The sequence below is a fragment of the Ipomoea nil genome, unplaced genomic scaffold (assembly GCF_001879475.1).
Source record: "Ipomoea nil cultivar Tokyo-kokei standard unplaced genomic scaffold, Asagao_1.1 scaffold2144, whole genome shotgun sequence".
Classification (NCBI taxonomy): domain Eukaryota; kingdom Viridiplantae; phylum Streptophyta; class Magnoliopsida; order Solanales; family Convolvulaceae; genus Ipomoea; species Ipomoea nil.
This window is the reverse complement of record NW_017618572.1, coordinates 3,813,288-4,073,571: the sequence shown is the minus strand read 5'-3', so window position 1 is coordinate 4,073,571 and position 260,284 is coordinate 3,813,288. Positions and strand designations below refer to the sequence as shown.

The window sequence follows — 260,284 nt, the reverse complement described above, 5'->3', positions numbered from 1 at the left end:
TCACTTAGAATCTGGACCAAAACCTATATGCGCACCCCCAGAGGATTCCAAGTCACTGGGTAGTATATGATCCAAGTAGTCAGGTTTTCCTACCTGCTACCACTCAAACAATTTGGAAACTGGATCATAACCTATGTGTTACACCCTCATGGGATTCCAAGCCCAATGAGTAGTAATCATTCCAAGTGAACAGTACTCACATTTACTGAACACCACACTACTGTACATTATTCTCTCAAAATTTCATTATTTCTCCACAGATAAATACTTTCTCCACAAAAATACAATTTTCTCCCGAATATATAATTTTCTCTAAAATACACTTTTATCAAAAATACCATTTCCTTCAAAATACAATTTTCTCCACATGATTTGTCCAAAATCATTTTTACTCAACAATATAAAGGTAATACAAATTTCACCACGTGTATATACACCAAAATTTTCCAAGCCAACGAGTTACACACACAGGGCACGACACGTCGAAGCCCATTCTCGATATTTCGAGAATCACCACAGACAACAATTAAATTTATCGATAAATTTACTTGTGTTCACATTAATAGCATATATCTCATATAAAATCAATACATTCAGTACTCAAGGAAAAATGATAATTTTGATGAACATGAAATCTTACCTCGACACCCAAAATTCATATCAACACTTAATCTTATTCACCTTGATAAGTAACCTGTAGATCAATCAAACCTAATAATATTATTATAACTATTACTATTAGCCATAAACATTATCATATCATTCCATAATCATCATCTTTATCATTATTATACTTATCATTATTATTATATAAATACCTCACTGCCGAATAATCATCAATATCACCACCCCAACTAATCATCATATATATTATAATCCATTATCATCAACTCCCATCATCATCAACTGATCGTCATTCTCCAATTTTTTTCTTTTGCCGAACCAGTTCATCATCTTCATCCGCCTAAAATATCATTCTTGCCGTCCAAATTCACAAATTGCTTCTGTGGCTTCTACAATGCGAGGGGAAATACCGGCGAGAGAGAGAAGAAAAGAGAGACTCAGGGAGTGACGGAAGAGAGAGCAGGTAGGCTTAGGGTGATAGACTATTAGGTTTAGGATGGAATTAGGGTTAACTTTGAGTAGTATATATATTATTTAGGAATAATATAATTTAGATAAAACAGTAATAGGATTCATAAAAATAAGATAAGTAGTATATATTTGTTATATATATATGCATAGATGTGAGCCATACTGTAACCATTCATATATATATATATATATATATATATATATATATATATATATATATATATATATATATATATATATATATATATATATATATATATATATACCAATTAAAAACATATATACATGACCTATGTACATATATTCATATACGGAAGGCTTAAACACATATAGATAATTAATTACAGTACATATAATATTTACATAACTATATGATTTGGAATCTTGTGTACATATGATTAGGAAATTATTAGGCTCAAAGAATAACATGGATTTAGGATGATATTAGGTCAAACTTGGAATCTGAGAATTTAATAAAATTAACTCCATACGCACATACGGTCCTCGTATGGTGCCTAGAAAAATATGGGGTATCACACTCTACCCCCCTTAAAAGATGTTTCGTCCTCGAAACATAACCTCTTAGTTCCTACTTAACTTGTCATCATACCAAAATTCAAGTCATAGGTTCACTAAGGCTTCATACCACTTTGGAACTCGAATACCTATATTCTCACTTTTCTTATCTTAACCTCCTATATTCCAAAATTCAAAAACCAAAGCTCTTATTCCAAAATTCATAACTTATAGGTTCTCTATATCCCAATGGTTCGTACCGCTCTGATACCAATTTGTAACACCCCAATATTCATAACCAAATTTTCCTTAATATTTAATCTTTCTTAATTGAAATATTCACTAATAACATAGCGGAAGCATTAACTAACCAAAAGAAAATGGGTGTTACCGCCACGCTCAGGTATTTTCCTATACCCAAACGCTAAGGCTAAGATTTACAACATCAAATAAACTCAACCAAAATCCAACTTCTATAATACAAGAAAGGATAATAATATACAACCATAAAGCTTCTCAAATAATAAATCTCCTATCGATCTATTCTTAATTCCTTCTTAGCTTGAATTCATCTTGAATTCCTATCCATGTTCACCTGTAAAAATTATTTGACACAAAAAGATAGAGAATAGACAAAAATTAGCATAAGCTAAGTAAGTTCCATTTCACCCCGTAAAATATAGGCTTGGATTTTATATTTTCAAATCTCATACAATTTTATTCTTTTCCAAAATACATGTGGAGTTATACTTTTCCTTGCATAGAGAATTAATATTTATAAGTGGAGAATTAACAAACCTCATCGAAATTCACTTAGAATCTGGACCAAAACCTATATGCGCACCCCCAGAGGATTCCAAGTCACTGGGTAGTATATGATCCAAGTAGTCAGGTTTTCCTACCTGCTACCCCTCAAACAATTTGGAAACTGGATCACAACCTATGTGTTACACCCTCATGGGATTCCAAGCCCAATGATTAGTAATCAGTCCAAGTGAACAGTACTCACATTTACTGAACACCACACTACTGTACATTATTATCTCAAAATTTCATTATTTCTCCACAGATAAATACTTTCTCCACAAAAATACAATTTTCTCCCGAATATATAATTTTCTCTATAATACACTTTTATCAAAAATACCATTTCCTTCAAAATACAATTTTCTCCACATGATTTGTCCAAAATCATTTTTACTCAACAATATAAAGTTAATACAAATTTCACCGCGTGTATATACACCAAAATTTTCCAAGCCAACGAGTTACACACACAGGGCACGACACGTCGAAGCCCATTCTCGATATTTCGAGAATCACCACAGACAACAATTAAATTTATCTCAATTAAATCACCACGATAAATTTAATTGTGTTCACATTAATAGCATATATCTCATATAAAATCAATACATTCAGTACTCAAGGAAAAATGATAATTTTGATGAACATGAAATCTTACCTCGACACCCAAAATTCATATCAACACTTAATCTTATTCACCTTGATAAGTAACCTGTAGATCAATCAAACCTAATAATATTATTATAACTATTACTATTAGCCAGCAGGTAGGCTTAGGGTGATAGACTATTAGGTTTAGGATGGAATTAGGGTTAACTTTGAGTAGTATATATATTATTTAGGAATAATATAATTTAGATAAAACAGTAATAGGATTCATAAAATTAAGATAAGTAGTATATATTTGTTATATATATATGCATAGACGTGAGCCATACTGTAACCATTCATATATATATATATATATATATATATATATATATATATATATATATATATATATATATATATATATATATATATATATATACCAATTAAAAACATATATACATGACTTATGTACATATATTCATATACGGAAAGCTTAAACACATATAGATAATTAATTACAGTACATATAATATTTACATAACTATATGATTTGGAATCTTGTTTATGATTAGGAAATTATTAGGCTCAAAGAATAACATGGATTTAGGATGATATTAGGTCAAACTTGGAATCCGAGAATTTAATAAAATTAACTCCATACGCATATACGGTCCTCGTATGGTGCCTAGAAAAATATGGGGTATCACAGTATTGATCTTTTCGCTTCGGTATCATCTGCTCAGCACCGGCCACTTGAGCTGCAGCTTGTGTGTTCGCCATCATGACTGTAATTGGTCCAGTTGTTATGACGTCCCACATCTCGTCATGTATGGAGCAGAGGAGGGCCTGCATTCTTATCTTCCAGTCATCAAATTTACAAAAAGGTTTGTGCAAAGCTGAAAAAATGCAAATTTTCAGAGATTTGATAAGGGATTTACCAGGCAGTAAATGCAAAGCCTTTACCGTTCAAGGTATTTGGCTCTGATACCACTTGTTGGTCCCGATAGAGTTGTAGTGAGAGTCTAGAGGGGGGGTGTAACACCCCTTTTTACGACCCCTAAAACCAATTAATCATTTAACCAATTACCCAAAAGAAAGAATTAATTTACAGTAATTAATTAGGAAAAGGCCCACCATAGCCCGTGGGCCCTCACCTCTAAAACCCAGCCCCTAGCCCTAAAAGGAATAGAGTTAGCAAGCCTATAGTAATTAGACCCTAATTAGGACTCTTAGGTATATAAATAGGGGACATAAGAGGCACCTAGAACCCACACCACAATAATCTCTCACACCACAAGGAGTTCCAAGAATTCCCTAGGAGAAATCAAGAACGAAGAAAGACTTAGAGAAAGACCCTTCATAGCCAAGGAAATCAATTAAGGCTAAGAAGTAACCCATGTCTCAACAAAACCTATTTTCTTAGCTATGATCTCCATCATAGGCATCCCCCTGTATTCTTGTGTCTTGATGAATTGTTTATGATATTGATGATGTGATCTTGATAATTAGTGATATGGTTTTATCTAGATAATCTTGATGATGATAAGGGTTTCTTGATGATTGTGTGATATTCTTGAGGAATTCAGATTCTTGATGATTATGTGATATTCTTGATGAATTGTATTGGTTCTTGATGTTAAAGGATGAATTACATTCTTGATGATTTAAATATAATTAGAGCCCTAGGATGTATCGTGAAACTCGTGTGGTGTTATTCTTAATATAATGGGTGGGAATTCGCATGTTTGGGCGTTAATTGTATTTAGGAAGCATGATAGAGTACGTGCTGTACGTTTCTCGCTTTTAATCCGTTAATTGTCTACGTGGTATCATCGATTGCGTTTAAAAGTGTCTAAGCATGGTTTCGGGTTCCACAATGGATCCCGGGGCGTTTATTGTGAAAGAGAGTCAGCGGGGGGTAGGGGACCCGCCACTTACCCGCGGCCAGAGTTGACGTCGCCTGCAGCGGGCAGCCGGCGGCAGGCGACTGCCCGCCGGGCACCCGCTGCCCGGAGACTTGTCGCCGGCGGGTGACCCTTCACCCACCGGCTACCCGCTGGAAATAATCCCACCTCGGGATCCCGGCTTCCCCGTTTGATGTTCCCCCGACCCTCGTGGGGTCCCAACGGACTCCGTCTATCGTGCCTATGTCTAGTTTGATGTTTCGGGTACCGTTCGTAGGATAAACGAGTCTTATATATTGCATGCTAGTTGAATTGGTATCCCGTTGACCTAGGTGAAAGAAGTATGAACCCCTTAGGATTATTACTAGTATGTGAATGATCACGCATAGGTTTCGTTATACGATTTCCCCCCCTTCCCGGTGTGTCAATGTGGGTTGCATGTACTTGTTATATGTTACGTGTGCATGATACCCCAATTTGGTTGCGATCAAATGGGTTATTCCTGAGCTGCGGTTCAGAAGCTGGCTGCGGTCAGGTTTACACTCTCGGGCTGCGGTCCACCGTTTGGTTGCGATCAAACGTTTTACATAAGCTGCGGTTCATATTCCTGGCTGCGGTCAGATGACTACTCTTGGGCTGCGGTCCACTGTTTGGTTGCGATCAAACATTATGATGAGCTGCGGTTCATCGGTCGGTTGCGATCGACCCCTTTGTGTTGTGATACGAGACAGGGTGCTGCGGGGCCGTGTCAGAGCTATATGCGCTTACCCTCATGTATGGGCATGCGATTGGTCCTGTGGCGCCATCAATGTGTGCTATGGGATGAGATATGGATGGTTTGATGTTATGAATGTATGAAAGCGTGACCATAGGATACATGCTAGTAAACTGTATATGCTTGGTTATGACTATTGGCTGAGATTATCTCTACCTGTCGAGTCTATTCCCTATGCTATTGAATTGTATATGCTTGGTTATGACTGTTGATTGTGCTTATCTCTGTCCGTCGAGTCTATTCCCTGTTTTTAAAGCTAGAGTCTCTTAGGATATGCTTGGTACTGACCTTGAGGTTGATGGTTGCTGCTCGGCTATTAGTGCGTTGTTCTTTTCTTCATGATCTTCCTCTAATCTTGATTTCATCTCAAATTCATAAGCTTTTAGATCACTAAAGAGCTTATCGGTCGATAGGGTTTTTAGATCCCTATGATCTCTCATGGCCGTGACCTTCATGTCCCATGTAGATGGTAGACCACGTAGAATTTTGAGTGAGATTTCTTTTTGATTAATATCTTTTCCAAGATCACTAATCTCTCCTAAGATTTTGGCAAATCTTGTTTCCATGTCGGTAATATTCTCGCCACTTAGCATTTTGAAATCCTCAAATTTCTTTAATGCTATGGTAAGCTTATTATCCTTTTCTTGCTCGTCTCCTTCACCAATTTGAATGAGCGTTTCCCAAACTTCCTTCGCGGATTGACACTTTTGAACTTTTGGAAATATCGTGTCATCGATAGATTTGAACAAAATATCCTTGGCAATATTGTCCAAGTTATTTCTTGTTCTATCTTCACGAGACCATTCCTCTTTTGGTTTTGGAATGTATTGTGGAGTGTCACTTGTTTGTACGGATAAGGTGTTGACCTGTAAAATCTCAATAGGACCACTTGTAACCACTTCCCACATTTCATCATGTAATGCGGATAAATGTACCTGCATGCGAATTTTCCAATCATCAAATTTTCTAAGGAAAACAATAAATTTTGGGCAAGAGCCATATCTCTTTTCATCATCTTGATTTTTTTTTCGAGATCTGTCTAGCAGTCAAAATTGACTCAAATAGACAACCGCTCTGATACCAATTGTTGGTCCCGATAGGGTGGTGAAAGTCTAGAGGGGGGGTGAATAGACTTTCAAGCTTTTTCAAATAAATAACTCTTTGGTAATTTCAACTCTAAATAACAAGTAGGTAGAGTGAGTTTGAACTGCACAGCGGAATAAGTAGTATGTAAAGAGTTATGCCCAACCAATAATTTGAATACGCATGTAAGATAGGTACAGATGATATGTAAAGTGACAAAGATATCTTGAATATATAAAGGAGATGGTACACTCAATATATAATAACAATATTCAAGATTGTAAATAAATATCGTATCACGTCGACCGTGTAACGAATGTTACATGCAACACGTCAAACTTGCTTAGAATAATTCAATATTTAAGCTCGTGAAGTTTGAGTCACATGCATACGTGAGAACACACTAAACCCGAAAGATTAAGATTAACTGTGAATAGTAAACGGGTTAGTCTGATAAGATAGATAGATAGAGCAAATTATGTAAGTGCGGTATGTAAATGAGAGAGGCAATTTATAGTGGTTCGGAAGTGGCGTAATCTTCCTAGTCCACTTTTCTCCTTTCGCGTCTAGGAGAAATTCACTATTTTCCACACACAGTTACAATAGTGAATAAGCGCTACACAAGCACTTCTTCCGGATGTCTTGCACACAGCTACACCCAACTCCGAGTGTGTCGCACACAGCTACACTCAACTTCGAGTATTTCGCACACAGCTATACTCAACGCCAACTAAGTGTCTCGCACACAACTACACTTAGCAACTACGAGTGTTTTGCACACAGCTACACTCACTAGAGTATTTTGCACACAGCTATACTCTTTTTACAATTACAAATACAAAGGTAATTGTATCTCTCTCCAACTAGATTTGAGACTATTCAGACTAAGTCTCTAAGAATATTTGAGCACTTGCACTTTTCGAATTTTGCACTTCTCTTTTGTTCACGTCTATCTTGTTCACCTCTCCTATGTCTTCAAGTCTTCACGGCTTTTTATAGGCAATCAAATATATCCGTTGGACTGGGATAATTTTATATTCGAAATTTGAATCTTCATAGCCTGATATTGTTGACAATAGTAGGTCTTCAATTTTGATTTGATTGTCAACTTGCCTGACAAAATAATATCTTATCTCCAATTGATTTTCTAGTTGTTTCTTAAAATATTATTTTGTTGTCATTTTGAATATCCAACGTATCTTTGAAATAAATTCATCTGATAGAATTTATTTCTAGGATAAGTTTTATATTCATTTCTTCATAAGAATTTTTCCGTTCTGATCAAATGTCTTTCAGACAATTTTGGATTCTTGTGGCATGTGGGTAGACTTAGAATAAATTCCTTCGAATTTATCCAATTTCTGATCATCTTGCTTCTTTGCCACATTGTGCTCCTTTGACTTGAACATTGAGCTCCTTTTCAGACATTGTGCTCCTTAGCATCACATCGTGCTCCTTGGCACACATTGTGCTTGTCCGAAAACTTGACTTGTAAAAATAAGTCCTTGGGGGGGAATCGATCTCAAGTGCAATCATTTTGAGTAAGGACTTCTACCATTTTGCCATTAGGCTCATCCAATCATTCTTTGCAACGCCATTCCTTTATGCTTCTTTTTCGGATGAATACTTGTAGGACCAAAATTAATTTCTCAAATTAATTTTGTTCTTCCTATGGTAGATTCCTTTTGACTCGATATTTTGATTTATGATGCTTGTACTAAAAGACCTAAAAACCAAGAGGATCTAGAGTACATTTGGCTCATCAAAACTTACAAAAATATTCCTATCAATTTTCCCCCTTTTTGATGACGCCAAAACATATACTCAGTCATTTGGCTTGTCTTTTAAAAACAATTATTTTTCAAAAGATTTTATTAACTTTGACATAGCCAAGACGAGTTTAACATTTGATTTTGACTCTAGGAAAGGTATTTTTAGCAACTAAAATTCCTATTCGCATTTTTGGATTTTAATAATAATGAATTTTTGCATTTTTCCAATTTATGCGATTTGATACAATCTAAGCTAAAAATGTTACCTTTCAAGACAAATAAAATAACAATAAATAACAAGGAAACCTTAGTAGCATCATAAACAGATAATTCGAACCATAAATTGTTCCAAATTGTTCATGGGCTCATGTTCTCGTGAACCATACAAAAAAAACATTGTGACAATCATACAAATCATCTAATGATTCTATTTCTCCTTTCTTCAAGCACATGATTTATATGATTTTGAACTTCAATGAAATTGTCACTAATGGCATAATTGTTGCATACCTGCCCAATCACATAATAGTTGAATGCTTCAATGATGTTGTTCTCGGGCAGTATTCCTTCTTCATACCAAATGATGCACTCTTCTAGACTTCTTCCACTTTGTAGCTCGGCATCATTGACCTTGATATAGTCCTTAAGAACCATGATCATCAAAGTTCTAGCATAGCTTTTGATCCTTCTGAAGTTCTCATTTGAAACCCACAAATTTTGATCACTTTGACCACTCTTCTTCATTCCCTTTGGTAGATCATTCAAAGTCACCAACTTTGGCATTTCAACTCTACCATCTCTTGGTGTGGATTCCAAATAGAGAGCTGCTTTGTTGTACCAATTGATTTGCTCAATATTTCCGCCTGCACAAACAATATCATGAAATGAACGGTTAGTGGTATTTGCGCTGCTTGATCCTCCTGGACTGCCAGCCTCACCACCACCGAACCAATATTCTAATCCTCCTCTTCTAGCAACATTTATGCCAGCAGATCTGCCTCCTCCTCTACTACTGCTTGTACCAATATTTCGGGTAGCCATGGCAGTCATCATCATTTCAAGCATGCCTTCCAAATGACTGAATCTCTCTTCCCCCTTTTTGGCGTAATCAATGAGTGTATAAACTGATTCACGAAGAGATGAAATAGATTCGGAAATATTTTCATATGAACCTCGAAGGCAGCCCACTTTGGTGTTGACGGAGATGAGATCTGTGTGGACATCACTAATCTGCTTCTCATGTTGATGAACGACATTGAGAATTCCTTGGCTTTGGTTCACGGCAATTGCTTCATTTGCTTTTCCAGAATTCTTGAGGATTTGAGAGAGTTGGATGTAGAACTCATTGAGTTGCCCCTTGACATTTGCATTCAATCCTCCAACTTGTCTCTCAAGTGCTTGGTGTGTGTCAATCAAATGTTGTTGACTCCTCCGATTTTCATCAAAAGATGTTTCGAATTTTCCTCCTTGAGTATTGACAACATGATCCACATGAGTGTAGATGCCTTGAAACATGTTTTCCATTCGGTCAACAAGGCTTAGTACAACTTTCTCCAGATTTTCCAATTTTTCATTTGAGGTTGTGCCATCAATATCTTGCTCTTCTTGGGTTGTGGGAACACACCTTGCTCCTTCTTGAGCAGAATTGACTTCAAACATGTGAGATTGTGCTTGATTTTCCACTTGATATCCTTGTGACACCCCAAAAATCCACACTCCAAGCCATGAATTAATTGAGTAATTAATTCTATTTCTTTTGAGGAATTGATTCCTAAAATCCTGATTTTTGATACTCAAGGACTAGTATTTGACTAGTCAATCCTTAAGTGGTGTTGTACCTTGTGCCTTGAGAGGAGTTCCCTTGTTCCTTACACTTTCTAAGAGTTAGTAAGGGTATCCTTGTCTTTTCACCAAGAGCTTGTTTTGTAACCTAAACCTAGAAGACTTCTTCATTTCATTCCCTTACATTTCCTAGAAAATATCTCTACTCTCTAGAAAACAAGAGTAGCTTGTTTTTCAAGCCAAAAGAAGCCTTTGTCAAGATTCCAAGTTTTGCTTCCAAGATTCAATCTTTCCTCTATTTTGGCATCTAGAAGGGTAAGATCTAAGCTTGTCTAGTCTTTTTGGTTCCATCTTAGTTGTCTTTTCTTAAATGTTGGATCTTTATGATCTTTTGGTTTGATCTTGAAGTGGGTTTGGCTAGTGAGCTTAGTGGAGAGCTTGTTGTGGTGTAAGAAGAGTCTTTTGGTCTTCAAGAGGTAACTCATGCTCTACAAAACCTATTTTGCTTACATATATATGATTTCTTGGCTTCTACTTGTGTTTTGCTATGAAATGTGAGAGTTTATGCATTTATCTTGTGATATTGCATATCTAGAGCTTGTGTTTAGGTTTCCTTTGTGCCATTGCTTGGCATTTTCCTTGGTTCAAGTCATTTTGTTGTGCTTGGTGAGATTTGGCATGTTTTGGACTTGAATTTGTGTTTGGAGGAGAAAATCCCCGAAGGGATTTGTTGTGTTATAGGGACGTACCCGCGGGCGGAACGGCGGGCGGGGCACCACCCGCCGGCCTACGCGCGGGCGGAACGGCGGGCGGGGCACCACCCGCCGGCCTACCCGCGGGAACGTATGCCTTGTGGGTGTTGTACCCGCGGGCGGGACCACAGGTGGGGCGCTACCCGTGGGTCCACCCGCGGGGAACACGTTGGAGTTGGAGTGGGATTTGTTCCCCGTGTTTCGTTTGTCTCGGTGTTTGATCTTTTGGCCTCCCGTTGTTCTTTTGTGGAACTATTTGAGCGTCTTCTTGATGTTTCGTAGGTCTAGAGCTTTTGGTAGGTATCTATGTAGGATCCTTGGTGTTGTGTATCGTGCTAAGTGTTCAACATTGTGTTTCGTTGAACCGTGTGGTGTCTTGTGTGTTCCTCGGAACTATCTTGAGTTTCTTCATTGTTGAGCTTGCTAGTTATTATCCTAATGCTAGCGTCGTTGTGTCGATGGGTGGTGACCTGTCTCTTGATTGAGTATGTTTCGTACCTCTGTTGCAATCCGTTGCTTGTTTCGTGTGAGTGGTGGTGCGTGTGTGGCTTTACCTGGATTGCACGATTAGTGGTATGGGACGCTAGTCACCAAGGTATTGCAGCGGTCCTCGTGGTGGCCGTGACGTGATTTCATGGAGTTGTGGCTGAGTCCACGTGTTTGGGGGATAACATTGTGTTATCCGGGCATGTGTTTCCGTGAATTGGTGGGTTTTCGTTGGTGGTTATAGGTGGGGGACGACGGTCCCGGAGGAATAAGGTTGGACTTGGCTGTACAGGGGCTTTCTGGAGGTAATGGTTGGCAACGAAGGTACAAGGTTGGGGGTAGTCAAAAGGTTGGAACAGGGCATAAGGAAGGCATATCAACTCGTGATGGGTGATGTCACGAGGGCTTGAGAAGCCGTTGTTGTGGTGAGTTCTCTTCTCTCGTGACGTGTGTAGTCACGGAGGCTTGTGGTGTGTTTTGGCATGTGTTGCCGTTGGGTGAGTCTTTATCCTTGTGTGTGGTTAACCTTTGTGGTTTGGGATGTGTTCCCGGTTTTGTCCTTGTGAGTGGTGAGTCTTGTGTTGTCTTTTGATCTTGGCTTTTGACTTATATATATGTATTCCGTTTCGAAAATGGTTTTCATATTATATATCTACCTATTTATGATACTTAACGGTATTGGTGGGTTACCAGCATCTTTCGCTGACCGGGCGTCGCCCCGATGTTTATCTTTGTATCTTTCAGGTGATGCGTAGTCGAGCGCGATGTCTAGAGCCGGTAGCTTAGCACCTGTATCTTTAGACAGTGTTGTTGAGGCCTGTGTGCCAATGTCTTTAGATTGTTCTAGTTTGGTTGTTTTTGGGATAGTGTTACACTTGCAGATTGTCGCCGTAGCGTATACCTAGTGTGGTATACGTGGCATAACACCCCGTTTTGGATTCCTTTTATCCAGTTATCTTTTTATCTTCCGTTGTGCTAGTTTTGTGCTTGATCTGCAGGTGTTAAGACTCGTTTTAAGTAGTCTTGTTTTTGGGGGGGTGTTACAATCCTTCTCTTTCTGGTGTGTGTAACACGTGCGTGTCACCTTGTGCACTTTCTGCATGAATGGATTGAATTTCCTCCGTGTGTTGGCTAACTTGCATGGCATCTTGATCTTGACTTATTTCAGTGATATTCTACACACTCACATCATATAAGCCACTATCCATTAAATGTGCACCACATGTGACATTTTCTTCTTCTACATTCCTTGTGACAAATTCATCAATATCAACTAGGAAATCATCTTCGGTAGGCATATCTCCTTGGACTGTGCCATCAAGAGTAGTCTCGGCCAACTTGGCTTTTAATTTGTTCACAAATATTCCATTCACAGTAGACATCAAAGTTGCATGGCCAACATCAAAATTACCAATCCAATTTAAGGAAAATAGTTCTTTTTCTTGCATACTCGGTCCCTTTGTCATCAAATCTTGATAAGAACCAAGTCTCCATTTTCTCCAATTTAGGACTCTTCGGTATTCATTTACCAAGACCAAATCAAGTCCATCAACTTGATAAATTTCCTCATTCAACACTGCTTCCAATTCGGCAATTCGGGAAAAAGGATTTATGAAACTTTGGCTTGTGTTGGGATTGTGACTTATGGTAGGATTTTGGCTTGTGGTAGGATTTTGACTTGTGTTTGGATTTTGGCTTGAGGTAGGGTTTTCATGGGATTGAGTTGATGGTTGAGAAGATAAACCAAGAATTTCTGCAACTGGCCTTTTCCTAGCAGGAATGCCTCTCGGTTTCCTTTTTCTCTTGGAGTTCAAATCAGTTGATACTTCATGATCCTTAAACAAAATCCGGTTACTTCGAAAAGGCTTTCTTGATCTCATTGGTAACCCCTTCCTTTTTATAATTTCACCAATAAGTAGACCGAACCCTAGGATACGATTGAACTTCCCATTCCTAATTTTTGCACCTTTCACAAAATGTGCAATCCGGATCAAAATAAGTTTACTCCAGTCACCCCTAACATCATTCATCGCAGCATGCAAATATCCAATTCTCACAGGTGATATATCCTCCATACTATTCAATTTGCACAATACACATTTATAGAGCATTTTAACTAGCATCTCATACTCTAACTTCAAATCGGATTTTTGACCGGAAAGATTTGGTTCGAGAGAAGCATTCTCATTCCGAATTTCTGTCCAAATTTCCGTGTGATCATATGTGTGAACATCTAAGTCCAATAGTGGTTGTTCTGGACTAGATATAGGCAAACCAAAAGTTGTGTGCAACTCTTGTTCATCAATGGTGATGAGAGTTCCATTCACGGTGGACTCAATGGTCCATCCAACAACCTTAGCATTCACATAAAAATATGCTACATCTTCATCATAAAATCCTGAGTATGGATAAGAACATAACCTCATGAGATTACATTGTTGAAGTGCATGGATGATCCTTTGTGCGAGTTGAGGGTTCTCGGCTTCTTTGAGAAATCCTTGAGGGTCAAAACTTCCTCCGGCCTTAATTCCAACTGCTAGCTTGGTGAGATTGAGTTGTTGAGAGTGTTCTTCATTCGGTTGAGAGCTTGAATCTCCAATGGCAGCCATAATGTGCTTGGTATTTTTAGAGATTGAGAGATTGAAGATTTTGAAAGAGATGAAGATTGAAAGGTTTCGGCTATGGAAGATGGAAAGATTTTGAGAGTTTTGAGTATAATGGTGGCTCTTCCAACCGGTTGGGTGGAAGGGAGGTGCCTTTACAAAAATATCCTCACAATTGAATGTTGACTTTTAATAAGTGAGGGGTATTTTTGATATTCCAAGAGCTTCCAACCTTTGACCTAACTGATAGTTAGTTTAGGTTATTTATTCTCCATCCAATTTGTCTGCTGATATGGCGCCAAAAATTTAGATACTCGGACTGATTTTACCTGAAATAAAATTCATAGAGCACTAAATCTGATCCGAAAATAATATATGCATATCTACACGTTTTATGTAGTTGGGAGAAAGAGAAAGAAAGTTGATTCTTTCTAGACAATTTATTATATTCAACTACCATAAAAAGGTTTTCTCATTTAAGATAAAAACCATCATCATACTATCTTGTCACTCTTAAATGGTAAGATTCTGTAGATCTAAATAAATTTATTTGTGCATATAGTAAATGTGGATACACGGTTGAATAGAAATGCAGATAATTGAGATAGGTAGACTTAAATGTTAAGATGTGACAACTTTTGCATGTGAGACACATAGCCACGAAATTAAATCAGATAAAGTAACGAAATTTCAGATGAAAAATTGAGCTTATAATTTAAATAGAGTTTAGAAACTTAGCTCAATTCAATCAGCCCATCTCGTGTCTTAATTTCGAAAATCTTGATTCACACAGAGGCTTTGTGAGAATATCAGCTAATTGATTCTCGGTCGGGATGTATTCGATTGATAATTCCTTCTTTTCGACATGATCCCGGATAAAATGATGTCTCACGTCAATGTGTTTTATTCTTGAATGTAACACGGGATTGTGAGTTATAGTTATGGAACTTGTATTGTCACACAATATGTTGACATTTTCACAATTCATGCCATAATCTCTCAGTTGTTGTTTCATCCAAAGAATTTGCGCACAACAACTCCCAGCGGCTATATATTCAGCTTCGGCTGTGCTCGTAGCTATGGAGTTTTGCTTTTTTTCTGAACCATGATACCAATCTTCCCCCTAAGAACTGGCATGTCCCTAAGGTGCTTTTTCGATCGATTTTACATCCTGCAAAATCTGCATCTGAGAAACCAGTTAGTGTAACATTACCTTCTTTGGGATACCATAATCCCACATTGACTGTTCCTTTTAGGTATCGGATGATTTTCTTGGTAGCAAGAAAATGACTTTCTTTTGGCTTTGACTGGAACCTGGCACATACTCCCACTGAATAAGATATATCTGGTCGGCTTGCAGTGAGGTATAGTAATGATCCAATCATTCCTCGATATTTTGTTTCGTCAACGTCCTTGCCTTCATCATCTTTATCCAATCTTAAAGATGTGCTCATCGGGATCTTGATTGAGGATTTTCCATCTTGACCGAATTTCTTTATAAGATCTTTCGTGTATTTGGCCTGATTGATGAATATTCCTTCATTGAGTTGCTTTACTTGTAATCCAAGAAAGTAGTTCAACTCTACCATCATGCTCATCTCGAACATATTCTGCATTAGCTTGGAAAATTTCTCACATAAAGTTTTATCAGTACTACCAAAGATAATATCATCGACATAAATTTGTACCAATAAAATGTGATCATTTTCTTGAATTCTAAACAAGGTTTTATCAACAAGGCCTTCTGTGAAACCACAGTTAATTAGGAACGTTGATAAGGTGTCATACCAAGCTCTCGGTGCTTGTTTTAACCCATATAACGCCTTCTTTAATCTGTAGACCTTATTAATATCACCTTTTACCTCGAAACCAGGAGGTTGCTCAACGTAGACTTCCTCTTCAAGTAAACCATTTAAAAATGCACTTTTCACGTCCATTTGATAGACAGTGAAATTTTTGTATGCGGCATAAGCTAGAAATATTCTGATGGCTTCTAGTCTTGCAACGGGTGCAAACGTTTCATCGAAGTCTATGCCTTCTTCTTGTGAATATCCTTTTGCCACTAAACGTGCTTTATTTCGTATGACAATTCCATCCTCATTTGCCTTATTCCGAAAGACCCATTTTGTTCCAATTACATTGTAATTTTCAGGTCTTGGAACTAATTCCCATACGTCACTTCTTTTAAAGTGATCAAGCTCTTCTTGCATTGCATTAATCCAGTCTAGATCACTTAGAGCTTCTTCAATGCTTGTGGGCTCCACCTGAGAAAGAAAACAAGAAAATAGAGTATGTATATTTGAGGACCTTGTTTTTACTCCTTCTCGTGGATCTCCAATCACTAGCTCTAGAGAGTGATTTTTGAGCCATCTCAAGTCAGGTTGTAGGTTGCATGGGCTTTCCACGTTTCCTTGCTCAGTTGATAAGTTGGAGATAGATATATTTTGCTCATCAGATTGATCTCCAACTTGTGTTTCAACTTGAGAATTTTGACTTTCCACGTGGGGATCTTCATTGACTTCCACGTGTCCTTCACTATTGCAATCAATGTCCAATTGCTCCATACCCTGTACAATTTGATCTTTAAAAGATACACCAGTATCATTAAATGACTTTTCAACTTGACAACTTTCCTGATCATTTTTGTTGCTCTGGGTTTTCTTCTTATGAGCTTCATCAAATGTAACATGAATTGATTCTTTTACCACCATGGATTTTTTGTTCAATACTCTGAATGCTTTGCTGGTAGATGAATATCCTAAAAATATTCCTTCATCTGCACGCTCATCAAAAGTCTTTAGATATGTTTTACCATTATTAAGAATAAAACATTTGATGCCAAAAGTATGAAAATAATTGAGTTTAGGTTTTCTCCCTTTCCATAATTCGTACGGAGTCTTATTGTAAGACTTGTGTATCAAGCTTCGATTTTGCGTGTAGCAGGTGGTGTTGATTGCTTCAGCCCAATATCTTTTAGGTAGCTCAGCTGACGTAATCATCACTCGTGCGGCTTCTTTTAGCGTTCTATTTCTTCTTTCGGCTACACCGTTTTGTTGAGGTGTACGTGCGGCAGATAATTGATGTAGAATTCCTTGAGAATTGCAGTAGGCTTCAATTACTTGATTCACGAACTCTGTTCCACGATCAGTTCGGATTTTTGCAATTTTCAAGTCTTTCTCGTTTTGTAGTAGCTTGAGTAGTTTTGGCAACTTTTGCTCTACTTCATTTTTCTTTTTGAGAAATATCGTCCATGTGTACCTGGAAAAATCATCAACAACAACTAGTGTATATTTCTTACCACTTAGACTTGCAGGGTCTACTAGACCGAATAGATCCATGTGTAGTAGACTTAGCGGTCTTGTTGTAGATTCTTGGGCTTTGGATTTGAAAGATGACTTGATTTGCTTTCCTCTTTGGCAAGCATCACATATTTGATCTTTCTTGTAGACAATGTCGGGTAGACCTTCAACGAGTTTATTTCTTGCCAGCTTGTTGATAGTCTTGAAGTTTAGATGATTCAACTTCTTGTGCCATTCCCAACTTGTTGCGTGTGAGTTGTTTGCTAGTAAGCATACTGATTATTTTGTTGTGTTCCAATCCACAACATACATATTTTTCTTCCTTATTCCTCCAAGCACGACTTCTCCCGAGGAATTATTCTTCACTTGGCACTTGTCTTTGAAGAACTCTACAAGATATCCTTTGTCACAAAATTGACTTGTACTCAACAAGTTGAATTTTAGACCTTCAACAAATGATACATCTTCGATTTTCAAACCATTTCGGAATATTGTACCAATTCCTTTTGTTATGCCGTATCGTTCATTTCCACCGAATACGACTTTTGGTCCTTCGATATTTTTAAGATTCACAAGACTAGATTTATTTCCGGTCATGTGTCGAGAACATCCACTATCGAAGTATCAAACTTCCTGCAAATAAATTACACATTTTTAGGTACCCAACTTGATTTGGGTCCTTGGGTGTTAGTCATTTTTTTTACCCAAATCCACCTTGTACTCACTGATCTAAGTTTAGGTGATTAGTAACCATTAAACATATTATAATCATATTTAATTTTTGAAAACAATTTTTGTGCCGGTTTTTGAAAATTTACTCGATTTTTTGGCACGTGGGAGGTAGATTGGTTGAGCCTATGATAGGCATTAAATCTGGACTTAGTCCGTGGTTTAATATTATCAAACCAATCTTGTCTGGAGGGACAAAATCTCCCTGCCTCCATTCTTGGATTCCTTCCCATTTTCCTATGAGGGCTTTGTGCACTAGACTCATTGGTGTATTTCCATGTAGGAACAAACTTTTGCCTTTTTGTATACTGTTTAGGCGAAATATTATTTCCTTGAGGCTTCGGCCTAACAGTATTAATTTTGACATTAGTTTGATAACCAATTCCTTGTCTCACTGTGCTTTCTTGACCTTTTACAATTTTTACTACTTGGACTTTATTATTTAAAGTAGTAGTAGAATTGGCCAAGTTTTTGGAGGCTTGAGAACAAGATGGATCATAACCGAGTCCGGTTTTGTCACTTGCGGGTTTTTGCATATTTACCATTTTGTCCATTATTTTGGATGAATGTGTAAATGTTGCTATAACCTCTCTAAGGTTGTGTTCTCTCACTTCCCTTGATTTACACTCTTCTTGAAGACAATTAATTTTATCTTTCAAGTCTTTCACTTCAAGTAGAGCATTTTGCAATTTTTCATTTATTTGATCTTTTTCGAGAATCAAAAGACAATTGCGCTCTTTGAGTTGAGAGTGAGTGTCCATTACGGTTTAACATTCTTCCATTAAGTGAAAGAAGGACTCTCTAGAAAATGAAGAATTTACAGAATCATAAGAGTTAGATGTTACCTCATTTTCTTCACTTCCATTTGCCATAAGACACATGTCCTCGCAGGGTGAGTTGTTGGAGATGCTCATGCAAAACATTGCATTGTCATCCTTTGAGGTGTCACTTTCATCACTTGAAGATTCTTCTGACTCACTTATCTCAAGTGGGTCACTAATGAGTGTTTTTCTTCTCTCATTTGTGAATCTTTTATCTTTGGGCTTGTATTCTTCCTGTTGAGAGTTAGAAACATTTGTATATTGACTTTTACTTACCTTGGGGTGTGGACAACTTGCTGCAAAGTGTCCAGGCTTTCTACAGTTGTAGCATAAATTCGAATCTTCCTCAACAATTTCTTTCTTCGAATTCTTTGTTGCATTCCACGATTTCCCTTGTGGATTTTTCTTGTAGTTGCTTCTCTTCATGAATTTCCTAAATTTTTTGACAAAGAGAGCAAATTGATCATTAGGCAATAATTCAACATTTTGTACTGACCTTGAGGTTGATGGTTGCTCGGCTATAAGTGCATTGTTCTTTTCTTCATGATCTTCCTCTAATCTTGATTTCATCTCAAATTCATAAGCTTTTAGATCACTAAAGAGCTTATCGGTCGATAGGGTTTTTAGATCCCTATGATCTCTCATGGCCGTGACCTTCATGTCCCATGTAGATGGTAGACCACGTAGAATTTTGAGTGAGATTTCTTTTTGATTAATATCTTTTCCAAGATCATTAATCTCTCCTAAGATTTTGGCAAATCTTGTTTCCATGTTGGTAATATTCTCGCCACTTAGCATTTTGAAATCCTCAAATTTCTTTAATGCTATGGTAAGCTTATTATCCTTTTCTTGCTCGTCTCCTTCACCAATTTGAATGAGCGTTTCCCAAACTTCCTTCGAGGATTGACACTTTCGAACTTTTGGAAATATCGTGTCATCGATAGATTTGAACAAAATATCCTTGGCAATATTGTCCAAGTTATTTCTTGTTCTATCTTCACGAGACCATTCCTCTTTTGGTTTTGGAATGTATTGTGGAGTGTCACTTGTTTGTACGGATGAGGTGTTGACTTGTAAAATCTCAATAGGACCACTTGTAACCACTTCCCACATTTCATCATGTAATGCGGATAAATGTACCTGCATGCGAATTTTCCAATCATCAAATTTTTCTAAGGAAAACAATAAATTTTGGGCAAGAGCCATATCTCTTTTCATCATCTTGATTTTTTTTTCGAGATCTGTCTAGCAGTCAAAATTGACTCAAATAGACAACCGCTCTAATACCAATTGTTGGTCCCGATAGGGTGGTGAAAGTCTAGAGGGGGGGTGAATAGACTTTTAAGCTTTTTCAAATAAATAACTCTTTGGTAATTTCAACTCTAAATAACAAGTAGGTAGAGTGAGTTTGAACTGCACAGCGGAATAAGTAGTATGTAAAGCGTTATGCCCAACCAATAATTTGAATATGCATGTAAGATAGGTACAGATGATATGTAAAGTGACAAAGATATCTTGAATATATAAAGGAGATGGTGCACTCAATATATAATAACAATATTCAAGATTGTAAATAAATATCGTATCACGTCGACCGTGTAACGAATGTTACATGCAACACGTCAAACTTGCTTAGAATAATTCAATATTTAAGCTCGTGAAGTTTGAGTCACATGCATACGTGAGAACACACTAAACCCGAAAGATTAAGATTAACTGTGAATAGTAAACGGGTTAGTCGGATAAGATAGATAGATAGAGCAAATTATGTAAGTGCGGTATGTAAATAAGAGAGGCAATTTATAGTGGTTCGGAAGTGGCGTAATCTTCCTAGTCCACTTTTCTCCTTTCGCATCTAGGAGAAATTCACTATTTTCCACACACAGTTACAATAGTGAATAAGCGCTACACAAGCACTTCTTCCGGATGTCTTGCACACAGCTACACCCAACTCCGAGTGTGTCGCACACAGCTACACTCAACTTCGAGTATTTCGCACACAGCTATACTCAACGCCAACTAAGTGTCTCGCACACAGCTACACTTAGCAACTACGAGTGTTTTGCACACAGCTACACTCACTAGAGTATTTTGCACACAGCTATACTCTTTTTACAATTACAAATACAAAGTTAATTGTATCTCTCTCCAACTAGATTTGAGACTATTCAGACTAAGTCTCTAAGAATATTTGAGCACTTGCACTTTTCGAATTTTGCACATCTCTTTTGTTCACCTCTCCTATGTCTTCAAGTCTTCATGGCTTTTTATAGACAATCAAATATATCCATTGGAGTGGGATAATTTTATATTTGAAATTTGAATCTTCATAGCCTGATATTGTTGACAATAGGAGGTCTTCAATTTTGATTTGATTGTCAACTTGCCTGACAAAATAATATCTTATCTCCAATTGATTTTCTAGTTGTTTCTTAAAATATTATTTTGTTGTCATTTTGAATATCCAACGTATCTTTGAAATAAATTCATCTGATAGAATTTATTTCTAGGATAAGTTTTTATATTCATTTCTTCATAAGAATTTTTCCGTTCTGATCAAATGTCTTTCAGGCAATTTTGGATTCCTGTGGCATGAGGGTAGACTTAGAATAAATTCCTTCGAATTTATCCAATTTCTGATCATCTTGCTTCTTTGCCACATTGTGCTCCTTTGACTTGAACATTGAGCTCCTTTTCAGACATTGTGCTCCTTAGCATACATTGTGCTTGTCAGCACACATCGTGCTCTTTAGCACACATCGTGCTCCTTAGCACACATTGTGCTTGTCCGAAAACTTGACTTGTAAAAATAAGTCCTTAGGAGGAATCGATCTTGGGTGTGATCATTTTGAGTAAAGACTTCTACCATTTCACCGTTAGGCTCATCCGATCATTCTTTGCAACGCCATTCCTTTATGCTTCTTTTTCGGATGAATACTTGTAGGACCAAAATTAATTTCTTGAATTAATTTTGTTCTTCCTATGGTAGATTCCTTTTGACTCGATATTCTGATTTATGATGCTTGTACTAAAAGATCTAAAAACCAAGAGGATCTAAAGTACATTTGGCTCATCAAAACATACAAAAATATTCCTATCAGCTTGGTTATGACTGTTGATTGTGCTTATCTCTGTCCGTCGAGTCTATTCCCTGTTTTTAAAGCTAGAGTCTCTTAGGATATATCTTCATGCTTCAAAATGGTTTTTCTTATATCTATATGTATGCCTATATGTATTGTATTTCAACGCGTTGGAGTGGGTTACCAGCATCTCTTGCTGAACAGATATATTTGGCTTTCAGGTACTGACGAGTAGACACTGGAGCGCGCTAGAGATCCGAAGCGTAGAGTAGATAGTTTCCCTTTCGGCCTGCGTGCCATACTTATGTATTTATATTGTTGAGGATTTTAGTTAGTGAGCCTGTGCACCTGAGTTCTCCAGCTCAGGTGTGGCCTAGCACCCCGTACTCTTTTATTATGTTTTGGGATTTAATGAGAATTTACCTTTATTATATAAGTTTCAAAAGTTTAAAAATTTCGGGGTGTTACAGGGGGGGGGTGAATAGACTCTTTTCGTGTTTTTCCCTAAAAACAACCTTTCGGTGTTTTGGCGCAGCGGAAAAATTAAGTTCGTTTATTTACTTTGCACGGGTTTTTGTTATAAGGAGAAATGAAAAGCGTAAGTAAAGAGATAGAGAGACGAGAGTTTTATAGTGGTTCGACCATCTTTGCCTACTCCACTCTTCTTCCACAACTTATGGAAGGATTGCACTATCACTCGTTAGTACAATTACACAAAGACTTCCTTGATCACTAAGCCGGACAGCCTTCGTAGGTTTTTCAACTCCTCGAGTTTACTCCGCCTCTATCAACGTCTTCTTCAGAGTTGAGGTTGGTAGAAAGTGATTTCTGATTTCTCCAACGTGATGAAGTCTTGGCTGATGAGGAATGATTGCTTCGTACAAATGGCAAGACTTCTTTAAGGTGTAAGATGAGGATCAATGAACTTCTTCAAGTATCTTTGCACCTTAACACTGGTTCACAAAAGCTTGAGAGAGCTCAGGTCGTTTAAGAGCTTTTGCGTATGTATGGATCGAGTGATAAGAACCAGCACCTTCTAAGTTGATGAAGGTGGGTTTATATAAGTGAGGAAAATTTCACCCGTTGGAGGGAGATGAAATTTTCAAACCTATTGCCCAGTGGGTAAGGATCGGGGAGTTTCTCGCATTAAATGCTCCATTAATGAGGTTGTACCTTGTATCCGTTGATGGCATGGAAAGCCTTAGGGTTTTGTCCTTTAGCTTCAGGAAATAGTACATCTTCATTTAACGCTCCTTGGTATGTGCGTCCCACAAGTTGAGGTCCTTTTGATCCTAGGATGTTGTCAAGTCAGACAGTGGAGACATTCTTCTTGCTATTGGTGAGAAAGAATGTCTTGAAGGATTGTCATCAATAAGACTGTCCTTTCGTGTTCAATGACAACTCCTGGTTAACTCTCGTTGTAGATTCTTCATGCTTCGTGTCTTCTTTCGTCTTGATAACCCTAACAACTAAACATAACTCGTCTTCGTGTGTTTGGCTAGCTTAACACAAATTACATGTGAGTTATGGCAACTTTTGTCTAAGACGAAAGCGGCGATGAAAAAGATAATGGTTAGGGGTCTACTTTCTAGATTACATTGGTATCATCAAAATCCTAATACAAGTGTTCCTAACAGTTGATAATAAAAGTGTTCATGATCTCAAGGAGAAAAATTTACACATATTAGACAAGCCACCACCACCCCCTCCTAATATCCCATTGACAGTTGAAGAACCAATGCCGATTATGAAGAATTGTACAAGTTTGAGTTCTAATAAGGAGGATGAAAGTGCGCCAAAAAAGATTTATGTACCACTAGTTTCTCCTACCAAAGAAATCTACCTCATGAAAACCCCAGTTTATATCCAAGAGAACACACTGCAAGAGAAAATGAATTTTGTTACCGGGTTACACAAGGAGGAATTCTCATTTGTCTCTATATTGCAATGGTATTGGTGGTTGAGCCTTGTACCTGATGTACAATCTTCCTAACATTTTACAACCAAAAATTTGGGTTGAATATTTGTGTTGGGTAGAACTCAAGAGACGAACCACTTATACTTCCACCTTGAGGACAAGGTGATTTTTGAAGAGGCAAGGAGTGATACGCCATTGATGGACATTGATCTTGTAGCAATAATAATGTATATTACCTTATATATGTAATTAGGAAATAGCATTTATGTGTAATTGGTAATTAGGAGAATAATTAGTTATTCCATTATTATAATTACATTATTTTAGGAACTGAGATAGTATATATAGGGTACTCTATGTAATGTTAAAGATATGCAAAAATGAATTATATTGAAGAGTTCTTCATCATTTTCTTCTGTTATATTGTTTTTCTTTTGGAGTTACCGTGTAACTCGAATACGGATTGGAGCCAGAAGCCTGCTCAAAAGGTTTCTTCCATTGCGTACTAAATTTCAGTACAGAATACCAAATCGGAATGAGCATAAACTTCAATTAGACACCATTCATTAAGATTATAATATGTATGACGAAATGAATTATATGACAGGCAAGTGAGCTCAGATCTCATATTTTGTTTAACCCCCTTAAAGCCCATATTTGATGAAATAAATGATTGACGACCATCACGAGTTATGGGAATGATTGTGAGATCAAGTCCATAGTTTTTAGTTATACTGCAAAATTTCCCACTTGTTGGAGTAGTTATCAGGTTAGAAACCACACAGAATGCAAATCCCATGAATTTGTTATTGTACAAATTTTGAGGCAGACTTACTAATAGTGAATTTCCCCAATTCTTATACGAAAACCACTCTGGAAACACCATGCCTGGAAAGTAGACACTAATGCTGCGATTTGGGTCAATTAACAGTCCCTGTGCCAACCACGTAGTACGGTACGTGCCGTTAATAATTAAATTTGTCTGTGTGAAACATGCATGCATATACAACTAATTAAAAAGTTAGGGATGGCTTTAATTTATGAGTTAATGTCTTTTTTGGTCCCAGATATATTGGGACATTGGCATTTTTCATCCTCCATAATAAAAATTGCTAGTTAGTAGCCACTGTTATTGATCGTTGGACACTTTTAGTCCTTCGTCTAAATTTCTGTTTGTTGACAGTGAAAGTGAAGGGTATTTCTGTCTTTTTAAGCCTTCTTCTTTTCTGCTTACTGTTCTTTGGCGATGACAATGCCCGGTGGTATAGAGTCGGGCGGTGATGGAGGCGACCTGGTTCGGGTGAGGGTGGTGCTGGGTCCGGCTGGTTTCTGCTCTGACCGGCGATCGCTCCCTCTCTCTCCGCGTTCTTCTCCTTCTCTCTCCAATATTGTCTGGCTGGCTACGCATGGATGTGTAGAACGGCATCGAAGATAAGGTTGAGAAGAAGAACACATGGAAGGACAAAAATACCCCTAATTTAGACCGTCAAAAAATGAAAATTTAGACAGAGGATCAAAAGTGTCTAACGACCAATAATAGTGGTTACTAATTGGCAATTTTTATTATAGAGGATGAAAAATGTCAATGCCCCAATAAGTCTTGGACCAAAAATGGCATTAACTCTTTAATTTATGCTGGCATGCATGATAAGGATGCTTGGATTGTAATGATTTACGTACCTTGAGCAGGTGTTGCCATATTGCATCAACTATGTGACCGTAACGTGGATCCTCAAGTAGTTGAGCACATCTAGTGAATGAAACACGACTCAACTTTGGGTATTTCGTCAATGAATCTATGTTGTGGCCTTCTAAGTTGGGGCATTATATTCATCTGCATAAACCTCTTTTCTACTCAATGTGGCAAAAAACGTTAGGCGCCCCTTAGGCGCCTAGGCGCCGATTTTTTATTTTTTATTTTATTTTTATTAATTAAAAAAAATTAAAAATTAAAATTTTTCAAAATTTAGTACTAAAACATAAGATTTCCATAGTTATTTCTTAGAAACTATTTACAAAAGTGGTTGTAAAATTGTTCAAAAGATTGTTTAAACTATCTAAATACATAAAAAACTAAAATTAAGAGCTAAAGAAGCATTTTTTTGAGAAATTAGTGGACCAAACCGCCTTTGGCCGTTTGCGGTGTATAGATCTTGAAAAAATACACGATTTGAAAAAAAAAATTGTCCAAATCGGACAACCGAGTCAAAAGTTATGCCTTCCGAAACTTTTCCGACATTTTCAAAAAAAAATAAAAAAATAAAAATCGCCAAACCGTCGAACCGGCTGGTTAGGCGGAGGCTAGGCGGCTGGCCGCGGAGGAAGCCACCGAGACCATTCCTCATGACGGCCTCCTAGCGCCTAGGCGCCGATTAATCGGCGCCTAGGCACGATTTTTGCAACACTATTTATACTAGATGGAAGCTCTGGCAAACTTTGAAGCCTCCCATCCACATCCGGCCACATCCCACTAGATGAAGTTGCTTAAGTTGAGTGAGGCCGACAAAGGATTCAGCTGGGATACAACCAAACTTGTTGTTGCTAAGATTCAATACTTTCAAACAGCGTAACCCTCCAAGATCACCAATAATGCCTCCATCTAGCATACTGCAATCACTAAGATCCAGCATTTTCAGTGAAGATAAACTTCTCTTATAGCAGTAGCCTCAGCATGTACTTCTAACAAGAAAGCCATGGGTGTTGCAATTTTTGGAAAATTTTCAATTTTCAAGCAACTTGAAAGGATCATTGTCTCAAGCTTTTCTGAATGAATGCTTTCGGGAAGACTCTTCAAATTCACACAATGCTTAAGGTTAAGTGAAACAAGGTTCTTGAGAAATCCAACAGAAGCATGGATCTCTACCAAACTTGTACACTGTTCTAGAATCAATGTTTCAAGATTTGGGATTCCTATAAAATCTGGAGTCCTAACTAGTTTATGAGAGTAGCTCAGATTCACGAATTTCAAATTGTCCAGGCCATGTATGTACAAGCAAAGTGAGACATATATATAAAAGAAAAATAAGCAAATAACAAATAAATTAAATAGTTAGATAGATAGATAGATAAACCTTGAATCCTTTCCAAAGTTGTATGACACGGTTATATTGCATTTTAAGAGAAACTAGTTTTTGTCCCTGGAAAGTAGCAGGCAATGTTTTTGAAGGATATCAGTTCCAATCTAGCCACTTTAAGCCAGGGAGAAAAATAGGGGCCTGAGAAGCATTTCCATTGTGAAATTTGAGAAGTCTTATCTTGGTCATGTGTGTGAATGACTTCACTATTAACTTTTACATCTGTTGCAATCGGGAAGTTAAGTGCTATACCTTCGATGTTTTCTGTACCTGACAATATAATATTTCACAAGAAAATAAATTCCTTAAAATGAATGGTATAAATTAAATTAATTAAAAGAAGGGATTCAATTGATGCATGTCAGCATAATCTATCTGATCTGCTATTTACATACTATACTATACGTACCTCACTTCCTATGAGTAGTTGAGAAATATCCTGAGGTAGCCACAACCTACTATATCTTTTGGGATCATCTGAAGCTTCATGGTGAACAATAAACCACCCCATTTCTTGTATTAATTGATGCATCAAAACATGACCTTTTGAAATAGTTATTAGAGATTTCTCTCTAAGAACCTTTATGCCAATGTCAGAGTGGAAATCGAAACTATTAAGTATTCTTGTTATGGATGTTCTCTTCTTCCCATTAAAGAAGCATGCAATGTCTAAGAAAATCCTTTGTGTATTTTTGTTGAGACTAATGAAACTTAAGTTTCTCTAAAATCTCATCTTCTGGGATTTCCTTAAGTCGGGCAACTTCATTTCTCCATTCATCAATATCTCTGCCATATAGGGGGGAGCCAAAAACTTCAAGAGCCAATGAAAGGCCTCCAGCATAGTGTACCACTTGAGCTTCGAGCTCCTCAAATTCCTTGGTAGGCAGCATCAGCAGCTGTTTATTAAATGCATGCTGCCTAAAGAGCTGAGAGCTTTCAACTTTCTCTAGCACACTCATTTTAAAGTATTTCATATCTTCACTTTATGGGTAATAAGCAAGTGTTTATCCTTGGTTGTTATGATGATTCTACTTCCAAGACCAAACCAATCATTGTTTCCCGCCAATGATTCCAATATAATTGATCCATGTGATCAACATCATCAAGAGCAATAAGCACTCTTTTGCAATGCAGCATTTGTCGTATCATCATTTTTCCTTCAAACACATTGTCTATTTTCAAATCTTTTACTGAAAGAATCTTAGATACAAGTTTCTGTTGCAAGTGCACCACACCATGTTTGCTCGACTCACTTCTAACTTCATGAATAAAACTACAACCTTCGAATTCTAACTTCATGAATAAAACTACAACCTTCGAATTCTTTTGAGATCTTGTCAAACACAGTTCTTGCAATTGTTGTCTTTCCAATCCGGCTCGAATTCTTCTGAGATCTTGTCAAACACAGTTCTTGCAAGCAAACTCCAGACTACAACCCTTCTTCCGCTCATCCCATGGATTCCAACAAAGCGAACCTCTTTAGAGACCAAACTCCAGGCCTATCAATTGATACAGTCTTTGGTCTAGCTCTGATACCAAATTGAAGCATGTGCTCCATCTCAACTAAAAGCCAAAACTGATAGTTGGATACACATTAATGAATATATGCTCACATTGGTGAACCCAATTTAGCAATGATATCTTCAACAATTTTCTGGATGAACTTTGCTTCATGCCTATATATATCACAATAAAACGCAGCTAGTACAAGTCATAAATTAAAGACACGAATTAATGCACCTTTTTTCAGTTGGATGCCTTCACCTCGATCTAAACATAAGCTAAGCATGCAACTTCATGTTGGTAAAGTTCAAAAACATTTAACCACATGCAGTAATATCATATGGAAAAAGTCAATCATTGTCTAATTTGTCTTCTTAGTTCAGTTTGCATATTGAAACCATGACTTGATTAGACCCAATTCGAATTGATTTTTTTATTTAGGCTCGGTTTGAAAATTTTGATAATATTTTTCAAAAAATGACTATTTTTTGTAAAATATTTTAATCTTTGAGTGTTTTGCTCAAGGTTAGAAAATTATCTTTTTCTATTTAATTGAAAGTTAAAAAATTGTAATTTTTTTGTTTGATTCATTTTTCAAAAAATAAACATATTATTTGTTATAATAATAATAATAATAATAATAATAATAATAATAATAATAATAATAATAATAATAATAATAATAATAATAATAATAATAATAATAATAATAATAATAATAATAATAATAATAATAAGTCTCACTCAAAGTTATATCCTTAATTTATGTCCATGTTTTTAGTGCTAATCATTTTGTATATTGTGCTTTTAGAGTTGTACTATATAATTTTTTGAACCAAAATACCCTTACTATTATATTTTCTATTATTGTTACCATGCACATGCATCTACCTTATATTTTCTTATATTCTTTAATTTAATGAAAATAATATATATTTGTAGACATTATATATTGAATTAATATAATAAATAAATTTGATTTAATGTAGATTTAATTAGTAAGAATTTGTTATTTATTTTTAAAAAATTTAAATATAGGACTATTAATAATAATAAGTTGTGGTGGTAATGTTGATGTTGGTGATGGTATGGTGGTAGTAGTGGTAGGTGCTGGTGGTGTGGTATAGTGGTGGTTTGGATGCAACCTTTGCCTATATAATTTAATTCTTTGCTTAATTAATTACAACAAAAACTTTCAGTTTCAGTGGTGTGAGTCGTTTGCCAAGCTCCCTTTCATGGTTGAAGTGGATTCGCTTGCTCTTGCCACCTTGGTGATGAGGAAGTCAACCAGGATACCATGGAGGATTGACAGCGCGGTTCTCTACGTTCGGTCTTGCCTTGCCGCTTGGGGCTCCATGATAGGACATGTCTATCGAGAAGCCAACCAGGTTGCAGACGCTCTCGCGACAGCTGGCTTAAATTTTCCATCTTCTATGATTTTCTTTAACGCTAGCTCTTTGCCTGATAAGGCCAAATTAGCTTGTTTGTATGATCAGAGGGTTTTGCCTCTCACCGGGCTATTCGCCGTTAATAAACGAAATTGTTTTTGCTGAAAAAAAAAATAAAATTAATTACAACAAAAACTTTCAGATCAATGATTTTGATTCATTTTAATACTACTTTGGGTGCAAACTTTGCCAATATAATCTATATAATTGCAGATCCAAAGAATTAGACTTAGATTAAAGCTAAGGAAAACACCAGTGATCTGATCTGAGTATGAACATATAATAGAGTACAGTTTAAGATTATTTACCCATTTTCAGTGTTGTCCAGATCCCAACCTGACAAATTGGATACATTCTCCAACACTTTCCTCTATTTCTTCACCTTTTCTCCTTCTTTCTCGAACCTCTTTTCGTGTCCTTCACAGGCTTCTCCATACTTTCCCTTTTGTTTCCTCACCGTCGAAGGATCCACGCCATAGAAAATATGGAGAACAGCAGAGAGGAATTATTCATACTGGGAAAGTCTTCCCACCAGCCAGACAAGTCAGCCCTGTTGTGGAAGATGCAGCCAAGGGGCTTTACCAGAAGCCAGGTTGATGCATGCAGCCATCTTCTTTTGACGATACTTGATAAGTGTCATGGAATACTTTTCTCTCTTGACGAATCTTTATGTTATTTTATCCCACTTACAGCGAACCAGCTAACTACACGCTCAGCAATTATACTGTGGACCACGGTTACAAAACGGCCTCGTTTCTTTTAAGTAAAGAAACGGTGCCCCATCACACTTAACAGAGCACTCATTTTTTAGTGTGTTAATTACCAATTGAAATTACAGTGTATTTAAATTGACACTGCCTTGCATTCAAAAAAAAAAAAAAAAAATTGACACTGCCTCACGTATTATTTTTATATTATCAAATGAAACTGAAATTGAATTGAAATGAAACTATAGTTGTATTGAAATGAAACTGCAATGTATACAAAATGAAATTGAATAACAATTTCACATATTTGAGTGAATATTGTCCATCGAAACTGTAGTTATATAATAATGATACTCTAGTTGTGTTGAAATGAAACTGTAATGTATATAAAATGAAATTGAATAACATTTCACATATTTGAGTGTATATTGTGCAATGAACCTGTATTTATATCGAAATGATAATGTAGTTGTATTTAATTTAATGAAACTATAGTGTATATATAAAATGAACTAAATAATATTTTCACATATTTGAGTGTATAATATCAAATAAAACTGTAGTTATATTGACATGAAATTATAGTTGTGTTGAAATGAAATTGCAGTGTGTACAAAATAAAACTGAATAACAGAGTTATTTTTTGCGAATGACACGAAACATGTATTGTTTCTTTTCATTAAACAAAATGACCACTACTGGAAATTATAGAATTTCCGACCACATGAAAGTGATCTTAAATCAAGTCGAAAGCCTTGTTCCGACCACTTTTGGTATCCGGAAAAACCTTTCTTGCTATTTCCGACCACTTTTTGCTTTCGATTTGATTTAAGATCACTTTCAGGTAGTCGGAAATTCTATAATTTCCAGTAGTGGACGTCGTTTTAATGCGCGGTACGCAATCTAATTTAGTCTAATTTTCCCCACACACTAGCAAGGGGCTTTGGCTCTCCGTCTGTATGTGTTACTTGGAACGATAATTCTTCCCTGGATTGTCTTATTTCGTTTTTAAATTAACGCATTAATTTTTTCCTTTTCAAAAAAGAAACAGACTATAAAAAGCTACGCTTAATGAATGATGATACACAACATATTACTATTTTCAAATAAAGTATTTGCCATTGAATGATACACAATATATTACGGAGTGCTATTTTCATTTACTTTTATGTATGGGTATGGTGTTAACGAACATAACTTTGGATAAACTACTCGCATATATTCGTGTTCAGTAAACGTTTATTTACGTTTGTTTACTAAGGTAAACGAATACAAATGAACAAATTTTAGAGCTCGTTTAATAAATGAACAAAGTGAACATTTGTATGCTCGTTTGCTAAGAGTTTGTGAACGTGTTCGTTTGTGTTTGTTTAAAAATGTTCATAAACATGTTCGTTAAATAAGTGTTCATTTAATAACGTTCACAAACATGCTCGTTTTGTGTTTGTTTAAGATGTTAGACATGTATGCCCTAGCTAGGAGCCAATATTTATTTTTGGGCATTATATTCTAATTAAATAAATAGAATAAATAAATATTTTTATTTATTTAATTTTTTGGCTTAATTAATATTAGATATTATTCCATACAATCTTCTTAATTCTTTATTCTTTAAGAGTTAGAATATGAGTGACGAATTGAAATATTTATTAATGAAGTATTGTAAAAATGTTTCTAGTCGTAGAAATTCTAATTGGGCATTAGAATTTCGACAAGACTAGCACATTGTCCTTCTTATGGTGAGTCTCATGTCATTCTGTATGAGATAGGGAGAGTGGACATGTGGATGATTATTAGATAAAAAGTCATTGAACAATGACGGACTACAACGTACCGCATTATGTTTACCTATGTGCAGTGTCATTGGTATGTTGTATGTTGTATGTTACAAGTATGCAATAGTCCTTTAACTTGAGACGATGATATTGTTGCCTTGTAAATATGGTGGACTAGTGTTTGCCTATATGCGTCTTTTGTTTCCTTACAAGGTTATAAGTGTATTTGGTGGCCTAGTTCAGTATTGTACAAAGACATGTGTGTGTTCAGTAGAGGATCCACTGTGTTGAGGTAAAAAGGTTGTTCTAGTCTATTCAATAATCTTACAACGAGAATCTCTGCCAAAGTATAATAAAGTTGGACCTTCATGTTAAGAATATTGAATAGACATTTTCAACCACGTATATGGGTTTGAGCAAGTTTGACCATGACTTTTACCTAGTTTAGAATAACTGTTGTGTGGAAAGAATGTTGCATGACATTTGTAACAGAAAGGTTCATTATATATATATATATATATATATATATATATATATATATATATATATATATATATATATATATATATTAATCCAGTGAGACCACCCCATTCAGGTGAGATCGTGAGATTAGATCCTGATCCTTTATTTTTAAATTTCAACGTTTGAGATTGCTTTGCATTTTTAATGCATGTGAGCTGAGTTTGTAAATAGGCAGGGGTGTTCTAGTCTTTTGACATTATATTTATTATGTTACCTTATTTATTTTTTACTTTTTATTGGAATGTGCAGAGTCTTTTTGATTCTCGAATCCCTATTCTCCGGTCGCATCTACATCTCTCACTCCTCCGATGAGAGCCTTTGTCCTCTGATTTTTTATTCTCGAATCCCTATTCTCCGATAGCGTCTACATCTCTCACTCCTCCGATGAGAGCCTTCTTCCTCTGATGGGGTGTAAGGTAAATTTTGTTATACAATTTTTTTTTTTTTTTTTTTTTGGTGTGGTATGGTTTTCCGGCGGGGAAGTCGTTTGGTTTTGGCACGGGGTTAGCTGGTTTTTCCAGCCCTTGGGGGGTGATTTTTCACTTTTGTTTTGTTAGGGGTTATGATTTATTTATTTATTTATTTTTCGGGTTATGGGTGTGGGGGTTGTCTGGGTTTGTCTGGTATGTGTACTGATGTTGGGTGGGGGTAGGAGTTTAAGTTTGTGTTGTTTACTATGTGGCGTGAGACTTCAGTAAATTAAAGATGCTTTGGCTATTCTTTAATGAACCGAAATCAAATCACATTGGCAAGGAATACTTAAAATTTTGACAAACAGATTATACCAGATTGTGATGGGAAAATCTAAATATACTCCAAGAGTCTAAGGAAAGGTGGTTAGAGACTAAGTCTCACTGAAAACCAATTCCTTAAATAGAGTATCAATTTAAGGAGACTAGTGGTTCAAGATGTTCTTAAGTCATGGCCATTAAAACTAGTATGTCTCCCCGATTCATATATACTTAATGTATAACTGTTTGAGGGTATGAACCTAAAACTGTAGGGTATACACCAGTAAACTGTATGGTTCACCTACGATTAAAACTTAATTGGTGAACTAAATTAGCGGACTAAACGTGCTTAAATTCAGGCACTACCGCAACTAAAGTTTATGCGTAAGTCCAACTTAAATAGGAACTAATAATATAATTCCATCTCAAAGTATGCATTGCTAAAGGCATAATAAAATTGCATAATTTAAAACATAATATTATGCTTAGGACAAATATGCATAAAATTAAACATTAAACTCATATACTCCAAATAAATTGCATAACTTAAAGCAATTTACAATATGAGATTTCAAAGTATAAACTTAATATTCAAACACCGATGAGTCCAAACCAAAAGAGACCCAACATTTTGAATAATAATGTACTGAATATATACTTTAAATTTTTTTAAACTGTAAGCCCATGGGGAAATGTTTTAATGCATAAAGATCAAATTTATGAGAAATAACTGAATTTACAAATTCAAACAATATCAAACCAAAAGGATATGCTATCATTTGTAAATTAAAATCTCATTAACCCTAATTGCATAATTAAACTTAATATTATACACTTAATGTGATCGAATGCATAAAACAATCTAAAGAGTATGAACCAACTAAAGGATATGAATTTAAACAAAATATTCATTTATTCGTACTTAACCAAATATGGGCAATCAGAACTAAAATCATAATTCAAATAAATAAATGAATTATGGAATTAATGGCAATAGTCAATTGCCTAGAAAATATGTTTTTCTAAAATTACTAAATTGATTCAAAATCACTCTCCATAACCCAGTTGATAATAATATTATTATTATTAATGGCAAAATTGCAAATAATCAAAATAGCAATAAATAGCCATAATAATATTATCACATTATATAGGAGACTAGATATGGAGAAACAATGGTTAAAACCGCTAAAACACTTACAAATGTTTTCGGATAAAATTTTGAAAACTTAATAAAATTTGAAGTCCGAAAAATATTAATGTCCAGAAAATTATTCTCTGAACTGGAGTATTGTCACATAAATTTATTTGGAAACAGTTCAAGGCGCATAACTGAATACCATAACAATATTAATGTCATCATCAATTAACTAATTATTAATAGCAATAAGTAACATTATAATCACTATTAACATTAGTAATGACAAACTAAAGTATGGTAATGCACTTTTAATGTTTTCATTTTTCTAAAGATAAAATATGTGACTAGTCCAAATTAGCGGTTAACTGTAACTGTAGCATTAATTATCAATAATAATCATAAAAGATAATTAATGGCTAACCTTAATGATGCAAACCGCATCTGCCCATTGCGCTAACAACGATGACGATCCACAAGAGACGAAAAAACTCCAAAATTCTCCCAATCTTCACTACCGGTGTCAATAAACTCGATGCAGCGTCCAATGGTACGTTAAAAAATTTATTGGTAGGACTTAATTACCAACATTAATACTCATGTAAAAATGAAGTGGTAATCATGCCAATGTACCAAATATAGCAGATTACCATTAAATGATAATTATTATGAAAAGTAATAATATGATATTAGCCCCTAAACTTAATAACAGTAATTAATAATGCTAATTAATAATAATTACTATAAAGGCAAAACTGTAATTAAGGGATGTCAAATACTAATCTCAATTTACCACATAATAATTAACCATGACTATTATGATACTTAGGGAGACTGAAGTTAAGGTAATAACCAAATTTACCATTATAAGACAACATACCAACTATATTGCATTTGCCATAAAATTAAAAACTTAATATTATTATTAAGGCCCAAAAAACTATTGAGAGATTAAAAAATTTAATCAACTTAAACAATAGTAGTTCTTAATGGCCAAAATAACAATTAAATCTTTAATGTCTCTAAACAGGCCAAAACAATAATTATAACACTTAACCACTCAAATTAGGCACATAAACCTCAATGGCCCAAGTGAATTATAACATGGATGAAAAATGGTCTAATACTGAAGTAGACCTAAAACTTAATATTATTACCAACGATGAATACCAAAATATGGTAGTTAGTAATAATTGAAACTTAATAAACATGTTATAAGGGGCTATAATTATTATTAAAATATCAATCAAAAATGGTGGGATCCATACTTTAATATGACCCAAGATAGGTCCCAAATAGCTTATTCAAAATAGGTTCTAAAGTCTCAGAGACACATAAAACTAAAATGTTCTCAAAATTAAGGGGAAACCAAACAAGCTACTTAACAAGCCATAATGCCTAAAATTGGCCAAAGGATCTAAAATTGAATGATATTTTAATAATGAATTTATGTGTTAATAGTATGCTAAATCCAACCTTAATGCATGCTTTAATGAATGTATAATTATATCAATAAAATGATTATAAATATACCCAACATGCTTGGATTTGCACATTAATATATTATTAACACACATATCCTAATTAAATTGCAATACTTCAGGCAATTTAATATAACCTTAATATTAAATTAAAATTCAAATAGCAAATTTAAAACTTAATATTTACTCCAAATTGAATGATAATTTAATAATTATTTAAGGAGGAATTAATTGAACAAGTAACTAGAAGAAGTCTAAATATGATTATGGAATACTCAAGCAAGCCCATAACTTAAGTAGGTCCAAGATATTTTTTTTTAATTTAAAGTATTGGACCAGGTCTGCCCCAATGGGCCTGACCCGGCCCAACACTTATAACCCATCATCATCCATCATCTTCTTCATAGCTCAACCAAACACCAAACCCTAGCAGCCATGAGAACAACCAGTGCCGTCCGACGAAGAAGAGCAGCTTCAGCCAACAGCAAATGTTCCTGGCGTTTACTGAAGGAGAGAAGGCAGCATGTACATCGCCGGGAACCCAGCTTCACCCCGCCGTTTTCTCACCGCGACGCCGCCCATATTTGCTACTGCAAAATCGCGTATACCATCACGGTGGGCATCACGAATACCGCATGGCCCAGCGCCGCTTCCGACGGCCTTAGTCACCGCCACCTGAAGGAAGCACTGACGGCCTCCGAGAAAACCAGCCAACGTTGCCCACCGCACGCGACGTCGACACCCCAAGCTCGCCCTCGTCAACCGGCGAACTGACCGGAAAACTGAAGGATTTTTTTAATCGGTCGCCGGCAGAAAACAGGGGACCAAAATCAATGCCGCAGTTTAGCACCCCATATTTTTTTCCAAAATCCGGCATCGGTTAGTTCCAAAAGACAACAGATAATTTCGTGATCCAAAGCGAAATTAAAATTGTTCTTAATGTTGAATTGAATCAACCACTGCCGTCTTTCCTCATGCTCGAAACCATGAACTAATGGTGACTGCCGGAAAAACAATTACAAATAATTCCAGAATATACATAACAGTGTGCTTAATTATATCAAAACCAAATAGACATATTATGTATGTATATTTTGAAGAATTAAGATGAATGTAATTGTAAACCAAAGCATATACAAAAAAAAACCTCATGTATATCTAATTAATGTTGATCATAGGCAACTCGATCAACCAGATGTTAGATCTAAATAGTCTAACTGTAATAAACCATAGTATACGAGAAACCTGACCTCGTATGATAGCGGAAGCGTAGCCGTGTTGATCTCCAACCATAATTGATGTTCCTGTTGTGTTGCCTCTTAATGGTAGACCGTTAGCCATGTTTTGCCTCAGACCTGACTCAGAACCCTAGATGGTGTATTGGTGTCTACTGAGCAGTCTGAGTACCGTAACTGAATGTGCTAACATCATTATCCTGTATCCCATCAATCCAGGATTATATTAGCCACAGAGTTTGGTTGACTAACAACTACTAGTAATTAAGTCCAACTAGACCACTTAATAAGCCTAGTCAACATGCACCACTTAATTAAGGCCCTAATATATAACATATAATATATATTATTAGGAAAAATCTTACACACCTTTGTGTCTTTTGCTTTAGTGTGTACGTTTGAAGTTTGGAGTCTGTGTGCATATTGTGGCATTGATGTAGCGATGTGTTGTAGTGTACATAATGTAGTGTTAGGATGGCTTTGAATTCTTCATTCATAATCATGTGCTTAAAGTGATATACAGAAAACAAAATACAACCACCATTTTAATATCCTAACTACTATTACTTGCTTTTGGAAAGAAAGTGCAAGAAAGAACAATTATTCCTCTACATGATATGAAAAGGCTAAGGGGTCGTTTACTTCATTTCTCTGTTTTTCCATTTTCAGTTTTCCATTCCTCCAATTTTTCTTCTCCATTCTTCCAGTTTTCCATTTCTCCAATTTTTCTTCTCCATTCTTCCAATTCCCCATTTCTCTAATTTTTTATTTATCTAATTTTCTATTTATTAAGTACAATCATCTCATATATTATTTGTACATTTTTATAACAAAGATAATAACAACAACAACAACCATAATAATAATAATAATATTATTATTATTATGAAGAAGAGGCTAATAATAATAATAATAATAATAATAATAATAATAATAATAATAATAATAATAATAATAATAATAATAATAATAAAACTGTAAAAGAAGCTAAAAAGCTGAAGCTAATAATAATAATTATTATTATTATATATTAATATAATTAGGCGCACAGCAAGGCCATTAGGCATTTAGGCGCACAGCAAGGCCATTAGGTGAAACGGCTGAAGAGAAAAGAAAACTAAACCAAGACACACGCTTAGGAGGTTTCAAACCGGAGACCTCTTGTAAAAGTACTGGTCACGCGTGTTTTCCTCCATTCTTCTATTTGGAGAAGTCTAATTTTCCTTTCTCCAAAATTGTATAGAAAGTGGAAGAATGGAGATAGAGATTAAAATTGAAGACATAGATTTAGTAAACAAGTTTTCCAATTTTCATTTTTTCACTTCTCCAATTTTTTATTTTTCCAGAAAATCCTCCATTTTTCCAAGTTAGTAAACGACCCCTAAATTTCGCCATTTTGCTATCTATGTAATAAATACATACACATATAGGTCCAAGATATAATGGACTAAAAGAAAAGTGCAAATTATAAAAGTTCTCCTAGTCATGGATTGAGAAACTAAATTAAGCATGTCAAAAGTTTTTATTAAAATCAAATACTAATTGGGATAGCGTGTGCGTTTTGTGAACTTTGGTCGTTGCATTAGTGTGGTATGACGTGTGTGTTTATTTCAAACTGTCTGTGTGGTGTTCTAAACTTGTATTATTGGTATACAGAGCTCGAACGGAGTATGGAAGAATATTGTGAAAATTAGGGAGGAGTGTATGGATTTAATTATAGAGGTAGAATTATGAATCACTTAGGTGTGTGCATGTGTTTTTTGTGGTGGGTGCATTGGGTTTAAATTATATGAAAAAGGAATTAATGAATAAATATTATATTTTAGTAGCATTGGCACTATTATATAGGAATTCTCACCTAATTTATGTTTTTTTTAAGGTTTTACAACTGTATTTGAAGATGTAATCTAACAAGTAACAGTGTTGTGTGCATTGCAGTGTTATGGCGTGTGCGCTTTACGTTGTGGTGGATTTTGCATCACTTTTTTTTTTTTTTTGTGTGTTTGTCTTTTTTTTTTTTTTTTGAACTAACTCTTTCATTGGGATTTTTTTTTAAAAAAAATTTATTCTAAGTGCACTTTGCCGGTTATATACTTCATGTTTGTTTTATTGGTTTATTTTAAAATGTGATCTCACGGTGGGGTGTGCATTGTTGTGATATGGTGTGTGCGTTAATTCATATTTATTTTTTTTTTTAAAGGTACATACATCTATATAAACCATGTTGTTTTTTATTTTTTATTTTTTTTAATATTCTTGTTGGTAGAATATACAACACATGGTCTTTGCGTCAGTTCAGGTAGTTTTGTTTTTGTTATTTGGTATGTGTAGTGCAGTGTTATGACCTGTGCGAATTACCGTGCTGGGGGTTTTGCATCATTTTTTTTAAACAATAAGTGGTTTTTTTTTGGGTGACTTCTTTTTATAGAACCACCTCTATCTTCTTCTTTTTTTTTTTTTTTTTTTTTTGTGTATGTTTCTGTCTAGCACCCTTTTGTCTGTTTGTGCGTAAAGCTTGGCATTTTTTTAGGGAACACTTCTGAGGTCGTTGAAGCCCCCTTGGTGTAGTGTCGCCTACTGCCCAAGTAGACCCGCCAGTTCCCACCGTCGTGGTGTCTCCACAAGCTCAAGGAGATCCGACTTTGGATGATCTGGAAGATGGACCCGATGAGCGAGGATGATGTAGATCCCAACGATGAAGATTCGTGCATCCCCAAAGCATTTAGTTGTCAAAATGAAGCACTTTATGCATGCCCACGGAAATGTTGGAAATTTATATAGTAATGGAGATTAATGTTTCAGATGAACTACCATGAAAGCTTAAATAATATTTGGAGTTGTGGAGTTGTAAATATTATTTTAGTTTGGTAGAAAGTAAGTTGGGAAAAATGATTTGGAACCGAAGTTTCATGATTCGTTGGTGTTAACGAATTGTTAGTTTTAAACGGATCAATGCTTTCGGTGTCCATCAAATCGACTGGCATCTGCTTTGTTGATTTGGTGTGGTTATGCATGCAGTATGCGTGGAATATATATATATATATATATATATATATATATATATATATATATATATATATATATATATATATATATATATATATGTGTATCCTTTTTTACTCTTTGCATGGTCACATGCACTCAAGTAAAACATAGGTATATATATATATATATATATATATATATATATATATATATATATATATATATATATATATATATATATATATTGATATTATTTATTTAATAATATTGTATGCATATGAAAGTTCATATTTTGATTAGTTACATATATTTTATATGTAATTATCTTTTCCCATGTATTTTAGATAAGATTTTATCTTATTGGAAATTAAGTTTTAAATTTAAATAATTAACTTCCATGTAAATTTCTCCAAACTGATTTTTACATCTATAAAATCTGGAGAATCATCTGAAAAACATAAATGCAAAAACTTGCATTAAACAGAGAAAAGTTAACAGATGCATTTTTTACAAGCAATTATTTTGCAGGAAATCAAGATACTTCACAGTCCTACAGTTCTACAGGAAATTCTCAAACAAAGCAACTTGAGAATTTCATTCATCTTCTTGTATCCCAGATTAAATCTTGAACCTTGTTGCTTTTATAGAGGGAGATTTAAAGCTTATAGGAAAGTGATTTCATGCTTGAAGATATCAAATGATCCAGTTTTTGTTCCCTGTTGTATTCTGTATTATTGTTGTATCTCAAATGTATTATAGATTACAAGCCCTTTTTTCCAACAATCTATAAGCTTTAAATTATAAACCTGTGATCATTGATATTGCCTTGAAAGTTTTGAAGGCAAGATGTCAGGCGTGAAAGAACAGTTTCCTATCACGGAAATATTTCGAAATGAGATTTTCGAATTTGGTGGTAAGGATGACATAAATCACTTTCTTTCTATTGTACAAGAAGATTTTCATGCGGCTTTTGCATGGTGTTCCTGGCATGGTGATTTAAATGCATGCTGTGCAGTTTTGTTTTCATCTTCACTTAAATTCGTGGGGTATTAGATTATACCAAGATGATTAGTGAGATGTGAAAATGATTTTATTTAAATAAATCATTTTGTTAGCCATGATTAATTGGCATGAGGAGATGTGTACTTCCCTAGAGTGGGTGTGTTGTTTCAGCGTATCAAAGGCCGGAAGTGATGACCATTAAAGCAGATACAAGTTACAGGATGAGATCGGTACAATACTTTTTATTTGTCTCGGCCTCGGCATGAATGTAAGTTTTATCTTGTTTACTGGTTAAGTTCTGGCTTAGGTCTAGAAGATATGCATGAGATTCTTTTGAATTTTGCATAGCCTGTTAAATACAAGGATATGTTTATGCATGTATATAAATATTTTTATATTGAGACTCTATCTCGATTGCATGCATAGTATACAAGGTAAATGTATAATATGTTGGATCTTGAGGTGCTGTAAATCTGCCAAATTTGAATTAATTTGGTGTTATCAATTTTTTTTTTCTTATGCATGGTTACAATGTTTAATGATTGTAAGTTGAAATTAATTTCTATGTCATGCATGAAATTATTGATAACTTTAGCACACAGAAAATTTATCCTTCCGAAAGTGTGAAATATTATGTTATATATATTTCTGATTAAGGCAGGAAGCCTTTGAAATATTTGTTATATTTCTGATAAAGGCAGAAAGCCCAGGAAATATTCTGTTATATTTCTTATAAAGGCATACAGAAACTTTTATGCATGAAGTATGCATAATGAAATTCATAAAAATTTATGAATGTATAACACACAGTTTCTCATATTGAGAATGTGTTAAAATATAATATTGAAAGCCAAAAAGTTTACTGGTTTATCTAGTATGGAAATTGACAGTGAAAAGAAAGTTTTAATTTAAATCATGGACTATGATTTAAGAAGGTATGATTCTTCAGTTTAAAAGAAACATGAAAAGTTAAAAGATTAAAATCATATATGATTATTCCCCAAAGTGAATGGATATTTCTGAATGGAGGAGGTATATCAGTATATGATTATTCTCCAAAGTGGATGGTATTCCAAGTGGAGGAGGTTTAATTTTTTATTTTAAGGAATCACTCACTGTTAATTATTTCTACATGGTGATTGAAAATTCTTGGTTATAGAATTTACATGAAAATAAATATTTATTGACTAGGAACCTGTAAAGTGGGTTCCGGTAGGATCAAACAAATATTTTATTTTCACAAGTTCATTGATTGAATATTAAAATTCTATGATGCCGGTTATATCTAATCAGGAAGAGTTTTCCTCAATTAGTGGATGGGTTTATCTGCTTGGAGGAGGTGTTTTTTCCTGGATTTCTAAAAACCAAAGTTGCATTTCAGATTCAACTATGGCATCTGAATTTATTGCATTGGTTTAGGCATACAAAGAAGTTAATTGGCTAAGGAATTCATTTATAGAGATTCTGGTATGGCTAAAACCGATGTCACCAGTTTTAGTACATTGTGACAGCGCTACTACACTGGCCAAAGCATATAACAATAAGTTATAATGGCAAGTTAAGACACATAGGCATGAGATATAGCTATGTGCGGGAGCTCCTAAGTTATGGTGTTGTAGCACTGGACTTGGTACAGTCCCGATTTTAACGGATCCGTTTGCAAGAGTCCTTGCAAGGGACATGGGACATCGGAAGGGATATGGAAAGCCTAATTATTTAATTGCAGGTGAAGGAAAGCTCAACTCACGTCTAAGTTATTATGTTAGATCTTGAGTTCAATGTAGATGAGTACTTCATTTTGTGATTGCAAGCATCAAAAGTTTAAATTAAAATTTGTATCCCAAGAAAAGGTGATGCTTGGTTCTGCATTGTTGTAAGGATGAGTTTTTACACTTAACTGATCTTTTGAAAAAAAATGCAACTTGCAATGCATGATATAAAAGATTAGCCTCTGTGAGCATAAAGTGTGGCCGCTTCAAACAAGTTTGGGCTTTACTTGGTATGTGCTCATTAATGGATACGGACACATGGCCATAAAAGTGTCAAGTTACAGTGAGTTGTAATGACTGTAAAACTTGTGTGTTATATCTACGTTTCTTCAAAGAGACTGCGTGATTCAAGGTTCGTCCATCATTGCAATCCGAATTAATGTAACGCATATAATACTATGTGAAAGTTCAATCTCTAAGACACTTTCATTTATGCATAAGTTTTGGATTTATCTTGGTACAGTGTTAATTTTTACTATATAAATGGAGGAGGAATGTTGGAAATTTATATAGTAATGGAGATTAATGTTTCAGATGAACTACCATGAAAGCTTAAATAATATTTGGAGTTGTGGAGTTGTAAATATTATTTTAGTTTGGTAGAAAGTAAGTTGGGAAAAATGATTTGGAATCGAAGTTTCATGATTCGTTGGTGTTAACGAATCGTTAGTTTTAAACGGATCAATGCTTTCGGTGTCCATCAAATCGACTGGCATCTGCTTTGTTGATTTGGTGTGGTTATGCATGCAGTATGCGTGGAATATATATATATGTGTATCCTTTTTTACTCTTTGCATGGTCACATGCACTCAAGTAAACCATAGGTATATATATATATATATATATATATATATATATATATATATATATATATATATATATATATATATATATATATATATATATATATAAAATTTATAAATATATATATTGATATTATTTATTTAATAATATTGTATGCATATGAAAGTTCATACTTTGATTAGTTACATATATTTTATATGTAATTATCTTTTCCCATGTATTTTAGATAAGATTTTATCTTATTGGAAGTTAAGTTTTAAATTTAAATAATTAGCTTCCATGTAAACTTCTCCAAACTGATTTTTACATCTACAAAATCTGGAGAATCATCTGAAAAACATAGATGCAAAAATTTGCATTAAACAGAGAAAAGTTAACAGATGCATTTTTTACAAGCAATTATTTTGCAGGAATCAAGATACTTCACAGACCTACAGTTCTACAGGAAATTCTCAAACAAAGCAACTTGAGAATTTCATTCATCTTCTTGTATCCCATAAGATTAAATCTTGAACCTTGTTGCTTTTATAGAGGGAGATTTAAAGCTTATAGGAAAGTGATTACACGCTTGAAGATATCAAATGATCCAGTTTTTGTTCCCTGTTGTATTCTGTATTATTGTTGTGTCTCAAATGTATTATAGATTACAAGCCCCCTTGGTGTAGCGTCGCCTACTGCCCAAGTAGACCCGCTAGTTCCCACCGTCGTGGTGTCTCCTCAAGCTCAAGGAGATCCGACTTTGGATGATCTAGAAGATGGGCCCGATGAGCGAGGATGATGTAGATATCTTCCCAACGATGAAGATTTGTACATCCCCAAAGCATTTAGTTGTCCAAATGAAGAGCTTTATGCATGCCCACCGAAATCTGTGAATGTAATTGGGTTAGGGGAAAAAAACACAAAGCCAAGTTCTTGTATAATCTTTTTTAATTAAATAAAAACAATCGCATGAATGCACACAGATATGTCATGAATTAAATAAAAACAACCTCATTAAAAATTTATTATTGTTCTTAATTTTGAAACTTAGGAGTATATTGTTCTTTCTGAATTGCCATATTATTTTTTAAATATGTCATAGCAGTTCGTCTTTATTTTGATTTAAATGAAAATTTTTCGGTCCATTACATTTGCAATTACTTATAAAAACAAAGTGTGTGATATAGGTGTTGAGTGTGTGTGCGGTACACTTAATTGTCAAACATGTTTCTTTCTTGGCTTCGCATCCCTTCAGCGTTATGCACACGCCAAGATGTGGTTACGCACACATCAAGTAAACTATACTTCGTACCATTAGAGGATACATCCATAACACATTCTTGTTTGTCATCATTTCCTTCAATGGGTACTGCACTGCATACAAAATACAAATATCGTATATTACAATTCACGCTTAGTTTAACTACCAAGAATTTTAAAAAATGGAATTATTACTATAACACCGTCATGCCAAACTCGCATCTTAATATCTTGCACACGCTATTGCACATCGACGCATACACATCACTTACAATTCTTGTGCGCAACAAATAAAAAAAAAAAAAAACAAAGTCTGTTTTAATATTTAAAAACTTTTACTTTACAAACCAACCCACCAACATGTGTTGTCGTTCATAAGAAATACTAATTTCGAGTTTAAAAAAACAAACAAAAAAAAACAAACAAAAAAAAAAAAAAAAAAAACCATTACATTCACTTTGCACACGCCACAACACTCATACGCACACACATCATATCACTTACAATTCTTGTGCGCAACAAATAAAAAAAAAATCTGTTTTACTATTTAAAACTTTTACTTTACAAACCAACCCACCAACATGTGTTGTTGTTCACAAGAAATACTAATCTCAGGTTTTAAAAAAAAAAAAAAAAAACCATTACATTCACTTTGCACACGCCATAACGCTCATACGCACACATTTTTTCTGTTGCATTTGATGGCACAAACCTTATTCACATCAAATGCTGGTACAAAACAAACCAAATAAACTATACTATCCCAATTTTTTTTTCTTAATTCTCAAACCAAAATTGCAAACACTTTTAGCGGATATAAAAACACAAAAAGACCCCATTCTTTCAATTTGCAAGCACCATATCATTTATACGCACATACAACCGTAATACATACCCCTGTTCATCATCCAAAAATTCAGGAAAACACAATCCGTTTTACTCTTTAAAACTTTTTATTTACAAACCAACCCCCAACATGTTTTGACGAAGATGCCAAATACTGATTTCAAGTTTTAAAAAAAAAATAAAAAAAAAAACAAAAACAATCCCATTCACTTCGCACCCGCCACAGAACTTATTCGCACACACTAAGGTGTTGCATTTGCACGCACAAACCTTAGTAATTTACTACGCTGGAGCACAAAAAACCAAATAAACAGTACTGCCCTTAGCGTTTTTTCATTTAAACTCAAACAGAAATTATGAAATAACACAAACACCAAATACTTTTCTCCGATATACAAACTCAAAAAAGACCCCATTACATCAATTCACACACGCCATATCATTTCTATGCACATAGTACCGTTGTATCTATATCAATGTACGTTTTAAAAAAAAAAAAAAAACACTAGTTGTTTTACTCTTTGAATCTCTTTTGTTTTACACTGTGACCCACCAACATGAATTCACGCTCACACCAAATACTAATTTCGACTTATAGTTTTTTTAAAAAAATAAATAAATAAATAAACCATACATTCAATTACACCACCCCACAGCACGAATATGCACACACTACCGTGAACTATACCACAGGTCAGGGATAAAAAAAAAAGAAAAAAAAAAAAAAACAGACATTGTACACTTTAAATAGTTTTTCTTTCAAATCAAAACCGCAAACATTAACTCACGCACACAGCAAAAATAAAAATAAAAATAGAAAAAAAAAGACGTAAAAAACACCGAGACGATAAAAAATGCACACACGTTCGAAATTCTCAACATTTGCACACGCCTTCACACATAGATGCGCATACCAGTGTTGTTACAAGCTATTCGTGAAATCTTCTCATTGGTCGCTTTAGCTCTTCTTCACGGACGGTTGTTCCCCAAGTCTTCTTCACGCTCAGTATATGTTAAACAAGCTGTAAAAATAATTATTCTCCCTAATATAATGCTAAAAATTTCAATTCCATTCTATCCATAATTAAACAAAAACACTACAATTACTTTTTTATCCTTCTGATTTCAATATATCCTTAATTACTTTAAGATTCTCTTCTAATCTTAATCATTCATGGGGAATGAATCAATGGATATGATGAGATCTCATGATCTCATGCATCATAAGAGTCTCACTGGATCCAAAGCTTTTATATATATATATATATATATATATATATATATATATATATATATATATATATATATTTCATTGTCAACTAGGTAATCATAACATAATGTTATGTGACACTCATCATAACTTATGAGTTATTTAATAATGAGTTATTAAATATTACTCGTTGCTAGTTTGATTATGAATCGAAGTCACACATTAATGATCCGTGGTAATGCTGAGAACTTTAAAAGAAATTGATTATGAGTTATCGATATTGATCGAATTAATAAATTAGTAGCTGATTAATGAATTAATTCAATATTGAGTAATTTTAGACTTTCTAAAGGCTAGGACTTTTGGGCCCAAACTAGGCTATATAAATAAGCCTTGTTTATTTCTTAACAGTCGTTATATTATAGACCGCGGTGCATGTGCACCGCAGTCAAAAACGACGTCGTTTCTTTAAGTAAAGAAACGGTCCGCCGTTAGAGTTAACGGAGTCCGCTTGTTTGGTGTATTAAACACTAACTGACACTACAGTATATCCAAACCGACACTGCAGTTATATCAAAATGATACTGTAGTTATAGTGAAATGAAACTGCAGTGTATATAAACTGAAACTGAATAACATTTCACATATTTGAGTGTATATTGTACAATGAAGCTGTAATTATATCAAAATGATCATGTAGTTGTGTTTTAATGAAATTATAGTGTATATAAAATAAAATTAAATAACATTTTCACATATTTGAGTCTATAAATATCGAATGAAACTATAGTTATATCGAAATGAAACTGTAGTTGTGTTCAACTGAAACTGCAGTGTATACAAAATGACACTGAATAACAGAGTTACATTTTGCAAAAGGGTGCGAAACGGCAGAAACAAACACTGTTAATTTTCATTTAAAAAAAAGACGCGCGGTGCATAATCGATTATGCACCGCGGTGCATAATATAATTTGCCATTTCTTAAAGTTGACTGAGAGAGATTTAGAAAGAAAGGAAAAACAATTTTTTATTTAAAATCTTTGGGAGTTCACGCTTGCCCGATTATACATTTTTTGTCATTCAGTTATACTCGTGGTACAAACATAGTCATTAAGTTATATGCGTGATCATCTTTAACCCCTAAGTTATGCACAAAATGACAATTTTAGCCCCTCGAGGATTATTTCTACCACCAATTTGTCACATAATAAAGTGATAGATTTGGTATTTTAAGGACTAAAATTGCCACTCCAAACATAACTTAGGAGTTAAAAATAGTCACGCATATAATTCATGGACTAAGTTTATACCATGGGTATAGCTAGAAGACCAAAAATGAAATTTTTCCTTTTTATTTTTTAGTTTAACATTAAATTTAAATATTTAATATAACTATTTAAAAAAAAAAAAAAAAAAAAAAAAAAAAAAAAAAAAAAAAAAAAAAAACTAGATGAAAAATTAATGGTTGATTTTGCACGATTTTAAAATAGAACATTGAATTTTACCAAAAAAAATCTGGTTAGAACCAGCTATGCAATAGGAACTATCGATTAAAGGTTCCGGTTCTTGGTCCACCATTTATTAAACCTAAACCGCTGGTTCCGAACTCCATCCGTACTTGAACCGGAACTGTTGTCAATTCTTACTTGTCTTATCTCCTCGCTTTGAAAATAATGGAAAAGGTTCACATTCGTGGAAATGTCTCCTCTCTGGTAATTAAACCTTTAAACCAAAGAGTTTTCCTTTCTTCATCATTATCTATCTCTCTACACCATTGCAATGGAAACACCTTATTTTGTGTCTTCATGTGTTTCCTCCTATGATGTTTTCTTGAGTTTCAGAGGAGAAAGACGTCCGCAAGAACTTCGTTGACCATCTCTACAGTGCGATGCAGCACAGAGGGATTTACACTTTCAAAGACGACGAGAAGCTGGAAAGGGGAAAGTCCATCTCGCCCGCACTTGAGAAGGCAATCGAAGAATCGTCCATGGCGGTGGTCGTCTTCTCCGAGCACTATGCTGATTCCACATGGTGTTTGGAGGAACTAGTGAAAATCATGGAGGTGAAAGGTCAAATGGTTGTTCCCATTTTCTATGGCGTGGATCCGTCGACTGTGAGGAAACAGAAGGAAAAGTATGGAGAAGCCTTTGAAGGACACGAAAAGAGGTTTGAGAAAGAAGGAGAAAAGGTGAAGAAATGGAGGAAAGTGTTGGATGATGTATCCAATTTGTCAGGTTGGGATCAGAACAACACTGAAAATGGGTAAATCTTCCCCTCTAAACCCCCCACACACAAATGAAATTTATTTTTAAAATTCAATTTCTTTTTTCTATTAAATATTATTTCATAAAAAGAAAATCAATTGTTTTGTTTTCGATCAAATGATTATTTATGATTATTATATTGCATATATTATGTTATAGAGATTTTAATATAAATTGTATGACATATCTCAATGTTACCATAAATAATATCAATTATTCTTTTCTTATTGATGTCAAATGTATAAGCCAATTAATTCAAGTTTGATCCATTTTTAATTTTCTGTTGGGATTTCCAGTAAAATTTTACATTTTAGTAGTAAAATATCAATTTTAAAGTAACACTACAAATTGGAGAATGTATCCAATTTGTTATGTTGGGATCTGGACAACACTGAAAATGGGTACATGATGAGAATATAATTGTGTTGTATTCCATAATAATGTCTGAAAGTATAGGGGTGAATATATAGAGATGCTAGATAAAATCTTAGTCTAACACGAATAATATAGTTCTAGTCTAATATGAATAATATAGTACTAATACTCTCCCTCAATCACAAGGTTGGCTAGCCAAAACATTGAGCTTGTCACGGATAGGGGTGACCACGGTTCCGGTTCCGATTCGGAATCGCCGGTTCCGGTTCCGGTTCTGTGGATGGCGAAACCGGAACCGGAACCTTATAGTAAGGTTCCGGTTCCGGTTGGAACCGCCGGTTCTAACCGGAATTATTAAAAAAAATTAAAAAATACACTATAATATTTAATTTTTTTCGGTTTGAAACCGGAACCGCCGGTTCCGGTTCCAAGATTTTACAAACCTTAACCGGAACCTTATAGGTTCCGGTTAAGAACCGGAACCGGAACCTTGAACGGTTCCGGTTTGCACAGTCACGGTTCCGGTTCGAACCTACGATTTGAACCGAACCGTGGTCATCTCTAGTCACGGAGAGAGTTAAAACGAAGAGACGACAGAGACTTTGTGAAAATATCCGCTAGTTGATCCTTGGTTGAAATAAAGTGCACTTCTAACTCCTTTTTGGCTACTTTATCGCGAATAAAATGATAGTCAATCTCAATGTGCTTCGTGAGGGCATGAAACACTGGATTGGCACATAAATAAGTAGCTCCCAAATTATCACGCCATAGTCGAGGAGGAGACGCAGGCGGGATGCCGATTTCATGTAACAGAGAAACGAGCCATGTAACTTCTGCAGATACATCAGCGAGTCCCTTGTATTCTGCTTCAGTCGAAGAGCGTGCCACAGTCCGTTGCTTCCGACAAACCCAAGATATAAGATTACTGTCCAAAAACACAGCAAAGCCACTAGTAGATTTGCGGTCATTCGGATCGCCAGCCCAATCTGAGTCAGAATATGCGTGAATATCCATAGATGTAGACCGAGAAATATGCATGCCAAAATTCAGGGTGCCTTTGACATACCGCAGGACTCTCTTTAAAGAGGCCCAGTCTGTAGTAGTGGGAGCATGCATATGTTGACACAATAGATTAACAAGATAGGATAGATTCGGACGAGTTACCGTAAGATACTGGAGAGCACCAGGAAGACTCCTGTATTGTGTTGGATCGACATAGGGAACGACCACGTCGTTTGTGATTTTCGCAGAAGAGACAGGCGTGATTACTGGCTTGCAGTCCACCATGCCAGCACGTTTGAGAATATCCTTCATGTACCGTTGTTGGGATAAAAGCATACCGCCAGATAACGGGACAGTTTCTATTTCCAAGAAAAAAGAAGGCACACCCATATCACGAACCTTAAATTCAAGTGCTAATTTATCAATAAGAGCAGTAACACGATATGAGTCAGAATCCATAATTAAAATGTCATCAACATACACCAAGAAATAAAGACAAATATTGTTACGAGAATAGATAAAAAGAGACACATCCGTCTTAGAAGGCGAGAAGCCCACAGAGACAAGAAAATCATGTAGCCTTGTGAACCATGCATGTGGAGCCTGTTTGAGACCGTATAGAGCTTTTTTAAGCAAACATACATGATTAGGTAACGCCTTATCCTCATAACTAGTAGGTGGCTGTCACATGTAAACAGTTTCAGCTAGCTCGCCATTTAAAAAGGCATTGTGAATGTCCAACTGGCGAATAGACCACCCACGAGATACGGCTAAAGATAAGAGAAGACAAACCGTAGTGGGCTTAACCACAGGACTAAAGGTCTCAAAAAAGTCCTCTCCAGCAACCTAGCTGATTAAAACCCTTGGCTACTAACCTTGCTTTATGACGGTCTATTGAACCATCGGCCTTCCGTTTGGTTCTGAAAACCCACTTTCAACCAACAACATTCATACGTGGTTGAGATGGAACGAGACGCCATGTATGATTATGTACCAAGGCATTGAACTCCGCGTTCATTGCATCACGCCACTTAGGAAACTTGACCGCCTGAGAGTAACAAGTAGGCTCAGACAATATAGTGGAAATAGTTGTTAAGGCAACATGTTGATGCAGGTCGGAGATGCGAGTGTTCATGCTATGTGACCGAGGAGGCGGAGTAACACGTCGAGGACGTCCGCGCGGTCTGCCGCACTGCTCAACCTGCTGGTCCGAGACAGTCCGCTCAATCGATGCGGACTACTCGTGACCGTGACCGGCATCACCGCCAGAAGCCGCCATGGGCTCGTGAATCTGTCGAGCGCCATCAGTAACCGTGGTCGAGACATCACTTCCTTGGCCCGTCACAATTGGTGTAGTAGCCCACGGTTCGGAATGCGGTGTAGCAACCTGCGAGGCAATAGGAGAAACAAAGGGAAACACAGTCTCATTGAATCGCACGTGGCGACAAATAAAAACCTTGTTAGTGTTAGTGTCCAAACAACGATAGCCACGATAAGACGGAGGATAGCCTAGAAAGACACATGGAGATGAACGAAACTGGAGTTTATTGCGATTATAAGGACGTAGGACAGGAAAGCACAAACAGCCAAACACTCGCAAGTAATAGTAGGGCGGGGGAGATCAATGTAAACGGAAGTGAGGGGACTCATCAGACAGAACACGAGTCGGCATTTTATTAATTAGATACACAGCAGTTTCAAAAGCATAGTCCCAAAAACGAGACAAGACAGATGCTTGAGCCATTAAAGACAGCCCTGTCTCAACAACATGACGATGTCTGCGTTCTACTCGACCATTTTGCTCGTGAGTATACGCACAGGATTGCCTGTGGCGAATACCAAGCGAAGCAAGATTGGAACCAAGCTTTTTATATTCTCCCCCTAAATCAGATTGAAAGGAAAATAATCTTGCGAGAAAAAGAACGTTCAACGAGTGACCGAAACTTATCAAATATAGCATACAAATCAGATTTTGCACGCATGGGATAATACCATATATAACGAGTGTAATCATCCACAAACAACACAAAATATTTATAGCCAGACGCAGAAAGTAATGGCGTCGGGCCCCAAATATCTTAATAAATTAATTCCAAAGGATGCGTACTGGTAGTTTTGACACGAGTCAAAGGAAAATGAGAGGATTTTTCCAATTCACAAGAGGAATAGACATTGGGAAGATCACTAGAATTAAATGTACCAATAGACGAAGACGTTAAAATTTTACGTAAGACTCGAGAATGAGGATGCCCCAACCGCATGTGCCAAACGCAAGAGGATCACGCAGCAACAAACACAGCAAAAGCTGAGGAGGACGCATGCCATGTGTAGAGACCCCCAGGGCCCAGACGCATGCCCTTAAAAAGAACCTTCCTGGTCAAAATGCCCTTCACATAGAAACAAAGGGGGTGAAACTCAAAGAAAACATTATTGTCTTTTGCAAAACGCTGGACAGAAAATAGAGAAGAAGAGAGACCAGGGACATGTAAAACATCATGTAACTTAAAAGACCTAGAATCAGTAGCTAACGAAGTGGAACCAACATTAACAATAGGCAAACCTGTACCATTGCCGACTCGCAGAGTCTCCGGGCCATCATAACGTGTCTCAGAAGTCATCAAAGAAGAATCAGGCGTAGCATGATTTGTAGCACCAGTGTCAGGGAACCACTGATGAGGACCGTTGGAATCACCATTATCACTAGAGACGGCCACATTAGCCTGAAAACCCGGAGCCCCTGAATAACGCCGAAAACAGTTGGCTCCCATGTGACCAAAACATTTACAAATTTGACAAGGATCATCATAGCGCCAAAAACAATTGGCTCCCGTGTGACCAAAACGTTTGCAAATTTGACAAGGATCATCATAGCGCCAAAAACAATTGGCTCCCGTGTGACCAAAACGTTTACAAATTTCACACGGATCATCAATGCCACGTCGTTGACTGGACTGCTTCTCATACGGTGTATCTTGGTTCGATGCCATCGGCTACTGCTACGAACATGGATGTTGGAAAGGAAAACCCTAGCTAACTGATACTAGATGAGAATATAATTGTGTTGTATTCCATAATAATGTCTGAGAGTACAAGGAGCGGATATATAGAGATGGTAGATAGAATCCTAGTCTAACACGAATAATATAGTCCTAGTCTAATATGAATAATATAGTCCTAATATAAATAACCTAAAGTCTATATGTTCGTTGTGGCTCATTGGTTAGAGAACTAGATTATATACCCGCATGGGCAGATCAACTGGTCATAGAGGTAAAAGTTTAGAAAAATGACCAGCGGCAGTGAGGGGGGTTCCTTGTGCGCAGTGAGCAAAGGTCTAGCAACCACCATCAAAAAATGCAATTTCTTAACTCTCAGTCAAATAGAAAAAAAAAAAAAAAAAAAAGACAATTTTCTAACCTTTAACCAAACACTATACTAAAAAATTAAAATATTTTAAGACAATTTTCTAACCTTTAACCAAACACTATACTAAAAAATTAAAATATTTTACGAAAACTGAGTCATTTTTTAAAAATCATTTTCCAGGTTTTCAAGGAGTCTAAATCAAAAATCAGTTTGAGTTGGGTGATTTGGGTCTTATCAAGTCATGTTTTCAATATGCAAACTGAATAAAGAAGACAAGTTAGACAATGACTTTTTTCATATGATATTAGTATGGATAAATGTTTTTGAACTTTACCCACATGAAGTTGAATGCTATGCTTATGTTTAGAGGTGAAGCCATCCAACTAAAAAACGTGCATTAATTTGTGTCTTTAATTAATTTATGACTTGTACATACTGTGTTTTATTGTGATGTATATAGACATGAAGCAAAGTTCATCCAGAAAATTGTTGAAGATATCGTTACTAAATTGGGTTCAATGAGGTCAATTGATGATCCAAAACTGGTTAGGATGGAGCCTCGTATACAAAAATTGTATCCACTGATAGGCATGGGGTCTAGTGATGTTCGCTTTGTTGGAATACATGGGATGAGCGGGATTGGAAAAACAACTATTGCAAGAGCTATGTATGACAAGATCTCAAAAGAATTCGAAGGTTGTAGTTTTATTCATGAAGTTAGAAGCGAGTCGGGCAAGCATGGTGTGGTGCACTTGCAACAGAAACTTCTATCTAAGATTCTTTCAGTAAAAGATTTGAAAATAGACAATGTGTTTGAAGGAAAAATGATGATACGTCAAAGGCTACAATGCAAAAGAGTGCTTATTGTTCTTGATGATGTTGATCACAGGGATCAATTGGAATCATTGGCTGGAAACAGCGATTGGTTCGATGTTGGAAGTAGAATCATCATAACAACCAAGGATAAGCACTTGCTTATTAGCCATAAAGTGAAGATTATGAAATACTATAAAATGAGTGTGCTAGAGGAAGCTGAAAGCTTTCAACTCTTTAGGCAGCATGCATTTAATAAACAACTGCCGCTGCTTCCTACCAAGGAATTTGAGGAGCTCGAAGCTCATGTGGTACACTATGCTGGAGGCCTTCCTTTGGCTCTTGAAGTTTTTGGATCCCTCCTATATGGTAGAGATATTGATGAATGGAGAAGTGAAGTTGCCCGACTTAAGGAAATCCCAGAAGATGAGATTTTCGAGAAACTTAAATTAAGTTTCATTAGTCTCAACAAAAATACACAAAGGGTTTTCTTAGACATTGCATGCTTCTTTAATGGGAAGAAGAGAACATCCATAACAAGAATACTTAATAGTTTCAACTTCTACTCTGACATTGGCATAAAGGTTCTCAGGGAGAAATCTCTAATAACTATTTCAGAAGGTCGTGTTTTGATGCATCAATTAATACAAGAAATGGGGTGGTCTATTGTTCGCCAAGAAGCTTCAGATGATCCAAAAAGATATAGCAGGTTGTGGCTACCTCAGGATATTTCTCAACTACTTATAGGAAGTGAGGTACGTATAGTATAGTATATGTAAACAACAAATCATATAGATATGCATCAATCGAATCCCATAATTTGATTAATTTATACATTTCATTTTTAAGAATTTAATTGTTTACTTGTGAAATATTATATTCTCAGGGTACAGAAAATATCCAAGGTATAGCATTCAACTTGAAGGTTGCAACAGATGTGAAAGTTAGTAGTGAGGCCTTCACACACATGGCCAAGCTAAGACTTCTCAAATTTCACAATGCAAATGCTTCTCATGCCCCTAATTTTCTCCCTGGCGAGTTAAGGTGGCTAGATTGGCACGGATATCCTTCAAAAACTTTGCCTGCTACTTTCCAGGGACAAAAACTTGTTTGTCTTAAAATGCAATATAGTCGTGTCATACAACTTTGGAAAGGATTCAAGGTATATCTATCTATCTAACTATTTATTTATTTATTTGTTATTTGTCTCTGATATAATCTCTCTTTGCTTTAATTTTATTCATATTATTGTTTTTCTTTTATATATGTCTCACTTGTACATACAGGTCCTGGACAATTTGAAATTCATGAATCTGAGCCACTCTCAGAAACTAATTAGGACTCCAGATTTCACAGGAATCCCAAATCTTGAAACATTGATTCTAGAACATTGTACAAGTTTGGTAGAGATCCATGCTTCTGTTGGATTTCTCAAGAACCTTGTTTCACTTAACCTTAAGAATTGTGTAAATCTGAAGAGGCTCCCCGAAAGCATTCATTTAGAAAAGCTTGAGATGCTAATACTATCAGGCTGCTTGAAACTCGAAAATTTTCCAAAAATTGCAGCTCCTATGGCTTGCTTGTTAGAAGTACATGCTGAGGCTACTGCTATAAGAGAAGTGCCATTATCAATCGAGTGCCTCACAAACTTGAAGTTAATAGATGTAAGCAATTGTAAGCATCTTGCAAGCCTTCCAAGTAGCATTTGTAGTTTGAAAGGTCTGAAAGCTGTGATTCTCTCTGGTTGTTCCAAGTTTGAGAAATTACCAGATGAATTGGGAGAAATAAAATGCTTAGAAAAGCTGTATTGTGACAAGACAGCAATCCAAGAGCTACCATCCTCCATTTCACTTCTCAAGAAAATCAAGATTTTATCATTTCATGCATGCAAACCTTTGGCTTCTCCATTACAAAAGAGCTGTTCATTCTTCCTCTCTAGGCTGCTGCCAGCAGGAACTTTTCAATATATCAAGGCTTCACCGTTTCCTTCTCTATCTAGGTTATCTTCACTGCAAATGCTGGATCTTAGTGATTGTAGTATGCTAGATGGAGGCATTATTCTTGGTGATCTTGGACAGCTTCATTGTTTGAAAGTACTGAATCTTAGCAACAAGAAGTTTGGTTGTATCCCAGCTGAATCCTTTGTCAACCTCACTCAACTTAGGGAACTTTATCTAGTGGGATGTGGGAGGCTTCAAAGTTTTCCAGAGCTTCCATCTAGTATAATAGAGGTTTATGCAGATGAATGCCCCAGCTTAGAAGGCCGCAACATAAATTCGTTGACTAAATACCCAAAGTTGAGACGTGTTTCATTCACTAAATGTGCTCAACTCCCTGAGGATCCACGTTACGGTCACATAGTTGATGCAATATGGCAACACCTGCTCAAGGTACGTAACTCATTACAATCCATGCATCCTTATCATGCATGCCCGCATAAATTAAAGCTAGCTAGCTTTTTAATTAGTTGTATATGGATGCATGTTTCACACAAAAAAATTAAACTATTAATTGCACGTATTGTGGGTGGCACAGGGACTATCAAACCCAAAACACGGCATTAGTGTCTACTTTCCAGGCATGGTGTTTCCTGAGTGGTTTACGTATAAGAATTTGGGAAATTCACTATCAGTTAGCTTGCCTCAAAATTGGTACAATAACAAATTCATAGGATTTACATTCTGTGTGGTTTCTAACTTGATAACTACTCCAGGTTCAAGGATTTTTAACAGGATAACTAAAACATATGGAATTAATCTCCAAATCTCTCCCACAACTCGTGATGGTCGTCGATCATCTATTATCACATCTATGGGCTTTAATGGGGTTAAACAGTACATGAAATCTGAGGTCACTTGCCTGTCCTATATGCCTTCCTTTGATTTTTGTAATGAATGTCCCTTTGTTAGTGCTTGTAATGAATGGTGTCAAATTGAAGTTTCTGGTCCTTCCAAATCGGCATACACGGGTATTGGAATGCGCCTTGTGTACGAGGATGATGTTAAAACACTGATGATACAAAATAACATTGTCGATCTCCACCAAGTATGATTATGTAAAAATGAGTGATGCTGCACACTTGTTTTTAAAACATTCTTTCTAATGTTCAATTCCCTCATGTAACACTATTTAAGACAATTCTTTAATATTTGATTACAAATGAGTGCTACGTTGTCAACTAATTTATGAACACATATATAAAGCACATAAAAATGAAATAAAGTCACAAACTTTATGGACATGACTCATGCTGAATTCTTATTAATCTTACAATAGTGAAGATAATGGAGGTTGTATGTAAATAATATTGAGACCTCCATGAATTTTACATTTTTCTTTTTAAGAACACTAAAACTTTATAAATGACCTAAATTGAATAAAGTCCACATCAATCATCTTTATATCACAGATTATGAAAGCAATGTACTAAGTTTAAGGACTCCAAAATCTTGAATTTAGAATATATTTTTTTCAAAGTTTCAGGACTGAAAAGTTCAATGCTCATTTAAAAACATATATATAAAAGATTATATCATTTTTGTAATATGATTTACCTGATTATTACATAACCTTTGTTAAAAATGCATGATAGATAGATTACCCGGCCCATTGGAAAGAGTTTGCAAGAAGAATCAAACTCAAAAATTGCACAATCATCATGTGAGGGCAACAAATGTGTTAGACCTCAATCATTGTCCATGAAGTAAATGTTAATTTTGCACCCAAAATTGATGCATTCTCATGGCAAGGTAGTGAGATATGTACTGCTCTATAGAAGCATATATATATATATATAAATATAATTAGGTTCTGGTGCGGTTGTGCAGTTTAATCTGGGTCATTCATCTCGCTTAAAACTTAAAGTGTGGACAGAGAACGCCGGGCAGAGAATAATTTTAAAAAGGTGATAGACGTGTTGAAGGAAGGTAACAACACAGCAGCTGAGGAGGATGAAGAGACGAGAGGGCATCTTTGTAATTCTACACTCCAATTATGTTATAACCGCTATTATGATCTTCTATCTATGGCCCTGTTTGGTAAAAAAATTAGCCTATAGGTCAATTTTAACTTATTTGATCACTATTAATTGTTTTTTTTTTAAAGCCACTATTAATTGTTTGATTTAGTTAAATTATCAATATAAATGTTTGGTTAATTAGCTTTTTGCAACTCCAAAATGCTAAAATTCAAAAAGCTACTCCATGCAACTTTTCAATTAGTTTTTTTAGAAAAGAAATTATACCAAACAACTATCAGCTAATTTACCAAACACTTTTCTACAATCAACTAATGTTATCAATTATTTATTCTCTCTAATTAACACAATCAGCTAACCGCTAACATCCATTTTACCAAACAGAGCCTATATAAGCATGTGATCGTTCCTCATCATCTCTGTATCATCTTCTTCAATTGTCAATACATATTCTCAGTTCATGCTTTCCATTTCCACATGGTATCAAAGCTCTCTAGGGGCTCATACGCAGCAGCAGTCACCGGCGAAATGAATTCGCAAGCGCAACCGACACCTCCGATCGCTGAGTCGCCGGATCAAACAGCTTCAACCGCAATTCCGCAGAGGAATTCCGGTCCTGAATCTCACAGAAACTCCAGTTTAGAAGATATGGAGAATCCTCTTTTCTTCGGCCCTACTGATAATCCTAGCACAGTTCTTGTATCTCCTCCGTTGATTGGAAGCTCCAACTACGCTACATGGAGTATCTCCATGCGAATAGCACTTGAAGTAAAGAACAAGTGGTGCTTCATTGAAGGAAGCGTCCCAGCGCCAAATCGTGATCAGAATCTGTATGGAGCTTAGAGAAGATGCAATCTGATGATATGCTCTTGGATCTTCAGATCGGTGCACTCCTCCATAGCTGGAAGCATCATGCACCTATACAATGCAAAAGACGCTTGGGAGGATCTCAAGAGGAGATTCCCACAACGCGATGCACAGAAGATCTCGACTCTGCAAAACGAAATCTACGGTCTAAAACAGAACAACTTATCTATGAATGACTATTATACGAAGTGCAAAACCTTGTGGGAGGAGATGAATGCATAGCGACCACTTCCAGTCTGTAAGTGTGATCCGAGATGCAGGTGTGATCTCGTTGATGAGATCAGGAAGGAGCGTGACACAGATCGTGTCATCCGATTCCTCCAAGTACTCAATGATGATTATGCAAGCTTGAAGTTCAACGTCCTCATTCTCGATCCTTTGTCGGAGGTCTACAAGGTCTTCGTTATGACGGAGAAACTGGAAAGGCAGATTAGCTTGATGAATTTGAGTGCAAGCAACATAGAAATTGTCCAGGTAAATGCAGTCAATCATAGCCAGAACCTTAATGATGAGGCTATGGCTGCTATGAATTCATACAATATGAGACGAAACAACAATGGAGGCAAGGGAGCGAAATGCACATTTTGTGGAATGAACGGGAATACCGTTGATAAGTGTTACAAAAAACACGGTTATCCACCAGGGTGGATACCGGGATTCAAATCAAAAGGAAAGCAGCAAATGAGTACAACAGCTATAACGAACAATATGGGAGAACTTGGAGTTTCTCCTGACCAACTACAGAAGCTCATCTCCTTCATTCAAAACCAATCTAACACACAGTCACATGCCACGAACTCTATTGCTGTTGTCACATTAATTCCAGAATTCAAAGAAACCAATTCAGCAGATGAAGGCAAGTGCCCTAAAATCCATATTAATTATGTATCGTTGTGTGATACCACTTGGATTGTTGACTCTGGGGCTACGGATCATATAATCTGTGCTCTTGAATTCTTTGATAACTACCGTGATGTTTGTGGAGCTAAAGTCAATTTGCCTACTGGAGAAGGCATAGCTGTCAAACTTATAGGAGATGTTAGACTTAACAATGAGCTATGGTTGAAGGATGCTCTCTCCATATACCATCTTTCAAATTTAATATAATTTCTGTCAGTAAACTCCTACAAGATGCATGTTGTGAACTAACTTTTCTTTCTGGACAATGCACAATTCAGGGTACTCATGATTATACTTACTATTGGAACCACCTCAGAAACCTGCTGCCTCTCACAAAAGTTTTTCTATACATTGTAATGATACTAGAGTTTGGCCTCAAAGACTAGGGCATTTCCCTATAAACAAACTTCATACTTTGAAAGATGTTAAACTGTCTGTTGCTAAAGAAATGGTTTGTGACATTTGTCACCTAGCTAAACACAAGCGTTCCCCATTCCCTCTGAGTACTACCACCTCAAAAACATGTTTTGATTTGATCCACGGTGATATTTGGGGACCATTCCTGGTTAGTTCAATGCATGGTGAACACTATTTTCTAACCATGGTTGATGATTACTCCAGGTTTACTTGGCTCCACTTAATGAAGCACAAGTCAGATGCTAGGCAATTCATAAGAAATTCCATGCTCTAATTCACACACAATTTGGAGCATTAATCAAAGTTATTCGGACTTATAACAGTCTTGAGTTCAATATGACCGATTTCTTTGCAGAAAAGGGCATCATTCATCAAAAATCTTGCGTGTACACGCCACAACAGAATGTCGTTGTAGAACACAAACACCAACATATACTAACGGTGGCAAGGGCCATTCGTTTTCAAGCTTCCCTTCCTCTTGAGTTTTGGGGGTATTGCGTCCTACATGCTGTCTTTCTCATAAATTGACTACCCTCACCAGTTATTCAATGGTCTAATCCTTACTGCCGCTTGTATGGGAAGGAACCGGACCTCAATGCCATGAGGGTGTTTGGTTGCCTTTGCTATACATCCACCTTGCCTCACCAAAGACACAAGTTGGCTCCAAGAAGCAGGAAGTCTATTTTCCTTGGCATGCCAGCTCACATTAAAGGTTACTTGTTGTATGATCTCCAAGACAAGTCCACATTTGTCTCCAGAGATGTGCGATTTTATGAGTTGCAATTTCCTTTCTCTAAAGCAGGTTCTGATGATTTCAAGCACCCTCCGGAAGGTCCTCATCTGCCCATCATTCCAGTCAATACTTCTATTCCTTACACAGTTGATGAACACCATGAAGAGCATGGAACACAAGATGATACAATTAATGATTCTGGCCACAGTTCACCCCAGATCTTTGTGCATAATGACTCTAGCAGCATTGTTAATGAGAATTCTGAGGAAGCAGGGATGAACTGTGATAGTCAAGAGGCTCCCATTATTCCAGAACAACCTAGGCGCTCGAACAGATGTCGCCGCATCCCCAATAAACTTCATGACTATTTCTGTGAGGCAGCCATGACCAGAGGATCATCTCCTCATCATCTGTCCAAGGTTATTTCCTTCGACGCTCTCTCTCCATCTCATAAAGTTTTCTCAATTGCTGTCACTTCCATTAATGAACCAAAGACCTACACTCAAGCTATCAAACACACCTGTTGAAGGCAGGCAATGAACACAGAGATAAAAGCGTTACAAGACAACAATACCTGGGAGTTGACTGATCTTCCGGTTGGCAAAGTTCCTATAGGGTGTAAATGGGTCTACAAAATTAAACTAAGCACAGATGGATTCATAGAAAGATACAAGGCAAGGCTTGTAGCCAAAGGCTATACACAAAAATTGGGGATTGACTATATTGAAACCTTTTCCCCTGTTGCAAGACTAACCACTATCCGAACATTCATGGATATTGCTTCTGCTCGAAGGTGGCACATCCATCAGTTAGACATCAATAATGCCTTCCTACACGGTGATCTATCGGAGGAAGTTTACATGTCTTTACCACCTGGTTTCCAAGCAAATAAACCAAACCAAGTGTGTAGACTGTTGTGGTCGTTATATGGGCTTAAACAAGCCAGTCGACAGTGGAATGCTAAGCTCAGTGCAGACTTGTTACGGATGGGTTTTGTTCTATCCAAGTCTGATCCATCTTTGTTCACCAAGGGTGATATTGCCACTTTCCTTGCTGTTTTGGTATATGTAGACGATATTCTTGTGACCAGCCCAGATTTGCAGTTGATTAATGATCTAAAAGGCTTCCTTGATAATGTTTTTAAAATCAAGGACTTGGGTGAACTAGGCTATTTTCTGGGCATTGAAGCCAACACAAATGACCTCGGTTTAAACTTGTGCCAACGCAAGTATGCGCTTGACATACTTGCAGAGGCAGGATTTCTGGAATGCAAGGCAGTAGCCACTCCTATGTTACCAGGACAATCTCTAAAGCATGGTGATGGAACTCTTCTTAGTGAGGCCGGCAGTTATAGAAGATTGGTAGGCCGTTTGTTATACCTCACCGCTACTAGGCTCTCAGATATCACTTACGCTGTCCACCAACTCAGTCAATTCGGTGATGCACCAACAGACAAGCACTTGATTGCTGCTCACCGAGTGCTGTGTTATATCAAAGGTGATCCTGGACAGGGCTTATTCTATCCTAAAGGAGGTGACTTGCAAGTCAGTGTATTCTCCGATTCAGACTGGGCGTCTTGTTCTGAAACAAGAAAATCTGTCACCGGGTTTTGTATATTCCTTGGTGCTGCTTTAATTTCCTCGAAATCGAAGAAACAAGCAACCATCTCCAGGTCCTCCTCTGAGGCAGAATACCATGCCTTAGCTGCTGCTACTTGCGAGATACAATGGATCACTTTTCTGCTAAACGACTTACATGTGGTGATGAAGAAGCCTGGTGTTTTGTGACAATAAATATGCGGTTGCAATCGCCGAAAATCATGTTTTTCACGAGCGGATGAAGCACATCGAAATCGATTGCCACCTCGTTAGGGAGAAAGTATCTCAAGGCTTGATAAAGCTTATGTCCATCCCTTCTGCGAGCCAAATTGCTAATGGCTTTACCAAACCCCTCCCTACTACTTTGTTTCAAACCTTCAACTCTAAGCTGGGCATCCAAGACTTGCATGCTCCAGCTTACGGGGGGATGTTGAAGGAAGGTAACAACACAACAGCTGAGGAGGATGAAGAGACGAGAGGGCATCTTTGTAATTCTACACTCCAATTCTGTTATAACCGCTATTATGATCTTCTGTCTATATAAGCATGTGATCGTTCCTCATCTCTGTATCATCTTCTTCAATATTCAATACATATTCTCAGTTCATGCTTTCCATTTCAACAAGACGAAGATAACATCTGAGCATACAGTAACGACAACTGTTATATCGTGCACAGGGCGCACAATGCATTGTGCATCTTCAAAATTCCCTATTTTGTATGTAAATAATTGTATAATAGAATACACATAAACTCCTAACATAATACGCATAATCTAACATAATACATAATACACATAAACTCTTAACATAATACACATGAACTCTTAACATAATACACAAACTTTTAACATAATACACATAAACTCATAACATAATACACATAACTCTTAGGACGCATAATACATTGTGTGCCCTAGTGCACGATATAATTAATTTGCCCAATAACGATTTCTTTTTAAAATAAACACCGAAACAATATCGTTTTGGGTCCACAGTGGACCATTGTCCACAGAAAACTTTGCCTAAGGTTTGAATCATGTGTATTCAATCAAGACTTTTAACAGGGCGTTTGGTTGAAGGGAATTTAAATTCCCTTCTCACTTAATTCACACCTAATTTCAAAGGCCACAAAATTTCCTTGTTTGGTTGAAAGGAATTGCAATTCCATAGAATTGCAATTCTCCCATTTTCATGGAATTAAAATTTCATGCCCCCCGCCCCCCTGGATTTTTAATTCCTGGGCAAAAAAGATAGTGATGAGTCAAAATTACCCTTCCTTTTTTAACCTAAAATTAATGCCTAACAACAATAATGGACATTTTTGACTTTATAATACTTATTCCCTTTCAATTCCCATGTGTACCAAACATTCGAATTGAAATTCCCAGTAATTATATTCATGTAAACCAAATACTGAAATTTAAATTTCACTTTATTCCCAGTAATTCATCTCCCATGGAATTGCAATTCCTTTCCCACGTAATCCCCCCTCTCCAACCAAACGCCTTGTTAAAGTCTTTCAAAAATTTTAAAGTGATAGATTTTAACTTACTTTTGTAAATTTTTTATAGATTGTCTTAGAATCTTTTAAATTTCCTAAACTTTGTAAGATTCTATAAAAATTCATAAGACATACATTTATAGACTTTTAAAAACTTTTTTATATTAAAAATCTACAAAAGTCATTAAAAATCTCAATTGAATACACCCTTACAAACATTCCATAACTTTCATTAACACATTATTTATAATTTTTTACAAAAATATATTTTTATAAATCATAAATAAATTAATGCATTGCAAAAAAATAAAAAATAAATATTGATTGTCACAAAAATAGAGTATATTATACATAAAGAAAATATAATCAATGAACATACAATCGAATTCAAAAATTTCTTAAATTGATTATCAATAATAATAATAATAATAATAATAATAATAATAATAATAATGATGATGATGATGATGATGATACAACAACCGCTGCTATTGAAATAGACTAAACTGACTAAAGAAAAGACAAAAAAGAATGGTAAAAGAACTACGTGTGTTTTGATTCTTATTGAAATTTTGATAAGATACGTAGGTAACTTAATCTTTTCTTAATTAAGTGTTCGTTAGTGTTCATTAACATTCACGAACGTGTTCGTTACACATTCATGAATACTAAACAAATTAAACAAACACATGTACAAGTTCATGATCATAATTTGTTCGTGAACAAGAAATAATTTATGTTCAAAACAATAACCAAACAAACAACATAACGACTATTAAAAAAATAGGCTAAACTAAAGTTGTATCGTATAATTAAAAGAATAATATATATATATATATATATATATATAGCACTTAAATGAGTCTATTCGTGAACAGTCTTATGTTAGAAAACATACATATGCGCAGGTGAAGCATCAATCGCTTTTTCGAGATTCTACGTTAAAGATGAGGTTTAATGATTTTAGGGAAAACTATAATTTATGTCACTCCATAATATGTCAATTATCAATGTCAGTCCAGAATTATCAGTGGTGGAAATGTTGCCCCTCAATTTTTCAAACGGTACACATATTGCTCCTCCAGTACCGTACGGGAGGAAAATTGAGAGGCAACATTTACATTATGGGAGGGGCAGTATATGTACCGTTTTAAAAATCGAGGGGCGACATTTACATCATTAATAATTCAGGAGTGATATTGATAATTAGCATATTATGGATGGTCACAAATTACAATTTTCCAATGATTTTACCCTTGAAGCGTGCTTTGGCAGAATCAAAAACCTTGAGCTGTCCAATTGTTCAGTCTTTAGTCCGACTACCGGCCGGACAAGCGAGAACTCCCAAAGATTTTACGTGAAAAATTGTTATCTCTTTCTTTCGAAAATCTCTTTTTCAATTCTCTCAATTCACTTTAAGGAATGGGAAATGCTTATTTATATAGCTTGGTTTATTTTGGTCCAAAGATGCAAGCCTTTAAAAGCCCAATATTACCAAATATTGAATTAATTCTGTAATCTACTATTAATTTATTAATTTAATATCGATAACTCTTTATCGATTTCTTTTAAAGTTCCCTGCATTTCCACGAATCATTAGTGTGTGACTTTCTAGGCTCCTAGTCTAACTAGCAACGAGTAATATTTAATAACTCATTATTAAATAACTTGTAAGTCATTAGTGTCACCTAACAATATGTCATAACTACTTAGTTGACAATGAATATACGTATATATATTACTAGTTTTTTACGCGCATTGCGCGAATGGGATAATGCCCAATAATTATTTTTAAATAAGTACTTCATAGTCATATATCAATGCAATATTATATAGGAGATGTTAATGCATAGGTAATTGAATGATGAATTTGTTTATTTAAATCGGTAATTCAAAGTATATAAATGCAAGATAATATATGAGAGAATTATTATAATTGTCACTAAAATAAATGTTTGCAACTTTGTAATAACGTTACTTTAAATACTTAGTCTTAAAGCAATAGTCTAAATAAATACTACTTTTGGTTGAAATTTCTCTAAGTCTTATTACACTGCTGGAAATCTCGCGTTTTCCGTTCAACATTTCCGTCCAACTATAATTTGGTCGGTATTTTAATAAAAATCTCAACTTTCGATTGTAAAAGATGGATTGACGGAAAGTTGGACGGACATTCCGTCCAACGCGCGAATGTTGGACGGAAATTCCGTCCAACGTCCAGTGTTGGAAGGAAATTTTGTCCAACCTTTAGTGTTGGTCAGTATATATTGGGAGAAATTAAAAATGATAGCTAGTTTAACTTCCGTCGAACAACAATGTTGGACGGAAATTTAAAAACTTTAGGAAAAAAATAGAGGAATACTGGAATAGTAGACACTAAATAGAGAAGCGGGAAATATAAAACTTTGGAGGGGAAAAATAGAAGTTTGGCAGACAACCTCTATTTGCAACCCTAAAACTCTGCCCCTCTCTCAGTTCTCACTCTCGAACCCTAAAATCCTAAATCGCGAAGCTTTCACTCTCACACCCTCAATCCTCATAGAATCATAGCACACCGAGTCACTGCTAGACGCCTAGACTGCCTCACGGCTCAACCCTCACTACCCCTCTCGAACAATCGAACCCTAAATCGCGCAGCTTTCACTCACGCCCCCCAGTTGCCGGCTCGCCGCTCACCGCCTCACGCCCTCACCCATCTCAGTCCTCAGACTTGTTCCGATTTTGGGTTCTTCACTTCTTCCAAGTTCCAACTCTTAAGGGTAAGTTACTAATATTAATTTTATAATTTCTATTTGAGTATCTGTAAATTGTAATTTGTTCACTTTGATAGTTTGATTCATATAAAAAAAAATTCACACAGATTGGAAGATTTTTATTTAGTGGCAGATTGGCAGTATGTTTATTTAGTGGTGCGGCAGATTAGCAGTATGTGGAACTGTGGAAGCATGTTTATTTTTTTTCCTAATGAACTATGGTAAGATTGACAATTTGGCAATTTGGCTATGGCAGTATGGGCAATAGGCATGTGGCTATGACTTTTATTTAGTATTTTAGTGTATGTTTGTGAAGACAGAGTATTGTGATTTATCACTGTGAATGTGATTTTAGTAGTTAGTACTATATGTCATTTATTGTGTTTTGTGAAGACTATGAACCATTTATTTAGTAATTTAGATAAGTGTAATTTACTGTAAAATTATTTAATAATTATTTAGATAAGTGATATTGGCTTTGAATTCTAAAATTTTCTTAAAATCTGTGTTTTTTGCTTCAATTTTGCTAGTTCTTTCATAAATTGTTTTTTAATTCATGGACATTTTTGGATTGGTTTAATGGATGCTGGATCTTAAGACTTTTAGCCATTTTACTAAAATCGTTATCATCTATGACACAGAACAATGTAATTATGTTTGTTTTTTTTTATATCTATTGAAAGTTGTTTCAAGGAAGGGCGGGAGACTAGAATCTTTCCCCTATCGAGTTCAACCTTTTATGAATGTATGTTTCTAATGCTCAGTGTTATACATTAACGGTTCTTTTCTGTCTTGTGAACTAAGATCATGGACCATATTTGGTAAATGATTTATTGTACAGCTAATATTTGTTCCTCACTATATTTGGCTTAATACACTCAACACATGCGATTAACTCAGAAACAGTGGTGGAGAAGTGTAGAAAGTAAGGTCTATTGGGAGAACTTACATTCATCAAAAGCATCAAAGTAAGGTCTATTGGGAGAAGAGGAGGAGAAGAAGAAAGGGTTTTTTCTTTCTCCCTCTGATTCTGCCTGTAAGTGCTCCCCCTTTAGTTAATTGGTGAACTTTATATCGTGACATCCTATAACTAAAATTAAGAGATGAGTGTTTATGCTTATGCTCTTTAATTTAATGTGGTTGCTGAAATGGAAGTTTGATTAATAATATGTTGAGGATTTAAGAAGAATGTAAACATTATTGCTTATCCAACTATGTATATATATGAATAAAGCTGGAGATCTTATTGTTTGTCCTTTGGATTAAAAATTTGGTTTCTTTGAGATAAATATTTTGGGAACTTCAAGTTATCAATAGTGGCAATGTATTGCTTTTCAATTCAGGTGTCCAAAGGAGGAAACACACCATTCACATATGTCATTGTTGACAACCAAAAGTGAGTGTGTTAATCTTTGCAATCTTTGGGGAATTTTATGAGGTTGTGCTATACATATTACTATTGTCTTGAAGGGTCATTGTTCTATGATGTTCCAGAAAAACGCCCACATGCATTTTCACTCCAGGATATCCACCCAAATCAAAATTGTCTCCGGCCCTTGAAGTAAATATTGCAGGAGGTAATTGCCATTTTTATTTACTTTTCTTCATACCCATATAAGTTACTTTTTCTGAAACAAGACTGTAGGTAATAAAATGATCATTTCTTTATATGATTATGGCATTTAAGAAATTCTGTTTTGATTCGGTTTTACTAGTATACTGAATGCTATTATGCATTTATTTACCTTACATTTTTATTTTGGTGTATGTTTTTTTTTTTTTTTTTTTGGGTTATATGCATATTGCAGGGGGGAATATGGGCTGACAATAAGGTTCTGTCTGTCTTCCCCTTTCTACTCATGTAATAAAATGACCATTTCTTTATATTTGTTTATATGATTGTAGTTTGGTGGTCTATAGCTACAGCCCTCACACCAATTGCAGCATGAGAAACAGTTGTTGGTCATTTTTGCTAGAAACTTTAGAAATGCTGATCAAAGCCATCATATTAAATTAATTGCATTTGCAGGTATACACATCATCTACACTTAATCAAAGTCATTGAAGTAGAAGGCTGTGGATTATGCATTGATCAAAGCCATTGAAGCAATGTTGGATTTGAAGGCTTATTTGGGTGCAGCGAGCATACTTAAGTAGTATTGATTAAATAGCATACTTAAGTATTGGGTAGCATTGTTATTGTCTTCATCTCCAGTACATGTCATCTTTTGTTTTTTTGTTTTATTGGTAGTGTGTCATGTGCAATTAGGTTACTGGTGGTAAGACATCATCATGCAATGAGATTATGGTGTAAGAAGTTTTATATTTGTCTTGCTGTGTATATGATTGAGATCTTAGTTGAACTATAAACTATTTATCTTACAAGCGCCTATTGATATTTGGTAGTGGTAGTTTTCCCCAACATGTTTCATGTGTTGTGAGATGTGTGTTATTTTTTTGTTGTAGCTACCAATTTATTTAATTTAATAAGAGTAATAAAGTGGCGTACATACTTTTTATCCACATCATTGAAGTTATTGATTTTATTAATTTTCATTTGTTGTTGAGACAAATTGTTTTGGGAGTTTGTCAATGGCAATTACTACAACTGCTGTCAATAGATGATGATAATAAATAATTCGAAATATATGGTTACAATATATATTATTATAATGATATAGTAAAAATTAACTTACAAATTTCTTTAAAAGTTTTCATAAAGATAAATTTTGTTTGATAAAAAATAATACTATAATATTTATAAAGTAATGCATAATTATACCGTTATAAAAAATACATACAAAAATATTAATACCATAATGACCTAAATAAATCCAATAATGCAAAAAGCATAATTGTAATATTGAGTTTTGTTCTAAATAATCAAAAGAAGATTAATTAAACGGAAAAAAAAAAAAAAAAAAACTTAACATAAATTTGTATTTTTAAAAAAATGCAAGAAAATGATTTTCAAAGTTCATGATTTATAATCTTTGATGTTCAACTTTGAATGCTTTGTATTTAGTCGGGCTAATTATTTGAACAAAGTTTATGTTAAATTTTATATTCTATTTATTTTTGTAATACTCCGTATATATTTTAACATATTCGTAGTATATGTTTAACAATTATGCCAACTCTGATTGGGATGGGTTCGAACCTCAGACCTTTCTTATAGAAACTAATGAGTAAATTAAGAATAATAAATAGTTAACGGAATATTCGGTTACTCAAGTTTATAGTAATGGAATCCAGGGTTATCTAAGGGAAGAAAATGATATAATAGAGGGTAAATAAAGAAAATCATAAAAATACTAAAATTAAAATAATATGAATCATTTATTTGAAGAAACAATTACACCAACATTTTTTTTTTGTTCTAGTTAAGGGCCTAACATTATTGGCTCTTATTAGATTTGTAGATAATGAACATTTCCGTTACAAATGACTTGCAATAATCCTTCCACACAACACTTGTTCTGAACCAGGTAAAGGTCATCGTCAAACTTGGTCAAACCCATAAACCTAGTTTAAAATATCTATTCAATATTCTTAACCTAAACTCTAACTTCATTATACTCTAGCCAGAGATTCTCGTTGTAAGATTATTAAATAGACTCGAAAAACCTTGTTACCTCAAGGCCGTGGATCCTCTATTGAACGCACACATGTCTCCGTACAATACTGAACTAGGCCACCAAATAGACTTATAGCCTCGTAACGAAGCAAAAGACGCGTACTGGAAAACACTAGTCCACCATATTTACCAGACAACCATGTAGTCTCAAGTCAAAGGACTATTGCATACTGGTAACATACAACATACTAATAATGACACGTAGCCACGTAGGTAAACACCATGCGGTACGTTGTAGTCAGTCATTATTCAATGACTTGTCCTCTAACAATCATCCACATGTTCACTCTCCCTATCTCATACGGAATGACATAAGACTCACCATAAGAAGGACAATGTGCTAGTCTTGTCAGAATTCTAATGCCTAATTAAAATTTCTATGACTAGGAACATTTTTACAATAGTTCATTAATATATTCTTCAATTCGTCACTCATATTATTCTTAACTCTTAAATGAAGAATTAAGAAGATTGTATGGAATAATATCTAATATTAATTAAGCCAAAAAAATAAATAAAAATATCTATTTATTCTATTTATTTAATTAGAATACAATGTCCAAAAATAAATATTGGCTCCTAGGTCATACATGTCTAACATCTTAAACAAATACTAAACGAGCATGTTTGTGAAAATTATTAAATGAACAGTACACTTAACAAACATGTTCATAACTATTTTTAAACGAACACTAACGAACACATTCACAAGCTCTTAGCAAACGAGCATACAAATGTTCAGACTCTGTTCATTTATTAAACGAGCTCTAAAATTTGTTCATTTATATTCATTTACCTTAATAAACAAATATAAATGAACGTTTACCGAACACAAACACGAGTAATTTATCGAAAGCACTGTTCACTAACACCCATGCATAAAAGTAGATGAAAATAGTACTCTATAATATATTGGCCCTGTTTGGTAAAATAGTTAGCATATAAGCCAATTTTGACTTATTTGACCAATATTAGTTGTTTTGACTTATTAAACAATCAATATGAGTGTTTGATTAATTAGCTTTTTGTAACAACTTATTGCTTCAAAATGTTAAAATTCAAAAAGTTGTTCAAAGTAGCTTTTTCTATCAGCTTTTTGAGAAAGTCATTAATTAGCTTGTAAATTAAACCTTTATGCGCTATAACTTGAATGAAACACAATTAACAATGAATCGCATGTAAATCAAATTAATCAACTAAACAATGTTCATGAACATGGATTTTTAATTAAACAGAAATAAAGATAAACTTACTTGATTACATTAGAGATGTAATCTCTAAATTGAATAAATAAAAAATGCATCACCTCTCTGATGTGTATGCCTTAATCACCTCCTGATGATATTAGAGACTGGTAAACTTCCTTGATATCTAAACAATGTTCGTGAACATGGATTTTTAATTAAACAGAAATAAAGATAAACTTACTTGATTACATTAGAGATGTAATCTCTAAATTGAATAAATAAAAAATGCATCACCTCTTTGATGTGTATGCCTTAATCACCTCCTAATGATATTGGAGACTGGTAAACTTCCTTGATATCTAGAGTTTTCCTGGGTACTTATAGATGTACGTGATGAGAAACCATCTTTCAAGATGAATGGAAAACCTCCTTTTAGGAATAGAAATCTCTTTAGGAATGTGAAACTTCAGAAACCCATAACCTTTTTCAACATACATCTTTTAACCCTTATAAACTTAAATTTTAACAGAGTGAGAGGAAGAGAATTTTACCCATTAATTTCTCCTTTACACTTCACTAATCATCACAATGAGTACCTTATGAAATTACAACCTTTATTATATGAATCAATGTTAGGAATAAATTATTTCTAACACAGCTAACAACTAATTTACCAAACATTTTTCTACCATCCGCTAATGCTATCAACTAGTCAAACTTACTAACTCAATCAACTAATGATATCAACTACTCAAACTCACTAACATAATCAGCTAATAATCATTTACCAAACACCCACATTGTGTATCATTCATGGCAAATACTTTATTTGAAAATAGTAGGGTGTTGTTATTTGTACCACCCTTTGGGCAAAAGTAGGTATAAAGTATCTTGAAATTGTAAAAAGGTGAAAACTTTCAATAATTACATAGATGGTGTAAATAGCCAAATGAAAGTTCATTTTGCTATTTGCACCACCTTGGTCAAACCTCATTTATGAGGTGTAATTAATAATTTTTTAATTTAAAATTTAATTAAGAGAAAATTGTACTTTTTTTCTCATAAGTTATATACTTATAGTACTTTTTACCCCTGAATTATTCATGTTAGCATATTAGCCCTTCAATTATTCTAAAAGTGACGATTTCCCCCCTGATATATTAAATTGACATTTCGTACCCTTAAAGTAAACATTTTATTTATTTTTCTTCTCTAACAAATTATTGCGTATACGTAGGGATGACCACGGTTCGATTCTAATTGAACCGGACACTATATCAATCGAATTAAAAGTTTCCGGTTAAGGGAAAATTGTACACTTTTTCCCTCTGAGTTATATGATTATAGCACTTTTTTCCTCTCAGTTATTTGTTTATCCACATTTGCTCCCTCAATTATATTAAAAGTGGCATATTTTCTCCATTTTATGTTAGGTGAACATTTTTACCCTTAAAACTAAATATTTCATTTATTTTTTCTTCTCCAACAAATTATTGTTTATATGTACGGATGATTATGGTTCGCTTCGAACATTTTTTTTATTTTATTGCCAATTCAGAATTTATTTATTTATTTATTATAAATTCTATTTCTTATTTTTAAAATAATATAAATTCAATAATTATTTTATTTTATTTCATTTTTTTCGATTCTGAATCGTAAGTATAAGAAAATAAAGTTGTGTTGTGCATTCACAATTAGTTATATTTGTTCTATATTTTCTTCAACATTTTTAACCCTAAGAATCTAAGCTCCACTTCCAAGGTTCGGACCTATGACCATTTATTTGAAATGGTAATTGAAATGTCATCATATTACATGATGATAGTTGGCTTAATCATATTATATATAATAATTATATAAAAACCAATTGATGTTAAATCAAAGTAATTGTAGATTACTAGTATATATGTCCTCTAATGAAGATGTGCATTCCTCAAAAAGAGAGAAATCAAATATAATCTTAGATATAAAATCACACTCCAAAATGACATTGGAACGTAATGGGTTGTCAACTTCAATATGACTGCGAAAGCCTAAGAAATCAATACTTTTTCCCCATTTTTAACTGGAATGAAGTTCGGAAGAGTAATATATAACACGTGTGATTGCAGATTAAAAAAAAAAAAAAAAAAAAAAAAAAAAAAAAAAAAAAAACTCCCTTTGGCTTTGCTTACTGATGGGGTAGGGACCCCAGCCCAAGAAGAACAAAGCCCAAGAGATAGAGTCCATAAGTAGCGGAAGAAGCCCAGAGCATTTAAGGCACGACCCAGTGGGTAAGAGGTTTATGGGGCCCAGCAAGGCCAGGGCCGAGCCCAGGAGTCGGCCCAGGCCCAAGCGGCGACTCGGCAGAGATCCGTTGCCTAGCATTTATAGCCGCAGTTAAGAGACTCGACCAAGCAAGTCGTTAAGAGTTCGAGAGAGCCGTTGGACGGCCTGGTAACGCCACTCAACGGCCCAAAACATAAGTAGTCTTAAAGTAGCCTTTAAATGAGCTTTAACTCGGTAGAGGAGGGCCTAGTATATAAAGGGCCGCCCTCCGTGAATGTAAAACAGGCGAGTCCATGCCCAGATAATAGAGAGACGCCATTCTTGCTACCGCATTCTTCTTAAGCTTTATTGAAAGGTGAATCCACCAACTAAGGTTGTGTTGGACCTCCCTGGGCCCAAAAACCCTAAAACCAACACTTACGATTCAGAATCGAACAAATAAAATACAATAAAATAATTATTAAATTTATTTTTTAAAACAAATAAGAAATAAAATTTATAATAAATAAATAAATTTTGAACTGGCAATAAAATAAAAAAAAAATTGTTTGAACTGAATCGTGACCATCCGTACATATAAACAATAATTTGTTGGAGAATTTCTTTGCCCTTAGGGTTGGGGTTCAACTTTTTGGAAGAATAATTTGTTGGAGAAGAAAAAATAAATGAAATATTTAGTTTTAAGGGTAAAAATGTCTATCAAACATAAAAAGGAAGAAAACATGCCACTTTTAATATAACTAGGAGGCAAATGTAGATACATGAATAAGTAAGAGGGAAAAGGTGTTAAAAGCATATATCTAAGGGGAAAAAGTGTCATTTATAATAAATATTTATTAAAAAATAATATTTAACTAAAATTAATGAAGATGGTGCAAATAGCAATTTTCTATTTACACCACATAAAAGTTATCACACTCATTAAATATGTGGTGTAAATAGCAATTAGAGTGGTGCAAATAGAATTCTCAAATAGTAATATGTTCTGTATCATCATTCATTAAGCACAGCTTTTTATAGTATTTGTATCATTTATTAAAATCAAATACTTTATTTATTCTTTCGTCGTCCATGGCGCGCTATCCACGGAGTTCCTTTTTTTTTTTTTAATTTTTAATTTTTAATTTTTTTTTATTGGTGGGACTAGATCGCCAATATAATAGTCATAAACTCATTGTCATCTTTGAAATAATTGAGTAAAAGAAAACCCCTTTAGAAAATGTAGCGAGCGCATGCGGCTTTTATACAGCTTTTAATCATGCCCTAAAAAATTCAGGCCGGTGTTTATTTATTTAGTTTTTTGCACATTAGTTATTGCGCATAGTGCATTATTGAGTTGCGTACTGCAGATCCAGTTTTGAATCCATAACTTTCTTCACCATTGGGTATCCACGGAGTTCCCTTTATTTTATTTTATTTCTTTTATTGGTGGGACTAGATCACAATATAATAGTTATAAACTCATTGTCATCTTTGAAATAATTGAGTAAAAGAAAACCCCTTTAGAAAATGTAGCGAGCGCATGCAGCTTTTTATACAGTAAAGTTTAATGGATTCTTTGATTCTTTATTTATTTAGTTTTTGTGCACATTAGTTATTGCGCATAGTGCATTGAGTTGCGTACAGCAAATCCAGTTTTGCTGCCATAGCTTTCTTCACCATTGCAATGGAGCAACCTTCTTTTGTGTCTTCATGTGGTTCCACCTATGATGTTTTCTTGAGTTTCAGAGGAGAAGACGTTCGCAAGAATTTCGTTGACCATCTCTACACTGCGATGCAGCAAAGAGGGATTTACACTTTCAAAGACGAGGAGAAGCTGGAAAGGGGAAAGTCCATCTCGCCCGCACTTGAGAAGGCAATTGAAGAATCGTCCATGGCGGTCGTCGTCTTCTCCGAGCACTACGCTGATTCTTCATGGTGTTTGGAGGAACTGGTGAAAATCATGGAGTGTATGAAGGTAAAAGGTCAGACGGTTGTTCCCATTTTCTATGGCGTGGATCCTTCGACTGTGAGGAAACAGAAGGGAAAGTATGGAGAAGCCTTTGAAGGACACGAGAAGAGCTTTGAGAAAGAAGGAGAAAAGGTGAAGAAATGGAGGAAAGTGCTGGAGGATGTATCCAATTTGTCGGGTTGGGATCTGAACAACACTGAAAATGGGTAAATCTTCAACTCTAACCCCCTCCACCCCACTAGGGGTGACCACGGTTTTGGTTCGGAACGGTCGGTTCCGGTTCTGGAAACAGACGAATCGGAACCGGAACCGTAATATACCGTTTCGGTTCCGGTTCTTGAATCGGCAGTTTCAGTTCTAACCGTTTTTTTTAATAAATTATATGTTATGTTGTTTGTTGCATATGTTATATTGTTATGTTGTTTGTTGTACGTGGCAAAAGTGGCCTAGTCGCCATTTAAAAAAAAAAAAATATTCACGGTTCCAAACCGGAACTGGCGGTTCCATTTTCAAATTTTCTATAACCGGAGTTTCCGGAACCGGAACCGTACGAACGGTACCGGTTCGGTTACGATTAGCACAGTAACGGTTACGGTTCGAACACCGAACCTTGATCACCCCTACACCCCCACACACAAATGAAATTTATTTTTAAAATTCAATTTGTTTTTTTTATTAAATATTATTTCATAAAAAGAAAATCAATTGTTTTCTTTTCGATCAAATGATTATTTATGCTCGGTATAAGCCAATTAATTCAAGTTTGATCCATTTTTAATTTTCTGTTGGGATTTCAAGTAATATTTTACATTTTAGTAGTAAATTATCAATTTTAGAGTAACACTAAAAATTGGAGAATGTATCCAATTTGTTATGTTGGGATGGATCTGGACAACACTGAAAATTGGTAAATAACCTAAACTCTATATGTTCATACTCAGATCAGATCACTGGTGTTTTCCTTAGCTTTAATCTAAGTCTAATCCTTTGGATCTGCAATAATATAGATTGGCAAAGTTTGCACCCAAAGTAGTATTAAAATGAATCAAAATCATTGATCTGAAAGTTTTTGCTGTAATTAAGGAGAGGATTAAATTATATAGGCAAATTAAAGGTTGCATCCAAACCACCACTACCACACCACTAATACCACCATACCATCACCAATATCAACACTACCTCCACAACTTATTATTATTATTATTACTAATTTTTTACGCGCATTACGCAATTGAGATAATGCCCAATATACTTTTTTTTTTTTAAATAAGTACTTTAAAGTATATCAAAACAAGATTATATTGAAATTGTTCATACATAGATAATTGAATGTTAAATTTGCGTATTTAAAGAGGTAATTCTAAGTTTACAAATGCAAGATAATATAGTCAGATTGATTATAATTGTCAATAAAATAATTGTATAGGTATGCTTGAAACCAAGGAGACCAAATAAAAATTAGGGCATAAAATAGTAAATATATACTAATATTGAAGAGCTAACTGCTGATTGCCAAACAAGGACATTGCGATGTAGTTTCTCATTTCAATTTGTTGTGTGATTTGAATACTCTTTTTGTCAATAAATCCTCCAAGTAGTTAGTATGATTGACTTAATTATATTTTTTTTTACTTTTTAAAAACAATTATTATTATTATTATTATTATTATTATTATTATTATTATTATTATTATTATTATTATTATTATTATTATTATTATTATTATTATTATTATTATTATTATTATTATTATTATTATTATTATTATTATTATTATTATTATTATTATTATTATTATTATTATTATTATGTATACCCTTAGGTCATTTTACATGTTAATCTAAACAACTAATTTTTTTCAAATATCTTTTTACCAATCGTTGATGTAATTCGCTGGTCAAATCCGCCAATATAATCCGCTAACTGCTAATTGTCGAATAAGGACATTGCGGGTAGTTCTCACTTCAATTTGTTGTGTGATTTGAATACTCTAATCTGTTTGTCAACAAATCCATCAAGTAATTAATATGATTGGCTTTATTAATTATATATTTTTTTAATTTTTTCATGGTATTAATAAAATACTTGGTAAATAAATATATAGCATTATTTTGTATTATAATTTTGATATTTAATTTAAAAATAGTGCACAAAAAAGATAATTGACAATGTAGTGAATATAATCAATTGATGAATTTGAATGTAAAGAATTTTTACATTGGAGAAAAATAAAGACAATATAACTAATAAAATTATTTTTCTTAATTAATTTATTGATAATGAATAAATTTTTTTTATAATAAAGACATTGTAGGGACAATGTAGCGAATATAATCAGTTGATAAATTTTAATGTAAAGAATTTTTATATTGGAGAAAAATAAAGACAATATAACTATGAAATCATTTCTCTTATTTAATTTATTGATAATGAATAATTTTTTTGAATAAAGACATTGTAGACACATAATTCTAAATTAAAGAAATGCATATGTATTATTTTTTGTTGTAACTACTAAATTATTATTTAATTTAATAAGAGTAAAATATAGTACTCATTATGCCAACTTTGATTGGGATGGGGTTCGAACCTAAGACCTTTCTTATTGAAATCAATGAGTATGTTAACGGTGAACTGACAGAAATTAACGAAAAATATAATATTTAACAGAAAAGTTAACGGATAATCATATTCATTAAGGATAAATTAGAAAATCTTAAGGAAAAATTAAAATCTGATCAATCTGAGCCATTCATTTGATTAAAAAATTTGACCGCCATTTTTTATACTCATTATAAGCCTAATCTCTTGGGCTCTTATTAGTAAACTAGTTTTTTACGCGCATTGCGCGATTGAGATAATGCCCAATATTTTTTTGTAAATAAGTACTTTAAAGTATATCAAGGCAAGATTATATTGGAATTGTTCATGCATAGATAATTTAATGTTAAATTTGCGTATTTAAATAGGCAATTCTAAGTTTACAAATGCAAGATAATATAATCAAGATTGATTATAATTGTCAATAAAATAATTGTATAGGTATGGTTAAAACCAAATACGGGACATAAGGGAAAGCAAATAAAAATTATGGCATAAAATATTAAATATATATTAATATTGAAGAGCTAACTGCTGATTGCCAAACAAGGACATTGCGAGATAGTTTTTTACTTCAATTTGTTGTGTGACTTGAATATTCTTTTTGTCAATAAATCCCCCAAGTAGTTAATATGATTGGCTTAATTATATTTTTTTATTTTTTTTTATTTTTTTAAAACAATTATTATTATTATTATTATTATTATTATTATTATTATTATTATTATTATTATTATTATTATTATTATTATTATTATTATTATTATTATTATTATTATTATTATTATTATTAAATATATGTATACCCTTAGGTCATTTTACATGGTAATCTAAACAGTTAATTTTTTTAAATATCTTTTTACCATCAATTGATATAATTCGCTGGTCAAATTCGCTAATATAATCTGCTAACGCTAACCGCTAGCTACTGATTGTTAAACAAGGACATTGCGAGGTAGTTCTCACTTCAATTTGTTGTGTGATTTGAATAATCTCTTTGTCAACAAATCCCTCAAGTAGTTAATATGATTGGCTTTATTAATTATATATTTTTTAATTTTTTTGTGGTATTAATAAAATACTTGGTAAATAAATATATAGCATTATTTTGTATTATAACTTTGATATTAAATTAAAAAATAGTGCACATAATAGGTAATAGACAATGAAGTGAATATAATCAATTGATGAATTTGAATGTAAAGAATTAAAATAGTTCACAAAAAAAGATAATAGACAATGCAGTGAATATAATCAATTGATGAATTTGAATGTAAAGAATTTTTACATTGGAAAAATATAAAGACAATATAACTAATAAAATTTTTTCTCTTAATTAATTTATTGATAATGAATAACATTTTTTAATAAAGACATTGTAGGGACAATGTAGCGAATATAATCAATTGATTAATTTGAATGTAAAAAATTTTTATATTGGAGAAAAATAAATACAATATAACTAAAGAACTTATTTCTATTATTTAATTTATTGATAATGAATAATTTTTTTTTCAATAAAGACATTGTAGACACATAATTCTAAATTAAAGAAATGCATATGTATTATTTTTTGTTGTAGCTACTAAATTATTATTATTATTTAATTTAATAAGAATAAAATAGAGTACTAATTATGCCAACTTTGATTGAGATGAGGTTCGAACCTAAGACGTTTCTTATTGAAATCAATGAGTAAGTTAACGGTGAACTTATAGAAATTAACAGAAAAGATAATATTTAACGGAAAAGTTAACGGATAATCATATTCATTAGGGATAAATTAGGAAATCTTAAGGAAAAATTAAAATCTAAATCAATCTAAGCCATTCATTTGATTAAAAAATTTGACCGCCATTTTTTCTACCTATTATAGGCCTAACTCTCTTGGGCTCTTATATATATATATATATATATATATATATATATATATATATATATGTATATATATATATATATATGTATATATTAGATTATTATTATTATTATTATTATAACAAATAATATGTTTATTTTTTGAAAAATGAATCAAACAAAAAAATGTAATTTCTTAACTTTTACTCAAATAAAAAAAAAAAAGATAATTTTTTTAACCTTCATCCAAACACTAAAAAATTAAAATATTTCCAAGGTTTTCAAGGAGCCTAAATCCAAAATCAATTTGAGTTGGGTGACTGGGGTCTTACCAAGTCATGTTTTCAATATGTAAACTGAACTAAGAAGACAAGTTAGACAATGACTTTTTCAATATGATATTACTGTGGATACATGTTTTTGAACTTTACCCACATGAAGTTGCATGCTATGCTTATGTTTAGGGGTAAAGCCATCCAACTGAAAAACGTGTATTACACTACTAGAAATTATAAAATTTTCGATCACCTGAAAGTGATCTTAAATCAAGCCGAAAGCTTTATTTCGACCACTTTTAGCATCCGGAAAAATCGTTGTTGCTATTTCCGACCACTTTTTGCTTTCAACTTGATTTAAGATCACTTTCAGGTGGTTGGAAATTTCATAATTTCCAGTAGTGTTAATTTGTGTTTTTAATTTATGACTTGTACTTGGTGCGTTTTATTGTAATATATATAGGCATGAAGCAAAGTTCATCCAGAGAATTGTTAAAGATATCATTACTAAAATGGGTTCAACAAGGACAATTGATGATCAGATACTGGTTGGGATAGAGGCTCGTATGCAGAAACTGTATCGATTGATAGGCTTAGAGTCTAATGAGGTTCGCTTTATTGGAATACATGGGATGAGCGGGATTGGAAAGACAACTATTGCAAGATCTGTGTATGAGAAGTTCTCAAAAGAATTCGAAGGTTGTAGTTTTATTCATGAAGTTAGAAGTGAGTCAGGCAAACATGGTGTGGTGCACTTGCAACAGAAACTTGTATCTAAGATTCTTTCAGTAAAAGATTTGAAAATAGACAATGTGTTTGAAGGAAAAATGATGATACGGCAAAGGCTGCATTGCAAAAGAGTGCTTATTGTGCTTGATGATGTTGATCACAGGGATCAATTGGAATCATTGGCTGGAAACAGTGATTGGTTCGGTGCTGGAAGTAGAATCATCATAACAACCAAGGATAAGCACTTGCTTATTAGCCATAAAGTGAACATTATGAAATACTACAAAATGAGAGTGCTAGAGGAAGCTGAAAGCTTTCAACTCTTTAGGCAGCATGCATTTAATAAACAGCTACCGTTGCTACCTACCAAGGAATTTGAGGTGCTCGAAGCTCAAGTGGTACACTATGCTGGAGGCCTTCCGTTGGCTCTTAAAGTTTTTGGGTCTCTCCTATATGGCAGAGATATTGATGAATGGAGAAGTGAAGTTGCCCGACTTAAGGAAATCCCAGAAGATGAGATTTTAGAGAAACTTAAATTGGGTTTCATTAGTCTCAACAAAAATACACAAAGAGTTTTCTTAGACATTGCATGCTTCTTTAATGGGAAGAAGAAAGCATCCATAACAAGAATACTTAATAGTTTCGACTTCCACTCTGACATTGGCATAAAGGTTCTTAGAGAGAAATCTCTAATAACTATTTCAGAAGGTCGTGTTTTGATGCATCAATTATTACAAGAAATGGGGTGGTCTATTGTTCGCCAAGAAGCTTCAGATGATCCAAAAAGATATAGCAGGTTGTGGCTACCTCAGGATATTTCTCAACTACTTACCGGAAGTGAGGTACATATAGTATAGTATATATAAACAAGAGATCATATAGATATCCATCAATCGAATCCCTTAATTTAATTAATTTATACAATTCATTTTTAAGAATTTAATTGTTTTCTTGTGAAATATTATATTGTCAGGGTACAGAAAACATCAAAGGTATAGCATTCAACTTGAAGGTTGCAACAGATGTGAAAGTTAGTAGTGAGGCCTTCACACACATGACCAAGCTAAGACTTCTCAAATTTCACAATGCAAATGCTTCTCATGCCCCTAATTTTCTCCCTGGCGAGTTAAGGTGGCTAGATTGGCATGGATATCCTTCAAAAAGTTTGCCTGCTACTTTCCAGGGACAAAAACTTGTTTCTCTTAAAATGCAATCCAGCCGTATCATACAACTTTGGAAAGGATTCAAGGTTTATCATATCTAACTATTTATATGTTATTTGTCTCTGATATATCTCTTTTTTGCTTTAATTTTATTCATATCATGGCTGTAGCTAAGGATTCTTAATTATTATTTCTTTTAAATATATATGTCTCACTTCTACGTACAGGTCCTGGACTATTTGAAATTCATGAATCTGAGCCACTCTCAGAAATTAATTAGGACTCCAGATTTCACAGGAATCCCAAATCTTGAAACATTGATTCTAGAACAGTGTACAAGTTTGGTAGAGATCCATGCTTCTGCTGGATTTCTCAAGAACCTTGTTTCACTTAACATTAAGCGCTGTGTAAATCTAAAGAGGCTTCCCGAAAGCATTCATTCTGAAAAGCTGGAGACAATGATCCTTTCAGGCTGCTTGAAACTTGAAAATTTTCCAAAAATTGCATCTCCCATGGATTGCTTGTTAGAAGTACATGCTGAGGCTACTGCTATAAGAGAAGTGCCATCATCAATCGAGTGCATCACAAACCTGAGGTTAATAGATGTAAGCAATTGCAAACATCTTGCAAGCCTTCCAAGTAGCATTTGTAGATTGAAAAGTCTGAAAGTTGTGATTCTCTCTGGTTGTTCCAAGTTTGAGAAATTACCAGATGAATTGGGAGAAATGGAATGCTTAGAAGAGCTGTACTGTGACAAGACAGCGATCCAAGAGCTACCATCCTCCATTTCACTTCTCAAGAAACTCAAGATTTTATCATTTTGTGGATGTAAACCTCTGGCTTCTCCATTACAAAAAAGTTGTTCGTTCCTCTCTAGGCTGCTGCCAGCAGGAGCTTTTCAAGATATCAAGGCTTCACCGTTTCCTTCTCTATCTGGGTTATCTTCACTGCAAATGTTGAATCTTAGTGATTGTAGTATTCTAGATGGAGGCATTATTCTTCGTGATCTTGGAGAGCTTCATTGTTTGAAAGTACTGAATCTTAGCAACAACAAGTTTGGTTGTATCCCAACTGAATCCTTTGCCGGCCTCACTCAACTTACGGAACTTCATCTAGTGGGATGTGGGAGGCTTCAACGTTTGCCAGAGCTTCCATCTAGTATAATACAGGTTTATGCAGATGAATGCCCCAGCTTAGAAGGCTGCAACATAGATTCATTGACTAAATACCCAATGTTGAGTTGTGTTTCATTCACTAGATGTCCTCAACTACTTGAGGATCCATGTTACGGTTACATAGTTGATGCAATATGGAAACACCTACTCAAGGTACGTAACTCATTACAATCCATGTATCCTTATCATGCATGCCCGCATAAATTAAAGCTAGCTTAGCTTTTTAATTAGTTGTATATGGCCATATATGCATGTTTCACACATACAAATTAAACTATTAACTGCACGTATTGTGGGTGGCACAGGGACTATCAAACTCAAATCACTACATTAGTGTCTACTTTCCTGGCATCATGGTGTTTCCTGAGTGGTTTACGTATAAAAATTGGGGAAATTCACTATCAGTTAGCCTGCCTCAAAATTGGTACAATAACAAATTCAAGGGATTTGCATTCTGTGGGGTCTCTAATGTGATTACTACAACATGTGGGAAATTTTGGAGTGTAGCTAAAAACTATGGACATAGTCTTGAAATCATTCCCACAACTCATGATGGTCGTCATAGGCATATTATATCAGCTATGGGCTATCATGGGGTTAAAGAGAATATGAAATCTGAGATCACTTGCTTGTCCTATCAGTTCTTTGATGATTGTAATGAATGGTGTCAAATTAAAGTTTCTGGTAATTGCGATTCGGTATTTACTGGTATTGGAATGCGCCTTGTGTACGAGGATGATGTTAAAATCAGTGATGAACCGCTAATGATACAAAATAACATTGTCTCCACCAAGTATTGATTATGTAAAAATGAGTGATGCTGCAAACGTTTTCTAGAACTTTCTTTCTAATGTTCAATTCCCTCATGTAACACTATTTAATATTTAATTACAAAAGAGTGTTACGTTGTCAACTAATTTATGGATACAAATATAAATCACATCAAGAATGAAAAATTAGTAGGGAAAATAGCATTTTCCTTGTTTAATTTCTTACAATCATCACGAGATCCATCATACGGTGTCAATAAGAAAAAATAACACATGATGATTTTCACTTATTTCCACTTATTTCCACTTATTTCCACTTCCACCAAAGAAACATGTTTAATTTCTTTGGAAGTTCTTTTGTTATTTGCTTTGCACTACCGCTTTTATTTGCTCGCAGCTTTTAGTATGGAATTTTTGGGTATAACATCTATGTTCATTGTAATATTTTTTTTAAAAAATAATTTTTAAATTTAACAATTTGCATGGTAAATATTATCTATTTGAGTTCATTAAATATTCATTTTATATTCAATTTGGTCATTCATTAGGAAAATCGCAAAATTATTGATAAATTTTAGAGAAAAATTAAAATTTCAAAAGTTGAGTGATCAATTTAAAAATTAACTCTTTTGAAAATTTTATTATTGTTCTAAATAAATAAATAAATAAATAAATAAATAAATAAATAAATAAATATATATATATATATATATATATATATATATATATATATATATATATATATATATATATATATATATATATATATATATATATAGGAATGAATGATGGTTAATAAAACCAAGTGGCTTGTAGTCCACTAGTATCAAATTGCTCCCCTAAGTGGGAGGTGTAAGGTTCAAACTTCAGTTGAGGCAATAGTGTGTGTATGTAGGGTATCCCCCTTCCTTATAATAAAAAAAAATGATGATTAATAAAAGACTAATAATTTTGCTCTATATTTGTTTTCTCTTTACTCGATATTCTTATGTTTATTACTTTACTATAATCGGAATGATTCGATACTACTAATCACGCAAGGATACATCCAGTTCTACCTCAATCCTCAACGAGAACCATGAATTAGCTATATATGCCGTACGTATTTGTGCTACTAGTCATTGAATTATGAGTCATTGTTCTCTCTCGATTAGACTCTGATGCCGAGGTGGACCTCCACGATCCTTGCCCGGAGGAGCTATGCATAGAGCATCGCATTATCAGCTCATTAGACAATCTGGTTGCTCTTTTGTACGAGTATACATGCACTAGTACGAAAATAAATCATTTTCATCTTTATTAAATGATAATATGCATCTTTATTGCTCAAGACACATACTATAAACGCAAAAAGAATGAAAACTTTACGCGACTTTATTGTAAATACTCATAAATTCATATAATAGGCATCTTTATCATGAAGATAACAACACCTATAGTCTGTTTTTTTTTTTTTTTTTTTTTTTTAAATAAACACTATAGGCGCCTATACTCTATTTAAAAAAAAAAAAAAAAACACTATAGCGTCATACACTAGTACAGAATGAGTCATCTGCCATGCGTCTGAAGTAAATGATAATCTGAATGTGATGTACACCATACGCATATACCGTAGACGCAGATTGGTTGAACAATCAGCGCCTGAGGTGAAAGGGACGTGCGTCTGATCCTTCTAGGATCAGACGCAAATTGTTATTTTTAAAATAAAAAATTCATGCCTTGACGATCTGCGTTTGTTCCTTACTAGGAAAACAGATGCAGGTTGTCCTTTTAAAAAAAAAAATTATTTATTTGATAAAACTGTCAATTTTTCCCAATACATTCCAGCAATATAATCAATATTCAACGCTGTCAACACATTAATATCTATCACACTTTACTACAAACATTTTCAACACAACTATTGAGTAAAATAAACAAGATAGGAATAGAGGATTTAAGAAACAAACCAAATAGCAGAACATACTGCCTAAGATGTACATCTTTTGTTTATTGGACATTTTTTTTTTTCACAACATTGACGAGTAGAAAATATCAGGATTAAGCATTAAAAAATATAGTCAATACATAGATGCAAATTAAATTTTAACAGTCATATAGTTCTTGAGTAACAATGGTATAATTCTTGATCAAAAACCAACTAAAATAGAAATTGAATAAAAGCATAACGTTACAGAGACATATAGATGTTTTATTGCAGCTGTGGGGTAATAGGGTCGGGAATCAAAGTAGTTAAGGAACACTCAATGTATCAATTTTCACCTGGAACTTCGCTTAGCCTTCTCTCTGCCTGTTTGACGTTGGATCATTCCATCTCCCAAGCTTTTCTATTCCCCATGCAAAGTTCGGCGGACCAGCTACGAGGACGGGTCTCTCGCCAGATGGGGAACCTGATCGCACCTCCAAGAAGCCTAGGGCGACCAAGCGCACATTCGCAGATACAATCTCATCCGCTCCCCAGGTTTGGCTGCGACACCATAGAGGAGGACGGCAACGCTTGCTGGTTCCAAGATGACATCCTAGTGAATCTCGATAGTTTGGAGAAACGCTTTAACGCTCAAGTTTATGGGTCCTTCTCCACCGCCTCTCTAGAATGTGGAACCTGAGCTGGAGGGAAAAATGTAGATGATCGACCTGGGTTTCAACTGGTATGTGGCTAGATTCAACTTGGCTAAAGATTGCTTGAAACTTCTCATTGGTGGCCCTTGGAAATTCTTCGATGTGCCGCAATGATGGAAACCGGGCTTTGATCCCTCTAAAGCCGCCGTGGAGAAGATGACAGTGTGGGTGAGGCTTCCGGGATTACCGCTCGAGTATTTCCGCGAGGACGTCATCAAACTCATCTTAGACCATGTTGGTAACCCTGTCAAACTAGATCGCACCACGGCCGAAGTGGAGAGGGGTCGGTTTGCGCGAGCAGCGGTGGAGATTGATCTCACCAAGCCGCTTGTTTCAATGGTGATTGTGCAAAATAGAATCCAAATATTGAGTTCGAGGGCCTTCACACTATCCGCTTCAAGGTTGCATCCAAACCCCCACTACCACACCACCAGCACCCACAACGAATACCACCATATCATCACCAACACCAACACTACTTCTGCAACTTCTTCTTCTTCTACTTATTATTATTATTATTATTATTATTATTATTATAAATTTATAACAAATAAAAAAAAAAAGACAATTTTCTACCTTCAGCCAAACACTAAAAAGTTAAAATATTTTATGAAACTGAGTCGTTTTCTGAAAATCATTTTCCAAAAAATATTTTCAAGGTTTTCAAAGAGCCTAAATCAAAAATCAATTTGAGTTGGGTGACTTGGGTCTTATCAGTCATGTTTTCAACCATGGTTGGGTCTTATTATCAAGTCATCCAACTGAAAAACGTGCATTAATTTGTGTTTTTAATTAATTTATGACTTGTACATGCTGTGTTTTATTGTGATGTATATAGGCATGAAGCAAAGTTCATCCAGAAAACTGTTGAAGATATCGTTACTAAATTGGGTTCAACGAGGTCAATTGATGATCCAAAACTGGTTGGGATGGAGAAACGTATGCAGAAATTGTATCGATTGATAGGCTTGGGGTCTAATGAAGTTCGTTTTGTTGGAATACTTGGGATGAGCGGGATTGGAAAGATAACTATTGCAAGAGATGTGTATGACATCATCTCAAAAGAATTCGAAGGTTGTAGTTGTAGACACAGAAAAATTGAACCCGATAAATAGACGGATAAAATTGTTATTGGGCTGACGTCGAGATTGATGATTGGGCCGATTTAATTAATTGGATCATAGAAGTCAATTTAATTTAATTTAATTAGCCCAATTAGAATTTGATTTGAGCTATTGAATTAATTAATTAATTTGGCCCAAATCCATTTCATATTTGAATTTCAATTATAATTATAATTTAAATATAATATTAATTTTATTATATTTGAATTAGATAATTATAATTTAATTTGAATTTGAATTAGATTATACAATAATGAACCTGGACTTGATCTTGGGCAAGGTTCATTTTCCTAATTAGTTAATTAATTAATTAGTTAACTAAAAAGGGGAGTTGGTTGAGGAATTTTGGTTAAGCTTTTGGTATAAATAGGGCCTTCGTTTTCATTCCAAGACACACTTGAAAGCTGGAAGAACTTGAAGACTTAAGGAGTTGAGAGCATTTGAAGAGCCTGAAGGCATTGAAGAACGCTTGAAGATTTGAAGGCATTTTTGTTGATTTTGCAGGCAATTTGAATCCATTGCAGGTACTTTGGAGCTTTGCAGAATTGATTGTCTCGAAGATCTTGAAGTCTTTTGAAGGCATTTGAGGATCTTAAAGCAGCTTGAATCCATTGCATGTGTTTTGAAACTTTGCAGGAAGTTACGCCACTTAAATCCCGGAAGCTACGCCACTTAAATCCCGGAGGCACGCGCCAATTGAATCCCGGAGGCTACGCTAATTGAATCCCGGAGGCACTTCCATAGATAACGTCAGTGAAGAATCAGAGGACTAGACACAGATTTTGTACCTGCATTGAATTATACACACACTGTACAAGGAATTTTGTTAATATATATACAAAGTTTACTTTTTGTGTTTACAGATTTTGGCACGCCCAGTGGGACAACTCTGCCTCTCATCTCTTCACTGTTGATTCGCGAGCTCTATAAGGAAGGAATCTAAATGGAATCAAGAAATCCCTCCTCTAAGATGACATATGCTCAGGCCACCCGCTCCAGGGCATCATCTGCGGCCGGTTCCGGTGATAGCCAAGGCGTGGGAGGAGCAATGACTCGAAGCCGAGTGAGGAACCTAGGGGTGCAGGTCCACGAGGCCCAGGACATTGCCCGCCACATCGTCCGAAGGATTGACAGAAACTCCACTATGTCACGGAGAACTACACATGACAAAGGATCTTCCTCTACAAAGGAAACTGTTGTTGACCAGAATCTTACAAGTAAGGGAGCTCCAAGCAACAAGAGTCCTGCGAGCCCTATTCCCTTGAATAAAACTCCAAGCAGTGGAAGTTCATCACAGTCGTCACTTCTGCGGAGAACCTCACCGGAATGGAATCACATATACACAATTATGCCCGCTATGACAACGAACGCGGCTTCGGTGGAGGAACAACTCGCAAACATCACTAAATCTCTCGAGGGGATAGCTGCACTCATGCATAACCAAGAAAGGCGGATCAATGAGCTCAGCGAAAAGGTTGAAAGCGGAAGAAATGGCGAAACAACTCGGGCTTCCGGGAAGCAGCCTCAAACCCAAGGAGATGAGATCGATGTCGAGTCCCCGCGCCATCAAAGTAGGCCAGGAATGGAAGAGACAATCTCTCATCCACCACCCGCCGAGAAGAGTATTCCAATTTCTGAGGGCATGATACCCGTCGAGCAGTTGAACGACTACATCATGGGAGCAATTAAAGGGAAGCTCGAGGGAAGATAATCTCATATACTTACACTAAGCCATATACTTAGAGAATTGAAGAAATGAAGATGTCGTTGGGCTATCAACCTCCCAAGTTCCAGCAGTTTGATGGAAAAGGCAACCCGAGGCAGCACATTGCCCACTTCGTTGAAACCTGTAATGATGCAGGAACATACGGAGGTCTCCTCGTCAAGCAGTTCGTCCGCTCTCTGAAGGGCACTGCCTTTGATTGGTACACAGACCTGGATCATGGTTGCATTGATAGCTGGAATGATATGGAGCGTGAATTTTTGACCCGCTTCTACAGCACCAGGAGGACTGTCAGCTTCTTGGAACTCACCACTACCCACCAATGGAAGGGTGAGCGTGTGGGCACTTACATCGAGAGATGGAGGGAGTTGTGCCTTAACTGTAAAGAGAGGATATCACAAAGCTCCGCAATTGAAATGTGCATCCAAGGGATACACTTCGAGCTCTCTTATATCTTGCAGGGAATCAAGCCTAGAACATTTGAAGAACTATCCAGTCGTGCTCACGACATGGAGTTGAGTATTGAAGCCAATGGAGGGCTCGGCATGTCAAGTATCCCTAGTTCATCCAAGGCACCTGTAAAACAAGAATTCAAGAAAGGGAGCAAGCCCTTCCCGAAACCAGAAAAGAAAGAGGCCATGAACGTAAAAACAACACCAATGCGGGTTTTCGCCAAAGTAACTGAAAATCCCAGGCTAAGGTCATTTTCCCGCCCATCTCGGGGTACTAGAATCATTGAAGAGATGCAGCAAAAACAGTATCCGTTCTTGGGTTCTGATTTGTCACCCATGTTTGATGAATTGTTAAAGCTTAAGTTGATTGAATTGCCGGAGATGAAGCGTCCCGAAGAAGCTTCTAAGGTGGATGACCCCAACTATTGCAAGTATCATCGTCTCCTCGGACACCCGATTGAAAAATGCTTCGTCTTTAAAGATAAGGTGATGAGACTTGCTCGTGATGGAAAGATTGAGCTGGTTGATGCAACTGCCAGCACCAATCAAATTTCATGTGGAAGGTTCGCTCCGTTAGTTGTGGAGAGTGATGAAGAGGATGGGGGCAAGCAATACAAACGCCCGCTTCCATTTATTGTGAAACATGCTACTAGGCAACAGTCGGAGTTACCACATGTCAATCCGGTATGCGAGAAGGATTGGGTAATTGTTACCCACAAAAAACAAAGGAACAATGTTGGACATGTTAGATCTTTGAAGAGAATAACGAAGCGATGGGTTGAGAGAAAGCCAGCAAGGGACCTTGCCTATGACACAAAGATGAGAGGACATCCCGGCACGTCTCGAACACCAGTTGCCTTGGCTCAATACATGCCGAAGGCGCTTCCTCCGCATGGGACAAATATTCCTGGAACTCGCCTGAATATTAAAGAGAGACATGTTGGAGAGGAGGAATGTTCATTTCCCGTGATTGAGGGAGGTGACGAGGTTCAAGTCCACAAAGCCGCGTCTTATACTGTCGAGATAACTTTTAAAGATGAGGATCTATTGCTTGGTGGTACACCACATAATCGTCCGTTGTTTGTTGAAGGTTATGCCCGCAAGCAAAAGATTAAAAATATTTTGATTGATCAAGGGTCGGCTGTGAACATTCTGTCACTCCGGGCGATGAAGGAACTCGACATTTCCACTGATGAGCTTTCTCAAAGCCGCTTAATGATTCAAGGATTTAATCAAGGCGGACAAAGAGCACTGGGAACCATCAGACTCGACCTCAGGATCGGAACACTAAACTCAAGTACACTATGTTATGTGATAGATGCAAGGACGTCTTACAACTTGCTGCTGGGCTAGCCTTGGATACATGAGAATGGAGTAGTTCCCTCATCTTGGCACCAATGCCTCATGTTTGAAAAAGGCGGGGTGATAGAAAAGGTAGTCGCTGATGAAACTCCCTTCATTGAAGCAGAATCATACTTTGCAGATGCAAAGTTTTACTTGAAGAAACAAGTTGTAGAGGAGGCTGAGCAAAGCAATGTTGACACGCCTCTTGATCCGAGGTGGAAAGGCAAGCAAGTTGTAGACCAAGCTCATCGCGACAAGGAACTTGTTTTCCCACTCGCAAGGATTGAAACATTAAAAGCAGCAGCTCCAGTTAAACCGCTTGAAGATGAAGCTCAAGTTGGGGCAAGTCAAACAGTACCCGCTAAGCGCACTGGCGGCTTCGACCCTAATGCATATAAACTTCTATTCAAAGCTGGATATGGTCCCAAAGAGCCACAAAAGCTGGGGAAACTCATCCCAGAAGCTGGTGGTAAAGGCAAGTCAAATCAGTAGGAGCCGCATGAACGAAAAGGATTGGGTTATGTTCCCCCTAAGCCAGTGCGAATATTCATAAACAGAGCCACAAGTAATTGCATCACTTCTACAGATGAGGAGGAGGTGACAAGAAACAGTCTGTTTTTGATAGAATCGGAGATGTAGAAGCATGACAATTCGTCTTCCGTAGACTTGGGCCGAATCCCAAACCTGCTAAGAGAAAATCAGTACATGACAGAATTGGGCCTACTCAGAGTTCGAAGGAGCAGACCAACCCTCCTACTGAAATGGAACCGTCAAAAAGGCTCAGGAGTGCCGTTCCATCCCGCATGAGAAGAGAAGTTAATATCCATGTCTCGTGTGGTGAAGTTTTGAAGGTCCAACCAAGAACCATTGTACACACCCAAGTGCAAGGAAGAAATCAAGAAAACATTTATTCAAGTTGTGAGGCAACACCAAGTCAAGATGAGATGGCATCGTCATTTCATATAACATTATACGATGAGATTCCAACCGAGGGTGAAGATGCGGAGGATGCACCTCAAGAGCGAGAAGAAGGGGTACAAGCCGCAGTGGATGAACTAAAAGAGGTGGATCTAGGAACTCCTGAAAGTCCTCGACCTATCTTCATTAGTTCACTCCTTTCCAACAAAGATGAAGAAACATATGTCACACTTTTGAAAGAATATATTGATGTATTTGCATGGACATACAAGCAGATGCCAGGGTTGGACCCAAAGATAGCCGTGCACCGCTTGGCAGTAAAAAGGGGGTGTCGCCCGGTTAAGCAAGCTCAACGGCGCTTCCGCCCCGAGCTCATTCCCTCAATCGAAGCAGAAGTCAACAAGCTTATAGAGGCTGGTTTCATTCGCGAAGTTAAATACCCAACTTGGATATCCAGAATTGTTCCTGTGCGCAAGAAGAACGGCCAGATCCGTGTGTGCGTAGACTTTCGGGATCTTAATGTTGCATGCCCGAAAGATGACTTCCCGCTCCCTATCACAGAGATAATGATAGATGCCGTAACTGGGCACGAGATCATGTCATTCATGGATGACTCATCCGGTTACAATCAAATCCTCATGGCGCCAGAAGATGAGGAGTTTATAGCGTTTCATACGCCAAAAGGCATCTACTGCTACAAAGTGATGCCCTTTGGTCTGAAAAATGCAGGTGCTACATACCAAAGGGCCATGCAGACCATATTTGACGACATGCTACATAAAATGGTGGAATGTTACGTAGATGACTTGGTTGTGAAATCGAAACTTCGCACAGATCACATGATGCATCTAAGACAAGTCTTTAACCGCTTGCGGAAGTTTCAACTCAAAATGAACCCCCTGAAGTGTGCTTTCGGGATTGCTGCTGGAAAATTCCTTGGGTTTACTGTTCGACATAGGGGCATTGAGATTAAACAAGCAAAGATCGACGCTATAATGAAGATGCCTGAGCCAAGGAACCTTCATGAGCTTAAAAGCTTGCAAGGGAAGTTGACTTATATTAGAAGATTCATATCAAACCTAGCAGGAAGATGTCAGCCCTTTAGCCGATTAATGAAGAAGGGTGTCCCGTTTGTATGGGATGAGGCCTGCAAGAATGCATTCCAAAGCATCAAGTCCTATTTAAAGAAGCTGCCTGTACTGACTGCTCCAATTCCAGGACGCTCATTGATCCTTTACATCTCTGCCCAAGAAGGCTCTGTGGGTGCTTTACTTGCACAAGAGAATGATAATGGGAAAGAAAATTCCCTTTATTATTTAAGTAGAAGGATGACGCCAAATGAGCTCAAATATCTGTCAATTGAGAAGTTGTGTCTGGCCCTTGTATTCGCCATCAGGAAGCTCAAGCACTATTTTGAAGCGCATACAATTCGACAGGTTTCCAGGGCAAACCCGGTGAAGTATGTCATGTCAAAGGTCGTTCTTTCCGATCGACTTGCTAGGTGGTACTTATTATTTCAACAGTTTGAGATCACTTATGTACCACAGAAGTCCATCAAGGGGCAAGCCTTAGCAGATTTCCTAGCTGATCATCCAATTTCGGCCGGATGGGAGCTGTCCAATTATCTACCTGATGAGGATGTGCTTGTAGTTGAAGTTTTACCTCCATGGAAGATGTACTTTGATGGAGCGGCACACAAAGAGGGGGCAGGCACTGGAGTTGTCTTTGTTACGCCTGAAGGGGAAGTGCTTCCTTATTCATTTACCTTGACGGAACGCTGCTCAAATAATGTTGCCGAGTATCAAGCACTTATTTTGGGACTTGAAATTGCAGCTGATATGAAGTAACTAAGGATTAACATATACGGGGACTCCAAACTGATTATCAACCAAGTACTTGGGGTTTACGAAGTAAAAAAGGCAGAGTTGATCCCATACAACAGTTATGCAAAGACGCTCCTGCATTGGCTAGGAGATGCTACGATGGAGCACATTCCAAGGAAACATAATAAGCAAGCCGATGCCTTAGCTGCTTTGGCTTCAACTATATCCCATCCTATAGATGAGTCTCGGTTGCGCGTGTGCCAAAAATGGGTGGTCCCTCCAATCTTCGAAGACGATGGCTCTCTTGACGACATTGTTGAACTCTCGACTGCTTCTGTCTATGAGGTAGATAAAGAGGATTGGAGGCAATCATTGATTGACTACCTTGTTGATGGGAAGTTACCTCAAGACCCTCGTAAGAGGGTAGATGTAAGACGTCGAGCTCCTCGCTTCATATATTTCAAGGATGCGCTATACCGGCGCTCGTTTGATGGTGTGTTTCTTCGATGTTTAGGCGAAGAGGAAGCTTTACAAGCGATGGAGGAGGCTCACTATGGAGTGTGCGGTGCTTATCAGTCTGGTCCTAAGTTACATTTTCACATCAAGAGAATGGGTTACTACTGGCCTACGATGGTGAAGGATTGCATAGACTATGCACGGAGATGTTAAGCATGTCAATTCCATGCGAACTTTATCCATCAACCTCCTGAACCGCTACATCCGACGGTAGCATCGTGGCCATTTGATGCATGGGGGCTCGATGTGGTTGGTCCTATTACACCCAAGTCATCAGCAGGGCATTAATATATATTAGCAGCCACCGATTATTTCTCAAAGTGGGCTGAAGCAGTGGCTTTAAAGGAAGTGAAGAAGGAAAATGTTGCACATTTCATCCGAGTTCACATTATCTATCGTTTTGGCATCCCTCGGTATATCCTAACCGACAACGGGAAACCATTTGATAATAAATTGATGGATAAAATCTGCAAACTTTTTGAGTTCGAGCAAAGAAATTCATCAGCTTATTATGCAGCTGCAAATGGACTTGCCGAGGCTTTTAACAAGACTCTATGCAATATACTAAAATAGGTGGTGTCGAAGTCAAAACGTGATTGGCAAGAGAGGATGGAAGAAGCACTGTGGGCATACAGAACTACATACCGTACACCAACACAAAGCACTCCATACTCACTGGTTTATGGGGTTGAAGCAGTCTTGCCTCTTGAACGCCAAATACCTTCTCTAAGGTTAGCTATCCAAGAAGGCCTTATAGACGAGGATAATGTAAAGTTGCGGTTTGCAGAGTTAGAAGCTCTCGATGAGAAGAGATTGCAGGCTAAACAAAGTTTAGAATGCTATCAAGCTCGAATTTCTAGAGCTTTCAACAAAAGGGTAAGGATTCGCTCATTTCAGGTTGGTGACAAGGTGTTGGCGGTTCGTAGACCTATTATTATTACAAGAAAAACTGGGCACAAGTTTACTCCAAAATGGGATGGACCTTACGTGGTACAAGAAGCGTACTCAGGAGGTGCTTACAAGCTAATTGATGAAGATGGTGTGCGCGTTGGCCCTATTAACGGGAAATTCTTAAAGATCTATCATCCCTAAGCACACGGACTACGTAATGAATGATATCCACCAAAAATGCAGCACGTGGTTAAACTGCTAATGCATCTCGCTTGTCTATGGGTGGGCCCAAGTCATAGACGCTCCTGACCCGTACGACCTTAAACTGTGTACGGTAAACTCCTGGCCCGCATGAGTTTAAACTGTGAACAACCCTACCTATTCAAATGGTCCTTTGAACTACGTTTGACTTGATCTCCTTTGCAGGAGTACGTAGGCAGCTTAGAAACACTTCCTCTTCTAAGTTCAGTCATAACTAAAATAAACCCCTTTGTGTCCCCTTTATGTCACGTTTGTTCGAATAATTTAGATGCATTGGAGATGGGTCATCTCTGTTCATGTTGTAATTACGGGTGAATTCTTTTGTCAGATTTCTATTAGAGTGACTCGTTTGGGTTTAGACTTAGTTGCTTCTGTTCATGCTCAAGTTCAATTACTTTCCTCCGAGTATACTTTCTTTTTTTTTTTTTGCACTTGTAATCAAGAAAATTGTTTGCAAGTATTGTTGAAAAGAGAAGAGAATTCAAGTCGTATTCAAGTCTTGTTTCCAAGTATAAAACTCATGCGTTATACAAAAAAAATCTAAGCAAAAAAAAAATAAAATAAAAAATCTAAAGTATTCTAAAGCTCATGAGATCTTCCTTAAACGCTTCCAGTTCTCTTTTGATTGAAGTAAGCTTTTCTTCATCTTCATCTGTCAACGTGGGGCAGTCTCGAATACGTTTAACTTCCGCCTCAGCAGTGGTCACGGCCTTTTTCGATGCGTTATGTTGTTCTTGAGCCTTCGTCACACGGTCTTGGAGTCTCGGGTTCTTGGCTTCAATCTCCTTCAACTCTTCCTGCGCATCCTTTATCGCTTTCTCCAGGAGGGTTTTTCGATCGGCGGCATCTTTGAGGGTTTTCTGTTCGTCAAGAAAAAGCGTTTCGGTTTGAGAACACTTCTGTTGAGCTTCTATAAGGACACCTTGCGTTAGAACTAGCTTCGCAGCTTGGGTTTCGACGGGCAGTGCATTCGAGAGCTGCGACCGCGCCCGGTCGTAATCTTTGGCTTTGTTAAAGAACTCGGCCACTCGTCGCTTCAATGTTGATAGTTCCACCCGTCCCGTCCCATTTCTTGGAGTTGTCTTTCAACGCTTCCTTGGAAAGAAGAAATTCTTTCAGCTGGAATCTCATTAAGCTTCCTGCAGATACTACTCCAAACTCCCGCAATGAAAGCCATGTATTGTGATATAAACGGCTCCTCGCCGGGGAAGATAGAGGCTTGGGACGGCTCTGGCTGCATCTCCTGAGGAGTTGTGTTTAAGGGCAACGTCGACTGGTGGGATTCTACCTCGAGGTCAAGGGTATTAGAGCGTCCGCCACTTTGTCCCATTGAAGATTGGTGATTTGATGACTGGACATCGTTGCTAACCTATGGCTCGACAGGATCCTGTAAGAAGTAGTGCATGTACGTTAACAAAGGCCAAAATTCGACGATATACGAAACGGAAGAATTTGGGGAAGTATCTTAACCTGGTTCAATGGTCTCCCTCTAGGCCGTTTCCAACAGCGATCTTGGTCGTCATCACTACCAGCATCCTCGTCCGAGCTTCGCTGCCTCGCTTGCTCCTCCCTGTTCCTTCGAATGGCATGTCCTGAGGCTCTATCCCGAGATGACATGTCCTCTTGTGCAGGTGTTTTTTTGTTCCTTGAGGTGGTCAATTGGTCTCTTTGTTCTTGAGTTCCTTACTCGCCAATAGGTACGTTTGGGTTTCCGTTAACGGCTATGTCTGTGAAATGATTCTCGAGAAGGTTTGCACTCACATCGATCAACCAGGCCTTGTACTCATTCGAAAAATGCTTCTTTGGAGCAGCCGGGCTCATGGGAAATGTCGCCCTGGATTGGGAGTTGATATTATCATATTGGTGATGAAGTCGGAATCCTTCGGTGAGTGAAGCATAACGGAAATCCTTCGCCAACAGGCCGGGGGCATATGCTTGATAGAATCCAAATTGACGATTGAAGCGATGCGGCATATAAGGCTCAGCTTTGCATCGAGGCCCTTGGCGCAAAACGAGGAAGCTGGGGCGCAAACATATGAAGTACTCAAAGTCTTCCCTACTCCCTCTACGGTCGTCGTAAAAGATAAAATCTCTACTATCCTTGCGGGAGTTCCAGAGCCAAGAAACGTCCCCTTTGAATATCTTCTTGCGGGCATCCATCTCGGTGTAATACCTTGCACCACCTTCTCCAGAATTAGTGACCATCTTTGGGTTTGCTAACGTGAGGCTGGGGGTCTTAAAGTGGGTTTGGTAGTAAGTTGCTAGCCAGCCGTACACGTAATGGATTGGAAAAGGATCTCCGATTTGACCAGGAGAGTGGGATTCCGAGATTGAGTTTAAACCAGAATAAATACTAGCAAGTACTGGAGCCGCAAGACATATCTTATCTCCTTTAGCCATCATACATGCTATCTTGAAAGTCTCTGGGCGAATGGTTCTTGTTGGTGTACCTGGTAGGACAAACACGCAAAGCCAACAAGATAAAAACGCGACCAAGTAAGCTTCCTTTTCGAAACGCCGGGAGATGCCTAGTTCGAGAAAGGGCGTCCTGCTCACATCTAACCACCTGAGGGATTTGTTAAGTTCTCCGCTTGGGTTGTGGGTATTCTTTGGCCGGGATTTCCTGTCCTTTTGAGATGGAGGTGGAGGAGCTGGATGTGTTCACGGTTTTCTGCACCAGAAGTCAATCCATCGCGATGCTTAAACAAAGGGGGTGCCACCCTCTTGCTGGCTTAAGAGATAAAAGGCCTCGAATAAGCTTGCACAACACCTGTTTGGGCCCCTTTTTAGGTCCAGGGCACTCGGGATGTGTTCGTCGTAAATGCCGCCGGACAGTGGTAGTCCCCCAAGAACGTGCAAATCCCGAGGCGATATACTCACCTCACCAGACGGGGTGATCAGGGTGTTGGTTCGCGGGCACCATGCTTCGCATAAGGCTTTGACAATGTTGATGTTATGGTCATATGTAAATAATGACGCGTACACAGCATCATATATCTTCCCCTCATTTAAGGTGTCGTGGGAGAAGTGAAGCGTTTCTTCAACCCACTCCCAATATCCTTTTAGAAAAGTGAATTCGCCCTCGAAGTCTATGTCTTGGCCCCACGAGACCTCAGCATTAAGTATACGATGCCCTAGTGTAGGAAGGGCGTCTTTGGAAGGTTGGTGCTGCATTCCGGGTAGCAAGGTCCACACCTTGGATAGCGGGCATTCATACTCGGGGGTCCAGTTGCTCTCGTGATATGACACCGTGAGCTTTGGCGGGTCACGTAGTACTATGGGTGGGTTAACCGTCAGTGTGACTTGATGATCACTACTTCTACTCGATATCACCATGACGTCTTGTCCGTTACGTCGTTGATCTTGAAAGTACACCATCTTGAATGTGTCAAAGTTGGAAAGTCGCTGCAAAAAAAAAAAAAAAAACAAGAACAATAACTATGATATATTATGTACAAATATATAGCATATACATAACACAAAATTAATTTGATAAATTATATATATATGGCAAATTTTTGAACTATGGCCACACAATTTTATGGACCATGGTCTATGCAATAACGATTGTATAAATGTACTACATGTGGACTACATATGTTAATACATTGTATACATATATACACAATATTATTATACAATATTATTATATAATTATTATTATTATCATTATTATTATTATTGTTATTATTATTGTTGTGTTATTATTATTATATTATTATTATATTACTACTATTAAAATATTACAAAAAAAAAACGAAACAGAAACGAAAAAAAAAACGAAACAAAAGAGACAAAAAAAAAAACAAAGATAGTGTGAAAGAGAAACAAAGGAAAAAAAAACAAAAACAGTAAACAGTGAAAAAAATAAAAAAAATGAAAAAAAAAAACAAAAAACAAAAAAAGCCGAAGAATGAAAGGAAAAGGAATCGTTGGGGAAAAAAAAGCTCCAGTTTGTATGTATTATAATGTATTTTTGAATGTGGACTTTTCACTTGTCTGCCACTGTCTTTGTCAGTATGTGTTGTTATCTCAATAAAAGCTCAAGTCTCCATTAAAAGCATTATCTTTGTCAGTATGTGTTGTTATCTCAATAAAAGCTCAAGTCTCCATTAAAAGCGTTGTCTTTGTCAGTATGTGTTGTTATCTCAATAAAAGCTCAAGTCTCCATTAAACGCATTTCTCCATTGTGGTCCTGGTTTTTTTTTTTTTTTTTTTTTTTTTTTTTTTTTTTTTTCATTCCCAACGAACAACACCCAGTTTGAAGCTCAACGACGGGGAGAACCGGGTTTTGGTGAGGACTCGCAGGCAATAACAGGCTCCAATCTTCCTCCGGCGACCTGCAACAGATAGAAACGGAGCCTCCGCGATAACCCTCCAGCAGCATCCACCTCTGGCAGCGTTGACGGTCAAGCGGTGATCTTCCGGCGACTCCTGTGAAGCTCCGGCGGGCAGCGTCCGGCGACCTTCAACTACTCCGGCGACTTCTGCGGGAAAAAAAAAAAACAAACAAAAAAGCTTCCGGCGAGGGGGCTGGGTAGTGTCGACCTCCGAGCAGCAGAGAAACATACACGAGCAAGTTTAAAAAACACTAGGCAGCAGCCGGCAACCTCGACGATTTGCGATGCGGTGGAAAGCTCTAGCAACCGGCAGCTTCTGCGAAAAGAAAAAAAGACAAAACAAAAGTTCCGCCGAGGAGCTCCAACAATCTGCAAGACGGCAGCGGGTGCGACGTACAGCAGTCCAGCAACCTTCAACAATTCCGGCGGTCTTCGTCAACTTCGGCGAGCGTAGTAACAAACCTCCTACGACAGTAAAAAAACAAGGGGAAAACGCAGTCCGGCGGTCTTCGTCAACTCCGGTGGTCTTCATCAACTCAGGCGGTCTCCGGCGATGTTAAAAAAAAACAACAAAAAATCCTCCCGTGACTCATTGCTTGTTGTTCCGGTGTGATTAGTGAATCCAGAGGTTGATGGCGGCAGTAAACAAAAAACAAACAACAAAAAAACAAACGGGTTCCTTCTGACTTTTATGTTGTAGCTGGCATTACATCTTGCCTGTTCTCCTCTGTAAATAAAAATACATATAGAGATGAAAAAACAGAGGGAGAAGTAGGGATTTACCTTGTGGTGATTTGTGATTTGCTCTGTTCAATTCTCGGCTCGGTTGATCGTATGAATGATGGTATGTTGAGACTATATTTATAGTGTATTGTGAGGGAGATGTTAGAGCTGAAGTAGGACTCTACATTCCTATTTCTTAGCCGATTAAGATAGAGTTTGGTGGTGTTCTAATTTGGTGCGACGTTGAATTGTTATTAAGGATATAACGAAATTTTGAATCCTTCTCCCCAGGAGATGGTTTGAACATAAACTATGGTATGATGGGTTTTGTAGGTGGGCCGCTATATATGGATTTTGACTTTGGGCTTTGGAACATCCAACATGACAGAGTTTCATATGTTTGGGTCAGGATGCATTAGCCATTTCCATCCTAAAGTTATTTCAGACTCAAGGAATATTATGCACTAGTTTTGGCTCAGGAAATTAAAATGCAATGATGTTAAGGATCATTTGTTAAGTTTCAAGACTTCCTCGCTCCAAGCACATTAAGCGGCATGTCCCGGCAAGTCTTGAGGGGGCAATTTGTAGACACATAAAAATTGAACCCGATAAATAGACAGATAAAATTGTTATTGGGCCGACGTCGAGATTGATGATTGGGCCGATTTAATTAATTAGATCATAGAAGTCAATTTAATTTAATTTAATTAGCCCAATTAGAATTTGATTTGGGCTATTGAATTAATTAATTAATTTGGCCCAAATCCATTTCATATTTGAATTTCAATTATAATTATAATTTAAATATAATATTAATTTTATTATATTTGAATTAGATAATTATAATTTAATTTGAATTTGAATTAGATTATACAATAATGAACCTGGACTTGATCTTGGGCAAGGTTCATTTTCCTAATTAGTTAATTAATTAATTAGTTAACTAAAAAGGGGAGTTGGTTGATGAATTTTGGTTAAGCTTTTGGTATAAATAGGGCCTTCGTTTTCATTCCAAGACACACTTGAACGCTGGAAGAACTTGAAGACTTAAGGAGTTGAGAGCATTCGAAGAGCCTGAAGGCATTGAAGAATGCTTGAAGATTTGAAGGCATTTTTGTTGATTTTGCAGACAATTTGAATCCATTGCAGGTACTTTGGAGCTTTGCAGAATTGATTGTCTCGAAGATCTTGAAGTCTTTTGAAGGCATTTGAGGATCTTAAAGCAGCTTGAATCCATTGCATGTGTTTTGAAACTTTGCAGGGTTGATTACTTCTAAATTCTTGACGCTCGTTGTTGGAAGTTACGCCACTCAAGTCCCGGAAGCTACGCCACTTGAATCCCGGAGGCACGCGCCAATTGAATCCCGGAGGCTTTGCTAATTGAATCCCGGAGGCACTTCCATAGATAACGTAAGTGAAGAATCAGAGGACTAGACAAAGATTTTGTACCTGCATTGAATTATACACACACTGTACAAGGAATTTTGTGAATATATATACAAAGTTTACTTTTTGTGTTTACAGTAGTTTTATTCATGAAGTTAGAAGCGAGTCGGGCAAGCATGGCGTGGTGCACTTGCAACAGAAACTTCTATCTAATATTCTTTCAGTAAAAGATATGAAAATAGACAATATGTTTGAAGGAAAAATGATGATACGACAAAGGCTGCATTGCAAAAGAGTGCTTATTATTCTTGATGATGTTGATCACAGGGATCAATTGGAATCATTGGTTGGAAACAACAATTGGTTTGGTGCTGGAAGTAGAATCATCATAACAACTAAGGATAAACACTTGCTCATTTGCCATAAAGTGAAGATTATGAAATACTTTAAAATGAGTGTGCTAGAGGAAGCTGAAAGCTTTCAACTCTTTAGGCAACATGCATTTCATAAACAGTTGTTGTTGTCGCCTTCCAAGGAATTTGAGGAGCTCGAAGCTCAAGTGGTACACTATGCTGTAGGCCTTCCTTTGGCTTTTGAAGTTTTTGGTTCCCTCCTATATGGTAGAGATATTGATGAATGGAGAAGTGAAGTTGCCCGACTTAAGGAAATCCCAGAAGATGATATTTTAGAGAAACTTAAATTAAGTTTCATTAGTCTCAACAAAAATACACAAAGGGTTTTCTTAGACATTGCATGCTTCTTTAATGGGAAGAAGAGAATATCCATAAAAAGAATACTTAATAGTTTCAACTTCCACGCTGACATTGGCATAAAGGTTCTCAGAGAGAAATCTCTAATAACTATTTCAGAAAGTCGTGTTTTGATGCATCAATTAATACAAGAAATGGGGTGGTCTATTCTTCGCCAAGAAGCTTCAGATGATCCAAAAAGATATAGCAGGTTGTGGCTATATCAGGATATTTCTCAACTACTTGTAGGAAGTGGGGTATGTAAATAGCAGATCACATAGATAGAATATGTTGCCACGTATCAATTGAATCCCTTATTTTAATTGTTTTATTGTGAAATATTATATTGTCAGGGTACAGAAATCATCCAAGGTATAGCATTCAACTTGCAGGATGCAACAGATGTGAAAGTTAGTAGTGAGGCCTTCACACACATGACCAAGCTAAGACTTCTCAAATTTCACACTGCAAATGCTTCTCAGGCCCTTAATTTTCTTCCTGGCGAGTTAAGGTGGCTAGATTGGCACGGATATCCTTCAAAAAGTTTGCCTGCTACTTTCCAGGGACAAAAACTTGTTTCTCTTAAAATGAAATATAGCCGTGTCATACAACTTTGGAAAGGATTCAAGGTTAGTTTATCTGTCTAACTGTACTATTTATTTGGTATTTGTCTCTGATTTGATCTCTTTTTTGCTTTAATTTTATTCGTATTATTAATTTTCTTTAATTTTATATGTATGTCTCACTTAGCTTGTACATACAGGTCCTGGACAATTTGAAATTCATGAATCTGGGCCACTCTCATAAACTAATTAGGACTCCGGATTTCACAGGACTCCCAAATCTTGAAACATTGATTCTAGAACAGTATACAAGTTTGGTAGAGATCCATGCTTCTGTTGGATTTCTCAAGAACCTTGTTTCACTTAACCTTATGCACTGTATAAATCTGAATAGGCTTCCCAAAAGCATTCATTTAGAAAAGCTTGAGAGAATGATCGTTTCAGGCTGCTTGAAACTTGAAAATTTTCCAAAATTTGCAGCTCCCATGGCTTGCTTGTTAGAAGTACATGTTGGGGCTACCGCTATCAGAGAAGTGCCATCATCAATCGAGTACCTCACAAACCTGAGGTTAATAGATGTAAGAAATTGCAAGCATCTTGCAAGCCTTCCAAGTAGCATTTGTAGATTAAAAGGTCTGAAATCTGTGATTCTCTCTGGTTGTTCCAAGTTTAAGAAATTTCCGGATGAATTGGGAGAAATAGAATGCTTAGAAGAGTTGTACTGTGATAAGATTGCGACCCAAGAGCCACCATCATCAATCGAGCGCCTCACAAACTTTAGGGTAATAGATGTAAGCAATTGCAAGTATCTTGCAAGCTTTCTAAGTAGCATTTGTAGATTGAAAGGTCTGAAAGCTGTGATTCTCTCTGGTTGTTCCAAGTTTGAGAAATTACCAGATGAATTGGGAGAAATGGAATGCTTAGAAGAGTTGTACTGTGACAAGAAAGCGATCCAAGAGCTACCATCCTCCATTTCACTTCTCAAGAAACTCAAGATTTTATCATTTCATAGATGCAAACCACTGACTTCTCCATTACAAAAGAGCTGTTCATTCCTCTCTAGGTTGTTGCCACCAGGAGCTTTTCAAGATATCAAGGCTTCACCGTTTCCTTCTCTATCTGGTTTATCTTCACTGGTAGGGCTGGATCTTAGTGATTGTAGTATGCTAGGTGCAGGCATTATTCTTGGTGATCTTGGAGAGCTGCACAGTTTGAAAGTATTGAATCTTAGCAACAACAAGTTTAGTTGTATCCCAAATGAATCCATTGTCGGTCTCACTCAACTTGAGCAACTTTATCTAGTGGGATGTGGGAGGCTTCAAAGTTTGCCAGAGCTTCCATCTAGTATAATAGAGGTTTATGCAGATGAATGCCCCAGCTTAGAAGGCCGCAACATAGATTCATTGACTAAATGTAACACCCCGTGTTACGAGTCCTAAAACCAATTAGTTAATTAATCAATAGCCCAAGAGAAAGAATAAATTATAATGATTAATTAGGGGAAAAGGCCCACCATAGCCCGTGGGCCCTCATATATAAACCCAACCCCTAAACCCAATCCTTAGTTCCAAAAGGAATAGAATTAGCAAGCCTATAATATTAGTTCCTAATTAGGACTCCTAAATATATAAATAGGGGACTTAAGAGGCACCTAGAACCTCCCCACAAGAATAAACGCCCCACCACCCCGTAAGAGCTCCAAGAATCCCCGTAGAAGAAATCAAGAAAGCAAGAAAGCTTAAAGAAAGACCCTTCATAGCCAAGGAATTAATTAAGGCTAAGAGGTAACCCATGTCTCAACAAAACCTATTTTCATAGCTATGATTCCCCCTTAGGGTTTCCCCCATATTATTGTGTATTGGCGAGATATGATGATTATTATTGATGTTTGATGTGATGATCCCATGAGGGATCTTGATGATCTTGATATTGGGAGATTCTTGATGATTATGGAATTCTTGATGATTATATAGAGTTCTTGATGATTATGTGTTGTTCTTGATAATTGTGTGATGCTCTTGATGTTTATGTGTTATTCTTACCGAATCTTGCAATTAAAAGACGAACTGTATACTTGTTGATATAAAAGTGATTAGAACCCTAGGTTGTATCGTATGATCTTATTCTTGGATTATCGGGTGGGGAAATCGCATGTTTGGGTGTTGATTATATTAGAAAAGCATGATAGGTTATGTGCCGTTCGTTTCTCGTATTTGATCCGTTAGTTGTCTACGTGTTAATTATTAGTTGCGTTGTAAAGTGTCTAAGCATGGTTTCGGGTTCCACAAAGGTTCCCGGGACGTTATTGTGTGAAAAAGAGTCAGTGGGGGGTAGGTGGGGGGAAGGGGACCCGCCACCTACCCACGGCCGAGAAACACCGCCCGGCAGCGAGTAGCCGGCGGGCGGGCAGCTGCCCGCCGGCGGCCCGCTGCCCGGAACAGTAAAGTCCGGCGGGCAGCCGGCGGGTGGCCCCCACCCACCGGCTACCCGCTAGAAATTATCCCACCTTGGGATCCCGGCTTCCCCGTTTGATGTTCCCCCGTTCCCCGTGGTGTCCCAACGGACTCCGTTTATCGTGCCTATGTCTAGTTTGATATTTCGGGTACCGTTCGTAGGTTTATGAGTCTATTATATTTCATGCTAGTTGAATTGGTATCCCGTTGACCTAGGTGGAAGAAGTATGAACCCTTAGGACTATTCTTAGTATGTGATGGATCACGCATAGGTTTTGTTATACGCTTTCTCCCCCTTCCCAATGTGTAATGTGGGTTGCATGTGCTTGCTATGTGTTATGTGTGTGTGTTACCCCAATTCGGTTGCGATCGGATTGGTTATCCTGAGCTGCGGTTCAGAAGCTGGCTGCGGTTAGATTGATACTCTTGGGCTGCGGTCCACCGTTTGGTTGCGATCAAACGTTTCTATACGAGCTGCGGTTCGTCCTTTTTCCTGGCTGCGGTCAGATGACATCCTCTTGGGCTGCGGTCTACTATTTGGTTGCGATCAAACACTATGATGAGCTGCGGTTCATCGGTCGGTTGCGATCGACCCCTCCGTGTTGCGATACGGGGCAGGGTGCTGCGGGGCCGTGTCAGAGCTATATGCGCTGACCCTCATGTATGGGCATGCGATTGGTCCTGTGGCGCCAACAAAGTGTGTTATGTGTTGTGACATGGACGAGTTGTGATTACGAGTGTCTTGAGGGATGTGACTATGGGATTTATATTGGGGATTGTTCATGTTGGGTTATGATCATTGTTTATGCTTTGCCTTATCTGCCTTATCTGTTGTGAACTGCATATGCTCGTTATAACTGTTGCTTGTGTCTGGCCTTATCTGTCGAGTTATTCCCGGTTTTAAAGCTAGAGTTCGTAGGATATATCTTCATGCTCAAAATGGTTTTCGTATATCTATATATATCTCTATATGTATTGTATTTCAACGCGTTGGAGTGGGTTACCAGCATCTCTCGCTGAACAGATATATTTGGCTTTCAGGCACAGAAGATTAAGTCACTGGAGTGCGCTAGAACTTAGAAGTAGATAGTTTCCCTTTTGACCTGCGTGCCAAGTTTACGTATTTACGCTTTGAGGATATTAGTTAGTTAGCCTGTGCACTTGGGTTCTCTAGCCCAGGTGTGGTATAGCACCCCGAACGCTTGTATTTATATCTTGGGATTTAATAAGATTCTACCTTTATTATAAGTTTTAAATGTCTTGAAAATCTGGGGTGTTACACTAAATACCTAAAGTTGAGTCGTGTTTCATTCACTAGATGTGCTCAACTACTAGAGGATCCACGTTACGATAACATAGTTGATGCAATATGGCAACACCTACTCAAGGTACGTAACTCATTACAATTCATTGCATGCATCCTTATCATGCAGGCCCGCATAAATTAAATCTAGCTTTTTAATTAGTTGTATATGCATGCATGTTTCACACCTACAAATTAAATTATTAACCGCACGTATTTTGGGTTGCATAGGGTCTACCAAATGACTCAAATCGGAGCATTAGTGTCTACTTTCCAGGAATGGTGTTTCCAGAGTGGTTTACGTATAAGAATTGGGAAAATTCACTATCAGTTAGCCTGCCACAAAATTGGTACAATAACAAATTCATGGGATTCGCATTCTGTGTGGTTTCTAACTTGATAACTATTCCAATACCATCATGGAGATATAGAAATCTAAGTACAGCGTATGGACTTGTTCTCCGAATCTCTCCCACAACTCGTGATGGTCGTCAGTCATCTATTGTAATAACTATGGGCTATAAGGGGGTTAAACAGAATATGAAATTTGAGCTCACTTGCTTGTCATATATGTCATTTGATGGTAGATATTACAATCATAACGAATGGTGTCAAATTGAAGTTTCTAGTTATCTCAATTTGGTATACACTGGTATTGGAATGCGCCTTGTGTATGAGGATGATGTTAAAACCAGTTATGAACCGCTGATGATACAAAATAACAATCTTCACCAAATATGATTATGTAAAAATGAGTGATGTTGCACACTTTTTTAAAAAACTTTCTTTCTAATGATGAATTCCCTCCTCATGTAACACTATTTAAGACAATTCTTTAATATTTCTCCCGTAGCACTATTATATTTAAGACAATTGTTTAATATTTAATTACAAATGAGTGTTATGTTGTCAACTAATTTATGGACACAAATATAAATCACATCGAAAAATTAGTAGGGAAAATAGCATTTTCCTTGTTTAATTTCTTACCATCATCACGAGATTCACTGTACAATGTCAATAAGAAAAAATGACACATGATGATTTTCACTTATTTCCACTTCCACCAAAGGAACATGTTTAATTTCTTTGGAAGTTCTTTTGTTATTTGCTTTGCACTACCGCTTTTATTTGCCTGTAGCTTTTAGTGGAATTTTTGGGTATTCCCTCTATATTCATTGCAATATTTTTCTTTTAAAAATTATTATTTTTAATTTAACATTTTGCATGGTAAAATTTAAAATTGTTTGTTCATTTCTATCAATGAATTTAAAATTATCTAGTCCCTTAAATATTGATTTTAATTATACTCAATTTGATCATTCATTAAGAAAATCACAAAATTATTGATGTTAAATTTTAGAGAAAAATTAAAATTTCAAAAGTTGAGTGATCAATTTGAAAATTAACTCTTTTAAAAACTAATAGTTGCACCCGTGCGATGCACGACTATATATATAATTTATATTATATTCATTATAATATAATAAGATGTATAATATTTTTATTGAAATATTTTCGTTATATTTATAATTTACCTTTATATTATTTAAAAATAATTGAAACATTCATTTATATTAATGATGTAGAATATTATTATTGAAATATTTCCGTCTAATTTTTAATGTTTGTTCCATTTTTAATTAAAATGCAAATATTAATTTTTGTTCCATTTTTAAAATATATAATTTTCGCATGTTTATGGGTTAAAAAAAAATTAAAATTATTTTTATTTTTAAAATATGAGGGTATATTATTCTGATGCTACTCTTATTAATAATATATCGTATGCAATGTAACTTGCTTTTTTTTTTTTTTTTCTTACTGAAAAAGATGTATAAAAATATTTTTTTTCATACATATTAAAATTTAAATAAACATATTTTATATCAAAATCTATTTTAAAATAGTGTATATATATGTATAATCCGAATGAAATATACATACATACAAAATATAAATCAAATACAAAACCCATTACATCATACTTTCTGCCAATTTAAATATGAAACCCAGTCAAAATCCTGAAAGTATTCTATGTACAAATCAAAATTGACCCAACAACATAGTGTCATCCAACTCAATATACATAAATTTACATTATTGCCATAATAAAAGTACATTATGGTATATATATATATTATAAAAGAAAATTTAAAACTATAGTCCGTATAACATAAGTAATTAGACCATTATTTCTAAACTTTTATGATTAAAAATTAAGTTTTGAAGTATATAAAATATTAATTTAATCATCTTTAGCCTTAAAAGTGAAAACCTTTTTGAATTGGATAGTGACTGTAACCTAATATTTTGAGTTTTCATTTAATCTAACTTTACACTGTATTTTTTTAAAGTTGTTTTTACCTAAATTGATGCGTACTCTTGATTTTTTAAGTTTTTTTAAGTTTCTCATGCCTTCTTGGATTTATTTGTCTTCAAATCTCTTCAAATTACTACTTAAGTTGATGCCTACTATTAATTCTTAAATTTTTTAAAATTGTGATGCCTGCTTTGATTTATGTAAACTGTATAAGTTTTTTTTTCTAAGTTATTTAACCTAAGTTGATGCCTACTTTGATTTTGAATAGTCAATTTTATTAATTTAGGTAACATGCTATGAGTTTTAAAAAAAAAAAAAAATCTTTGAAAGAAGATATGCTATGTATATACATCTAGATACATTCTAGATGTACTATAGTTATAGTTGGCATTTTCATATAATAGATTTGTTGATATACTGGTAAATATATCATCTTTCTTTAAATGTTAACCATAACTATATCATCCTGATGCTACTTTTATTAATAATATATCGTATGCAATGTAACTTGCTTTTATTTTTTTTCTTACTGAAAAAGATGTATAATACTATTTTTTTTCATACATATTAAAATTTAAATAAACATATTTTATATCAAAATCTATTCTTAAATAGTGTATATATATGTATAATAAGAATTAAATATACATACATACAAAATCTAAATTAAATATACAACCCATTACATCATACTTTCTACAAATTTAAATATGAAACTCAGTCAAAACCTTGAAAGTATTCTATGTACAAATCAAAATTGACCCAACAACATTGTGTCATCCAACTCAATATACATAAATTTACATTATTGCCATAATAAAAGTACATTATGGTATATATATTATAAAAGAAAATTTAAAAGTATAGTCCATATAACATAAGTAATTAGACCATTATTTATAACTTTTATGATTAAAAATTAATTTTTGAAGTATATAAAATATTAATTTAATAATCTTTAGCCTTATAAGTGAAAACCTTTTTGAACTGATAGTGGTTGTAACCTAATAATTTGACTTATCATTTAATCTAACTTTACACTGTATTTTTTTTTTAAAGTTACTTTTACCTAAATTGATGCGTACTATTGTTTTTTTAAGTTTTTTTATGTTTCTCATGCCTGCTTGGATTTATTAGTCTTCAAATCTCTTCAAATTACTACATAAGTTGATGCCTACTATTGATTCTTAAATTTTTAAAAATTGTGATGCCTGCTTTGATTTATCTAAACTGTATAAGTTTTTTTTTCTAAGTTATTTAACCTAAGTTGATGCCTACTTTGATTTTGAATAGACAGTTTTATTAATTTAGGTAACATGCTGTGAGATAAAAAAAAAATCTCTAAAAGAAAATATGCTATGTATATACATCTAGATACATTCTAGAGGTACTATAGTTATACTTGGCATTTTCATATAATAGATTTGTTGATATACTGGTAAATATATCATCTTTCTCTAAATGTTAACCATAACTATATCATCCTGATGCTACTTTTATTAATAATATATTATATGCAATGTAACTTGCTTTTATTTTTTTCTTACCGAAAAAGAAGTATAATAATATATTTTTTTCATACATATTAAAATTTAAATAAACATATTTTATATCAAAATCTGTTTTTAAATAGTGTATATATATGTATAATCCGAATTCAATATCCATACATACAAAATCTAAATCAAATACACAACCCATTACATCATACTTTCTGTCAATTTAAATATGAAACCCAATCAAAACCCTGAAAGTATTCTATGTACAAATCAAAATTGACACAACAACATTGTGTCATCCAACTCAATATACATAAATTTACATTATTGTCATAATAAAAGTACATTATGGTATATATATTATAAAAGAAAATTTAAAAGTATAGTCCATATAACATAAGTAATTAGACCATTATTTCTAAACTTTTATGATTAAAAATCAATTTTTGAAGTATATAAAATATTAATTTAATCATCATTAGCCTTATAAGTGAAAACCTTTTTGAACTGATAGTGACTGTAACCTAATAATTTGACTTTTCATTTAATCTAACTTTACACTTGTAATTTTGCATTTTCTCTTTTTAAACAGATTAACTGGATTAATCGACTGACGTAATGGACTGACTGATTCAGCGATGAAGTCAGCCAGTAATAACAAATCATAGAGAAGATTAAAGAAAAGATAACAGCACAAAGCCAACGACACAGAATGTTTAGCCAGTTCGATACAGTGTGTATCTACGTCTGGGGGACGATCACATAGGCGTCCAATCCACTAAATCATAATCCAATGTACAAAGGTAGATATACAATAATCTTACCCAAGTGCCCCACAAAAGGTACATACCCAGTCTGCATAGGTTTAGTGGATTGTTGAAGATGGAGACCCATGCATACAGAAGTCCAATGAAATCCCTTCACTTGGAGAGCCCACTCTGATGCAGTCCACTTCAATGACGCTCTTTACAGTTGTTCCCACAACAGTGTGATCACAGTGTCCTTTCGTTTAAGCAGTAGTGATTCTTCTCAAGTTCGTCATCTTAATCACCATGAACATGTTGTATTGAGAAGATGCAAGGTAATCAAAGATCTGATCTCATAAAACTGATGTGGAGTGTTTCTTCTCTCTCAAGGTGTAACCCTAATTCTCTTAGAATGAGGGTACTTATAGATCCGTCGATAGAACACTCCTTCCATAGTTGTCTTTGATTGTAGATGGTAGGACAATATTTGAAGAATGTAATCTTAAAGATTCGGTCCATACCTTTCCAAAGCAGATACGCTGATCTTCCTTCATAAACTGTCTTCTGTAAACCGCGTACAGCTTTAAGAAAACAGCTTCTTAAATCAGATCTTCAGTGTCAGTTCTTCTGTTGTTGCTTCTGATTGATCAGTCTTCTGTAAAGCTGAACGGACACTAAGCTAAACCTATCTTAGTATGCCATAATAATATTGCCAATTATAAGATGGGGTTTTTGAACAATTAAAAACACTAACAAACCCCCCCCCCCCCCCTTTGGCTATTATTTGGCAAAACAACTCGACTATGTAGATAGACATAAACACAAAGAACTATGATAGGTTATCATAACGAAACAACCCATGAGTCTAATCTGATTACATAGAAGAACGAAAACAAAACACGGCATACATATCATGCTGGATTAAAACACAGTTTAAGAACATTCTTCAAATAAGAAAAAGGTGCCGTCAAAACAACGCCCAGCCAGGGCCAGAAGGTACTCAAAAAATAAGAACTCCCCCTGAGTTCATACTCCCCCTGAGTTCATACTACTCCCTCTTTTTGCCAATGAGAGCCAAAGGTCAATCATTGGAGGGAGTGTCACTGTCGGACTTCGCAGGTTCAGTAGCAGCAGCAGATTCAGATAGGCTTAAACGAAGAAGAACGGTTGCCAGCTCAGTACGGGCCCCAGTCAGTTGTTTAGCAATTATACCGTGAACTGTCTCAAGCTCAGAGACCCGTGCCTTTAACTGAATGGAGAGATGAAGATCCTTGGCATGGGGCGAGTCATTAGCCACAGTATCAGCTTCAGAATTGGAGGGGGCAGTCACCGGTATAACATCTCGAATGTGATCTCCAGTCAAAAGACGCCGATCAACAGTATAGAGCAGAGTTGGACTTATCACTTCACTCGGCATAGGCTCAAGACCCTGAGTTGTAAGAATGCCATAAATCAGATTCGGAAAGGGTAGCCTTACCTTCTGCTCTCGTGGATGGATCATAGTGAGGATGTGGTTGTAAATCCAGTTTCCCAGATCAATCGGCATCTTTTTTCTAATTCGGTACAAGAAACCAGCCAGGTGCTTACCAACCGTGTGAAAGTGAGCTGATGGGAGCCAGTTATGAAGAGCCAAACGATGCAGAATAACATATCTAGATGTGAATTGAGAGCTCTGCAGATAATCCTTGTCACCCGTAGGCCAAGTGTCAATTTTTCCACCCGTTAGAGTCTTGGCCACCAAGTTCCAGTCTGTAATTGCCTCTTCTTGCACAGCAGTCAGTCCATAGTATTGGTTGATCATGTCAGGCCCAAAGATATACCACTTTCCTCTAATGAAAATCTGCATTGGTCGTGGCCCGGTTAAGATGTCAATCTTGTCATTGAGATTATAGTATAATTCATACGTGAGGAGCTTTGAGTATGGGCAGATGGCTGTGACAGTCTTCAACAACCCTACTTCATTCAGCAGTGGTAGAATATCACATACAGAATTCAGCTGATTCTCATCAACAGATCGTTGAACAATAAGATCTCGTCTTACCATAGTGGACCATTTTCCCTGAGCAGCTGGAGAAACAAACTGAGGTTTGTAAACAGATGTATCAGACCCTTCAATAGGTTGAACTTCAGGAGTTATGCTTCGACCTCTGGAACGTGTGGATGGTTTACCCTTTTTAGCAGATGATGTAGGTACAGCAGCGCGCAGGTTGAACAACCGTAGGGCCCTTTTGTTTAACAGAAGACCGTAGAGTCTTAAACACTTGTTGAACAGGAGGATTTGTCTCAGGTTTTGCAGTCTCACTAGACTTCCTTTCTTCTCTGGTTGATCTACATCAGCAGTGTCCTCACCAGAGTCAACCACAACCTTCACAGGAACATTTTTCCTTTTCGACTTTCTTGTCTCCTTGGATGGGGAGTGGACAGGAGACACAGAGTGACTAGAATCAGACACATGCGCAGATGAACCACCAAGGAGATTAGTGACCTCTCGTATTTTGAACGTGGTGGAATCAGGATGAGCAGTAGCTTCAACAGATGGAACCTAAGATGTAGGGGCTTGGGTGCCATAGACTTCAGCCAGTATTTTTTCATCTTCACTTGGGGATTCAGAAGGGTGAATCACTTTGTAGGGTTCTGGAATGGAGGTAGCAGGAAGACCAGCAAAATGCCTAACATGATCAAGACTCTCCGCCAAAGAGGAGGAGGTGTAGACTGGAATGCCAACCATTTTCTTGGGTTCACGGGGGCTTGAGGATTGCACATTCTCAATAGCAGCAAGCATATCAGAGGGATTAATAGAGGAGTCGACTTCTTGTGGGGCATTAGCAACAACAGCAGGAGACAGAGAAATATTATCAGACTCAAACACAACCAAACTTAGATTATTGGGCTCATCAATTGGTTTGTCTTCCTCTACAGATGCTTTAAGCGACTCACTATTCAAGGGATCAGACTTCTCAACAGGTAAGCAAGGAGGATCAACAGATACAGAAGATTTCTCAGAGACTAAAGCAGGCACATTCTCAGAATCAACATGAACAACAGATGGGGCAGCATTAGACACTAGATTCTCAGGTTTATCAGGTGAAATTTCTATAGGAGAGTCAGAGGTATTTGACCTGTTTCGCAGAATCTCAATACGATGCCTGGCCTCATTCTGAGCGGCCTGAAGATACAGGGGTTGAGCAATTTCTCGACGACGGGAGATTTCTTCAGACTCAAGGGCTCTTTGAGCAAAGTAATGGAGGAACGCCCCAGCGCGATTTCCATCCGAGGTTCTGAAATAGATGCCGGATAAATGTCATCACCTGCTTCGGAGGCCAGTAGCAATAGTTCACTGGTGTCGTCGTCTGACCAGTCTGCATAAAACTCTGGATAATCGGACAGTACAGTGACAATGATTTCATATCTGAGAATGGGATCAAGCCTCAATTTTTTCTTCATAGCCAACATAAGCAAGGTTTTGACGTGTTTGGTGGCTGTTTCTTGTGAATGCACCGTTCTTCCAAGCTTGATGATCATATTAAGAACTGCATCCGCCATTGATGAGAGATTCGAGAAGACGAAGAAGTAAACCCTAGATTAGAGATCAAGGAGAATACAGTCTGTGTGCAGAGAGAGTCTCTTGTTTGTTCTCTCAAATCTTCCTCGATACTCGATTATAAGCCCAAGGGAGAAGAACCCCAATAAATGCAGCTAGTCAGAATACATGCAGAGCTGATGTGATTGACGCAACGGTATACCTCCTTTTAAGGCAAGAAACGGATGCTAGGCATATTTCAAATTTGAAAAAGCCTAATTACTTTTATGGTAATATAGGTTAAGATATTCTCTTAACAAAAAGAAGGGAGTTTTTAAAAGGAAGTCAAAACTGAAATTTGACCAGAATACGTAAACCTTGCACTCTCCTTCTGATTGATGATCTGCCCTATTAGTCAATTCTGCAGATTCCCAGAGCAGATCTGAGAATCTCAAATCGGTTTGCGTTTAGGGGCTTAGTCAGGATATCAGCTAACTGTTTCTCTGTTTGAATATATTCCAATTCAATCTCCTTTGATTCTACCAGATCTCTGATGTAGTGATGTCTTATATCAATATGCTTCGTTCTGGAGTGTTGAACTGGATTCTTTGAGATATTAATAGCACTGACATTGTCACAATAGAGTGTCATAATTCCTTGAGTAAGACCATAGTCCAATAACATCTGTTTCATCCATACTAACTGAGTACAACATCCACCAGCAGCTATGTATTCTACCTCTGCAGTGTACATGCCTTTTAGTCTACTTCTACCATTTGTCCTAGGAAGTAGCTGAAATACTGTGTAATAAAAATAGAAAAGAAAAAACAACACTAAAAGAAAATCAGGAACAGTTTGGATATAACATGTGAAAACAGTGAAATCCATAAGTTGAATGCAAATCTAAACTTACCCTGACATGCATTTCTCAATGAAATGGATACAGGAAGTAGTTACTATCCATGCAATTAAGAAAAACACACAAGTATCATGTAAAAATTCATATACACATTCATTAAGCAAAAATTCCTATCAGAGCATTCACTTAGCAACCTATTATCACAATCAAAATTCTTTCACCTTCTACAGTTTTTGATTTGGGGCATTGCAGCTTCTACAACTTGTTTTCTTAATGTTTTTTGTTTTTCGACTCACTTCAGATTGCAGGTGGACTTACTAAAACATGGCATACCTGTCCCATCTTCTCTATTGCTCTCTTCAATTTTCTCAAGAGAAAGTGGCAGGGTGCAAAGATTTACCAAATTTGCAAAGGAGGCCATTGTCACATATTCAACAGCTCACTGTAATAGTGTAAAGCCTCTTCCGAATTTAATTTTCAAAGACAGGTACAGCTTCCCTACATATCCTACCTTTTTCCTCCACATCATTTAAGCCTTCCTCCTCCGTATGCATAAACTTGTTGCATGACTGGATACAAATATATGTTATATTATTATAATATATTTTTACAACAACAAATTAAACAAATGACATGAATATAATAAAAGATAAAAATAAACTGATATTATCAAATGAATTATTACAAAATTATTTCATGTTAGTAAAAGTAAGCATGAACTAAACAATTTTGATTATGAAATAGTTGAAGTCGTGTAAAAAAAGAGAAACTAATGTGTAGAACAACTATTTTCAATGATCAGAAAATTTAGCATTGTTTAAACTTCCTATAAAACTACATAAAATGCAAGTTGTTGCGTCCTCTTTGAATACCAAAAGTTCATTTTGCTACTGCTTAGTGATTGTATAGATTTCAATCTATTGTACCTGTAAAAATGATAAAGGCCAAAAAAGAAAAAAATTATATACTAACAAATATCAGATTTCACTTAACAATATAAAACACAAACTTTTTTGTTCAGGTAAAATCAGGAATTCTCAGAACATACTGTACCTTATGTTCTATGTGGTTCTTCAGTTCCCCGTCCAGCAAATGGTAACTGTTTACCTCAAAGGGACTCTATTCTTATATGTGGACCTCAAGGGGACTCTTTGCAGGTGGTTCGAAGTGGATAGATGGTGAATTTGGGAGTGCAGGTGACTATGAAGGGAGGTTTATATAGATGTTGAATAGGGTCTTTCAAAGGTGAAGACTTTCTTGGAATTATGAAGAATGCACAAAACGGTTCAACATCCAATATTACATTAATTAATTATATGTCTGTTCGAATATATTGTAATTGTATGAGATGGATATGTATAGTTAGTTATATATATAATTGGTTTCCTTCCCTGATAATATAGTTTAGAATACGAAGAGTTCTTCATTAAATGAACTGCCTCCCTATATCTGATGTAGGAATACGAAGCGTTTTTGCTTTAAAAACGGCTAAGCCAAATTCCAATGGGGAATTTAATTATACAGGTCATTAAATAACATGTAATTATCTGATAGTGTCAAAACGGCATAGTATCCAATGGGCGGGAAAAAATGATTGCCAAAAATAGGGGTGTGCATCGGGCGGGTCGTGCGGGTTCGGGTTGCGGGAATGGAGATCCGTTCGGTTCTCGGATTACCACTATTGAATCCTATCCGTATAATTTCTAAGTCTAAACTTTTCGGATATGTAAATCTCGGATATCGGACGGGTTGCCTCGGATTATGGATAAATCGAATATGAAATAAAAATTAATAAAAACAACTAATTAACTACTGAATGAGTAAATCAACACTAAATAAGTTGTAACTTGTTAACTTCTAAGTAGTTAACAAGTTACGACTTCAAAATTACAAGTTCACAAATCACAAGTACAAAGTAACTTGTTACAAGTTAATTCAGCTAACAACTTTACAGCTTACTACTTACAAGTTACATTTCAAAAAGAGTTTATAGATTCAATTTCTCAAAAAAAAAAGTTGTTAAGTGTAAAGGCACCATTCAAAAACCAAATGCAGCAACATCCAACAGCAGTCACTCCAACCAGCAACTCAGGCATCATCAGCATTCCTCATCTTCCTGCTTAAGTTGCAAATTTAAATAGCAAATAACAAAAACAAAAAAATGAAAAGAATAACAGTTTAATATTATTTGCTAAAAATTCCAAAATAGGCTCAGATTGCTGTTGTTTCATATCATTAAGATTTGAGGGAAATTGCTTCTAAAGTTTTGGAACTAAATCCAAAACTTGAGCAACATACCAACCCCAAGTCCTTTGATTCAGACAAAGGTGGAAGCGTCATCATAGCCCATACTACTACACATACCTATAACCTGATGTTCAAATGTTCAATCAAGTGGAACTGTAGATAGGGGCTGAGGCACTAAAATGCAATTACATAATTGAATTCATAAGCCATAAATAAAAATAGAATGGTAATCTAATTTTCTAAGAGAACAGAATAAGTGAATAACAACTAAATATAAAGCTGAGAGCAGAATGAATGAACATTACTACCATGGTTGGTAGGGAAGTTACAGCAGTCCTAATTCCAGTTGGCAACTCTGCAAAAAAAAAAAAAAAAAAAAAACACACATTAATTATCATACAAATAATGAAATAAATACACAATAATGAAAGTATTTAAGTAAACTACTATTACCTTTCTCAAGCCTTTCACAATCATCAATATTTTCTTCAATTTGAATAGGTTGATTTGGTAATCTCAACCAATCCTGTGTACAAATTAAAGCTTCCACAATCTTAGGAGTTAAGGAACTCCTAAATGGATCCAACACTCTACCACTGGTTGAAAAAGCACTTTCAGAAGCCACAGTGGATATTTTTTTTTTTTTTAGGTTTTTTTTTTTTTTTGGAGATTACATGAGATGTCTCCGCAGAGGCTCGTTACGATTGATGGCTCCTGGAGTCGCTTAGTTCGTCCCGGTGCTGTGGGTTCACCTCGTTTCGCCCAGACCTTGGGCAGGGCATGTGCCCCTGGTTGTTACGCCTGGTGCCGCCTATGTGTCACCTAGATCACGGCTCGCCAGGTTCCGGCACGTCTCGCAGCGCTTCTCTGGACAGCATGGGTCCCTGTTCCTCCTTGAGTTGTAGAGGACTTGTTGAGATCCACGGTCCGTACGCTGGGGCTCCGTAGACCCAGTAATCCTGTTCTGGGTTATACACGGCGTCACAACGTCCCACACAGGTTTTGGTGCCCTGGAATCAGACTTCCCGTTGGTTCCAAGTACCCAGTAATCCTGTTCTGGGTTATACACGGCGTCACAACGTCCCACACAGGTTTTGGTGCCCTGGAATCAGACTTCCCGTTGGTTCCAAGTACCAAGCGTACCAAGTTCTGCCAGGACCATTTTTTATTCAACAGCATTCAATCCGAGCCATGCTTAAGGTTCGGGGGGCTCTGGGCCTATGGTTCGGGGGCCCAAGGCCTAGGGTTCGGGGGGCACAGGGCCTAGGGTACAGAGTGCAGGGCCCAGGATCGCTTTAGCAACAATATTCCGACCCACGCTTGGGATGGGAATCGATCCCGGACCTTTCTTTTGAAGGTCCATACCGGATACCATCAGACCACAAGGGAGATGGTTGCCACAATGGATATTGGAACTGCAAGAATATCCCTTGCCATTTTAGAGAGAATTGGCAGTCTTTCAGAGTTCACCTTCCACCATTTGAGGATATCAAAATCAACCTTATCTTCCACAATGGCCTCACTCAAATATATTTGTAGGTTAGTCTGTTTTAGGCTTCCACCACTCTCCATCCTTTGCCTTTTCAATTGAGATTTCAGCTTACCTTGTGGCCTACCAACAATTACAGCACTAGGCTGCACACTCACAGAGACAGTTTGAGAAGGTTGGCCAACAGCAGCTGGTTCAGGGTTCACATCCACAGAGTAAGTGGCAGCATAATCATTGTACAGCTCAAGAAGTGCAGATTGGATCTTCTCAAAACAGGATTTTCCTTTTTCATCACCATATAGTTGAGTTAACTGGGCAGGCATGTACTCAACCTTATCTCTAGGATGCAAAATAGTGCCAAAGAAGATCACACAGTTCATTTTTTCAGGGTCCCCCCAATATTTCAAAAACTTAGTTTTCATTTGGGTGCCCATTACCTGTAAATAAACAAATAAATAACATTAGTTAATAATTTAATATACAGATTTGTTAAACAGTAAACATTTTATTTAAGGGATGTAATTTACCTTCTCAGGACCAGCTTCATCACAAGTCATGTCATCTAACATGCAACTAAGATCAGAGATCTCATTGAAGAAAGTGTTAGATGTAACATATAGAGAACCAGAAATTCTCACAGTCATGTCATAGAAAGTTTTTAGCAGAGTTACCACACTTTTCACATTAAACCAATCCATAAAAGTAGGAACAGAGGTACCCAGATCATCAGAAAATGAGGGATCATTTCCCAGATAGGCATCAAAGACTGCCTGGTACTGGATTGCAGTGTTCAACATCATATATGTGCTATTCCATCTTGTAGGAACATCCAACTGCAAAGCTGATTTGGCTTCCAACCCAATAAGTTCAGCAAGATCTCTAAAATTTTTTAGCCTTGCAGGGGAGTTCCTAACCCATCTAACTGCTTCCCTAACCCTCTTAACTGAAGAATCAGCAAACTTCAACCCATCTTGCACCACCAGATTCAGAATGTGGGCTATACACCTCATGTGCATGTACTTAGACCTTACAGAAGTGGTACCCCAAGACATCAACTTACTCTTAAAAAATCCCATGGCAGTATCATTGGAAGAGGCATTGTCAACTGTGACAGTAAAAGCATTCTTAATACCCCACTCAACCAGACAAGTCTCCAAGGCATTGGCTATATACTCTCCCCTATGAGATGAAACAGGGACAAAGGCTATGATTTTTTTGTTGAGCTTCCACTGATCATCAATGAAATGTGCAGTAATGCACATTTAGTTTATCCTCTGTACAGAGGTCCATGTGTCAGTGGTTAAGCTAACTCTTTGGGAGCAACCCTTAAAGATTTGTTTAAGGACTGATCTCTCATCTAGGTATCTTTGGAAAATATCCCTTGAAACTGTCCACCTAGAAGGAATTTGGAACCTTGGGCAGGCAACTAGAATAAATCTCCTAAACCCTATCCCATCAACAAACCTAAAGGGCAACTCATCTATTATAATCATCTCACACAAAGCCCTCCTAATGGCTTCCTGATTAAACACCCATGTGCCTAATTCCCCCATTACCCCTTCAGAACCCCCTGGTGCAGAGGATGAGACAGCATTGAAAGTCATAAGTGACTGCCTTGTATCCTTCGAGTGAGGATTTTTAAGACAGGCCTTCATATGATTTCTGAAAGATGAAGTGCCATTTTTTTTGGCTCAGCACAAAAGATCTTAGCACAATAATTGCACCTCCCCTCAATCACATTTTCCTCTTCATCATATATCTTTACAAAGTGCTCCCACACCCTGGATCTGGACTCAACCTCTTTTCTCTTTTTCTTTGGAACTACAGGAGTCACCTGAGGCTGCTGAGGTATCTCAGTGCCTTGGGGTTGTCCTTGTCCCTCTTGAGTTGAAGGTTGGGGTCCAGAACTAGGTTGACTGATGTTCTCCATCTAAAAAGATGGGCATCAACATTCAGATTTCAAACAATTGTTTGTCATACAGATTAACAGACCAAGCATTCAAGCTTTGAAAGAAATCCAGATTCAGACACTTCTTTGTGTCATCATCTATCAAGATTTCATATATAACTATATAATATTACATTTACATATTTACATTATGCACAAACAGTTAAGAACATTTAAGGGTCATACATCCATAAACATATTCACAAAGAAATCCAGATTCAGGAACTTTATCCAGTTCATCATTATCTGGATTTCAGTTAAGGGCTTCCACCATTTCACATTTAAGCCTTTAACTTTTTAAGGGACATCACAATTCAGATTTCAGAATAGATCACATAACATTGATAACATCATAACAATATAACATCAGTACATCACAAAACATCGGATAATCAATTAATCACAACACTTTTCAGTTAAGGGCTTCCACCATCAGAAGATTCAAAACATCAGATAATCAGAATATATCACACAACTCACAGTTTAGGGCTTCCACCATTCAAATATAACATATTCTGATATTCATAATACAACACAAACAAATCAACATTCAATTAGCCAATGACTAATCATACAAATCATACATTAAAAAACTAGGGTTTGCGATTACAACAGCTTCCACCAAAAAAATATAACATATTCACAATACAACACAAACAACTCAACATGCAGTGAATAAAATCAACAAATCATAAATATAAAAACTAGGGTTTCAGCTTTACTTGATTTCCCCTGAATATTCCCCGGAGAACAAGGGTCTCTACTCTGTAATCACCAAGAGAAGGGCTTCCACCACCTTCCACCGGAGTACTGGACAATCGGACTATCGTAGTCTCGGAGATGTCTGAGATTCGAGAGATTCAGACTTTAGAACTAGGGTTCTAAAGTAATAGAGACTCAGAGAGAGACTATCGAAGAACAAGAGAGGAGAAGAGATTAAACTCTGAGTTAGAGTCTCATAAACAAAGAGAATCAGAGAACTAAGAAGTAAGAAGTGAGAAGATCAGACCAGAGAACTCAGAGTCTCAGAGAAGAGACGAAGAGAAGAGAGTAGAGAAGCTGAGGTCTCAGGTCTGCGACTGCGCAAATGAAGAGCTAGGGTAAATGAGTTCATCAACATACACTTATATACTTAGCTAATACGACGTCGTGTAGTACTAGGGGTGTGCAAACCCTAATATATTTCGGATAGTTCGGGCGGGTCGGATGCGATTTTACACTACCCTATCCGAACCCTCTAATCCGACGTCGTTTTAGCCTTCAGTTCGGATAAAGCTTCTTCGAATACGGATCGGGTCGGATGTTGTGTTGCGGATTTCGGACCGGGCGGGTTTGTCGGATTCCTTCGGTTTTGCACAGCCCTAGCCAAAAACTTCTTGCTTTATTATAGAGTTAGATTAGATTAGATTTTATTATTGTTCTAAATAAATAAATATATGTAGACATTACTAAAGGTATTATATATTGATAATACATTTTTCATCATTTATCATCTTGTAGTTATACACTTTTACTGTGAAACTATGTACTTACTACTTAGTGCAATCGTTATACCGTGCACCACGGCGCACATAGCACTGTGCGCCTCGCACCTCGCAAAACGACGTCATTTTGTTATGTTGTTAAAAAAATCCTCTTTTTCAAATGCACATAAACTCATAACAGAATACACATAAACTTATAACAGAATACACATAATCTAACATAATACAGAATACACTAAACTTTTAACATAATGCACATAAACTATAATATAATACACATAAAGTCATAACATAATACACATAAACTCGAGAGTTTATTACTGATTTGGTCCCCTGACTATTAAAAAATGATCGATTTGGTCCTTAACTATATTTCTTACCCAAATTAGTCCTCTTACTATCAAAAAGTTGACCAATTTGATCCTTTGTTCGGACAGCCGTCTAACTGTTGTAAAATTTGAGGCTACTTTCGATATTTCCCTTCACATGCACTATGAGTGCGCCATTTATACCTGATATTAACAGAATAACCCTAGATTGCCATTTATCTTTACGCATCCAAGCGAAAAATTCTCTTCACCATTCAAAATCTCTTCACGCGTTCAAATCTCTTCACGATTTGTTTCAACAAGATCAGTTTGAAGTTATGCAAGGTAGATATGCTAACAGTGAGGGGCAATCGGAGGTTCAGGGAAGACAGCTCCATCCCTGCATGTGACTTTTTCTAAAGGGGAAAATCAGAGTGAGATCAATGAACCTCGGAAGATGGAAGCTGTTGGTGTTCTGAAGTCGGTTATGGAAAGGGACTTCTATGTTCCTACCTCAAAATCTGAGGAGAGCAACAAATTTTATCCAGCAAGTAAGGGGAAAGGTCTGGTTGAAGCTCAATCAGACAAAAAGGCAACAGAAATCAGGGGCACTACAGCTATTTGTGGAAATGCCCCTGTGAATACTGGGAATAAAGGGATACATCAGGGTCAGAAAGTTGGAGCGCGAAACTGAAATTGAAGTGTTTAGATGTGTTAATTTTATTTCTTTTTCTTTTTGTATCAATGGTAGTGTTTGTTAGTTATTTGAAGCCTAGTAGTGATGGGTTTGGACAACTTATTTTAGCTTAGAGTGGTTGAAACTGAAAATGTAGAACTTGATTTATTGGAATGAAATTGTTTAACTTGGAATGAATGGTCAGTTTGGCTTAACTGGAATGAATGCTCAATTTGACCCTTTTAATATGGATTAGTCTTTACTGTGTGGATTGAAATTTCAGTATGTGGTGATTTTTCTATGAATATGTGCCTCATGTTTTCTTTGTGGATTTAACTTACATTATATTATGAGTTTCCATTCCTTTTTGAAGAAATGAAATAGCTTGTAGATTTGTATTTCAATCGGTATCTATTTGAGACTTCACTGGAATTTCTGCTGAAAGTTCAATAACTGGCCAAATTAATGACAGCTGAGATTATTAGGCAAAATAAGCACAAAGTTGGTGAACCATAACTAAAAACAAAGCAATTGTCATAGAACCATAACTAAAAACAAAGCAACTGTCATAGGCACTAGGGGGTGCATCGGTCGGTTCGGGGCGGTTCGGGTGGGCGGATGGGCAACCCTTTCGGATTTCGGATATCATTATTTAAATCCTATTTCGTTTTTTAATCTAAGAAATCTACTCGGGTTGACTGAACTTCGGGTGGGGTCGGTTCGGTCGGATATCCGAACCAATTTCGGATAGTTCAATAATAATGAAATAAAGGAAAAGCACTACAAAATTGAACAAAACAGTGTAAATATAAAAAGTTAATATAACATACATGCAATTACATTTTACTCTAACTGCAATTACATGCCAAAATACTACTAAATATGCACTTAAGTCAAAAAATTATCCTTGCAAATTGCAATTACATGCCAAAAAAGTACTGAATTTCCAAGTTCCTACTTCCTAGTCTTCCTAGAGTTCCTAATCTCTTCCTATTGTTCTTCATCTTCCTGTAAACACTCAAAACTTAAGCAAAGTTAGCAATAAGTCAAAATGCCAAATAGCAAAAATAAGTTATTGAGCAACAGAATATCATTAGACAGTTATAATTTATAAACTTGGCTCAGTAAGCTTTTTATCCATATCAAAGTTAGGATTAAGGGGAAATTGCTACAACATCCCCACGAGGATGGAGCAACATACCAGCTTAATCCCTTATTTTTCATATCATTGGTGGAAGCTTTCATCATAGCCATAATATAATAAAAGTATAAAACATAAACAAATTGTAAAATGTGCCAACTTACCAACAATGTAACAACTTACAATGGCAGCAACTAATTTAATTAGTTACCAAGCCAGCTGCAAGCAAGCCTCATGAGTCATGAATAACAGGCAAACAGCATAAATGTATTACAGAATACATTCAAACAGAAACAGCAGTATAAAGTATAAAGTACAAAGCATAGCATTACAGGAATTGTAGCAAGTGTAGAACCACCACTCCTTCCAGTTCCACTGCCACCATCAGTCCCAATTTCTGCAACAACAAAAAATTATAAGGAAAATAGGAAATAACAAATTGTTAAAAAAAAATTGAATAGAATGTGTTACCTTGTTCAAATCTTTCCAATTCCTCCAGATTTTCCTCAATTGATAATGGGGTATTTGATAGCCTAAGCCAATCCTGTGTACAGACCAAAGCTTCCACAATTTTAGGAGTTAATGAACTCCTAAAAGGATCCAAAACCCTACCAGATGTATTGAAGGCAGATTCTGATGCAACAGTAGATATTGGTATAGCTAAAACATCCCTAGCTATCTTAGAAAGGATAGGAAACCTTTCAGCATTCAACTTCCACCATCTAAGTATGTCAAAAGAGGTTTCTTCTTCAAGTATTGCCTCAGCAAGGTAAATTTCTAACTCAGTTTTTTTCATTCCCCCACTCTCCAATCTTTGTTTCTTAATCTGTGACTTTAACAAATGTTGGGGCCTCCCAACTATAGACTGTGAAAAATCAGTAGGAGTACTGACAGGAGTAGAGGCAGGAGTAGAGACAGGAGTAGAGGCAGCATAATCATTAAACAACTCTTTCAAGGCTGCAATCACTTTCTCATAGTATGGTTTACCTTTTGCCTCACCATACATGTGATTCATTTGTGCTGCCATGTACTCTAACTTGTCTCTTGGGTCTAGAATGTTTGCAAAGAATATCATCAAGTTCATTTTATCTATATCCCCCCAATATTTCTCAAATTTAGCCTTCATATTTTCTCCCATCAGTTGCACAGACCCTCCAGCTTCCACCATGCCATTCAAGAGGCAGTATAAATCAGAAATTTCAGAAAAGAAAGTGTTAGAAGTGACATATAAAGAACCAGAAATTCTTATTGTCATATCATAAAAACATTTCAAGATCTCCACCAAACTCTTCACAGACTCCCAATCAAGAAAAGTAGGAACAACATCAGACAGATCTGCTTTGTAGGCAGTATCACTTTCTTCAAGTGACTCAAACACTTTTTCATAAATAATTGCAGATTGTAACATAAGATATTTAGAGTTCCATCTGGTTGGAACATCTAGACACAAAGATGATTTCTGTTCAATCCCATTCCACTCAGCCAAGTCCCTAAATTTCTTAAGTCTAGCAGGTGAACTCCTCACATATCTTACAGCCTCTCTTACCCTCTTCACAGAAGAATCACATTGTTTCAGGCCATCTTGGACAACAAGGTTCAGAATATGGGCAATACATCTCATGTGAATATACTTGCCCTTCACAGTAGATGTTCCCCGAGACATCAATTTCTTTTTTAAAAAACCTATAGCAGTGTCATTAGATGAAGCATTGTCTACAGTTATACTATACACATTCCTAATCCCCCAATCAAGCAAACAGGTTTCAAGGACTTTTGCTACAGCCTCACCCTTATGTGATGTAATAGGGACAAATGAGATAATCTTCTTGTTAAGCTTCCACTCTTCATCTATAAAATGGGCATTCACTACCATGTAGTTAATTCTCTGAATAGAAGTCCAAGTGTCAGTTGTAATACTGACTCTTTGAGTGTTCCCCCTAAAAACACATTTCAACTTCAATCTTTCCTCTTCATAAATCAGATTGATGTCCCTACTAATTGTCCATCTAGATGGAATCTTAAACCTAGGACAAGCCACCAGAATGAACTTCCTAAACCCTGGACCCTCCACAAATCTAAAAGGCAGTTCATCAATTATAATCATTTCAACCAAGGCCCTCCTAATAGCTTCCTGGTTAAAGACCCAAGTTCCTAACTCACCAACAGTAGCAGGAGATGCATCAGAATTTGTAATAGCTTGAAAGGTTAACAGTGATTGTCTAGTGTTTTTAGAGTGGGGGTTTTTCAGACAGCTAAGCATGTGGTTTCTCAAGGAGGTAGTACCATGCTTTTTAGACTGACATTGATATATTTTGGCACAATATATACACTTGCCTTTGATAGTAACACCAGTACTATCCTTAATTTTTTCATAATGATCCCACACTGGAGATCTGGACTCAACAATCTTCCTCTTCTTCTCAGGAACTGCAGTAGTAGGTTGCACATTCTGTTGATTATTTGTGTCAACAGTTTGGCCTTCCACCACTGTAGACCCATAAATTGAAGATTTAGAAGGTTGACTTCCAGACTCTATGATATTTTCCATCTAAGTAAATGGAATACCATCAGTATAGTGGTCACTACTCAGTGGGAAACATATTGAACAAGTACAGATATTCAGATAGTCACAGACAACTGAGAGAAATAGAGAAATCTAGAATCAGAAGACAGGCACCTCTTAACTTCATCATTTTTCTAAATTTCATAGTTGGGACTTTAAGAAATTAACTATTAAGGGTCATACATCCATAAACTTATAACTTATAAGTTATAATCTATACAGGCATACAGTGATACAATCACAGTATCACATAAATCACACAAAGTGACAAAGAAATCCAGTAATCAGGAACCTGTTAGCCTGAACACTTTCTCATCATTTTACTGGATTTAAGAGTTGGTAGTTACAATTGGGGCTTCCACCAATCCACCATTTACACCAACACAGGCAACATCCAATAGCCAACACTCAACAGGGGTTACTGGGTTAGGGACTTAGGGGCTTCCACAAACAATACAGACAATCACAAACCACATACTCATAGAAACCCAAATCACAGTATCAAAAATTCACAACTAAGGGACAAGTGACATCAGAATCCAGAACTTCTCAACAGATTCACATTGTCACAGTCCACATAAATGACATAATCATAGAAACCCTAATCACAGTATCAAAAATTCACAACTAAGGGACAAGTGACATCAGAACCCAGAACTTCTCAACAGATTCACATTGTCAAAGTCCACATAAATGACATAATCATAGAAACCCTAATCAAAGGATCAAAAATTCACAACTAAGGGACAAGTGACATCAGAATCCGGAACTTCTCAACAGATCCACAGTGTCACAGTCCACATAAATGACATAATCATAGAAACCCTAATCAAAGGATAAAAAATTCACAAATAAGGGACAAGTGACATCAGAATCCGGAAATTCTCAACAGATTCAGTGTCACAGTCATCAGAATCATACAATCACAACTAACACCAAAGTATCACAACATATAAGAGTATAATCTAAGTAAGTCTAAGATTAGGGTTTAGAGATTACTTCGTTTCTCCAAATCAAACCCCCGAGAACAAAGGGCTTCAAATCCGTTAGACCGTGAGTCCGTGACAGCACTGAGCACTCTACAATCCACCGCACCCGCCACCGGACACCGGTCGTCCAGAATAGGGCTTCCACCGAACAATATTACCTAGCTTCCACGAGTTCCACCGGAGACTCACACTCTCAGCTTCCACCGAACAATATCACTCTTAGTCTATAGAAGAAACTCAGAGAGAACGAGAGAACGAAGCGTCTCACTCTCTCACAGAATCAGAGAACTGGAGAAGAAACTCACGACAGAACGAGTATCAGATTTCAGATTTTCAGATGAGAAAGACGAGACTCACAAGAGAACGAGTGGAATGGCTAGGGTTTCCAGAGAGTTCTCAGAGGTCAGAAGAAAGAAGAGGAAGCTGCGCAAATGAGGGTTTCCAGAGAGTTCTCCATCGAACGCAACACATATATACATCGCTAGGACGACGTCGTATACCTTAGGGTAAATGAACCCTTACCCTAATTCGGGTAATCGGACGGGTTCGGGGGGGAATTTATAAGCCCCAACCCGCCTCCTCCAAACCGGCTTATTTCCGTAGAATCGGTTCGGTTCTTGCTGTTCGGGTTCGAATTGCCCCAAATAGAGCTTAAACGGGTTCGGGTCGGTCGGGTAATTCGGGTGGGTCGGTTTTTGCACACCCCTAATAGGCACAAACTGTTTGCTAAAACTGGTGACAAAGTGGTTGCTAAAACTGTCAACATTAAAGACAAATCTTTCACCCATACATATTGGCAAAATAAGTTTCCAAAACAAATTGCCATCCATACATCATAGCATAAATCCATACTAAACAGACAACCTAATCTATATTGGATGGAGGAGCATATTCAACAACTTGTTTGCCTTTGGTTCCATCAGCTATGATTTTTCTTCGTTTTGGTGGTTGGCCAAAACTTATCTTCACTCCATGGGTATTAATTGACATTCCCCCCTCACTTTGTATTCCATGTAGTCCTACATTACATTTGAACACGAACAACATGTGTTGGAAATAACATAATCAAGAAGTTTGTAAACAAATACATGAACTGCAATTACAAATAACACACTTACATGTCATTTGGGAATTGACAGCATCAAATGTTTGAATATTGTCTCCAACACTTAATAAAGGATCAACTATAATATACAAGTTTCAAAAGTTAAACAAGGATCAACTACAAATTAGGATTTTCAAAAATCAATAAAGGATGAAAGGTTACGTTGTGTATCTTCTGGAACTAGCATATAGGAGTCCTCATTTGCTGCTGCCAAATTCACTGGAAACTCACCCTCTACTGCTATTGCTGCCACATTCACTTGAACTTCAGCCGGTGCAGCTTCCCTATTTCTAAATTTAGCTATTGTTGGTCCCAAAAGAGGTAAGGTGAAAGTCTAGAGGGGGGGGGGGGGGGGGCGGTGAATAGACTTGAGATAAACCAAAACTCTTAACCAGATTGTTAGAGTATGGTGCACAGTGGAATTAAATAAAGATAAAGTGTGTGTGAGATTGTGTGAGCAGTATATCTCATGTAGAGCAATTATGTAAAGAGCAGTAAGTAAAGAAAGCAGTAAAGAACACAAGACAATTATAGTGGTTCGCGAGGTGGTGTAATCCTCCTACTCCACTTGTTCTTCTCTCCAAGAGCAATTCACTATATCTACCACTTCTTGGTTCCAAGATACAATGAATTTTCGTGATCTAGTGCTTTGATCACAAAGCCCGCACTAATCACGCCCAGTGACACCACACTGCTGCTTCGGGTTTCACGTCGCCGCGCTACTATCCCAGGATTTCACGACTCCGTGTTACTTTCCCCCCGTCTTCCACACTCCGGTAGAAACGTATCCCGTGATCTAGTGCTTTGATCACAAAGCCCGCACTAATCACGCCCTTTGCCTCCGACACTGCTGCTTCGGATCTCACAGCTCCGTGTGTCAATCCATGATTTCACAGCTCCGTGCTACTTTCCTCCCTTCTCTTGTTTTGCTCCAAAACAAGTGTTGTCTTGCTTCCAACTTCTGAGACTCTGTAGTTGATCTTCAATGATGCGCAGGTCTCTTTGATGAAGATAAAACACTCTGGAATGATTTCTCTGGAATGATCTGAGTGTTTTCTCTCTTTGAGTGTATGAAGTAAAGCACTTGATTTTTATGCTCTGTTTTGCTCTACTTTTTGAACTCTCAGAATTTTTCTTTGAAGCTCTCTGGGTTCTTTTTCTTTTCTCACTTCTCACTTGAAGATTTTTTGTATGCTCTGTACCAAATGAGATTTTTGCTCTATTGCTCTATTGCTCTATTCTTTCCCCGCATCTTCAAGTCTTCATATCTTTATCATTTTATAGCTGGTAATGAGGATCTGTCCGTTGGAAAGAGACGATCTCATTTTTGAAATATTGTATCTTCTGTCAGAGATCTTATCTTATCTTCTGCAAAGATGTCAGAAAGGATAAGCTAGCCGTTTGAGAGCTTGAACTTCATGCGAATGGTTTCCCAAACTTCATCTGATATTCCTCTGGTTTTACGTTGAGTGGGATTATCTGGGTCTCTGTTTTGGTGTAGAATGACTTCTCTGATCAGCTCTGAAGTGGTCCTTGTATCTTTGGGATTTAAAAATATTCTTCAATTTAATCCCATACTAGTTAAACTAGTATTTTTCCTTGTGAGAATATTTTTACTGTAAGTTCATCTTCATCTTCTTCATTCTCACGTCTGGGTGTTCTCAGACTTCAAACTGGTTGTGAACTTCCTCCCAATTTGAATTTCTCCTTTCTAATTGACACTCAATTTCAACTTCCTCCCAATTTGAATTTCTCCTTTGTAATTGACACCCAATTTCAATTGACTTGTAATTGGCACCAAATTTGAATTTCTTCATTGTAATTGGCTCCCAATTGACTGACTTTGACTTGCAATTGGCTCCCAAACTTCTCCTGGTGCTTCAATTACTTCCAATTTTTAATTATGTTGACCTTTACTTCGAAATTGGCTCCCAGACTTCTCCTGGTATTGAATTTCATCTCAATTCAATTGCTCCTCAATGTCTTCTTTTAATTGGTCCCCATTTTGAAATTGCATCCCATACTACAATCTCAATTGGCTCCCAATTTCAATTCTACATTGGCTAAAACTTGCTCCCAATTTCTATTCCTATGAAATCGGCTCCCAGTGCCAGTGCAATTGCTTCTCAATTGCCACCCAAAGCCAAACTAGCGTCCAACTCCATCAGATTTAATTAAATTTGGCTTCTCAAATTTTACCTTGTAAAATTATTAATGGTGAGATTTGAACTTGAACCATTTCGCATAACATATCAAGCATCATCCACTTCGTCCATACAACTATTGATTAAATCTCCAATCTTCTTTGATGTACTCCTTTCTTTCCATAGATGCTTGGTCTCCAAGTCAATTTCATGCATTCTTCCAATCGTAATTTTCTTCATCAAAAATTCTTCTGGGATATTTCTTTGAGTAGCATTGACGTGATTTCATATCATTCATCTTCTTCTTCAATTTGTCATTTTCTCCAGACAAATTCTTGATTTTAGGCTTTATATCTTCTTCTTCTATTTTTATGCATCTTCCTCTGTTTTTCTCTTTTACAACTTAAATAATTTCCCGATCATGGTCTAAGACTCTACTAGACCTATAGAAATAAAATTGGGGGATCTACGAATACATATTTGGCATATCAAAACCATTACACTTTATTCCTAACAATTTCCCCCCTTTTGATAATGCCAAAACCTATACTCAGTCATTGACTTTAAGTCTTTGAAAAATAATCTTTTTGCTCAATTTTATTTGACAAAGCCAAGATGAGTTTAACAGATGGTTTTCTAGACACAATCAATAGAAAACTTGTGAATTAATTTTTAGACAAGCTCCTAAACGCATCTTTGATTATTTTATTTTTAATCATCAGTTTTTTTTAAATTTTTATGCGCGTTTTGACATTCCTTGTCTTTTTAATTCACGAAGGTCTAATTACATCAGACAAATAAAATATTAAACTCAAAATAGACCATGGGAAATTATTATTGAGATATTTCGAATATTTTAGAGAAAAACGCAACAGAGGTTCGAAAATAGAGAAAATATCAGCTTAAGAGATTTTTCAGATTACCTTCTGGGTTTCTTCCCACCAAAGTCTTTCTTCAAAATTTCCTTGACATGTTCTCTGAGCTTGAAGAAATCATCTTTGAACTTTGCATTCTGAAATCTCTTTGTGACTTGCCCGGCCATGTAATATCCAAAAGCTTCTTTGATATTGTTGCCCGGAAGAACTCCAGCTTCCCACCATAAAACACATTCTTCGAAGCTTCTTTCTTCTCCAAGATTCATGCCCATATTTCCAGTGAAATCTCTTAGTTCATACCACATCTCGGTTCTTTTCTGTTTGCCTTCTTCTTCTTTATTCTTGTCCGAGATCCATTGGGCTTGATCGGCTGCAGGCAATTTTTTGATCATTTTTGGTAGATTTTCCTTAGTCCATATTGTTGTCTGAGTGGCGGTACCTTTAGAGCATTCAAACCAACCACGAGTTTCAGCAACCTTCGATGTACTCGTACCAAGACTAGGATTCGCGAACTGAGCAAAACCAATCTGAGATGGTCCTTGTGAGGATTGTCCGCGGCTTCGACCTCTACCTTGAGTAGATATTACTGGCTGTTGTTGGCTTCCAAGAATAAATTCTTGTTGTTGCAAAGCCAAGTGACTGAGAATTTCTTCCCCCCTTTTGGCGTTATCAACCAAAAATGCAAGGGTTTTACAATCTCGGTCTTGGTTTGCTTTCACAGCTTCAACACTATTGTGCGTTTCAATGGAAACGGTTTGTACGTTGTCCAGCTTGTTTGTTGTAACTGCGAGCTCAACTTCAAGTTTGTTGATTCGGCTTTCTTGATCTTGAATCGCCTTGATTTGTCGCAAGTGGCGTTCGTTGTGAATCTTTTCTGCTGCTTCACATTCCTTCTTCATGAGTTGAATCACTTCAAGTAAGCCTTTTGTTAATTCTCCTTTCAAGATTCTTTCTGCTTTGTCAATCTGGGTCTTCAAAATATTTTGATGCTCCATTAATTCCTTCAGATTGACTCGTGTATCCGTGTGTTGTTGATCCATCTTTTGATTTTGTTCAACCAACTTCTCTCCAATTGTTTGACAAACAACATCACCGGATTCTGCAACTTTGGCAAATAAGGATGTAAAAGTGCCATCTTCTTGATCACTTGTCTGTATAAAATTTTGAGGGGATCCGAATGGACTCCTTCTCGGATCTGTGAGAACTGGTGTATCAACGAGTTGCATCCTTTCTTCTTCTTCAGGTGATTCGGCTTCTTGATTGAGATCACCAATCTCTTCTTCTAAGACTTCTGTTCTCGTGTAGTTGTCTGCAAATATATCTTCATTTTCTAGAATAGGGTCCATGGTAGGCATGGTAGACTCGGTATGGTGTACTGGCAATACACTGGATAAATTCTCTGTGATTTGTTGTCTACTCTCAATAGCAACTTCTACTAGTAACTTTTTCTCGTACTGACACTTCAACTTCATTTGATCCCACGAGTTGTTCATTGCACTCCAGATTTACATTGATTGTGGGGGTCAAATCAGATATCAATAAAGAAGCATCATGGACTTTCAAAGGTATGTCAATATGATTTTCAGTGCTCATGATTGGTACATCAATGAGTGCCGTCCCTTCAGTTCTTTCATAAAAAATTTCATTATCCACAAGAGATGTATTACCTGGATAATGATGTGTGTCATAGACTGACCTTTGTAGAGCTAACTGAAGTGATATTTCATTCTGTCTTTCTTGTTCGGCTATACGGTCCTGAGCCGTACTTCCTCCTTTGATTGGTGCTTTTCCTTTCTGTCTGGTTGCTTTTTCGTGTAGCTTCATGTAATAGACTTGATTTAAATCCATGTTGAGTGCATCTAGCATCACGTTAGTTCCGCACCATTCCAAGGAAAAATCTTCACTCCGTATCAAATCTGGGGTGATTTTTTTACATGAAAGAGTGATATCTTTCAAGTTTCCATTCTCTCCAAGTTTGAACCATAATTAATTCTCTCAATAGCTCCGGATCATCTTGAATGAGAGCTGAGTCAAATACTATAGGTCCTGCACTTCCTTCGGCTGCAGATTGACTCGAGAGTCTTCTTTGTAGATCATTCAAAATTTGCCATCAACTCCTGCAAATTCCATTCTTGTTGTATCATCAACTCCTTCGGCCAACATGTTCGATTCGGCATAATTGAGTGGAACAACAGTCATAGCCGTACTGATGGCTTCTTGATCTCTTCCGGACCGATTACTTGATCCAATTTGATTACTTGAGGCTGAGATTGCTTTGCTGTTTCTCGGTCTGGAACTTTGAGGTGTTTTTGAACTTGTAGAACTCCCACCTTCTTGTCATTTTCTCTAGCTTGATCTTTTTCCAAAATTCGGGCTAAATTTTCTGAACAAGACTCTATAAATTCCAATATTCTTGTGTTTTCTCATTGGAATTGTCTTCTGTCTTAGTAATATGATATTCTTGGAGACCATAACCAACATTTTGATAAAAACGATCCACCACAGGAGGTTTCTTCATTGGTTTGGCAGCATGCACAAATATAATCATCTTCCTGTAGATAAATCTTGCCCATTTGAATTTTATTCCTTTCAAAATTCCGTCCATCAAGCACACTGTTGATGCAGTCAAATCTTCAGTACTTCTCAATTTGTGTTCAAGAATCTTGTAGATCATGTCCACCAACATCTCACATTCAAACTTCAACAAGTTCTTGTGAGCGGATACATCAGAGAAAATTGGAGCCGTGGGACCACGAATCTCATTCCAAAAATTTTGAACAACATAGCTGTGAGATTCTGGCATTAACTGAGATTCAGGAAAATTGAAGCACTTGTGTATATCATTCTCAGTGATCGAAACTTCTGATCCTCCAACTCTAGATTTAATTGAATCTTTTTCCACGACTGCATGTAGATAAAATTCGGGTACATCTTCTTCAAAGGTTCCAAAGTAGTTGTAGGTGAAGAAATCAAACAGTCCGCAGTCTTTTAGAGCTTGAAGAATTTTCTCGGTTGTGTCCTTGTCGGTAGAACCTAGTTTGAAAAACTCAGGGTTAAGTACCATCCCATTAGTCACTTGTTGCGAGAGGGCGAGAATAGGATCGATTTGCTTTCTTCCAGATTGAGCCATGATGATCAGATCGGTTGATAGAAGAGGGATAAATTTTTAGGAGAGAGTTTTCTGATGTTCTGAAGGTCTGAAAGAGTTTTTGAGAGATAAGTGAGGGGTTTATATGAGAAGGGTGACTCGAAGGGGTATTTAGAATTTAAGAAAGAGATGAGACTTCTCAATTGTACCCTTTGGTTGAGGTGTGTCGATTGGGTGAGTTTAGGGTAGATGAGTCATCTGATAGATGGTGTTACGAGAAAAGAGAAAATACCATCATTAGCAGACAAGAGCATTTAATGCTCACACCTCTTTAGAAATACCCAATGCACGTAAGGTGTAGAGGGTGGAGATTTAAAGAGACACTTAGAGAGGATTTGGGTTCTGATCTCCTTGAGATTTGTTTATGGGGATCGATTGAGAGGGTGATTTTTCTGACAGGCGAGATGGGGGTGTCGATTGAGAGAGAGGGTAAATCTGTTTGGAAAGATTTGATTTAGGAGAGGATTATGGGGGGAGGTTTAGGATGAGTGGAGGTTTAGAAAGGGTAGGAGTTTATGGGTGGAGGTTTGATACCCAATTAAACTCTAATTTTCCTCCTTTGTCTCCTGATTTCCTTCTCAAAATCGTGTACCACAGATATAATCACACTCAAACATCTCGTTAGTAGCATAAATTACTCCACAAATAATTAATCACACATACCAATATATATTAATCATCCACACGGCAATTTCCAATTAAATCAAACAAATTTTGGAAACTAACAAATTTATCACACATTTTCCAAATTAACATTTAGAAACATCTTTATATAAGATAACATGCTAAATCAGATTCTAAAAATTTTAGAAACAAACAAAAAGCATTTAAACATATATGCCTATGCACGTAACACATAAAATAAAAGATTTAAACACATTAAATCACATTATGCACATATATAATTAAATAAACACGGTAAATCACATTTTTTAGACAAATTGTTCATGCAAACAAATTAATTAATTTTAAAAACATGAACACATGCTCATACACTGATTAACACATTAAAACATGCAATTTTAAACAAATTATCAAATAAAACACAAATTGCACATTTTATCAAATTAATTTGCATGGCGTATGATCTAACGTTAAATAACACATGCAAATACACAAATAAGTTCCTAACACATATTGCAATTTAATCACATAAAAATTTTGAATAAAAACATGCATATAAACACGTAAAACAATTTATTTTGAGCACAAGTATCAATTTAAATTGAGAGATTAAGTCCAGTGATACTTAGCTCATTTCGATCATTCCCAACTCGTGCCTTAAGGTAGAAAATCTTGTTTCGCATAAAGGCTTCGTGAGAATATCATCAACTTGGTTTTCCGTAGGGATATATTCGATCTTTAGATTCTTCTTTTCAACGTGATCCCTTATGAAGTGATGTCGAATGTCGATATGTTTGGTTCTTGAGTGAAGTACCGGATTGTGAGTGATAGCGATTGCACTAGTATTATCACAATAAATACTAACGTCATCACAATTAACTCCGTAATCCTTCAATTGTTGCTTCATCCATAAAATTTGCGCACAACAACTTCCTGCAGCAATATATTCGGCCTCGGCGATACTAGTTGCGATGGAATTTTGCATTTTGCTGAACCAAGAAACAAGCCTTCCCCCCAAGAACTGGCATGTCTCGGAAGTGTTTTTTCTGTCTATTTTGCAACCTGCAAAATCCGCATCTGAAAAACCCGTTAGAGTAAAATCTGTACCTTTTGGATACCATAATCCAAAATTGATTGTGCCTTTCAGATATTGTATGATCTTCTTTGTTGCGGTGAGGTGGCTTTCTTTTGGATTTGCTTGGAATCTTGCACACACTCCCACAGCATTAGAAATGTCCGGCCTGCTTGCAGTAAGATATAGAAGAGAACCAATCATTCCTCTATATTTTGTTTGATTGACATCCTTTCCATCTTCATCTTTGTCTAGCCTCAATGATGTACTCATTGGAATTTTGATCGATGATTTTTCATCAAGGCCAAACTTCTTTATCAAGTGGCGGGTGTACTTTGCTTGATTGATGAATACTCCTTCTTTCAGTTGTTTGACTTGTAAGCCCAAGAAGTAATTCAATTCACCCATCATGCTCATTTCGAATTTATTCTGCATAAGCTTTGAAAATTTCTCACACAAAGAATTGTTAGTGCTTCCAAAAATAATATCATCAACATATATTTGCACTAATAAAATATGATCACCATCTTGAATTTTAAATAGAGTTTTGTCAACAAGGCCTTTGGTGAATCCACAGCTTATCAAGAACATTGACAAAGTATCATACCAAGCTCAAGGTGCTTGTTTCAACCCATACAATGCCTTTTTAAGTTTGTAAACTTTATCACCTTCGCCTTTTACCTCAAAACCTGGGGGTTGTTCGACATAAACTTCTTCTTCGAGTAGACCATTTAAGAATGCGCTTTTCAAGTCCATTTGATAGACGGTGAAATCTTTGTGTGCGGCGTAGGCTAGGAAAATTCTGATTGCTTCGAGTCTGGCCACCGATGCAAAAGTTTCATTAAAATCTATTCCTTCTTCTTGAGAGTATCCTTTTGCAACGAGCCTTGCTTTATTCCTAACAATCACGCCTTCTTTGTTTGCTTTGTTCCGGAAGACCCATTTGGTTCCTACAACATTGTGGTTCGCCGGTCTTGGAACGAGTTCCCAAACATCATTTCTTTTGAATTGATCGAGCTCCTCTTGCATAGCATTTATCCAATTCGGATCATTAAGAGCTTCGTCCACTTCTTTTGGTTCAATTTGAGAAAGGTAACACGTGAACAATGCTTCCATGGTAGATGATCTTGTTTTCACGCCTTCATGAATATTCCCAATAATTAATTCTGGAAGGTGATTTTTGAGCCATCTTAAATCTAGTTCAAATGGGTGCATGGTACTGGGTGGATCCATTTATTGTGTACTGGAAAAATTGGTTCGAATTTCTACATTTAATTCTTCTTGGAATTGATTACCAACTTCACTAGTAACTTGATCACTAATTGGATCATCAACTTCAACCCGTACTGCATCTCCATTCTCACGTGCGGCTTCACCTCCAAAATTATTATTAAAAGAATTTCCAACTTCTTCTGGATGAGAGATGGGATTTTCTAGAGAATTAATTTCCAACTCACCCATTCCCTGCAAAACATCATCTTCACACGTATCATTAGTATCACAAAAATCAATATGACACTTGTTACCATTTTGTTCGAATTCTTCGCCCAGAGCATCATTTTTGATTTGTGATTTTTCATCAAATACCACGTGTATGGATTCTTCAACCACCATTGATCTTTTATTCAAAACTCTGAACGCCTTGCTGGTAGCTGAATATCCTAGAAAAATTCCTTCATCTGCACGCTCATCAAAGGCTTTTAGATGCAATTTATCATTAATATGAATAAAGCATTTGCATCCAAAAATATGAAAATAACCAATATTTGGTTTTCTCCCTTTATATAGCTCGTATGGCGTCTTCTTGTACTGCTTATGGATCATGCTTCGATTTTGTGTGTAACAAGCAGTGTTGATAGCTTCCGCCCAATATCGTTTCGGGAGACCGGCAGCACTAATCATCACTCGTGCGGCTTCTTTGAGCGTCCGGTTTCTTCTTTCAGCAACACCGTTTTGTTGCGGTGTTTTTACGGCAGATAATTGATGAGAAATTCCATGTGAATTGCAAAAAGCTTGTATAACTCCATTCACGAACTCGGTTCCGCGATCCGTTCATATTTTTTATATTTGCAATTCTTTCTCATTTTGTAGTTTCTTCAACAGCTTCGGTAGAACTTGCTCAACTTCATTTTTCTTCTTGAGAAACACAGTCCAAGTGTACCTGGAAAAACCATCAACAACAACGAGAGAATATTTCTTACCACTTACACTTATTAGATCAACCGGTCCAAATAAGTCCATGTGTAGTAAGCTTAGCGGTCTTGACGTTGACTCGTGTGTCTTTGATTTGAATGATGATTTGATTTGCTTTCCGCGTTGGCATGCATCACACACTTGGTCCTTCTTGAAATTAATATCTGGCAAGCCTTCTACTAGATTCTTCTTCGCAAGCTGATTGATAGTCTTGAAGTTTAAGTGGTTGAGCTTTCTGTGCCATTCCCAATTAGCTTCATTTGAATTTCTGGCCATTAAGCACACTGAATCTTTGCTTGTACTCCAATCAACAACATACATATTCTTTCGTCTTTTTCCAGAGAGAACAATCTCATATCTGAGCTCATTTTTTATTAGGCAATTATCTTTAGAAAATTCTACAAGATAGCCTTTATCACAAAATTGACTAGTGCTCAACAAATTAAATTTCAATCCTTCAACGAAAGAAACATCTTCAATCTTCAATCCATTTTTTTTTATCATGCCAACTCCTTTTGTAGTTCCATAATTTTGATTTCCTCCGAATATAACTTTTGGTCCATCGATTTCTTTGAAATTCACTAGATATGATTTATCTCTAGTCATGTGGCGTGAGCAACCACTATCGATGTACCAAACATCCTGCAAAAAAGATTAATTAACTTTAGGTACCCATACTTGTTTGGGTCCTTTACTGTTAGTGATTTTAGGTAACCAAACCCACCTAGATCTTATTGAATTAAGATGAGGAGATTTGTAACCATTAGAGACACGATAATCATAACTCACATTAGAAAAGATTTTTGGCGGCGGGTTTTGAAAAACATTTTTATATTTTGGCACCTGGGAAGAGGATTGTTGCTTTGGTCTATAAAAAGCATTACATCTATTAAACAACCAATCCTTTTGAGTGGGATAAAATCTCCCAACTTTATTTCTAGAAAAGCTTCCCTCTTTTCTATGAAATCTTTTTGCACTTGACTCTTTGACATATCTTTGCTTCATGAATTTTTGTTGCTTTGCCGTGTAATCGAATTGTTTCGGCCTTTCAACATTCAACTTTGCTTTTTCATGATAGCCAAGTCCATGTCTCATCGTGCTATTATGACTTTTAACAAATTTTACCACTTGAACTTTATTATTTAAAGTAGTAGTAGAATTAGTCAGATTTTGAGGGGCTTGAGAACATGTGGAATCATAACCAATTCTGGTTCTATCTCCTAATGGCTTTTGCATGCTCACCATTTTATCTATTATTTTAGACGAATTAGTGAACGTAGCAATAGTAGCTCTAAATTTATGTTCTGTAACCTCTCTTGCTTTACACTCTTCTTGAAGATGAATATTTTCATTCTTCAATTTACTCACTTCAAGTAAAGCATCTTGCAATTTTTTATTCATTTCTTCTTTTTCAAGAATTAGAATATTATTGCGCTCCTTGAGTTGAGGATGAGTGAGCATAATCTCTTGACATTCTCGCATTAGATTGTCAATAGATTCACGAGAAAAAGAAGAATTAACAGAATTGAAAGAATTAGAAGTTACCTCTTCCTCCTCTTCTTCAAGAGCCATAAGACAATCTTCACTTGTACTCAACTCAATTGACTTGCATACTAGTGCCGTATCATCATCCGAACATGAACTTTCATCGCTTGATGATGAATCCTCCGAATCATCATTTTCGTTTGGTTCGTTGTTAACGAGAGCTTTTCTTTTGTCGCGCTTGAACCTTTTGCTTTCGGATTTGTTCGGCGTAGATTCAACATTTTTGCCTTGATACTTGCTAACGATCGGATACTGACAATTTATTTTAAAATGTCCGGGTTTGCGGCAATTGTAGCACAAATTGTTGTTTTCTTCGATTTTTTCTTCTTGTGGGGTGCGAGAGACGAATTTTCCACGAGCAGAATTTTTGTTGTCTCCTTTTTCGCATAAACCTTCTAAACTTTTTGACAAAAAGAGCAAACTGTTCGTCAGTCATAAAATCAACATTATTTTCTACTGACCTGGAGGTTGACGGTTGTTCGGCCATTAGAGCAGCATTTCGAGCTTCATGAACATCATCATTTTTGGCCTTCATTTCGAACTCATACGCTTTTAGATCACTTAATAATTTGTCTGTAGACAACATTCTTAGATCTCGGTGATCGCGCATAGCCGTAACCTTCATATCTCATGCAAATGTAAGCCTCGTAGGATTTTGAGATTAATTTCTTTTTGGCTAATATTTTTGCCAAGATCACTAATCTCTCCAAGAACTTTGATCATTTGAGCTTCCATGTCTGCAACACTTTCATTTGAGAGCATTTTGAAATCTTCAAACTTCTTCATGGCGATTGTGAGCTTATTGTCCTTTTCTTGTTCATCTCCTTCGCCAATCTTGATGAGAGTTTCCCATATTTCTTTAGCATTAGCACACTTTCGGATCTTCGGAAATATTGTATCATCTACGGCTTTGAATAGAATATCCTTGGCAATATTGTCAAGATTATTCCGCTTTCTATCGTCCGATGTCCATTCCGGTTTTGGCTTTTGTACATACTGTGGAGCATCCGGGGATATAACAAACGCCGTATTGATTTTTAATATTTCTATAGGGCCAGTGGAAATAACTTCCCACATTTCATCGTGTAAAGCCGATAAGTGTACATGCATATGAACTTTCCAATCATCAAATTTATCAAGAGAGAATAATAGATTTTGAGCTAAATCTTTCTTCATCATCATCACGAGAGATATGAAAGATTAATCCAATTCACACACTTTGTAGAATGGATCAGCCTAGCAGTCAAAAACAGTTAACCCAATTGGGCAATGTGTTTTAATACCAAAGATTGGTATAAACTGACTCAAATAGGCTACAGTCTCTGATACCAATTGTTGGTATCAGTTAAAGACAAAATCTGACTCGGATAGGCACCTGCTCTGATACCAATTGTTGGTCCCAAAAGAGGTAAGGTGAAAGTCTAAAGGGGGGGGGGGGGGGGGGGCGGGTGAATAGACTTTCAAACTTTTTCGCATAGCACAACAATTGCTAAGCCAGAGATAAACCAAAACTCTTAATTAGATTGTTAGCGTATGGTGCACAGCGGAATTAAATAAAGATAAAGTGTGTGTGAGATTGTGTGAGCAGTATATCTCATGTAGAGCAATTATGTAAAGAGCAGTAAGTAAAGAAAGCAGTAAAGAACACAAGACAATTATAGTGGTTCGCGAGGTGGTGTAATCCTCCTACTCCACGTGTTCTTCTCTCCAAGAGCAATTCACTATATCTACCACTTCTTGGTTCCAAGATACAATGAATTTTCGTGATCTAGTGCTTTGATCACAAAGCCCGCACTAATCACGCCCAGTGACACCACATTGCTGCTTCGGGTTTCACGTCGCCGCGCTACTATCCCAGGATTTCACGACTCCGCGTTACTTTCCCCCCGTCTTCCACACTCCGGTAGAAACGTATCCCATGATCTAGTGCTTTGATCACAAAGCCCGCACTAATCACGCCCAGTGCCTCCGACACTGCTGCTTCGGATCTCATAGCTCCGTGTGACAATCCAGGATTTCACAGCTCCGTGCTACTTTCCTCCCTTCTCTTGTTTTGCTCCAAAACAAGTGTTGTCTTGCTTCCAACTTCTGAGACTCTGTAGTTGATCTTCAATGATGCGCAGGTCTCTTTGATGAAGATAAAACACTCTGGAATGATTTCTCTTGAATGATCTGAGTGTTTTCTCTCTTTGAGTGTATCAAGTAAAGCACTTGATTTTTATGCTCTGCTTTTTGAACTCTCAGAATTTTTCTTTGAAGCTCTCTGAGTTCTTTTTCTTTTCTCACTTCTCACTTGAAGAGTTTTGGTATGCTCTGTACCAAATGAGATTTTTGCTCTATTGCTCTATTCGTTCCCCGCATATTCAAGTCTTCATATCTTCATCATTTTATAGCTGGTAATGAGGATCTGTCCGTTGGAAAGAGACGATCTCATTTTTGAAATATTGTATCTTTTGTCAGAGATCTTATCTTATCTTCTCCAAAGATGTCAGAAAGGATAAGCTGGCCGTTTGAGAGCTTGAATTTCATGCGAATGGTTTCCCAAACTTCATCTGATATTCCTCTGGTTTTACGTTGAGTAGGAATATCTGGGTCTCTGTTTTGGTGTAAAATGGCTTCTCTGATCAGCTCTGAAGTGGTCCTTGTATCTTTGGGATTTAAAAATATTCTTCAATTTAATCCCATACTAGTTAAACTAGTATTTTTCTTTGTGAGAATATTTTTACTGTAAGTTCATCTTCATCTTCTTCATTCTCACGTTTGGGTGTTCTCAGACTTCAAACTTGTTGTGAACTTCCTCCAATTTCAATTGACTTGTAATTGGCACCCAATTTGAATTTCTTCATTGTAATTGGCTCCCAATTGACTGACTTTGACTTGCAATTGGCTCCCAAACTTTTCCTGGTGCTTCAATTACTTCCAATTTTGAATTATGTTGGACCTTGACTTCGAAATTGGCTCCCAGACTTCTCCTGGTATTGAATTTCATCTCAATTCAATTGCTCCTGCATCCCATACCTCAATGTCTTCTTTTAATTGGTCTCCATTTTGAAATTGCATCCCATACTACAATCTCAATTGGCTCCCAATTTCAATTCTATTGATTCCATGTGAATTTTGAAATTGCATCCCATACTACAATCTCAATTGGCTCCCAATTTCAATTCTATTGATTCCATGTGAAACATCCCATACCTCAATGTCTTCTTTTAATTTGTCCGCATTTTAAAATTGCATCCCATACTACAATCTCAATTGGCTCCCAATTTCAATTCTATTGATTCCATGTGAAACTTGCTCCCAATTTCTCTGAAACTATCCAATTTCTCCTCTCCCATATAATCCAATTTCTCTGAAACTAGCTGAAATCGGCTCGGCTCCCAATTCCTTTAAATCGGCTTGCTTCCCAATTGCCATGCCACTTGTAATTTCCGCCCAAAGCCAAACTAGCGCCCAACTCCATCAGATTTAATTAAATTTGGCTTCTCAAATTTTACCTTGTAAAATTATTGATGGTGAGATTCAAACTTGAGCCATTTCGCATAACATATTAAGCATCATCCACTTCGTCCATACAACTATTGATTAAATCTCCAATCTTCTTTGATGTACTCCTTTCTTTCCATAGATGCTTGATCTCCAAGTCAATTTCATGCATTCTTCCAATCGTAATTTTCTTCATCGAAAATTCTTCTGGGATATTTCTTTGAGTAGCATTGACGTGATTTCATATCATTCATCTTCTTCTTCAATTTGTCATTTTCTCCAGACAAATTCTTGATTTTAGGCTTTATATCTTCTTCTTCTATTTTTATACATCTTCCTCTGTTTTTCTCTTTTACAAGTTAAATAATTTCCCGATCATGGTCTAAGACTCTACTAGACCTATAAAAATAAAATTGGGGGATCTACGAATACATATTTGGCATATCAAAACCATTACACTTTATTGCTAACAGCTATAGTTGAGGGACCATTTTGGGTATTTACTCTTTAAGCAATATAGTTTTCCAGAGTGGTCCCAATATAATACCCATTACCCAATACAGTTTTCAAATCTCTAATATGAACTACAATACAATTTCTTCTTAATACCCAATACCCATTACCTAATACAGTTTATAATTGCTTTATAATACACATACTCACTATTTTAAGAATTACAAGCAATACATATGAACTTTAATGCATGTGAACTGCAATACAATTTCGAAAAAACAAGCAATCCAGAGTGGTCCCAATACCCATTACCCAATAATATGAACATTACAACCAATTTATACATAATGAACTGCATTTAGACTTACCTTGCATCTTCCAAGCGAACAGTAACTGGTGCCTCCAGAGCCGATCGGAGAGTTTCTGGTGCCTCTGGAGTCGGTTGAACTAGAATGGGCTTTCGCGATGATATTGCGGACCAATCGAGGTGATATTGCAAACCAATCTCTTCACGCAGCAGGTCTCTCGCACCAACTATCGGACTTAGGGATTTCGCGACAATAGGATTTGCGGGCATTATTTTGTCTATTGAATGTATGGGCAGCCCTGGACAGACGATGGAGAGCTGAAATTCCGAAAGTAATCTCCAGATTAACAGTTGTTAGACGACTGATTGAGCATAGGACCAAATTAGTTAACGTTTTAATAGTCGGAGGACTTAATTGGGTTAGAAATATAGTCGAGGACTAAATTGGTAATTTCATAATAGTCAGGGGACCAAATCAGTAATAAACTCTAAACTCGATCTTAACAGAATACACATAAACTTTTAACATAATACACATAAACTCTTAACCGAATACACATAAACTCTTAACTGAATACACATAAACTCATAACACAATACACATAAACTTTTAACTGAATACACATAAAGGGGTTTGGTCTGTTCAGACGGACGGAGTGACGTCAGTAAAAAACGCGCGCGTTTTGTACCTGGGCGCACATTGCTATGTGCGCCGTGGTGCACGATATAAATTGCCTACTTAGTGTATACATATTTGAATGAATGATGATTAATAAAAGACTAATAACTCTGCTCTATATTTGTCTTCTCTTTATTTTTACTGGATATTTTTTGTTCATTACTTTCCTACAATCGGAATGATACTACTAAATCATGCAAGGATACATCAGGTTCTACATCAATCCTCATTGAACGCCATGAATAAGCTATGTATGTTGATGGCAATCCTTATTGTATGGACTATGGTCTACACAAGTTCTGTGGACCATATTTTGTCTACTGTAAAATAATGTACATTCAGTACAAAAATAATATATATTCAATACAAAAATAATGTACATTGTATTCAAGGGGATGTACATTATTTTTATTCTGAGTGTACATTATATTGTATAATGTACATTCAATACAAAAATAATGTACATTTAATATATAAAAAATATACTTTTTGTTATGGTCCACATAACATTGTGTGGACCATGGTCCACACAATAATTTGCCTGTTGATGGGATATGGACCCAGTGGGTTAGAGGCTCAAAAGGAAAAATAAATAGGTGGACTGGGCTTCAAGAATTGGGCCAGAAACGAAGACCCATTAGTTCGAAAAAGAGAGGTCCTTTTATAGAAGGCACAAGTTCGATCAAGGACTCGGCAGGGTACGGCCGAGTCTAGAAAGTCGGCCTCAATAGGAGTCGGCAGGTCTCAGTGACCGTTGCCTCCTTAAAAGCGCGTCATGAATGTTAGTCAACCTTACCGTTGAGGAGGATCAGTAACGAATGGATCCACGGTCGTCAGTATTAATTCGCATTCACTGGCATTGATTACCCATCTAGAACCTTTGTAAGCTTAACACCAATAAATAGGACTCCAAAGACATTATTTGGGGGACGATGGAGAATTCTAATACACTGGAGCACCATTTTTTATAAAGCATTATATCTTCTCTTCATTCTTTTTACTTATATTTTTCGGTAAATTCACCAATCTATCAATTGTGTTAGACCCTCGTGGGCTTCCCAAGAATCCTAAAACCAACATACGTATTGGTGCTACTACTCTTGCTGTAGACTCTAATGTCGAGGTGGACCTTGACGATCCTCTTAGCCCAGAGGAGCTATGCATAGAGCGTCGTGTTATCAGCTCATGTGACAGTCTGGTTGCTCTGTTGTACGAGTATACACTAGCACTAAATGAGTCATTTTCTCCTTTATTAAATGATAATACGCATCTTTACTGCTCAAGACACGTACACTAGTATTTGTGTTGATGATAATATTTTATTGATATATAGTGGATTGATAGAGAAATTATACTGTGTTGATATGGATTTTGAGTTGTATAGGTACATGAATTAAAAAAAAAAAGGAATTTTTATTAAAATAAATAAAACAATTAAAAAAAAAGCATCCGGGATTGTTCTTCACCAAGATCGCTGGTGCATTAAAAAAATAAATAAATACAATCCCCGTGGATGACTACGAAAAAAAATACAATCTGCAACCGTTTTCATCACAGAAGAACGGTCACGGATGACTCACCTTTTCACAATTTTAGTATTTGTGACTATTGTATAATAATTACAAAAAATCTTTTACAATAGCGGATGTGCAGTTCTGTATTAGTGGGGCTGACTTATCTAGCTGATGGGAAGACTTTTCCAGTATGAATAATTCCTCTCTGCTGTTCGCCATATTTCAGTTGGGGATGATTTAAGTCTTTGTTTCTTAATTAAATATGATACATAAAAGTAGATGAAAATAGTAATATGTTATGTATCACTCATTAATGGCAAATACATTATTTATTATTTTGTCCATGGCTATCCACGGAGTTCCAATTTTTTTTTTTTTTTTTTATTGGTGGGACTAGATCACAATATAATAGTCATAAACTCATTGTCATCTTTAAATAATTGAGTAAAACAGAACCCCTTTAGAAAATGTAGTGAGCGCAACTTTTTATACAGTCAAGTTTGTTGGATTCTTTGATTCTTATCCTTATTAGAAATGTCAATGTAGGATAATAGAACATCGTAACACATTTAGTATATTGAAAAGATGTCGAGACTATAATAATGATACAATCAATCTTACAAATTCACAAAATGAAGAAATTTCAAAAATAGTCATCATTACAACATTTATTGATCTTAGCTTGTAGGTAAAATACTTAATTATTGTGCATCTTTTAAATATCTTAGAAATAATATAAATTTATAATTCATTTCATTTTTTAGACTCAACATATTTGGATTAAAGGCAAAATCAGCATCAACCTTACAACAAAAACACTTAGTATTCGGACTACCTGCAGAGTCATTGTTCTTAATTACTATCAAGTAAACAAGTTATGAAACTAGAACAAGATTAGAGGTACTACTACTCATGAACCTTCTACAAATATAATAAATATTAATATTTTGTTCAATACCCTTACATGAAAATCTTTGACACATCTCACAACACATGAAACATGTAGTGGAAAAAATTATCACTGCCAAATATCCAAAGAGGCACTTGCAAGATAAAGAGTTCATAGTGCAACTAAAATCCGAGTCATATACACAGCAAGACAAATCTAAACTTCATACACCATAATCTCATTGCATGAGGTTGCGCTTTAAGCTACCACCAGTAACTCAATTGCACATGACACACTACCAATCAAACAGAAGAGGACAAGTACGGAAGATGAACACAATGACAATGCTACCCAAAAGGGAATTAAGAAGATTTAGAGAAATTCAAACCAAAATTAGTATTTATTTAAACTATCGTTTATAGACTAAGTATTAGACTAGCGTTATTACAAAGTTGCAAATATTTATTTTAGTGAAAGTTATAATCAATATATCTTATATTATTTTGCATTTATATACTTTGAATTACTGATAAAATAAATGAATTCAACATTCAATTACTTATGCATGAACATTTCCTAGGGATGGCAACGGGGCGGGGTGCGGGCGGGGAGTATACTCCCCGTCCACGTCCCCGCAACCCCGTCCTCGACGGGGAATTGAAAATATTCCCCATCCCCGTCTTCACGGAAAATTAGGTGGGGACGGGGATTCCTCATTCCCCGTCAACTATTAGTCAAAATGTTAAGCAATTGTAATTTTTAATAAAAAATAAATAAAATCTAAGTTCTAGTTTCAAAATTTAAAGTACCAAGTCTACAAATATATATATATATATATATATATATATATATATATATATATATATATATATATATATATATATATATATGGGAGGGGCTTCAAGTAAGAACCCTGGGTTAGGTAGGAACATAAGAACTAATCCAAGCCCTTTAAATTTATTTAATCAATGGTCTAGATAAAGTAAGCATTTATATGTATATCTTTAACATAATTCATTAAAAAGGATACTAGTTAATTTTGTCCAGGCACCAATTATAAACTAATATTATATTTGGATTGATTCCAAGATTTTAGGAAGAGAAGATAAGAAAGGAGTCCAATTGGTCTGAAAGTCTTTGATCGGCTAATCTGCCCAGTATCATCTACTGTCCGGCGTTTGCAAAACATCGGCGTTCGTGTGCATTCGGAGACAGACGAATACAATCGACAATTGAATTTTGCTGTTGTATGATGGCAATTGAAGACCACGAAGGTAAGAATATTATTTCAATTCGTATAACTGTTCGTTTATCAATGTTGGATTCAATTGAGTACGTACATGTGCAGTGATGGATTATAGCCTGCAATTAGATGAATTGTTTATTATTATTCTGTTGTGTGCCGATGCATGAAGAGTTTTGCTACTTTATGTGCACACACATGGGTTGGCAGTTTTGATGAACACAAACTATTTCCGCTATACCGGCACACACTTCGACACCAGAGTGCACAACCTGTGCACACACATGGGTTGGCAGTTTTGATAAACACAAACTATTTCCGCTATACCGGCACACACTGCGACACCAGAATGCACAACCCGCCCTGGACAGCCTTGGTTGTATGCACACACATCTCAAAGTGTGTGCACACATGAAATCACGTTTATGGAAAGTGAATATGTCCTTCCACACACCCCAATCTTTATATGCGTGATTACCTTGTGTGAAGTTACGAGTTTATGATTGTTCCATACACACCACAGAACCCCTGAGTGCATGCATTTTGGTTCAAATGTTTGTGCCACAATGCTTAACCATATACTGAGTAAATGAATTTACAACGCTACACAGGTCATGACGGCTCTCAGGGAGTTCATCTAGGTGTTTGATGAATATTTCATCGGGCTCAACGAAGTACTAGACTGCAGAGTGTGAAGAGTCAATTAAACCTTTGGTGGGGGCATGGGTTCTCAAGTTTCGAAGCAGGAATTGAATTCTACACAACTTATGCAACTACTACGACGCACAATAGAGAAAAAGGATCGGTAAGTAAGGGGAAATCAATTGGAAGTATGTGTTGTGTTCACGTGCTGGCTTCAAACTCCCTACTGGCGAAGGGAGCGACATAGGGGTGCTGTCGGACCAAGCCATTGGGCGCCAAAATTTCATCATCAATTGTGCAAAGGTAAGCATCGGACCTAATAAATGCTTTACACTATACAAAGAAATGGAGCGAGGGTTCAAGAATGTTAGAGCTACAGTGAGACATTATGGAAATTTTAAACGAGATATAATGGCGTACGGAGAAGGAATAGATGCACAAATACTGATTGACAAGTACATGGAGAAGAAAACCGTGTCCAGTGACTTTTACTTTGCTCATGACGTTGAAACAAGTGCTATACTTGCAACAAGTACAGACACCATGATAGTTGTAACTGTCTGATTCGCCAAAAGCCAAGCTGAAACATAGATTTTTCTTATCATACAAAATTATACGTTTGAATGTTGCTACACTGTAGTTTTTAACACATTGTTTATTATTCTAACTGTGTATGAATAAATATAATGACGAACAACTTTATTTAACAGAGTTATATATGTGCTGGGGTGAAATTGTGAGAAACATAATGTTGCAAATTGTGGGTTTAAAAAGATAGAGAATAGGGCAGTGTGCACTTGTGTTAAACTGACTGTGCCATAATGCGATGAATTAGTGAACCCATAATGTGAAGAATAAGTGTGACCATGAAAGCCCATAATGAGTTTCTACATGAAAAGACGTCCGAGAAGCGGATGTGCACATGGGTTGCACAATGTGTGCCATTCAGGGACACGTTTTTTGGACCATGAACTGGCGTGCACTTAGGGTGATCTCTGCGTGCCATTTTGTCGCAAAATTCTGCTCTCTTGGCGTGGTCGAATCCACCAAGAGTAAGTTGACGTCCTGCCTTTCGATGTGCACTTTTGGGGCATGTGATGCGCCATAACATCCAGACTGAGAGCGGTTGGAGTGACGTTCCCGAAGTTGGTGCGCACCTGGTTCATGAGCTGTGTGCCAACGTGTGCAGTATTATTGATAGATTGAGACCTCATAAATCAGGATGAAGTGCACATGGGTTAGGGCGATGTTACATATATCTTTGTGCACATGCGTTTAACTGCATGTGCCATAACGTACAGAAGGAGCATTTGGCTAAACAGACAGTGCACAAGACATTGTGCAGATCGGTTATAATGTGTATGCCAATTTGAGCAATAGTAAACATTGGCATGCACTTAGCGACCACGGGTGTGCCATACTACCCATAATTAGTATGCGGACAAAAAGGCGTACAACAAGGTGGTGTGCACTTGGCTTACACCATGAATGCCATATTGTGAAGCGATATTGTGTATAGAATTGACGTGCACTTAGGTTGATCTGCGCGTGACCATGTGTGCTAAAATTGTACTAGGTTGGATCATGTAAAACCAGGTGGAGGTTACACTCTCCTTTGTGCACTAGCGTTTAAATATCTGTGCCATAACGCAGAGTTAGAGTGCTATAATGTTTTATAAGATAACGTTGTGCACATGAGTAGAAGTGCGTGTGCCATATCGTACATATAGAGCACAAACATCAAAACCCACGATGATATGACATCCTGGGATGTGCACTGGAAACATGTTAACCCTGGTGTGCAACATTACAACAAAGTGCCATTCATTATGAGAAAATGGTCCCAAAAAAAAACACTCAAAGGATGCGCTCTCAAATACCATAATCAGAATTCATGAATGTACCCAAGTGAAGTAAACTGAAATGCTGATAAACTAACTATAAATGAGCACACGTAGCTAGATTTGTTATAGGGCGGCACGATATTCAACTGCGCTACGAATGTTGTCAGAATGGTGAATGTTAATCTCTGCCGATAAAATCTGACACATATAAGGCATCCTCAACAAATCAAGGCCCCTAGTATCACTCTTTTGCAAGCCGCAATCCCATTCATTCACTGACTTCCCCAAAAAGATCTCCATGTGCCGCATTGCAAAGACACCACAATCCACTTTGTTACGTGCATCGCGCCTGTAGACACAGAAAATTTGAAGCCGACAAGTGGACCGATTAAATCATTATCGAGCCCAATTTCAGGGTTGATCATTAGTCCAATTTAATTAATTGGGCTATGATAATTAAATTAATTTAATTAGTCCAAGTAAATTTGATTTGGGCTATTGAATTAATTAATTAATTGGTCCAAGCCCATTTCATAAGTGAATTATAATTATAATTATAATTTAAATATAATATAATTTTATTATATTTGAATTAGATAATTATAATTTAATTTGAATTTGAATTAGATGATAGAATAATGAACCTAGACTTGATTTTGGCAAGGTTCATTTTAGTAGATAATTAATTAATTTAATTTAATAAATATTAGTGTAGTTTGTTGAGGGATTTTGGTTACAAACTTCACTATAAATAGAGCCTCAATTTCATTCTTTAAAACACACCTCAAATACATTGAAAACAACTTGAAGACTTGAGAGCTTGAAGACATTGAAGAACGACGCTTGACAACTTGAAGACTTGAGGAGTTGAGAACATTTGAAGAACAACTAGAGCATTTGAAGAGCTTGAAGGCATTGAAGAACGCTTGGCATTTTTGTTGATTTTGCAGGCAATTTGAATCCATTGCAAGGTCGATTATTTCTAAATTCTTGACGTTCGTTGTTGAAAGTCACGCCAATTGAATCCCGGAAGCTACGCCACTTGAATCCCGGAGGCACACGCCAATTGAATCCCGGAGGCTACGCTATTTAAATCCCGGAGGCACTTCTATAGATAACGTCAGTGAAGAATCAGAGGACTAGACGGAGATTTTGTACCTGCACTTGAATTATACACACGCTGTACACGAAATTTTGTGAATATATACAAAGTTTACTTTTTTGTGTTTACAGATTTTGGTACACCCAGTGGGACCACTCTACCTCTCATCTCTTCACTATCGATCTACATCAGCAAGCAACTCTACTAGCAATCGGAATGGCGTCAAGAAGCTCGATGTTCAAGAAGTCTTATGCCCAAGCCGCTAGTTCCAAGTCTTCATCAACAATTGGTTCTGAAGCTAGCCGAGAGACCGAAACACCATTAACCAGGAGCCGTGCAAGGAGCTTAGGAATGCGACCGCCGGAGCCTGAGTCAATTGTTCGACGTATGATTCAAAGACTCGAAACGGCCCCTACTGTCCCGAGGAAGTCTATTTATGTTGCAGGTCCACCATCTTCGAAAGGAGCAACCGATAGCGGGAGGCAGGCTTCTTCGAAAGGTGCAGCTGGCAGCGAGATGCTGACATCTTCGAAAGATGCGGCGAATAGCGAGAAGTCGACTACCCCAAAAAGAGCAACTGGTAGCGAGAGTCCAACATCTCTGAAAGAAGCAGCCGATAGCGGGAATCTAACATCTCTTAAAGGAGCTGATGATAATAGGAGTCCAACATCCCCAAAAGGAAACGGTAACACCGGAGGCTCGTCACCGACATCGCCGTCGTCTAACATGTGGAAGGTCGCGCCAGAATGGTCACGCATCTATACAGGCATGCCGGCTATGACAACAAACGCTTCAACTATAGAGGACCAGCTTACGAGCATCACTAAGGCGCTTGAAGGGATCACCACCCTCCTTCAAAACCAAGAAAAGAGAATCAACGACTTAGCCGGGCTTCTGGGAAACAACCTGAGGTTCAAGGAGAAGATGTCTCGCACTCACCAACTTGCATTGGGCGAACTACAGTGCATAAGGAATCAACTTCGCACATACCAAGTTCGAACAGGAGCATTCCAGTCACAGGGGGCATGATACCAGTAGATCGGCTTGACGAGTTCATCATGGGAGCTATCAAAGGAAAGATTGAGGGGGGAAAACCTTCATACACTTACACCAAGCCTTACACCCAAAGGATAGAGGATTTGAAGATTCCCATTGGATATCAACCTCCATCATTTCAGCAATTCGATGGGAAAGGCAATCCAAGACAACACATCGCCCACTTCGTGGAAACATGCAACGACGCTGGGACGTATGGAGATCTTCTTATCAAGTAGTTCGTCCGCTCTTTGAAGGGTACTGCCTTCAATTGGTTCACTGACTTGGAGCCTAGCTGCATTGATAGCTGGCAGGACATGGAGCGCGAGTTCTTTACCCGCTTCTACAGCACAAGAAGAACCGTCAGCTTCTTAGAACTCACCACCACTCGCCAAAGGAATGGTGAAAGCTCGACCACTTACATTGAAAGATGGAGGGAGTTATGCTTGAATTGCAAGGAAAAGATATCACACGGCTCCGCGATTGAAATGTGCATCCAAGGCATGCACTTCGAGCTCTCCTACATCCTCCAAGGGCTCAAGCCTAAGACTTTTGAGGAATTATCTAGTCGCGCCCACGATATGGAGTTAAGCATAACAGCTAATGGTGGACAAAACATACCCATTCAAACCTTCTACAATGGGGGCAAGAGTCATGATGACGTTGAAAATGGCGGCAAGGCCTTTAAGAAATATGAAAGCATAGACGCTATGCATGTGAATATTCAACGAACTAGGATATTCACTGAAGCTACTAATGAGTCTAAGGGTGCTTCTAGATCATTACGGGTAGTAGAAGGCTTTCTTTCAGGGAAAGACAAAACAAGAAGTATCCATTCTTGGATTCTGATGTCCCACATATGTTTGATGAGCTGTTGAAACACAATCTCGTTGATTTTCCAGAAATGAGGCGACCACACGAGGCTTCAATGGTGGATCATCCGAGTTATTGCAAGTTTCATAGGCTTGTCGGACATCCAATTGAAAATTGCTTTGTCTTTAAGGATAAAGTAATGGAGTTAGCTCGAGATAGGAGAATTGAACTTGCAGATGCCACAGCAAACGCAAATCAAGTTTTCATCTCATGCGGTAAATCTACTTCGCTATTCATTGAGAGGAACAATGTAAAGGGAAATAGAAAACGACACAAGTGTTTATTCCCTCTTAACATCAAGTCTTATGATACCAAACCCGAGTATGATACTTGGCATGGTATTAAGCATGCTAAACAACACCACGTTGATGATTCGACACGACCATCTAAGCAAGTTATGAAAAGGTGGGTCAAGAAAAGAATGTTAAAGGGCTCTATTGATGGGAGGACTTGCGGCCACCATATGAAAGAACGAGTTCCAGTCACATTGGCGGATTACGTGCCAAAGCGGTTCCATAGTACTCCAACTAACCAAGGAATGAAGATGAAAATTCCTCTAATCAACCCATATGCTAGAGAAGAATGTGCCTCAACACATTATATCACAATATGTGATGGAGGAAATATTCTTCAAGCTTCCTCAATGTGAAAATTGAAAACGCATCATATTCAAGACTCCCCGGCACGCGTTGAAACTGCCTCATATTCCTTCAAGACTCCCCGGCACGAGTCGAAACTGCCTCATATTCCTTCAAGACTCCCCGGCACGAGTCGAAACTGCCTCATATTCCTTCAAGACTCCCCGGGACGAGTCGAAACTGCCTCATATTACTTCAAGGCTCCCTAGCACGAGTCAAAACTGCCTCATATTCCTTCAAGACTCCCCGGCACGAGTAGAAACTGCATCATATCCCACAGGGCTCCTTGGCACGAGTTGAAATGACCATATAGTTTCGAGACTTCCATGCACTACATACTTTCAAGCAGTGTATGCTCTCAAGTGACATGTCCAAGAAAGTCTCGAGGGGGCAATTTGTAGACACAGAAAATTTGAAGCCGACAAGTGGACCGATTAAATCATTATCGAGCCCAATTTCAGGGTTGATCATTAGTCCAATTTAATTAATTGGGCTATGATAATTAAATTAATTTAATTAGTCCAAGTAAATTTGATTTGGGCTATTGAATTAATTAATTAATTGGTCCAAGCCCATTTCATAAGTGAATTATAATTATAATTATAATTTAAATATAATATGATTTTATTATATTTGAATTAGATAATTATAATTTAATTTGAATTTGAATTAGATGATAGAATAATGAACCTATACTTGATTTTGGCAAGGTTCATTTTAGTAGATAATTAATTAATTTAATTTAATAAATATTAGTGGAGTTTGTTGAGGGATTTAATTTGGTTACAAACTTCACTATACATAGAGCCTCAATTTCATTCTTTAAAACACACCTCAAATACATTGAAAACAACTTGAAGACTTGAGAGCTTGAAGGCATTGAAGAACGACGCTTGACAACTTGAAGACTTGAGGAGTTGAGAACATTTGAAGAACAACTAGAGCATTTGAAGAGCTTGAAGGCATTGAAGAACGCTTGGCATTTTTGTTGATTTTGTAGGCAATTTGAATCCATTGCAGGTACTTTGGAGCTTTGCAGAATTGATTGGCTCGAAGATCTTGAAGTCTTTTGAAGACATTTGAGGATCTTTAAGGCAACTTGAAGCCATTGCAGCCGCTTTAATTTGATATTTTGCAGGGTTGATTGCTTCGAAGCTTGACATTTGCTATTGAAGATCACGCCAATTGAATCCCGGAAGCTACGCCACTTGAATCCTGGAGGCACGCGCCAATTGAATCCCGGAGGCTACGCTATTTGAATCCCGGAGGCACTGCAATAGATAACGGCATTGAAGAACGCTTGAAGACTTGAAGGCATTTTTGTTGATTTTGCAGGCAATTTGAATCCATTGCAAGGTCGATTATTTCTAAATTCTTGACGTTCGTTGTTGAAAGTCACGCCAATTGAATCCCGGAAGCTACGCCACTTGAATCCCGGAGGCACGCGCCAATTGAATCCCGGAGGCTACGCTATTTAAATCTCGGAGGCACTTCTATAGATAACGTCAGTGAAGAATCAGAGGACTAGACGGAGATTTTGTACCTGCACTTGAATTATACACACGCTGTACACGAAATTTTGTGAATATATACAAAGTTTACTTTTTTGTGTTTACAGTGCCAATGCATCTGCATCCTTCTGGATACCATCCTCCGTATTAAAGCCCCATACCGCTCATCAACCTCATCATCAAGGAACATAGACAACAAATCATTCTAACAAAGAGCAAAGAGCATTAGAAAACACATCCAAATGAATGAGGCACATAATACAACAGTGGAGATTAAATTAAATGTATGTGACACATGGTATACATCTGCTCGTGCACTTAGGGAGATTTTTGTAAGCCATAATGTGCACCCCTAAAAATAACTAGTATGTCGTGCAATACAGCAGTGTGCACGTGGGTCGTTCTGAGTGTGCCAAAACGTTCTTTCTTCATTTATGCAAGGGAAAATGAAGAACAAGATGACATGCCGTTGTTATGGTTTGTGTGTGCCATACTGATTTTCAGAACAGAAAAAATACAAGTGCACACCCACGACAAGAATACAAGATCCCCAATATGAAACAACAACACAAAAAAAAAAAAAAAAAAAAAAAAGGAGAATCGAAAAAGGGAAAAAAAATGCCATGGCCGCCGACAACGAACACAACCCCAAACCATACACGTACAGCTACACACCCACACCCAGTAATAGACGAACAACAAAAATTGAACGATAAAAAAAAAAACAAAAAAAAAAACACTGCAAAATAGCTCGAACCATCACAAACAACGCAAATGAAAAAAAAAAAAAAACAAAATAAAATATAACCAACCTTGAACGGACGATCTGGTCGCCGGTAGAGGACGATTGGGATTCCTACCATGAACGCCGGCCATCTACCTGAGAATAAAAGAGGCGAACCGCGAAAGAGGACGACGAAGAAAGTGCAGCGGCAGTCGAGTTCGCGAAGGAGTCCAACCACATTCGAAATTATAGTCAAACAGTGAGCCTAGAAGGAGTAGAAATCGACTATTATGCCAAACACACGCACCATTTAGCAATTGAAAATACTGAACTACCCCTTTGCCTTAAATTAAATCCCTCCAAGTAAAAATAACCAAATTGAACTATTAAAACCTATGCACAAGTGTAAAAATAACCTAATTACAAAATTAAAAAAATTTGGACCACTGGTTGATTAAAATAAATGGCTAAGATTAAGTTCCTATGTTCCTACCTAAAGATGAGTTCTTATATGAATCTAAATATATATATATATATATATATATTCGGGGACAGGGCGGGGTAGGGAGGAGTATTCCCGTCCTCGTCCCCGGCGGGAAATTACACGTATTCCCCGTCGTCGTCCCCGTTCTTCGAAAATTTTTTACATCCCCATCTTTGTCGGGGCGGAGATCGGGGATCCCCATCGGGGACGGGGCACATTGTCATCCCTAACATCTCCTATATAATATTGCATTGATATACTATTGAAATATCACTACTAGAAATTATGAAATTTTTGACCATCTTAAAGTGATCTTAAATCAAGTTGAAAGCAAAAAGTGGTCGAAAATAGCAACAAAGGTTTTTCCGGATTTCAAAAGTTGTCCGAACAAGGCTTTCGACTTGATTTAATATCACTTTCAGGTGGTCAAAAATTTCATAATTTTCAATATTGTATTTATTTAAAAATAATCATTACACATTATCTCATTCACGTAATGCGGGGGATAATTAATACGATACATAAAAGTAAATGAAAATAGTAATATATTATGTATCATTCTTTAATGCCAAATACTTTATTTATTGTTTGAGTTAATTCCACTTTTGGTCCTACATTTATTGCACGATGAACACATTTTGTCCCCTTTTATTATTTTAGCCATATTTTGCCCAGCCTTTTTAAAAGGTGGACACTTTTGGTCCACCGTTACATTTGCTGTTAAACAGCCGTGAAGTAAGAGGCCAATTATATATGTCCTTGCACATACATTTTGGCATCTTGGTCTTCCCTGTCAAAGTCTAAGAGTCCATTAGACCAACAACCCTGGACGACTCTGGAGGAACGTCAATGGCGACTGCCGGTCGCCCAATCGTCTGTTTCGGCTTTGACTGGCGTGGATGGTGCTGGGGTTGAGGGGCGAACGACTTCTGATGATCCGATTGATATTCGACAACCGCTTGAGAGTTCTCGCATGTCAGCCCAGAATACAATGTTGGAGGTGTTGTCGGCGAATCAAGTTTTGCATGGGCGATCGACTTGCTTGGATGGTGTTGGGGAGGTGTCGAGAACATTCTCCTCTGGTTAGAACGATGATCGGAGGTCTCCGGAATTTCCCGGAGTTGTTGCGCTACCTGCGAATGTCCGACAATCGTATTTATGGAAAATTAAGAAGCCCAACCTCATTTTCTACAACACAATGGTATTTACAGACTAGTTTCACGAACTCAAACCTCCTCCTAAACTGGTTAACGAGGTCAAGGTTAAGGGACCCATTTCCCTCGGCGGCCTCCGCCGCGACGCAACGGAGCTGAGCCGCCACCACCTATCACCAACGGCGAGAGAGACCAAAGGGGAAACCTCAGCATTGAAGGTGGAGGAGCATATATGCGTGCTTTGTTTGTTAATTTGTTTTTTTTTTTTTTTTTTTTTTTTTTTTTGTGCAGGAAGGCTTTGTCGCTGCCTCTCCCATGTTAAAAACACAATTTTTTAGGGAATTTAAAAGTTGGGTTTTGGGTTTTTGCGATTGTTAAGTTGATTACAGATTTGTGGTGCCTTTGTGGCGGATTGAGACGTTATACCTAAGTCCGGCCTATTGCCGCCTGTAGCATTTTTTTTGTTGGGGCACTCGGGAAGAGAGTGTGAGACTGTGGGTAGACCACACGTGAAAGGACAGAATTATGAACAAAACCCAGAGGGACGTGAAAGGACAGAATTACCCTCCCACTTCACGATTGTTTAACATCAAATGTAACGGTGGACCAAAAGTGTCCACTTTTTAAAAAGGCTAGGCAAAATGTGGCTAAATTAATAAAAGCGGGCAAAATGTGTTCTTTGCGTAATAAATGTAAGACCAAAAGTGGAATTAACTCTTTATTGTTTCGTCCACGGCTTTCCACGGAGTTCTATTATTATTATTATTATTATTATTATTATTATTATTATTATTATTATTATTATTATTGTTGTTGTTGTTGTTGTTGTTGTTGTTGTTGTTGTTATTGTTATTGTTATTCACTACTGGAAATTCTAAAATTTCCGACCACCTGAAAGTGATCTTAAATCAAGATGAAAGCCTTGTTTTCGACCACTTTTGGTATCCGGAAAAACCTTTGCTGCTATTTCCGACCACTTTTTGCTTTCAATTTAATTTAAGATCACTTTCAGGTGGTCGGAAATTCCATAATTTCCAGTAGTGATTGTTATTGTTATTGTTGTTGTTCTTGTTATTGTTGTTGTTATTGTTGTTGTTGTTGTTATTGTTATTATTATTGTTATTGTTATTATTATTGTTATTGTTATTGTTGTTGTTATTGTTGTTATTATTGTTATTGTTGTTATTGTTGTTATTGTTATTGTTGTTGTTGTTGTTCTTCTTCTTCTTCTTCTTCTTCTTCTTCTTCTTGTTCTTGTTATTGTTGTTATTATTATTATTATTATTATTATTATTATTATTATTATTATTATTATTATTATTGTTATTGTTATTATTATTAGGGTTGTTGTTGTTGTTGTTAACTTGTTGTTATTATTATTATTATTATTATTATTATTATTATTGTTATTATTATTATTGGGACTAGATCAAAATATAATAGTCATAAAGTCATTGTCATCCATGAAATAATTGAGTAAAACAAAACCCCTTTAGAAAATGTAGCGAGCGCATTCTTTTTATATAGTCAAGGTTGATGGATTCTTTGTTTCTTAACTACTCTAATCATGCCCTAAAAATTCAGGTCGGTGTTTATTTATTTAGTTTTTTGTGCAGATACAATATTGTTTTAGCTATATTATATTATGATTTATGAATCATCATATCATGTATATAAATTAAAGGTTGATAATTATATAACGCAGAGAATAAAAGAACAACATGATGAACAATTAAGAGACTAAATTCGACTAAAATAATTAATAGGAATCAAATTTTCGAAAATGAAACAAAGGGGTTAAAAACACTGTTTTCCCTTAATTAAATATGCATTGCATATTTACATGATTACATTATTATTGTTTTTCATGAAAGAATAGTATCATGGTAGTAAACTAGCTAGATATAGTCTGTTCAGTCATTGGCTTTATATCTTGTAATCTTGTATAAAGCAATCAAACATAGAGGGGTATTTTTTTTTTTTTTTTTTTTTTGAAAATACATAGAAGGGTATTTAGTTTCACTTACAAGGCGTTTGGTTGGATGTAGTTTAGTTAGAATTGAATTGTAATTCAATGAAGGCATCAATTCAATGGAGGGAATTGCAATTCCCTCTTTTTGTTGAATTGCAATTCATGGGGTACCCCATGAATTGCAATTCAATGCGGGGTAAAAGCGAGAAAGGGAGGAAATGACAAAAATACCCTTGTTGATTGTTATTATTATTATTACTACATAAGGATATTTTAGTCTTTATACCACTTTTTCCTTCACACCCCCAATAATTTTATTCCTCCCTACCAAACAATGTAATTTGAATTCCTACATTATTCTTTTTCCAGTGAATTGCAATTCCTTTCCTTCCTAATTCCTTCCTCCCGACCAAACATATGAAACCGTACCTTTGGTACAAAGTTCAATTATGAAGCAATTGAGTTATTGGGACGGTAAGAATTGAGGACACTACAAGCTTTAGTTTAGATCAGAGTTCAATTTTGAAGTCTTACAGGATTGGAACACATCAAGCGTAGCTTGTCTATTTATGTTTGTCTCAGCTCTGTGCGTGTATATAATAATGTTCTCGATCGGCAAACCTTGCCCGCTATATCGGCAGGCCTGCTATATATATATGCATGAAAACGAAACCATGCATTTTCCTTTACAAAACATATATATGTAGCTTGGATTATTTTATATTATCAACTTTGGCGCAGTAGTCTTTGTTTAATTGTTCTTGATGTAACCACTATACCATAGTCATACACACTCCAATCATACTGCAAAATAATCAGGAAAATTGTCTCCTTTCTTGTACAGTAGTTACATTATTAAGAACTTCATTTCTTGTATGTGCATAGTGTATGTAACTGCATACAGCAGATTTGCATTTCTTCATTGAAATGGAACAACCTTCTTTTGTGTCGTCTTCATGTGGTTCTTCCTATGATGTTTTCTTGAGTTTCAGAGGAGAAGACGTTCGCAAGAATTTCGTTGATCATCTCTATAGTGCTATGCAGCAAAAAGGGATTTACACTTTCAAAGACGACGAGAAGCTGGAAAGGGGAAAGTCCATCTCGCCTGCACTTGAGAAGGCAATCGATGAATCGTCCATGGCGGTGGTCGTCTTCTCCGAGCACTATGCTGATTCCACATGGTGTTTGGAGGAACTGGTGAAAATCATGGAGTGTATGGAGATGAAAGGTCAGATGGTTGTTCCCATTTTCTATGGCGTGGATCCATCGACGGTTAGGAAACAGAAAGGAAAGTATGGAAAAACCTTTGAAGGTTACTATGTTAAAAGGGGAAAATTACATGCACTTGTAGGTGAAAGTAGGTGCACTTGTAAGTGATTTTACCTACACTTTTTACTTGCAAAGATGCACCAACTACATGCACATATAACACATTTACATGCCCCAAAGGACACATGGCGCGCTGGTTGGTTCGCATTACGTTCCTGGCGGCGGTTCGCACTAAATCGCGACTATATATATATATATATATATATATATATATATATATATATATATATATATATGTATGTATGTATGTATGTATGTATGTATGTATGTATGTATGTATGTATGTATGTATGTATGTATACATACATACATACATACATACATATGTGTGTGTGTGTGTGTGTGTGTGTGTGTGGGTGGCTCGAGAGCGGCTCGACGAGCCACGAGCCTAAAATATTTGAGTTTGAGCTCAGCTTGATTATTTATAAAATAAGAACCAAGCACCTTGTTCTCAGATGGCATGTAGTGACCTCTCCCATATGGGAGATCATGAGATCGAACCCCAGTGGAGGCGTTGTTGACTCTTTGTGTTTCAATAGGTTGAGAAAGTATATTAAAACCCAGCTTTAACCGAGCGGCTCGCGAGTCGATCACTCGGCTCATTTACACCTCTACAGTACCACCGCAACTTATTATTTTTATTATTATTATTACAAATAAAATGTTTATTTTTTGAAAAATGAATCAAACAAAAAATGAAATTTCTTAACTTTCAATCAAATAGAAAAAGATAATTTTCTAACCTTTAGCCAAACACAAAAAAATAAAAAATAAAAAAAATACAACAAATGAGTCATTTTCTAAAAATTATTTGTTGAAAAATATTTTCTAGGTAATTTTCAAACTGAGCCTAAATAAAAATTCAATTCGAGTTGGATCTTATCAAGTCATGTTTTCAATATGCAAACTTAACTAAGAAGACAAGTTAGCACTAGTACAAAAAACAATTTTAACGTTTGTTAAAAAAATACGTTAATCAAAGAGATGTTGTAAAGTAAACATTGCATACGACGTCGGTTAAATAAAAATCGACGTCGTAAATTATTTTTTTTATTATTATTAAAACTGACATACAACGTTGGTTATTTATAAATAACCAACGTTATATGATATTTATGTAGTAGTGTCACGGCAGGAAATTATCATTTTTCTGACCTCTTTTCCGACCAACTAAAATTTGATCGCAAAAATTGATTTTTTTTTTTCATTTTACCGTCCGCGTGTTAGCGTAGTCGGAAATTGGTCGGAATTTCCGACCACATTTACGAAGTGATCGGTAATTGTATATTCGTGAATGAATTCTCTTCGAGCGAATGAAATGTTTATATTTTTTTCAGCAAATATCTTACCGACTTGCAACTATATATATATATATATATATATATATATATATATATATATATATATATATATATATATATATTCATTTCACTACAGTGGAGTTCCTCTTTATAGTGAAATGATTTTTTTTATTGACTACATCAAGTTTTTCGACCACCGAGGTGGTTGGAAAATCCAGACTTGCTCAACTATTCTACTGGCTATTTTTTCTGAAAGCCTTAGAAAAGTAGTCGCAATTTCCGACCACTTATTCATTTGTCAGAAATAGCGATAAGGGTTTTTCCGGATACCCAATTTGGTCGGAAAAGTGGTCAGAACTGGTGTTTTCGACCGAATTAAGGCCATTTCCGACTACCTTCAGGTGGTCGGAAATTGGCATATTTCAAGTAGTGTGTAGACAATGACTTTTTCCATATGATATTACTGTGGATAAATATTTTTGAACTTTACCCACATGAAGTTTCATGCTTAGCTAGTTAACTTATGTTTAGAGGTGAAGCCATCTAACTGAAAAGCGTGCATTAATTTGTGTCTTTAATTTATCACTTGTACTTGCTAAGTTTTAATTATTGTGATATATATAGGCATGAAGCAAAGTTCATCCTGAAAATTGTAGAAAATATCATTACTAAATTGGGTTCAACAACGTCAATTGATGATCCAAAACTGGTTGGGATAGAGGCTCGTATGCACAAACTGTATCGATTGATAGGTCTGGAGTCTAATGAGGTTCACTTTGTTGGAATACATGGGATGAGCGGGATTGGAAAGACAACTATTGCAAGAGTTGTGTATGACAAGATCTCAAAAGAATTCGATGGTTGTAGTTTTATTCATAAAGTTAGAAGCGAGTCAGGCAAACATGGTGTGGTGCACTTGCAACAAAAACTTGTATCTAAGATTCTTTCAGTAAAAGATTTGGAAATAGACAATGTTTTTGAAGGAAAAATGATGATACGGCAAAGGCTTCAGTGCAAAAGAGTGCTTATTGTTCTTGATGATGTGGATCACAGGGATCAATTGGAATCATTGGCTGGAAACAGTGATTGGTTCGGTGCTGGAAGTAGAATCATCATAACAACCAAGGATAAGCACTTGCTTATTAGCCATAAAGTGAAGATTATGAAATACTACAAAATGAGTGTGCTAGATGAAGCTGAAAGCTTTCAACTCTTTAGGCAATATGCATTTAATAAGCAGTTGTCGTTGCTGTCTACAAAGGAATTTCAGGTGCTCGAAGTTCAAGTGGTACACTATGCTGGAGGCCTTCCTTTGGCTCTTGAAGTTTTTGGCTCCCTCCTATATGGCAGAGATATTAATGAATGGAGAAGTGAAATTGCCCGACTTAAAGAAATACCAGAAGATGAGATTTTAGAGAAACTTAAATTAAGTTTCATTAGTCTCAACAAAAATACACAAAGGGTTTTCTTAGACATTGCATGCTTCTTTAATGGGAAGAAGAAAACATCCATAACAAGAATACTTAATAGTTTCGACTTTCACTCTGACATTGGCATAAAGGTTCTCAGAGAGAAATCTCTAATAACTATTTCAGAAGGTCTTGTTTTGATGCATCAATTAATACAAGAAATGGGGTGGTCAATTGTTCGCCAAGAAGCTTCAGATGATCCAAAAAGATATAGAAGGTTGTGGCTACCTCATGATATTTCTCAACTACTTACAGGAAGTGAGGTACGTTAGTATAGTATATGTAAACAACATATCATATAGATATGCATCAATCGAATCCCTTAATTTAATTAATTTATACAATTCATTTGTAGGAATTTAATTGTTTTATTATGAAATATTATATTGTCAGGGTACAGAAAACATCCAAGGTATAGCACTCAACTTGCAGGTTGCAACAGATGTGAAAGTTAATAGTGAGGCCTTCACACACATGACCAAGCTAAGATTTCTCAAATTTCACAATGCAAATGCTTCTCGGGCCCCTAATTTTCTCCCTGGCGAGTTAAGGTGGCTAGATTGGCACGGATATCCTTCAAAGAGTTTGCCTGCTACTTTACAGGGACAAAAACTTGTTTCTCTTAAAATGAAATCCAGCCGTATCATACAACTTTGGAAAGGATTCAAGGTTTATCTGATCTATCTAACTGTTTATTTGTTATTTGTCTATGATCTGATCTCTTTTTTATTCTTTAATTTTATTCATATCATGGCTCGAGCAGAGGATTCTTAATTATTATTCTTCTTTTATATATATGTCTCACTTAGCTTGTATATACAGGTCCTGGACAATTTGAAATTCATGAATCTGAGCCACTCTCAGAAACTAATTAGGACTCCAGATTTCACAGGAATCCCAAATCTTGAAACATTGATTCTAGAACAGTGTACAAGTTTGGTAGAGATCCATGTTTCTGTTGGATTTCTCAAGAAGCTTGTTTCACTTAACCTTATGCACTGTGTAAATCTGAAGAGGCTTCCCGAAAGCATTCATTTAGAAAAGCTTGAGACAATGATCCTTTAGGCTGCTTGAAACTCGAAAATTTTCCACAAGTTGCAGGTCCCATGGCTTGCTTGTTAGAAGTACATGCTGAGGCTACTGCTATAAGAGAAGTGCCATCATCAATCGAATGCCTCACAAACCTAATGTTAATAGATCTAAGCAATTGCAAGCATCTTGCAAGCCTTCCAAGTAGCATTTGTAGATTGAAAAGTCTACAAGCGTTGATTCTCCGTGGTTGTTACAAGATTGAGAAATTACCAGATGAATTGGGAGAAATGGAATGCTTAGAAGAGTTGTATTGTGACAAGACAATGATCCAAGAGCTACCATCCTCCATTTCACTTCTCAAGAAACTCGAGATTTTATCATTTCGTGGATGCAAACCTCTGGCTTCTCCATTACAAAAGAGCTGTTCATTCCTCTCTAAGCTGCTGCCAGCAGGAGCTTTTTAAGATATCAAGGCTTCACCGTTTCCTTCTCTATCTGGTTTATCTTCACTAAAAGAGCTGGATCTTAGTGATTGTAGTATGCTAGATGGAGGCATTATTCTTGGTGATCTGGGAGAGCTGCACTGTTTGAAAATATTGAATCTTAGCAACAAGTTTGGTTGTATCCCAGCTGAATTCATTGTCGGCCTCACTCAACTTAAGGAACTTTATCTAGTGGGATGTGGGAGGCTTCAAAGTTTGCCAGAGCTTCCATCTAGTATAATAAAGGTTTATGCAGATGAATGCCCCAGCTTAGAAGGCTGCAACATAGAGTCATTGACTAAATACCCAAAGTTGAGTAAAGTTTCATTCACTAAATGTGCTCAACTACTTGAGAATCCACGTTACAGTTGCATAGTTGATGCAAATATGGCAACACCTGCTCAAGGTACATAATTCATTACAATGCATTGCATGCATCCTTATCATGCACGCCCGAATAAATTAAAGCTGCTAGCTTATTAATTAGTTGTATCTGCATGCTTGCATACAAATTAAATTATTAACAACACGTATTGTGGGTGGCACAGGGACTATCAGTTGACTCAGATCGCTGGATTAGTGTCCACTTTCCAGGCATGGTGTTACCTGAATGGTTTACGTATAAGAATTGGGGAAATTCACTATCAGTTAGGCTGCATCAAAATTGGTACAATAACAAATTCATGGGATTTGCATTCTGTGTGGTTTCTAACTTGATAACTACTACATTAAATTCATTGAAAGTTAGCAGTATAACTGAAATCTATGGTCTTGATCTCCGAATCATTCCCACAACTCGTGATGGTCGTGGTTCGTCAATTATTACAACAACTATGGGCTATAACGGGGTTAAACACAATATGAAATCTGAACTCACTTGCCTGTCCTATATGCCATTTCGTATTATGCATCATAATCTTAAAGAATGGTGTCAAATTGAAGTTTCTGGTACTTTCAGTTCGGTATACACTGGTATTGGAATGCGCATTGTGTACGAGGATGATGTTAAAACCAGTGGTGAACCACTGATGATACAAAACAGTACATTGACTCCACCAAGTAAGATGATGTAATAACGAGTGATGCTGCACATTTTTTAAAAAACTTTCTTTCAAATGTTCAATTCCCTCCTCATGTAACACTATATTTAAGAAAATTCTTTAATATTTAATTACAAATGAGTGTTACATTGGCAACTAATTTATGGAGACAAATATAAATCACATCCGGAACGAAAAATTAGTAGGGAAAATATAATTTTCCTTGTTTAATTTCTTACAATCATCACGAGTTTCACTGTATGGTATCAATAAGAAGAAATGACCAATCGTTATGCTGTGAAACTGTGTCCATCTTGCAGTTCTATGTTCACAATTACTAAACTATATGTTCATAATTATAAAGCTATATATTCATAATTTTTTAACTTTATATTCATAATTATTGAACGTTATATTCACAATTATAGAACTCTATATTCATAATTACTGAACTATATATTCATAATTATAAAGCTATATATTCGTAATTTTTGAACTTCATATTCACAATTATTAAATCTCTATATTCATAATCACAGAAATATATGTTCATAATTGTATATGTTCACGACTCTATATTCATAATTATAAAACTATATGTTTTAAACTATATATTGATAATTATGAACAGTTTTGGAACCGTGTCCACCTCACGGTTCCACGACATAATTTTCCAGAAATGACACATGCATAATGATTTTCACTTATTTCCACTTCCACCAACAAAGAAACATGTTTAATTTCTTTGGAAGTTTTTTTTGTTATATGCATTGCACTACCGCTTTTATTTTACCGCAGTATTCAGTGGAATTTTTGGGTATTCCCTCTCCTCTATATTCATTGTAATATTTTTCTTAAAAAAATATTTTTGGGATAAGGGTCAAATAGATCCTCTAATTATAAACTAAAGTATAATTAAGCCTATGAATAAGCTATGAACTTATTGGTTCTATAAGTCATTGAATAATGAGTCGTTGTTCTCTCTTGATCTTGCCGATGACTCTGATGTCGAGGTGGATCTCGACAACCCTCTTGGCCCAGAGGAGCTGTGCATAAAGTATTGTGTTATCAGCTCATGCGACAATCTGGTTGCTCTATTGTACGAGTATACACTAAGTACAAAATGCGTCATTTTCTTCTTTATTAAATGATAATACACATCCTTACTGCTCAAGCCGCATAAACTATGCAAAAAAAAAAATGTAAACTTTATGCGTCTTTATTTGAAATACTCAAACAATGGGCACCATTAAGGGTTCGTTTAGAAACCCGAAAAATGACTTCTGACAAATGTTTTCAGAGTTTTCAGTGTTTGGATGCAACAGGAAAATTCAGTCAACTGAAAATATTTTCCGTTGACTGGGGAAAATGAAGCCATTTTGGCGGAAAATGACTTCTGCCAAAATTTGAGGGAAGTCATTTTCCGTCAAAATGTTTAAATATACAATTCTACTTATTTTTCCAGAAAATAAACTAAATACACCAAGTTTTCCAAAATGCAGCCAAAGTATTGAACCCTAGTCTAAACTAAAAATAAAGACACCTAAGTCAATTTTTAAATAAACACTATTTGCGTCATTTCATTCAAGGTACTGAACCCTAGTCTATTTTTTAAAATAAAAATTAATTAACACTATAGGAGTCTTTACCTTTATGGACTCCTATATTCATATTTTTAAAAAATAATTTATTTATACATGTACAATAATTAAATTACCATGCTCAACAGGAAATTCAATTGCCAAACAACATTTATATAGTTCAAACCATTTAAACAAAATATAATAAAATTTTAAACGAGTACTAATACAACACAATAAATATAATCCAACATACTTAGTATTCTAACACAATATAATAATAGTACACTAATCTATCATAATAGATATATAATGTAATTCTAATACAACACAATTAATATAATCCAACATACTTAATTGAGTCTTTAGTGTACTAATAATTCTAATCCTAAATGTTGAACTCTTCCATCTACTTTATAAATGGTTTTACACACACACATCCTCACTTAAAAATAATAATAACAATAAATAAATAAATAAATAAATAAAGTTGAAACCTCAATCCCGCAACTTAAAACAGTTATTTTAATTGGTAAGCAAGCTACTAGTTAATACAATTTCAACATCGAATGATCAAATCTGTATATATGTTTATCTTAAAAGGTTTTGGGCTAAATCTTTTTTTGAATATGAGTCAAATTTTATGAACATGACTCGGGCTGAATGCATATTAATCTCACAATAATGAAGATAATGGATGTTGTATGTAAAAAATATCGAGACCTCCCATGAATTTTACATTTTTCTTTTCATGTTGGAGTTCTCATGGAGAAAGAATTAGGGAAGGAGGAAAGGAAACGAAGGTTGTTGGTTGCAAAAAGTGAATTACAGAGGGGAGCAATCTGCTCTATATACAAGCCAACCAACTAAGTGAAATGCAGAAAAAGGAAAGCTAAACAGTGTACGTTAACTAACTTTAACTAACAAAACTAATCTTCAACTAACTCTTCTTGTGTTGACTTCTTGTTTGACCTGCAGTGTTGGTTGACACCCCCCCCCCCCCCCCCGCAAACTGGAAGGTACATATCATGTAGCTCAAGCTTGGAAATGAGATCATGGGAGCTATTTTGTGCAAGAGGTTTTGTAAAGACATCTGCAAGTTGATTTGAGGTAGAGACATGTAGCAGTTTTAGGACCCCTTTTTGCAGCTTTTCCCTTACTAAATGGCAGTCTAACTCAATATGTTTTGTTCTTTCATAGAACACAGGGTTCTCAGCTATGGCAATTGCAGATTTGTTGTCACAATACAATGAAGCTGCAGGATTTTCAGTCACTCCCAAGTCTTGCAGAAGGTATAGAAGCCATTGAATCTCACATCCTGTGGAGGCTAGAGCTCTATATTCAGCTTCAGAAGAGCTCCTTGAGATAGTGACCTGCTTTTTGGATTTCCAAGATACCAGTGAGGTGCCAAGAAATATGCAAAATCCAGTGACTGATCTCCTGGTGTCTGGACAAGCAGCCCAGTCTGAATTAGTGAACCCCTTCAACTGTAGGGGAGACTTAGCTGAGAAGAAGAGACCCTGACCTGGAGCTGCCTTAATGTATCTTAGGATTCTGTGAGCTGCTTGCATATGTATGTTGGTATGTGGCATAGCTAATATCAGGCCTTGTGATGGTTAGGTACAATAGCTTTCCCACAAGTCTTCTATATTGAGTGACATCTTCAAGTTTTTCCCCAATGTCTTTGCTGAATCTTGTTGAGGTAGCCATAGGTGTTTTTGCTGGTTTGCAATCTGTAAAGACTGTTTCCTCCAAGAGTTCTAGTGCATACTTTCTTTGTGTCATGGAAATTCCAGAGCTGTTCCTTGCAATCTCTAATCCAAGGAAGAACCTCAAAGGGTCTAAATCTTTAATGTGAAAGACATTGTCTAAATGCCTTTTGATCTGCTGAACTTGTTTTGAATATGGACTTGCTAGTACAACATCATCAACATAGACAAGTAGGGCCACAAAATTATCTCCTTCACCTTTGAGAAATAGAGAAGAGTCAGATAGAGCTTGCCTGAAACCCATATGTAGCAATTCTTGAGTTAGTTTCATATTCCACTGCCTACTTGCTTGTTTCAAACCATAGAGGTTTTTTATCAATCTGCACACCTGACCAGGTTTTTGAGGAGTGAAACCAGGAGGGAGTTTCATGTAGACTTTTTCAACTAGATCACCATGAAGAAAGGCATTGTTGACATCTAGTTGATGTAGAGCCCATCCTTTGATGGCAACTACTGCCAGTAGCATTTTTATGGTGGTTATTTTTGCAACTGGGCTGAAGGTGTCCAAATAATCCAGGCCATGAGTTTGTGTGTACCCCTTTGCAACCAGTCTAGCCTTGTGTCTCTCTATTGTGCCATCAGCTTTAAGCTTGGTTTTGTACACCCATTTGCAGCCTATTGGCTCTTTGTTGGGAGGGAGTTCTGTCAGTCTCCATGTATTATTGGCTTGTAGAGCATTGATTTCATCCTCCATAGCCTTTCTCCAACATCCTTCCTTTATGGATGGCTTCATTGTATGTCTTGGGTTCTTTGGTGGCCAGGGCATGTACTGCAAAGGCCTTGAAATTTTGAGATAATCTGTCATAAGATAAACCATTAGAGATGGCATGTGGGGATGTCCTTTTTGCAGAGGCACTATGACAGGTGTAGTCAGCTAGATAAGTGGGGATGACCCTGGTTCTGGTAGATCTTTTTGGTTCCCTTACTTGGACTGGAGGTGCAGAGATTGGTTCTGTACTGAGCACCCTCTCTTAAATTGAAGTGTCAGACTGAGTCTGGACATTGGTGTCCTCTTGGCCTTAATGCTGATCTTCTGGACTAATGATTTCTTCATGCACCTTTTCATCAATGTCTGAGTAAGTTACCCCTTCAGAGGGTAAAATAAGGTCAGTTTCCAAACTGTTTTCAGTATCCTGTGTGCTTCGTTTGCTTTGATAGGGAAAAGTGTTTTCATAGAAGCAAACATCCCTAGATAAGAACACCTCTATTGTGTGTAGATCATAAAACTTGTACCCCTTTACTCCATTAGCAAAGCCCAAGAAAATGCACTTTCTGGCTCTTAGAGAGAATTTGTTCCTTTGACAGCTAGGAATAATTGCAAAAGCTAGACATCCAAACACTCTTAGATGTTGATACTGTGGCATCTTGCCAAAAAGGACTTGATAAGGTATCTTGTTGTCTAGAACAGCTGATGGGAGTCTATTGATAATTTATACTGCATGAAGGATACAGTCACCCCAAAAATGCTCAGGCAGTTGAGCTTGAATTCTGAGAGCTCTAGCCACTGCCAAGATGTGGCCATGTTTTCTTTCAACAATGCTGTTCTGTTGGGGAGTGTATATACATGATGTTTGATGAATGATGCCCTTGGTTTGATAGAATTCTTTCAAGAAGAATTCCTTCCCATTGTCAGACCTCACACATTTGATAACTTTGCAAAATTGTGTGTTGATTAGTTCACAGAAGTCCTGTAACAACTGCTTAACTTCACTTTTGCACCTCATCAGATACACCCAAGTGGCCCTACTGTGATCATCCACTAAGGTAAGGAAATACTTGTGGCCATAAACAGTGGGAGTTTGATAGGGTCTCCAAATATCAGCATGTATAAGATCAAAGCAATTAACTGAGATATTAGAGCTAGGTTTAAAAGGCAATCTTCTTTGCTTGGAGAAATGACATCAATCACATACAATTGGTTTGTCATTACATATTGTATTATCAATGGAATGTAGAAATCTAATCTTGCCTTCTGAGGCATGTCCCAATCTAGCATGCCAAAAACTACAGCTATTTACAGTAGGTTTACAAAGAATGAAGGCAGTGAGATCAAGTTGGTAAAGTCATTTCTTCAATTCAGCCACACCAATCATCCTCCCATGGAGTTGATCCTGTATAATACACTTGTTAGAGTGAAACAAGATGCTACACTTGGATCTCCTTGTAAGTTCACCCAAGGAAATTAAATTGTACTGAAGGATAGGCACACAGAGAACATTGAATAGGACTAGATCTTCTGAGAACTGAACTGTCCCAATATGTGAGACCTGGGCTTGATGTCCATTAGGTAAATCAACAGATATTCCTTGGACCTTCTTGGGGTTTTGCAATAGACATAACTTGCACACAATATGGTGTGTGGCACCACTGTCCATGATCCATAAGGATTCTGAGTCTGTTAAAACACTGCTATGGCAGCAAGAATTAATGCCTTACCTTCCAGTTTAGCACCTGGAATGAAATTTGCAGCTATGGCATTTGCTTGGGGAGCCATTTGGAGCGGAGAGCTACTGGCCTTAGTCTGCTGCATGAACTCCAAGAACCTCCTATAATCTTCTTGATTAAAGGAGGGAGAATCAGCTCCTGCATTGTTGTGTTCTTGTGAGGTGGAATGCACTTGATTAACAGTCCCCACCCCTTTATTTCTTGGCTTCCACCATGGGGGATACCCACGTTTTTTGTAACATTTCTCAATTGTATGCCCAGTATATCCACAGAAACTACACACTGGCTTTTGTTTCTGTCTATTCTCATACTTTGTGAAGAAGACTCCTGCCCCTGCCAAGCTTTCATTCATAGAACTGGAGCCTTCATGAATTTGTCTTTCTTGTTGTGAGACCATAGCAAAGGCCTCTCCAACATCATGTAATGGTTTCATCAACATAATCTGTCTCTTGGTATTATTGAGATCATCATTTAGGCCAATAAGAAAAGATGATAACATATCATTATCTAATTGTGCCCTAATTTTCTAGACATCTTGCAAACACATTCACAGCTGATTGGTGTGCATTCACATGAAAGAACATGTCTTAATACCAATAATTCATCCCACAACAGTTTCAATTGAGTGAAATAGTCATTCACAGGAGATGTACCTTGTCTTGTTCTGTAAATCTCGGATTGGATTTCTGCAATGCGGAAGAAATCTTGCTGGCTGAATCGCTACTTTAGATCCTTCCATACTCCCTCAGCAGTGTCAATCCAGAGTATGCTTCGTCCAATGGTGGGAGACACCACTCTAAAGATCCATGATAGGATCATTGTATTGCATTGATCCCAGTAAAAGTACTTGGGATCAGATTTATTGGGGATGGCTAGGGTTCCATCAGCTACAACCATTGTTTTTCGACCTCAATGCCATTTCCATGGCTCTTGCCCATGGATGGTAATTCGATCTCCCTTCCAACTGGACAGTCACAAGCTGTAACGAAGGGCTCTCATTGGGGTGAAGGTAAAGGGGATCGGTCCGATCTTTGGGATCGTATGCTGCGAAGATCGGAGCTGGTGTTGGTGTATTCCCTGCCTGCATGATTGGATTGCTTACTCCTGGATTGCTTGCTGCCATTTGAGGACGATTCAGAGGTGTTTGCCAAGCCATGAGCTTAAGAGCTCTGATACCATGTTGGAGTTCTCATGGAGAAAGAATTAGGGAAGGAGGAAAGGAAACGAAAGGCTGTTGGTTGATGAATCAAAAAGTGAATTACAAAGGGGAGCAACCTGCTCTATATACAAGCCAACCAACTAAGTGAAACATAGAAAAAGGAAAGCTAAACAGTGTTAACTAACTTTAACTAACAAAACTAATCTTCAACTAACTCTTCTTGTGTTGACTTCTTGTTTGACCTGCAGTGTTGGTTGACAAAGAACACTAAAGCTTTAAAAATGACCTTGCTAAATTGAATAAAGTTCATATCAATCATTTTTCTATCTCAGATTATGAAAACAATGCATTGAGTTTAAGGATTCCAAAATCTTGGATTTACAATATATATTTTTTCAAAGTTTCAGGACAGAAAAGTTTAACGATCAAGTAAAAACATATATATAAAAAATTATATCATTTTTGTAATATGATTTACCTGATTCTTACATAACGTTTTTAAAGATGCATGATAGATAGATTACCCAAAGAGGAACCACACGAATGCACTCACACAAAATGTTTTTGGATGTTGTTGACAAAGGGGACACAGTACATCCACATCTAATCTCCGTGACTCCAATGCAACCATAGTTGGGACAACACAGTTAATGCACCGCCATAAGAAGTTCTGGATGTTTGGGGGAATCTTCAAATGCCACAGATTATGCCACACCACATCACTAGGAGATTACTGCTCATGCAAAATAGTTAACATACGATAGCCAAGTTTGATTGATGGCCACAATAGGTTAGGATTGTGAGAATAAGAGGTTTGCAAGACTGCAAGAGATTGGGATCCCATCTCATAAAAGTCTTGCTTGTTTGCAATTCTCACCCTACGATCCGAGAGGGTTAGGTCCGGAAGGAGATGTAAACCACATGTTCAATAAAATGCCTTAGTCACCTTGTGATGCCTAAGAGTCTAAGTCTTGTAATGCTTAGGGATTGTGCCAATTCTCCCTTAGGAACTATCATGCACCTTATCAATTCTACCTTAGAAAAAAATGCATTTGCATGGGAAGTTATTGTCCAATTCCGTTTCCATTTAATTGTTCCTTGCTTCTTAGCTTTGTTGTACTTTCATGCTTTGTACACTTACAATAATACCTTTGCACCTAACAATACTTGCCAATACATTACATGTATAAACACTTGAACCTTTCTAAGTTGCCATCCGGTGAAAACGACACTCGGAAATCTTTATTCCTCCCACTTACCATCCATCTCTTACAAACAAACATTCGTTAGCTACATGGCTCCACTCTGGGCCGGTTTTTGAAGTTTTGCGATCCCGTTCTTATAAATAAATGAGGTCTTTCTAAAAGTATAAGCCTAATCTCCCATGGGGAATGGTATTGGTGGTCAATTAATTAGGTCCTAATTATTAGGAAAGAGAAGTGATTGGAGATAAAACTAATGACTTTTAGAATTAATTATAATTTTTTTAAAAAATTTCTTAAGCAGCTAAGTCAAAAATAAATAATGGGCTCTCTACAAATTGAGATCCTATGCTGTTGCCCATCTTACACGCCCTAAAATCGGGCCATGGCTCTACCCCTTAAAATGGTCCACTTAATTGGTGGATGCAACAACGATAATTACGGGGAGTTTGGAGATTCTAATCATAATCTCGACTCTGGTCGTCGGCTCCATTTTGAACTTCGTGCTCATGTATCTCTTGGCGCCAACTGCTTCCTCTGTAAGCCAGAGTTTACCTTCCATTTTCGCGAGCTGTCCCCCAAGTCACATGTTTGAGCCCGGCACTTTCGTGTACAGGGGCACTCTGTTTGTTGCTGTTAGATTCGCTGCAGGACTGGTCGGAACCGCCTTCTCAAATGCAAGTGGGCTGATAAAGATCAGGAAGAAAATGGACAAGACCACAAAATTCTGGAAACCACATCCCAATCTGTTTTGTGAACCATATTGGAGCTCCGGACCGGATTGTTGCCACCTGGGGCGATGTTGGTGTGGCCGGGGGTTGCAAGGATGAAACCTTGCCGTTGTTCTGGTGTTGGGTTCGATAGAAATGTTAATTAGAGAGCAAACTCGAGCATATATGTCGAGCTCTCAACAAGAGCACCATTGATGGGGAATATAGAATTCTCAAAATAAAATAATGTGTTAGAGAAAGAGAAAGAATAAGTACACAAAAAGAGAAAATTACATTTTTGGTTTTGTGACTATTGTGGTCTTGTTAATTTGAATATTTGACTTTAAAAACTATCAATTTAGTCCTGTAACTATGCAATTTTTAACACATTTGGTCCTCCCGACGAAATCGCCGGTCAATGTCGCCGGAAAAATGTATTTTCTTTAAAATTGTTTAATCATGGGGCTAAAATTGTCGTTTTAAGCTTTAAAAAAAAGGGGAAAGATATTTGTTCTCGCTTTCTGCTCTTGTACGCGAAGAAGGAAGCATGAGTGCGACATGGAAGTGTTGGGGATGGGTTTAGGCGTAAACCACAAGCATTTCATTGAATTTTGTGGACAACGAGTGACTGGAATAACGTTGGAAAATTCCGGCAACGCTCCGATGGCCAGAGGAATGCTCTCGGAGAATTGATTGTAACTGAGATCGAGAGCCTGCAGGCTCCGGAGCTTACCAAGCCCCAACGGAATCCCGCCGGAGAGAAAGTTCCGGCTGATTCAAAGAAACCTGAGGTTCTGCAACTCCGACAAGCTTTCCGGAGGCAATCGTCTTCCTGAAATTCGCTGAGGCAAAGTGGGCAATTGAGCCGTCCATCGCTCCATCTCCCTTCCGGTACTTGAAGATGGCGATGGACTTTATCCGGGCTTCACCTAGCCCATTTTTGCCGGCGGCGTTGTAGGGTAATCCCTCTCCAGTGAGCATAGCAGACGAGGAGGAGACAAGCATAGCCCAGACTTCGAAGCCGCAGCAAGCTAGCAACTCTGCCGAACCGCCGCGGTGCCGTCTCCGCCTCTGGTTTTCGGTTAGAATTCAGAGGGTACATTTTGTATATTTTGCTTCTTTCTGGCCAAGTGTATTTTGCCTAGCACCACCTGCTGCTCTGAGTGCACTGGCAAAAATGCTCCGAGTAATGAAGAAGAAAAACAACATTTTCCGCAGGCGCATCACCCACCTGCGTATTTTGAACAATGTATTTTGCTTTTCAGCAGGCGCATCAAGGAAGAAGAAGAACATTTAGCTTAAAATGACCATTTTGCTCCTATAAATAAACAATTTTAAAGAAAATACACTTTTCGACGACATTTGGCCAGGAGAACCAAATGTGTTAAAAATTGCATAGTTACAGGACTAAATTGATAGTTTTTAAAGTCAAATATTCAAATTAACAAGATGAGAAAATTGCAATTTTGGTCATATGACTATAGAGGCTTTGTTAATTTTAGCATATGAATTTTAAATGTGTCAATTTAGTACCTTGACTATGCAGTTTTTATCAATTTTGGTCACTCCGGTCAAATTTCCGGCCAAATTTCACCGGAAAATTTTAACAGTTAAAATAATGAAGGTATTTTAGTCATTTCACATTTCTTTCCTTCTTCTCCGGCGAATTCATCTTTTCCGGTGAATCCGAGGATGAGGTGCGCTGCGATGCTTTCAACATTATCCAAAAATAGAAGTATTTATTCAACATTATCCAAAAAGAGAAGTATTTATTCAATATCAATTTTAGCATAATGTTGATATAGAGAAGTTTTAGAATAAATAGGCACCCACATCAGTTTTAGCATTACGCTATCTTCTTCGAGCAAGCATTTTTTTGGCCGGAAAAGCTTTCAACCGGAATTTTGGCAGGAGGTGCACTGGGCAAGCACTAAGAGAAGTGCATTTCGGATATTTCTAGGTCCGCCGATATCTCAAGCTCCCCTTACACAAATGGTCAGATGTTTTCATCTGGAATTTTGGCCATCTGAACCCTAATAAATCGTCGGCGACGGCTTGGACGGATGAGTTTAAGTATGCTTTGGAAGGTGTGCTATTGCGACGGATTGGCCGAAAAAAATGAATTTGCTGGAGAAGAAGGAAGAGATGTGAAATGACTAATATACCCTCATTATTTTAACTGTTCAATTTTCCGGCGAAATTTGGCCGGCAATTTGACCGGAGTGACCAAAATTGATAAAAATTACATAGTCAAGGTACTAAATTGACACTTTTGAAAGTCAGGTGCTGACATTAACAAAGCTCCTATAGTCATATGACTAAACTTGAAATTTTCTCTTAACAAGACCACAATAGTCACAGGACCAAAAGTGTAATTTTCTCTACACAAAAATATTTAATGTGGAAATCGAAATGGTGAAAACCACAGGCCTCTTTAGACTAAGTCAAGTCGAAATCCACTATGTATATCTCGTAGGCATATGTACAAAGGCAGCCATGGCTGTGGAGTAGCTGGAAGAAACATTAAAGTAGATGACAGCTTATTAGGACTGAATGAGGCTGTTTGTCTGATCCGAGAGACCTTATATAATGACCTTGTTTGGTAAATGGTTGTTAGTGATTGTGTTAATTAGAAGGTATAACTAGTTGATAACATTAGCTGATTGTAGAAAAGTGTTTGGTAAATTAGCCGTTAGCGGATAGCTGTTTGGTATAATTTCTTTTTTGAAAAAGTTGCTTGGAGTAGCTTTTTGAATTTTAGCATTTTGGAGTTACAAAAAGCTAATTAACCAAATACTTGTATTGATATTTTAATTAAATCAAACATTTAATAGTGGTTAAATAAGTCAAAATTGACCTATAAGCTAATTTTTTACCAAACACAGCCAATATCATTTCTGTGCAGTTACAACTTTTCGTAACCTCCCCATCTTCTTGCCTGGACTCCTTGCGAGATTTTAACTAGGACAGTGCCTTGCGACACGCCATAGCTTCCATTTGGTAGGGATCATCAACATACGGTAACGGTCCACTGGTAGCTGCTATGAATCTTCCTGAGTCGTACGCCAAATAAGACAGCGCCAAAAGGACGCCCTTTGTGTATCTTTGAAGATGGTTGCATGCATCAACCTGGCATCTGGTAAAGCCCCTTAGCTTGGGACTGTGTTAGAGGATTTTTCACACTACAGGGCTGACTTGTCTGGCTGGTGGGAAGACTTTATTGGTGGGACTAGATCGATCAAAATATAATAGTCATAAACTCATTGTCATCTTTGAAATAATTGAGTGAAACAAAACCTACCCCTTTAGAAAATGTAGCGAGCGCAGCTTTTTATACAGTAAGTTTGATGGATTCTTTGTTTCTTAACTACTCTAATCATGCCCTATAAAATTCAGGCCGGTGTTTACTTTTATCTATTAAGAAATCATCATCACATTAGTTATTGCGCATAGTGGATTAAGTTTCGTACTGCAGATCCAGTTTTGCGGCCATAGCTTTCTTCACAATTGCAATGGAACAGCCTTCTTTTGTGTCTTCATGTGGTTCCTCCTATGATGTTTTCTTGAGTTTCAGAGGAGAAGACGTCCGCAAGAACTTCGTTGACCATCTCTACGCTGCGATGTAGCAAAGAGGGATTTACACTTTCAAAGACGACGAGAAGCTGGAAAGGGGAAAGTCCATCTCGCCCGCACTTGAGAAGGCAATCGAAGAATCGTCCATGGCGGTGGTCGTCTTCTCCGAGCACTATGCTGATTCCACATGGTGTTTGGAGGAACTGGTGAAAATCATGGAGTGTATGGAGGTGAAAGGTCAGATGGTTGTTCCCATTTTCTATGGCGTGGATCCATCGATGGTGAGGAAACAGAAGGGAAAGTATGGAGAAGCCTTTGAAGGACACGAGAAGAGGTTTGAGAAAGAAGGAGAAAAGGTGAAGAAATGGAGAAAAGTGCTAGAGAATATATCCAATTTGTCAGGTTGGGATCTGGACAACACTGAAAATGGGTAAATAATCTTCAACTCTACCCCCCTCCCCCCCAAATGAAATTTATTTTTAAAATTCAATTTCTTTTTTTTTTTATTAAATATTATTTCATAAAAAGAAAATCAGTTGTTTTCTTTTCGATCAAATGATTATTTATGCTCCGTATAAGCCAATTTATTACAGTTTGATCGATTTTTAATTTCTGTTGGGATTTCCAGTAATATTTTACATTTTAGTAGTAAATTATCAATTTTAAAGTAACACTCAAAATTGGAGAATGTATCCAATTTGTTATGTTAGGATCGGATCTGGACAACACTGAAAATTGGTAAATAACATAAACTCTATGTGTTCATACTCAGATCAGATCACTGGTGTTTTCCTTAGCTTTAATCTAAGTCTAATCCTTTGGATCCGCAATTATATAGATTGGCAAAGTTTGCACCCATAGTAGTATTAAAATGAATCAAAATCATTGATCTTTAAAGTTTTTGCTGTAATTAAGGAAAGGATTAAATTATATAGGCAAATTAAAGGTTGCATCCAAACCCCCACTACCACACCACCAGCACCCACAACTAATAACACCATACCATCACCAACACCAACACTACCTCCTCAACTTCTTCTTCTACTTATTATTATTATTATTATTATTATTATTATAAATTTATAACAAACAATATGTTTATTTTTTGAGAAGTGAATCAAACGGAAAAATACAATTTCTTAACTTTTAGTCAAATAAAAAAATAATGCTAAAGTGTCATCCTGCACCATGAACTATAATGGATTTTTCATGTCGCACCCTGAATTTTCATAATTAATATTTAGATCCACAAACCACTAAAGTTTTTTGGTCTAGTAATTTTTACAAGTTTCTTACAGGTTGCCGGTATTAATACACTGACATGAAATTTTCTTTTTCTTTTTTCGCCTTCCATTTGATATGTCAGCTTCATTAATTCTTTAATTATATATGCTTAGCCAAACCCAATGCATATTATTACCGGTAATACCGTAGAACATGGTGGTGGCGGTGTGTCCATGTTGAAAAAAATTTCACTTCCTGTGACAATGAAAATCACAGACCCCGACACGGTCCACAAATACGAGATAACACAATATCCCAAAGATAATGACAACGCAATGGACACAAGATTTACGTGGAAACCCCAAAACCACGGGGAAAAACCACGGACCACCACCAACGACAATTTCACTATCACAAATCTTGGGTATAAAGTTTCTGGCTACCACCCGAGCCAAACATCCAAAAATCATCAAATACAACAATTCTAGGCCAGAGACTTCTATAATGTTTCACAAGCTAAACATGAATAATATCTCGTACTCAAAATATTCAACCACCACGAGCAAGGTGAAAAGAATAATACAAATATTACGAGATTACCCAAAACGATGCCTGGAACAAACAAGCTGACCTCTTCAAATATTTGATGAAGAAAACACCTAAGAGCTTCAGCAAACCTCACGACAAATCCATTAAACGTGTGACAAAACCCGCCGAACACGTTGCCCTCGTGCCGCTAAATGTAGTGGAGAATGTCCTCACAAGACCGGCCAAGGAGGCAAAAAGAAGCAAAAAAACTTGGCTTTAATTTGTTTCATTGCTCTCTACTGTCTTGCACTACTGCCAAATCAATATCATGTGTGTGTAGTAATGTTGGAGAAGAATGCTTTGCTTCTTTTATAGTACCAAAATGGGAATGTGAAGGGATAAAGAAAAAAAATTCTTTTAACCTTTCACATGCATGCTTTAAAGAGCAAAATAACTCTTCCATCACTCCAACTTCTTATATTCCCTAAAATATTATTATTATATATAATATAATAATAATTAGGGCTCAACAAAAAATAAAGTGGATACAAAAAAGGCTTGATCCAAACATGGGCTATTTTCCACATAGGAGGGAAGCCCAACCCAACAGTCCATCGCCACCGGCACGATCTCGTCGACCAGCTCGGCGAACAGGGAGTTAAATCTCGGCGGCCAGCTCAGTGATCTCCGAGCACACCACCAGGTCGTCTTCACGTAGCAGTTTTTGCATGGTTTCAGTCTCATTGTTCTTATTGGGTCTATATGTTAAGCAGACTCCACCGCCCAAGCCAACCAATAGCAAAAGAGCTTAACTTTTCTTCACTCCAGCTTTTATTTTTGTATTGCATGCAATCCAATTGAATTTTGAGTTGAGCATTTGATTGACAAACCATGTCAGAGGAACCACCCACTTTTGCGAAGACCGAAGTCAACACCTCCATTCACGTCAATCCAACTCCTTGCCCGCCATCGTCGCAGAGATTCACGCCAACCGCTGGGCAAGTGATACGAGTATATCCACAGTGGAAGAAGGTGAAAATCAAGAATTGGGAGAAAGAAAAGAAACAACTCAAGCAAGAAGAGAACGAAGGAAACCCACATGGATGGCTGATTACATTTGTTAGACTAAGTTTATTCGTAATATGATACATTAATTTAGTCCTAATACGTTATTATATCATATTAATTACGAATCATAGTCCTAAGCATAATAGGAGTAACTTAGTATATAATCACCATGCATGCTAGGGGGAAAGACATGCGAATTATTATTATCTTTTTCTTCTCTGCTATCATCTTCCTTCTCTGAAATCTCTCTCTCTCTCCCTCTCTCTATCTCCGATTTTCCCCTCCCCTAATTCCATCTTTGGAGTCTGCATCCACTCAAAGCGGTGCCGACTTGATACGGGTTCGTATAAATTGGTGCTCTCATTGCATCGAACTCATCTTTCTTGTTCTTTAACACACTCAAAACTATAATCCTACTTCATTATGTCAGACAAGCAATCTACATCAACAACTCGTCCTTGGGAGCAGGCAATTGCCGAATTGCAAGAAAATTTTGATAGACAACCTATTACAAATCACTAACTCATTCAACAACTCATTACCTCTGTGTCACGGTTGGAAACGATGGTAACAACAAATAAAAATGTAGCAATGCAACCTCAAACACATGGAACTTTAGGACCTCCACCTGATAATCATCTACAACCATCTTTGCGACCGGAGAGTGGCCAAGGGACTCAACGATTTCATATGAAACTGGAGTTACCTCGCTTTGATGGCTCAGATCCTCATGGTTGGATATTTAGAATTCCAGAATATTTTGATTTTTATGATACACCCGACACACAGCGATTGCGAATAGCAGGATTCACAATAGAAGGGAATGCTTCTGGGTGGTATCAATGGATGAAAAGGAATGTAATGTTAACTACATGGAAGGAACTTTTACCGAATGTCACAAAGCGGTTCGGCGAAGTCTCATTTTGAGGATTCCCAAGAAAAATTGTCAAAATTGACACAGCAAACCACAGTCACTGCCTATCAAGCAGAATTTGAACAATTAATGAATAAAGTTACAGGGATTGCAGAACATATCCTTATTTCCATGTTCATCGCAGGGCTTAAACCACTTATTCGACGAGGAGTGCAGATGGCACGACCAACAACATTGATGGAAGCTTTTGATCTTGCTCGAGAATATGAAGCAAAATTGGAAGAAATTCAGGCTGAGCTCCAACATGCACGAGCACCCTTAAGGTGGCAACAACGCCAAATACCATCTGCAAACACTACACGGTCAGCCCCGATTATAACACAAACATCAAACCAAGACAAAAGGGAGACAACAACCTTAGCTTTACCACCCTCAACTAAATCAACACAAAATCTCCCCATTAAACAATTAACACCTGTAGAAATGCGGGAAAAACGAGAAAAAGGTATCTGCTACAACTGTGACCAACGTTGGTCAACCAATCATAGGTATCGAACCAAATTCCTAATGTTAATGGGGACTGAAGAGGATGATATATAAGATCCAATCTTAGAAGAAGAAACCATAGTGCATGGACAAGATGACATAATCACAGGAGATATTTCCAGTCTAAACTCATTTTGCAGGCCCGGGTAATCCCAGATCGCTTAAAATTTTGGGAGAAGTTAATGACCGAAGGTTACAGATTTTAATCGATAGTGCCAGCACCCATAACTTTGTGCAACCCAAAATTGCTTAGCAATTACAGTTACATACTTGGAAGGTCACACCATTTCGGGTATATGTTGGTAACGGAGATTCTCTAGCTTGTACCCACAGCTGTAAACAAGTATCATTGACACTACAAGGCACTGAATTCTTGGTAGACTTCTTTGTACTTCCAATTTAAGGCCCAGACATGGTATTGGGAATTCAATGGTTACGGGGACTTGGAAAAGTTGAGCATGACTATGCTAATGTGTCCATGGAGTTTGAATGGAAAGGCCACCAGATTAAATTGCAAGGAAATCATTCATTGGCACCACAATAAATAACTCTGAATCAATTAGAAGCAACAGTAGTAACAAGGGAAATAGTGGAACTCTATGAGTTACTCTTAATACGTGGTTCTGAATCCCCGCCAGAAGAAAATAATACTGAAAAATCTATAGAAGTGGTACAATTCCCTACATATATACCACTAGAAATTATAACAGTACTTCAGCAGCATGAGAAACTATTCCAAGCACCTGCTACGCTACCCCCACATAAATTTTTCAATCACAGGATTCATTTAAATCCGGGAACCAAGCCAATCAATGTTCGCCCATATCGCTACCCACACTTCCAAAAAGAAGAAATTGAGAAGCTTGTTACAGAAATGCTAGATCAAGGAGTTATCCGACCTAGTCAAAGTCCTTTCTCATCTCCAGTCCTACTCGTAAAAAAGAAAGATGGGACCTACAGGTTCTGTGTAGATTATAGAGCCTTGAACACTGCAACAATACGTGACCAATTTCCTATTCCTACTGGAGATGAGCTCTTTGATGAATTAGGTCAAGCAATGGTGTTTACAAAATTAGATCTTAGAGCAGGCTATCATCAAATAAGGATGCATGACCGTGACATATATAAAACCGCCTTTCGAACTCACGAAGGACATTATGAGTTTCTTGTCATGCCTTTCGGGTTAATGAATGCCCTGTCTACCTTCCAAGCAACTATGAACCACATGTTCCACCAATTACTGAGAAAATTTGTAATCGTATTCTTTGATGACATCTTGGTTTATAGCCAAACACTGGAGGATCATATTTACCACCTACAAGTTGTGCTTGGCACACTAAAACAATATGCATTCTACTTAAAGTTGAGCAAGTGCAAATTTTGTCAAACTTCTATCGAATATCTTGGTCACATAATAGATCATGAAAGTGTGCATGCAGACCCTAACAAAATTGACATAATGATAAATTGGCCAACACCAAAAACCATCCGACAATTAAGGGAATTCCTGGGACTAACAGGATATTACCGCCGTTTCATAAAAGGTTATGCAAACATCACAGTCCCGCTAACTGACTTACTTAAAAAAGGATGCATTCCAATGGGAACAGAAGGCAGAGGAAGCATTTACAGCCCTTAAAACTATAATGACAAAGACTCTGGTTTTAAGACCCCCTAACTTTAGCAAGCCTTTCATTGTAGAAACAGATGCATCTAATGAAGGCATTGGAGCAATTCTTGTGCAGGACGACAGACCAATTGCTTTTTTTAGCAAAAAGTTGGGATCGCGCTTAAGAAACTCATCAACATATAACAATGAGCTTTTTGCCATTGTAGAAGCGGTACAAAAATGGAGACAGTACCTACTTGGGAGATTTTCACCATCCGCACAGACCATAAGAGTTTAAAGGAGTTGTTACAACAAGTAGTACAAACCCCAACTCTCCAGCACTATGTTAGAAAATTAATGGGGTATAATTTCAAAATAGAGTACAAACCTGACAGTAGTAATAAAGTAGCAGATGCTCTTTCAAGGAGAGAAGAAGAGGCAACTCCGAATACATCGTATGGGGAAGTATTCCTCACAGTAAGTAAACCAATCCCAGAACTTCTAGAGACCATACGAAGGGAAAATAATTCAGAACCTGACATACTACAACTTCACCAAAAAAATACAAAATGGAGACTACCTAATAATTATAAAATCAAAGAGGGCTTAGCTTTCTATAAAGGTCGATACTGCATCGGAGCAAACTCTAAGATGAAATCTCACATACTACAAGAGTTCCATTCAACCCCAATGGCAGGTCCCACAAGGGTAACCCGCACACTGGTATGGCTTGCAGCTAATTTTCATTAGACAAACATGAGGGAATATGTGAAAAAGTTCATTGCAGCCTGCCAAGTATGCCAACAAACCAAATATTCAACACAACCCCCTGCAGGACTACTCCAACCACTCCCAGTTCCTTCGAGAGTTTGGGAAGATGTAACCATGGACTTCATAACAGGATTACCGACATCACAAGGACAAGGAACTATCATTGTAGTTGTGGATAGGCTTACTAAATATGCACACTTTGGAACATTACAACACCAATTCAGTGCACAGAAAGCAGCTAATGTATTTATAGAAATAGTGGCAAAACATCACGGTTTCCCTGCAACAATCGTCTCAGATCGAGACCCAATTTTCCTATGCAAATTTTGGGATGAATTATTCACACTAAGTGGCACAACACTGAAGAGAAGCACATCATACCATCCACAGACCGACGGTCAGACAGAAGCAATGAATCGAGGCTTAGAGCAATACTTAAGGGCTTTTACTCACGTCAAACCAACCAATTAGACGTCGTACTTGGGATGGACAGAATTTTGCGCCAATACAAGCTACCACAGCAGCATTAAAATGATTTCATTTCAAGCACTATATGGAAGACCACCACCCACCTTAGCACCGTATACAAAAGACACAACAACAGTACAAGCACTAGATGAATTATTGTTGGATCGTGACAGATTGATAAGGCAACTGAAACACAATCTTCGGGAAGCTCAGCATCGCATGGCCCAAAAAGCCAATGCCAAAAGAAGCGAAGTGAAATTTTCAGTAGGAGATAAGGTCTGGCTTCGTCTACAACCATATAGACATATATCAGTAGCACGTAGAAGCTCTAACAAACTAGCACGACGTTATTATGGTCCATTCAATATCTTGGAAAAAATAGGGGAAGATGCATACTGCCTCGAGCTACCACCACAAGCAAGAATTCATTCAGTATTCCATGTCTCACAACTCAAGAAACACATAGAAACTGAAGAAAATATAGAGGTCCAATTACCGGATGAAATTGTGGGCCAATCACCAATTTCAACTCCACTAGCACTCTGTGGGGAACGAAATGTTCTAAAAAATGGAAAAAATACAACGCCAAGTCTTGGTGCAATGATCAGATAGTAGTCTAGAAAACGCCACTTGGGAAGTTGCCGATGAAATGGAACGATGGTACCCGAATCTCCACCTTGAGGACAAGGTGGTTGTCGAAGGGAAGGGGAGTGATACGAGTATATCCACAATGGAAGAAGGTGAAAATGCTACTAGGCCAATGAGAGAACGAAGGAAACCGACATTGATGGCTGATTACATTTGTTAGATTAAGTTTATTCGTAATAGGGTACATTAGTTTAGTCCTAATACGTTATTATATCATATTAATTACGAATCATAGTCCTAAGCATAATAGGAGTAACTTAGTATATAATCACCCTGCATGCTAGGGGGAAAGACATGCGAATTATTATTATCTTTTTCTTCTCTGCTATCATCTTCCTTCTCTGAAATATCTCTCTCTCTCTCTCTCTCTCTCTCTCTCCCTCTCTCTCTCTCTGATTTTCCCCTCCCCTAATTCCATCTTTGGAGTCTGCATCCACTCAAAGCAGTGCCGGCTTGATACGGGTTCGTATCAGCAAGTACCACGGCCACCGGGGATCGATATTCAACTCTCTGTCTCTGGTTTTACTTGACGAATTGAAGTCCGATTTTTCTTTGAAGTGGTAGACCAGAAACAACATAGCCAGACTGGCCTTCCACATGCTTTCTTGAACAATGGCGACCTTTGTTGATGTGCTCTCGAGCACCACCATTTTTTTTTATGACACCTCCCAGGTTTAGGATTAGTGTTTGCAACAACAATGGCATCCACCGCCACCGCCAAAGCTCACGCCGGAAGATCCAGTCACTACCTCGTCGGTGTCTGCTACGGCCGCTAGTGGCGGCTGTGACCATCGGTGGAATGAGACCGAGAAAGAGAGAGGATGTCGGCTGGGGCTGTTGGGCGTGGTGGCGGTCGGTGGAAGAAACCTGGCATACGCAAAGTGAGCAGCGAGAAGTTCTGGCTCCGGCGCTGCAGGGCTGTCCCCCTTGGACTAAGTAAGGATTCTCAATCTTGATGATGCCCTGTAAACCCATTTGCCTCTGTTCTTTATCATACCCTTTAGATTCCTCTCCAACTCATTCTCAGATATCTCTCTTCCTCAACTTCGGCTTCTTCCTTTCTCAATGTGCGACGACCAGCCCCTGAGGTACCAGCCTTCATCACCTCAGGAGTGGAGAACTGGCGGCCCCCTTGAACTTTCCTCTCACCATAGAGGTTTTTTCAAGAGGTTTTCTACTGAAGAGAAGAGGGAGAGAGCCAAATTCAAACGATGAGTGTTTTAGCTCGTACTTAATTATTATATTTATCATTTGGGAGGATTGACTTAAAAAGAAAGTCCACGTAAGTATATTACCAGTGCCACCTCATCTTTATAACTGGAAAACCTACAAAAATTGCTAGACGGAAAAAATTTAGTGGTATGTAGATCTAAATATCACTTATGAAAGTTCATGGTGCGGCATGAAGAATCCATTATAGTTCAGGGTGCGGGATGACACTTTAGCAAAAAAAAAAAAAAGATAATTTTCTAACCTTCAGCCAAACACTAAAAAATTAAAATATTTTATGAAAACTGAGTCGTTTTCTGAAAATCATTTTCCGCAAAATATTTTCAAGGTTTTCAAAGAGCCTAAATCAAAAATCAATTTGAGTTGGGTGACTTGGGTCTTATCAGTCATGTTTTCAACCATGGTTGGGTCTTATTATAAAGTCATCCAACTGAAAAACGTGCATTAATTTGTGTTTTTAATTAATTTATGACTTGTACTTGCTGTGTTTTATTGTGATGTATATAGGCATGAAGCAAAGTTCATCCAGAAAATTGTTGAAGATATCGTTACTAAATTGGGTTCAACGAGGTCAATTGATAATCCAAAACTGGTTGGGATGGAGCCTCGTATGCAGAAACTGTATCGATTGATAGGCTTGGGGTCTAATGAAGTTCGTTTTGTTGGAATACTTGGGATGAGCGGGATTGGAAAGACAACTATTGCAAGAGCTGTGTATGACAACATCTCAAAAGAATTCGAAGGTTGTATTTTTATTCATGAAGTTAGAAGCGAGTCGGGAAAGCATGGTGTGGTGCACTTGCAACAGAAACTTCTATCTAATATTCTTTCAGTAAAAGATATGAAAATAGACAATGTGTTTGAAGGAAAAATGACGATACGACAAAGGCTGCATTGCAAAAGAGTGCTTGTTCTTCTTGATGATGTTGATCACAGGGATCAATTGGAATCATTGGCTGGAAACAACGATTGGTTCGGTGCTGGAAGTAGAATCATCATAACAACTAAGGATAAACACTTGCTCATTAGCCATAAAGTGAAGATTATGAAATACTTTAAAATGAGTGTGCTAGAGGAAGCTGAAAGCTTTCAACTCTTTAGGCAGCATGCATTTAATAAACAGTTGTTGCTGCCTCCTTCCAAGGAATTTGAGGAGCTCGAAGCTCAAGTGGTACACTCTGCTGCAGGCCTTCCATTGGCTCTTAAACTTTTTGGCTCCCTCCTATATGGCAGAGATATTGATGAATGGAGAAGTGAAGTTGCCCGACTTAAGGAAATCCCAGAAGATGAGATTTTAGAGAAACTTAAATTGAGTTTCATTAGTCTCAACAAAAATACACAAAGGGTTTTCTTAGACATTGCATTCTTCTTTAATGGGAAGAAGAAAACATCCATAACAAGAATACTTAATAGTTTTGACTTCCACTCTTACATTGGCATAAAGGTTCTTAGAGAGAAATCTCTAATAACTATTTCAGAAGGTCGTGTTTTGATGCATCAATTAATACAAGAAATGGGGTGTTCTATTGTTCGCCAAGAAGCTTCAGATGATCCAAAAAGATATAGCAGGTTGTGGCTACCTCAGGATATTTCTCGACTACTTGCAGGAAGTGAGGTACGTAAACAACAGATCACATAGATAGATTATGTTGCCATGCATCGATCGAATCCCTTATTTTAATTGTTTTCTTGTGAAATATTATATTGTCATGGTACAGAAAACATCCAAGGTATAGCATTCAACTTGCAGGATGCAACAGATGTGAAAGTTAGTAGTGAGGCCTTCACACACATGACCAAGCTAAAACTTCTCAAATTTCACAATGCAAATGCTTCTCATGCCCCTAATTTTCTCCCTGCCGAGTTAAGGTGGCTAGATTGGCACGGATATCCTTCAAAAAGTTTTCCTGCTACTTTCCAGGGACAAAAACTTGTTTCTCTTAAAATGCAATATAGCCGTGTCATACAACTTTGGAAAGGATTCAAGGTTAGTTTATCTATCTAACTGTACTATTTATTTGGTATTTGTATCTGATTTGATCTCTTTTTTGCTTTAATTTTATTCGTATTATTAATTTTCTTTAATTTTATATGTATGTCTCACTTAGCTTGTACATACAGGTCCTGGACAATTTGAAATTCATGAATCTGAGCCACTTTCAAAAACTAATTAGGACTCCAGATTTCACAGGAATCCCAAATCATGAAACATTGATTCTAGAACAGTGTACAAGTTTGGTAGAGATCCATGCTTCTGTTGGATTTCTCAAGAACCTTGTTTCACTTAACCTTATGCATTGTATAAATCTGAAGAGGCTTCCCAAAAGCATTCATTTAGAAAAGCTTGAGAGAATGACCCTTTCAGGCTGCTTGAAACTTGAAAATTTTCCAAAAATTGCAGCTCCCATGGATTGCTTGTTAGAAGTACATGCTGGGGCTACCGCTATAAGAGAAGTGCCATCATCAATCGAGTACCTCACAAACCTGAGGTTAATAAATGTAAGAAATTGCAAGCATCTTGCAAGCCTTCCAAGTAGCATTTGTAAATTGAAAGGTCTGAAAGCTGTGATTCTCTCTGGTTGTTCCAAGTTTGAGAAATTACCAGATGAATTGGGAGAAATGGAATGCTTAGAAGAGTTGTACTGTGACAAGACAGCGATCCAAGAGCTACCATCATCAATCGAGCGCCTCACGAACCTAAGGTTAATAGATGTAAGCAATTGCAAGCATCTTGCAAACCTTCCAAGTAGCATTTGTAGATTGAAAGGTCTGAAAGCTGTGGTTCTCTCTGGTTGTTCCAAGTTTGAGAAATTACCAGATGAATTGGGAGAAATGGAATGCTTAGAAGAGCTGTACTGTGACAAGACAGCGATCCAAGAGCTACCATCCTCCATTTCACTTCTCGAAACTCAAGATTTTATCATTTCGTGGATGTAAACCTCTGGCTTCTCCATTACAAAAGAGTTGTTCATTCCTCCCTAGGCTACTGCCAGCAGGTGCTTTTCAAGATATCAAGGCTTCACCGTTTCCTTCTCTATCTGGTTTATCTTTACTAGAAAGGCTAGATCTTAGTGATTGTAGTATGCTAGATGGAGGTTTTATTCTTGGTGATCTTGGAGAGCTGCACTGTTTGAAAGTATTGAATCTTAACAACAACAGGTTTCGTTGTATCCCAGCTGAATCCATTGTCGGCCTCACTCGACTTAAGCAACTTCATCTAGTGGGATGTGGGAGGCTTCAAAGTTTGCCATTGCTTCCATCAAGTATAAAAGAGGTTTATGCAGATGAATGCCCGAGCTTAGAAGGCCGCAACATAGATTCATTGACTAAATACCCAAAGTTGAGACACGTTTCATTCACTAAATGTGCTCAACTACTTGAGGATCCACGTAACGATCACATAGTTGATGCAATATGGAAACACCTACTCAAGGTATGTAATTCATTACAATCCATGCATCCTTATCATACATGTCCGAATAATTAAAACTAACTAGCTTTGTAATTAGTTGTATATGCATGCATGTTTCACACATACAAATTAGATTACTTACTCCACGTACTGTGGGTGGTACAGGGACTATCAAAAAACTCAAATCACTGGGTTAGTGTCCACTTTCCAGGCATGGTGATTCCTGAGTGGTTTACGTATAAAAATTGAGGAAATTCACTATCAGTTAGCCTACCTCTAAATTGGTACAATAAAAAGTTCATGGGATTTGCATTCTGTGTGGTTTCTAACTTGATAACTACTACAAGTTGGCGGAGACGTTGCAGTATAACTAAAAACTATGGACTTGATCTCCAAATCATTCCCACAACTCGTGATGGTCGTCAGACAATGATTGGATCAAATATGGGCTATAAGGGGGTTAAACAGAATATGAAATCTGAGCTCACTTGCCTGTCCTATAAGCCCTTTAATGATTGTAATGAATGGTGTCAAATTGAAGTTTCTAGTTATTTCGAGTCGGTATACACTGGTATTGGAATGCGCATTGTGTACGAGGATGATGTTAAACCAGTGATGAACAGTTGATGATACAAAATAAGTCTCCACCAAATATGATTATGTAAAAATGAGTGATGTTGCACACTTTTTTAAAAACTTTCTTTCTAATGTTGAATTCCCTCCTCATGTAACACTATTTAAGACAATTCTTTAATATTTAATTACAAATAAGCGTTATGGTGTCAAGTAATTTATGGACACAAATATAAATCACATCAAGAATGAAAAATTAGTAGGGAAAATAGCATTTTCCTTGTTTAATTTCTTACAATCGTCACGAGATTACCTGAGTGTCAATAAGAAAAAATGACACATGATGATTTTCACTTATTATATTTCCACTTCCACCATAGGAACATGTTTAATTTCTTTGGAAGTTATTTTGTTATTTGCTTTGTACTACCGCTTTTATTTGCTTGTACCTTTCAGTGGAATTTTTGGGTATTCCCTCTATATTAATTATTCCAATATTTTTCTTTTAAAAAATATTTTTTAAATTTAACATTTTGCATGGTAAAATTTAAATTTCTTTGTTCATTTCTATCATTGAATTTAAAAATTATCTAGTCCCTTAAATATTGATTTTATACTCAATTTGGTCATTCATTAGGAAAATCGCAAAATTATTGATGTTAAAAATTTTAGGGAAAAATTAAAATTTCAAAAGTTGAGTGATCAATTTGAAAATTAACTCTTTTAAAATTTTATTATTGTTCTAAATAAATAAATATACGTAAACATTACTAGAGGTAGTATATTATGATAATACATTTTCATCATTTATCATCTTGTAATTATACTGTGAAATTATGTGCTTTCTACTTGGTGTATACATATTGGAATGAATGATGATTAATAAAAGACTAATAATTCCGCTCTATATTTGTCTTCTTTTTACTTTACTGGATATTCTTATGTTCATTACTTTCCTACAATCGGAATGGTACTACTAATCACACAAGGATACATCAGGTTCTACATCAATCCCCGATGAACGCCAAGAATAAGCTATATACGTATTGGTGCTACTGGTCATTAAATAATGAGTCTTTGTTCTCTCTCGATCTTGCTGCAGACTTTGATGTCGAGGTGGACCTTGACAATCCTCTTAGTCCGGAGGAGCTGTGCATAGACCGTTGCGTTATCAGCTCCTATTTTTAAAAATAAAAATTAACACTATAGGCGTCTTTACCTTTATGGACTCCTATATTTATATTTTTAAAAAATAAGTTATTTGTATTTTTTTAATACATGTGCATTAATCAAATTACCATGTTCAACAAAAAATTCAATTGCCAAACAACATTTATATAGTTCAAACCATTTGACACAAAATATAATAAAATTTTAATCACGTACTAATACAACACAATAAATATAAAGAAAAATTGCATCTTTAGTCGCTGAGTTATAACCAACTTCCGACTCAGTCCCTAAGTTATGGCAGTATCCGAGTTGGTCCCTCAGTTATGAGCAAAGTGGCGAGTTTGGTCCCTAGCGTTAATATCCTGTCTGCAGCTAACGGAAAACTTAAAAATAATTTAATAATAGAGGGTTAAAATATGAATTTCAAATTATAATCCCCTTCTTATGTTGAAACCCATTGCAAAACCGTCATTATTTTCTTCTTATATGAGTTATATCTAACGAAAGTGGGAGATTTCAGAGCTTGGGGAAGAAAAAGACCTTCAATTGTAGGTATAAGAAGAAAAGAATGACTGTTGCGCAACGAGTTTCAGCATAAAAGAGGATTATAATTTGAAATTTCTATTTTACCCCTCTATTATTAAATTGTTTTTAAGTTTTCGTTAGCTGTAGACAGAATATTAACGTTAGGAACCAAACTCGCCACTTTGCTCATAACTAAGGAATAAACTCGAAAACAGCCATAACTTAGGAACTGAGTCAGAACTTAGTTATAACTTAGGGACTAAAGATACAATTTTCCCTTTTTTTTTTTAAAAAAAAAAAAAAGGAAGACTTTTTTCTCTATCGATTTTGTTGAATGATACTTACATGTTGAAACCTCAATCCCGCAACTTTGAACAGTTAATTGGTAAGCAAGTTACTAGTTAATACATCTTCAACATCAAAAGATCAACTACTCCTGTATATATGTTTATCTTCAAAGGTTTGGGGCTAACCTTTTTTTCCAATTTTGTTTTTCAAAGTTCTTGACTGAGACTCAATTTCATGACCTCCCAAAAGGTTTGGGGCTAACCTTTTTTTCCAATTTTGTTTTTCAAAGTTCTTGACTGAGACTCAATTTCATGACCTCCCACATAAGAGCACACAGAGTCAACAACACCTCCACTGAGGCTCGATTTCATGACCTCCCACATAAGAGAGGTCACTACATGCCATCTGAGAATAAGGTGTTTAATGCCTCGGCATTTATCTTATTATTATATAACGTTTTTAAATATGCATGATAGATAGATTACCGGCCCATTGGAAAGAGTTTGCAAGAAGAATCAAACTCAAAAATTGCACAATCATCATGTGAGGGCAACAAATATGTGTTAGACCTCAATCATTGTCCATGAAGACATGAAGTAGATGTCAATTTTGCACCCAAAATTGATGCACTCTCATGGCAAGGTAGTGAGATATGTACTGCTCTATAGAAGCATATATATTTGGATGAAGTTTTGTGGGCAAATGATTCTGTGGACCCGCAAGGTGAATTCGAGTTTAAAATATACAATTTACATGTTGAATGTTTATAATTTACCTATTGAATATTTACAATCTTGTAAAAGATAAATTGTGAATATTTAGTATATAAATTATGAACATTCAAATATTCAATATATAAATTGTGTATGTTGAATCCAGATCCACCATACAAGGTGGACATCAGTGCACGGTATAACTGTCCAATTTTGTGAAAGAAATATAATAATGGATGGGGCCCAGTGTGTGGGACCCAACATATATCCAATCACAAAAATGAAAGCTATGGCATATAACTAAAAGCTAATTAATATTTATTAGTGTAAAACCTTAGTATTATGTGTCTGTCCAAGGAAATTTGTTCAGCAAATAATTTGGCCACCTAATCACTGTCCAAAAAGTCAAAATCTCAAACTAATGTCTCTTCCCTAAAGTACAAGCATTTAAAGAATTAATTGGATGACCTACTCGTGGTGAAAATGAAATCCATTGTTGTCATGAGCTTTAATTGTAATGAAGAGATTTTGTTGGAATATTAATTCTAAAAGATTTGGTTTTGGAGCGATCTTTGTGTATATTTTGATCCAATTTTTTTTTATAAAAATTTACGAGAATGTCTGCATTCGCTACTCGAATGTGTACTTTGAGTGAAGTTCGCTTTATGATCTAATTGACAAAGAATCACAAGGAGGTAAACATGAGACTGTGAAAAACCGACTCAAACCGAGAATGCCAACATGCAGCTTTTGAACTTAGAACTTTATAATTACAAAACTAATTGACCGACCAAACAGCAAACCAATCCTCCATCCCAATCTTGATCATTCTCAAATCTATATATTCAGTCCACACTCCACACAACTTATTGAAAGTTGAGTACTTAGAAAAAAAAAAAAAAAAAACCTTAATTTTGACATTTTAAAGAATATTAAAATGTTTTTTGTTTTTTTCCTAAAAAAGGGTCAAATAAGCCCCTAAACATTACCTGAAAAGTCAATTAGACCTCTAAACTTTAAAAAAGTACAATTATACCCTTTAACATGTCATATTGAGGTAATTAGGTCCAAGAACATGTAAATGACCTACAATTGCAAATCATTTTTTATTCTGGTAAAAATCCGACGGCCAAACCAGTGTCGGTCGCCATATCCAGCGGAACTGCTCGCCTTCCCCAGCGGAAGGTGACCACTGGTCTCCTTCCCTCAATGAGAAGGCAACCAGTGGTCTCCTTCCACCAGGGGTTGGTCGCCTTCCATGGAGAAAGCGGCGGTCGTCGGAATTAAAAATGACCTGCAATTGCAGGTCATTTATGTAACACCCCTAATTTTAAATCGATTAAAAGCTTATATAAATAAAGCAAGCTATCATTAATTATCCCAAACAGAGCATAACTAAATTCAATTGTCGGGGTGTTATGCCACATCTAGGTTTGAGAACCTAGATGCACAGGCTAAACTAACTGATCAAGGTATAAACTATAATTAATATCTGTTTACACAATTCAAGGCTCACAGGCCGTCTAACTACTACTAAGCTAAATCCACGAACCGTTTAACGCGCTCCTTAGCTAAAGACTGCCACCTGAAAAACACATCGTTGCAACCGTCAGCGAATAATGCTGAGTAACCCACTCCAACGCGTTAAGTACAATATATGTAGATATAAGGAAATCATTTTGAAACTGGAATACATATATATTCTAAGCAACTCTAGCTTAAAACCAAGATCAAGACACAAGACGTAACAATAGACTTGACACTATAGAATGATCATAAAGACTAGCATGCAATACAAGACATGATAAACAGATAAACTCATAAATAACAGATAGAGACAACAATGGGGTCCAAAGACAATCAATTAGCAAGTAATCATCGAGCACACAATCCATCTTCCAACCTTATACCAAGTTCCAACCTTGTGGCTCCCCTCCGTCCTTATATCATTTCCAACCTGTACCTCCAGGCCACCCTTATATCGCCTCCCTTATTCCTCTGGGCAACTACATGCCCCCACCGACCAACCACTTTTCAACCACCTCATACCATGATAGCGCCGCAGTGTCATTCGCATGATCCGTACCTCTAGTACCAATACCATGGATTCAGCGCATATAGCCGCGACATGGCACCGCAGCACTTATAACCTGACCCATGCTCAAGGCAAGCTAGTCGAAGGTGGGTTTGTGCCTTCAGCACAGTAACCGCTAGGTTTGTACCTTTAGTACAATGACCGAGAACTCGTTGTGTCATCCGTCAACAATTCATTTCCACCAATCACAATCTCAACATCATCATCATCTTTAGTCACACCGATCATTGCGCAATGACCACGATACTCATCATCATTCAATCAATCAACATATAATCAATCAATAACAATCAAGACATAACAACAACGACACGTACTACACATAAATTCCTAGAACGGTATTCAAAAACATAAAACGAGACTCATACACGTCAAACGGGGTGCAATGGGACACAACGGGACACGGAGAAACATCAAACGGGGAAAAACACCACGCCACATACCCACTTTCCAGCGGGTGGAGGACCACCCACCGGTGGGCAGCCATGATTCCAGCGGGCAGGCCACTGCCCGCTAGAATTGGGCACGCCGGCAGCGGGTAGGTGGTGGAGACCCATTCCCCCACCTACCCCCCCCCCCCCCACTGGTACTATGGTAGAAATTTGATTCCGGGTTCGTTCGGGGAACTCAAAACCATGTCCAAACACATTCCAACACGCAACAACAACATCACGGATTCAATTAACAAGATTAAACCAAGAATCATTCCAAATACGTTCAAACACAATTCCTAAATATGCCAAGACCCAATATCAATCATATAACGGTTCAGGAGCATCTGGAACCCCAAGAACATCAAGAAATCTACATGCAAAGTCCTAAGGATAAATCCTAGGCTAGACTCAACACCCGATCATGCATAAACTCACCCAAATATACCAAGAACACCATAATACGAAATTCACGATACAAACCATAGGGACAAACTCTAGACATAATTAAAATACAAGATTACCCATTTAATCAATCACAACATCAAGATCATCAAGATTATCAAATAAACACAATATAAATCCTAGGCAAGGCTCTATCAAGACTCAATCATAGAATCACACATACAATTATCAAAGGAGCCAATAAATAAGATATAGCAAGGAAAATAGGTTTTGTAAGACATGGGTTACCTCTTAGCCCTAATCAATATCCTTGGCTACTAAGGTTCTTCTCTAAGATTCTTCTCCCGATTGATCTTCCTAGGCTTGTTGGTGGGGGATTTCCTTGGCTGGATTACCTGAGAGTATTTTCGAGTGAGAGGGAGGTGAGGAAGGGTTCTATCTGCTTCCTAATCCTCTATTTATATGTTTTAGGGAAACCTATTCAGAGTCTGAATAATAAGGCTCACTTTCCTTATTCGCTATGGGCTTAAGGTTCCTAGTTCAGGCAAAGGTCCACGATTCATTGCGGACCGCCTGGATTAATTAAAAGAATTATAATTGGATTAAATCCCTCTTAACTATTTTAATTAACGGAATTAATTTAATAATTAATTCAGATTTGAAGGTCGTAACACGGGGTGTTACAATTTACCTGATCTTGGACCTAATGCCTCAATATGACATGTTAAAGGGTGTAATTGCACTTTTTTAAAGTTTATGGGTCTAATTGACTTTTCAGGTAATGTTTAGGGGTCATAACATCTGTTCATATACACTTTCTCAACCTACTAAAGCCCAACGAGTCAATACTACCTCCACTGAGACTCGAAATTCATAAATCTGAGCCACTCTCAGAAACTAATTAGGACTCCAGATTTCACAGGAATCCCAAATCTTGAAACATTGAATCTAGAACAGTGTACAAGTTTTATAGAGATTCATGCTTCTGTTGGATTTCTCAAGAAACTTATTTCACTTAACCATAAGCATTGTGTAAATTTGAAGAGGCTTCCCGAAGGCATTCATTTAGAGAAGCTTGAGACAATGATCCTTTCAAGCTGCTTGAAACTCGAAAACTTTCCAAAAATTACAGCTCCCATGGCTTGCTTGTTAGAAGTACATGATGGGGCTACCGCTATAAGAGAAGTGACATCATCAATCGAGTACCTCACAAACCAGAGGTTAATAGATGTAAGCAATTGCAAGAATCATACAAGCCTTTTAAGTAGCATTTGTAGATTGAAAGGTCTGAAAGTTGTGATTCTCTTTGGTTGTTCCAAGTTTGAGAAATTACCAGATGAATTGGGAGAAATAGAATGCTTAGAAGAGTTGTACTGTGACAAAAACATCGATCCAAGAGCTACCATCCTCCATTTCACTTATCAAGAAACTCAAGATTTTATCATTTCATGGATGCAAACCTTTGGCTTCTCCATTACAAAAGAGCTGTTAATTCTTCCTCTCTAGGCTGCTGTCAGCAGGAGCTTTTCAAGATATCAAGGCTTCACCATTTCCTTCTCTATCTGGGTTATCTTCACTGCAACTGCTGGACCTTAGTGATTGTAGTTGTTAGATGGAGGCATTATTCTTGGTGATCTTGGAGAGCTTCATTGTTTGAAAGTACTGAATCTTAGCAACAACAAGTTTAGTTGTATCCCATATGAGTCCTCTGTCGGCCTCACTTGAGTTAAGCAACTTCATCTAGTGGGATGTGGGAGGCTTCAAATTTTTCAAGAGCTTCCATCTAGTATAAAAGAGGTTTATGCAGATGAATACCCTAACTTAGAAGGCCACAACATAGATTCATTAACTAAATACCCCAAGTTGAATCTGTAATACCCACTATCTTAGAAATAAAATTATATTTATGTTTATTAAATGTGGTCAACAAGTCAAAGCTTATCCAAATTTAATATTGGATAAAATTACTAAATTTCTCTTCCTTACCCTTAAAGGTTAAGAAACCACTTTAGTCTTTGGATAAACATCTCATTTGAAAGAAGAAAAGGGGAGTGGACTAGAGAGATAGGGGAAAGAAAAATCTTGAAGCTTTGATCGCCACTTTTTTCAAGCTTAGGTCTCAAGTTATTGGAGTATTCTAGGTAAGTTTGACCTCCATATTTCATTCTTTTTGAGTTGGGTTTAACATTTGAGCCCTAAGATTGATGTTTGAAAATATTAGGAATTTTGACAAAGAGTATTTGAATGAGCTAAATAGCTAAGATTTGGGTGTTTTAGGTAAGTGATTTACTCTTCTATCCTTATTTTGCAAAACCCATATATAACCTATTTTGGAATCTCTACTTCTTTGAATAGCCATTTTAGGGTTAGTATGAGTTAAAAATATTTTGGGCTATGATATGTTTTTGGGTCTGAAAATGCTAAGCTATGTATTCTGGAGTCTGGACTGAAATTGTTTTTGGGTATGTTAGAACTGTGTTTTCGGAATGAAATGTTAAGCTAAATTTTGGACTGAAATTGTATCATGTATAGAGGTGGTGGGTTGGCAGGAGTGTTGTTGTGTAGGACTGTAGGTAGGCGGTTGTGGGTTCAATTGACTGGTATGTTTGATGCACGGTTGTGGATAACTGACACAGGGGCCTCTCATCACGTTACTAGTGATTCCACTCAGATGGCTGATGCAAAAGATATATTTCACTGCCATGTTGGTTTACACAACAGAAAAACAGTGGTTGCAACTCAAGAAGGCTCAGTTCGATTAACAGACAAAATTATTCTTAATCATGTTCTTTATGTTATGTCTTTAAGTTGCAATCTTATTTCCGTTTCTTAGTTAAATGATGATATGCAGAGTAGTGTCCACTTTAACTCTCATATGTGTGCTATACAAGACCAATCGAGGGAGATGATTGGAACAGGTGTTAGACGGGATGGACTTTACTACTTCAAGGGAACCAATTCAGTTCAACATCTTACAGTAAATGGTGTGACAACTTCAATCAATCTTTGGCATCAACGAATGGGTCATCCATCTGAAAAAGTGGTAAAGCTACTTCCCTTTGTTGGCATTGTGGGAAGTTTTAATAAAGCTTGTGAGGTTTGCTTTCGTGCTAAGCAACCTAGAGAAAAGTTTCCTTTGAGTAATAACAGAGCATCTCAAATATTTGAGAAAATACATTGTGATTTGTGGGGTCCTTACAAACATCAATCCTCTTATGGTGCACATTATTTCTTGACTATAATATATGATTATTCGCGAGCAGTTCGGATTTATTAGTTGGTTGATAAAACTGAGGTTCTCAAAATATTTTTGTATTTTGTGACTATGATTGATAGACAATTCTCTCAATCAATCAAAGTTGTTCAGAGTGACAACGATATTTAATTCCATTGCTTGCGTAATTTTTTTTCTGTCACTGGAATTATATTTCAAACTTCTTGTGTGGGAACTCCTCAACAAAATGGTAGGGTTGAGCGGAAACATAAACATATTCTCAATGTAGTGAGAGCTTTGCGATTCCAAGCCAGTTTGTCAATTTATTTTTGGGGAGAATGTGTTCTTGCGGCCACATATCTAATCAATCGGACACCAACACCATTGCTTGATAACAAAAGTTCCTATGAAATTCTTTTTGGTAGTCCTCCATCTTACAACACAATTCGTGTTTTTGGGAGCCTATGCTTTGCTCACAATTAAAAAGCAAAGGTGATAAATTTGCTAGTAAGAGTCGAAAGTGCATCTTTGTGGAATATCCGTTTTGGAAAAAGGGTTGGGAGCTATATGATCTTGAAACTAAAGAATTTTTTATTTCCGTGATGTGAAATTTTTTGAGGATGTTTTTCCCTTTCCCCGCGCGGATACAACTACCATTCCTCATGAAGAATTTTTTCACGAAGATTTTTCTGTAATCATTGATGAGGTGGAGTCCAGCTCCACAAACGAGCCAAACCCAAAACTTGAGCCAAGCTTTACACCCTAGGCAACCTCTCAACCAGAGTCAGACTCCAGACCCGAGTTCAACTCACAACCTGAACAACACACTAGTAATCTTGTTCTGAATAACCAAGATCAGAATGTTAAGACGGGTCGGGGTATGAGAAATAAAGTTCATTCAGTGTGGTTGCGCGGCTATGTTATTAATTCTACTGTTGTTAAAAGTCCATCGTCCGTCACACCGTCTCCACAGTCTCCCTCAGGTACTCCTTATCCTTTAGCACATTACATAAATTATGACAATTTTTCTCTACCATACAGAACTTTTATGGCATCAATTCTTTCTGAAAAAGAACCAAAATCTTTTAAGGAGGCGATGACACATAGCGGCTGGAAAGAATCTATGAAAAATGAAATTCGGGCCCTCGAAGACAATCAAACTTGGACTCTTGAACATCTCCCAGCTGGGAAAAAGGCTCTTGGGAGTCATTGTTGATAGGAATATTTTTGTAAGTTTTGATGAGCCAAATGTACTTTAGATCCCCTTAGATCTTAGGTCTTTTAGTGCAAGCATCATAAATCAGAATATCGAGTCAAAAGAAATCTACCATATGAAGAACAAAATTAATTTTGGTCCTACAAGTATTCATCCGGGAAAGAACCATAAAGGAATGGCGTTACAAAATGACTTGATGAGCTTAACGGCGAAATGGTAGAAGTCCTTACAAAAAACGATCATACCTGAGATTGATTCCCCCCAAGGACTTATTTTTTACAAGTCAAGAATTTGGACAAGCACAATGTTCTTAAGGAGCACGATGTGTACAAGCAAGATACAAGTCAAGAATTCGGACAAGCACAATATTCTTAAGGAGCACGATGTGTACAAGCAAGATGTGCCCAAGGAGCACGATGCCTAAGGAACACAATGTCTGAAAGGAGCACGATGTGTCGAAAGAAGCACAATGTGAACAAACACGATGTGTCCAAAGGAACACAATGTGACCAAATCAGAAAAGTACAATGTTCAAGTCAAACAAGCAAGAAGTGCCTAAGTCAAAGGAGCACAATGTGGCAAAGAAGCAAGATGATCTGAAAATGGATATATTCGAAGGAATTTATTTTGAATCAGCCCACATGTCACAAGAATCCAAAATTTCCTGAAGATATTGATCAGAACGGAAAAATATTTATGAAGACATGAATATAAAAACTTATCCTAGAAATAAATTCTATCAGAAGGATTTATTTCAAAAGATTCGTTGGAAATTCAAATTGACAACAAAAATAATATTTTAAGAAACAACTTGAAAATCAAGTTGAGATAAAATATTATTTTGTCAGGCAAGTTGACAATCAAATCAAAATTGAAGATCTACTGTTGTCAACAATATCAGGCCATGAAGATACAAATTTCAAATATCAAATTATCCCACTCCAACGGATAAATTTGGTTATCTATAAAAGGGCCATGAAGACTTAAAGAAAATATAGAGGTGAATACAAAAAGAAGATACACACGGATAAACAAGTGCAAGTGCTCAAATATTCTTTAGAGACTTAGTCTGAATAGTCTCAAAAATAGTTGGAGAGAGATACAATTACCTTTGTATTTGTAATTGTTAGAAGAGTATAGCTGTGTGCAAAATACTCTAGTGAGTGTAGCTGTGTGAGAAACACTCGGAGTTGCTAAGTGTAGCTATGTGCAAAATACTTGGTTGGCGTTGAGTATAGCTGTGTGCGAAATACTCGTAGTTGAGTTTAGCTGTGTGCGACACACTCGGAGTTGGGTGTAGCTGTGTGCAAGACATCTGGAAGAAGTGCTTGTGTAGCGCTTATTCACTATTGTAACTGTGTGTGGAAAATAGTGAATTACTCCTAAAAGTGAATGGAGTAAAGTGGACTATGAAGATTACGCCACTTCCGAACCACTATAAAAAGCCTCTCTCATTTACATACTGAACTTACATAATTCGCTCTATCTATCTATCTTATCCGACTAACCCGTTTACTATTCACAATCTATCTTAATCTTTCGGGTTTAGCATATTTTCACGTATGCATGTAACTCAAACTTTCCATGCTTAATATTTGAATTATTCTAAGCAAGTTTGACGTATTGCATGTAACGTTTATTGCACGATCGACGTGACACGAAATCTTATCTATAGTCTTGAATATTATTGTTAAATATTGAGTGAACCATCTCCTTTAAATATTCAAGATATTCATGTCATATTTACACCTCATCTGAGCTTTCATTCCACACGTGCATGTGATTCAAATTATTGATTGGGCATAACTCTTTACACTTATTTATTCCGTTGTGCATTTCAATTTGAATACTTGTTACTTAGAGTTGAAATTACCAAAGAGTTATTTATTATGAAAAAGTTTTAAAAGTATTCCTCCCCCCCCCCCCCCCCCTTCTCCACCCCTCTAGACTTTTACCACCCTATCGGGACCAACAATTGTGTAACACCCCTAATTTTTAAAACATTTAAATCCTATAAAATAAAGGCAAATCTATCATTATCCATCCAAACAAAGCGGAACTAACAACATGAGTATCGGGGTGCTATGCCACGTCTAGGTTTGAGAACCTAGACGCACAGGCTAAACTAACTGAACAAGCATAAACTATAATTAGTATTCATAATACAAGCTAAGGCTCACAGGCCATCTAACTAATACTAAACTATCTAAGCTAGGTCCTCGTATACATCTAGCGCACTATGGAGCTACTAATCTGCACCTGAAAAACATACGGTGTAACAACCGTCAGCGAATAATGCTGGTAACCCACTCCCACACGTTAAGTACAATATAGGTAGATATAAGAAACCATTTTGAAACCGTAATACGTATATAATCCTAAACAAACACTAGCTTTAAAACCAAGTTCAAGACTCCAGACACAACAACAGGTTCAGCATTATGAATCATTATAAAGATACTATCATGCGTCCTAACTCGCAGTTAAGATAATCACAAAGCTCGATAATAACAAACAATAACAACAAGAAGGAACAACAACACACAATAGCAACAACAACAACAATCGTATCACAACCCAGCCTTATACCAAGTTCCAACCTTTACTCATCTCCATCCTTATATCAGCTCCTACCTGTACCTCCAGACCACCCTTATAACACCACCCCCTTATCCCTCCGAGCAACTACATGCCCCCACCAACATACCTCCAACATACCACCGATCTGTTAGCACCGCAGTACCATTCACATGATCCGTGCCTCTAGCACCACTACTATAACACCCCCGAATTTACCAACATTTTAAAAACTTAAATTAAAGGAAACACTCTAATCATTAAACAAACGCAAAGCGGAAGCTAACATAATTCGGAAAGTGTTATGCCACACCTATACCAAAAGATAGGTGCACAGGCTACAACTAAAACCATGTTCAACAATCTAAGGCTCACAGGCCAACAAAACAGGAAAAGTCTAAGCAAAGGAAAACGGGAAGAGCTACACTATCTAGAGCCCACATCTAGCGCGCTCTTCGATCTAATCAAAACCTGTAAAGACAAGGGGTAACACCCGGTCAGCGAATAAAGCTGGTAACCCACCAATACGCGTTAAGTATCAATATATATACATAGATATAGTCAAAACCGTTTGGAACCGAGGAATACAGTATATAGCATTTGAAAACCAAGAGATGAGACAACAATCAACATACCACGCTCTCAATAAAGATTAAGACCAACAACTTCAACAAAGCAATAGAGACCACAATCAACAAGTAACAACCACAACTCTAGATGCAACCTACCATTCACAAGGTAGAGTTCATCATAGACATGCTCATAAGCAGGAAATACAACAATCACATAATGACAAGTTTCACGTTCCAAGTTCCAACCTTATGCCCGGTTCCAACCTCATGGCTACCCCCGGCCTTATAACTAGTTCCAACCATTACCTCCTAGTGTCACCCTGTACTTCTGAGTCCAACCTTATTCCGCCTGGGACTGTCGTCCCCCACCAATATTTACCACCAATCTCATAGTATTACCACCGATCTCTCAGTACACGAGGGTACCATTAAATAACACAATATTACCACCGATCTCGTGAGCAAAGCTCAAATAGTATTACCACCAATCTCATTCATAGTCACACATAGTCATCATCAAGAAGATTAAGGCTCATCAATAGCCCAATCAAGTATCAACAAAGGGTACAACGATTTGTACAAGATCACACCATAAGAATCAACCAAGAGATTTCAATAAAGACATGAAGCAATACTCAACAACAATGGACCACAATCCAATACCAATATGATTGGCAACACGAGTTGCCAACCCTCAACAAGAAGGAACAAACCATACATACTAGCATAACAACATCAAACTAGCATGCACATCAAACGGATAAACCAAAATGGCTCCAACGAACCTTGAAGACTCATATTAGTCCAATGAATCACAAGGTTGGACCCTTAGCACGATTCAAGACACCAAATCCTAACATGGATTCCTAACACATCGTTCTAGACATACGAAACATCAAGAAGACTCACAAAAGCTCAATAATCCAACAACGGGAGGTCAAAACATCAAATACCAAAAGGAAAGAACCACGGGGAAACAATTCCCCACATCAACATACACGTTCCCCGCGGGTGGGGCCACGGGTAGAGCCCTGCCCGTGGGGTACCACCCCACAAGCCACGTTCCCCGCGGGTGGGGCGGCGGTAGGCCACTGCCCGCCGTTCCGCCTGCGGGTACAACCCTGTACACCACATTTTCCCTTCGGGGAAATTCATCTCCAAGATCAAGTTCAAGTCCAAAACACCCAAAACCTCACACACAACAAAGATATGACATGAACCCAAGAATAGCTCAAAGAAAGGCATTCAAGATTCCAAAATACAAGCTCTAAACATGCATTATCACAAGATCATGCATCAAATCCCACAAATATACCAAGAATCATCAATAGAAGCCAATAATCATTCATAGCAATAGAAAATAGATTTTGTAGAGCATGGGTTACCTTTGTAGACCAAAAACCACTTCCATTTACACTCCTAAGCCTCTCCTTGAAGCTCTTCCTCACCAGGGGCTTCTCACCCAACCAAACTACAAAGGAACACCAAAATAAGATAAAGATACCTTAAAACTAACTAAAAACACTAAACAACTTAAGATCTTACCCTTCCCTATGCTAGGGAGGTAGAAAGGTGGAATCTTTAGGTGAATCCTTGCAAGGATAGAGAACTCTTCTTCTAGCTTGGAGAGAAAGCTAAGATTTCTTTAGAGAGAAGGTGGAGTGTTTATGACTTGGCTAGCAAGGGGAATGAGTGAGTGTCTTGCTAGGGAAAACTTGAGCATCAAAACATGTGTGAAAGGTCAACTTTACCCTTACTAAAGTTAGGAAGACAAAAGGGTTGAGGTACAAAGTATAAGGCAAAAGGTACACATGGTTGATTAAGGAGACTAGTCAAATTCTAGTCCTTCGACTATCAAATTTCAGGATTTTTAGACGGAAATTATCAAAGGAAAATTAGGATTAATTCCTCAATTAATCTCAATTAAGGGTTATATTTACGGGGTGTCACAACTACCAAGGGGTCAGCGCATATAGCTCTGACATGGCACCGTAGTGCTTATAACTTGATCAATGCCTTTAGCAAACTAATCAAGGTTGGTCTGTGCCTTCAACACGATAACCGAATGGTCTGTGCCTTTAACACGATAACCGAATGGTCTGTGCCTTTAACACAATGACCGGGCACTCGTTGTGCTAAACTCCAACAATTCTTTTCCACCAATCACATCCCTTTCTCATCGGGTACAATCAATCAGTCAACATGCACAACAACATAGTGGCCACCGCTCAACAACAATAACAATCAATACACATCAACACATAGCAAGGAACAATCAAAGGGAGAGCACAACAATCACATAGGCTACCCTCAACAAATGATATCAACATAAACACGCAACCCACAAGATACAGCCTAAGCTCAACTCCCCAAGCTAACGAGGCAACCACAAGACACCCACGGGATCATGCAAGTCTCATCTTAGGCCAACGGGATACTAACCTAACCCACATGCAATAACCACGACTCACAACTCCTAAAACGGTACCCGAAATGTCAAACGAGACACATAAACATTGTTGAATTTGGAGGATGGAATGGCCTGGCGGGTGGAGAATAACACCACCCGCCAGTTAGGCGGAAGCAATATGAAGAATCAGAAATGAGAGAATATATATATAAAACTAAGATGTTATAATATATTCTATATTCTCTGTTTCTAATACAGAAACACAGTACATATATATACACAAAGTCATAACTGTAAATAACTACCCATAACTTACACCTATTCATAAACAGACACAACCCTATAGATAAACCTATCTATTTAGTTTTCAACAAACATCAAATGGGGCACAACGGGGCACGGGGAAACACAAAACGAGACAAAACGTAGCAACACGCCGCCCCGTTCCAGCTGGTGTACGGCGGGTGGTCAACCACCTGCCGGCCACCCGCTGGGGGCGGCTTATGTACCTGCTGGTACACGGCGGGTGGTCAGCCACCCGCCGGCTACCCGTTGGTACATATACGTGTACTGGCGGGTGGTCAGGTGGGGGTTCATCCCCCCACCAACCCCCCGCTGGTACGATGGTAATCCGGCCTTTTTTCCTACTCAGAAATTCCCCAATTACACCCAAAACCAAGTCCGAACACATCCCAGTACACAATAACAACAATATAGACTTGAACCACAAGAATTAAGCCAAGAAACCAACACAAACAAATCCTAAATTCATGCTCCTAACATATCAAGATTCAAGAATCGATTCCTAAACATGCAAGAACAACAAGAATCACAAGAACATTAAGATCCCATCAAATAAGCTCTAATAACAAGCTCTAGACATGCCTAAACGCAAGAATACACATATTATCAATCACAACATCAAGATCATCAAGATTATCAAATAAACACAACATAAACCCTAGGCAAGGCTCTCTCAAGACTCAATCACAGAATCACACATACAATTATCAAAGGAGCTAATAAATAAGATATAGCAAGGATAGGTTTTGTAAGACATGGGTTACCTCATTCGCTTAGCAATCCAAAACACCGTCTAGTACCTGTGAACCAAATCGGGTTTTCACTAAATATCGAGCTAATAAAATAATTAAACCCTAAGGGATTCAAACCCAAAATCTCTCCTAACACCAAGAGTATCCTATCCAACTAAGCTAAACATCTCTTTGATAACCTTAAGCATCATTAATTAACAATAACTAGCCTTTGTTTTGTTAAAGGGTTAACAATTAACAAAACTAACCTAAATCCCTATTCCTAGATTTAAACCCTGTCCAAACTTATAATTAACCACATGCCTTGCCAACTAAGCTACACAACCTCTTGGTGATTTTACTAACAATAAACATATTTAATCCGAAGTGGTCAAGAATGACCAAAGTGATAACTTACCTTTGTCTTCTTCGATATGTTTCGTTCTGTTTGCCGAGAGACAACGGTGACTCCACGGGAACACCATCGTGTAACACCCCTAATTTTTAAATCATTTAAAGACCTATAAAATAAAGGCAGACTAACATTAATTATCCAAACAGAGCATAAACTAAACATAATTGTCAGGGTGTTATGCCACACCTAGGTTTGAGAACCTAGATGCACAGGCTAAGACTATCCAGGCAGGTGTAATCCATAAGTCGATAAACAAAATACAATCCACGGCGCGCAGGCCAGCTACTGTATCTAGGGCTAACTAGACTAAGACTACGTGTCCATCTAGCGCGCTCCTCTGCTAATGATCATCACCTGAAAAACATATTGTAGTAACCGTCAGCATATAATGCTTAGTAACCCACTCCCACGTGTTAAGTACGATAAATATAAATATAGGAAATCATTTTGAAACTGGAATACATATATAGTCTCAACAACACTAGCTTTAAACCAAAATCAAGACTTGAGACACAACAACAGACTCGACATTATAGAACAATCATAAAGACTAGCATGCGTCCTAAGAACACGATACAAGACATAATAGATGAATAAGCTCATAAATAGCAAATAGAGACAACAAAGGGATTCAAAGATAATCAATTAGCAAGTAATCATCAAGTCACACAAACCATCTTCCAACCTTATACCAAGTTCCAACCTTTTCACTCCACTTCATCCTTATTTCAGTTCCAACTTGTACCTCCAGGCCACCCTTATCCCTCCTTCCTTATTCCTTCGGAGCAACTACATGCCCCACTCCGTAACCACCAACAAGTCTACCAACATGGTAGCACCGAAGTGTCATTGCATGGTCCGTACCTCTAGTACCAATACCAAGGGGTTAGCGCATATAGCTCTAACATGACACCGCGACGCTTATACCCTGATCCAAGCCTTTAGCAGCAAGTCTAAGGGGTGGTCCGTGCCTTTAGCGCGATAACCGAGCACACGTTGTGCTTTCCGCCAACAATTCATTTCCACCAATCACAATCTCATCATCATCAGTCACATCAATCATTGCGCAATGACCACAATACCCATCATCATTTAATCAATCAATATATAATCAACAATAACAATCAAGACATAATAACAACGATACGTACTACACATAAATTCCTAGAACGGTATTCAAAACATCAAACGAGACTCATATAAGTCAAACGGGGTGCAACGGGACACAACTGGACACGAGGAAACATCAAAGGGGAAAAACACCACGCCACGCACCCACTTTCCAACTGGTGGGCGGTGGGTGGTGGACCACCCGCCGGCCACCGGCCTCGCTTCCAGCGGGTGGCCGGCGGCCAAGCCACCGCCCGCTGGAACGGGGTGTTCTGGGCAGCGGGTAGGTGCTGGGGATTCGTCCCCCTACCTACCCCCCCCCCCCCACTAGTACTATGGTAGAAATTCAGCTCGTGGTTCGTTCGTGGAACCCAAAACCATATCCAAACACGTTCTAACATGTAACAACAATATCACGGACTCAATTAACGAAGATTAAACCAAGAATCATTCCAAATACGTCCTAACACGATTCCTAAACATGCCAAGACTGAACATCAATCATATAACGGTCCAGGAGCATTCGGAACCTCAAGAACATCAAGAAATCTATATGCATAGCCCTAAAGACAAGTTCTAGGCTAGACTCAACACCCGATCATGCATAAACCCACCCAAATATACCAAGAACATCACAATACGAAATTCACGATGTAAACCCTAGGGACCAGCTCTAGACATAATTAAATGCAAGATTACACATATAATCAATCACAACATCAAGATCACCAAGATTATCAAATAAACACAATATAAATCCTAGGCAAGGCTCTATCAGGACTCAATCACAAAATCACACATACAATTATCAAAGGAGGCAATAAATAAGATATAGCAAGGAAAATAGGTTTTGTAAGACATGGGTTACCTCTTAGCCCTAATCAATATCATTGGCTACTAAGGTTCTTCTCTATGATCTCCCTCCAATGGATCTCCCTAGGTTCGGTGGTGGGGAATTCCTTTACTAGGTTTCCTCGGGGAATGTCTCGCGTGGTAGAATTAATTGTGGTAGGGTTTCTAATTGCTTTCTAATCCCTTATATATAGATTCAGGAGTCCTAACTAGAATCTAAATAGTAAAGGCCCACTTTCCCTATTCCTAATAAAATTAAAGACTTGGTTAAGGATAAGGGTCCATGATCCATTGTGGACCATACCAATTAATTAATGTGAATGCTAGTCCAATTAAATCCTTTTTAATTATACATTAACGAAATTAATTCCATAATTAGTCCGGATTCGGAGGCCGTAACACGGGGTGTTACAGTCGGTGTATCTGCTGCCACCAAGCCGGAGGGCTCCCTTCCAGCGCCACCGTTGACGAGGAGAAGGAAGCGGTTGTCGTGCGATTCCGTCGCCGAACTGTTTAAGTTGCCTACCGACGAACTGCTCTGTTTCTTGGTTTGTCGTGCTTCCTCCATTGTTGGAGACAAGGGAAGAAAGGGGGTTGGTGGTTGTCGTTGTTTGGTTGGAGAGGATAGAACGAGGGAGAGAGAGAGAGAGGGTGAGGGTGGTGGTGTGGTGAGGGTTCGCCGGCGATGTTTTGACGAAGAGGGAAAGATTGCCGGCAGGTTGTTTACGTAGGTATCCCTCTCTTCCGTATGCATGTATGTATGTATATATATATATATATATATATATATATATATATATATATATATATATATATATATATATATATATATATATATATATATATATATATATATATATATATTATTCTGATTAGGTTTCCTAAATGGGTTTGGGTTACGTAATACCTATTGAGCACATAGAATATAGATATATACTTATATATATATTGGGCTCAGGATTTGGGCATTTACTATTGTAGCTTATAAAATAACTAACCAAGGTCCATAGTAACATACTCAGGCTTAGGGTATTTAATATAGACAAGGGTCCATGGTCCTCCGTTGGCCACATTAATAAATTAAGGGATCCCGACCAGATTAAATCCTTTTTAACTACTCGTTAACGGGATTAATTTACATAATTAATCCCAGATCTGAAGATCGTAACACCGGGTGTTACACATTGGGTGTATCGAATAAAATCTAATTCAAATGGGTCGATTGAAAGACTCAAATCAAGATTAGTGGCTCTTCGTAATCATCAGGAAGAAGGCATCGATTACACCAAAACTTTTGTTCCTGTTGCCAAAATGACTATTGTTCGTGCACTTTTTGCCATTGCAGCCTCTAAAAATTGGGAACTACATCAGATGGATCTGCACAATGCTTTTCTGCACGGTGATCTCGATGAAGAGGTGTATATGAAGCTTCCCCTAGGCTTTGAGGCATCCGATCTTAAATTAGTGTGTCGATTAAAGCAGGCACCGAGGTGCTAGTTTGCAAAACTTGTTACGTTCTTGAAAAGATATGGTATCTTACAATCCTATTCCGACTACTCCTTATTGACCTTCACTCGGGGTGTAATTCAGATAAATGTCCTTGTTTATGTCGATGATCTCATCATTTATGGGAATGATTCTGCTGCTCTAAAGACGTTTAAGGCTTATCTCAGTGATTGTTTTCATATGAAAGATCTCGGCTCTCTAAAGTACTTTCTTGGTATTGAGGTTGCTTTTAGCGCTTCTGGACTATTTTTGTGTCAAAGAAAATATACCCTTGATATTATTTCTGAAGCAGGATTGTTGGGGGCTAAGCTGTTTAGTGTTCCTATTGAGCAAAACCACAAACTCGGCCCAATTTACTCTAATCCTGCAGCTTATCGGTGTCTAGTTGGAAGACTTATCTACTTGGTCGTAACTCGACCGGATCTCGCATACACTGTTCATGTGTTGTCTCAATTCATGCAGGAATCGCATGATGAGCACTGGGAGGCAACTCTAAGAGTTGTCCGTTATTTGAAAGGTACTCCGGGTCAAGGGATTCTCCTACGAGTAAACAGTGATCTAATGATTGGGCCGCATGTTCTACTACTCAGCGATCGCTTACTGGTTGGTTGGTATTTCTTGGCAATTCTCCAATCTCCTGGATAACAAAGAAACAAATTAAATGACTGTTTCTCGTTCTTCTACAGAAGCAGAATACAGATCCATGGTGGCCGTTACTTGTGAACTCAAATGGTTAAAGGGCTTGTTGTTAAGTCTGGGGGTTCATCATCCCAAAACCATAAAGTTATTTTGTGACAGTCAATCGGCTCTTCATATTGCAAAGAATCCAGTCTTTCATGAACGAACAAAACACATTGAAGTGGATTGTCATTTTGTTCGCGATGCAATTAAAGATGGTTTGATTTTCCCTTCCTACATTCCTACCAATTATCAATTAGCTGATATCTTCACAAAGGCTCTTGGGAAAAGGCAATTTGAATTTCTTCTTCGCAAGTTGGGCATTCCAGATCTGCACACTCCAACTTGAGGGGGGTGTTGAGATATTTGATGATATTAATCATCTATGTTAATAATCTTGTTCTCTTTGTTTTCCATCTCTTGAATTTTTCATGTGTCTCTTTGTTTTCTCATTTGTATTTATTTTCACTATCTTGATGGCACTATAAATAGAGGGCAATTTATATCGTGCACCAAGGCACGCATTGCATTGTGCGCCCTGATGCAAAATGACGTCGCTTCAATTTTTTTTTTTTTAAATTTTGCTACCCTGTGTTATCGGTTAATTTTCTTTAAAAAAAAATCTCATGTTCAAAAATGTACATAATTTTATACTAGAATACACATAATTGTATACATGAATGTACATAATTTTATAACAAAACACACATATTTTTTTTAAAAGATAATACACATAATCTAACATAATACATAGTCTTCTGCTATGTACTGGGAGTCAAGCCCTCCTGACGCTATTACAGCTTATCTCTAATATATGCCTTAATTGGTTACCTTAAAAAAAAAAATCTAACATAATACATAATACACATAAATTCTTAACATAATACACATAAATTTCCTGTTTCGGATGTACATAATTGTATAAAAAAATATACATAATTGTATAAAAAAATGTACATAATTGTATAAACAAATACACATAATCACGTCAACTTCCTACATAACTTACCAAAACGACGTCGTTTTGGGAGGTGCGGGGCGCACAGTGCTATGTACGCCGTGGTGCAGGGTATAACGATTGTAAATAGAGTGCTTGTATTGAGGTTTACACACAAGAGATAATGTATCAATTTTCCCTTTTCTTCTTGTTTGTTTGTATTCTACAATAATCCTTTATTTATTGTTTCGTCCATGGCTTTCCACGGAGTTCTTTTTATTTTTATTTTTTTTTCATTGGTGGCAGGGAAGGAGGCAAGTGAATGCTTAAGCCCCCTCCCCCACCCCCACCCCCACCCCAAACCCAAATTTTTTTAATATTATATATGTATTAAATTTTTTAAAAATATATTATATAGAATGTTAAAATTTTGTTGTTTTTTCAAAATATTTGGCCCCCCTCTACTTAATTAATCTTACAGGTTAAGTTATAAATTTCTTCATCTTCTCAACTTTTTCAGTTCTCTCCTATTTCAAATTATGTATTCTCTATATTGTTGACTCACATTCAAATTAAACTTCATTTAACCTACTTACTAGTTTCTCTCTCTAGAACCATGCATATATGCGGCATATACGTTATAATAAGATAATATGTCATTAACAAAATCTATGCATATTTTTCAAGTTAATTTTTGTTTTTTTTGTTTTTTTTTTTTTTTTTGTTTCTAACTACTTGTTTGGTTAATTTTTGTTTCATATTCTATTGTTTATCTTAAATAATTGTTTTGTTTGATTCTAAATCATGGATATCAAGGTGCATTTGTTTGGTTAATTATGTAAATTTGTGGTTCTGTGATAAATTTTGTATTTAATTTAAAATGCATAATAATGTAACAATTGTGTAGTATATGTATTTGAGAAAACAATTGCTATTATGTTATGTTGTGAAGAGGGGTTTTCAAGAAATAACCAATAGTCTTTTAAAACATATATGAATATTGTTTTTATTCTTTCAACCATACAAAGCATATTGCAAAATAATTTAATATAGATTCAATTATAAATGATTTATTCTAAACTTCATTGAATTTGTAATGTAATGATTATTTTGAGATATGTTAACGGGATATCAATGTATTTGATTTAGTACTTCAATCGTAATTGGCCCCCCACACTATTCCGTCCTGGCTCCGTCCCTGATTGGTGGGACTAGATCATAATATAATAGTCTTAAACTCATTGTCATCCATGAAATAATTGAGTAAAACAAAACCCCTTTAGAAAATGTAGCGAGCGCAGCTTTTTATATAGTCAAGTTTGATGGATTCTTTGTTTCTTAACTACTCTAATCATGCCGTAAAAAATTCAGGGGGCGGTATTTATTTATTTAGTTTTTGTGCAGATGCAATATTGTTTTAGCTATATTATATTATGAATCATCATATCATGTCAATAAAGTTTGCTTATAAAGTTTGATAATTATATAACGCAGAGACTGGAAGAATGAATAACATAACAAACAATTAAGGGAATAAATCTGATTAAAATAATTAACAGGAATTGGACTAAATTTTCAAAAAAGTGAAACAAAAGGGTTAAAAATATTGTTTTCCCTTAATTAAGTATGCATTGCATATTTACATAATTACATTATTGTTTTTCATAAAAGACTAGTATCATGGTGGTAAACTAGCTATAGTCTATTGTTAAAAATTTATATAGTAATTGAGATTAATGTTTTAGATGGACTACCATGGAAGATTAAATAATATTTGGAGTTGTGGAGTTATAAATATTGTTTTGGTTTGGTAGAATGTAAATTGGGAAACATGAATATTACGTACGATTGGAACCGAATAGCACTCAGTTGGAAATGCGCAATTCATTAATTTTAATGATTAGTTAGTGTTAATGAATCGTTGGTTTTTACTTTTTAACGAATCAATGCTTTTAATCAATTCGGTGGTATCCAGGCTTGACGATTAGATGTACAATTCGTAAATTAACTGAGTTGATACATTTTGTTCAATTCGTTGCTTAACAAATCAGTACGTAGTTTCGATCGAAGGAGTTAATAGGTCGGCCTTGGGTGCAAATTACACAAACAATTTGTTATCTCGGCCAAGTACGCATTAGCTCGGACTTATATTGCTGACTTTATCCTTAATTCATTGACTCGTGGAATTAACGAATTATATTGTTACTTTGTTTCGGCAGTGAGGTGGTGATACTTCATGCGTGTGAAGTACAAATACATATATTATCTATTTATTATGTTGCATTGCATTGAATAATAAATATAAGATACATATCTTATGAAAATAAGATTCAAAGTAATATTTGTTCCATGTTTGATATATCTTATGGAAGTTATATTTTTAAAATTGCAGTAACTTCTCCAAATTGCTATATTTGCATCTATAAATATTTGAAAAAACAACTGAAAGAAAAAAAAATGCAATAAACTTGCAGTAAACTAAGATATTTCACAGTTCTACAATCTTACAGGGAATTCTTAAACAAATTCATTCATCTTCTTATATTCATAAAATTAAAACTTAAACTTTGTGGCTTTACATGAGGAGATTTAAAGCTTATGAAAGTGATTACATGCCTGATGATTTCATTTCCTCACTTCCCTTTTATCAGCCACTCGAAACATCCTATTTTTCTGACATCTATTCAGTCATTCACTTTATATCTTGTAATCTTGTATAAAGCAATCAAACATAGAGGGGTATTTAGTTTCACTTAATATTCGAGTGCTCCGAGATATCAATCCAAACATATGAAACCTTTGGTACAAAGTTCAATTATGAAGCAATTGAGTTATTGGGACGGTAAGAATTGAGGACACAAGCTTTTATTTAGATCAGAGTTCAATTTTGAAGTCTTACAGGATCGGAACACATCAAGCTTGTCTATTTATGCTTGTCTCTGTGCGTGTATATAATAATGTTCTCGGCAAATTAAATTAAATCTTGCCGGCTGGCCTGCTATATGCATGAAAACGAAACCATAAACATTATATATATATATATATATATATATATAGCTTGGATTATTTTATATTATCAACTTTGGCGCAGTCTTTGTTTAATTGTTATTGATGTAACTTACCGCAAAATAATGAGGAAAATTGTCTCCTTTCTTGTACAGTTACATTATTAAGAACTTCATTTATTGTATATATGTGCATAGTGTATGTAATTGCATACTATACAGCAGATTTTCATTTCTTCTTTCGTCCCTGTTATTCATTGAAATGGAACAACCTTCTTTTATGTCTTCATGTGGTTCTTCCTATGATGTTTTCTTGAGTTTCAGAGGAGAAGACGTTCGCAAGAATTTCGTTGATCATCTCTATAGTGCTATGCAGCAAAAAGGGATTTACACTTTCAAAGACGACGAGAAGCTGGAAAGGGGAAAGTCCATCTCGCCTGCACTTGAGAAGGCAATCGATGAATCGTCCATGGCGGTGGTCGTCTTCTCCGAGCACTATGCTGATTCCACATGGTGTTTGGAGGAACTGGTGAAAATCATGGAGTGTATGGAGATGAAAGGTCAGATGGTTGTTCCCATTTTCTATGGCGTGGATCCATCGACGGTTAGGAAACAGAAAGGAAAGTATGGAAAAACCTTTGAAGGTTACGAGAAGAGATTTGAGAAAGAAGGAGAAAAGGTGAAGAAATGGAGGAAAGTGCTGGAGGATGTATCCAATTTGGCAGGTTGGGATCTGGAGAACACTGAAAATGGGTATGGAATCTTAAACTCTTAACCCCATACATACACACACACACACATATATATATATATATATATATATATATATATATATATATATATATATATATAACTTGGTTCCGGTGCAGTTGGTGCGCCTAGATGTGGTTGTGCGAAGAGAGAAGAGTCATTGATTTTGCTTAAATCAACATCCAGGACTACAAAAATTTTAAAAAAAAAATGTGGTGGCAATTTGGTAATTTTTGCATATAGGTCAAATTTAAGGTGCATGGTGTTTGTGATTAAGGTGCGTGGGTTTTGTGCTTAAGGTAAGTGAGTTTGTGCTTAGAATGGGTGAGTTTTGTGCTTAAGCTGTGTGGATTGTGTACTTAATGTGGATAGTTGTTGAAACTTAAGGTGCGTGAGTATTGTGCTTAAGGTGCATGTGATTTGTGTTTAAAGTGCGTGAGTTTTGTACTTTAGGTGCGTGAGTTTGTGTTTAAGGTGAGTAGTTGTTAAAACTTAAGGTGTGTGGGTTTTGTTCTTAAGGTGTGTGGGTTTTGTTCTTAAGGTGCGTGAGTTTTGTGCTTAAGGTGCGTGGATTCTATGCTTAATGTGAACCATTTTAAAACCTTAGGTGCGTGGTTTGTATTTTTTTAAGGTGCTTTGTTGTGTGCTTAAGGTGTGTGGCTCGTGTACTTAAGGTGAGTGAATTGTGTTTTTAATGTGCTTTGTTTGTGTGCTTAAGGTACGTGGTGATTTGTGTACTTAATGTGCGTCAATACTTAAGGTGTGTCCAACCGCACGGGAAGCCGTTCCCGCACCTGAACCCTTCCGCGCGCGTGCGCGCACACACACACACACACACACACACACACACACACACACACACACATATATATATATATATATATATATATATATATATATATATATATGTGTGTGTGTGTGTGTGTGTGTGTGTGTGTGTGTGTGTGTGTGCGTGGAGTGGATCAGATGTAAATATATTTTTTCGTGCGGTTAACACACAAAGACGCACCTTAAGTACAGAAACAAAGCACCCTAAGAACACAAATCACGCACCTAAAGTTTAAAAATTACGCACCTTAAGTACACAAACCACGCACCTTAAGCACACAAACAAAGCACCTTAAGAACACAAACCACGCACCAAAAGTTTTAAAATTTCGCACCTTAAGTTTCAACAACTGATGGACCTTAAACATACAAATCACTCACCTTAAGAAGGAAAACAAAACTAATTAAATAGGAAAACCACGCACCTAAAGCTTTAGCCCGACGCACCTTAAGTTTCAACAACTGACGCACCTTAAGCACACAAACCATGCACTGTACCTTAAGAAGGAAAACCTCGGGCACCTAAAGCTTTAGATTGATGCACTTAAGTTTTCAACACCTGACGCACCTTAAGCACCTTAAAAAGGAAAATTACGCACCTTAAATTTAACCTAGATGCAAAAGGACCAAATTTCCATTGCGCGTTTTTTTAATCATATCATTATTAATCCTGGACGTTGATTTAGGCAAGATCAATGGCTCATATTTAACTGCACAACCGCACGGGAACTGAAACATTTGAGTTTGAGCTCGGCTCGGACTTGAAGTTAACCAAGCTCCAGCCGAGCTTTGACCAACCGGTTCGCGAGCTGCTCGGCTCATTTACACCCCTACTACTACCATACCACTATTAACATAACACTACCACCACTTCTTCTGTCATAACTTATATATATATATATATATATATATATATATATATATATATATATATATATATATATAAGGGAGAAGTGTCAAATAAGCCGATATATTACTTCAAAGTGTTCAATTCCCCCACCATCTAAAATATGTTGTAATCAGGCACACTTACCCTCTAAATTTGTTCAATTCGACTTTTTCATAGGTAACCACCCATTTTTTCTGACGTGGCCCGGTTACAATTACATGCCACTAATTACATGGCATTAAAATAATAAAAATATAAAAAAAAATTTGGTCAAATCTGAATTACTAAATAAACACCTTATTTTCCCTAATCTATAAAAAAAATTTCGCCGCCTCTGCCACATGCTCGAGCTTCCCTCAAATCCGATCTCGTCGCAAATCTCACCACAGCCGTCGCAAATCCCTAAAATTCGCCGCTTCTACATGCTCGAGCTCGTGTTCCACCGCCGTATGTTGGAGTATCCTTGCCTCACCTTCGATCCCGCACACGCCGCCGCCGTCTACCTCCCGTACTACGCTGGCCTCGACAGCCTTCGCTACCTCTTCGGCCCCGAAACCAACTCCTTATTCCGCCACGGCCTCAATTTGTACGATTACATAGCCCGCATAGATTTGCCCTCCAGGTAAGCAAGAAATCTGGGTCACGATAATTTTCTGGTAATGGCTCGGCCGGCCTGGGATTTCACGCAGTCCGTGACACTCATCGATTTTCTTGTTTAGAGAGTCCATTTCCAGATCTTGATTCGGAGATCAACCTTGCAGTCAACGTTGGAGGTTGTGGCTTTTGACGGCGAGAGTTTGCTTTGAGGCGGAGATTGTTGTTTTCAAAGTGGTGGTGTTTTTGGTGCTGTGTTCGAATGCCGGAAACGATCCGATTCCGATGGGGATGTCGCCAGAGAAGGTGGAAATGGTGATGGGGTCGTAGAAATATGTGAGCTTTTTGTTGGGTTTGGGGCGGAGACGGAGATGTTGAGTTTGGAGGTGAGGGTGGTGGAGGAGAGGTTGAATTGGGAGGAGTGGAGAGAGTTGACGGCGAAAGTGGGCTGTTCGGGGCGGTAGAGGAAGTAAAAAACCAGAGCTTACCATTGGCAAGAAATAGCGATTCACGCCGCTGGTGATGATGAAGCTAAGGCGGTGGTGGAGGTTGACTAGGATGATATGCGGCCGGCGGTAGTGGAGGTTGACTGGGATGAAGGCGCTGATGTCACCACCAATAACATTAAATTCTATGCCATTAAATTTATTTCCAGGTCCGCCAGTCGAATGGGCAACCGGGTGGTAACCTATGAAAAAGTTTAATTGAACAAATTTAGAGGGTAAATGTGCCTGATTACAACATATTTTAGATGGTGGGGGAAATTGAACACTTCGAAATAGTAGAGGGGTCTATTTGACAAAAGGACATACAACATCAATTATTTATTAATACCTGACGTTGTAAATATATATTTTTAAAAAATAAAACTATACGATGTCGATTTTTTGATTTAACCGACGTATAGTTTTACTTTTTTAAAAAATAAATTTACAACGTCGATTATTTATTAATAACTGACGTTGTAGAGCCGACGTTACATGTTATTTCTGTAGTAGCATAGACAATGGCTTTTTCCATATGATATTACTATGGATAATTGTTTTTGAACTTTACCCACATGAAGTTGCATGCTTATGTTTAGAGGTGAAGCCATCTAACTAAAAAACGTGCTTTAATTTATGTCTTTAATTTATGATTTGTACTTGCTGTGTTTTATTAATATAGGCATGAAGCAAAGTTCATCAAGAGAATTGTTGAAGATATCATTACTAAGCTGGGTTTAACAAGGTCAATTAATGATCGAATACTGGTTGGGATAGAGGCTCGTATGCAGAAACTTTATCGATTGATAGGCTTGGATTCTAATGAGGTTCGCTTTGTTGGAATACATGGGATGAGCGGGATTGGAAAGACAACTATTGCAACAGCTATATATGACAAGATCTCAAAAGAATTCGAAGATTGTAGTTTTATTCTTGAAGTTAGAAGCGAGTCGGGCAAACATGGTGTGGTGCACTTGCAACAGAAACTTCTATCTAAGATTCTTTCAGTAAAAGATTTGAAAATAGAGAATGTGTTTCAAGGAAAAATGATGATACAGCAAAGGCTGCGTTGCAAAAGAGTGCTTATTGTTCTTGATGATGTTGATCACAGGGATCAATTGGAATCATTGGCTGGAAACAGTGATTGGTTCGGTGCTGGAAGTAGAATCATCATAACAACCAAGGATAAGCACTTGCTCATTAGCCATAAAGTGAACAATATGAAATACTATAAAATGGGTGTGCTAGAGGAAGCTGAAAGCTTTCAACTCTTTAGGCATCACGCATTTAAGAACCAACAGGCACCTACCAAGGAATTTGAGGAGCTCGAAAGTCAAGTGGTACACTATGCTGGGGGCCTTCCTTTGGCTCTTGAAGTTTTGGGTTCTTTCCTATATGGTAGAGGCATTACTCAATGGAGAAACCAAGTGGAACGGCTTAAGGAAATCCCAGAAAAAGAGATTTTAGAAAAGCTTAAAGTGAGCTTCCATGGTCTCAACAAAATTGATCAAATGATTTTCTTAGACATTGCATGCTTCTTTAATGGGAAGAAGAGAACATCCATAACAAGAATACTTAATAGTTTCAACTTCCACTCTGACATCGGCATAAACATTCTCAGAGAAAAATGTTTGATAACTATTTCAAAAGGTCGCATTTTGATGCACCAATTAATCCAGGAAATGGGGTGGTCTATTGTTCGCCAAGAAGCTCCAGATGATCCCAAAAGATATAGCAGGTTGTGGCTACCTCAGGATATTTCTCAACTACTTACAGGAAGTGAGGTACGTATAGTCGAATCCCTTAATTTAATTAATTTATACAATTCATTTTAGGAATTTAATTGTTTTTGTTGAAAAATAAAGAGTTAGGTTTATCTATAGGGTTGTGTTTGTTTATGAATAGGTGTTCGTTATGGGTAGTTACTTACAGTTATATGTTTGAATATATATATATATATATATATATATATATATATATATATATATATATATATATATATGTGTGTGTGTGTGTGTGTGTGTGTGTGTGTGTGTGTGTGTGTGTGCGTGTGTGTGTGTGTGTGCGTGTGCGCGCGTGTGCGTGTGCGTATGCGTGTGTGCGCGCTATGTTTCTTGTTAGAAACACAGATAATACTAATATATTTCAGTCTTATATACATTTTCTATTCCGTGATTCTTCGTCATTACTTCCACCCGCCAAGCCATTTCATCTTCCAAATTCAACATGGTATCAAAGCCTACTTTCCTAGGGTATTCCAAACATCAAAATTGTATGTTTCAATCGCATGAACAGTAAAGTTACTGTTCACGCAAACCTTAAATGTTCAAATTACTTGCTTTTGCTGAGTTCTTTTGTCAAATTGGTGTTACCCATCCCTTCTACCGTTTCCGGTGAGCCTGACCCAGTAAGCGGCATCACCATCTCCTCCGCCACGCGCCGGTGCGTGAGGCCATCTCCGGTAGCTTTTTTCGGTGAAACTTTCTAGTTCTGCTCGTCGGCTCTCCTCTATTCTTTCTGTGCATATGATGTATTTTTCCGATAAAGATTTTCCAGATTGTTGTTTTGCCCTTCTTTGGACCTTTTGGTGAAGTTTTAAGGTTCTTTTGGTTTGTTACCAACTTCTTTCCGGGGTGTTTTTGGTATAACCGTATTTGTTTCTTTATTTTCGGTATACCATATTTATTCCCTAGTGTTTTCAAGTTTGGTACCTTTTGTTTATTTTCAGAAGCCTCTTTTGTTATTCACTTATCCTATAAGGGTTATAAACAACAATCATATAGGTGTTCTCGGTATTCATACTTTATTCTTTGGGTGCATTTGTCATTACTTTGGGCTCTATTTCATCCCCTTGCTGCTCATGCTTTGTTTGCTCGGCCACTTTTGATGAAGATTGTTGTTGGCAAATCCTAGAGTATTTATGTTGCTGTGAGGGTGTTCGTGTTAATCTTTACCCATGGTACCTTCATTCCCAAGGATGTTCGTGACATGCGTCGCCCCTGGTGCCTTCATTCCCAAGGGTTGTGTATAGCATTGTCCCTCCGAAGCCATCCAGCACTGTTATTCTCTAGCTGCTTTTAATCTTCATTTGTAATTTAAAGTAAGGTAGGGTGTATGTTTTAATCCAAGCTTGGAACTTCCAGATGTTCCACCTTGAGGGGGAGTGTTGAAAAATAAAGAATTAGGTTTATCTATAGGGTTGTGTATGTTTATGAATAGGTGTTAGTCATGGGTAGTTACTTACAGTTATGTGTTTGAATATATATTTTAGTCTTATATACATTTTCTATTCCGTGATTCTTCATCATTGCTTCCGCCTAACTAGCGGATGGTGTTATTCTCTACCCGCTAGGCCATTCCATCTTCCAAATTCAACAGTTTTATTGTGAAATATTATATTATCAGGGTACAGAAAACATCCAAGGTATAGCATTCAACTTGCAAGTTGCAACAGATGTGAAAGTTAGTAGTGAGGCCTTCACACACATGACCAAGTTAAGACTTCTCAAATTTCACAATGCAAATGCTTCTCAGGCCCCTAATTTTTTCTCAGACGAGTTAAGGTGGCTAGATTGGCACGGATATCCTTCAAAAAGTTTGCCTGCTACATTCCAGGGACAAAAACTTGTTTCTCTTAAAATGCAATATAGCCGTATAATACAACTTTGGAAAGGGTTCAAGGTTAGTTTATCTATCTAAGTGTACTATTTATTTGTTATTTGTCTATGATATGATTTGATCTCTCTTTTTTTCTTTTTTCTTTTTTTTTTTTTGCTTTAATTTTATTCATATCATGGTTGAAGCTGAGGATTCTTAATTATTATTTTTCTTTTATATATGTCTCACTTAGCTTGTATATACAGGTCTTGGACAATTTGAAATTCATGAATCTGAGCCACTCTAAGAAACTAATTAGGACTCCAGATTTCACAGGAATCCCAAATCTTGAAATGTTGATTCTAGAACAGTGTACAAGTTTGGTAGAGATTCATGCTTCTGTTGGATTTCTTAAGAACCTTGTTTCACTTAACCTTAAGCAATGTGTAAATCTAAAGAAGCTTCCCGAAAGCATTCATTTAGAAAAGCTTGAGACAATGATCCTTTCAGGCTGCTTGAAACTTGAAAATTTTCCAAAAGTTGCAACTCCCATGGCATGCCTGTTAGAAGTACATGCTGAGGCTACTGCTATTAAAGAAGTGCCATCATCAATCGAGTGCCTCACAAACCTGAGGTTAATAGATGTAAGCAATTGCAAGCAACTTACAAGCCTTCCAAGTAGCATTTGTAGATTGAAAGGTCTAAAAGTTGTGATTCTCTGTGGTTGTTCCAAGATTGAGAAATTACCAGATGAATTGGGAGAAATGGAATGCTTAGAAAAGTTGTACTGTGACATGACATCGATCCAAGACCTACCATCCTCCATTTCACTTCTCAAGAAACTCAAGATTTTATCATTTCGTGGATGCAAACCCCTAGCCTCTCCATTACAAAAGAGCTGTTCATTCCTCTCTAGGATGTTGCCAGCAGGAGCTTTTCTAGATATCAAGGCTTCACCGTTTTCTTCTCTATCTGGTTTATCTTCACTGGAAGAGCTGGATCTTAGTGATTGTAGTATGCTAGATGGAGGCATTACTCTTGGTGATCTTGGAGAGCTGCGTTGTTTGAAAGTATTGAATCTTAGCAACAACAAGTTTGGTTGTATCCCAGCTGAATCCATTGTCGGCCTCACTCGACTTAAGCACCTTCATCTAGTGGGATGTGAGAGGCTTCAAAGTTTGCCAAAGCTTCCATCTAGTATAATATCGGTGTATGCAGATGAATGCCCCAGCTTAGAAGGCTGCAACATAGATTCATTGACTAAATACCCAAAGTTGAGTCAACTCTCATTCACTAAATGTGCTCAACTACTTGAGGATCCACGTTACGGTCACATAGTTGATGCAATATGGCAGCACCTGTTCAAGGTATGTAACTCATTACAATGCATTGTATGCATCCTTAATTAGTTGTATATGCATGCATGCATGTTTCACACATACAATTTAAATTATTAACAGCATGTACTGTGGGTGGCACAGGGACTATCAAATGACTCAGATCGCTATATTAGTGTCTACTTTCCAGGCATGGTGTTACCTGAGTGGTTTACGTATAAGAATTGGGGAAATAAATTATCAGTTAGCCTGCCTCAAAATTGGTACAATAACAAATTCATGGGATTTGCATTCTGTGTGGTTCCTAACTTGATAAATACAGGATGTCGGAATATTAAATTTTCCGGTGTAACTAAAACCTATGGACTTGATCTCATAATAATTCCCACAACTCGTAATGGTCGTGGTCGGTATTATATTACATTAGTTTTGGGCTTTAAGGGGGTTGATCAGAATATGGAATCCGATGAGCTCACTTGCCTGTCCTATAGGCCATTTCATGATAGAAATTATAATTGTAATGAATGGTGTCAAATTGAAGTTTCTGGTTCCAATACGGTATACACGGCTATTGGAATGCGCCTGGTGTACAAGGATGATGTTAAAACCAGTGATGAACTACTGATGATACAAAATGACATTGCCGATCTCCACCATGTATGATTATGTCAAAATGAGCGATGTTGCACACTTTTTTTTAAACTTTCTTTTTAGTGTTCGATTCCCTCCTCATGTAACACTATTTAAGACATTTCTTTAATATTTAATTACAAATGAGTGTTAAGTTGTCAACTATTTATGGACACAAATATAAATTACATCAAAAATGAAAAATTACTAGGGAAAAGCATTTTCCTTGTTTAATTTCTTACAATCATCATGAGATCTACCGACATTGTCAATAAAAAGAAATAACACATGCATATGATGATTTTCACTTATTTCAACTTCCACCAAAGAAACATGTTTAATTTCTTTTGAAGTTCTTATGTTCATTGTAATATTTTTTTTAAAAAAAATAATTTTTAAATGTAACATTTTGCATGGTGTAAATTTTCAATTTGTTTGTTCAATTCTATCATTGAATTTAAAAATTATCTATTTGAGTCCCTTAAATATTCATTTTATACTCAATTTGGTCATTTATTAGGAAAATTGCAAAATTATTGATGTTAAATTTTAGAGAAAAAATAGAATTTCAAAAGTTGAGTGATAAATTTGAAAATTAACTCTTTTGAAAATTTTATTATTGTTCTAAATAAATATATGTAGAAATTACTAGAGGTAATATTATGATAATACATTTTCGATCATTTATCATCTTGTAATTATACTGTGAAACTATGTACTTACTACTTAGTGTATATATTGGAATGAATGATGATTAATAAAAGACTAATAATTTCACTCTATATTTGTCTTCTCTTTATTTTAGTGGATATTCTTATGTTTATTACTTTCCTACAATTGGAATGATACTACTAATCACGCAAGGATACATCTTATTCTACATCAATCCTCAATGAACGTCGTGAATAAGTTATGTACGTATTGGTGCTACTAGTCATTGAATATGAGTCGTTGTTCTCTCTCGATCTTGCCAAAAAATCTGATGGCGAGGTGGACCTTGACGATCCTCTTGCAACGATGGAGCTATGCATAGAGCGTCGTGTTATCAGCTCATGCGATAGTCTAGTTGCTCTGTTGTACAAGTATACACTAGTACAAAATGAGTCATTTTCTTCTTTATTAAATGATAATATGCATCTTTACTACATAATCAAGACACATATACTACAGACGCAAAAAAAAATGGAAACTTTACGCGTCTTAAAAAATTAATACTAAAAGCGTCTTTACCTTAATGGTATAGACTCCTATAGTTATATTTTTGAAAAAGTAATATATTTTTATTTATTAATACATGTACAATAATTAAATTAACATGTTCAACAGAAAATCAATTGCCAAACAACATTTATAAGTTCAAACCATTCAACACACAATATAATAAAATTTTAATCACGTACTAATACAATACAATAAATATAATCCAACATATTTAATATTCTTACAAAATATAATAATAGATCGAACACTATGGTATGGAAGCCACTTCAGCTCTGGAGGCGGAAGCGATGACTTTGTGTAGATCTCTGCAATGGTGTGAAACTATGGTAACCCTTCATCATTGAAGTGGATTCTTAGAACTTGTTCGCTTTCACGGGGGAAATTAAAGAATCCCATGGAAGATCAAAGAGGTGGTCTTGAGTGTCCGCTCTCACCTCTCTATTTGGGGATCTTCGTTAATACACGTGTATAGGGAAGCAAATCAAGTAGTCGACGCCTTTGCGGCGGAAGGGCTAGCTGTTGGCTCGGCCGCGATATTTAGCTCCTTTACAGCTTTGCCTATCAAAGCCAAACTGGCTCTTTTGTATGATTTCAAGGGATTTGCTATCCACCGGGCTATTCGCATTTAATGAAACTTCTATTTGCTCAAAATAATAATAATAATAATAATAATAATAATAATAATAATAATAATAATAATAATAATAATAATAATAATAATAATTATAGAACACTAATCTATCATATAATGTAATTCTATCTAAAACACATAATAAAAATTTATATACACTCATTCACAAAACATTCTGTCCATAACAAACCTCCGTATCTAGAATACGTGTTTGCATTGTGTATGTCTTGATATGTATGCCAACAAAATTTTAGGTAATTAGACAAATAATGAGTATACTATAAAATATAATAATAATTAAAAATATTTAAATTGTATCACTGTACTTTTACATTTTAGGGAAAATTGTAAAAAATACTCTTTTATAACATGCCAATTATCAATGTCACCCCTGAATTATGAGAGGTGTAAATGTTGCCACTCAATTATCAAAACAGTGCACATATAGCCCCTCCCGTAATGGACATGTGGTTCCCTGTTTGTGTACGACACCGTTAAGTCTGAGTAAATATGTAATTTAGTTGTTTTTTTCCTCCCTCAATTTGAAGTACCAGCGATAGACAGTGGAGAACCACAGATCCGTTACGGGAGGGGCTATATGTGCACCATTTTGATAATTGAGGGGCAACATTTACACCACTCATAATTCAGAGGTGACATTGATAATTGACATATTATAGAGGGACATTTTTACAATTTTCCCTACATTTTATATAGCCCACATCTAAAATGTTGTACATTGCTCTTAATTAAAATAGCAATATAAAGACAAAAGATTATCACTTCAGTCATCAAAGTTATTTTACATAGCATACGTTTCTTCTAACACCAAACAATTTTATGTCAAGAACTACTTTAATCAGGCAAAAAGAAAACTTATTCAAACAAAATTAAAGTAGACTAGAATTTCATCACTGTAAATGATACGTTAATTTCGTCTGATTACCTTGAACAACTTTATCCAACAACATTTTATAGCGCACATAAACATTGTATATATGATATACCTGGTATACTTGCCGCACTAGCTGCATGCCTTTGCTCTCTTCTCTGCATTTTCAATGTTAAATAATCCTTTATGCGCTATAACTTAAATGCGGAAGCACAATTAACAATGATCGCATGTAAATCAAATCAATCAACTAAACAATGTTCATGATCATGGACTTTTAATTAAATAGGAAAGATAGGACTTACTTGTTTCCATTGAAGATGTAATCTCTAAATTGAATGAATCAAGAATATAATGCTTCACCTCTCTGATCCGTATACCTTATTCACCTCCTGATGATACGGAGACTAGAAAACTTAGAGATTTTAAAACCGTTAAGATCCCTAGAGTTTTCCTGGGTATTTATAGATGTGATGAGAACCCCTCTTTCAAGAGGAATGGGGAACCTCCTTTAGGAATAGAAATCCTTTTAGGAATGTGACCTCCTTTAGGAATAGAAATCCCTTTAGGATTGTGAAACTCATAACCTTATCCATTATACATCTTTTAACCCTTATAAACTTAAATTTTAACAGAATGAGAGGGGGGGAATTTCACCCAGTAATTCCGCCTTTACACATCACTAATCATCAACGTGAGTACCTTATGGAATTACAACCTTTATTATATAAATCATTGTTAGGAAATAATTATTTCTAACAGTCTCCCACTGATTCATATGAGCATGACACCTTAATTATATAAATCAACGTTAGGAATAAATTATTTCTAACAATCTCCCACTTGATTCATATATGCGTGACTTTACAATTTTCAATCCTTAATTTGAGCTCACTTAATATGAAAATGTAAAAGTCACCACCTTATCGAACTTTATTAACCGAATCATGGCGGTTACAGGCCTGACATAGCGTCCCGCTCCCTTCCATGTATCACAGTTAATAAGAATTCGAACCATAATAATAAGGTAAAATCCGAAAGTACCTTATTCTTTATGTCTTAAACAAGACCATTATTATCACTTCTGAATTATGCATAAATAAGTGATCAACATCAACCATAACAAAATCAAAACCTGAATAGATATCTAAGAATATCATCAACCTGATGTGCTATCAAACATAAATCCATACATGTATGACAGAGTTAACCGTTATACAAGGACTTTACCAGTATGCACATCCTTCCAACATGGCCAATGAAGGTCGTGGGCGCCAATCCCTTAGTCAACGGATCCGTGATCATAAGATCGATGCCAATATGCACTATTGATACTCTTTTGATTTTGTACCTTCTCCTTAACAGACAGAAATTTCAAATCCATGTGCTTGGCACCACTAGTATATCTGTCGTTCTTTGAGAAAAACATAGCTGCTGTATTATCATAATGAATCCTCAATGGTTTGGCTATAGTGTCGACAATGCCCAAACCATAAATGAAATTACGCAGTCATGATTATTGAATTGTAGCCTCAAAGCATGCTACAAATTCTGCCTTTATAGTGGAAGTAGCAATGACAGGCTCCTTCACACTCATCCAAGATATTGCTCCATGAGCAAGTGGAAAAATATATTCGAATGTGGATTTTCGGGTATCCAAACATCCGGCATAGTCTAAATCCGAATAACCTATAACCTCCAGGTTATTCGTTCCTTTTATAGGTGAGCATGTGGTCCTTAGTGCCTTGTAAGTATCACAGGACCCTCTTTTGCAGTTTTCCAGTTTATATCTTTCTAAAACTTTGTTAATGTGAGTCTTCTAGGATAAACCTAAAATCCCATGTGATCTATCACAGAATATTTCTTATTCCAATCACATATGAAGTCTCACCCATATCCTTCATTTCAAAGTTCTTAGAAAGATATTCCTTAACATCACGCAACATCCCTTTATTATTAGCAGCAAGAAGAATGTCGTCAACATGTAATACTAGGATTACAAACTTGCTTCCATTAAACCTTTATGTAGATACACCGATCAACAATGATCTCTACAAAACCAAATGACAATTTCAGGTGCCATTGTCTAGAAGCATGTTTTAATCCATAGATCGACCTCTTCAATCTACATACCAGATTTTCCTTTCCTGTGGCCATGAAGCCTTGCGGCTAATCCATGTACACTTCCTCTTTTAATTTACCATTCAAAAAGGCAATTTTAACAACCATTTGGCGGAGCTCAAGAACAGAATGAGCCACCAAAGCTAAAATAATTCTCAAGGAGAATTATTATCCTGTATGGCTTGGTTAAATGAGACTGGATAATTATGAATGCTCAAGTCACTTTCATGCTCAAGTGCATAAACAATATAGTCATCAGGAATGGCTGATCTTTTCTATCTAGTATATCTCCTTAATGCCACTTACTGCTGAGATTGCACTTGATCATCATCTTGAGTTTTAACCTCATCTTCATTTACAATAGCTTCCTCATGAGGAATTGAAGCATCTAGTTGTTGTTGTTCCAAAGTATTTCCATAAGGCTACACTGCAGCAATAGGAACAACAACAGGAAAAAGGATCACTTGATGAATCTGGATCCATCAATGACTCCTTAATCTCAACATTACGAGCTCCCACACTCCCACGGACTTCGCCATTTTAAATGAAGCGAGCATCACCAGACTCAATAATCCTCGTACTTATGGTTAGGACAATAAACATATACCCTTTAGACCTTTCTGGATATCCAATGAAATAACCACTAATGGTTCTGGATTCCAATTTATTTTCATGTGGATTATATATCATCACTCCAGCTTGACAGCCCTAAATGTGAAGATGCCTCAAACTAGCTTTCCTTCTTGTCCACAGTTCATAAGGTGTTTTAAAAAAAACAACCTTACTAGGAACCCTATTGAGTAAGTATGCTGTTGTCTTTAATGCATATATCCACAATAAAACAAGCAATGTACAGTTATTGACCTTACTCCTAACCATATCCCTTAGAGTACGATTTCACCTTTCTTTCACACCATTTTGATGTGGTGTGCCTAGCATTGTGTATTATGCACAAAATGCCCTTAGATTCGAGGAATTTCTTTAAATGGGTCAGGAATTTGTCCAACTTTTGATGTTTTCCCATAATACTCATCACCTTTATATGATCTAATTGTCTTTACCTTTCTATTTAACTGCCTCTCAACTTCCAATATGAATGTTTCTAGGACATCCACAGACTGAGATCTTTCATGCAGTAAATAGATGTAACAGTACCTAGAATGATCATCAATAAAGGTAATAAAGTACTTCTCACCGCCCCAAGACGGAACATCAAAAGGGACCACAGATATTTGTATGTATTAAATCAAGTAATCATGAGCTTCTTGTGGCTGAGTGTACTGATACATGTCTGACTTGCTTTACCTTTATGCAATCGACACATGCACCATTCCAGTCAGTAAAATCCAATTGAGACAAAATTCCAACTTTAATAAGTCTCAATATCCTTTCTTTGGATATATGACTAAGCCTTTTATGCCACAAGTCAGCTGGAGATTCTTTTGGCGCACTCCTTTTAACACAAACATCACATTAAACAAGGAATTAACAAAGTCATCATTAAGATTGAAACAGTATAGTGTATCCAACAAAACACCAGAACCATAAAGGTTTTTGTTGATACAAACATTTGTTTCCAATCTTAAAGTAAAAACTCAATGTTTCCAACCTAGCTGTTGAAACTTAATTAGGAATTTATGATGCTTGTTCTGGTTTTATTGGGTGATTATCGCATGGGAGTGGATATTCACCAGTGTTAGTGACTAAGGGTGTAACACCCCGTGTTACGGCCTTCAATCCCGGATTAATTATTTAATTAATCCCGTTAATAATAATTAAATATGATTTAATTCGGTTAGGTTTCTCTTTAATTAATTAATATGGTCCACTATGGACCATGGACCCTTTATCCCTAAAACAAGTCCTTAGTCCTATAAGGAATAGAATTAGTAAACCCATACCATTCAGGCCCTAATTAGGAGTCTTAAATATATAAATAGGGATATAGAAGGCACCTAGATCTTTCACCACCATAATCTCTCACCACACAAGAAGTTCCAAGAATCCCCTTATGAGAAATCAAGAAAGAAGAAAGCTTAAAGAAAGACCCTTCATAGCCAAGGAATTAATTAAGGCTAAGAGGTAACCCATGTCTCAACAAAACCTATTTTCATAGCTATGATTCCCCCTTAGGATTTCCCATATTATTGTGTGTTGATGATTCGTTATATTGATAATTGGTGTTATGATTCCATTGATGTTCTTGATGATCTTGACGATGATAGGTTCTTGATAATTATGGTGTTCTTGATGAATATGTGGCGTTCTTGATGATTACATGATGTTCTTGATAATGGCATGATGTTCTTGATGTTTATGTGATATTCCTACCGAATCTTGATATTAGGAGAAGAATTGTGTTCTTGTTGATTTAAAAGTAATTAGAACCCTAGGTTGTATCGTGAAACTCGTATGGTGGTACTCTTGATGTATTGGGCGGAAATTCGCATGATTGGGTGTTAATTATGTTTAGAAAAGCATGTTAGGATATGTGCCGTATGTTTCTTGATTTCGATCCGTTAATTGTCTACGTGTTGTTGTCAATTGCGTTTGAAAGTGTCTAAGCATGGTTCCGGGTTCCACAAAGGTTCCCGGGGCGTTTTTGGTGAAAAAGAGTCAGTGGGGGGTAGGTGGGGGTAGGGGACCCGCCACCTACCCGCGGCCAAGAAGGGCAGCTCCGGCAGCGGGCAGCCGGCGGGCGGGCAGCTGCCCGCCGGGCACCCGCTGCCCAGAACAGTACCCACCGGCTACCCGCTGGAAAATACCCCAACCCGAGATTTCGGCTTCCCCGTTTGATGTCCCTTGACCCCCGTGGTGTCCCAACGGACTCCGTCTATCGTGCCTATGTCTAGTTTGATATTTTGGGTACCGTTCGTAGGTTGTATGAGTCTTATATATTGTATGTTAGTTGAATTGGTATCCCGTTGACCTAGGTGAAAGAAGCATGAACCCCTTAGGATTATTCTTAGCATGTGAAGGATCGCGTATAGGTTTCGTTATACGTTTCCCCCTTCCCAATGTGTTAATATGGGTTGCATGTGCTTGCTATGTGTTATGTGTGCATGTTACCCCGATTTGGTTGAGATCAATCGGGCTATACGGGCAGTCGGATGGGCTGAGAACCATACCGGCTGTTAACCAGGCTGGTAGAGACCGGTCAGGTATATAAATATTATATAGGATAAAGGTCCACTATACGGGCAGTTGAATGGGTTGAGAACCATCCCAACTGTTAACCAGGCTGGTAGAGACCGGTCAGGTATATAAATATTATATAGGACAGAGGTCCACTATACGGGCAGTTGAATGGGTTGAGAACCATCCCAACTGTTAACCAGGCTGGTAAAGACCGGTCAAGTATATAAATATTATATAGAGTTGCGGTTCATCGGTCGATTGCGATCGACCCCTCCGTATTGTGAGACGGGGCAGGGTGCTGCGGGGCCGTGTCAGAGCTATATGCGCTGACCCTCATGTATGGGCATGCGATTGGTCCTGTGGCGCCAACAAAGTGTGCTATGTGATGAGATTAGAAGAATTGATGATACGACTGTTATGGAAACGTGACCATAGGGCTCTTACTAGTAATGCTTAATTGTGATTATTGGTTGTGCTTATCTATAACTGTGCCCTATGTGAGAATTGTATATGCTTGATTATGACTGTTGATTGTGTGTACCCCTATTTGTCGAGTCGGTTCCCTGATTTGAAAGCTAGAGTCTCTTAGGATATATCTTCATGCTTCGAAATGACTTTTCGTATATCTATGTATATAACTATATGTATTGTATTTCAACGCGTTGGAGTGGGTTACCAGCATCTCTCGCTGAACAGATATATTTAGCTTTCAGGCACAGAAGAATAAGTCACTGGAGCACGCTAAAACTTGGAGCGTAGAAGTAGATAGTTTCCCTTTCGGCCTGCATGCCATGCTTATGCATTTACGTTATTGAGGATATTAGTTAGTTAGCCTGTGCACCTGAGTTCTCTAGCTCAGGTGTGGCATAGCACCCCGTACTCTTGTATTATGTTTTGGGATCTAATGAGATTTCACCTTTATTTTATAAGTTTTAAATGTCTTGAAAATCTGAGGTGTTACATCGGGAGTAGCTCTAACCGCTTTGCATCCTCACACTCGTATGAACCCAGATTTAATATTACATTTGGTTAGGCACTAGGGGAATAAACACTTAAATCCCTGGAATCTCAGTCTTTCCCCATTGTTTTCGAAACCCCTGAATCATTGCTTTACTTTATTTATTTTATGCAATCAATCATCCAATCAATCGTTAGGATTAGCTTCATAAAATAATTTAGTAGTCAGTGCTTAATACAACCACTTCCCTATGGATCGATTAACCGATACTCCGGGTATTATTTGTTTACAAATATACTACGCATCACTTTATCCTCTGATTGGACTGTGAGACAGCTAGATGTTCATAATGTTTTTTTCAATGGTAATTTGACTGAAATTGTTTATATGCGACAACCTCCTGGATACATGATAAGTGCCAAAGATGATATGTTTTATAGGGTGTTTCATAGGCTAATTGTTCTATAATTAGAGTCCTTTATGCTTAATTCATGCTTAATTAGCTTAATTTTATAGAAATTAGGATTAAGGGCTAATTCTATTGCATTTGTAGAAAAATAGCAAAACATTGTCATTTTCAGGGCATTCTGGCGACAGTTCGGTAAAATGATCATATATTGAGCTAGGAGTGTCCAAATGAGGTGATTTAAGTGGCTATGGTTCGGGATTTTCAAGGGCTACAACTTTCATTTTGGATGAAATTTCCAGAAAGTTCCATGCAGCTCGCAACGTGCGCTGCAGCGTGCTTGGACGGGACAGTTAAATGAAATTTCAGATTCTAGGGCTATTTACAGGCTTGTAAGGGGATTGTTTTAGGAGAAATATTTTTCCCCATTTCCTCACCTTTCAATTCAACACTCTTAGATTAGGTTAGATTAGGGTTATGTTAGATTTACATTTCCTTGAAGATCTACACTTATTGTTCTACAAATTCTCCTTGGATTCTTACACAATAGATTGAAGACTTAGGTAACCGTTCTTCCTTGTTTATTATTTCATATTTAATTTGTGTTTTGTTATCCTTGTAATGATGATGAGTGCTTAGATTGCTCGGATTTGGATTTGATTTGATTTGTAGATTATGTATTCATGTTTAGTATGGTTTATATGATGAGATTTGATGTATGGATTGTCCTTAAATGCCTTTGTTGTAGAGATGTGCATATTGATCTCTTCTCATTGTAGGATGAGTGTGAGAGTGGGAGTTTATCAAGAGATTGCACTCTCCTTAGTCTTGCCCTTGCAATCCCCTTCCTACGATCTGAGAGGGCGAGCTTAGGGGAGGAGACGGTAGACCACCCACTAAGTGTTTGATAGAATGCCTCACCCGACGTAGGGAATGCGAGTTTAGGTGTGACGCCACCTAATGTTGGTGCCTTGGTTCTTCCTTAGGTTAGGCAAGCTTTGCATCATCCCTTGTCCCAAGTTAAAGACCAGTGAATGCATGATCACAAATCCTTTCCATCCAAATCCCCGTCTACTTGTGTGTTTTCTTTTATTTCTTGATTTCTTATGCTTGCATCCCTGTTTCCTTGCCATCCCCATCTAGCACCTAGTTCACTCTTGTTGAGACATTGTGACACCTAATTGTCTTGCATTTCACTTGCTCCGACTTGCCATCTTTGAGTTCGACACTCAGGCGTTTTTAATTCCCGTTTACACTCAATTTCCTAATCATGTCTGTTTGTTGCAGAGATCCTTGTATGGGTTAAAACAAGCTCCGAGAGCTTGGTTTAACCGCCTTCATACGTTTTTATTGTCTGTTGGATTTCAGGCATCAAAAATAGATGTCACTATTTTGTTACTCCTAGAATTCTACTTATGTTTATCCTTCTAGTTTATGTTGATGACATTCTGGTAATGGGAAGTGATCTGAATCTTGTTAGTTATTTACTGTCAAAATTGTCTACTACTTTCAAGATTAGGGATCTTGGTGAACGAGGTTTCTTACTTGGTATTGAAACCGTTAAGTGCAGTGATGGGATCCTTAGCTTCTATCTCAGCAACAGTATATGCTTGATATTTTGAAACGTGCTAGTATGACTGATTGCAAACCTCTGTCCACCCTAATACCTCTTTCGAAATCTCTTTCTCACACTACAGATTTATATGATGATCCTACGCAATATTGGTGCCTCGCTGGAGTTCTTCAGTATCTTACTATCACTAGACCAAATTTATCCCTTGCAATTAACCAACTTTGTCAACATATGCATGCTCCTACGATCACTTATTGGGAACAAATCAAGCATGTGTTAAGGTATGTCAAAGAGACTCTATCTTATGGTTTACGTATCCGAAAATCTGAGTCTAGAGAATTGCATGCCTTCTCTGACTCAGACTGGGCTGGTTGTCCTGAGGATCGTAAGTCAACCAGTGGTTATGCTGTTTTTCTTGGATCAAATCTTGTGTATTGGGTGTGCATGAAGCAAAGAACTGTGGCTAGATCTTCTATAGAGGTTGAATACAAAGGTTTAGCTGATGTTTGTGCTGAGGTAATCTGGGTTCTCTCCCTCTTACGAGAGATTGGCGTGACTGCGATCTCTGTTCCCAAGCTGTGGTGTGTTAACCTTGGTGCTACCTATCTATGTGCTAATCCCGTTTTTCATGCTCGCACTAAACATGTTCAGATTAACTATCATTTTGTGAGAGACAGAGTTGCCAAGGGAGAGATTCAAGTCAACTTTATCTCCACCAAAGATCAACTTGCTGATGCTCGCACTAAACATGTTGAGATTGACTATCATTTTGTGAGAGACAGAGTTGCTAAGGGAGAGATTCAAGTCAACTTTATCTCCACCAAAGATCAACTTGCTAATATATTTACAAAAGCTTTAGTAGGTCTTAGGTTTTCTTTTCTTAGAGACAATGCAATCTACTGGTCACGTATGTATCCTGTGCTTGATGGGAGTATTAAGACTCTATATATTTAAGTTATATTATGATTCACAATCCTAGTCTCCCTATGATTTACAATCCTAATCTCCCTCGGTCTCCTCTTTTATATATAACTAGAATCTGTACTCTTGTAATTATTACTGTTAATACAATTAATAACAGTTATCATCGGCGCAACTACCATTGTTCCTTTGAGACTAAAGTAGTTACGGCTCTCTTTTTAAAATCTAGAATAACCTCCGATTCTCATTGATAATCAATGATTGTTTTAATTTAAAAATAAAATTTGTACACTTAAAATCCATGTAAGCATACATTGAGATGCTACATTTTAATATTGTCACTGTCACATCAATGACAAACTGCTAAATACATAACTTTATAACTTAATTGCACTATTTTACAAATGTAAGGAGCCTCGTTTGAGCTTTTTTTCTCAATTAAGAAATTTTTTAAAATGTTATTGACTCTATTACATTGTAGCATCTGTTCAAATATATTTTTCCAACCTAATAAAACATACAGAGTTAACAATGCTTTCACTGAGGCTCGATCTCATGATCTCCCATAGGGGAGGTCACTACATGCCATCTGAAACATTGAGTTTTCTAACTTACGTCAGATTAATCCAAAGTCTCAGAATCACTGCTCAAGAGCCACTAAATGAGGTAAATAGCAAGTTGTCATGTCATAATTGTATTATTTCTTACACTTAGGAAGTCAATTTGATACGAAGTACTACTTTTATTTTATTTTATTTTATTTTATTTTTCTATAAAACAAAGACAAGACAGTCATTAGTAAAACGTGAACATCCTATCCTACTGGATTGTAGTTTTAAGGTTTAAAAAACCAGTCAGTGAGACTAAAACAAAATTATTGATAATTTCAATTATATTGTTTGATATATATGAGAATATTGAAAAGGAATATAATAGTACAAAGACCAAAATTTTTGTGTAATTGTAATTTTTAGGAAACGATGTACAATTATTAGAGGGAGGACAATTTGATCTTCACTCCCCCCCCCCCCCCCCCCCCCTCCAACGAAGCACAAAGTGTAGTATATGTTCGATATGTTTTCTCTAGCTAAGATATAAATTAAGTGAAATTTTAATCGTTAATTCAATTTGCATGTTGTTGTAAGTACTGTATCTCTTAGTCGCCAAAGTATCAAGTGGATGAAAATAATTGTCTTTCAACCAATTATGCACAACTTAGGCTAATTTATATCATTTTTTCAGTTAAAGTCATATTTCACCTAGTGCGTATATTCGGATAGCAGTGCAAAATTTCCCATAAATAAAAATATTTTCCTTTTACACTTAAGATATAGTTGGACAAAAATAATCACTTTAAAAATTGAAAACTTTTAATTTTGGTCACTAAAAATATGACTAGGACACAAAGTAGTCATTGTTGACACATAGCAGGGGATCGGATGAACAGAAGAACGAGAGCCAAGGACTTTATTGTAAATGATTGTTAAGTTGTTACAACTCCCTTTCCCGCCTTCCTCCTTCTGTATATATTATGTGTTTGCTCTTCATAACAGACTGATGAAACAGTTACCACCCTCAACTCTCTCCACCTATATTCAGCTCTCTCATCTCTCTTCCATGTTAACACTCTAAATCCGAAATGGTATCAGAGCAGCGGCCAGCCAGCTACGCTGCCGTACTCTCCGCCACCGGAGAATCCAACCAGGGAGCGCCGAACAGCCAAGCTCCAGTTCGTAGCGCTCCGATAGCCGTTCCGCAACAAAACTCCATTCCGCAGAGGAATGTCTTCGACGATACTGAAAATCCTCTATATCTTAGCGTTAATGAGAATCCTAATGCGATTCTCGTAAGTTCTCCGCTCACAGGCAGTGGAATCTATGGATCCTGGTGTATCTCTATGCGAGTAGCACTTGAGGTCAAAAACAAATGGGGACTCATCGACGGAAGCGTAGCCACGCCGGAGAAGAGTCATCCTCAGTATTCGACATGGAGGAGGTGCAACCTGATCGCTTGCTCATTGATTTTGCGATCCATTCATCCGACGATAGCACAAAGCGTGATGTATATGGATAAATGCGTGGACATTTGGAACGATCTCCGAAGACGGTTCTCTCAACGAGATCCACACAGGATCTCAATTTTGCAGAGTGATATAAATGAACTGAAACAGGGAGCTCTCTTAGTGAACGATTACTACACTAGATGCCGTACGTTGTGGGAGGAGATGAACTCATTGAGACCGTTACCGGTCTGTAAGTGTGAGCCTCGATGCAGATGCGATCTGGTGGATGAAATCAGAAGAGATCGGGAAACAGATCAGATCATCTGATTCTTGCAAGGTCTCAACGAGGACTATAACTCACTAAAATCCAGTGTGCTCGTCCTTGATCTGCTACCTGAGATGCATAAAGTCTTCGTCATGGCTGAGAAATATGAGAGGCAACTGAGTATCATTAATCTGAGTACTGGAGGTTTGGAGATCAGCCATGCAAACGCAGCACAAACTGCTCAGAGTTCCACTGGTGAGACAGTTGCAGCTTTTAATCACTTCAACAATAAGAAGAACTTCAATATGGGAGGTGGAAACAAAACTGCTAAGTGTGTCTTCTGTGGTATGACCGGACACACCATCGAAAAATGCTATAAAAAGCATGGATATCCACCGGGGTGGATACCAGGCTACAAGTCGAAAGGAAAACAACAAGCAGCTGCAGTTGGCTTGAACTCTGATGGCATTGTTACCACTGACCAAATTCAAAAACTCATATCACTCCTTCAAGCCCAAGCGGGACAAGACCAAGCTTGTACTACAACAGCAGCAGTGTCTCTCATACCAAAGTTTAACAAATCTGAGGGCAGCAATGCAGGCAAGTGTTCTGACTCATCTTGTATTAACTCTGTTAGTTTATCTTCCTCAACATGGATCCTAGACTCAGGGGCTACTGATCATATAGCATGCTCTATCAGTTTCTTTCATGAATATCATACTATTCAAGGGATGATGGTCAATTTACCTAATGGTGATCACATTATTGTGGAACATGTGGGAAGCATTAAATTAGCTGATGGCATATGGTTGAGAGAAGTGTTGCATATCCGATCATTTAAATTCAATATCGTCTCTGTAAGCAAGTTATTGCAAAACTCATCCTATTCACTAATATTTGCATCTGGCCAGTGTTATCTGAATGACCATGGGAAGATGACTAGATTTGCTGAGCAGGAGAAAGGGCTATATATGCTAAGTAGACCTCTTGTTAATTCTTGTAATCAATTTGTCTTGCAGTGTAGTGTTGATCTTTGGCATCAACGTTTGGGGCACTATCCCTTTAATAAGATTCACTTACTTTGTGACATTCCTAATTCAAATAAAAGAGATTTGGCTTGTGATGTGTGTCAGTTTGCAAAACACAAACGGAGTCCTTTCCCGGTAAGCAAGACTACTTCAGGTGCTTGCTTTGATTTGGTGCATGTAGACATTTGGGGCCCTTTCCAAGTTAAGTCACTACAAGGAGAGAGATACTTCTTAACCATAGTTGACGATTATTCAAGGTTTACATGGTTAAGGTTGATGAAGAGCAAGTCAGAAACACGCAATCAGATGAAGGATTTTTATAAACTCATTCAAACTCAGTTTGGCATGCCCATAAAGACAGTACGAAGTGACAACGGGCTGGAGTTTAACATGGAAAGCTTCTTTGCTGAGGATGGCACGATCCATCAGAGGTCCTGTGCATACACCCCTCAACAAAATGGCATCGTTGAACGTAAACATCAGCATATTTTGAGTGTGGCTCGTGCACTTCGGTTTCAAGCTAATTTCCCCCTTGCATTCTGGGGACATTGTGTGATTCATGCTACTTATCTGATTAATAGACTACTATCTGCAGTGCTGGGGTGGTCTACTCCATACCACAGGTTACATGGACAAGATCCAGATCTCAGTAGCCTCAGAGTACTCGGTTGCCTATGCTATGCTGCAAACTTATCTCCCTCTCGCCATAAGATGGATGCTCGAAGCAAGAAGTGCGTCCTGATTGGAATGCCAGCCGGAGTGAAAGGTTATTTATTATATGATCTAGTCAATGAGTCTACATTGGTGTCTCGTGATGTAGTCTTCTACGAGAACCAATTTCCTATGGCTGAACAGAATGACCAGTCAGCCATTTCTGAAGAACAAGCCTATAATCCTTCACTGCCAAATATTTCCATCATGGGTTATGAAGAGATGAGCTTTCAGGGGTGTGATAAGGGCACTCCTCTGCTAGACATAAATTCTCCCAGTGATCATCATAGCTTCCACAACTCTATGTCAAATCAGAACACTGGTGATGGATGCAGCATCAGTCACCAGCTGCCGATTCCATCTCATAATCATGACTCTGTTGCACATGAAGACGTCGTGATTAGCCCAGCAGACATCTCTGTTGATCAGCCTCGCCGGTCTAACAGGCAACGCAAAGTCCCTAACAGGTTACAAGACTATTATTGTGACACTGTGTGCTCTAGCTCGCCACATCTCTTCTCTAAAGTTGTGACCTATGATCATCTTGCACCCTCACATAGAGCATTTGCCATGGCAGTCACCACTGCCAATGAACCAAAAACTTACAAGCAAGCTATTCAACATGACTGTTGGCAGAAAGCAATGAACGCAGAAATTAATGCACTTCTAGAGAATAAGACATGGGAGATCACAGACTTACCTTCGGGGAAGGTACGTATTGGATGCAAATGGGTTTTCAAAGTAAAACTCCGAGCCAATGGCACGATTGAATGGCACAAAGCCCGGCTAGTGGCTAAAGGATATACGCAGCAGCTTGGGGTTGATTACCTGGAGACATTCTCCCCGGTAGCAAGGTTAACCACTATTCGCACATTTCTTGCCACAGCTATGTCCAGAACCTGGCACATTCATCAGATGGACATAAATAACGCTTTTTTGCACGGAGACTTAAACGAAGAAGTATACATGGTGCTACCCCCGGGTTTTGAAAGTGCAAAGCCTAATCAAGTATGTAGATTGCTCAGATCGCTATACGACCTCAAGCAAGCGAGCAGACAATGGAATGCGAAGCTCACTAATGCTCTCGTTCAGATTGGCTTCAAACAATCCACGACTGATCCCTCTTTGTTCACCAAGGGAAGTGGCAGCAACTTTATTGCCCTGCTCATATACGTTGATGACATATTGGTTACTAGTGCCCAAATGGATCTCATTAAGTCTCTCAAGCAGTTCTTGGACAATACTTTTAAGATCAAGGACTTAGGGCAACTAGGCTATTTCTTGGGGATTGAAGTAAGCATGTCAGCAGAGGGATTAAATTTGTGCCAAAGAAAATATGCCTTAGACATACTTGAAGAATCAGGCTTTCTTGGTTGTAAACCAGTGAAGACACCAATGGTGCAAGGTCTCAAACTCATGCACAGTGAAGGTTTTCCTCTTCCTGATGCTGCCACTTACAGGAGATTGGTAGGCAGACTGCTGTACCTCACCGCCACGAGACCTGACATAGCTTATTCCGTCCAACAACTTAGCCAATTCGTTGATGCTCCCACTGATTTGCACTTATCAGCCGCTCACCGGGTGCTACGATATACAAAGAGTTCTCCAGGCCAAGGATTATTCTACCCCACGAAAACCAGTCTGAACCTCAAAGCTTTTTTAGATTCAGACTGGGCAGCCTGCTGCGAGACACGCAAGTCCATTACTGGCTACTGTGTTTTTCTTGGACCTGCTCTCATCTCATGGAAGTCGAAGAAACAAGCCACAGTGTCCAAGTCCTCCTCCAAAGCTGAATATCGTGCCCTCGCCTCCGTTGTATGCGAAGTTCAATGGCTTACATACTTGCTTACTGACTTGCAGATTAAACCCACCATGCCAGCCACAGTCTTTGTGATAACATATCTGCGGTTGCCATTGCTGAGAACCACATCTTTCACGAGCGCACCAAACACTTGGGCATTGATTGTCACATAGTCAGGGAAAAGTTGAGCCAAGGATTGATTAAACTTCTCTCTGTGTCTTCAGCAAATCAAGTGGCAGATGGCTTTACTAAATCTCTGCCCGTCTCTCAGTTTCAGAAGTTCATGTCTAAGTTGGGCACACAAAATTTGCATGCTCCAACTTACGGGGCGGGGGGTGTTGACACATAGCAGGGGATAGGATGAACAGAAGAACGAGAGCCAAGGACTTTATTGTAAATGATTGTTAAGTTGTTACAACTCCCTTTCCCGCCTTCCTCCTTCTGTATATATTTTGTGTTTGCTCTTCATAACAGACTAATGAAACAGTTACCACCCTCAACTCTCTCCACCTATATTCAGCTCTCTCATCTCTCTTCCATGTTAACACTCTAAATCCGAAAGTCATCACTTTGGTATAGTAGCTAATTAATTGCAGAATATTTTTTTGAATGCTACCGACTCTATTACATTGTAATATCTCATGACCTTCCATATGGGAGAGTCACTACATGCCATCTGAGCACAAGGTGCTTGGCAATTAATTGCGAAATATAATTGCAATGGTATTTAAATTTGGTACTGAAACTACACATTTCCTATATCTTGATAACTAACATTATAATTTTATAGTTTTTCAAACCCTATAAGTGGGTTAGTGATAGGATAATTGAATAACCATATTGATCTTAGATGCAATCCATACACTCTTGGTCTAATCCGTCAAAGCAGTTAAGACGTAAATTAGTAATGATTAGGAGTTGAACAGAGCACGTACAGATGGAACGGTTGCACTAAACATAGAGCCTATACACTTATTAGAGCACCGCTTCAAATTAAAGAGCAGTTGTTCAATGCACTCATGTAGGAGAGCACATCACAATTATTAGAAGGTTGTTGTACTGATTATTATAACCGTTATACTTAGTAGTTATTGTCCATTATAAAAGCATGGCCCATGTATAAGCGGGCCAAGGGCACCTAAATCTTATACTCGATCATGTTGGGTGTGAAATGAAGTAATAAGGCACTTAATGCATGAGACTAAGGATACTATAGCACAGAGGAAGAGAACTCTTATATTATCTGTTGAATACTTGTTTACAGAAATGTCTTTATATAGATTAAAGACCAACGATAATATACTGAAAATTATGTCTTTATATAGATTAAAGACCAAAGATAATATACTGAAAATTAGGATCAAGTTCCCACATGCATGAAGACTAGCATTAATACTAGGAAAACTAAATCATTATTAACTAATTCAAATAATAAAAACTAATAATAGTCTAAACTAGAATATCATAATTAAATATTGCTAACAGATCAGACTCTTAGCAATACAAGTACTTGTTTCTGTTTATCACTTTACCCACACACAAATATTCTCCGTAACATTCTTACCGTCACTCAAATCAAAATAGATTATATAACATAACCTTACTCTACTTCAAGCAAAATCTTATCAACTTATTGTCATCCATGAAATTGAGCAAAACAATACCCCTTTATAAAATTGGTGAAATAATGCAGCGCAACATTTTATACAGTCAACTTTGGTGGATTCTTTGTTTCATATTTAACTACTCTAATCATGCCCTAAAAAAATTAAGGCCGGTGTTTACTTTTATCTATCTATTTTAGTTTTTTTTTTTGCAGATACAATATTATATTGTTTTAGCTCGATTATATTAAGAATCATCATCACATTAATTATAGATTGCGCATAGTGCATTATTGAGTTGCGTACTGCAGATCCAGTTTTCCGGCCATACCTTTCTTCACCATTGCAATGGAACAACCTTCTTTTGGTTCCTCCTATGATGTTTTCTTGAGTTTCAGAGGAGAAGATGTTCGCAAGAATTTCGTCGACCATCTCTACAGTGCCATGCAGCAAAGAGGAATTTACACTTTCAAAGACGACGAGAAGCTGGAAAGGGGAAAGTCCATCTCGCCCTCACTTGAGAAGGCAATCGAAGAATCGTCCATGGCGGTGGTCGTCTTCTCCGAGCACTACGCTGATTCTTCATGGTGTTTGGATGAACTGGTGAAAATCATGGAGTGTATGGAGGTGAAAGGTCAAATGGTTGTTCCCATTTTCTATGGCGTGGATCCGTCGACTGTGAGGAAACAAAAGGGAAAGTATGGAGAAGCCTTTGAAGGACACGAAAAGAGGTTTGAGAAGGAAGGAGAAAAGGTGAAGAAATGGAGGGAAGTGTTGGAGAATGTATCCAATTTGTCTGGTTGGGATCTGGACAACACTGAAAATGGGTAAATAATCTTAAACTCTATTATTTATGTTCATATTCAGATCAGATCACTGGTGTTTTCCTTAGCTTTAATCTAGTCTAATCCTTTGGATCTGCAATTATATAGATTCGCAAAGTTTGCACCCAAAGTAGTATTAAAATGAATCAAATTTATTATATATGGATCTGAAAGTTTTTGCTGTAATTAAGGTAAGGATTAAGTTAATGAAGTGTGTTTTAAAACTTGGGATGGTTTAAGGATCGGATTTTCTTTAATTTAAAGCTCTTGGAGCATGTTATGATAGTGATTTGGATCTTGTAAAATCATTTATGCATGCATATATAGAGTTTTTTGCACTTTTGGTCCCACGACTATAGTGGCACTAGCAGAATTGATCAACGACTTTTGAACCTTGCAATTTTAGTCCACGACTATTGATTTTTTTACAAAAATGGTCCTTCCGGCCACTTTTCTGTCAAAATTCCACCGAAAAAAAAAATCTCCATTTTTAACAGGGCTAAAATTGACATTTTACTTATCTCAACTCTATATTCCTAATTTTTCCAGTTGATTCTCTTAAACAGTTAAACCAGGCTTGGATAGGAGCATGATAGTGTAATTAATCAAATCAAAAGTCAGATTTTGAAATTTAGCTATAATTTTAAAACCAATGGAATTTATTTTTTTACAATTAAATTTGTTTATTAAATATTATTTCATTAAAAAAATCAATTGTTTTCTTTTCGAATGATTATTTATGTTTATTATATTCAATTATTTTATCTTATTCATATTATCAAATGTATAAGTCAATTAATTCAAGTTAATCGTTTTACATTTTAGCACTAAATTATCAATTTTAAAGTAACACTATTTTTTTTTCCACAAATGAATCAATTACTCCCTATCAACTTAATTGATTAAAATAAAATAAAACAACAACATTAATTAAACTGTGCCTTGCACCTATCAATGACATTGTGGTCTAGTAGCACGAAGTGGCTCTTTATATGTGAGGTTAACTCGTAAAACATTTTATATGAGAGTATTTCTATGCCAATTTTAAATTTTAAAATACAAACGAATGAATATTTAGTCACTAAGTTATACACTAATTACCTGTTTGGTTAGAAGAACTAGAATTTTACTCCTACCTAATTCCGAAAGCAAGTACATTTCTTCGTTTGGTTGGAAAGAATTGTAATTCTAGTGAAATTAGAATCCCATGCATCTACTTGTTTTTCAATTTCACAGTTTTTGAGAAGAAAAATATATACACTTTGAGATAAAATTATCTTTATATTATATAACCTAAAAATCTCAAATTAATGTTTCATTAATTTAGCTGCTATAATAAGTAAGAACATTTTAGTCTTTATATTGCTTATTCCATTTCAATTTTCATAGATACCAAACACTATTGCAATTGAAATTTTCAATAATTTTATTCATATAAACTAAACACTGAAATTTAAATTTCCACTTTATTCCTATATTATTTCTCTTCCATTGAATTGCAATTATTTCCTCTCTAATTCACTTTTTACAATCAAGCGTCTTATGAGTGTAAAATCAATTCCTAAATTTTTGAAAATGTAAAATTAATTCATCGGTTTTCACATGAACAAGTAGCATTTTAGATTCACAATATAAATTGATTAGGAATTATAATTACATTGTGTCACATTTTATTTTTAGAATATAACATTTTTAAATTGATAAAAATTTGTGTGAGATAGTCTCACGATTTCAATTCGTGAGACGTGTCAAATCTTTGACTAATGAGGTCAAAGATCTAATATATTAATCAAATATTCGACCCGTCTCACAGATTGAGACCCGTGAGACGGTCTCACACAAGTGTTACTCTTTTAAAATTAATAGAATATAATTTTTTATTTTTGAGTTATGATGCAATTTTTTTTTTTTATGATACTCGTATTCAAAAATTATAATATAATATGCGTTGATTAAAAAACAAAATAATTTTACTATAACGTTAAATTTGTAAATGTAAAGGGTTGAAATTCATTAATATAAACATATACACCGGTAACATCTAATATCTAATATCTAATTTCTGAACATTAAATTTGTAGATATAAAGATTTGAAATTAATTTCTAGACTTTTTATTCATATATAAACTAGACTTGTAGGTAAAAGAGCTGTAGAAATAATTTTAACAGAAGACAGGTGAAAACGACTTTGAATTGAATTTTTGAGAAGCTTGAGGCTGGGGTTTTGTGGAGAGGAAATTGAATTTTTGAGAAGCTTGAGAGGAAAGCGGGAAAGGTTTCTAATACTGCTTTCTTGCCGCAATTGGGTATCGGTTTGTGCTTGCACTAATTTTGTCAATTGCTGAATTGCTACTGTAGCCCTTTTCCTGTTGCTTTCTTCTGATTCTTGGTAGTGATCTTGCTTATTTGATGTCAATTGCATTGTTGCTTTTATTTCCTCTGATTTTATTGCTCTTTATAAGCCTAATTTCTTACGCAACTATACAATGATATTGAACATGAACTGAAACGTTTCAAGCCTGTCAAGAGTAAAGGAAACCCGAATGAGTTAATGTTATGGTCCTCTTATATTGATTTTGCCATGTTTAGTCTTATATTTATAAGTTTACCACGGGTGGTCCTTCGATTTTGAATTGTTATTATCCGTGGTCCAAGTTAATCACTCATGATTATTCAGCTTTCAAAACTTAACCAGTCCTGATCCTCTTGGAAGGACCATGGGTGGTTAAAATTTGATAGTTGAAGGACTATGGGTGGTTAACTTGGACCACGAATGGTAACAATTTAAAAGTTGAAGGACCACTGATGGTCACAAATGGTAACAATTTAAAAGTTGAAGGACCACGGATGGTCACATATGGTAACAATTTGAAAGTTGAAGAACTAGGTGGTCAATTTGAAAGTTTAGACTAAACATGACAAAACCACTATATTCGGAGCACCCCATATGGTATTAACTCAACCCGAATTATACTCTCGACAGTGCCTGTGGGAGGAGGTAAATAACGGTAATTCAGACAAGGTTCTTCACTTCATTCTTGAAAAGAGCGTACATAGGCATGTTAAAGGAATTAATTGTTTTTTAGTCTTCATTATTTTTTATAGTTGGAAATGCCAAGCCATCAGACTGGGAAAAGCATGTTTTGCCTCTTTTAAGAGTTGCACTTACTGTTTGTTATATATAATAGGCATGAAGCTAAGGGCATCCAACGAATTATTGAAGATATCATGGATAAATTAGGCCTGACAGGGACTAGTGATGCTCCAAACCTCGTTGGAATGGAGTCTCGTATGCAGAAATTATATTCATTGATAGGGTTGGGGTCTAGCGATGTCCGCTTTGTTGGAATATGTGGGATGAGCGGCATAGGAAAGACAACTATTGCCAGAGCTGTTTATGACAAGAACTCGAGTAAATTTGGAGGTGCTAGTTTTATTCATGAAGTCAGAGAGCAGTCAGCAAAACATGGTCTAGAGCGGCTACAACAGACACTTCTCTCTGAGATTCTTTCCATGAAAGGTTTGCAAATAAACAATGTCTTCGAAGGAACCAATATGATAAGGCGAAGGCTGCGTGGTAAAAAAGTGCTTATTGTTCTTGATGATGTTGACCACATTGATCAATTGGAGTCGTTGGCTGGAAACCGTGATTGGTTTGGTAAAGGAAGCAGAATCATTATAACAACAAAGAATAAGCACTTGCTTGTTAGGCATGATGTTGACAGAATGTATACGATGAGTCTGCTAGATGAAGATGAAGGCTCTCAACTCTTTAGGCAGTATGCCTTTAAGAAAACAAAACCTACCAAGGAATTAGAGAAGCTCTCAATTCAAGTGGTTCGCCATGCTGGCGGCCTTCCTTTAGCCCTTAAAGTTTTGGGTTCCTTCCTGTATGGCCGGGATATTGCTGAATGGAGAAGTGAAGTGGACCGACTTAAGGAAATCCCGGAAGATGAAATTTTGGAGAAACTTAAAGTAAGTTTCCATGGTCTTAACAAAATTGATCAAAAGATATTCTTAGATATTGCATGCTTTTTTAAAGGGAAGAAGAAAGCATCTATGACAAGAATACTTGACAGTTTCAAATTCCACTGTGTCATTGGTATAAAGGTTCTTATAGAGAAATGTTTGATAACTTTTTCTAAAGGTCGCATTTTGATGCATCAATTGATACAAGAAATGGGCTGGCATATTGTTCGACAAGAAGCTTCAAGTGACCTGAGAAGGTATAGCAGGTTGTGGCTATCCCAAGATATTTCTGAACTACTAACGGGAAACGAGGTAAGTATTCTTATAAAAACTCAAAGATTAAGCAACCTTTATTTTCAGGTATACAGATCACTTTTAGGAATTTTTTTTACTTTGGATTGTCAGGGTACTGATAAGATTGAAGGTGTAGCATTGAACTTCAGGGCTGCAACAGATGTGAAAATTAGTAGTGAAGCCTTCACACCCATGATTAAGCTCAGGCTACTCAAAATTCACAATGCAAATGCTTCTCAAGTTCCCAGTTTTTTACCCTGCGAGTTAAGGTGGCTCGATTGGCATGGATATCCTTCAAAATGTTTGCCTGCTAGTTTCCAAGGAGAAAATCTTGTTGGTCTTAAAATGCAATATAGTCGTGTCATACAACTTTGGAAAGGCTTGAAGGTTTATCTGATAATTCATTATTTATGTCCATTTTTCTTTCAGACTGTTTCATTCAATCATATCATGAGGGATTCTTATTTCTCTTTTATATTTCACACCTACAGGTTTTGGACAATTTGAAATTCATCAATCTTAGCTACTCCCAGAAACTGATTAGAACTCCAGATTTCACAGGAATCCCAAATCTTGAAAGGTTGATTCTTGAAGAGTGTACGAGTTTGGTGGAGATCCATGCTTCTGTTGGATTTCTCAAGAACCTAGTTTTATTGAACCTAAAGCACTGTATAAATCTAAAGAGGCTCCCAAAGAGCATTCATTTAGAAAAGCTTAAGATGCTAATCCTGTCGGGCTGTTTAAAACTCCAAACTTTTCCTGAAATTGCAGGACATATGGCTTGCTTGTTGGAAGTATATGCTGAAGCTACTGCTTTAAGAGAGCTGCCTTCATCTATCGACTTCCTCACACACCTTAGCTTAATAAATCTAAGCTATTGCAAGCATCTTGCAAGTCTTCCAAGTAGCATTTGCAGATTGAAAGGTCTCAAAACTCTCATTCTCTCTGGCTGTTCCCAGTTTGACAAACTACCAGATGAACTGGGACAAATGGACTGTTTAGAAGTGCTCTACTGTGATGGCACGGCCATCCAGAAACCACCATCCTCCATTTCACTTCTAAAGAACCTTAAGACCTTATCATTCCGTGGGTGTAAACCTCTAGCTTCTCAGTCATGGTGTTCATCCTTCCTTTCTTGGCTATTGCCAGGAACTTTTCAAGATACCAAAGCTTCACCCTTTCTTTCTCTATCTGGTTTATCTTCATTGAAAAAACTAGATCTTAGTGATTGTAGTATGTTAGATGGAGGCGTTCCTTGTGATGATCTTGGAGTCTTGTCCACTTTGGAAGAATTGAATCTTGGCAAGAACAAGTTTGTTAGTATCCCAGCTGAAATCATTGCTCAGCTCACTCGGCTTAAGGTCCTTGAGCTAGTTGGATGCCAAAAGCTTGAAGCTTTGCCAGATCTTCCATCAAGTATAACAGAGGTTTATGCAGATGAATGCACAGCCTTGAAGAGCAACTTAGATTTATTGACTAAATACCCAAAGTTGTTCCGTGTTTCATTCACTAAATGTGCTCGACTATTTCAGGATCGATGTGACAGTCACATCGTTGATGCATTATGGCAGCACCTGCTCAAGGTAACTACATTATATCATTAACATAACGCTTTTGAGTTCGTCCACCTACCTGAACTAATAGTAAGTGATATGATCTTTATGACACAGGGACTATCTGTAGTGGATGACGATTTCAGTATCTGTCTTCCTGGAATCGAGATTCCTGAGTGGTTTACCTATAAGAACTTGGGGCCTTCAATTGCAGTGAGCTTGCCTCAAAATTGGTATAATAACAAATTCATGGGATTTGCAGTCTGTGTTGTTTCTGACTTGACATCGACTTCATTATCTAGGAGTAGTAATTATCTGAAAACAACTCATGGAATTCGAGTCCTGTTCCGTTTCAGAACCCGTGGTGGTAGGAACTTAAGTTATGGAATAGATATTGGCTCTATAGGGAGTGATGAGAATGTGGACTCTGAGCACACTTGCCTGGCCTATGTGTCATTTGATAGTTTCTGGTGGCCATTCAATAAAATGGTTCACAGCCCTAATGAATGGTGCCAAATTGAGGTTTCTGCTGATCGTTTCAGCAGAGGCCACTTGATACTCACAGGTTTTGGGATGCGCCTCGTGTATGAGGACGATGTTAAACAGAGCGATGAACAGCAGATGAACCAAAACAACTCGACTCAATCTGATGGGAAAATGGGATTGTTTCCTGCAATCTACAATGGATCAAAGTACGTGAAGAAAAAAAGGGTTGGCTATTATGACTTCTCTCGCCTTCCACCAGAAGCACAACATCAAGATTCTTGATTTCATAAACAGGTTTCATTGCAATTTTTGTTTTTGCTCTTTGCCACCTGCTTGTTTCTTCTTTCTTCCATGCTTTACAAGGGAAATTGATTTTCTTTGTTCTTAATTACAACTTAATGCCAGTGTCCTGTGACTCAATGGATTAGCAGAAATTAAAGAGATTGGTAAAACAAACCTTTAATAATCAATATGTGTGTGGCAAATGGAGGGATTACTTGGTTTTGGGCATGGTCAAAATGAGTTCAAAAGAAGTTGGATATACATTTAAGGGCCTGTATAACATCTAACTTTTAAAAATAATTACAACATTATTAGTATTATATAGAAATTTATCCCTACATAACTGATGTTGACATTCAAAGTTTAAAAATGTGAAAGGAAGAATTTAATAATTAGAGTAAATACCCAAAATGGTCCCTCGACTATATCTAAATTCACAAATTGGTTCTCGACTTTCAATTTCCACCAATTAAGTCCTTAACTTTGTAATTTTGACACGATTTGGTCCTCCATCTATTTGACCATTTGTTGACCGTGATCGACGAACTCCAGAAGAACCTTTAGCTCTCGTCGGAGCACGTGGATGCCTCCAGGATGTTGCATTGGTTCGGAAACACGTCGTCTTCTTCGCTCTGGTACGAACTCAACTACATTGAATCCAAAGGGAGGATGAAGAAAGGCGACCGGATTTGGTAGATTACTTTCGGTAGGGGATTCAAATGTAACAGTGCGGTCTGGAAATGCAACCAGAACCTTAAAAAACCGACGATGGGGACCATGAAATTACATACATATCCTAAAAAATCACAGTCAACAAACGGTCAAATAGACAGGACCAAATTGTGTTAAAATTACAAAGTTAAGGACTTAATTGGTTGAAATTGAAAGTCGAGGACCAATTTGTGAATTTAGCTATAGTCGAGGGACCATTTTGGGTATTTACTCTAATAATTATTATGATTTTAGCATTCTACTAATAACAAACTTAAGTATTATTGTTCATTTAAACAATTTGTAATACAAATAGTGTAAACAAAGTTTATAAAATACAATAAATTATAAAAACTTGCAAATATAAAATAATAAAAATTATTCAATACATAATATAGTTATGCACTACATTAATCCATACAAATTATAATTAATAAAAATTGAAATATAAATATATAATTAAGGAAATGAAATTATAAAATTAACTAAATGTGTATTAATAAATATTTAGAAATTTGCTTAAATATATATACATATACTTATGCATTATATTTATCATACATAATTAAAATACTAATTTTGTTAATTTCTAAATGTACTTATCTTAATTATAAAACTAACATTATAAATTATAATTTGAGAAATTATATTATAGAATTAGCCTAAATACATATTAATAAATATTATATGCATATACAATGTATTATACAATCATATAATTAAGGAAATGCATTCTATTAGATAATTAGAGTTTAAATTTACTTAATACAAAATTTAAAAGGGAAAATGACACTTCTTCCTCCTGAGTTATATACTTATAGCACCCCACACCCCTCCCCCCCACCCGCCGGTGTTGTTCATGTAATCACTCTTGCCCCTCAATTATTTTGAAAGTGGCTATTTATCTCCTTCTCTGTTAAATAAATGTTTGGACGGTTAAGAATGAGCGTAAAAATGGTATTTCACTTCTTTTCCATAGCTTCTCCAATATAACACTACTCCACGCTAAGTGCCTAAGTATAGCTAGTTTTCCTCCAAATTGATTTCTAACTCTGCTATCTATAATATAGAAAAGAACACGCTATTTTGAAGCAATCTGAAAAATTCAACGCATCCATGAGTAGTGGGAGGGTGCTTAGATTGGATAAAACTCTAAGCTGTAATTTTTTTCTTGAAACCTTATATATTTTTATGGCATTTGTCTATGTTTGATTATATTCTAAGAAATGGGAGATTTCGAAATGTTTTGAGGGCTGCAAATCGATGTTTATTTGATTCCTGATTGATAGTGCAATTTGTATGTATGCTACTCTGCTATATCATTTGTTTAAGTGGGATTTGTAATCTATAAGCTTTTTTGTTCCCAAAAACACAAACGTTTTTTGTCTCAATGGGTTTTTGCAAGTTTCTACTGGCGAAGGCCATGAATTTCATATTTTTGGAGAGTGTAATTATGATGTCTGCTTTTTCATGCATGGTACTATATAAACCATGATTAGGAGAGAGTTTAGTAGTAATCAAGGAAACAACATCGAAAAATTTGTAATATAATAAAGGGATAGATGGAGGTTGAAACCATTGTTCCCTAAAGGTTGAAGAACACAAAGGCTAGACCTTTGCTTACTACGTACAAGGAGCCTCCTCACTTTGAGAGGTTGCTCCCACACTGTCGTTGGTGAGACTCAATCTCGGGTCATTGTTTTCAAACTTCACTTCTGTGACCAACTGAGCTGCCCATGCGGACGGAGGTTGAAATCATGGTACATGGATACGAGGAAGCTGCTAGTTCTAGTGCCCAGTTCTTGAACAACTCAATCCTTAAATTAGCCTCATCATCCATATATGCGATTAAATTAATCTGAGGAAGCTTCTAGTCCTAAGCCTCATCAGTGCTTAAATTAATCGGAGGTTTTCTTCTATAATGCTCTGTTCCATCCAGCAGCTAATCGAAGGAAGTGAAATGTCATTTTTGTCCTTATTTTTAACAGTCCAAATATTTATTTACTGGAAAGGGGATAAGTAGCCACTTTTGAAATAATTGAGGGGGCAAATGTGCTTAATTGAGGGGTCAGTTGGTTAATTTTGACAAGTCGAATATTATGTTTAGTAGTAACACTGAAAGTGGGATGTGTTCACATGTTGCAGGTATTTTTGGGGTGCGGCAAACCAGGGATTTTGGAAGGTATCTGGGCCTTCCTTTGTTTTTTTTTGTCGTAATAAGGCAGCACTGTTCCGATATATTGAGCAAAGGGTTAGGGACAGAGTTAGCATGTGGCAGAAAAAATTCTTATCTAGAGCCAAGAAGGAGGTGTTACTTAAGAATGTGGCTCAAGCCATGCCTATTTTTGCCATGTCAATTTTTCTATTGCTTGCAGGTGTGTGTGATTCTTTGGAGAAAAATAATGAATCGCTTCTGTTGGTCCAATGATGGTATGAGAAATAGGGGTTTGCACTGGCTAAGTTAGTCACAGATGGCAGTCCCGAAGTGTAGAGGGGTGGTGCATCTTAACCAATCCCCATTCCTTGGTTAGCAATATTCTGAAGGCAAGATATTTTCCAAATGAGTGCTTCTTAGATGTTAAGCTTGGTCATAATCCTAGCTACATATGGCATAGTATCCTCACTGGGCAAGACATTCTTCGTGAGGGTGTGATACAGAGGGTGGGGGATGCGAGAGAAACGT

General features: G+C 36.8%; 7 protein-coding genes and 2 long non-coding RNA genes across 12 annotated transcripts; 7 read left to right on the top strand and 2 right to left on the bottom strand.

Moving 5' to 3' along the window:
• Window positions 1-24,741: 24,741 nt before the first annotated feature.
• On the bottom strand, window positions 24,742-25,833 carry LOC109148707. Its single transcript, XR_002048840.1, has 2 exons — window positions 25,694-25,833; window positions 24,742-24,947 (listed from the first exon to the last, which is right to left on the bottom strand). It is a non-coding gene; the product is annotated as an uncharacterized LOC109148707 (long non-coding RNA).
• A 23,480-nt stretch (window positions 25,834-49,313) lies between these two features.
• LOC109148656 (TMV resistance protein N-like) lies at window positions 49,314-75,936 on the top strand. Its single transcript, XM_019296391.1, has 6 exons — window positions 49,314-49,746; window positions 54,952-56,059; window positions 56,191-56,466; window positions 56,591-57,694; window positions 57,840-58,017; window positions 75,917-75,936. The coding sequence occupies exons 1-6, from the start codon at window positions 49,373-49,375 to the stop codon at window positions 75,934-75,936; spliced, it is 3,060 nt and encodes a 1,019-aa protein (XP_019151936.1). The 5' UTR covers window positions 49,314-49,372.
• Window positions 67,724-70,447, top strand: LOC109148759. 3 transcript variants are annotated; one of them, XR_002048870.1, is made up of 6 exons: window positions 67,725-68,057; window positions 68,159-68,272; window positions 68,952-69,087; window positions 69,395-69,447; window positions 69,546-69,628; window positions 70,081-70,447. It is a non-coding gene; the product is annotated as an uncharacterized LOC109148759 (long non-coding RNA). The 3 variants fall into 3 exon arrangements; XR_002048869.1 differs by having other exon boundaries at window positions 67,724-68,057; window positions 68,179-68,272; window positions 69,395-69,628; XR_002048868.1 differs by having other exon boundaries at window positions 67,724-68,057; window positions 69,395-69,628.
• An 815-nt stretch (window positions 75,937-76,751) lies between the features above and the next one.
• On the top strand, window positions 76,752-169,250 carry LOC109148757 (TMV resistance protein N-like). 2 transcript variants are annotated; one of them, XM_019296480.1, is made up of 6 exons: window positions 76,752-77,303; window positions 82,292-83,091; window positions 83,293-83,399; window positions 83,531-83,806; window positions 83,948-84,525; window positions 168,978-169,250. In XM_019296480.1, the coding sequence occupies exons 1-6, from the start codon at window positions 76,813-76,815 to the stop codon at window positions 169,063-169,065; spliced, it is 2,340 nt and encodes a 779-aa protein (XP_019152025.1). In that variant the 5' UTR covers window positions 76,752-76,812; the 3' UTR covers window positions 169,066-169,250. The 2 variants fall into 2 exon arrangements, with proteins under 2 accessions (XP_019152025.1, XP_019152026.1); XM_019296481.1 differs by lacking the exons at window positions 83,531-83,806; window positions 83,948-84,525 and adding an exon at window positions 168,394-168,669 and having other exon boundaries at window positions 168,823-169,250.
• Window positions 169,251-182,696: 13,446 nt separating this feature from the next.
• Window positions 182,697-193,597, top strand: LOC109148654 (TMV resistance protein N-like). Its single transcript, XM_019296390.1, has 2 exons — window positions 182,697-183,422; window positions 192,466-193,597. Exons 1-2 carry the CDS (start codon window positions 183,139-183,141, stop codon window positions 193,595-193,597), a joined length of 1,416 nt encoding a protein of 471 aa, XP_019151935.1. The 5' UTR covers window positions 182,697-183,138.
• A 665-nt stretch (window positions 193,598-194,262) lies between these two features.
• LOC109148758 lies at window positions 194,263-202,644 on the bottom strand. The gene is made up of 2 exons (XM_019296482.1): window positions 202,568-202,644; window positions 194,263-194,857 (listed from the first exon to the last, which is right to left on the bottom strand). The coding sequence occupies exons 1-2, from the start codon at window positions 202,632-202,634 to the stop codon at window positions 194,289-194,291; spliced, it is 636 nt and encodes a 211-aa protein (XP_019152027.1). The 5' UTR covers window positions 202,635-202,644; the 3' UTR covers window positions 194,263-194,288.
• A 21,263-nt stretch (window positions 202,645-223,907) lies between these two features.
• LOC109148653 (TMV resistance protein N-like) lies at window positions 223,908-230,279 on the top strand. The gene is made up of 7 exons (XM_019296389.1): window positions 223,908-224,188; window positions 224,396-224,620; window positions 225,328-226,123; window positions 226,325-226,429; window positions 228,051-228,319; window positions 228,496-229,609; window positions 229,724-230,279. Exons 1-7 carry the CDS (start codon window positions 223,908-223,910, stop codon window positions 230,240-230,242), a joined length of 3,309 nt encoding a protein of 1,102 aa, XP_019151934.1. The 3' UTR covers window positions 230,243-230,279.
• A 10,930-nt stretch (window positions 230,280-241,209) lies between these two features.
• On the top strand, window positions 241,210-242,103 carry LOC109148652 (uncharacterized mitochondrial protein AtMg00810-like). Its single transcript, XM_019296388.1, has one exon. The coding sequence runs from the start codon at window positions 241,210-241,212 to the stop codon at window positions 242,101-242,103; it is 894 nt and encodes a 297-aa protein (XP_019151933.1).
• Window positions 242,104-249,770: 7,667 nt separating this feature from the next.
• Window positions 249,771-257,002, top strand: LOC109148756 (TMV resistance protein N-like). Its single transcript, XM_019296479.1, has 5 exons — window positions 249,771-250,308; window positions 253,495-254,587; window positions 254,681-254,956; window positions 255,061-256,152; window positions 256,240-257,002. The coding sequence occupies exons 1-5, from the start codon at window positions 249,830-249,832 to the stop codon at window positions 256,888-256,890; spliced, it is 3,591 nt and encodes a 1,196-aa protein (XP_019152024.1). The 5' UTR covers window positions 249,771-249,829; the 3' UTR covers window positions 256,891-257,002.
• The last annotated feature ends 3,282 nt before the right edge of the window (window positions 257,003-260,284 follow it).

Excerpts from the sequence above, each read along its gene's own strand:
- LOC109148652 (XM_019296388.1), top strand. The coding sequence starts at position 241,210 with ATGACTGATTGCAAACCTCTGTCCACCCTAATACCTCTTTCGAAATCT.
- LOC109148653 (XM_019296389.1), top strand. The coding sequence starts at position 223,908 with ATGCTCGAGCTTCCCTCAAATCCGATCTCGTCGCAAATCTCACCACAG. Across the intron at positions 224,621-225,327 it reads AAAGTGGGCTGTTCGGGGCG|GCATGAAGCAAAGTTCATCA; the intron begins GTAGAGGAAGTA and ends TTATTAATATAG. Across the intron at positions 226,430-228,050 it reads AACTACTTACAGGAAGTGAG|GGTACAGAAAACATCCAAGG; the intron begins GTACGTATAGTC and ends TTATATTATCAG.
- LOC109148654 (XM_019296390.1), top strand. The coding sequence starts at position 183,139 with ATGGCGGTGGTCGTCTTCTCCGAGCACTATGCTGATTCCACATGGTGT. Across the intron at positions 183,423-192,465 it reads CTGGACAACACTGAAAATGG|GCATGAAGCAAAGTTCATCC; the intron begins GTAAATAATCTT and ends TGATGTATATAG.
- LOC109148656 (XM_019296391.1), top strand. The coding sequence starts at position 49,373 with ATGCAGCACAGAGGGATTTACACTTTCAAAGACGACGAGAAGCTGGAA. Across the intron at positions 57,695-57,839 it reads TATGGCAACACCTGCTCAAG|GGACTATCAAACCCAAAACA; the intron begins GTACGTAACTCA and ends TGGGTGGCACAG. Across the intron at positions 58,018-75,916 it reads TAACTTGATAACTACTCCAG|TAAGAGGGAAAAGGTGTTAA; the intron begins GTTCAAGGATTT and ends TACATGAATAAG.
- LOC109148756 (XM_019296479.1), top strand. The coding sequence starts at position 249,830 with ATGGAACAACCTTCTTTTGGTTCCTCCTATGATGTTTTCTTGAGTTTC. Across the intron at positions 250,309-253,494 it reads CTGGACAACACTGAAAATGG|GCATGAAGCTAAGGGCATCC; the intron begins GTAAATAATCTT and ends TATATATAATAG. Across the intron at positions 254,588-254,680 it reads AACTACTAACGGGAAACGAG|GGTACTGATAAGATTGAAGG; the intron begins GTAAGTATTCTT and ends TTGGATTGTCAG.
- LOC109148758 (XM_019296482.1), bottom strand. The coding sequence starts at position 202,634 with ATGCCTTCGGGAAGCCTCTTCAAATTTACACAATGCTTATGGTTAAGT. Across the intron at positions 194,858-202,567 it reads TGAAATAAGTTTCTTGAGAA|GTGAAATGGAGGATGGTAGC; the intron begins ATCCAACAGAAG and ends GAGTTTCGAGAA.
- LOC109148757 (XM_019296480.1), top strand. The coding sequence starts at position 76,813 with ATGGAGCAACCTTCTTTTGTGTCTTCATGTGGTTCCACCTATGATGTT. Across the intron at positions 83,092-83,292 it reads TGAGATTTTAGAGAAACTTA|AAGAAATGGGGTGGTCTATT; the intron begins AATTGGGTTTCA and ends ATCAATTATTAC. Across the intron at positions 84,526-168,977 it reads ATTTCACTTCTCAAGAAACT|TGTTTCACTTAACCTTATGC; the intron begins CAAGATTTTATC and ends TCTCAAGAAGCT.